This window comes from Caretta caretta, chromosome 11, assembly GCF_965140235.1.
Source record: "Caretta caretta isolate rCarCar2 chromosome 11, rCarCar1.hap1, whole genome shotgun sequence".
Taxonomy (NCBI): domain Eukaryota; kingdom Metazoa; phylum Chordata; order Testudines; family Cheloniidae; genus Caretta; species Caretta caretta.
The window spans coordinates 9,517,831-9,768,220 of record NC_134216.1 but is presented as its reverse complement, the minus strand read 5'-3'; the positions used below and the strand labels follow the sequence as shown (position 1 = coordinate 9,768,220).

Below are 250,390 nucleotides of genomic sequence, written 5' to 3'. Positions count from 1 at the left end.
TATGATGGTGTCACTTGAATAAATATTTGGACAGAATTGGCATTGGGTTTTGTTGCAAGGATAGGTTCCTGGGTTAGTATTTTTGTTGTGTGGTTGCTGGTGAGTATTTGCTTCAGGTTCAGGGGGGCTGTCTGTAAGCGAGGACTGGTCTGTCTCCCAAGATCTGTGTGAGTGAGGGATCACTTTTCAAGATAGGTTGTAAATCTTTGATGATGAGCTGGAGAGGTTTTAGTTGGGGGCTAAAGGTGACAGCTAGTGGTGTTCTGTTATTTTCTTTGTTGGGCCTGTCCTGTAGTAGGTGACTTCTGGGTACTGCTCTGTCAATCTGTTTTTTCACTTCAGCAGGTAGGTATTGTAGTTTTAAGAATGCTTGATAGAGATCTGTAGGTGTTTGTCTCTGTCTGAGGGATTGGAGCAAATGTGGTTGTATCTTAGAGCTTGGCTGTAGACAATGGATTGTGTGGTGTGTCCTGGATGGAAGCTGGAGGCATGTAGGTAAGTATCGTGGTCAGTAGGTTTCCGGTATAGGGTGGTGTTAATATGAGTCAGTGTTACACTGTTGCAAAAAAAGCAAACATCAAGTGGTGTAAGCAAGACACGAGAAGTAATTCTTCAACTCTACTCCGCACTAATAAGGCCTCAACTGGAGTATTGTGTCCAGCTCTAGGCACTGCATTTCAGAAAAGACGTGGACAAATTGGAAAAAGACCAGAGGAGGGCAAACAAAATTGATTAAAAGGTCTAGAAAACATGACCTATAAGGGAAGATTGAAAAAATTGGGTTTGTTTAGTCTGGAGAAGAGAAGACTGAGGGGGGACATGACAGCAGTTTTCAAGTACATAAAAGGCTGTTACAAGGAGGAGAATAAAAATTGTTCTCCTTAATCTCTGACACAATATAGGACAAGAAGCAATGGTCTTAAATTGCAGCAAGGGAGGTTTAGGTTGGAGATTAGGAAAAACTTCCTAACTGTCAGGGTGGTTAAGCACTGGAACAAATTGCCTAGGGAGGTTCTGGAATCTCCATCCTTGGAGATTTTTAAGAACAGGTTAGACGAACACCTGTCAGGGATGGTCTAGTTATTACATAATCCTACCTTGAGTGCAGGGGACTGGGCTAGATGAGTTCTGGAGCTCCCTTCCAGTCCTACAATTCTCTGACTATCTGCAGTGAAGACCAGTGCAAAGAATTTATTTAGCTTCTCAGCAACAGCCTTGTCTTCTTTGAGTGTTTGGCAAATTTCTGGCTTCTCATGTACTTAACAAAAAGATTACTGTTAGTTTTTGTGTCTTTTCTTAATTGGTCTTCAAATTCTTTCTTGGCCTGCCTAATTGTACTTTTACACTTGGCTTGCCAGAGTTTATGTTCCTATCTATTTTCCTCTGTAGGATTTGACTTCCAATTTTTTGTAAAGATGTCTTTTTGTCTCCAACTACCTCTTTTATTCTATTGTTTAGCCATTGTAGCATATTTTTGGTTTTCTTCCTGTTTTTTATTAATTATTTTTTATTATTATTTGTGGTATACATATAGTTTGAGCCTCTACTACGTGTTTTTTAAAAGTTTCCATCAGTTTGCAGGCATTTCACTCTTGTGACTGTTCCTTTTAATTTCCATTTAACTAGCTTCATCATTTTTGTGTAGATCTCCTTTTTGAAGTTAAATGCTATCATGGTGGGTTTCTTTGGCATTTCCCCTCCTACAAGGAAGAGTTAGCATATCCCGACACTCAAAATAAATGAGTTTGGGAATTGTCCTGCAGTTCTGGGAGTATGAGACAGACCTATGAAAATTGGGAGTTGTCTGGAAAATGTGCAGTGAGTGTTCACATTACCCAGTATATTGGGACAGGGGTGTTCTGTGGTGTTTTTCTCCCTAAGGAAAGGAGAACTTGAATTATTCAGCAATTAATTTCTTCTGCTCACGCATTCATAACTCTAGCAAGAGAAACCAGCGCTGCCTTTAGGGGCAGCTTGCGGCTGCCTGTTCTACCCTGCAGTCCAAAACACTGCCTTCCAGTATGGAGGGTGGAACAGGCATGAGAGTGTGACAAGAATGAAATCACTTGGTTACTCGGTAACATAAGAGGTGAGAAAATCCCTTGCTGTGTTTTTCCATACCATTAATAGGTTTCTTAATGAAAGGAGAGTAGCTGAGGGGTAGTTTTACTCCTTTACATAGTGATCTTTACTGGGACTCAGACTGGCTTGTACCCAGTGAGACAACAGAGCAGCATCTCTCTCAAGGAGCTATGTTCTTCTCCACAATCTCAGCTTTCATTTAAAAACAAAAACAAACAAATCTTTCTAGCCATTATGGTTGGAGGTGCGAGGGGACACTACAAATGTGAACTGAGCATAACAATTACAGAGATGTCTACAAAGTGATGGGGTCTAAATGAGCTGTTACCATTCAAGAAAGAGATTTTGGAGTCATCATGGACAGCTCCCTGAAAACATCTGCTCAGTGTGCAGCAGCAGTAAAAAAGCTAACAGAATGTTAAAAGAAAAGGAGTACTTGTGGCACCTTAGAGACTAACCAATTTATTTGAGCATAAGCTTTCATGAGCTACAGCTCACTTCATCGGATGCATACTGTGGAAAGTGTAGAAGATCTTTTTATACACACAAAGCATGAAAAAATACCTCCCCCCACCCCACTCTCCTGCTGGTAATAGCTTATCTAAAGTGATCACTCTCCTTACAATGTGTATGATAATCAAGGTGGGCCATTTCCAGCACAAATCCAGGGTTTAACAAGAACGTCTGGGCAGGGGGGTAGGAAAAAACAAGGGGAAATAGGTTACCTTGCATAATGACTTAGCCACTCCCAGTCTCTATTCAAGCCTAAGTTAATTGTATCCAATTTGCAAATGAATTCCAATTCAACAGTTTCTCGCTGGAGTCTGGATTTGAAGTTTTTTTGTTGTAATATCGCAACTTTCATGTCTAATCCTGTGACCAGAGAGACTGAAGTGTTCTCCGACTGGTTTATGAATGTTATAATTCTTGACATCTGATTTGTGTCCATTTATTCTTTTACGTAGAGACTGTCCAGTTTGACCAATGTACACGGCAGAGGGGCATTGCTGGCACATGATGGCATATATCACATTGGTGGATGTGCAGGTGAACGAGCCTCTGATAGTGTGGCTGATGTTATTAGGCCCTGTGATGGTGTCCCCTGAATAGATATGTGGGCACAGTTGGCAACGGGCTTTGTTGCAAGGATAGGTTCCTGGGTTAGTGGTTCTGTTGTGTGGTATGTGGTTGCTGGTAAGTATTTGCTTCAGGTTGGGGGGCTGTCTGTAGGCAAGGACTGGCCTGTCTCTCAAGATTTGTGACAGTGATGGGCCGTCCTTCAGGATACGTTGTAGATCCTTAATAATGCATTGGAGGGGTTTTAGTTGGGGGCTGAAGGTGACGGCTAGTGGCATTCTGTTATTAATTAATTATAAAATAACAGAACATCTGGTACTTGCCACTGCCAGAAGATAGTGTGCTGGGCTAGAATGGCCACCTTGTCTTCAACAGAAGATGATGCCATGCCATGCCATGCCAATGTGAGTGGGTTTGGGAGGAAGTACTGAGCTTAACTTCAAAGTTTCCTTCCACTCAAATAACTCAACATAATTTTCTCTGTTAGGATGTAATGTCCTGGCTTTGTGTGTATGAGTATGTGATATTGTCTTCTTGTGGCTGGATACACAAAGAACCTATGGGACCCGCTGCTAAAGGACCAGGGTTCTAAAGAAAGCTTCCAGTGTACATGTGCTTATAGTAATAACCATAGCTTGTGTGCAGCCCATTACTTCATTACAAACACATAAGAAATCATTGTCCATTTTTATATTCAATGTGATCTGCTCAGTCTACTTATTCCAGACCCCGCATTTCCCTGCTCCAGCCAATACAACCCCGTTTCCTCTCTTAATGCCCCACCAAAGAACCTGCAAGTTCTTGTTGAGAAGTTCGCTTGCAAATGCATCTTGCCAACTGCAAGTTTGTGAATTGCATGCTTATCCCATTAGGACATACCCAACTGTTGCCAAGGAAATGCCCAGCATTTGATACATAAGTCAACTAGATAAATCTCAGGGAAACCACATGCTCCAAACAGTCGACCCCACCTTTGCTGTCTCCTTCCCTTTCTGGGGATGCAAGCATGAGACTCCCGCGGCATCAGGATTAAGCTTCTTATCACTTTCCTGGCCCTCCACAGCTCTTCTCCTCTTATCTGCCCATCCCGCTTACCCCACCTGTTGCCCTGCCAGCCTCAATGTCCCATTCCCCCACAGCCATCTCCTGTCCATCCCCTTACACGTGGAACCTGGCTTGGGGTCACAACCCTTTCCACAGTCAAATCCTGCACTGACCCGGCTCTGCCATGGCGCCTATGAGGGGGCACCTAAGGATGGCCAGCTAGAAGGCAGGGGGCGACGGGTCACAAGCCAGGGCCCTAATAAGCCACATGCCTCGCATCGCCAGGTCTCTTCCCTTATACGCCGTGTCCATTCCCCCCATCCGGGCGCTTTAGGCTGCAAGCGCTCCAGGGCAGGCTCTGAGCCTCTACCTCCGCAGTGCCTCGCTCAGTGGGTGCTACGGGCACATAAGCAGCGGCGAAGCTTTAATTCTGCCCGGGATCGCCGCAGGACCCGGCCCCCACCGGCCCGCTCAGCGGGTGCCTGGCCCGGCTGCCCCCGCGCAGCAGCTCAGCTCTGCCCGAGAAAGGGCCGCCTCCCCCGCTCCAGCTACCCAATGAGCTCCGCCCGCGCCGCTCTCGCGCCCCCCGTGCCCGGGGTTGCCGTGGCGACGCACTAAACCCGGGGCTGGCTGACTCGGGCTTGCAAAAAGCCCAGTGGGGGTGGGGGACGCACCAGGCGGATTCTCCGGGCAAGCTGCTGCTGCAGCCGGGGCCGGAGCGCGCCCAACCACAGCACAAGGCGAAGCCTCCCGGGGAGACACTGCAGCCGCCAGGTAAATAAATAAAGGCCGGGCGCCGCAGGAGGGGAGGGGAACAAAGCAGCCTGTACAAAGGGAGGGGGGGGGAAGCGGATTTGCAAAACCTGACGGGGTCCTGCAGTGGTTGCTGGCGGGGCGGGGTGTGGGGGGGTGTGACTTCGGTTTCCTTTCTGTGTTCAGTGAGAAAAGCAGCTGCTCTGTGCGCAAGCCGGGCCGCCACACCAGTGGTCTAGCAGCCCACACCCCAGCTCCTGCCCAAGCCCTGCCGTTTGTGCAGGAGCCGCCTTCTGAGCAGGGCTGGGCGCCGGGAGCGTGCAGAGAAGCGATCAAAGACACAAAGTTGGGACTGAGTTTCTCCCGAGCGCGGCGGGGGAAGGGGGGAAGGGGGCTGGGGTGGAAGGAAAAGCGCAGCTGGGTTGTTTGGGAGGGAAAACGCCCCAGAGGCTCGACGCCTCTCCTGGGTTTCCCCGAAGTTGGCGGGGGGAGGCTTTGCCAAGGCTGGATGCGCCTTTCCCAGACTCCTTGATCACGAAGTTGCGATGCTAGTTTCCGTTAAAGGCGTGAGCTCATCATGCTGTAAGCGAGGGGAGAAAACTGACAGCTGCCCCCAGCAGACAATTAGTGACCAAACCATGAATCTACTTAGTCTGTCACTTGCAAGTCTGTTTCCTCCCTGCTGGGTAAGTCATCCTTCTCCCACGGTATTTTCTCTTTGCCTGCCTGTCAGCCAGCCAGGACTTGCAGCGGTTTTAGGGGGAGCGGATGGGTTAATGCCTTGTAACCCCCCTTCGTTTTCTGGGGTCTCTTCTCCTCAACCCCAGTGGGGCTGATCTAGAAATGGATGATAAGAAGAGCCTCTAGCTTTGTACAGATTCTGGTTTAAAATTGTCGGGTTTGGAAAGAGACACAGTATTTTACAGATAATCCGTCTTCCCTGTTCCACGCTGTTTTATTGACCATGCCCTGCTTGATGGTTGAGCTAGAAAAATGCACCTTGTTAGGAGAAGGTCTGCAACAAAGGCGAATGGCTGCATGGGGTGATGTAGGGAGCTACAAGAGGTTTGTAAGCAGACAGGAGCATCCTTCACTGCCCTAGTCATTTGGCTGGCTTGACATAGCGAATGGTAGGAGAGGTGTTGGCTTTTAAAAAAATTAATTAAAATTTCTGCTTTCCATTGCGACTAGCTGGGCTTCCCCCTCCTCCGTTTTGGTCTCTCTCAGTTGCTCTTGGGTGAAATAGCCATTACCAGCGACTTCTGCCTCTGTCTCCTGGATTGTTTCACTGCGGGGAGGGGGGTACCTCTTCCAAAGCACATTCACCCCTTTGCTGGCAAGCATCTGATGCTCAAGTAGCTGTCTCATATCTGGGGAACCTGCATGCCAATTATGTACTGACAAGCTCTTTAATAACAGGACCCACTGATGAATTGAAACGCATTAGTCTGGGAAGACTCTTCTCACCCCACTCCTTTTCTGAAAGCTGATGCTGCATAACAATTTAAATGAACCCTCATCACCAGTTTCTGCTTGTATTGGTTGTTTCATAGCAGCAGTGGAGACAACTTTAAGAATTCACACATCAGCAGGGTAGAGAACACGTCCATTTACAGAGGAACGGTTGCTGTATGGAATAGGTTATTTCTGCCATGTATGAGCAGTAGTTTTATTGTTAAAAAAGAAGGCTGAATAGCTTCCATCCAGCTCTTTAAATCTGCAGGATGTAAGTGAGTCATTTTTAATTAAATTCGCCATTCTGATTCATACTATCCTCATCTCCAGAATGCTTTATTTATGTGTAATGATGTCATACCCACGAACCATTGGCAAGGTTGTGTGGTTGAGTCCATTCAGGTAGAAGTTTCAATGGGTTATTGAGAAGTGTCAGGTGCAACAGAATTCCCAAGAGGTTCTGGTAACAAAACAGGCAAAACCAGTCCTACCACTGTTACACTGCAGCAATTCACAGCCCTTCCTGGGGAATTGCTCTGTTTCTCAGTTATACGTTCTCCCCAGAGTGTTATAAATAATAGCACAAAATATTCTTTAGTTGTATTACAATAGTGTCTATGCCCATATAGTGGTTTCTTCCATTGAATGCTTTCAGAAAAAAGAACAGGAGGACTCGTGGCACCTTAGACACTAACAAATTTATTTGAGCATAAGCTTTCGTGAGCTACAGCTCACTTCATCGGATGCATAGAATGGAACATATAGTAAGAAGACGTGTGTGTGTGTGTGTGTGTGTGTGTATGTATATATACACACACACACACAATCATGAAAAGGTGGGAGTTGCCATACAAACTGTAAGAGGTGAATTAATTAAAGATGAGCTATTATCAGCAGGAGAAAAAAAAACTTTTGTAGTGATAATCAAGATGGCCCATTTAGACAGTTGACAAGAAGGTATGAGGATACTTAACATGGGGAAATAGATTCAATATGTGTAATGACCCAGCCACTCCCAGATTGCTTTACAAACACTAAAGCTCAGAGCACCCATGTGCACCAGGAAAATATTATTGTTCCCATTCTACAGATAGAGAAACTGAAGTACGGGCAGTTTAAGTGACTTGCAGAGAGAGAGAGAGAGACCAGAAATAGAGCCCAGAGGGCTACGCTCCCAAATTCTGTGGTTTAGCAACTTGTCCCACTCCCTGCCATTGCTTCCTAAAGTAACTAGCCACGGTGATGTTGGTGCTTGCTATCAGTGCGGTATTCATACTTGGAGCATTCTGGGGAAACGTTGCCGCACACGTAGAGGACAGGGTTTTTGTTCTAGTGTGATGATTGAGTGAAAAGGATGGTTTTGTAATTAAGAAAGGACTGGGGCTCCAGAGATTAGTATTGAGTTGGGAGCTAGGAAGGAGCCCCACTCATGGAAGAGGGCCCCATTGGCTAGGCACTGTACAGCCACCCAATAAATCAGGGGTCCCTGCACTGGAGGTGTAACAGTGTAAGTAGCAAAAAGGTGGGTCCCAAAACCAGCTCTACCCCAAACTTCCTGTGTGACATAAATTGCCAAAGGCGCTCAGCTCCCATTTTAAAAGACTAGATTTGCCAGGTGCTCAGCACCCAGCAGCTCCTACCGTGACACTTATGGCCAGCCACTCTCAAGATCTTTCCCCACCACCTGCTGGGCACTTTCGAGAGTCCGGCCCCTTGTTTTACAGCCCAAGTGGGAGCTTAGTTTGTTTGAAAAAAAAAATCTGGTCCCTGACTGCAGGTGCTGAACTCCTTTTAAATATATCCCTAAGTTACTCTGCGACTCATTGCCCTCGCTGTAAAAATAAGGATGCAGAACTGCTTCTTTTCTCTGGTGGGGTGTTTATCTTGTCCACTTACACTCAAATGAGTTTATTTGATCAGCATTCCTTCCACCATTTGTCTTGCACACACTCCTTCCTTCCCCCTTTTATTCAGCTGTCTCCTCATGAGAAACGCTCTTTGGGCCAGCCCTGGCTTTTAGTATGTGCGTATAGCACCAAGCACCATAGAATCCTGCTGCCCCATCAGGGCTTGTAGGCAGTAGCAGACTATAAAATAAAGTATTCTTGCTATGTGAACATATAGTGCCAAGCATCATGGGGTGCCAATTGAGATCACAGCCTCTAGATTCTTCTGTTATACTGTAGTAATTTCTAACACGTGATAAGTTTCATCTCATCTCTCTTGTATCTTATTTAGAGCATAGGAGCCTGGCCCAGCTCTCACTCACACTGGTGTAAATCTGGATCAGGCATATGCCTACTCTATGCTGCAATCAGGGGGTAGGTGCAATAGGAGGTATATCTGAGCTAGCTTTCCGAGAACTAGTTCGGGTACCAGCGACAATGAAATCACAGCAGTGCACGCTTTGGCATGAAATGTACAAGCCCATCTGGGACCCTGGGTACTAGGCATAGGCCCAGGGTAAAGTCCATGCCTCTATGGCAGCTTCACTGCTAAGGGCACCATGCTCGCTAGATTACAGCTAGCTCAGATATGTCCACATGTGCTGGAATCACACCTCTCATTGCAATGTAGACATACCCTAAGTCAGGGGTAATCAATTATTTTTTGTGAAGGTCCAGATGTCTTGGTCAAGGAATAGTCAAGGTCCAGATGCCAGAGAAAATACAAAAAAACCCAACCGTAATAATAATTAAATACAAAGATTTTGCGGTTTGTTCAAATGTATCTAGTAGTCTGGATTTGGCCCTTGGGTCACCCGTTGATGACCCCTGCCCTAAGTCATCTGAAGTCAATGGAATTGCACTGGAGTAAGACTGGTGTAAAATGGGGAGGGGCATCAAGCCCCAGACCTGGAAGACAAGGTAGGTTCTGTGCTGGCTCTGTCACCAGCTTGTTGTGTGATCTTGGAAAGACTCTAGACTTCTCTGCTTCAGTTTCCCCAGCTCTAAAATGGTGATAGCAAATGGCTACTTGCCTCCGTAGCCTGCTTGGAGATCAATGGTTATGTGCAAATGAGAACGATACACGTGTTTACCGGCAGAGGAATGCTATTTTATTAGTAGCAGTATTGTAGTAGCACTTGAGTGCCGGTTGTGGCCCACAGCCCTCTTACGCTAGGTGCTGGACAAACAAAACAAGGGGATGTTTGCCCAGAGGGCTTGCAGTCTAAGACAAGAGATGAAAGCAAGGTGTTTGCTTCCCTTCCCTGGGAAGTACTGTACGACATTTGGCACTTAGTGAAAGGTTTCCCGCTTATTGATCCTGTTCACTAGTCTCTCTGCATGATCAGGCTGGTGCTTTCCCTTAGCAGTCTTGTTTTCCTAATATGTGGGGGGCTCTTCAGCTAGTTGGACAGAAAGTTCATATTTTGCAGTTGTATAACTGGAACAACCCACTCTCCCCTGCATGACTAATGGGGCCACAGTTTTGTCATGTGACCTTCTGCACAAAGAGAAAACAAGGGTCTGATCATGCAGCCTTACCCCAGCAGAGCACCACTGAGGACCTGACCAAGCTGGGTGAGGATAAGATTGATAGGAGCTGCTAGATGTAACTTGGTTGAAAAATGTTTGGAAGTCCTGTGATCAGGTGTTGCCTGAGCTAGGGGGCAAGTAGGGGGAAGAGAGAGAGTGGGTTGATCAATGGTGGGTATATTGTACAGAGTGCGGCATAAAATACCACTTCAGTGGCATATAGCTCTTGTTCCAGATCTTTGCATGGGGGAGAAGGGGGGGGGGGGAGGGAGGATTTCACCCATTTTGCATTAAATAAGCATAAGTGAACCCTGACATATGCACCAGCATAGCTCACTTTGTTAAACATTCCACTGTTAGCAGGGTAACCATGTAACTCTAGGGAGATACTACTGAGCTGGAGATCACAGGGATCCTGCAGGAATACAAGCAAGAGTGGTGTATACAGCAAGCAGCTTCTCCAGGGATAGTTTGGAGATGCTCAACACATAGAGGGGAAGGATATGTGGTTTAATCAATTTAGAAAATTACACCTTGTGAATTACAGTATTTTGGTAGGATCAGGAATAAGCCTATTGTTTTAATTTCTGCATCATTGCACAAGTCATGAGATTGTGTCCCTGCTTTGGAGTACAGGTTAGTTGCCAAGTGGCTTAGGGCTACCCAGAATTCACATGTTATCTCATGCCACTCTTTCATGAAGTAGAGAGTCTCTCTCTCTCTCACACACACACACTTTTCTAGACTGTATCATTTTCACCTCTGCAATACAACATTGAACACTGGGTCAGCATCTGTCATAAAAATAAAGGGAAAGGTAACCACCTTTCTGTATACAGGACTATAAAATCCCTCCTGGCCAGAGGCAAAACCCTTTCACCCTGAAAAGGGTTAAGAAGCTAAGATAACCTCGCTGGCACCTGACCAAAATGACCAATGAGGAGACAAGATACTTTCAAAGCTAGAGGGGGGGGGGGGGGGAACAAAGGATGTCTGTTTGTCTGTGTGATGCTTTTGCTGCAAACAGATCAGGAATGCAGCCTTACAACTGTTAGTTAGTAATCTAGCTAGAAATGCGTTAGATTTCCTTTTGTTTAATGGCTGGTAAAATAAGCTGTGCTGCAGGGAATGTATATTCCTGTTTGCGTGTCTTTTTGTAACTTAAGGTTTTGCCTAGAGGGATTCTCTATGTTTTGAATCTGATTACCCTGATTTACCATCCTGATTTTACAGAGGTGATTGTTTTACCTTTCTTTAAATTAAAATTCTTTTTAAGAACCGGATTGATTTTTCATTGTTCTTAAGATCCAAGGATTTGGGTCTGTGTTCACCTGTACAAATTGGTGAGGATTTTTAATCAAGCCAGGAAAAGGGGTGTAGGGCTTGGGGGGGATATTTTGGGGGAAGACATCTCCAAGTGGGCTCTTTCCCTGTTCTTTGTTTAACACGCTTGGTGGTGGCAGCATAGGTTCAAAGGCAAGGCAAAGTTTGTACCTTGGGGAAGTTTTTAACCTAAGTTGGTAAGAATAAGCTTAGGGGGTCTTTCATGCAGGTCCCCACATCTGTACCCTAGAGTTCAGAGTGGGGAAGGAACCTTGACAGCACTGAGTCCAGCAGAATAGAAACGGGTCATTTAACATAAAGCCTTTAGCCGTCCCCTGTGAAGGGGGTTGGCACCAAAGATTAGTTATACAGGTACCAGGAGGAATTATGGATGGAAAGCAGTGAAACTGAAGGAAAGTTGAGGCTGAATCTGTCAAAGCTTCCTGAAAGTGCAGTGTATTTGGCTGCAGAAGTCCCTCAAGGAAAGTGGTAGAACCCCATAGCTTAGTGCTTTCAAAGTTAGACTGAACAAAGAGTGATAAGTGTAGGGTAAGGTAGAATTCTGCCCTTGCAGGAAGGTTTTATACATTACCTCTCGCTCCTATGAATCCAAGGAGCATGTGTGTCCTAAAAATGAGCTGCTGGGCCCTAGGAGTTCAAAGCATCAGTCATCGCTATCCTTTCCCAGCTCAAGCCATCATCCCCACAGTGCTGAAAGCTGTTCTGGAAAAGTACAGAGCAAGCTTAGCTGTAGGGCTTCTATCACTGAGCATTAGCCAATTGCTGTCGTATCAGATTAGTTCAGTGTCACATTAGCACTCATTTATGTGAATGCAAATGCAGCATGACTGCCCCATAACGCTGATTGAATTATTGTTTACAGCCCCATAATAGGGATAATTAAAAGGAAGGTTCTGATTATGAAACCATGGACTTCCCCAAGGTGACTCCTCTTGCTGTGGCTGCTGCTTCTGAAGAGTCTAACTGGGAATTTTTTGTCCATTAGGGGTTTGGGCACCAGGGGAAGAAAGACGGAGGGTGTTTGGTTTTAGTACAGCTATATGTAGTTAGCACTGATGTAGCTATGCAATTGACAACCACAGAGGTCGATGTCCTCTGTTGCACCACAGTGTGTACAGTGGGTAGCAACAGTGCAAGCTTCTCACTTTTCCCCTCCCAGTGCACCCCAACCCCGGCCAGAATCTCTCTCTCTCTCCATACAGTGTTCTTGGCCTCTGAGGAGGCTTCACACAAAAGGGTATCATTTCTGTGGACACTGCTCCAGTAGGGAGCTGGACTGAGACTCACCCAACCCATTCCACAGATATAGGGGAGGTTAAAAAAATTATGCAGAGAATCTTATATACACATGGCCCAGTGTGCAACATGAGTGTATTGATAACACTAAAATGGCATGATGCAGCCCGAAATGCTTATGCAAGCTGACAAACACACAAGTTCTGTTCAACGGCTCCATGCTGCCTATTTTTCCTTAGGGTATCTGCAGATTTGAAGAGGAAAGTGTCTGTGCCCAGGATTCAAAAGCTATGTTGGTCCAAGGGCCGTGATATGTTAGAACAGGTCTTTGCTTAGGGTCAAGACAGCTCTGCTGCTCAGAGGAATCAGTGACTATTGGAAGGTCTGATGGTTCATGAGTCAGTAATGGAAAGCTATGCTCTAGTGACCCGTAGTCAGCGAATGGTCATTGCCGGAGTCCCTTTGACAGAACAGAGCAACACTTTCAAGGCCAGGAAAGGTTTCTATCCCTAAGCTTGGAGTGGTGATCAGAAACAAGCAGCTTTTAGCCCAAGTGCATCCATACCAAGTTTAACTTAAAAAAAAAAAAGGGGGGGGGGGGGAGGAGAAAGGAGTTCTCATGACGAACTCAAGTCATGGCTGGAACATTAAGTGGCTATTTGATGAATCTAACAAATTAGAAGAGATAGAAGAGACCAACTGGCTAGATGACTGAATTGTGGGGACAGTATATTTAGTCCAGTCCAGCTTTGATTTCACTATAGAGCTTTATTCCAATAAACTACTAAAATTGCTTCTCTTTCTCCTTACCCTCTCCTCATTTTGTACAGTAAGATCAAAGGTAGCTCAACAAAGCCTTTTACCTATAAATTAGTTAGTCCCATGTTGTGTATTCACATTTTGCAAATGAATCTTTCAGGGACTGAAAATGTGTCTAGCACCTAGATTTCCATGCTTACGGAGCTGTCTGCCCTTCAGGAGACACGTGTAACTGCAGCAGATGCTAGTGGGAGTTCCACATATGCACTGAAGGAAGAACCTGACCCTTTGGAACTGCCTTTTGAAGTGAATAGCAGTGGTGCCAATATGCAGAACACATTGTTAGAGCTATGCCAGGGAATGACATACTCATCTCTTGTCTTTTCAAGGATCCATGAGCGATTTTGGCAGAGCCTCACATCAGGAGCCATTTATTCACCAAACATTGACAAAGTGGAGTTGCTTTGTAATATAAAGACATTTAGCAATCCAAATAATTAGTCATTAGTTGAAAGCTAACGATAGTTTTGACTGCAAGCAATTCATGTGATCATCAAGGCAGAACTCTTGCTGAGCTCACTTCCATTCAGGGTGCCAGGTTCTTCCTTCGGGGAGAGAGGTTGTTCAGGAGAAGGTTATTTGTGGAACTTAGTGCCTTTGAGCCAATGTATCAATCACTCAGTAGAGATGACTTCAGTGGGACAACGTAGCAGAAGATCCTCTGGCATAGCTCCTGTTTCCTAGACACTGGTTGTAAGTTTGCAGTATTGTTGGACCCATGACATTAGAGAGACAAGATGATGAGGTAAAGAAGAGTTCTGTGTAAGCTTGAAAGCTTGTCTCTTTCATCAACAGAAGTTGGTCCATATTACTTCATCCATTGAATATGACACTCTCAACTAATGAGACAGTCAGCAGATCGGTTGTGACGGATTTATTAACAGAATTCATAGTCTAATTTATTAAACACAAGGTGGGTGAGGTAATATATTTTATTGGACCCACTTCTGTTGATGAGACAAGCGCTCTCTCACCAGTAGAAGTTGGTTCAATAAGAGGTATTACCTCACCCACCTTGTCTCTCTAATAGCCTGAGAGGAGTACAGCTACGCTGAAGAGCCTGATTTATGAAAAACCAACAGCCAGAACTTGGTGGGGGTGGTCTTCAGTCACTCCAGGTTACAGCATGGCTTTGTGGAGTGGTGTGCCCGAGAAATAGCACATGGGCAAGATGGCCGGGTTTAGAAATGTGACAAAAGTACCGATTGAGGAATATTTTCAACCAGATTTATGCAGATGGCCCAGAGATGGGGAAGGGAGACTCATAGGCATTATATATATAGTAAATCGAACAGCTGGATTTTGTAGCAAGATTAAGGCTGGGTCCTTGGAATCCAGATGGCAGTGGATCAGTGACCAGACATCACAGCACACGGCCTTCATCCTTGGCTTAGGCACTGCCCTGAAGAGGTCTCCTCATCTCCTCCCAACTGGCACTTGGTAGAATGTTAGTCTTGACCCTCAAAATACTTTATGTTCTTGCTTTAATGGTGCCAGAGTTATGTCAGGGGGCAAAGGAGGTATACAAATTCTTTTCCAACAGAAAACAAACAAAGCAAGCAAATACTTTACACACACCAGTTGAATCACCAGTTACATCTGGTGAATCACAGCACTGGCTGATTTGTTCTCAAATTGTACATCTTTAGACAAATTTTTTCACAGGCACCAAGTGTGCTGTACAAAGACCAGCACCTGCAAGGCAAGGTGCAGCCCAGTGAAGATTGGCCTGGCTCATTCCCTCTGCTTCTGCAAATGGAGGGGACTGAGAGCTGGCAGACTGCCCTTGGGGAACAGGGAGTGGAGTAGAACCTCTGTAGCATCATCTCCTTCCCTCCTCCTAGGAGCCTGCAGAAATCCCTCTGCTTGAGCTCTGAATGAAGCAAAGTAGCTCCACAGAGCATGAGGGAGGCTGGAGCCATGGACCGTCCATTCTCTGCAGCATCATTCTCTGCTCAACTCCCAGATTAGCCAATGCTACTATGACTCCAAGGAAAGGGGCCATAGAATGGTGCAGAGGGGCTGAGCTTTCCCTCTAGACACCTCCAGGATTCTTTGACTTTTCCCTACGGATCTGCAACACTGGGAGGCCTCATCGCCAGCTCAGCCACCTGAGGAGACTATCAGGTGATAATTGGTAGGCTCTGTTCCAGCAGATTATCCTTCACTCAGAGCTCTGCTGCATACAGACCTGCTATTTCCCTGTTCCATCAACTCAAGGGGAAAGCATCAGCCTTCTGATGCTGAGTTCAAACCTTCTGCACACAAGTGCAGGGTGCTGCCTGCGACAGGGAGATTTTTCCATTGCTAGGGCACTGCTTGTAATTAGCAATGCTATTAGCAGAGAGTTGTCAGTATCATAGTACCACTAGGGCCATGTTTGTCTTTGCCCCAGGACACAGTCCAAATGCTTGGCATGTCAAGAAATGTAATGTATCTCCACTGTTATTCTTTGCTGTTGTAGTTTTACCCTTAATTGACATAGCCACAGTCTCTTGATTGCAAATGAATCTGCAAGATAGCCTTTAGCTTTCCATACTGCTCCAGGAGATCCACAGTGGAATCTCTATTGCGCATTTTGCATGAATCTGCCCTGGTTATGTCCACAACCCTGTTGAAGTAGTTTAGTTGTACACTGCAAGAGTGCGGTCAAGGTGTTTTTTGATAGAGCAGCACTAGTCATAGAAGTGGTGTACTAGAACCCAGCATTGCTGATGGATGCAGTTTAAGGCTGGACCATGTTTTTGGAAATAGTTGCTTTAAGCTTGGAGGAGTTAGGTGCCCTCACAGCTGCATGCAGTCAGATGCCCTCACAGCTTACTTTATATCTGAAAGATTAGGATAGTGTCTTAGGCAGACTGATGCACGTAAGCAAAAATACAGGGTGGCAAGGATGCTGGAACAATTTGTATAGTGGGGGTCCTGAGAGTCATTGAATCAAACTGTAAACCCCGTATATAATGGAAACCACTTCAAGCCAGGGGGTGCAGCAGCTCCCCCCATGCACCCCTAGTTCCAGCACCTATGCAGAGAGGGTTGGGTTAACTGAGGGACATTCAAGTTTTTTTGCAGGATATATGGAGGGGGGGGGGAACAGGCAACAGGACAATGAAGCCTTGCCTATTAACAACTTTGATGACGATAAACAATTTTAAAAGTATAACTATGCAGTCTGCATTAAAGAGCTCTGAGCACTTTCCAAATATAAAGGGGACTATTGAGAGGTCAGTATAAGTTGCATGAACACAACCCTATTCATCTAAAAAGTTTTCCATTACATTGGGGTTTTAGATTCAAGGCAGTTTGACTTTTTGAACAGTTTAACACTCACCCAGCCTTCGTGGTTTGCCCTACATACCCAGTCATTTACCCTTTGTTTCTCATCCTCCTCATCAAGAGACTCACCCCCCTGCTCTCCTTAGGAGGAGTTGGAGCAGTATTGCCAGCTCTTGTGGCTTTATCACAAGTCTCAAGCTGCAGCTCCTGGAGTCAAGTGATGAGAGAATTTCTGCTTTCGTTTTCAAATTAATGAAAGGTTCTTGTGTTTTTGGTAGTAGAGAAAGCTTGAAAATCCAAATCCCAGTGGCTCAAAAAGCCGGAGGCAAATAGAAAACTTGGACTGTATTATTATTTAAACATTTGTGAATTTTGAACACTTGAGGATAGCGATATCATTGGAGTCTCAGGCTGATTTACATTTGGACTCTAAAAACACTTTCCTTTCAGAACTCCTGCCTCTTCCTCACCTCCCCACCACATGCAGCTGAGCCACCATTTTACAGGTTACTGCATTGCAATAAAAAAAAAATAGAAAAGACAACACTATACAATGAAACCTGACAAAGTAAGACAACACTATGATATTGGCTACCAGACCCTAGCTGCACAGAGCATTTGTCATAGAAGTAAATGTTTGTGACACAAAGTAGAATTCTTGTCAGATACCATTTGATGTTATGCTTAGCTAATTAGGATCGCAACTGGACCTGAATAAAATTTTGCCACAGAAAACAGCCTTAGATGAGGGTCAACATTGATTAGGATTCCTCTCATGAAGTGCATGGACTCACCACTGATTTACAGGTTTCAGAGTAGCAGCCGTGTTAGTCTGTATCTGCAAAAAGAAAAGGAGGACTTGTGGCATCTTAGAGACTAACAGATTTATTTGAGCATAAGCTTTCGTGAGCTACAGCTCAGTTTTAGTCTCTAAGGTGCCACAAGTCCTCCTTTCCTTTTCTTTTCACTGATTTACAGGTACACTTGTAATCTATTGGAGAATGGGTTGTACAGGGTCTACCAGTGGCACAGGATAGTGGTTTGTTACAACCCTACTTAGGGAGTGTTAATAGCCTGAATGTTTAGCTCTGGAGGTCTCCACTGTCACACCCCCCAAAGAAAGGTTAACATCCAGTACCCAAACTTTTGTCTAGGGTTGGTGAAACAGAGTCCTTCAGGATGACTTTCTAAAGCCAACTTCATCTTCACCAGAGTTCCACTGAGCCATATTCAGAAGTATGAGAGTAGCTTGAGGGCAGTCCAAGTTTATACAGGTGTAACGGCAATGGCTCACCATAGACAATGGAGTCCCTCCAGATTTACAGCAGTGTAACAGAGCTGCAGGTAGCTCGTGACTTTAGGAGAGTTATAAGGGAGGAATTTAGGTCCCTGGACTTCCTTTGGGTGTTCCCAGGAAGAGAGGAGCAGTCAGCTCCTTATTACACCCCTTGGGGTGGGAGGGAAAACTCTTACTCAAGACAGGTTTCAGAGGAACAGCCGTGTTAGTCTGTATTCGCAAAAAGAAAAGGAGTACTTGTGGCACCTTAGAGACTAACCAATTTATTTGAGCATGAGCTTTCGTGAGCTACAGCTCACTTCATCAGATGTTTTCCACGGTAAACATCTGATGAAGTGAGCTGTAGCTCACGAAAGCTCATGCTCAAATAAATTGGTTAGTCTCTAAGGTGCCACAAGTACTCCTTTTCTTTTTACTCAAGACAGTTTAGTAAGGAGGGTGAACTCCACTATGAGCACATACAGAGTTGTGAGCAAAGACACCAAGTGGCAGGTGCTACAGAAAGCTTGTGTATCAAGAGGGTCTCTAGCAGGACAGCAGGAAGGTTTCAGCACCTCTGTATAGATGTCTGGACAAGACACAGACTATTATTTACTTGGTGGGGGGCAGGGCTGGAGGGGAAGAGAGGGCCACCAGGGCCACCTAAAGCCTCAGTGCTAGACATCAACCAGGGCTGGTTTTAACTGGTGAGGGGCAGGTAGGAGGACTCTTGTGAGGAAGCCAGTCTCAAAGTTACTGATTATTTACCTGGCTGAGACAAGGCCGTATTGCGTAAAACAAAATAAAGACACACTAACCCTCATACCCACAGCAGCCTGCACAGGTAAATAATCCTACACTTTTGTGGTATCATCTGCCAATTTGCTTCCAGAACTTTCAGTGGGAGACTCCCACTCACTCCCAGAAAGGGTCTCACTCAGCATTGGTAAACAGCCTCCTCATTAACTGCCATGAGTTTGGCCTCTCAGCTGCAGTTAGGTTAAATCTTCCTCTTAGGAAGTCATTTGAGCACCTGGATGTCAAAGCTGGCTATGTAACACCTCTCCTGAGGATGTGAGAGCAGCGTATAGCATTAGGGCTTGTCTTCAGTGCAGCAGCTATTGCTAGTTAGCACACCTAAGCTAGCCTCGTGCAAGTCAGTGCCCTCACTAAGGTTCCACAGAGTGACTAGATTAGCTGTTGATAAATTGCTGTAACTCGCACCTCTACATCCCCACTTCATTATCAGCACCACTCCAGCACACCCCACTCCCCCTCTGCCAGCTAGTTCAAGTTTAAAGCACCACATAACTCCAGCTGGAGAGTTACATGCAGCTAGCAGTCAGGTTAGGGGAAACACTCCCAGTAACACAGCAGCAAAGACAAAGCCCTATAAAGTAATCACTCACTATAGCACTTTCATCTATAGATCCCAAAATGCTGTAGAAAAGAAGACACAGTATTTACAAAATATCACAATGCACACACAGAACATAGAGCCAAACTTACCCCTTTCCTAGAATGCAGATTTATCAGTTACTAAAACAACAATCACACCCAGCTGGCTATTCCTAGAGCGTTCCACAGCCCTGCCTTCATATTTGTTCCTCATAGTCTCCCAAAGGCTCCAAGCCCTTCTGATTCGCTCGTTGATGCTAAGTGAATACACCTGCTTGTATAAGTGAGCAGCAATTTACCTTGCACCTTCATGTGGTGTTCAAGCAGCTGGTAAAGGAGTTTCATAGCAGGCTCCTGCCTCTCTCTGCAGGGATGCAATCTGCTGCCCTGTGACATCTGCACGTAGGGGTTAGCCCTTGGTGTGCTGGAGGATGGGCCTCGCTGGTACCACCAGACTCCAAGACCTCCTGGACTATTATCAGAGGGACTGGGTAAACCCCACAGGGCTCAGCCAGAGAATGAGGCTGCCTGCCCTGCACATCCCCTGTTGTGTGCTCCAGGCGGTAAGGGCAGCCTTCCCTCTTGCTTCTCTTGCCGTCCTCAAGTGAGTCCTGCAGGAGGGTGCACCCCACTCAACCCTGACCCTCCAGTCACTGGGCCCCGTCCCGCAAGCCTCCTTGGCTGCCCGTCATGCCACCTGAGCTGGTGTCATAACATCCACCTCAGCACCATGCCCTCAGAACACCTGTACACGCTGGTGTTTCATATCATCCCTGTCTTCACCCTCATGTCCTGCCCTGACACCAGTTGGTAGGACCTGTGACCACGTGAGGAGAGCAAAGAACCCTGGTGGACCAGCCTGTACTCCACTCTGGTTCCAAGGCTGGCTGTGGATTTTAGCTGGTGACTCCTCCACAGAGCTGTGAGTACAGGTGTCTACCTAGTGCAGTTCACAAACCCCTGCAAACACCAGGTTGCAGCTCCTCTTCCCGCTTCTCCAGAACCTCTTACCTTGGGTCTGGCTGCACTTCTCCCTGCACCTCCTGATTTATGCATACCCCAATTCATAGCCACAAAGTCACAGGATCTCCTCATCAACCTCCTCCTGGTGCTGGCCAAGAGGGCCGTCCATCACTCCAGGAGGAAGAAGCTGGGACGGGGGTGTGAATGCTCTGCAGCTGTGGATCTATTTCTGATCCCTTTTATGCTCACATCTACAGGCAAAGTTCCTCATGACAAGGTTCGCTTACTTCTTCGATGCCTCTGAGGAGCCCTGGGTGCTGTTTGGGGTTCTCTGCTCGGTGTCCCCCTCGGGTTCCCTCATTTTTAACCTTTGACTTCACTCCCAATCCTATTTTCTCTTTTGTTGTCCCAAGTATTCACTTGTGTCCTGGGCTTAGTGGCTCCTCCCTGTTAGTTGAGGGAGTGGGTCTTTAGTTTTGGGTGGGCCTAGACCTGCCTGTCCCTGTACTTGCAAATAGTACGAAGGGATCAGCTTTCCAAGTGCATCCCCCCATAATGGGTCAGAGTATGAAAAGAGCTCAGCTGCCATATGGACACCGAAACAGGGGCTAGGTTTCCAAAGCCCCAAACACACTGAGATATTTTGAAAATCTGGCCTCTTATTTTGGTGGTGAAATAGGAGCAGAGCTTTTTCTGAAAATGTGGCCCCATTTGTGGGTGCTGAGCCCTTTTGGGAATCTGGCTCATGGTGCTATTTGGTGGAGGATCTCAAAGTGCTTTGCAGTGGTGCAGAGGTATTATTAGACCTTGTTCCATCAAGAGGAAACTGAGGCACAGTGAAGTCAAGTGACTGCCAGATGCTACAGAGCAAGAGAGGGGCAGAACCAGAACCCATGTCTGCTGACTCCCAGTCCTAGGCTCTATCCACTGGACTCTATTTCCTCTCATATAAAATTATGCAGTAAAAATAACATAGAAAATCTTCATTAGATTATCTACACATGGAAACATATACATTGTGTTATAAATTATGCTAATGTGTAAAAATTCCCAGTAACGAAGTACATCCATGCACTGGCGTTTGCCACAAACAAAATTTAACAGCTGTCTAATTCCATTGACGTCAGTCGGAGTGCCACAGATGGAAGAGGTGCAGAATGAGTAATAAGAGATGCACAGGGCGGATTAAAGAGAACTGAGTACAGAGAATGACTGGAACCTAAACTCATCCTTAAAATAGATGACCTCTTATTTTATCCTGGGCATGTGCAATTTACAAATGTCAAGCAACTCTGACCTACGTAAAAACAGCCAGTTATAACCTGAAAGATGAGTCCTAAAAGACTGTGGGCTGCTATCCCCACAGTATTGGAGCATGTCAGAATATTTAACATATCTTCCCCACAGCCCTGAGAGGTAGGGCTATGCTACTGTCCCCATTTTATAGATAGGAAACTGAGGCTCAGAAAGACTTGCCCAAGGTCGTATGGGAATCAACGGCAGAGCAGGGATTTGAACCCACACCTCCCAAATCCACTTAATCACTGGACTGGACTGTCCTGCCTCTTGTTGATAGGGGGAGATACATCCTCCCTGGCTTTTTGTGGGCAGGGTTGGTCAACATAATCACACAAGGGAGGTGGGACTCCCCAGCACTGCCACATACTTGCTTTGCAACACATCTTACTCCCACTGAAGTCTATGGCCAGACTTGCTTTGATTTCCCAGAGAGCTGGATCATACCCTATATTACTATAGTAAGACACATCACCTCCCAGTGCCTCAATTTACCCTTCTGTAAACAACATTGGAAATCCCCCCTGAAGCTGCCTTGGGGTGGGGATTACAGGCTAGGGGGCCTACCCACAACAAGACAAATGCAGGGAGGGGAGGGAGCCTTCATGGGTTCTGGTGGCTCAGCTGCATACTTCTTGAGGCGAGTTATTCCCATGAAGATCACCTAAAATCACCCAGGGTGCACATGCATTTCCCCCCTCTCCCACTGCTGAGGCGGCTCCCAGTCTTCACAGTACTAGCCCAGGCAGGAACATGGAGCTGGTGACAGCTCAGGGTTGGGGTGGGGACGAGAGGTGAGCGCCCAGGTCCTGCCTCCTGATACGGCTCCAGGTGCAGGCATTTGAAATAGAAAACTTGTCTCCCTCCCTGCCCCTCCTCTCCTTCTTTACCTCTCAAAGCCATTTGTTTGTATCAGGCCTTCTCCACACACACACCACACACACACACACACACCCCAGTGCCGTGGTTGCCCCTGGAGGCCAAGCTGCATGCTCCCTGCTGTTTATTGGTGGAAAGGAGGCAGCTCCTCCATCTCTCTTGCCCCTGTCTTATCTGCAGTGTTGTCCTGCTCTCTTCCCCTTTCCCCATCCGCTGTACCCCTCGCCCTTCAGCCCAGGCCTCTACCTTCCTCTCATGAGAAGCGACGCGTGGGGAGGCATGCGGGGTGATTTCCCTCCCTCCCCCGATTTCTGTCTTCCATTTGGCACAGAAGTTTTCAAACTGTGGGGTGCACCCCTCTCGTTTGAAAACCATCACCTCCTGCCAGGAACTGGTGGATCGGAAGCTGGGTGGAGCCATCCAGCCCACTCGGGGCCCTGGCTCTCCGTGCTGTGGGAGCTGGGGTGCTGGCTGGCCGCCCAGCAGCCCTCCCTGCCCTGCTCCCCAAGCCAGGCCACCTCTGCATGGCTGGGTGCTCCCCAGGCAGGGCGAGCGGCACAGCTCCGAGCTGCACCCCGATGCGCTCTTTCTTCTCCCCTGAAGGAGCCCAGTGCCGGCTGGCGATGTCCCTGCTGCTGGCCCCTGCCCGCAGAGCCCAGCTGCCATGAGATGCTCCCCGAGGTGCTCGCTCACCGCTGCCCTGGCACTCCTGGCTCTGCTGCTGCTCCACAGCCCAGAGGCGACACGTGGGGCAGTCACGTGCCCCCCTTTAAATTGTGCCCCCTACCCTCAAGAGTTACACGTTGTCTCTGCCTCTCACCTCCTCTCTTTGCCTGTGTTCGCTCATTAATCACCTCCCCGGGTACCCGCCCTGCGGCTACGCTCTCATCCCATGTCGGCATGGCTGGACTCGGGGCCGCCTGCAGTGAAGAAGGATGTGCTGTCTGTGCTTGACACAGCACTTCCTCCATCTGATTGGAAGGCACCTCTGAGCCCAGCTGCGCCGCTTCAGAGCCATGTGCTGGCACCTCCGAGGAAGGCCTGGCATGGAAGCAGGTGGTTCTGAGCAATGACTGTTCCTGAAAGAGGTGCCCAGGTCCAGCCCTACTGTGAGTCAGGTACCACACCTAAACAGCCAGACCGCTGCGAGGTTACTCTCCAGGAGCATCTGTGGGCAGCAGTGGAGACTAACCCTTACCCACCCGTTGCTTTTTTGGAAGGCTGTGGTCTTTTCGTGGCCTGTTTCCTTGCGGGTGTGTAGCAGCACGCTGAAGGGGCGGATGTGTAGCACAGAGGGGAAGGTGAGTGTATAGCAGAGGTGGATGGGAGGCGGGGTGGGGTTTATAGCAGAGAGGGGAGCTGGCAGAGGTCCAGCAGCCCAGTTCTGCATTAGTGAGGAACTGGTGAATGGCAAGAGCGTGTGCTTTGCTCAGAAAGGGCAAATGGATTCCACAAGTGCTGCTGGGTGACCGGAAGAGGGGCCCTGCATATAAATGCCTGGAGCTTTTGAGACTGGCACAGGGAGCACAAAAGCAGCAGGCCAGCGGCACCATTCCATGTGACAAAGAGTCGGGGAGAAAAAGCCTCACTCCTAAATAGATTTTTCCCCTCTTTGTTGTGGCTGCAGCTACTCGTTGCCATGGCACCACAATTAGCCGAAGAGGCAAACGGGTTTAACTGCCCTGGCTTCAGTGGAGTTCTGCTAGGGTTGAATTTGGCCCATAGATTTTAATCACCATCCACTAATGACAAGATCCGACGGGACTGCACTGATTTTATTTTCTCATAATTTATGACAATGCTCTCTCTGGATGCAGACTAACTTTTCCGGCTCAATGTTTATCATTGATTCACTTTGCTCTGCAACAGGAAGAGCGAGCGCCGTGATCAACAGGCTGCGGGGGCGGCAGGTGTCAGTGCAGCTGGTGTCCTACGCCGGGACGTTGGGTCTGATTCTCCCCTCCCTCGCACTAGGGTGACTCCATTGACTTCAGCAGTCATTTACACCCGGGGAAGTGAGAGGAGAATCCAGGCCCACTGTGTTGCAGCTACTTATGGAAGCCTCCCACCGTTAGCCCGCGACGCCTTGCAGCAGCAATGCACGCTGCCTTTCCTCCCTCCCCATTATCCCTGGGCACAAAGCCGTGATGAGTGCAGGCAAGACAGAGGCTTCTTCGGCCATGATTCCAGCAGCTCCCAAACCAGATGTGGAGCCTTAGCAATAAAAGGAACCAGAGGGTTTGGTGAGTATCCTCTCTGTTATGGGATACTTGCCATGCAGCCAAGGTCAAAGAGCTTCAGTTCCTGTATGTTGCTTTGGGCCTTTATAGAGAGCAACAGGCCAGCTGCCACACCTGGATCTGCACACCCACAAGGCCTGGGCATGCTCCGATTTGGAGGCTTTGGCCCCACCTCTAATTCATACACTTACTAGGATCCACAGGCCTCCTTCACCTTCTTATATCTGCAGCAGGAATTCCACTGGCCCATGGGACTGGCTTTTAGCCAGCTGAGTGGGATAGCCACTTGATGATCATACTTTCCTTGTCCCCTGCCCAGCACCAGACTTGGTTTGCTAGAGCATAGGTAGCTGGGAAAGCAATTTATTTTCGGTCATTACCTTAAGCCAGCTCTGAGCCGGAGCAGCCATAGCCCTTGGCCTAGATGGGAGCTAAGGAGGCTAAGAAAGATGAAATGGAGTGTCCCAGCAGAACAGCAGGGTAGTTCTGGACAAGGACCATTAGTGAAACATCTTTGTTGCTGTCTCATGCTCTTCTGTGGGTCCACAAAACTCAAGAGAATCTGTTGCTATGTTCCTGTGCCACTCACATTGATCAGGTGCTGGTATCATATCAGTTTAGACTGGCCATTGGTGCATCACCGTTAAAACAATGGGCTCTCTACCAGCAGAACCATTGGCCTCTCTGCTTCTCTTGCCAGTCATATGCCAAACTAGGAAGCCTCAGCAGCGGGGGAGAGAGAGAGATGACAACCATAAACCCTTGTGACAGACAAAGGGTCACCTTTACTCCAGGTGCAAAAGGGTGACACTCCATTGAAATCAACGTCAATGTCCATTTGCCTCAGTAAAGAATTTGGCCCCCAGAGCGCATGCTCTGTTCGTAATGGTAATGCAGGAACTCTGCTCAGAGCCAGGACTCCCAATAAAAGGCTTGCAGGGCAGAGAATTGCACAGCAGCACTTGCAGCAATGTGCAGAGCACATTTCATCATGAAGAATCACAGAATGGATCATTCCCTCACCGCCAAAAAGCAGCTGCCTCCGTGGAATAGGAACGGGCATCAGCAGCACAGCAGGTGCTGTGGGGAACCGGAGATGACAGAACTGAGCTCTCATTATTTGGGACTGCAAATAATCCCCCCTCACATTCTCCCCCATTTCCTTCTTTCAAATAGGCCCGACACTGCAGAGAGGCCTTTCGTATCTTTCAGCAATACCATTTCATAGGCCCCATCCTCTTGAAGGCCAAGGAAGATTGGATGGAAGACCAACCGACTGAATTGGAGACCATATATGCTGTCCCTTCTTGGTCCAGAGCGGTCGCTGTTTCACGAGCCAGGGACAGAGCGAGTTGGCGTAGCAGTACATCCTGCTCCATCCTCTTCTACATGGGTGTGAGGCAGGAAATCAAACCCAGATCACCTGCATATCAGGGCAGAGCTTTCACAGCCCCTGGGCCAGCTCTTTCATCATATGACGCATGGATTACTTTCCTATTCGATTTGGGTTCCTTCTAACTAATGTGATTACAGTGCAGAATGTAGCTTGTGGGGAAATGGCGGGGGGGGGGGTTACAGCAGAAGTGTTTCCACGGTTGCCTGTCCTCATCATTGCAGGGCTTGCTGTCTTAGGAACCCAACCAGGAGAAAGAAGGGAGTGCAGGTCACTGAACCTCTCTGGGTTTCTCAATCAGTTGCTATAAAATGGGGATAACAGGGCTTTCCCACCCTTGTGAGGTGCCTTGAGATCCTTGAATGAACATTGCTGTAGTATGCAAAATAGCATGGTGGGACGGGGGGTCCCAGCTGGGTCTAACTGCTTTGTAAGGGAGGGAAGTGATGAATTGTAATAAGGGAGAGCATTGCTACATCACTCCTCTCTCTTAAAGGGCTCTGGAGAACTGTGATGTTGCTCCAGCTGGGCCAGTGGCAGACTGGCTGTGAAAAGCCTTTTTTGCTTCCTTGAACTCTGACTGCGAGTAGCCCTTTTGTTTGTTTGGGATTTGGGCTCTGGAAGGCTTTAGGGTTCAACCCAGACCAGTAAGGGGCTGCGTCACTGCCTGCCCTGCAACTGTCAATGCCTTAAATGCTGTGCTGCTGTGGATCACAGTCCTGATACCAATGGCCACCATGCAAACATGCAGGTGACACCTGGCTTCCACTGCCCAGTTACTCTTTGCAGGGGTTGCTCAACACTCCACCGTCCTGAATTTCCCCAAAACTGCCTGCCCTTTAGTGTCCAGCCCCTCTCACTGAACACTTACAGAAGTTATTAAGGTCCTTGCTCCTTTAAAGAGACAGTACCCATCAGCTTATTATCTTAACTGGGGTTGACAAACCCTCTGTTTTAATCAAAGCACTGAATTAGTTTATAGTAAAAGTAAAACAAGTTTATTAAACAAGAAGTTGTAGGTATAAGTAATACCAAGTATAAGGAAGAAAGAGAGAAAGGGTTGCAAGCAAAGAAAAGTAAAAATAGATTTCTAAGACTAAAATCTGATTTAACAAACTAGAGTCTCTTGTTCAAAGGAGTATTTCTCACCAAGTCTCTTTTCCAGCATGGCTGACCAAACTCTCTACCTTCACAGATCCTAAAGTGCTCAGTTCCTTTGTCTCCTCAAGTGAAGAAAGCCAAAATGGTTTTTTCTCTCTCCTTATGTCTTTCTAAGTTTATTGATCCTTCTTCAAGAAGCAGAAAGTCTTTCTGGGGTGCAGTCTCCATCCCCCATCGAGATGGTTAAGTTATGTCCTTTCCCCACTTGCTCTCCTGACGGCTTTGTTTATCTTGCATGTTTGGTTTTGGGCATGCTTTGCGTAATTTACATTGGAGACACACACACACAGGGGGAACCACGTGCCTTTGTCTGGAACAGGCCTGACTTACGCACTGCTTGCCAAATACATTTTAAGAATATATTTTCAGCACATATCTATGAAGTCCTTTGTACATACATCACACACAAATATTAATGATCGGTGAGTTTTCCAGTGATATATTACATGCCACTTTTTGGGTACATATCATGACAACAGTGTGCCAGGGAGCATTGGGGTGCTCTTATACTCACAGCAGCCCTCTGGTCCTAAATTTGTGGGCTACTCCTCATTTGCTTGTCTCTACCATACATACCCAGGCTCAAATTACCATCTTTTCAGCACATTTTATTACTTTGCTGAATGCTGTTGCTGAATACAGCTGGGTGATCAGTGCAAGCTTGCTTGGCTGGTTATCTCTGAAAAAAGACTCATTTCTAAATGGTGAGACACGAGAAGTGACAAGCCCATTGCAAGCATCTGGCTAGCCGGCACTTCATACCTCATTGACTGGCAAGTCTTTTTTTGACACCAGGGTTGTGAACAATGAGACAGGGAGGAGAATGAATCTACAGGGTTTGCAGGGAGAAACATACAGGAGTAAATCACAGCAGCCAGTACGACTCTCAGAGCTCTGAACGGCTGAGGATTAGGGAGGGGCTGATCCAGAACCTACTGAAATCAGTGGAAAGACTCATATTCACTTCAGTGGATTTGGATCAAGCCGTAAAAGAAGCAGCTGCAGCCACCTGTGCAGTGATAAAGGCAATCGAACAAAGACAAGAAAAAGGAGAAATACTAGCAAAGCCCTTAAAAATGGATTGAGTTTCTGAGCATGGAGGGAGGCGGGGACGGGGGGGAATTAATCCCAAAGGCAGCTCAGATCGCACCTACTCATTTGAATCTCAGGTCTTTGAAGAAGATAAAAGATTTGCTGTTGAGGTTTATGCAGTGGAGATAATGCTGTAATTCAGACACTATAATCAGTTCTATATCAAAACGCAGCATATTGAATTATACCTTTCGAGTAGCCTAATATTTCCATCCCACAAGATCCTGCCTTATAAGATGTGTCCATTAAGCAAAACTTGTTCTGTGGAGGTTCCGTCTGAACATTAGATAAACAGCCGCAGATACTTTGTACCAAAACGGCTTGTTGCTGAGCACCCTTGCCTGCTAGAGCTGCCCCTGCTAGTGCTGTCCCATGCCAGCTTGCTACCAGCTTCAGACCTCTGGTTCAGCAGGCTTGCAGGAGAGCTGGGGAAACGCTCCCCAGCCTGGATTCAGTGAACCATTCCTATTTGACGCAGCACTTAAGCACGTGCTTAAAGCTAAGCACATCTGCCTACATGCCGTGCTGAATTGGTGCCTCTGTGCTGAAGGCCAAACTGGGCCCGTCCTCCTTTGTGCAGCACAGCTCCCCTGGACACCCTCTGAATTTGTGCACACAGATCGGGGAGGGGTGTGTGTGTCAGTTTAAGGCTGGTGCAGGAATATACCCGGCTTGACAGACAGCCTTAAAGCCTGAAGGCCTCTAACCACAAAACACAGACAGGATGAGCAGTGGTAACAGAATTTCCCCCTCAATGCCATGCCAGTGGGCCTGATTCACCATTCCAGTTTTATTCCATGGCTTCATTAGCGTTACTCCTGATTTACACCAGTGCAAAAACATTGAATGATGACATAATAGCTACTAGATAGTCATATTATTTGCACACCCCTAGTTCTCCTAGCAAAAGCCCTTCCCAAACATTAGCTACTCCTCCCTGTACCCCTCAGAGGTCAGGAAATGTGATTATCCCCACCAGAGAAGCCGGCAGAGGGGAAGGTAACTGGTTTGCCAAACGCCACAGAAGGAGTCACTGGCAGAGCTGGGATTAGATCTCAGGAGTTCTTGACTTGCACTTTTGTGCTGCAAACTCCTTAGCAAAAGGCTGTTGGATCTGTCACAGCCGCCTGTCCCTGCCCCGCAGCCAGCCAGAGCAGGAGATGATGGAAGCAGTAGTTCTTCCTTTTGTTAATAAACTGTCTAGTCAATTGCTTGACCACACTCTGGTTCATTATGAAATATATTCAAGAGACCAAATAACCAATGTCAGGTCAGTTTATTGCTATAAGCCAGGGGTCTCAAACTCAAATGACCACGAGGGCCACATGAGGACTAGTACATTGGCCCAAGGGCCACACCACTGACCCCCGCTGCCCCGGCCCCGCCCCACCCCTTCCATGAGGCCCCACCCCTGCCCCGCCTCTTCCCACCCCACCCCTTCCCCCGCCCCCATTCCAACCCCTTCCCCAAGCTGGCGGGCCGCAGAAAATAACCCCGTGGGCCGCATGTTTGAGACCCCGGGTATAAGTCAATAATAACATAATACAGGAAAGGGGTTCTGTATCAGTGATACTCAGATCTCAGTGGTTCAGGAGCCAAATTAGCAATCAACATTACCCAACAGAGCCACAGTAGTGTGAATTTGATGTTTCATTGACTAGAGTACTATATAGTCATATTTAAACAGTATGACGGGAAATAGTTCATTTTCATATATCTATATTATTCTCACTGCAAAATGACTGACAGAGTATTATTATTTTATCAACTATAATGAGTTAATAACATAGTAAAAGCATCCTGACTAGTTAATAACTTAGATCGGTTAATAATTAAATCACACAGTGTTTTAATACCATGTGCTGCAAAGAGCCGCAGGAGAAACATTAAAGAGCCTCTTGCAGCTCTTTAATGTCTGAGTCTGAGTATCACTGGTCTCTGTGGTAGTTGTCCCTGGGAAGCCATCTCATGCAGCGTTGTTACATTCACCTTACACAGAAGGTGAGCTCCCCAAAGTTATGGCCTAAAGTCATCTTTTTAAACCCTCATCTGAAACTAGCTTTAGCCAATCAGCTTTCTACCTTGTTTTTCTGGTACCATGGGGTACCTCTTATTTCTTGGTTCTGCATTTCAAGTACCAAAGCGCATGAAGACAATGCCTACCTAGGTTGGTACTAGGGTAGAACGATCATACATCTTGTCCTCTTCCTTTGGGACATTCCAGTAGGGGCCCGTGAGAATAACTCCCTTTCTGTTGCCATGATAAAGCACTAATCTGTCCTGATCTAAACAATTTCCCTATTTGCTCAAACTTACTTCAGTGAATGCAAAGGGTTATGGGATACTTAGCATAAGTGAGCAGGGTTAAATAAAAATCATAGGCCAATTTAGGATACATAACTGCTATAATATTTGTGCTTAATGCAGACTAATACATCTATTGTGGGGATAATACATATTAATATGATATGTATATATGCTAGCCAGCTTATATTAGTCAGCAGCTTTCTGTGATGGGAGCCTGCACCTGTCCCTTCCTCACAATCCTAGTAGGGGAGCAGCGATCTCAGCAGCAGAGGTCCAATGGGCTAGCAAGCGCCATCCATTCACATACAATAAGGGCTGCAAGATTTCCTGGTAGTATGTGGGAGCACCAGATTTATTTCTAGCAGGTCCCCCCTCTCTTTTGGCACCGATGAGCTGGCGTTGGTGGTGTATTGGGGTGGTGGTGTGTTGGGGGAGCAGTCTTCGGAGCCAGCCAGCGTGGGGCTGACCGCCCTCAAACCTCCTGTGATAATCTATAGCAAGAGGAGACAGATGATGCTCTTCCCTGAGGCATGGTTGCTCCCACTGGATCTCTGCACAACAGCACAGGGCAGAGTCAAGATAGAGCCTTCTTCGACAAAAAGACTGGGATTATATTCTGCTTTTGCTAAACCAGTCACTAATAGTGGCCAGAACCAGATGCTGCAGAGAAAGGGGTAAGGACCCGATGGTAAGCAATTGTGGGAGAATTTGCCTCTAACCTAAGTCTTAACCTGCTCTCTTGTAGTTAGAGATTGGCTCAAGCCCCAAAACTCAAGATTTAATATCCCATCTGACATCTCTTGTTATTAATGGTGATAACTCTGGCTGCTCTTGACAGCCATATAAATATCCAGTCCCTTCTTGAATCTTGACTGGAAACTGCCCTTAACACAAACCCCATTGGGGGTCACTTAGTCTGAAAGTTGCCTCGATTTTCAGTCACCTCAGAAATGTCACCACCTCCCAGGAGCTGGGCTGCAGTATTGCCATGGGTTGTGGAAACATAAGATTGAAATGCTTCATCAAACACAGATGAGGCATCGGCTGCCCTATATAGCTGGGTGATGTAAGTATCACACAGCTGCCCACTGGTGTGTCTGAGTTCCTTTATTATAATGATTTTTGACCCCACAGCCTCAGTGATTACTATCCAGTTACTGCTCTTGATCACTGATGCCTTGGAGGCAGAGGTCGTCATTTGGATCAGAGGATAAAGTGGGTCAGTAGCTGCTTCTTTTTGCTTTACTTCACAAAGGGCCAGAGCTGTTATTTAAAACTTAAAATACTGCTTATGGCACCCAAGCTCAATAGACAAATCTAACATGTGCGGACACCAGGTATGTCATGTCACAAAATTGTTGGGGTGTACAAAGCTGTCTCAGCATGGAGAACATTATAGACGATCATATTATAACCTGCAAAGTCAGGGGGTGCGGGAGAGTGGAAAACAGAAAAGACCTAGGAAAAGTCAGATGTAAACCAAGATCTGGTGGGGGGTGGTAACTGTCCCCCTTGCCCCACAGCAAAACATGCTTCTGGGAGACATGGTCAATATGTTCCTGAGCTGGCTGAGATAAAGGAGGTGAAGTGTAAATATTATTGGCTTCTTGTGTTTAGCTTGTTGACTCCATTGCACAATTGACTTTAGGGCTCAGAGTTCTTTATCTAATTAAAGCAGCCTTGGCAATTACTGAGTTTAAAATCAAAACAGTTGGGCCAGATTTTCAGCTTGGCGTAAGCACACGGGCTTCAGTGAAGCTAAGCAGATTGACACCAACTGAGGATCTGGCCCAGTTATGTTCACATCCTTCTCATCCTTTGTCTTTCAAGTTCTTGTTACCAAGCCCAGCAGCCACTTTTATTTCTTTAACTTAAGCGGCTATTTTTCTAAGGGAGTCAGCCATTTACAGGTCTGATTATCCTCTGACTTAGCAGTATCTACATAGCAACATAGTGGTGGTGATCTTCCACCTCCTCCAAAGCCACCAGCCTGAATGATTGCCAGTACATCTAGAGCACCCCATTCATATGGTGAGGGCCGGGACTGCAGAGCTGAGCTGTGCTTCCTCAGTGCTAGGGGACAGCACTTTGAAACTGAAACAGAAAGTAGTGCAGGCCAGAGAAAACCAGACAAGTTATGGGACACAGTGGAAAGAATCACAGGAATTTGACGTCAAGGCTCAGAATTCTGGTAGGTTCCATTAGGTCTCCCAGAGTCCACTGCTATAAACAACCCATAATGCATTGAGCCAAGTGGCAGAACACTGCATCCTGGGATACCTGTTCAGTAATCTGTGTGCACTGTAGTGTGTGGATGTGGTGATTGACGAGGAGAGTAGCTGCTGTAGACAGAGCAGTGTAGCTTTGTTCTATCCGTATAATTATAGCGGGGGCTGGGGGGAGCTTTCCTGGGTAGAAAAGGCCTTCCCCAGGTTTCATATTCTTTTGGGCTCCATTCTCGGATGCACTGAGTTTACACTTAGCACAGCTCTGCAGGGTGGAGTGGGGGGTTGTTGAGGAAAGAGTCTATAGCTCCTTTCTTTTCCCCCGCTCCTGGTTAGGGGGAATCCGTATTTGCTCCTTTAGGGCAACACTGGCTGCTTTGTGGTTGTGATGCAGTACGCAACAGCCAGATCTGGCCCCTGGGAGCCCTGTATATTTAATTAAAAAAACAAAAACCTTTACCTATTTATCTTAGATTAATAAAACTGAACATAGAAATCTTATTTTTTTTTTTTTACTATTCACTTATACTGTTGATTCACAATGTTTTGCATTTCTCTCAGCCTGAAACACAGGAAAATACACTAGTCAGTGTTGCCTTTGTTTCTAGTCAGTGTCCTGCTCGGATTCTCATGCAATGAGAATTATGCAATGAGAAATATGCAATCTCATGCAGTTGTTCTCTAGAACAATGTTTGGGCTGGAAAAACCACAGGGCGAACATTTCATAGAATCATAGAATATCAGAGTTGGAAGGGACCTCTGGAGGTCATCTAGTCCAACACCCTGCCCAGAGCAGGACCAATCCCCAACTAAACCATCCCAGCCAGGGCTTTGTCAAGCCTGACCTTAAAAACTTTTAAGGAAGGGGATTCCACCACCTTCCTAGGTAACGCATTCCAGTGTTTCACCACCCTCTTAGTGAAAAAGTTTTTCCTAATATCCAACCTAAATCTCCCCCACTGCAACTTGAGACTCCTTGTCCTGTCATCTGCTATCACTGAGAATAGTCTAGATCCATCCTCTTTGGATCCACCTTTCAGGTAGTTAAAAGCAGCTATCAAATCCCCCCTCATTCTTCTCTTCTGTAGACCAAACAATCCCAGTTCCCTCAGCCTCTCCTCATAAGTCATGTGTTCCAGACCCTTAATCATTTTTGTTGCCCTTCACTGGACTCTCTCCAATTTTTCCACATCCTTCTTGTAGTGTGGGGCCCAAAACTGGACACAGCACTCCAGATGAGGCCTCACCAATGTCGAATAGAGGGGAACAATCACGTTCCTCGATCTGCTGGCAGTGTCCCTACTTATACATCCCAAAATGCCATTGGCCTTCTTGGCAACAAGGGCACATTGTTGACTCATATCCAGCTTCTCGTCCACTGTCACCCCTAGGTCCTTCTCTGCAGAACTGCTGCCTAGTCATTGGGTCCCTAGTCTGTTGCGGTGCATTGGATTCGTCCGTCCTAAGTGCAGGACTCTGCACTTGTCCTTGTTGAACCTCATCAGATTTCTTTTGGCCCAATCCTCCAATTTGTCTAGGTCCCTCTGTATCCTATCCCTACCCTCCAGCGTATCTACCACTCCTCCCAGTTTAGTGTCACCCGCAACCTTCTCCCAAAAAATGGTTTTTATTCGGTTTTATAAAATTTTCATGGAAAAAAAATTCTGTTTCTATTAGGTTTTGCAAAACTCTTCTCCCTGCTTTAAATGACGGTCCTAAACTATCTTTTAAAGTAATAGTTTCTAACCCATTTTTTGGGGGGGTGGGGTGTCAAGGTTTGTTTTTTGCATGATCAAATCCTTTGTTGTCTCCCCCAAACTCTAACTCCCATGAGTCTTGCATCATGCCCACGATTCGAGGGATGATGCCGTATCACTCACAGGAAGTACTGTAAATATTTGATGACTTCCTATGAGAAGAAAAAAATTAAACCATGTAAACGGTACCTTTACAGCCTAGCAGGATTTATGGGCTCAGTCCCTTATAAAAATGCTACAGTCATAGTGCAAATCACTATTGGCTAAGTTTATCTTTGATTCTTACTATAAAGCACCTTTGAACTTACTATAAAGCATCATCATTGCTGTAAAAAATAAAATACCAGAAAACAAACCTTAAAAAACTTCCCAGAAGCGGCTGACCTGGTTACTATGAGCATGTTTGGTATCTTGGGAGCTGATCCTGCAAATAGTCACTCACAAGCAGATCTTATATCCATGATTGGCCCCACTGGCTTTCAACAGGACTGCTCCTGTAAAGACTGTTACTCATGTAAGCAGGAGTTTACAGTATTGAGTCTTTACTATGCTGGAATGTAAATTCCTGGGGTAAATATCATTCTTGTCTGTCTTGAAATTCAAATTTCAGTTGATCCTAAATAATAATACTTAGCTCTTCTAGGGCCTAATCCAGCTTCCACTCAAACCTGAAGCAAGAATTTATACAAGGAATGCCTACGGCCTGTGATATTCAGGAGGTTAGACTAGTTCATCCCAATAGTCCCTTCTGGCCTTAAAATCTGTGAAGATATTGCAAAGTCCCCTTTGACTACCATGGGGGCTGGATACAGCCCTTATATCCCTTTTCTATCCATAAATGTGAAAGCCCTTTATAAAAGAGGGTAATATTAATGTCTCTATTTTACAGAGGGGGAAACTGAGGCACACAGCGGCAAAGTGACTTGTCCAAGATCATCTAGCAAGTGAGCAGCAGGGCTAGGACAAGAACATGAGTTTCTAGGTTTCAGTCTAATGTCCTACCTACTGGACCATGCTGTCCAGCACATTGGGCGGCGTTGTCTGAGTGTGTTGCCCTAAGTGCTATAAGATTTATTTCATTCATATATTTCCAATTTAGGAATCGTAAAATCCATCAATGGCTTTTTCAAGCGTTCTAAAGCTAGGCTTTGGTGCAGAATTTGCTAGAGTGTATTTCAGAGCTTCGCAATCCCCCTGAGAATCCTATCAGGGTGGCCTGGATAAAATCACCACCTCAGTTCTGTCCTTCGAGAAGGGCCTGGCTTTAATTTTTAAAACACGGGAGCAAGTGATGGATGGAGCGCTATTTTTGGAAAGGAGCAGAACAAGAGGAAATTGACTTACTCCTCTCACAACCTAGCTCAAATGCACCTTGACACAAATTGCCTGCGTCAGTATATCTTGCCAATCCTCTTCTAACAGACCCTTTCAGCCTGGCTTGCCTTTGAAGCAGGTTCAAAAAGGGCTGCTCTGTGTGAAATCAGGATTGGACCTGAGGTGACCAGACAGCAAGTGTAAAAAATCGGGATGGGAGTGGGGAGCCTATATAAGAAAAAGACCCCAAAATCGGGACTGTCCCTATAAAATCAGGACATCTGGTCACCCTAATTGGATCTGAAAATAAAGTTAGAGTTTGGAGGCAATCCGGGAGGTGGAGCAATCCTGCTCCCTAGTCAGGTAATTGAACTGAAGCCCCCCCGGTTTGTTGCCTGATCTATTAATTAGGTATTCTTTAGGGTTTCCAATTTAATGTGCCATGATCTGGCAGGGTTCAGCTGCCTCTTTATCAGCCACAGAATTATTGGAATTGTTATTAGGATGAGGACCTTGGTGTGAACGGGAGAGGCACACACACTTGGAAAGACCCTTTGAATCTGTAATATTGTCATTAGCTCAATTAGCAATATCACAAACACTCAATCAGCAAAGTAGTCTGAGATCATACAAAACAACTAGCATTATATGCAACTCATATAATCCTTTTCAGGGACCCAAACCCGGGAGACAGGATCAACAAGGAGTCCTATTTCTGGCATGCCAGGAATTGCCCAACAGCTTAAGACTAGGTCATTCCTTTTATACCTACTGCTGGGCTGCCATGCGTATTCATGAGGGTGTATGGCCCTCTGTCCATCCTTAAATTTCCTTGCCCTAACCTGATCCTGCATTGCTGAGGTCATATCAGAATTTTACCATTGATTTAAATGGAGCTGACTCAGGCCCCTTAGTTTTGTGAGGAAGCAGCAGCGTGAAATTGACATGATTTTTGTCCATTGTGGCAACTGACATGGTTCTGAATAGCAGCAGTGACACTGACCAGACCTTTGGTAATTTGTCTCTTCTGCTGCTGCTACCAGACGAATTTATGAGCAGCTACAGAGACTCTGGAGCTGCCTGTCTGCAGACTCAGGAAGACAATGTTGCTTCTGTTTACATCTATGTGGTTTTCTTTTCAACCACAATGGCTAGAAAAACTTATGCCAAACATTCAGAGGTAGGTGCCTAAAATCAGGCAGCTAAATCCCTATTTGATCCCAGTGGGATTTGTGAGAGCTCAGGTCATTCCACTTTGCAGATAATGATGTCTTATTAGGGAAGGATTCCCCAGCAACAGTGGATTTTTCATGCCCTGATGTTATCCTCTAATACAAATTGAACAACTGACATTTGAAAAATCATAGGGAAAAAAGAGGATTGAAGTATCTTCACCAATGGGACTTGGATGACTCCAGTAATGGGATACAGAGGGCTTGTCTACACTTGAAATGCTACAACAGCATAGCTGCCATGCTGCGGCTGTGTTGCTGTAGCACTTCAGTGTAGACACCAATGGAAGGAGTTCTCCCTTTGCTGTAGTTAATCCACCTCCACAAGAGGCGATAGCTAGGTCAGTGGAAGAATTCTTCTGTTGACCTAACACCGTCTACACAGGGACTTAGGTCAGCTTAACTACATTGCTCAGGGATGTGCCGTAACTGGGTCAATCAAATTTCCTAGTATAGACTCTGTGTGTGTGTGTGTGTGTGACAGAGAGAGAGAGAGAGAGCACATCCATCTCCACAGTTGCAAATCTAGCACCACGTTCTCCTACTTTAAACCATTCGGGTAAATTCTTACCAAAGCTCTACGGTCCTAGAGACAGCAAGAGCATGTTGTGTAGCCACTGGGACAAACCCTGAACTAATGTCAATTGGCATGGAAGCTCCATGGAGGATCCATTATTACCATGCCCACTAAACACAAAGAACACACCCAGCACAAAGTGTTTCAGGATCTAGCCAGCATCGTTCTTAGTTCTTTTTAAAGATTTTTAGACTTAGTGCAACATTGAATCATGTCTTGACGTGATGTCTTGCTGAGCTCTTATTACCTCAGCAGCAGCTGATAGGCAATGAATTATTTAGGAACAGCCAGCTGCTTCATTAATTTTAATAAACCTAGTTTTTTTCCATAGTGGCCTTTTAGACAGGGCAGTGCCACTTGCTGAAGTATTAGGTGGGCCTGTTATTTGATGGGTCTTCTAGGTGGTTTTTGCTCTCTTCTTTTCAATTCAGTTTTAGCCAAGTAATTGGAGCCCAGGCCAGTGAGGACAGTCATTATTGGATCAGTTCTTCACACAGATTAGCAAACAGCGATCTTTGAGATTAGTAATAAACAAGACTTTGGGCCAGGATCTCAGCTGGTGTAAATCGATGTAGTTCTGTTGAAGCCACTGGAGCAATGTGGATTTACACTAGATCAGACTCTAGTCCTTCTGCTTTATTTTCGGCCTTTCATCCCAAAGGATCCCAAAGCACTGTATGAATCGTGTGTCACATTCTGCTGTCTCACTGATGCAAGGCAGGAGTAAATAGCTCCCTTGGCATCAGTGTTCCCTGCTGTGAGGTCAAAATCAGACTCTGCACATACAGGAATTGCTTCATTCACTAAAAAACATAGCATCTGCGGGATGGAGGGAGGACCCCAGCAGCCAATCTGCACATCACACACTCCACAGCAGCTGCGGTGGGGAACACTCAGCCATTGACATACACCTTCTCTTGGTCTGCTATTGGATCCTTAATACCTACCCAGAGCAGTGGGGATTGTGGCATTTAAGATCCCACCACCACATGGTGCATATATGTTGGGTGATAGATACACACACCTTTTCATGTTGTATTGTTAATGCGTACGTGTGCCAACACTACACATACATTCTACCCAGTCATTCTCTTTACATCATGATAGTAAACGTCTTCATACTGTTCAGTTGCTCACACCACAACCTGCAAGCTGATACACATTTGCAATCCTCTGGAGCAGCTTTTGGTCAAACTCAGTATTTTCTGACCCCAGCGCAATATGAGCCGTTTCTAAGATTTCAGAATACATGGAGAATCCATAATCTATATTAATTCCCTTTAACAGCATCAGAATCATTCTGTGCTAATTTTTAGTTCCCTGCTTCGGCCATATTTGCCATGTTACAAATGATTCTATAATGTAGCCAAATGGCCTCTTTTGTATGTTTCCCCTACTTTTATCATATTGTGCCAGGCAGTATAGATCATATTCATTTCTCTGTACCTCTTTCCCCTCTCACCCTATTCAGATTGTAAACTCTTCAGAGCTAAGACTGTCTCTCCCACAGTGTTTGGACAGTGTCAGGCCCTAAACTTGGTTACTACGTGCTACTTATTACCACTACTAAGAATGCTAAAAACTAGCTCTCATATAGCATTCTTCCTAAGTAGATCTCAAAGAGCTTTACAAAAGGTCAGTATTCTTATCCCCATTTTACAAGTGAGGGAACTGAGGCACCGACTAGGATGGAAGTGACCTGATCAAGCTTACCCAGCAGATCAATGGCAGAGCCAGGAACAGAACCCACTTCTTGTAAGTTGCAGGCCACTGCTCTATCCCCTAGCCTACACAAAATACCTACCATCCCTACACTTAAGTTATTCAGATATACCACCGCCATGGTATAGTCACACTAGTAAGCAGAAATATTCTAGTGGAGGATAATAATTTGCTACATTTTCCGTAAGTATTGGGGTAGGGAAATGAACTACTGCTGGGGTTCAGGGAATAGAGACTCTGGATGTAAAACATTTAGGGAGATTTAAGCCCTATTAATAGAAGCTTTCAAATCCAATCTGCAAATTTCCATAACCCACAAACGTGTAAGTGGTGTGGGGCCTAATGAATATGTCATCAGTAAGCTACCCAAAGCAGAGCAGCTCATCCGTAGATCTGCCACTGAGAGTCTGTTTGATTGATAGATCAAAGACAGACTTTGCTAAAGGGAATTCTGGTCTCAGGGCTTGGCACATTAAAGAAGAGCACCTAATGGAGATAAATAGCAGTCTCCTATAGTCAATTAAGTATATATATAAAGAAATAGGAAGAGTCACAGATTATCAAGCCAGAAGGGACCATTTTGCACACCTAGTATGACGTCCTGCATAGCACAGGTCATAGAAGTTCCCTGAATTAATTCCTGTTTGAACTAGAGCAGATCTTTCAGAAAAACAGTCAATCAATTAAAAAATGTCCAGTGCTGGAGAATCCATCACAACCCTTGGTCAGTTGTGCCAGTGGTTAATTCCCCTCAGTTACAAACTTGGGTATCATTTAGGTTTGTCTACATTTAAACCGCTGTAGTTACCGCAGCGCAGCTGCAGCACTTCAATGTAGCGACTCACTACAGCAACCAAAAGGGGATAGGTAGGTTGCCAGAAGAATTCTTCCATCGACCTCGTGCTGTCTACACCAGGGATTAGGTTGGTTTAACTACGTCGCTCAGGGGTGTGGATTCTTAGCCAGGTTGACTTAATTTTTTAGTATAGATCTAGCGTGGGCTGAGGGATGTGCTGGCCGCCGCTTCCCGCATCCCCCATTGGCCTAGAACGGCAAACCACAACCAGTGGGAGCTGCGATCGGCCGAAACTGCGGATGCTGCTGGTAAACAAACCGGCCTGGCCCGCCAGTGGATTTCCCTGACAGGCCACGTGCCAAAGATTGCCGATCCCTGCCTTCAGCTTCTAATCATTGGGTCTTGCTAGACCTTTGTCTGCTAGATTGAAGAGCCCTCTTCTGTTTCCCACGTAGGTACATATAGATTGTGATCATTTCACCCTTAACCTTCTCTTTTGTAAGTTAAACTAGATTGAGCTCTTTCATCATGTTTTCTAATCCTTTAATCATTCTCAAGGCTCTTTTCTGAACCCTCTTCAATTTATCAACATCCTTCTTGAATTGTAAACACCAGAACTGGACACAGTATTCTAGCAGTGGTCACACCAGTGCCAAATACAGAAGTAAAATAATTTCTCTACTCTTACTCAAGATGCCCCTGTTCGTGCATCCAATCATTGCACTGGGAATTCATGTTGAGCTGATGATCTACCATGACCCTTAACTCTTTTCAGAGGCATTGGGCCCCAGGATGGGGTACCTCATTCTGTAAATATGACCTACATTCTTTGTTCTTAGATGTATGACTTTACATTTAGCTGTATTAAAACACACATTGCACCCAGCTTACCAAAGGATCCAGATCTCTCTTCATTATTTACCATGCCCACAATCTTTGAGTCATCCGCAAACTTTATCAGTGATGATTTTATGTTCTCTTCCAGGTCATTGATAAAAATGCTAAATAGCATAGGGCCAAGAACCGATGCCTGCAGGACTCCAGCAGAACCACATCTGCTTGATGATGATTTCCCATTTACAATTACATATCCATTTGCCAGTTTTTAAACTGTTTAATGTGTGTCATGTTGATTTTGTATCATTCTAGTTTGTTAATAAAAAGATTGTGTGGTACCAAGTCAAATATTTTATAGATGTCTATTACATCAAAACTACAGTAGAACCTCAGAGTTACAAACTGACTAGTCAACCACACATTTCATTGGAACCAGAAGTATGCAATCAGGCAACGGTAGAGACACACACACAAAAGCAAATACAGTACAGGACTGTGTTACACATATACAGCTAAAAAAATAAAGGGAAAGCAGCATTTTTCTTCTGCATAGTTAAGTTTCAAAGCTGTATTAAGCCAATGTTCAGTTGTAAACTTTCGTAAGAACAACAGTAACGTTTTGTTCAGAGTTACGAACATTTCAGAGTTAAGAACAACCTTCATTCCCAAGATGTTTGTAACTCTGAGGTTCTACTGTAGTTCTAAATGAGTGTTCATTAGTTGCTCCTTTTATCCCTCTCTGAAACCTCTTTTCTTGTTATTAGTTTAACATCCTCCTGACTACTCTAGCCAGCCTGTCCCCTAGAAGATTGGTTCCCCTTCAACTGAGATGGCCATCCAAACTTTACACCTCCTGCCACCATAGAAGGTGGACCAATGTTCCACCAAACCAAATCTCTCTACTTTACACCACTTACCTAGCCAGTGGTTCATTTCCAGAATCTTCTACCTTCTATCTTCCTTTGTTCACGGGACAGGAATGCCCCCTGAGAAGATCACTTGGACATTCCTTCAGCACCCTTCCAAGTTCTGTGAAGTTATCAATAATATGTAAGGTATCCTGTGAAGCAGTGTCATTAGTGCCAACATGATCTGTTGACTTCAAAAGCCTGTCCAATCATAGAGTGCCATCTCGTGTCTTGGCTCCAGGAACACAGCCCTGTTTTCCACCTGTCCTTTGCAGAATGTTCTTTCCATTCTTCTTGGTATGGAATCCCCAACAAGGACTGTCTGTCTTCATTGAACATTTGAAGATCTTTTTGTGGGCACGCTTGATTGTTTTGTGGGGTGGGCTGAGCAGTCATCCACAGGCACTTCCCATATAGCTCTGTGTTCCACTCGGCCTACTGGCTCTTCAGACAGGAGTGACAGATTCTTCTTAAAAGTGGGGGGGGGGGGGCATGAGGCCTCGCCCCCTCCATGGCGCCAACCCTGCCCCTCCTCTTCCCCCAAGGTCCTGACCCCCAGCCAAGCTGGAAGCCAGAGCCAGGCTGGGGAGCCACAGACCCTCCACCTGCCTGGGGGTAGGAGGGCCGAGAGCAGCCACCACCCCTTGTCCCTGTCCCCCAGGGGCTCTGCGCAGGGCAGGTGGAGGGTCCACAGTTCTCTACAGCTGCCTGTGCAGCTCTTATCACGACCCAGCTCCAGCCTGGCCTGGGGGTGGGGACAAAGAGCCGCAGCTGGGCCATGGTAAGAGCTGCCAAGGTAGCTGTAGAGAATCGTGGACCCTCCATCTGCCCTGGGTGGGGGGCCTGGGAGGTGGGGTCACAGGCCAGGGGCTGCTCTCGGGCCCCCCCATTCCGGGCAGGTGGAGGGTCTGCGGCTCCCCACAGCTGCATGGGCTCCCCGGGCCGGCCTCCAGCTTCTGGCCTAGCTGGGGAGTGGGGCTTGGGGGAAGAAGAGGGGCAGGGGCCGGGCCCGTGACAAAAAGTGGACAGGCCAGGCCCATCCACTTTCAAAAGTGGGAGGGCCATGCTCCTTCCCCGCTCCTCCACCACCATTCTGGCACCCCTGTCTTTAGCGCTATTTTCTGTAGTTTCCATAATGAGAACCTGCTAACGACTGAAAACTTCTAGCTGTGTGGAATTCTTCTTGGTCCTCTTCTCTCTGGTGGTCTCCATGGACACCGGGAGCCACTGTAACACCATTGGGACTTCATTATCCTAACTGTGAAGGATGTCCTACCAGACCAGGCCAGAGAGGGGGAGCCAGATGATATCACTGTCTCCAAGGGCCCCCACTGAATTCCAAACACCAGTTTTTTCCCTTCTCTTGTGTGTCCTTTTCCTTCCCCACAGTATTTCTTCTCTTTCCGATTGCTCTCTTTTTGCCTTCTGTTTCATAAGAGTCTGGCTTAGCTGACCAAGATTATATTTTGCAACACTGCTGTGAGCATGTGACTAGAAAGGCAGCTGAAAGCAACCCCCCTAAATAGGCCAACACTCATACAAGTTTGCAGGTCTCAGAGCAGCTGACAGGGTCGTGCGTTCCTCTAGCAGCGAGGTTGCAAGCGAGTGTCAACACCAGAGACAGAGGCTGCGTTTTCCATCTGCGCTGTTCTTTTCTGTCCCCTTTTGCATGTGTTTGTCTTGGCTTCTAAGAAACAGGATCGGATGGAAGCAACAGGAACAGCAGCAGGTTCAGCCCATCTCAGTGAACCTTTTCTCTTCCCCCATACGAAAGGACAGTTATTACTGTGAGGGTTCTTGGGGTACCCAAGATTGTGAGTCACCTTATTACTCCCTTGCTTCAAGTGAGGGTGAGTCTTTCTTGTGGTAACTAACTGTCATCTCCCTGGCACTGCCAGCCCTCAGTCACTCAAGCACTCTCCTTATACCAGCCCTTCTTTCACCTGGCAGGTTAACAGTAGATGCACCCCAATATCTAAATCCTTTTGAATCATACCCCTCTGATCTCCAGCCTCAGACACCGGCTACTCACAGAAATTGAGATCCTCTGCACCCAAAGGTGCAGTGTACCCCAGTTTACCAGTTTTACCTTAAACCACCGCTCCTGTAAACCACACAGCACTGTGAGCACTTATAATAAAACAAAAGAAGGTTTATTTAAGAAAGAATGAAGATTTAACTAGAAACAAGAGAGTGTAAAGCAAAATCATAAAATGCAAACCGGGTCTACCCTTATCAATAGTTACCTTTCCTAGCTAATAAAGTAGATCCCCCCCCCCTCCACCCAAAGTTCAGACTGTTGCAGAGTTGGCTGGTTTCTCAGGAACCAGCATCCAAGTGTTCATGAAAGCATCCCCCTCTGCCAGGGGTTTCCCTCAGGGAATGTCTCCAGAGTGCCTTTCCTTACTCTCTGTTATACTAGAAGAAGTCTTGTTTCTATTCACAGGCAGGGCGAACCCAGACCTTCTTGCAGACTTTCTTTTCTACCTTTAAGTGGTTTTGATTGTTTATCATTGTCTCTGATGGTTTTCCATTGATTGTGGCAAGGGTAGACAACAGAGCCTTGCATTACTTCGCTGGCTGACTAGAAGGGTCCTCTTGCTTCAATGGGTTCTCATTGAGACACATCACATTCTGGTGACTAATTTCTAATCCAAATCCATAAAACATGCTTTTAATATACATATATTATTTCTTTAATATTACCCATTCATACATCTCACAATGATTATGAGTCTTGACAAGTTATGAGCTTTTCATAGATATCTTACATGTTACTCTTTATGTATAAATACCCTATAAGATGTGTTTGGTGTAATAAGTTTGTTGGGGCTCAGGTGAGAGCTGTTTGCAAAGAACAGGGGGCCCTTTGCCACGGGGTCTCTCTGTCACAATTACCATCTTCTAAAAACAACTGTTTAACAGTGGGTTTCCTTCAAAAAACTCTCTCCAGCTGAGGGGAGAGGGGAAAAAGGGATGTTGTTAAAATGAAAGCCTTACTTAATACCTTACATTTCAAATGCTTTAACAGTTTTTCTGTATCTTTAATGGAAGGTTTAAATGATTTTTAATTATATGCATACCCATGATGCATGAGTGCCCAGAACACCCTCTACTGGTCAAGTGGGGCACTGCCAGCACTCCCTGCCTCAGTTTTCTTCCCCAAGGTTGGTCTCCTTGGCTCTCTGCACACCAGTCTGTGCTGGAGATGTGGCTTAGCCCTCTGGCCAAGTCACAAACAAATCTAATCCCTTCCAGGGTAGTCAACACATTAACTAAAAAGTCCCAACAAACAAAAAGGTTCTTCTGCCCTTCGGGGATTTTCTCTTCAACCCACCCTCAGGACTGTGTTCCCAGCCTCTTTCTGGGCTACCTGTGTAAGTCTTTCTGGCTCTGAGGTAAAGCATTTAGCCTCATAAACTGGCTCACCTGAAGTACCATTCTCAGCCCCTTCTGGGCTTTATTCCTTGCCTCCTTCCCTGCTCCGGTATAGATCACTGGTTCCCTTGGAGTACCCAGCCTCCTGCAGAACTGGCTCAGGGGCTTCCACAGGGGTCTAACCCACTTCTTGTGGTTCCATTCCTCAGATTGGTGTCTCCCAACCCTTTTATAAGGTCCAGGTGTCCATTAAGCAATGCCTTAGCCTCCTTAGGCCCCATCCCCTCAGGTTGGGAAGGAGGTAATTAATTATGGCACCTCTCTGGTTTCCAGTCTCTCTGGTTCCTTGTCACCAATTTCTTTCTTTCTTCAATCGGGGTGGTGCTGCTTCCCAAACCTGGTTGTCCCAAAGCTCTTCAGCCTCTTTGATGCACCATAGAGTCTGTACTTGCCCTTCTAGACCACAAATCTTTTCTATCAGCACAGCCATTGGCTTGCTGATGGGGAAGAACGGAGCCTTCTGAGTTTGGGCAGGAACAAAAACATGACACATCCATTGCAGATCACAACCACCGTTCCATCACTGGCCACCACACCAGTGAGCGTAGTGGTGTACCTAGAACAACAACCTGAACAACTCCCTTTCCGAACTCACTCTGAAACTCCCTTGTTTGTTGAAAGGAGCCAGAGAAATGTTATTACATAAATGCTAGTACTTGTGAATATTGAGAAGTGACATATGGGAACTTATAAGCGATTAGTGATTGTGGTTCAGGTTACATAAGGAAGTTTAATGGAGCCAGGTGCTTTAGTGGATTAGTGAATGAGCTTCACACATCTGGAGCCATGGGTTCAAATTATGACTGGATTGCTAATGCCTGTACTTAGGTACTGTGGTGATGAGAGCTTTATTAACACCACTGGGCAGATGTGAAAAGGAGCCTGGCAGTTTCAGCCTTACCCTTAGTACAAAACAGCCTAAGAAAATGTGACATGGTTGGTGGTGTTGTGCTGTTGGAGGTTGGGTAATCACACCACTTCACGGAAGCTGCTGGGCATGATAGTCGCCCTTCAGTCATGCTAAATGATGGAACGACAGGATGCCCGTTTGCTAGTGATAGCTGAAACAATGGAAAACCATCACCCAAGGTCTACACTGCGTTCAAGCCTGGGCATTACTGGGCCATAAGGTCCAAGGTATTTCCCTGGAGTCTGATAACAAAACACAGATTGTGTATATAAGTGGGTGGAAATTGATTTGATTGCAGCTGTGTTTCTGTGTGGGTGAGAGAAAGGAAGAAGTAGGAGAAACACCACAGAAGCAGCCAGAGAAGGCAGCAAGAAAGCTCCAGAGACAGCCAGAGACGTACTTGTAGCATGATCGGAGAAAAAACTCGGAGAGATTTTGGGTGGAATGCTGGCCGGGAATAGGCTTAGAATGATGAGCAAAGAAACTGCTTCCTGCTGTTTGATTCCTCCAGTGTTCAGGGAAACAGAACTTTATGTACATTCTTTGTAAATAGCCAGGATTGCGTCAAAGAAATACCTGACCCCATCATCACTTCATCCTAATGGAAGCAACCCACAGGACCCCCAAATCAGCTAACCTCTTGGGTAACAGTGTTCTGTGCTTGAGAGGCCCAGGACTGAATTAGCAATAGGTTTTGCAACTCAGATCTGAGAGGAAAACAGCTGTGATCTTGTCTGATCTCAGCGTTAAGGGATGTTAGGTCTGGTCAGTGATGAACAGAAAGCCTCCAAGAAGAAACCAGAAAGCTGTTGATGATTCAGCAGGTGGCACCTTCCATCAGTCAGTACTGAAGCAGCACCCTGGACATGTTGCTGGGAGGCACTGTGCTGTTGGAGGGGCCAGCTTTAGGCTGCAAACCAAGGCCCTGACCAGTGGCAATCATGAAAATAGCCCTCTTTTCATTCTCCAGTTTTCACAGAAGAAGGGGTATTTGTCCCTGTGTCCTGGTCAAATTCCAATTTACCTGCTTAAAAATCCCCCTGCAGCTGCAACTGGATATGATATTCTTCCTCACCTCTCATCCTAAACTGTTGCAGTGTTGCTGTGTACCCCTAGGCAGTGGCCATGTTCCACTCCAGAGGTGGCATTTTTCAGTAGGAGGTGATATGATGGCTAATGTTTATATAGGGTCAAACCAGTGGGGGATACAGATGCTCAGCACCTCTTGGGGTTTGGCCCGTGATGCATAAGGTGCTCTGATATCTTTCACGACGAGAGGCAGTGTAGACACGTAAATGGCTGGTAGAGTTGTGGTTGAGAGACTACAACGCCTGCTCACGCAACATGTCAGATTCCCCGTATTGTCTGAAATCTTGCTAATTGCTTCACGACACTTGGGATTCGATATTAAAAACATTCAAGAGACCAAATACCCAATGTATTGTCTAAGTCGTACAGTATGCAAAGGAAGCACATGTACCACTCTGTACAGGCAGTGCTTCTTGCACCGTGCAGTCCACCTTACTCAGATGTGCTCTCAAGTAGGCCTTCATATTAGCCATATTTATAGTATCGCCATTTACAAGCTAAAAGCACTTGCTAGATCACCCATAGAACCCACTAATCAGCTTTTTACTTTGTTCTCCTGTATCAACTTGTTCCTTCTTTGTTTGTTTGGGACACCACAAAGTGTTCCAAGAGGTAAGGGCCAGGAAGGCAGTCCTTACCTGTACCAAGACACAGCACACATGCGCCTTGCCTTTGACAGGTTTCATATTTACCAGTGCCAAAGCTGACTTCAGCTTTGCAGAGTGTTGTGGGATACTTGGCATAGGTGAACAGCATTATGGAAAGAACATGCTATAACGCTCAGTTAGCATAACTACCCAACTTTCATATTTAACTGATTATATACAATATTAGTACTATGCGCATAATACCTGTTAATATGGTGTGTGTCTGCATAAACCATGTGGAATAGCCAACCCATACAGTGAATAGCAACCTACTACTGCTACCAACTAACAGCATGTCTCTTTCAAGTCAAGATCTGTGCTGTGGTGCAGAAGGTCCTGGGGTCAAACCCTGCTGATGATAGCTGTGGGGAATTGGTACAATATTGGCATTTGAATAGAGACTTTAACAGCTAGAGAGTTCAGCCACTCACAGAGAGCTTCCTCTGTCAGGGACAGTATGTACAGCACCTTGTCACTTCCTCCTCTAGTGGCTGGTTCTGATGGGGGCAGAGCAGTCAGCTACCATCTCATAGCTCAAGGGATAGATATTTGTACTCTGCCCCTGAAGACCTGCATTCAGTCCCTTGCATGGGTTTACATGGGTCTGCACAGAACCTGGTCATATTAAACATTCTGCCACTTAACAGTGGGGTGGGAGGAGGTATTATTTCATATTCTCTGTGTGTATATAAAGTCTGCTGCAGTTTCCACGGTATGCATCCGATGAAGTGAGCTGTAGCTCACGAAAGCTCATGCTCAAATAAATTGGTTAGTCTTTAAGGTGCCACAAGTACTCCTTTTCTTTTTGCGAATACAGACTAACACGGCTGTTACTCTGAAACCTGTCATTAAGTGAACTTTATTATTATTTTTAAGACAAGAGGGAATTTAATCTTAAAAGCATAGAAGATGGGAGGAATTCAAGAGACAGGTATGGAGATTGGAATCTCTGATAGAGCTGAAAACGATGCATCTCATTTGGTGGCAGTACCCTAATTTCATCCGATTAAAAGGTCAACTTGATTTAAAGTATTTATACATGAAGGAAAACAGACAGAGGCTTGACAGATTTCCCTAACCGCCCAGGGATCAGTTGCCAGCAAACCCATTGTGGTCATTACTTTCCTTGCCTCTTTAACAGACGCTTCTTGTTTACAGCTGCAACATTAAATTGTGGCCATAAAACATTTCACTATGGGCCCTGCCAGCTGATGAGCCAATTTAAAAGCATGCGGACTGCATTGCATGCATTTCTGTCTGCATAGGGAAGTAGAAGATTTTGAATGTCACCCAGGCCTACCAGAGGGGAAGCGGGAAGATGGATTATGCTGGCAGCAATCCAGCCATCTGGTCACCTGCCAGCACTAATGTTTAGTTTCTCAGCCTCCCACTTGTCTTAAATAATGCTGACCTACAGGATACGGGATGAGAAAGGTCACGCGGCTCATTCTTCCCGCCATTCCTCAAGCTAAAATTAAGCTCTCCGAGGTGTTATAACTACATATAGTTAGCGGTGACGGGCAATATTTACAAACTCTAGGCAGAATCCTTCCCTGATGTGCAAGAAGATGCTCTGGGGGAAACGTCTTTCCTTCCCACAAACGGCAGCTGTGCAATCTCTCTGCCGCATCACACGTGTGCTACCAGTGACGGAGCGCCCCATCCCCAGCAGGGTCTAACGCACGTGGCCAGTTAGTGCACGTGTTGCCATCAGCAGTGAGCCTTGGCTAGGAGCCACATGCTGCTCTCATCCAGAGAAACAGCAAACGTCACCCCCACAGCGCTTCCAGCAAGGAGGCACAGGGTAAAATCTCTGCTTCCCGCCACTGTGCTCAGCGAGGGCAGGGTATTCCTTCCCTTGTTAGGTCTGCGAAAGCTCAACCGGTGGATAAGGTGGTTGGTTGGGTTTCTCCCTGTGGAGCTCTATTGCTGTGCCTTTGGGGCAGAGGACAGGTATGTAGCAAGGCCACGTGCATTGAGGCAGCACCTGGTGACAAAGTCAGCAGACTTTCAGGGCTCTGCAGAAGCCCCGGTAGGGTCATTGGAAGAAGGGTGGCCGTTGTGCCTGAAGTACAGTCCTGGGAGCCAGGTGAGCTGGCTTCTGTTCCCAGCACTGCCTCCAGTTTGACTAAATCAGTTCCTTAATTTCTGTGTTTCAGTTTCCCCATTTGTGAAAGAGAGTTACCAATAACACTTAGCTCCTCTTAGGAACTCAAACCACTTTACAAAAGGGGGTAAGTAACGCTGTCCTATTTTACTGTTAGGGAGACAAGCACTTGGGGGGGATGTTAAGTGACTCAGTCAAGGCCATGCAGCAAGTTAGTGTCAGAGGCAGAAACAATATGGGTCTCCTGAATCCCATTCCAGTGGCATATCCAGGGAATCCCTCTGCTTCACTCAGAGCTAACAATTCCTTACCTTACAGAGAGATTGTGAGGTTTAATTAATATCCAGGAAGTGCTGGGAGATCCTTGGACAGAAGGAGCTATGGAAATGCTGGGTTTTATTATTTCTTTTCTTTAATTCAGTGGCTGTACGAGTCCCAGTCTGCACTGGATCCCCAGGAAGGCAGCAATTACAGTTCGCCTGCATGAGGCCTCATTTGTATTTGAGCAAACAAGCCTTCCAGTCGCAACCAACCCCAGCTACGAGAACCTATCCTATGATCTGAGCCTCTTGTGGTGCATACTGGGAGCTGTCTGATCACCAAAAACAGCTTGGTGCTAGCTCAGTCTCCCTGCAATATTTATATGCTGAAATATTCAGGCTACAGAGATGAGCATCCCTGAGGCCTGTTCTCTGCAATTAGCTAATTGAGTGCTTTGACAAGAGTCATCTTTGCTGTTTCCTGGATCTCCTTTTTAATAATCCAACTTTACATTAACATCAAATTGTGGGGGAGGGGGGAACAGGGAGTTTAATCAGAGATGTTCCTTTTTGGCCCTGGTCACGCAGCGGACATGCCTTTCAGTGTCCCAGGCAGCAGCGACTCTACGCCCTTTGGCCTCCCTTGGGGCTAACGCCCAACGACAGTTCAGAGGCAGTTCAGGGAGGCACTCCCAGCCCAGGACACTGGAGTTTACTCAGGCTCGGTACCTTGACAGAAGGGAGCTGCCCTCGGGAGGGCGACACAGGTGGGACAGGACTGGTGGTGACCAGTTCAGGGCAGTGAGCTCCGGGGAAGTCGCCCTCTGTGGTTCCTGCTCTTTGTTCAGCGTTTTGGGGCTTGCTGTATGTATGGAGTGTGCAGCTAGAGACATTTGCCAAACTGGTGCCAGTCTGGACATATGCAGAATCCCTGCCACAGAAGTTAACCCAGAGAGGGCACCTTGTGCTCAGCCCTGAGCCCCTGGTGAGCTTCTCTCTGGCCCTGGGGCATCTCTGTGTTAGATTTCAGTCTCCTGTGACAGAGCTGCTGGCTGACAAAAATAGTTAGCTGAGGCCTCCTCCTCACCTGAAAAAAGAGCACAGCTTCTTTGATGGGAATGAAGCAACATGTGAGGGCCTCCAACAAACAGCTGGCGTAGCAGTGGCTTGGGTTGGCTTCACTCTCCAGCACTTAGTTTTCCTATTCTGGGTTGGATAGTTGAGCCCACATCCCATTGCCTGCTAATTCCCCACTTTCCAGGGGGAAGTCCAAAGTCTTCTCCCAACAGTGCAGGGCTCACCCCTTTTTCCGGGGGCTCATGAGTCTTTTTCCTCAGTCCTTTGGCAGAAACCCACATGCAGCTCCAGGTCTTCCCCTCCAGTTTCTGGCTGTCTAGCCCAAAACACCACCATCTCCCCGGGATACTTTCCCCAGCCTTTTGGCTGACTCTTCAGACTTCTTCCCACGCACTTCCAACCCCCCTTCTGAACTGTTTGCCTGGAGAGTCTCTACAGTAGGCCCCGTTCCCTTCCAATAAAGAAATCCACAATAGATCTTATGTCTTCCATACATGGATGGCCACTCTCTTACAGGGAAAAAGAAGCTATTTTATCTCTCTTTTTCCCCAGCATGCATTTCAGCCAACCTAGACCTCCCAAAATCCCTCTGGACTAAAAGTCACAGAAAGCTTTGGTTCTGGGCTGAACTGTGAACAGGACCAGAGCTGGACCTTGAACCCCTCTTACCCGCTCACCCTTTGACAGATGGGAGAAGAAATATCCTGCTTCTCCTACCCCACTTCAGGAAGGAGAGAGACAAATCCTGGTCCCAGCTGCTAATCCATGCAAGAGTAACCATGCTCGTTAAGATTTTACACTGGATTAAAAATAGCCCAGTTTTAAACTTCCACTTTGTGAACTCTGGAACTGAAGGAAAATTAGGTGCATGAATTAAATGAGGGTGACCCAGGGCTACTTACCTCTTTATAGAGCCACTAATCTCCTTTCTTGCTTCATGAATCTTGGTATGCTCCTTCTGTTAGAGTCCTACAGAATATTATAGTTCTATGATAACAATCACTAATACAGTTAATAGCAATTCAGCTCCTAGTAAGTTTCTACAGAAACCACTCTGAAAGCCTATACAATTTGAGAGAGTAAGATCCTCTCTCTAGCTTTTTTTAAAAAAAATGTCCTATGGGATTTAATAAAGAATAAATCCCTGATATTGACATCTATAGGATGGTCCAGAAAACCTACAGAAATTATCTCATGCTCTATTAAGTTCACTAGTTCAATGTTCAAGCAATTCCAATGGATTGGAAGGGAGGAGGGATAGGCTGAGGAGGGGTCGTGGAGGGGCTGGACAGTGCATTAAAGGGCATCTGGGTGGGAAAAAAGATCAGATCATTTAATTTTAAAATGAAAAGACCAAACTGAACCTTGCCCCAATTCTGCCACAATCAGTGGACTGGCCCCTGCTAACGCCAGGCCAACAGTATCCATTCTGTGAAATGCAGCAAAGATGGAACACATGGTAAATTGGCAGTGGACCATTTTGCCCCCATCCTTAATTATCAGGAAAATTGTAGCCAGGGCAATCATTCCCCACTGCAGATCATGCAGAAAGCAACAGTGGCCTGATAGGGTAGGGAAAGGGCCTCTGGCCTTTCTATTCCATTCAATATATGTTTCTTATTCCACGCTCATCACTATCATATCTGAATGCCTTCCAGTAGTGCAAAGTGACTAACACCTGTAACATCTGCCTAAGCAGGTACCAGGATAATAGTCTTGGGGTGACTTCCTCCCAGTCACAGACCCTGCAGAAAGATCCTTTCATGGCCTAACATGCTGTACAGAACAATTGGCTAATGTCTCTGGCTCTGAGAAACAACCAAATTGATATTCTCCTCACTCTCTGTTGACCAGAAGGGTGGCGGCTGCTTGCTGGGGCAATGCAACCAGACACCAAGGGTATGTCTACACAACAATTAAACATCTGTGGCTGGCCCAGGTCAGCAGACTCAGGCTGTTGGACTGTAAAATTGGTGTCTCGACGTTCAGGCTCAGGCAAGTGGAGAGGGTGCCAGAGCCCAGGCTCCAGACGAAGCTCGAACGTCTACACTGCAATTTACAGCCTCTGTAGCCTGAGACCCACGAGCCCAAGCCAGCTGAGTTGGTGCCGCCATGGGTGTTCAGTTGCTGTGTAGATATACCCAAAGATCATTGGGAAACTGGCTGAGGTGCTGCTAAAGAGAGGCAGGGTTAGGAACCACTTCATTTTCTGCCCCTATTTGACTTCTCTCCACATCATCATGGCAGCCCTTGGTCATGGCAATTCCCCCTCCAGCCATCCATTCTGCTTTTCAAAGGGTCTCATCAAATAAGGGCTGTAAACAGGTCCTTCCAGAGCCCATGGCACCAGGGGCCAAAATTCCGTGTTCTTTTTGCCTGTCTTCTCTAACAGCGGTGCCCTCACTTCCCTTCTTCACTGCCAACTCTGTTCACCAGGGGTGGTGGCTCACTTCACATCTGGAGAAGAGCTAGGAGCAAAGGGATGATATTATGCAAAGTAAAATTCAGGCTGCAAGAAACCAGTAAGCCCTACTGCCAGTGAGACCTCTGAGGCTGGGGGATTGTCCCTAGCCCAGGAAAGTGGTGGAAGCACTGAACTGTGGGACTTTGAACCCAGACTGGACAAAACACTGGCGAACATACTGTAAGGAGCATCCTGCACTGGCAGGGAGATGGACAGGGGCCCTAGCAAGTCTCTTCCATCTGTTAACTTCAGTATCCAACCACACTGGATATTCCTGCTGAAATAAGCACTGAAATAGTTGGCCGTGTTCAGATTTCAATAATTGTTAGGCTTCAGGGTTAACACCCAGTGCGGTGAATGAGGACAGTTCACACGCCTCCTAGCACTATTGCTTCAGGCTGTGTCTCCGCAGGCTCACTGAAGAGCACCGCATCTCTTCCACCTTTGCAAGGGTTCCTTCACAGATAAGGACTGAAAACTCAAGTTGTGCAGAAAGCCAGGAGGCCGCTGGAGAAGTGCCAGAACCTGGCCTATTCCTCCTTGCATGGAGTCCTGACCATCACTCAGAATAGTAGATGTCCTCCCCCTCCGCCCGCATGGCCTGATGTCCATGAAAGCGGAGGACAGAGCCGCCTAACCGCTCAAAGGGCTTCCACCCAACTCTCTCATCCTGAGCCCTGTCTCACTTTGGCCCAGGTCTTTTGGGGCTCCATTAGCCTGGTGAGCAGGGAATGCTCAGGAAGGAGAATATGCCTGACAGGTGGTGGTTACAGCAGCTTGAAACAGGAGGGGGCATTCTTCTGCTTTTAACAGAGGAGAGGGAGCTATGCTTCCCCTTACTGTAATCCTTGCACCTAGGAGGGAACTGATAAGGGCCAGGCTTCCAGCTCCTTGGATAGTCAAGCAGTTGCCCTTGCGAGAGGAAGGACAGTCAAGTGGTTAGGGCTCTCACCTAGGATTTGGAAGAGCCGGGTTCAACTTGCTGCTCTGCCACAGACTTCCTGTGTGACCTTGGGAAGGCATGTAGCTGTTCCGTGCCTCAATTTCCCATCTGTAAAATGGGGATAATAGCACTGCCCTACCTTACATGGGTGGTAGGACAGCAAAGACATTCAAGATTGCAAAGGGCTATATAAGCCCTATGTATCGATAGTCCTTAGTGGTGGCATGGCAAATGCCTTCTAAAATCCCCTCTCTCCATTCTGTGTGTCCCAAGGCTGATTTGTACATTGCTCTCTTGGGTTTGTGTGGAATCTCTTGGGTTTGTGTGGAATTTGTCCTACTGGCCTCAGCCCTACAAATCCTCTTCATTTCGAGCTAGAGTCCATGCCTGCAAAGACAATGAGAGTTTTGCCATTGACTTCAGTTGGTGTAGAATTGGGCCCTTTCTGTCCACAGAGCAGCTGCCCCATGGATTATCATCTTAACCAGACAGCATGGGACCAATGGCTTGGCTTGACCATCTCTTTGACTGGAATAGACGTGGAGGGAGCTCAGCACCATGATTTCCCCTCCCAATCATAGGACATAGCCTTTCATTAACCTTACATGTCTAGGGTAGTCTGTGATGGGGATGATTGACCTCTTGGCCTCAACAAAATGTAACAAAGTCTGGTTACATTTCATCTGTGTCTTGGTTACATTCTGTAGCATCTATTACCATGGCAGTTAGGCACTGATTGGCTGTTTCTTGACTTAATGAGATACACACATCTACATACATGTCCTAGCTCCTTCCCCTATGCACCAACCACACTGAGATTGACTCCACCCACCAGCACCTAGCACTGCCCAGAAGTGTATGCAAACACCCCCCTTCTGTCCTCCTCCTGGCTCTAAGGAGAGCTCTGCCTCTAGGAAGGCTCTACTCCCTTCCTCTCTTCCACGAGGGGCCAGCAGTCAAATTCAGACACTTTCCCACACAGGATGCTTGTTTGACATGTTCATTTTATGCCTGTATGAAACATGCCCTGTTGCAGGCTGGGGCCACCACCCCACACAGACAATGGGGAAAGGCGAAACCTAGTCAGTGTGACTAAAGGGTGGGATCCCGAGCCCTAGGGCTGCATTTCTCCCCAACCCAGACCCATGCATTGAAACGACCCCAATTTCACATTCTGAGTCGACACTGCCTTTTCCTGGCCTTTCGGGGAAGAGGAGAATGTGTGGCCAATTTAAATGGCCTTGCCTCCCATTTCTGCTCCTCAGGCTATTTTCCACACTGGCTGAGTTTATAGCTTTCTGAGTCTTTATTTCTCTCTCTCCGAGGCTGTCCCTGACTCCACAGCCTTTGTTCTTGACTTAAAAGAGAATTAAGATTTCCTTGCTGCAGGTGAGAGCTTATAGATAAAAACGGGGAGGCTATTTAAGACCTATATTAAGGAATAGGATTTTAAACACAATACATGCCATCCATGTGCTCCTGTTAGCCACTGGGAATGCTCCACTTTTCTGGGGAGGGCCATGCAGACTCAGTACGTGCACAAAATAAACCCTTTTAACCTCAAAGATAAACACCCCCAGGATTGCAGGGATGGGAATTCAGAGAGGAAAGAGGCAGATACCAAGTTATCAGACTTTTTGTCCTATTTTTCATTCTGAAGGCATCAGCTTTAGGATGAAATCCTGGCCCTAGTGAAATCAATGGCAAAACGTGCATTGACTTCAGAAGGGCCAAGATTTCACACTTAGGGTGCTTATGGGGCCCGATCCTGCAAAGTTCTGAGCAAACTCTTATTATTTAATAATAAGATAGCACCTAAGGGGCCCCAAGCCCATTGGGGGCTCCATTGCAATGTACAAACATAGAAAAGAGACACGATCACTGTCCTGAAGGTCTTGCAATCTAAAGACACAGCCAGATGGAGGGCAGGGAATGGGGATAAAGCAGATGAGGAAGTGGCCCTGTGAAAAAATGGGCCTGGTTTGATTAATTATATAGTTGTAGGGTTTTTAAGTGGCATTAGAAGTCGGGGGGGGGGAGGGGAGGAAGAGGGTGAAGAGAAACAGTCAGAGCTCGTCACCTGTCTGGCCATAACCAGCAAGCTGGGAGTTGTAGGGCTCCTGAGAGGTGAGTCTTAAGAAGGGATTGGATGGGAAGGAAGAGAAGGCAGTGGCTGTTCGGGTTTTCTCAGGGAGTGTTTCCAGGCAGCAGGAGAGAAAGCTCTTCTCCCACTGATTTCAGGATCTCGTAGCTCAAGGTTAAGGCTACAGTGTTGTCATGGAGGTTGCAGAAGTCACGAAATCCATGACTTCCAAAGACCTCCGTGACTGCAGCCCCAGGGGCTGGGAGCTGCAGGGTCCCGCCTGCTTGCGCAGTGGCAGGGAGCTGTGAGGTACCCCTGCCACCTGAGGCAGTGGGCCTCCAAGCTCCGGGCTGCCATGGGCAGTGGGGTAACCCACAGTTCCCGGCCGCTGCGGGTGACAGGGGGATCCCCGCAGCCCTTGGCTGCTGCTATGGTGGGTAGGGGGACCCCAGCAGCTCCCCACCTTTGGGAAGGGGGCAGGGGGACCCTGGAGTTCCCCGCCACCATGGGAGACAGGGGGACCCTGGAGCTCTGAGCCCCCATGGGGGGAGGGGGCCGTGGAGCTCCCAGCCACTCCACAGCTGCCCAGTCCCTTCCCATTTTATCATGGGTATTTTTAGTAAAAGTCAGGGACAGGCCATGGGCTTCCATGAATTTTTCTTTATTTCCTGTGACCTGTCTGTGGCTTTTACTAAAAATATCCATGACAAAAATCTTAGCCTTACTCCTGGTCAGTAAAGCGACTGTAAAACATTGCACCTTCTGATTCTGCACATCAGCCCCCTGATTGTCGTCAGAGTCACATCTGCTGACTTCAGTCATTCGGTGTACATTGTTACTGCTTTTTATGCCCATTTGCCCTGCAGAGCCAGCACAGCTAATGAATCTAGCCTGGAACTGAATTCTAGTCGGCTCACAACTCAGTGCCACTGTTAAATAAATGTGAACTGCAAAATCTTTATTACTGGTGAAGATGATTCTGCCCAGCGTGACTTTCAGATCCCTGAGAATTTGCAGGGCTGGCAGTGAAATCCCATCTTTCTACTTATAAATTGATCGACTTTGCTGTTGGGTACATCTGTATTGCAGTCAGGACATAAGTGCCCGCGTAGCTGAGCTAGTTTTGATGGAGCTAACTCACTGAAAACAGCAGTGTTGCTGCACAGACACGAGGGACAGCTTGGACTAGCCACCTGAGTACATATGTAGGGCCAAGGCTGGGATTGTACTCGTATTGTTGGCCGTGGCAACATTGCTATTTTTAAACGAGCTAGCTTGACCTGCCTTACATGAACATGGAGGTATACCTACATGTACTGCAGTCCTGCCTCTTGACTGCTGAATGGACACACCCTTCTCAGAGAGAAGAGGAAAGACGAATGCCCACGGGTATAGGAGGCTGCAGATATAAAAACAGCCTGAATCAATAACTATCAAGTTATTCTAAAATTGTTTTTGTCCCATGATTTTTTGCATTCTGTTAATTACAACCTGTAAAACCTTTTCTCCTGCTAATTATGGCAGTTCCACCTAGCAAACAGCATTTCTGTTCCCCTGTCTGAGCCCTGTGTTTTGAACAGGACTCAGACACTCATAGAGGGTTTTTTTTAACAGCAACTTCAACTTACATTGCACCTTATATCAAACTCTTTCCCCCTGTGAGCCAGCACCAGCCTGCATCTGCAGAGAGCAATCTGCCACTTAACTGATGCTCTGGGAACCTTGTCTGTGTAGTTTGGGAGCTTGTCTGTGCACCTTTTTAACGTGCGGGAATGCCATCACACACGTTAAATCCTCACCCCAAGCTCACAGACCCAGCAAGCACTTTGAGCATAGCTAAGAATGGGCCCGAACTGCACACCAGACCAAAACCCTGCCACGTGTTGGGGAACTCCACGCCTGGTCTAAATCCCAGGGCTCAGGCCTGTCTCTAAAATGGAGGGGAGCCAGAATCTCACCCCAGCCCCCACTTTAGCTTTGGGGCTATTTGGTTCCAGAGCTGAGCTCAGCTGCCCAGCCCCATTCCACAGCATGACATTTCTGTAAAGGTGGGACTGTCGTCCTCCCCGTGCACACATCAGCTGCATTCCCAGGCCGGACAGTAAAACAGCATCTGCACTAATGACAACAAATGGCCAAACAATAGATACGAACAGATTTATTAGTCCCTTAGTGTGGTAATAAAGGGCTAGACTGTCACTTCAGGCACAGCCCTGAGCAAACTACAACAGCCCAAGGAGTAGCCGTAGACACAACTCCTCCCCTGCTTCCCCTTGGCCTGTACTACCAATAAAGGACTACTTTCCCATCCCCTGGGCTCGGTTAGCTACGCAGCAGGCTCGTGCGCACTGGTGTGGGGAACCAAAGCTTTCCCGCTCCCTGCCCCTTCTCACCCACCCCCTGCCCTTCTGCTCCAGGATGAAAGCAAATAATCCAGTTTATGTTCACAAACCTGGATCACAGAGTGTAACCCCTGAAAGGGCATCGGAGGGATTCTTACTCCCTTGTGCCAGTGTCTAGTCCTATGCAAACACACCATCCCAGTGAGTGGGTGAGATCAGAGAGCTGGTAAATTATTTTAATGGGATAAAAACTGAGGTCAGAGGTTCCTGTTTTCCTCTGCTGCTCTGGTGGGAAATCTCTGCTGCGTGTTTGTAAATCTCTAGCGTGGGGGCTAGGTGGATAGTGGGTTACTGTACTTGCTCTTCTGGAGAAAGCAACATGGGGCCTGATTCTGATCTCATCATTGCGGGGGGAAAACCCATGCATCTCCATTCATTTCAATTAAATGACTTTGGATTAGGGATCTGATCCACTGCCCGCTCAAGCCAATGGGAGAATCTCCGGTGACATTAGTGGTGTTGGATCAGGCCCTACGTCAGGTGGAGGCTGGGCCCCGGGGGGGAGTCTCAGGTCACAGGGTGAGTGAGTGGACGATTTCATCCCAAGCCCCATTTGTTCACATCACAAAGCCATCACGCACACTGGCGTATTGATCGTGCTGGCAGCTTCTTTTCTTGGCAGCCAGGGTCCCAACATAGCAGTTCTTCAGGTCAAGAGGGAGGTGCATGGGCTGAGGCGTGCAGGGGAAGGAGTGAACTAACTGCAAGTGTGTGCTCTGTGTCTCTGATTCTCATGAGCACCTAAGTCACTCAACGATGTTTTTAAAGACAACTTGCTACAATGTTATATGTAAATTGTATTACATCTATGTAGCTGATTTATCAAAATGTTCAACCCCAAAGAACCTGATAACAGCGGCATCTTTTGGGTCCCTAGTTGCCTGCCAATGGCAGTAGAAAGAAAATCCTGATACATACAAATGTGGGCCTGCTCCCGCTTCCAGTGAAGTCTGGCCTTTGTCTTGGCCCTAAATACATTATAAATCCCAAGCCCTGTGTCCAGAATTAATACCACATAGGTTTTTTCAGTCATGTGGAACAATATCAGAAACAACAGAGAGAGCGCGGTGAGGCCGTCCTATCCAACCCTCCTCCTAATGCAGGATTGATCCCCATGCTGCTGGAGCAACCAGAGTGTGCTAGCTTTAAATGACTCAAGCGATGGGAATTTCCATCACGTCCCTTGGGAGAATACGTCACAGTCAAATTGAGGTTAGGAAATTTTTCTTGCTGTTAAGCCTGAAATTTCCTTTGCTCCATTTCCTCTCCGTTCCCCCTCGTTAAGCCCTCAGCGTCCACTCTAAATAGCTCTCCTCCCATCCGGATACATTTGCCTTTCTAATGCTTACCCTTTGGGCCTGATCATCAGCCTGGTGTCAATCGGTGTAGCTCCATGGATGTCGATTTACACCTGCTGAGGATTTGCCCATTGTATCCCCCTCAGATGTCATTTAGCCCAGTTACACATAGCTAATTCTTGGCAGTTAGTCCCACTTCCCCTCACCCCCAGCCCCTGAATGATTTCTGTTGCTCTGCTTTGAATCCCCTCCAGTTTGCTGGATAAATCAGTCATTTACAATGTGACGTGTCTCTTGGTGCCAGGCCCTACTGTAAAAAACCATGTTGGTGGAACATTCTAACCTTTATTCCCTCTGAGGAACAAATACTGCCCTAGCTATTGCTAGCTGCATCCCCTCATTAGCACGCACACTCCTGTGTTACACATGCTTGCCTTGCTTGGGGGGGTTCCTTTATTACTGCTGAGTGATGCAGGGTCATGGGGCCTGATCCTGCTGAGGTTCTGAGCCTGTTCCGCTTTCCCTGAAGCCAGTCAGAGAGGAGGGCACTCAGCATTTTAGCAGGATGTATTGAGCATCTCACAGGATCTGGCTCTCAGTGGGCAAAAGCACATTAAATGACTCCTTGTTGACATGACAATATTGACTGAGAGCCCCTGGAGTTGTGGGAATTCAAGGGAAGCCAGCAAAAATAAAATCAGGACAGCAGATCCCTTGGGGAAGTGTGAGTTTGCCCATAAGTGGGCAGTGTGTGACATTCTGAACCCCTCTGATGGCACTTGGAACTTTCCAATCCATTATCCCTTCAAAGGAGTATTACAATATTCTACAGGAATGGCCCAAACACTTCATCTGACAGAAGGGGGAGTTCAGAGGCATGGGATTGCTACTAGGTTCTCTTTCTAGAATGGATTTACTTCTTTTTGCAGATTCACTTTAACAATTCTTTTCACACAGAGGGTGAGATCCTGGCACCTAGGAAGTCACTAGAAGTTTTGGCATTGACTTCAAGAGGGCTAGGATTTCACCCACGCTCTCCAGCTGCTTATTTTGCTAGGGCCAATTGAAAATGGTCACTAAAGTGTCAGCTGGAAAGTCCCTGCCTTCCCAGATCCACTTCAAGACTGAAGCTGCTGTTATATATAATCTGTCACTTCAGTTTCCAGAGACTTTGAAGTGCAGTTCTGCTCTGAAAAGTGAAAAGTGTAAAGATGGTATCATAGTTTTTTCCCCCCCACCTTTTTACTTTGCAATGCGTCATGTATGCACAATACAGTTAAATGTAATCTCAAACTTTAACCCACTTAATATTGTTCATGTTAGGGTGGAGGCTTCCTCTGATATTGTTAGTGTTTGAGCTGAACCAGTCAGATTTTGTTTCCCTAGGCCACTGAGTCTCAGCACCAACCCCCTTTCACCTTTCATCCTCTACAAACCCATACCGAATTTCATTCGTCATTAAGGTTCAGAAAAGGAAGGCTAATGCTCAGGTTGAACGGCCAGTAAATGGGTTGTAAGAATTCAACAGAAGGAAGCCAGCTCTCTAAATATCCGTTCTCTCTTTGGCCTTGTCTTCACTGGGGAAAAAGGTGTGTTCTTAACTCATGTAATCAAATCCTGGTGAAGATAAGGCAGGGTATAGGTTTCACCTGAGTTGTTAGGTTGAGATAGACAGTTGGCTTTCCTCCTATTCCTTACTTTGATCTTTTAGTACGTGTGAAAACTACAAACTTCCTTGTCTTTGTGAGGATTTTACTTCATGGTAGTTAACATGAGTTAAGAACTCACCTTTTTTCATAGCAAAGATGCACCCTTTGTTCATGCCTGGGTGTCGGGGGGGAGGCGTCAGTGTGGGTAGGGTCTTGTTTAGCTGGGGAAATCTACCAGCAGAACTATACCGGTATAGTTATACTGCTGTTCCTGAATAAGAAATTCTGCATGGGGAGTTATACAGTACAACAACAGCACTATAAGTATACCGATACAGTTCTGCCAGTAAATTTCCCTGTGTAGACAAGCTCTAGCTGATGTGTTTGCTTTACATTCACTATATATTTTCAAGTTTCAAAGTAACAGCCATGTTAGTCTATATTCGCAAAAAGAAAAGGAGTACTTGTGGCACCTTAGAGACTAACCAATTTATTTGAGCCGTTCTGTACCACGTGGACATAGACACAGGGAGTCTTTGTCCCCAGTTCCTATCTTATAGAGATCTTGCAGCCAGAGATAAATGTGTTCTTAATGTGCTATTGAGTCTGAAAGCACTGTATATCAAGGGCAAATCCCAGGAGCAAAATTAGTCAGTTTCTGCTACATTACATATGGTTATTAATCAAATTTATTGTGTAATCAATGTCCAGAGTTCCCAAAGGTGAGGATTCTCCTTCAGATGTGGAAGAAACTGACTTGCTCATTGCATCCTTTCTAACAGATGGTCAGTTTTTTAATCTCTTTGCTCTAGTTTTAAACCCTGGACCACTCAAGTTAGTTACTTTTCCTAGCTGACCACAAACTGAGGAGACTGCTCTTCTAATCCAGAGGATTTGCATCCTTTTCCTGCATCTCTGTCCCAATTAGCCATAAGGTTGGTTTTTCCTTCATAGCTGCTGTAATCAGGACCTCATGGATAGTTTAAAGTGGTCCTTTGCTGTGAGGGAGGTCTATTAATTGCTTTCTTTTTGGCAGCCTGTAAGGTGTAATGTCAAATTTATAGGTATTGATAAAATAGGAATGTTGGAAACTTAAATTTAATTTTAGCTGCTAGCGTGTCATGGAGTCAGCTGATTCACTGTTTTTGTAGCCTGAAACCTGGAAAAACTAAACACACCCTCCCTGGGTGCCCTTAACAGCTTGAACTTCCCCACTCACAAGCACTCCAGGACTGTGTACAAACAAGGACAAAGGGAACACAGTCATGAATCTGGGAAAACCCACCAACAGAACAGATATGCATATAAAGAGTCAAATACCCTCTACCCCGCTTTCCTGTAACTTTGGCAACAGTCCATCCAACTGTCTGCCCACCCACTAGTGGGAATGTCCCACAGTCCCTTGGCTGCACCACCTCACCTATCCATCAAACCCCACTCACTGTTAGGATCAGCAAGTACTAGTCATCCAAGTGTCTCTTTGCAGGTCTGTCTCCAGTTCCAGGGGAGTTGCTTACCCAGTCCTGCCTGGAGAGGCCACCAGCTAACCCAGTCTAATGAAGTAGCTCATTACGGTGCTAGATAAGCAGAACACTGGGTCATTTGTCACAACAAAGTCCCCCCTGGAAAGGGAACAAGACCACTTAAGACCCTTCAGCAGAATCCTGACCGCTTAGAAATAAACTCTTTAAACTGATCTAGGAGCCAACTACCCCCAAAATCCAAGTTAACGTCTAGTTATGGTGACTCCTCAAGCGTCCTGAGAGGAATTGTGGGTAGGTAGTCTATGCAAAGGAAGAACTCTGTGGCAGCACTTTTTCCTTTTCACCAGTAGAGAGCTCCCCTCTGGAGCTTCTGGCCTACATTGGTCGTATGCTTCCAGCCTTCGGCAGATCCCATAGCATGGACTCTGTAGGAAAGAATGGCAATAAGAGGGGGAGGATTGTAGCTCTGATCTGGAATGTGTTCCTGTTACCACCTGACACCACATCTGGATAATTGAGCTGCATATGGAAAGATAGTGAAGGGGAGAGACGGAGGAATGAAGAAAAGAAAGGGATGGAGAGAGAGATGGAAAAGAAGACAAACAGAGATAGACAAGGAGAGGTAGGTAGGAAAGCAACCTGTTTCTGGATTTGGGGAGCGTACTTGGGGACATTTCTATGGAGTGTAGTACCTAATGTTCACTGTCTCTCTGAGCTCCTGGATGCTGTCAAAGTGAGTTAACTAGCTTGGGGATGTCAGCATCAAAGGGGAATGCATGCAAGGAGAGGCAGAAGGGACTCTGGAAAGGAGCTGTGGGAGCCAGTGGATGGGAGCACCAGCAAATGAAAAGAGTAAGGGAGGCTCAGCTGGAAGTTTTGCAGTGTAGTCTGTGCCTCCAGACAGGACCCTCCAGGTCACAGATGCACAAAGCTAAAAGCAGACATAATTCTAGGGGCAGCTGAGGATGAGCTGATGATGCTGTTGGCAAAGGCTACATTTTCCCATCAGATCCATGGCAAAAGCTCAGATAAACAGCTTAAGGGGAAACCGCAGTGGTTAGTATAATATATAGTAATGTGCCCACTGATGTACAAAGTCTCCTGGTAGTTTTCAGAAATACCTGTCACCGTTTCACTATCTCCACTAGGAGGAATGGTCTCAGTGGAAGTGGCCTAGCACGAGCTGCATACTGATGGCATACAGTAAGATGCAGAGACCCCAGTTCTTATTGGAATACATGGAAAATCAGAGCCTTCCACTGCTGTTGTAAGTTTTTTTCTTTTGAGTGCTTAATTTCACTTTGGTAAACCTCTATGAAAATGAATTTTAAAAGCAGTATTTGCTCTGTAGCACCTCTAAACGTCCTCCTTTTCTCATGTATCCACGTGGCTGGATGCTTTCCCCGATTTCTACGCTAGGGTACATCATCAGGCTGTAAAAGGGATGGGTGAATACATTTTGTGCTTGGACTGGCTTATGTAGTGAGATGTTTACTTGCAGCATATTATTCATCCACTAGTGCTTCATAAGGTTCCAGAGGGAGGGTGTCTCCCATGGTAAACAAGGGAGACAAAGTTGGAATGCAAGCTGTGTGAAAGCCTGTTTGCGTGGTGCCTGCCCACAACCCCCCTTTCAAGAGCCATGGGTCCTATACATGCCTGTCTCAACATGTGGTGTACCTCATCCAGTGTACCAAATGCTCCAATAACAACTATGTGGGTGAAACCAGATAATCACTATGCTTTCAAATGGACTCAGGAAAATGATAAAAGACAAAAACACCATATCACCCATGGGTGAATCCATTTCATAAAATGATCACTCCATATCTGACCTCTCAGTCCTCGTCCTCAAAGGAAACCTGCATGCCACCTTCAAACGATGAGCCTGGGTGCTTAAATTGATAACTCTGCTAGACACCAAAAATCATGGAATCTGTAACCCACTAACTCTCCTTTGTCCTATAACTGCAGAGGTATTAATTGCCCACTTCATTTTGAATGGTTTCTTGCAACATGTATTAGCTCCGTATACTTAACAATCTGTTCCACTTTGTATTCAGCTGTGACACTTTGATTATCTTTCCCAGACCTGAAGAAGAGTGCTGTGGATCTTGAAAGCTTGTCTCTTTCACCAACAGAAGTTGGTGCAATAAAAAATATTACCTCCCCCACCTTGTCTCTCTCATAAAATAAATCTATCTTTTAAAAATTGGTTGCTTTAGTTGTGCTGATTTTGAAGCTTGTTGTTAATATACGAGGCTTCTGTTGCCTGTTTGCATTTCAGAATTAGATTGCTCTGTGCGTTTGTTTCATGCAGATCTTTTTTGAGGAAGAGTACATACACATTTTAAAAAACTAACAAACATTTGAAAGTGCAAAGTGACACAGAGCAGGCACCAGCGACAATGTTGACAGTACAAACTCAGGTTTCTGAAACTTTCACCTCATCAATTTCCTCTAAGAACAAAAGGAAACCCATAGAACTGTGCTGGATTAGCTACAACAGCTGAACCTCATCTTCCATCATTTAAAAAATACCTGTGAGGCCCTACTGCTCTTTCAGTTGTCTTAGGGGGAAAAATCCATCAGAAATCTGACAATAAGTACCAGAAATATATCCGCAGCTACCTATCCCTACTCCTGTATCAAACTAGCTCTCATAGCTCGGCTCTGGCTAAGCAAATACAGTCAAGACATCTCTGTTTTTTTGTTTACCTTTAACATGAAAAATAGAGATGCATGATATTTCCCTCCCTGATATTTCTAGTTATCAACTAAGCCACCAAAACATACTTGACAGAAGAAGGTTTCAAATGCACAAGAGCAATCCATGTTGACAGTGGGAGAGACAGAGAGTGCTGTCGGTAAGGGGAACTTAGTTGCCACGGAACTCACTGTGACATAGAAGCTTGCTAAAATCCAATGTGCAGTTTTTTTTAAAATGTGCTGTCCCTTTTATGCCGGCTGATTAGATCTCTAGAAGGGATTGGGGAGCAGCTGCAGGATGCTCCTGGTGATGCCACAAGACACTCAATTTGCTGCTGAGCTCCTCAGTCATAGAAATTAGAGACAGAAAAGACCTATTGGCTATTTCATCCTTCCCCCGGGGGCTAGGGAAAGATGGGTCCTTGCAGTTTGTGCTCCAGCTGTTCCCTGCTGCCAGAACTTTCCACCACAGGTCAGTTTGGCTTCATGGCATGAGTCACAAGTTATTTTCTTCTTGGCTAATGGAGATGTATCATTCCTGTACGGAGAGCAGAAGATGTGCCATGGAAGAGATGTTCCTTCCTCCTTCTGCGAGAGCCACTGGAGTAGGATATCATCTCTCCATTCAGGGTAGCAGAGAGGTCTGTCATCCAAGGACGTTCAAAAGCAGCTCTCCACAGGCGCACGGAACAAGCTTCCCCCCATGACAGGTCTATTAACGAAATCTCTTGAGGAGCCAATACCACTGATACCCTTCCCCACTGGAGAGGAGCTAAACCCCCTGCTCTTCTTTGTCATGGTTTGTTGCATCTTTCACTAACACCTCATAATGCATACTTTCTCCCAGTCTCCACATCCCAGGAGCTCTTGGGCCTGCATTACTACATTACTGAGGCTACCCATAATGCTTTTCACCAGTGTCCAAGTGTTTATTCCTGTGCTTAACTGTTTTATCCTCTTGCCATTTTCTCTAATGCTCCTCTGGGAGGGTCAGCTAGGCAGGATGGCTCTTATATGTTTGGGAAGAAATAATTAATCCTTCAAGCCTTAATCCTCTAGAAATACATCATGTGCTTCGAGAGGATTTTGCAGGAAAACGGAGGTTAACAGTGGGTCCCTGAGGTAACACATAACAGAATTTCATTGAAATAAAAGTTGATAAACTGACTTGGATGATGCAGAAAATGAGCCACAACATCAGACTACGCCTTTAGTCCGACGGCCAGGTCCTATTACTCACGTATGGGCCTGAGGCTAATAATGATCAGGAGCTTTTAAATCCCTGAGGCAGGAAACTAACGGACGTTGTGCAGACAACATGAGCAAAGAGCAAAGATGTACTTAGTGTCCCTCTGAGGCTCCCGCAGTCACACTGACTGATCCAGTTCAGATGGAAGTGCTAAACTCTGTCATCGCTGGGGTGAAGCATTACAAAACTGTAGGCTGCCTAAAGCAAACTGCTAGGGTGGGGGTGCTGCAGAGAGGCATACGGTACACTCTGGAAGTGCACAAGTCAGGCAGTTAAAAGTTGTGCTTCTGTGATCAGGCCACTGAGCACAAAGACTGAGGCCAGGTCTACACTCCACACTTACCTCTCTATAAGTACATCGCTCAGAGGTGTGAAAAACCCACACCCTTGAGCTACACAGTTATGCGGACCCGTAACTCCCCGTGTAGACAGTGAGCGTCCCCCGCCAACATAGGTACTGCCTCTCAGAGAGGTGAAGTAACTAAGCCAAGGGGAGAGCTCTCTCCTGTCGGCTTAGAGTGTCTTCATCAAAGCGCTACAGTGGCAGGGCTGTATCCGTGCAGCTGTGCCAATGCAGTGTTTGTAGGGTAGACCTGCCCTGAGAGCAGAAGACTCGTGAGTCCTAGTCCCAGCTCTGCTAGTGGCTACCTTTGGCAAGTCACGGAAAAGGCATTCCTAAAAGCTGGGTTTGTGCCCTTTGTAGCTTCTGTTGATTTACAAGGAAGCCAGGAAGAGATTCTGGGGGGGAGTGTTATTACTTGTTTTTTACCTTAAAAAAGGAGAGTTCTTGCTGAGTGGCGAGAAGAATCGGAAAGAGCTGGGAGGCACCAGTAAGGGATCTTTCGTCTCTGGCTATCAGCCACATGCTAAGAGAAGAGAAAGCAGAGTAATCAGAGAAACGTTTCCCCTTTAAATACTCTCCTGTGTGACAGGGAATTTGACAAAAGGGGAAATCAAAGAAATAGCAAGTCCGGGGGAGAGAACAGGATGTATTGACAAATGGACTCACTTGCAGAAGCACCTGCACTATGCTGGCTGGAAAGGACATAGTTATGACAGTGGACTGGGACTCAGGAGATCTGGGTTAGCTCTGGCTTTGACTCCCTCGGTCTATTTAGGTTGTAAGCAGCTCTTCAGTGCAGGGACTTTCTACTATTCTGTGTGTTTGTACAGTGCCTAGCATAATGGGGCCTCAATCTTAGGTGGACCTTAGGCACTACAGTAATAAATGTAACAATCTTGGGGTTCATGAAATTACAAATCAGTGAATGAAAAAGGAATAAGCAGACAGCCATGTGGTCTTCCCAACCCTCCTCCCCCCCCCCCCCCCCCCCGCCTCTAGGGCACATCTCCAAATTCCAACCCTCATAGCACAGTCCCTTATGAGGGAACGTCTCCAAAAACACAAACTTTCATAAGCATTTCTACAATAAACATTATTGATAATAATAAGCACACAGACAGCTTCTGAGGACACACTGAAAGACACAAAGGTATATTCTTTGGAGCAATTCTGCTTATTTACAGAGAAAGGACAAAGTCCTGTTCAGCGGAACACAACAGAAACAAACACGAGCAGGCCGTTTCCTTATTCACAATTTTCATATCTGTCCCTCCAGTCAGTTCTTTGCCCCAAGGAGCTCTGTTTCTGCTCCCTCTCCAGGATATGCTCACAACTCCATCTCGCCCTCTCTGCTGGCTTTCTCCTCTCTGGCTTTCTTACACACACTCAGCTTGCCAAACAATCCCCTTGCCCCTGATCAGCAGTGCCATGCAAACCATTCTTTTGGGCCTTGGCTTCTGTTGTTTTTAGTTATCACTACATAAAGGAGCATAATTGCTCCTTCGTTGATCCTGAAAGAAGGGCAGTTAGCACACCCAGGGGCTTTAACCATGTCTATGATAGTCTGTAGAGCAAGAACCCATTCCAGGAGCCATTAACACCTTCCAGCATAACAAGTACTTTCTCACAATACCTTTCAGAGTAATAGCCATGTTAGTCTGTATTTGCAAAAAGAAAAGGAGTACTTGTGGCACCTTAGAGACTAACCAATTTATTTGAGCATAAGCTTTCGTGAGCTACAGCTCCGATGAAGTGAGCTGTAGCTCACGAAAGCTCATGCTCAAATAAATTGGTTAGTCTCTAAGGTGCCACAAGTACTCCTTTTCTTTTCACAATACCTTGTGAGTCCTTTATCTCTGCTATTTCAAGGTGAGGAGGCCTGTTCCCTACATGACACTTATGTTGTGTTTTTCTCTTTCTTTCCTGGCAGAACAAATGACTATATAACCGTTGATCACAGAACATCCTGATCATCCTCCTCATCTATTATTGGGAGTGGACTACATCTACCCTGATCGAACTGGCCCTGTCAGCATTGGTTCTCCACTTGTGAGGTAACTCCCTTCTCTTCAAGTGCCAGTATATTTATGTCTGCATCTGTAATTTTCACTCCATGCATCTGAAGAAGTGGGGTTTTTACCCGTGAAAGCTTATGCTCAAATAAATCTGTTAGTCTTTAAGGTGCCACCGGACTCCTTGTTGTTTTTGTGGATACATACTAACATGGCTACCCCCTGATACCTGTTTCTCTGCTATTATCTGCAGGCATCCCGAGAGAGAAACGCGGAGGAGGGACATCTGAAGAAAACAAGGAATTGCAGCACTGAGATGAGGAGACTGGGGGAGGATGGGGTGAGTGGACGTGCTGGTTACTGGGGAAGCACAGACACATTGTGAACGGTTTATGTAGTGGTTAGCATTCAGCATTGTATTGCACATTAATACACTTAGTAAGCTGGGTGGCCGCAGTGATATTCTACATCCAGTGATAATCAGGCCATAAGCCACATGAATAACAGGGCCCGATTCTGTCCTCACTTACCAGAATGTTAGATAGGAATAATTCCATTCAGGTCAGTGGAGTTGCACTAGCTTGTACCAGGATAAGTGACAGGAGAATCAGCCCACAAGTTTTAGAAACCAACTAACAGCAGCCCTTCTGCTCCTGCCCACCTCAGTGGGGGTGTAGCAGAGACCTACCCAGTCTGGCTTCACAACAGTTCACTGCCTCAGTTTCTCTCTCAGCTTTCCCACTGGAGTCACGGAGGTGACTTAGCCCTCCGAGGTGCCAATCAGTCCCTTCATACACCCTTGGTGGCCGGGATGGCTGTGTCACCTCACGAGGTGGCAGCATAGAGGGAACCCAGGACCACTCTCTACTACAGCCCTGGGACCTTAATCAATTTAACTGACTGCTCTGTAGCTTAAACTGCCCTGTCTTTCCTTCCTAAGACCCTCCCTATGCGTTCAACCTGGCTCTTCCCTGGCTGTCCTGTTGCTCTTTAATAGAATGCCCCCCCCCACCTTCCCCCCGTCTGCTCTCTTGGAGTCTCTCCCCATACTGAACAGGCCCTCTAACTCCGAACAGGTCTAGTTCCTCCCTCTTGCCATGGGACCCCTATACTCATTGGCCCAGATCCTCAAAGGTATTTTGGTGCCTAACTCCCATTGACTTCAATAGGGGTTAAGTGCCTAAATACCTTTGAGGATCTCTACATTCCCTGTACCAGGGAGGCAGCTAAACCTGGTGGTGGTCAGGCTAAGGCCTAAGCCCCTTATAGGGCCAGCCTGCCTGCGACAGGCTGGAAGGGAGTATGGGAAGAGCACGTCCACTGCCTACTACCTTGGAGTGCCTCCTCCCTCACTCCCTGGGGAGAAGGTCGTGGGATGGGGCAGGGGAGCAGCCCCTTAGAGCCCCACCAGTCTCCAGGCAGATATCTGCACAGAGCATTGATTCCTGCTTTACACCTGCAGCTCCCCGGGGGAGAGGGCTGCTTTGGCAGAGGAGCTCATGGCAGCCCATGGCCGTGCTAAAGGGATGGGAAGAGGAGGCAGACCCCCACCCCCACCCCAGGGCTAACGCTTCCTCTCCTCTTGGCTCTGCTCCCTTAAACCTGTGCCCCTTGCAAGGAGCATTAACCAGACATACTGGGAGGTTCCTTGCACACTTTCCTGGGTCCTGCCTCCCCTGGCCCTGGAGCTCGCTACAGTCTGGCTCAGGGCAGTATGGTGCAGCGAGAGGGAAGGCGGGCGCGTGGGCAAAGTGCTGACCTGCCACTGGCTCCTGTGTGACCACGGGCAAGTCACTGGGGCCCAGGTTTCTCAAGGTGCTTAGTCCCTCCACGTTGAGAGACTGTGTGGATTGGATGACTGAATCCCTCTCACTGAGGCTCAGCCTCCTAAATCACATAGGCCTTGCAATGCTGAGCGGCGTAATGCCTGAACAGCTTTACAAATATGGTTCTCTCTACGCCTCAGCTCCCCGTATGTCCAACAGGGATAACAGCACTGCCCAGCCTCAGGGGGGCTGAAAGGATAAATCCAGGAATGGCTGCGAGGTGCTCAGACGCTACAATGAGGCAGGCCCAGATCCTCAAAGGGATTTAGGTGCCTCACTCCTATTGAAATCAATAGGAGTGAGGCGCCTGAATCCCTTGGAGGATCTGGCCCGTAGAGTTTGATTTCTGATCACTAGGACACACCCATCCCCACAGTGGGTCAATCAGAGCATTAAGAAACCACACTAGCATGAGCTGCCTCATTTATACGTCTCTCTCGGGTACAAAAAATTAAACCAAACAACCTTCTTCGTGCCCCTCTGTACCTGTGCATGGACATTCTCAGAGAATGGAGAATCATATTGGCCATTCCCTCAGCCTGTACCACCCGCCATGGGCATTGCCTCCACTTGTTCTGGTCAATAAACCGTTTGGGACAGGGAATTTGTCTTGTAAAACACCAAACTCATCTATGATTAGGGCTTCTGATTTGTTATTTTAACCCCTAAACCCTGATAAAACAGCCTGAGACAAAAGTTGAAATCAGTGTTTATCCAATAAACACTGGAAAACATTGGAAATGGTTACCTGTATTTAAGAGCTCATCCCCACAGAACATTAATGTGGTTATGGGTGTGTGATTCTAAAGCACACTAGTATGTTGCTCGTTAATTGGTCCACACAGACCCTGCTGGTGCGCATTAAAGGTTCCTCAGTGAGCTTTAATGTAGTATGTTAACGTGCACTAGGGATTACTTGTTACAGTATATACAAAAAGAAAGCACACCCCACATCCCCTGCAATCACCAATTTTTGGACTCTACACAGAATTCACAAATTGCTAAAAATAACCCCCCTATAATCATAGAACTGGAAGGGACCTTAAGAGGTCATCTAGTCCAGTCCCCTGCACTCGTGGCAGAACTATCTGGACCATCCCTGACAGGTGTTTGTCTAACCTGCTCTTAAAAATCTCCAAGGATGGAGCTTCCACAACCTCCCTGGGCAATTTATTCCAGGGCTTAACCACCCTGACAGTTCGGAAGTTTTTCCTAATGTCCAATTGAAACCTCCTTTGCTGCAATTTAAGCCCATTGCTTCTTGTCCTAGCCTCAGAGGTTAAGAAAAACCATTTTCTTCCTCCTCCTTGTAATAACCTTTTACATACTTGAAAACTGTTATGTCCCCGTCTCAGTCTTCTCTTTTCCAGACTAAACAAACCCAATTTTTTCCATCTTCCCTCATAGGTCATGTTTTCTAGACCTTTAATAATTTTTGTTGCTCTTCTCTGGACTCTCTCCAATTTGTCCACATGCTTTCTGAAATGTGGTGCCCAGAACTGGACACAATACTCCAGTTGAGGCCTAATCAGTGCAGAGTAGAGCGGAAGAATTACTTCTCGTGTCTTGCTTACAATACTCCTGCTAATACATCCCAGAATGATGTTTGCTTTTTTTGCAATGGTGTTATGCTGTTGACTCATATTTAGCTTGTGGTCCACTATGACCCCCAGATCGCCTTTCTGCAGTACTCCTTACGAGGCAGTCATTTCCCGTTTTGTATGTGTGCAACTGATTGTTCCTTCCTAAATGGAGTACTTTGTATTTGTCCTTATTGAATTTCATCCTATTTACTTCAGACCATTTCTCCAGTTTGTCCAGATCATTTTGAATTTTAATCCGATCCTCCAAAGCACTTGCAACCCCTCCCAGCTTGGTATCATCCACAAACTTTATAAGTGTACTCTGTATGCCATTATCTAAATAATTGATGAAGATATTGAACAGAACCAAACCCAGAACTGATCCCTGCGGGACCCCACTCGTTATGCCCTTCCAGCCTGACTGTGAACCACTAATAACTACTCTCTGGGAATGGTTTTCCAACCAGTTTTGTACCCACCTTATAGTAGCTTCATCTAGATTGCATTTCCCTAGTTTGTTTCTGAGTAGGTCATGCAAGACAGTATCAAAAGCCTTTCTAAAGTCAAGATATACCCCGCCTACCACTTCCCCCCATCCACAAGGTTTGTTACCCTGTCAAAGAAAGCACTCAGGTTGGTTTGACACAATTTGTTTTTGACAAATCCATGCTGACTGTCACTTATCACCTTATTATCTTCTAGATTGCTTAATTATTTGCTCCATTATCTTTCCGGGTACAGAAGTTAAACTGACTGCTCTGTAATTTCCTGGGTTGTCCTTATTTCCCTTTTTGTAGATGGGCACTATATTTGCCCATTTCCAGGGCAATGAAATTAATAATAATGAAATTATTGAACCCCAAAAAGCAGAACCCTATCTCTGATCTACAGTAACAGCAGGTATTCCTAAGGTGTCTCTTGCCATGATATCTAAGCAACACTGTTGCGAGCACCCGCCACTGGATTCAGCAGGAAGGTGAGATAAACCTCTCCAAAACACTCTAGTTGCAGCAGTCAGTGGACTAGCTAGAGATGGCATAGACCAATTAGACCATACAGCCCACCTCCCAGGGACACAGCTGTCTGCCTTCTGATGTTTGTGGCTTCTGGATGCCCTGGAGGTACAGCTGCCATTGCACTGTCTGTATCAGCACTGAGCCACTTCAGTAACTTGTCTCTCCTTATGTTAACAGGTTTCCCTCTGTGCCTGGGCATACAATGGCAATTCTACCAAAGTGAGAGCTCTTTAATGTGAGTACCCAGCAGCAAGCTTCTGCTGTCTGTGGTCTGGACTTTGACTATCATCAAAGTGATCTGCCAGCTCCCCTCTCATCTCCCCGTAAAGGCCAATGTGTTAGACCATCCATGTACATTTGCTATGACATACATCAGTGTTGATGAGAGACAGGAACACTGCCGGGTGATTTTGAGCTGCCAGAATAATCAGCTGTATGCACAACATGGCCTAAAGGATTTTTCAATTAGCAACATGCATCCACTAAAGAACTTAGACACTCAGATTCTTGCTGGGGACTTCAACCCTGTAGACTCATGTCGCATAGACAAGACAACCTTCGCCAGTACCGCAGAAACCCGGCTGTATCGGAGTGTGGAGAATCTACACTGGGCGACAGTTGCAGACTCCAGTCTGTATTCGCAGTGCCGGAGCATGGACAACGAGCTCCTTTTCCACTATAAAGGTGCCAGTTACTGGTCCAAAGGCTCTGCAGAGAGAGCCCCAGTACAGAGCACAGCAGACGCTTGCGGGCACCTGCCCCTCCACCCCAAGCAAACGTCACCATCTGCGCGAAACGTTCCCCTTCCTCCTTTTGCCAAAGTGTCTCAGTGGCTTTTCCCTTCCGCGGAGGAGAGAGCCCTACATGGGGATGCCAAAAAAGAACTGAAGGAGAAGCTGAGGATTCACAGCGCCAAGCCGGCGGCGGAACCGTGCAAGCCCGTGCGTCCCCAAGCGCCTTTGACAGACCAGGTGGCGAGGGAGTTCTCAGAATGTCGGACGTGCCAGCAGTACAAAAATGGGTGTGCTGTACACTGCTGTGCGGTGTTTGTGGAACACGCACCCTTCAGTCAAGGCCCCACAACGGCGCCGGGGAGACAGAGGCCATGTTTTGCGTGCAGGATAACCAGTCCGGAAGACATCAAGCAGGAAGCTCTGAGGAGGTTGCAGCTGAGAAGACAGAACAGCTCTCCCAGCCTGACTCTCCATCATGCCAGGGAAAGCCAAGAGATCGTCAAATCCAGAACCATTGGATCCCTGAAGGGTTGTGATGGGGAGACTGATGCCAAAGGGCCGGCAGAGCTGAGCAGAAAAGAACGCTGTAAAGGGAGACTCTACATCCCTACCTTTGAGGAGTTCAAGCGAATGAGAAGCAAGGAGATGCGTTTATCTGCGGGTACCAATGGGCCAACAAAGTGCCTGAGTGAAGGGTCTCTGGCAAGCCAGACTCTGGAAAAGGAAAGCAATAAGGACATCCACTTGGCTGTGCCACAAGAAGCCCTGGAGGCCAAACTCCCCAGCGATTCCACAGCAACAACGGACGACTATGATGATGTGTTTCATGAAAGCCACATCACTGCTGGCTCTGCCCATTATGGAGACATTCCAGCCACCTGGGGCAGCTTCAGTTTGGTCAGCACAGCTGGGGCTAACCAGTGCCTGTCGAAAGACTGTACCTACCAGCTGTCAAGTACAGATAGGTCCCTGGTCCCTATTTGCTCTAGCCCGATTCCAAGATCGCCTTTGCAGGCAATAGCAATCCACGGGGAGAGGGAGGAGGTCTGCAGTGATGAGCAGCAGGGATTAGACTCAAGACAACTGAGTGGAGTCCTTCACTTTGCTGGGCAGGCACTGGCTTCTGAAGCCCATTCTTCTTGCTGTCCATCGCTGCTCTTAGAAGCTACAGACCTATCCAGTTATGGAGCTAAGCTACAAAAAATGAAGGATGAATTCATAGGCTCAGCACTGGATCTTATTAAGAAAAGGTAACATACTCTACTGGGACACTGAAAGCAGTCCTGGTTTGAGGGGTCTATGTCTTCCTCCCAATATGTAAGTGTAACTCCCATTGGATCAGTACTCTGCAGTTATACAGAGCCTTTCAGCTTAGGATCTCAGAGTTACAAAACCTAAACAATAGAAATGGCTATTTATTAGTTGTATTATCACAGTACCTAGGGACCCTAGTCATGGATCAGACCCCCATGTTTCCACTATTTTTTTTAATCCTAATGGAAGTAGGTGTTTGACACAAACATTTCCTTTTAGTGTTTGCAACTGAAACACTGCACCATCCTGCTAGTACCTGATAACCTGGGGAGGAAATTGACTAGAAACTGATCAACAAAACATTTTAAGGGACTTGTCTGTTTTGATCTATTTTGATTCGAGCTGACTGAATGAAGTACAGAAAGCACAAAGAATGAATAGTAGATTGGAATTTTAAAAATATAAGGTGCTAACAAAACAAAGAGGAACTTATATTTTAAAAAATCTGAGTTTTAAAGTGACGGGGATTCTTTTACTGTGATTTCTCCTGGGGAACCAACCTAGCCAAATACTACCAAGTAATACTTGTAGTGACTAGTAAAGGCTGTTGCTTAATCTGGATAGTGTTTGAAACATTTCCCTTTGGCTAGAACCAAGGAGTGCTGTTTAACTCCCAATTTACAGCTTTGGGTGGAAATCACCAAGTTCCACATGATTTCCACTCAAATTGGCCTAAGATTTGTTTCTAATTCAGCTCAAACTTCACTCCAGAGGCTTGTGACGCTGTAGGAATCTAGCTGGAGTTTCAGGCTTGTAACAAAACCCAAACTCACCACCATGGATGGTGGGTGAAGCTTCCCCTGGGGTGGCTAGCTCCCTGTCCAACCTCTTCCACCCGCAGTCCCACCCACACTCCAGCCTCACTCCGCCCCAGGCCCCACCCCTGCTCCACCCCCAGCCCTGCCACTGCTTACAGCGTCCCTCCTCACTCCCCCACCTGCTGCGAGGGTGGGAAGAGGCGGGGCCAGGTGTCTGGTGGTGGGGTGGCGGCAGCATACCTGCCGCCCTCGCTCACCACTTTTATTTCCTCATCACTTAAGATGACACAACAGATACACCTGGGACATGCTCTGGCTCCCATTGAAGAGAGCGAGGCCCAGATGGCATTTAGGGTCCTAACTTCCATTGAAATCAAAGTTCAGAGCTTAAATACCTCTGTGCATTTGGGCTGTCCTTGGCTCCAACGGGAGCAGGAGTGGGCCTTTAATAAAGTTGTGCTGATGAACACATAGGCTTTGTTAAATTTGTTACAATTCTACCAAGCAATTTTGTCTTGTACCATTACTTACTTGTAGCCACACTTATTTACTTTAGACTCATGTAAATGGTTTCATAGTTTAAGACTGAACATTTATTTGAGTTGTGACATTGGGATGATGGAAATTTTTAAGTCCCTCTTGAATCATTTAATCCCTTTGGCTCACATAAGAGTCCCTGCTGGGAAGAGACACATTGGTCTACCAGTGGAAATCCTACATAGGCTTTTAAATATAAATTGCACTTTCTGAGCTGTCTAAACGATGTGGGATCACCATCCAGGACAGGACACAAGGAGCTGGGGACTCTCAAACTGTTGAGCTTTGAATTTGGGAGGATGAGAAGGAAATGAGACCATCTGTGTAATGAAATAGGAACCGATTGGACAGGCAAGGGATTGTGGGGCAAGTGCTACTCGGGGAGATGGTTAAGGAGAAAGACACTCCAAGAGAAAAGGTTTTCTGGACGACGTAAGGATGGTAGATGAAAGAGCTGTTGTCAAGGGCAAAGAAAACTAAGGCCAACAAGATTAGGGAAAGTGTAAAAAGATGACGAGGAGGCAGAAAAGTCCATCCAGCTAGAAGAAGAGGGGAAGGGACATGGATGGCACACAGGAGCTTGTACGGACCACACCCGTGTTGGGAAGGTGAATGGAGAAGACTCAGGGCTCAAGAAAAGGATGGAAAGGACTGAGAGCTGCTGAGGAGGAGGATACAGCTATGGTGGTTTTGCAGAGGACTGAAGAAAGGCACTGTGCACAGATGGGGTGGGACTAGAGCATCTGTTTCTAGAAGATTCAGGGAGAATAGATGGCTCCACAGATTCAGAGGAAAACAGCACATTCACATGGAACTGCTCACTCCCCTGCATCGTTCCCTGCCAGCCTGAAAGCTTGGCGTGAAGGAGAAGCAATGTGTAACAGAGATCAACAAAAATCAACCCACCAAAACACCTTACACAATAAATAGCCGAAGAGATTTTACCCTGCAGGTGGAGGAGAGCCAGAGACTCCATAAAGTCTACTAGGGACTTTGCTACTGCTATCAATTTGATGTGAAAGATGCTCAGACACTACGGTGATGGACGGCAGGATAAAACCCTATGACAGAGAGACAGACAGACAGACAACTCTGCTGCAGCTTTTTTGGGCCGTAGCATATTTCTTCCCAGCTGAATTCTCTTGTGCTCTGGCCTGCAATGGAGTGTGGGAACTTCAAATCCCAACCACCCAAGGCCAGGATGGGGAGAACTCCGGGCTCCAAGACTCTCAACAGCTCAGCTAGGAAGTATTGTACTGGAGTCCAGAACAGAGGCAGCTGGGTCCTAAGCTTGGTAATATGGTAGAAAGTGGGTGGTGCTGGGGAAAGGGCTCACAACATGGTGTCAAGTGTGGCACATACTGGATCCACCACAAACTGCAGTCTTGCCTACAGTCCACTGGTGGGCCATGACTATCAGAGAGCATAGACTATTTTAGAGAATACAGTGAACACCTGGCAGGAACAGTACCAAGGGAATACAGCTAGCATATGGCTAGAGGAAGGAAAGTCAGATGGGGTCAGTATAAATGGGAAGATCCAATGGAGGAAGCTGAGAGGGAAGATGAATAACGCAGAAAATGCAAAAGGGAATGAAGTTCTGAGGCCTGGAGAAGAGAAAATAAACTAGGCATAGTGCTTTGTCTATGTGCCGAGCATGACAGCACTGATTTATACCTGTTACCCGAAGTTAAGGGGTTGGCAGAGATCTTGGTGTGCTGGCAAGAAGGTCTTCAGATGAGGAAACGAACATCGCTCGGGACATGGGTGAGAGCTAGAACGATGGAGGGAACTCTGGAATAACTGAAAGCACGTTCAGTGAAAGAGAGCAGGAAGGTCAGTGGAGTTGGTGGAGGGAAGAGTTCCACTATCGAGGAGATGTTGCGGCAGACTCCAGGGTCCCTGGCCATGGTGAGGGTAGAGTCTGAATGAGGCAAGTGTGTGAGGAAGCCAGATTTTTAGATTCTGTGGGGAAGACCTGGTGAGAGAGGAAGGGAGGGCCCAGTGGAAGTGGTGGCAGGTGGGGCGAAGTGGGAGAAAGATCACCTCAGAAGCATTGGCTAGAGATGGGCAGGGGCAAAACTCTCAACATAATATTCATCTGTATTAGTATTAAAATGAGTACATATAGACAGCGACCTTCAACCCAAAGGATCCCACGGGATCACGGGATTTACAGAGGGAATCACTTCCCCCTCCACTGAAATGCAGCCACATCTGGTGTGAACAGGGCAGTCCTGTAACAGTCTACAGTGACACTGCACAGCAATTAGAGCAAGAAGTGGAGAGCACTGTATGGAGTTGAGATTCCAGGGGGGCATTTTTAAAGAGGCAGCATGAATTAAGAGCAGGATCAGGTGACCACATCCCACCAAGGGCAGACGGATCCCGAAGTGTACAAGAGCTGTCCCTGTATGGCGCTCACAAAGGAACACGATTTAGGCAAAGATAAGATACTGTGGATCCTTTTAGCGGATTTGAAGACAGACAACGGAGCCAGTCTGCACAAGTTATGGTGTCAGTTACATGATCCATCAGCTTCCCAGCCACAGCCTTATTTCAAGCAATAATTGCTTTTAAGATGAAAAAAAATGAAGGATGTCTGTGCCATGGAAACATCACAGAGGTCAAATTTAAAGAGTCCAGAGGCAAGGGGCCAGGCCCTGGGATGCCACTGCACAGGAACAAGTTCTGTCCAGGCGTGTGAGAGAACAAAAATACCTTCCCCTTTGCTCTCCCCTGATCCCGCTGCAGCATGTGCAAAGCTGGCTCCCCCTGCACAGGTTAGAGCCAAAGGGCCAAAATCTCAGCCCAGGAGGAATCCCAGCCACACGCCTCTTGCAGTAGAGGGAGAGGGAATGGCATGAGAGCTCCTACTTCAGCTCTACGCTGCTGAAGGATCATCCCTGCACTGGGAAGAGCCTCCTTGGGCTGGTTAAACCAGCCAGATTACATCAGTGGTGCAGGACAAAGTGGTCACAGTGGGGAAATCTGCATTAACTCTGGCACGTTGCACAGCCAGTATATTTTGTGGTATAGATCTAACCACAAAAGCAATAATCCAGGATTTCTCAAACTAGGGTCTGTGAGGGTACTCCAGCAGGTCCACAAGTCTTGTCCGGGACCACCAGCCCCACTGATCAATGCCGTGGATCAGCTGTTCAGTGGCGTGCAGGAGGTGCTGGGAGGGAGGGGGAGGAGCGGGGATGGGGCGCACTCAGGGGAGGAGGCGAAGAAGCGGGGGTGGGAAGAGGAGGGGCAGGGTAGGGTCTTGGGGGAAGGTGTGGAGTGGGGGAGGGGACTGGGGCTGAGCAGGGGGTCCATGAAAATGTTTAAATCAAAATGGGGGTCCTCAGATTGCTAAAGTTTGAGAACCACTGCAATAATCTATTTGGCGCACAAAGCAGGTCTAAAGAAAGTTCCGTTCACACGGCACGGACACTGCTGTAGGAATACTAGCTGTTGCCTTTCTTACCTGTTTTACCTATAACTGACCAACCCTAGTGCAGATTTAATTTCTTGACTCTAAAATAGTCTATTTTTTCCACTCTTTCCTTTTCAAAACCACCTGGACACAACCGGCTCCCATTTCCCAGGGAGGATCGCCTTTGGAAATGTTTAGAAGACTAAACAAAATATATAAAAGCCACAAAAACTAACACTGTGAGTGAGCTCCCCAAACATCATTCCCAGAGAAGTGCCTCCACGTCTTCACTTTTAGTAATAACTCTCTGCTCTTAGAGCGGATTGCACATGTCATGAGAAAAGCTCAAAGCATGATACAAACATAAATGAATGATCACTTCCTTGCAAATTAGGTCTGTACGGTCTTGTGCCTAAGGCAGTGCATGGGGAATCAGGAGACCTGGGTTCTATTCCTGGTTCTGCTGCTGTGTGGCCTTGGACAAGTCACTTCACCACTTTGGGCCTCAGTTTCCCCTCCCACTATTGTATATTTAGATTGGGGAAGGGACAGTCTCTTACATCACGTTTATGCAGTTCCTAGCACAGTGGGTCCTTGATCTCAGTAGTGGATTCTAGATGTCACTGTAACACAAACAGCAGTCATAATTTTGTTATTCCCATTCTACAGAGGAGACAATAGAGGCATAAAGAGTGAAGTGGCATAACAAGACCCACATAGCAGGGCACTGGAAGAGCCAGAAATAGAACACAAGGGGTCCTGATTCCCAGCCTTCTGCTAGCACTGCACGGTGACACTGGCGTTGTATACAATCGCAATCAGACTCTAATTGTGCAAATCCTCTGCTAATCCCAGCTGGGATCTAGAAGCACAGAAGTGTGTGAAAATGAAAATATTCATTTGAAAAGTTAACCAACTTTTTCAGGCCTAATAAGAGATTCAGTCTGAGTTTGGGGGAAGATTTGGGTCTGTTCTCACTTTATCTGAACCAGATTCAGTTTGGGTTCTGTGCTCATTCACTTTAGCTGAGCCAGTTCACCTATCCCTAGTTATAAAGGGAGTGTCTATAGACCTCAATATGTGACAGTACTGGGAGCTACAGTTTAGGAGCTGTCAGGCATCAGTGGTAGCCTAAGAGTAAAAAGCTACATAAAGAAGAAACAGTCATTATACTAGGTATTGGTTAGTCACAAAGGCTGATTATATTCCAGTCCCCTGCATCGCTCTGGTCAGTTACACCAAGGTTGTCTGTATACAGTCCTGACAGCCCTTCTTGTTAAAGGAATTTGAAACAAGGGAAATGAAACTTCCTCTTAACAGATTTCTTTGTGATATAAACCCAAAGCAGAAGGCGTCTCAGTATCCTCATGATCGCTTCCCTCTTTTCTTCACCCATTGATTGGCTAAGCTATCAATATTGCACCAAATCCTGTTCCCATCTTCCCTGAAAATAACTTATTTTGTTAGAGACACGGTCCATTTAAATTGAGTATGCCTTTTAAAAATGAGTTCAAAGCAGTGCCAGGCACTACAGTGTCCCTCTGGGACAGTTTTTATAGTTTTATAGCCACTGCTGTAACTGAGATCACCAGATCTGAGCTGATTTTAGATTCCTTAAACCCCACACAAGTGTATTATTAAAACAAGGAATGGACTGAAGCCTTCCAGTTTGGATCCTTCTCTGAACGGATGGGTGCTGCTCAGACCTGGGGACCCTGCCCAAACCCATCTCTGTCAAGAATTTCAGATCGTCTCCTAACTCCTAGTGGTGGCTGCCCCTTTGCACGTATATGATGTTGATTGGCTTCTGCTCCTTCCCTTGCAGCTGCAGTGCTGAGACTGCTGCAGAGTCTCCATCCATGGGATCATGTGACCCTAGGAAAGCTGATCTCTCTTCTCCAGAGGAGGACAGTGATCCAGCTACAGTCATTTCCATGGCAACACGGACCTGGAAGACCAAGCCAAATAATGAGACACCTAGTGACACTCAACCTGCAGGAAACGTAAGGAAAGATTCCCATTTCACCCCAGGCAGGTGGCTTTTGCCAGGCACTAATCACCGTTAGCATTTAATTAGTTAGATTTCAGAGTAGCAGCCATGTTAGAGTGTTCGGAAAGATCAGGGGCATACGAACGGGCTGATTTTTGACCCCGGCAATGGATGTAGAAAGGAAATCTGTGAATCAAGCCAGTTTTGTTAAATGAAGTTTTTCTGTTGCATTATTTTTAATTCACTGTTTTTTTCCTGGAAAGTTTTAGTGTAATAGGGGCTAGTTCTTCCCTCATCCCTGTACAGGCCACCCCTGGCTCGCTGGGATTGGAGCACCACTTGGTGTGTGTGTGTAACTTCCAAAATAACCCCCAAGAACCCCATAAGGACTTCATTCCACCCACCCCTACCCAGCACAGACATTCGCTGTGTAACCAACTGCTTGTATATTCGCGCTCTCTTCAACAGTTAGGTTTAGTTTTTAAAAATGTGTCTGAAACGGCAACATTGAACTGTTCAGTGACTGGTGATGCCAATCCATCTGAGAATGGAAGAGACAATGGGCTCAGTCTTACTTCTCTTGATACTGTTGTTTGTTTTACAGTAGTGCCTAGATCAGGACCCCATTGTACAAACCTAGAGAAAGAGATAGCCCCTGCCCTAGAGAGCAGAAGAAGAAACAGAGGAGAAGTCATCTGCCCATGACCCCACAACAGAGCTGGGTTTAGAACCCAGGGCTCCTGACTCCCATGCGGTTGCCCTAGCCCCAGACCACACAGCCTGCCCCCATGAGTGGGAGTTTTGCCATTGACTTCAGAGGCAGCAGGATCAGACTCTGTCATGGCATCCAGCAGCCTGCAGAGCCCAGGCTGGCTCCGTTGCTGCTTTTGGTTCTGACAAAGCTTTTAAATACTTCCTGGCCCCCGCCCTAACGCCACTTGCCTTTGTTGCAGAATTCCAGCCCGCGCAGATCCAGCTCTGACATCGCCCAGGAGACTGCAGACTGTGTCAAGGCCCAGCGGGAGTGCCGTCTGCGGCCTCATTTCAGTGACCCGATGCCAACAGATGCTGTGAAAAGGAAACAGCTGGAGCTGAAGATAGCGGCAGCAGCCCGGCAACACGCACAGAAGCGACGCCAGGAGAGAGACCCTGGTACCTGCACCGATTCCTGCATGGGCCTGGACAGACTGTCCGTGTCCTTCCTTAGTTTAATTGTAACAGGAGATTCTGCTCCCTCGAGAAGGACAGTTTAGAATTCAGTGGCTATGAACCAGATCCTCATCTTGTTTATACTGATGGAAATCTGGAGTAACACCACTGACTTCAGTGGAGTTGTTCTGGGCTTACGCTGGTGTAAAGGAATTCAGAATCTGGTCCAGGGGCTTGTATCAATGTAGTTTGATTGCTTATGCTGGTGTAATCTGGGCTAACCCCAGAGCGGTGGGAGGAGGCCCTAGCAACCATGGGAACTGACATAGCCATTTCTGCACCACCCCCACAGGATCCCCTCATGCAGGGAGCATGCTGGGAGTACTCCTAGCGGGAGGGGGACACGGCCAGGCTTTCCTATGCCCCGGCTATTCCTGGCTGCCCCAAGGGCCAAGAGTGGCTGCAGACAGCTGGGCTCAAGTTAGGGCAACCCCTGCTCTAATCTCCAGAAGGGACCAAACTGGCTTCTGGCAGCCCCCACATATGGGAGGCACAAAGATGGCATAAACTCACTGTGCCTGAGTCCAGTGGTGGGACAGGGATGGATTAGTCCCACTGGACTCCAAATTTGCACTGGCGTAAGTGAGAGGAGATTCAGCCCAAAGTCCCTGGACTATAACGCCTGGAACTGTCCTGCACTGGAGAGCACGAGGGACACGGATAAGACGAGCTAATTGGTGTGTAGCCGCATGCCCTCCTGCCTGCCCATTTATGGCAGGGCACAGTAGTGTCTCTGCCTCTGTTCCCCTCCTAGGCTTCTGCTGCCCCCTTCAGCATCTTCCAGGCTTAGGTGGCTCAGCCCCTACCTGTTCTGGGCCCCCAAATGCCACAATAAACACACAGAAATGAACTCTTCCCTTCCCTCGGGGCGGCCTGACGGGCTGTCCCCAGCCATCCTACTCACCCACAGCAAGAGCCCCAGGTCTGTGAGCTGGGCTCTCCCTTTTTAGCCCCTCCCACAAAGCTTGACACCTGCTTCCCGGGTCACAACGTAGGGTGGATTGGGCCCCCAGCAGCCCATTAACCCTTTCCGGACTCCTCTGGGGTTTACACCCCCCCACCAGATGTTTTCTGGGATTCATAACAGATAGAGGGGTTCCTGCACTCACAAGTTCGTCTGGCAACTGGCTCCGTCTAGGTCTGTGTTCTAAATGACCCCATCCCCCACCACTGCCATACCAGATTACCAGATTTTTTAGCCATACCAGATTACGGCCTTGAAACATCAATCCCTGGGGGCAGAAGGATGTATTATTTGCCTGGCACGAGGCATCATACTGAGCACTGCAGAATAAATGGTAGGCAGAGAGCACAAGCCAGTTCATGTAACAACACAAAGCGCAGCAATGTCCGTGCTCCAGTTCCCAGCTTGAATCCCTGGGGGAACAAATGATTTTTTTTAAAGGTCCATTGTAAGGGTCGGATCCCCAGCTGGTGTACATGGGATGGCTCCATCGACTACTGAGTTGCACCCGCGGAGGATCTGGTCCGATTTCAGTAAGTTGCAGAGTCTGAAGTCGGAGCTGGCTTGCGCAGAAGGCAAGTGAGGGGTGGATCAGGGCTGTGTGTTTTCAGAGTCCACTGACACAGGCACTCACAGGCTGGCTCAAGCCCCCTTAGCAGTGGGACTGGTGGAGGGGCTCCACCTGGCTTCTCCATCTAGCAGCAGCAGAAGGGTGGGAGACAACTTGAAGCCCTGTTTTCCCCTCATCCTCTCCCTTAGGCTCCTAGCTCCCACAGCTGCCCCCAGCTCGGAGTCTGTTGAGTGAGCTCTTCCCAGTCAGCAGTGCACGTCCTGAGCTTCGTTCGTGTCTGTGCTTTGCTCAGGTCCGGTGGTGGCTAAAGCCAACATCCCCTACGGCTGCAGCTTTGACGAGAACACCCATTCCCTGCGCAGCTCCCTGCGATCCAAGCACCGCTGGAGCAACGTCAGCAGCCTGAGTGCGGACAGCGGCATTGTTGGCATAACCGATGAAAGGGATGATGCCGAGGCCGGTGGCGCGACCAGAACCAGATCGGCGGAGGTGGAGAGGGCGGATAGCGGCATCGGCCAAGCATTGGCCAGGAAGTGGAAAAACAGGGCCTCTGAAACACTGACTTCTTTGCAGGCCTGGGAGGCACACCGGCCCTGCACAGACTGCGGTGAGAGAGATTTCCCAGTGGAGACAGAAGCACAGAACGAGAGCAAGAGAAGAGCCAACCTGTGTGCGAAGTGCCAGAAGCGCAGGACGGAGCGAAAGGAGTCGATCCTGGAGTTCGTCCACACAGAAGCCAGCTACGGCGAGGACCTGCGGATCATCAGGGAGGAGTTCTACCTCCCGATGCAGTCGGCTGGGCTGCTGACGCGGGAACAGCTGCTCGCGGTGTTCAGCAATATCCAGGAGCTGATTGACCTCAATGAAAATTTTCTGGAGTATCTCCAAGAAGAAATTGACCAGGCCTTTGATCAGGTACAGTCCCTGCACTCAGCTGTGCTTTCTGTCCATAGCAGCAGTGGCTGGGTCAATCATAGGGTCACATCATCGCACTAATTGAGAGGCAGCATTTTCTAATGGTTAGGGCAGGGGGGCTGAGAATAGGGCTCATAGGTTCTGTTTCCCAGTTCTCAGCCTCTTACCCGTCAGCACTCTGTCCAAAAGTCTCTCTCCCTTAGCTTTTTCTCAGGGTCATGCTACAAGTGCTTCTCTGGGGCTTCCTTGATGCCTCCTCTGGCTGCTTCTGTGGTGTTTCTCCTGCTTCTCTTTCTCACGCACACAACTCCATCAAAGGGTACCAAACCTCCTGCTTTTGCATCCGTCCCCCAGTCAAACCCCTCCACCCACATAGCTCAGATTCCCGACTAGCCTTGCACAGTGGCCTGTGTTTTGCGCGGTGGCTTCTGCTTTTTCAGTTGTCTATTCCATCAAGGAGATGAATTGCTTCTTACATTTATCCTGAATGAAGGGCAGCTGATACACCAACCAGCTTCAGTGAGGTTTCACCTAACCATCCACATAACATTACCTTGTAAACAGGCAGCAACCTCAAATGGCGAGAACAGTCACTTTGGAAGTAGCATGAGATACAAAAATTATATCAGAGAATGGGGCCACCAGGAGTGCAGCCAGCCGTGGGAGGATCACCCAGGCGTAGGAGGACCCTCCAGAGCTGGCATAACGTGCGTAGGTCCCACAATGTCCAACTCCAATCAAACCACTCCCACTATGGTATGAAGCCCCAATGTGTAGACAGCTGGCAATAATCCATGAGCATGGAAGTCAGCTGGAGCACAGAACCAGTGTTCAGGGGGTCAATATGTTACGTGCTTTGGCAAGGTGTCTCAAATGAAAAAAATGAAACCTTTGTAAAACCACATCGTGTTTGAAAACCAAAACAACTTCCTGACCAACTAAAGGCTGGCTCCAGTGGGGTCCCGCAGCCAGTGTCACTTGCCAGCCAAATTCAAGATGGGGCAGAGCTGAGTAAATGAGTCTGGGATCAGAAAGGACAAAAGGGACATTTGAAAGTGTGGTTCTGCGCTCAAAGGGGACAGTAAAACTGACATCATGGGGCACCATCTTTATTGTCTCTCGATCACAGGTGCTCAGTTTACACGTAAAAAGACGTTCCTTGTAAATTGTCAGCTCTGCAAACTCAGCCTTGGATTGGGGAGTCAAAGTGGGATTTTTTCTTCTCATACACCATCACCAATCAAGATTCTTCAAGATAGATTATACTCTTATCTATGCATGTGTGACCCCATTAGTAGAGCTGATGGAAAACAGAATTTCTGTCCTGCGGAAAAATACTCCATTTCAATTCCAATCATTTGACATTTTTTCCACTGAAAATTTCCTGCAAAACATTTTGACTGCTACAAAACACCATTTTCCAGTGGAAAACTGTCCATGACACATATTTTGACCAGCTCTATCCATTAGCCACACAGAGAAACTGATCAGAATTTGTTACACAGAGTTGTTGATTCACCAGAAGGAACAGACTCCAGCTCATACGCCCTTAGCCATGTTGGCCCTGCCGGGCTAACAGTAAAAACCACTAGTAAAGTTGCGGATATGATACCAAAATCCCAGGAGAAGATCTGTTAAGTCAGAAGGTGCCATTTTTACATAGTCATTTTTCAACAGAGAACCCCACTTGAAACCAACCGGGCCAGATTCTGATCAGTTACGCAATTGCAAATCTGGAATACCAAAAACTGTGGAGTTAACCCCAGATTTACATCAGTGTAACAGAGTCAAAGCTAGCCCTGTGATATGCCAAATTCCCCTTTTAGCCTGGCTGCTGGGGGCTTTCAGCAAACATTGCTTACAGCTGAGGACATTTTGTAAAAACAGTTTGCCGGTCACCTTTAATGTGCAGCATTGTATGACAACCATCTCATCTGACTATAACCCACAGCATTACACAATGCAATCATGACCACATGGCTGCAGGGGTACTTTCCCAAGATACCCATCCCACTGATAGAGATTCTGTGGCAGGGCAAACCATAAGCCTAGGCCAGCAGGGGTGTACAGGTGACAAGCTCAGACTTCCCACTTTCTTTGAAGGGAACACAATCCATTAGCTGCAATATCAGTTCAAGACAGAAGTTTTTGTACTTTGAGAAACACACACACAGCAGACCATGCCACATGCATATCTTTAATTGCAATGACCTTGACAACACAGCAGTCCTGGCATCAGCTTCCACAGGAAGGACAGATGTGTGCCAAGGTCAGAATTGCCCTTCAACAATTTCTGGAGCAGATGAACACTGAAAGCAGCTGTTGTTTGTTTTGCTGGTCCCTCTCCCTCTGACTGCCTCTGTCTTCCTTGTCTGCAGCCCTCTTTGCAACCACAATGTATTCCTGCACTAAAAGGCTACAGAATTATTACGTTTCTAATGGTAGCACCAGAGCACTAACTCCAGGCTTCTTGCTACACAACCCCCTAAGCAAAGCCAGTGGCCTTATCTGGCACCATATTCTTATTATGTAGCTTATTCTACTACACGCATGGAAAGAAAACAGGAATTTACCGTGAAATTTATTTTTACAAAGCACCGCAGAGTCCTGTCTGGTCCAGAGGGGAGCCATTAAAAGCACCCTGGTGCACCAGCCTGCCCTGATAGCTCAGAACAAAGGCAAGGCAATCCCTAATCTGTAGCTGAATTACCCTTCACTTCTGTCCATTTTGTCTCGAACGCTGCCTGTGTCATGTACGAGCCTTGGCGTCAGGCCGCCCTGGCAATTCTTTGTGGCAGACCGGCCGGCAGTAGTAGCTCTGGATCACTCCGCTGGGGAGAACGCTCAGAGCCTAGCTCTTGCGGTCTAAGCCAGTGGTGGCAGGAGAGGGTGCTTTGCACAGCTCCGCAGTAACCCCTGTTGCATTGATGGCCCTACATGCTGAAGACCCTGTTTGTCCACAGACCAGTGCAGTCATGCAAGCTTGCCTTCACCATCCCCACACACCGCCGCACCCTGACCTGCAGGGGTGTAATCCATATTGGCCAGCCAATTCCATCATTGGTCTCCACTGGCGCTGACCTGTTTAAGTGATACACTGGGGAGGAGACCAAGATCAGCTCTTCATTTTCTATAGGTCACCTAGCCGCTTTCAGATGGGGACTGTGTTCACTTGAGCTGCATTCGAGCCAGCCACATAGAGGGGGAAAGTTCCCATGACAGAACAGGGAGCAATAGTCTCAAGTTGCAGTGGGGGAGGTCTCGGATGGATATATCTTCTATGATTCTATGTTCCACTGCCAGCCCTGGAAACAGACAGGTTGCCCTAAGACGGGGCTCTAGAAGGAGCCCTGAATGGAGACTCTTCAGCCAGGAAAGGATAACTGTGGCACAGAGCATAAAGGGGAATAGAGTGAGGGGAATCCCTTCACCAGGAGAGGACTGGGCAAGTTTCCAAGAAATATGGGGATGAGTTCCCTTGCAGGTAGATTTGGACCTCTAGCGAGTTCATTAACAGGTTTCAGGATTTCATGACATGCCTGCCCTTGGGAGGGGGGATCCCAGCTAGATGGGAGGGGGCTCCTGATGGGCCACTGCCCTGGCAAAAAAAAAAATCCATTAAGCTGACAAATTCTGGCAAGTCCAAAGAACCTAACAAGCAGCCTGACAGTTCTGCAGGCTGCTCTCTATCACCTACATTGAAGGTGCTGTCAGCAGTAATTGGAGGAAAGCAGTTCAGCCCAGGGAGCAACATCAGAGTATGGGATTTAGGAGATCAGAGTGCTATTCTCAGCTCTGCCACGGACAGGCTGTGTGATCTTTGGTGAGTTACTTAGGCCCAGATCTGCAAAGGTATTTTGGTGCCTAACTCCCATTGACATCAATGGGAGTTAGGAGTCTAAATGCCTTTGAATATCTGGGCCTCAGCCTTTGCAGCTCAGTTTCCCTATCTCTGAAAACGGGGACATTAATCCCCATTTGTAAAGCACATTGAGATCCTTGAATGAAAAAGTGGGAAAGATGGTTTAGATTACATTAGCTCCTTGCTGGCTCAAACAATCAACTTCGCCTCCTTTCATTCACAGGGCGAAGCCCTGTGGTCAGGCAGAGTCCCATGAAGGCAATGTAGTCCTGTCATTGAGTTCAGCGAGTACAGATCAGGCTGGATTTGGGCCTGAGTGCACTGATGTGAAGTTAGGGCGGGGGGGTCCTGAGGTTCAAACTTCAGTGAGCTGAGCTCCTTTGAAAATCTGGTCCACAGACTCTTTTCATGCTGACGCTACCAGGCTTAGCGCATACTACCCTGAACACAGTGGGATTGCTTAGCGTAGTAAGTGCTCTGCCCATCAGGAAGCATTCCCAGGATTGGGCCCGTGGCTTGGGATCACCCCAGATGAGCCCCCGTCTCTCCTCGACTGACGGCAGTGGCTACCGGGTTGTGTGTTTGCAGGATGATGAGGACCTGATGACCGTGTGCATTGGCGAGATCTTTCTGGAGTTTGTCAATATGCTGCCGGCCTTTCAGACCTACTGTCTTCAGCAGTCCTCTTCAGTGAACATGCTCAATGCCCTGGAGAAGGAGAAAGAGCTACTCAGGTAAGATTGGCTGAGTGTGTCTGTCATGGGCTACAGGGACCGGAGAGATCCAGAACAGCACCAACCCTGGAGCCTGGAAACTGAAGCCATCTATGCAGGACAGGGGAAGTTCAGGCTTCCCAAGGTGTGGTCAATCGTGGCCTGATGGGATCCCCTCTAGGAGTGAGAGGGTAATTCACCCTCCTTAGTCAATTAGGTCTGGCCTTTCTGCTGAGGTAGCCCACACGGATTTTGTGATACCAATGCTTATCCACTCAGAACTGGACTGAGACCCACCAAACTCATTTCATACGGGTCATCAAACAATCCACAGATGAGAACAGCTCTCAGTCACTGCTGACTTGTGCCAGATATTCCACTGGAAAAGTGAATTCCTCAGTGGGAGGCAGTATGGCCTCGTATGCAGATCATGGGCGTTGGAATCAGGAGCCCTGGGTTCTATTCCCAGGTCTGCTACTGGGTGACCTTGAGTAAGTCACTTCACTGCTCTGTGCCTCGGATTCCCCATCTGTAAAAGGGGGATAATGATACTGACCTCCTTTGCAAAGTGTTTTGAAATCTACTGATGAACATCACTGTGTAAGAGCTAGGTATTAGTAGTAGAGGGTCCTGTATACCTAATCCTGCCTCAGCAATGCAGGGTGATGGTCTAGATGGTCTCTTGAGGTCCTTCCAGACCTGCATTTCTGTAATTATTATCTGATGTAAATTGGTGCCACTGTATGGAACCCAGTGAGTCTAGACCAGTTCACTCCAGCTGAGGATTTGGCCCTAAACACTTTAAAATCCTTTGGTGGAGAACTGTTATAAAGGGATGTGATCCATCCCATAATGTGGTGTATTCCTCTGGTGCTGGTAACAAGCCTAATCTTAGGAAATATCGAGCACCTGAAGCCAGTGAAAGCCAATGGGAATCACAAGTGTTCAGCTCCTTTCAGCATCACACCTTTTGTAATGCCCAGTCGGCTAGGGGCAATCCAGACCATTAGTCAGGTGTGCGCGGGTGTTCGGAGCAATCTGTATTGGAGGCAGTCTAGGGCAAAGGTCAGAGTTCTTGGAGGGGTCAGTATCTGGAAGATCCTGGCAAGGGGCCGGATCAATGGGTTGAGGAAGGGCGAGGTGGCAAGGCAGAGTCAGGTGAAGCAGTGGTCTGTTGCTCAGAAAGCTTCCTCTTCCTCTTGGGGCCTTTATGTAGTCAGGGTACCCAATGAGAGTGCTGACTGATCATCCAATCGGGCCTGGGTGTGCTGCTGTGGGCTTGTAGGCCTTTAGCACTTCGGCTGTCAGACTGGGCTGGTGGTTCGCACAGTAGCTAAGGATGCCGCCTAAGGAGCTGGGATCAATACCAGCATCCTGAAACCCCTTCATTTGCTTTTTATTTTCATTGTCTGCTAGCAGAATAACCAACCCTGAGTTTATTCCCTTTTTAAATCCCCACAGAATATTCCTCAACGTTTCCCAGAACGACAACACGGTGCTTCGGCGCATGAATCTAAGATCCTTCCTGATGGCCCCCTTGCAGAGAGTCACCAAGTACCCGCTTCTACTCAGCAGGATCATCAAAGCCACCATTGAGTACCACCCGGATCATGGCAGCCTGCGGGAAGCCAAGAGCCGCATCGAGTCCCACCTGGAGCACATCAACATGAAAACCAAGCAGGAGGGGAATTCGTGGACCCTGCGCTCCTTCCGCCAAGACAGCAAGAAGAACAGGGAAGTCATCAACATTGAGATGAGGGAAACTGCCATCAAAACCGTGGGCTGGCTGCGGGAGGAGACACGCTTTGTGATGGAAGGGCTCCTGCAGCTCGCCCAGCCGCCCGATGGCCAGTGGGTGAAGAAGGGCAGCAAGACCTTGAAATTTCAGAACATACAGGTGCTGCTCATGGTCAACATAAAGCGAGTGTCTGAGTCTAGCCTCGAGGCTACAGAGCTGGGACCCGTGAAAGATGCAGTCCTGGTGTTGATCAGGGACAAGAACAATGGGAAGTTCAGTTTGCTCAGGGAGCCCCTGAGGCTGAGTAACTGTGTCGTCTCTACAGACCCAGACTGCAGTGATACTTTTGAACTCATGGAGATCAGGCGGGAGGCGTTCGTGTTCCGGGATGGCGACAGGGCACGGACTCACCACTGGTTCCGGCAGATCAGGAGGTACTCGAGGGAGCTGGGCTCCTGGAAGAAGCGGCGGAACGCTCTGCCCAACATCATGATAAGCACATCCTATAACAGGTCGTGAAATCGAGGGAGAGATTCCTGTTGGAAAAGACTGGGCTAAGCCAGTGAGACCTGCACAGAACCATCACTAGAATCAATGGGTTGAATTCAGCACTGGTGTAACTCCATCAACAACTGTGCAGTGACACCAGGAATGAGTCTGGCCCAACGAGGATGATAATTTACTCGCAGCGTTGCAACCAGCTGTTGCACCCTCACCTTGGATTTCAGCAGGAAGGACTTACATGCTATTTGTGACTCACTTACCTATTATGATTAGGCTTCTTATGAGGAGCAGGTCTCTGGAAAGAAAATAATGAGCTTCAGTTGTTAATATTGCACTGAGGGCTAATGGTGCCAGGTGCTCGATATTACATGGCTGTGCTGAAGAGCTGATCTTGATCGTGAGTGAGGTGTCATTGTTGCACATATTCCATCAGCGTTAAATAAAGCCAAGGTCAAAGCTAGGTGCAGTATTACCAAACGAAGGAGGAAGTTTGGACAGGATAAGTCTCTAGTTTTACTGGTTTCCACCCTCTCTCCCAAGAAATATATTTCATTATCTGATTCCTGGTAAGTTCAATGAAATATGTTGCTGGAGCGGGGGTGGCGGGAGGGAATCAATCGCTCATCTTTAAACCAAACAAAGTAGATGCAGATTTGCTCAGTTTTAATCAGCGTTGTATGCATGTAATAAACCCAAAAAGCAGAAGACACAGCTCTCTCTCCCCCCAAAATACCTGTAGAACACTGTGGAAGGGCAATATCCCCTACATTTAAAATCATCAGGTTTTTTACTGACTTAAAGACATGCCAGAAGACTGGAAAATAATGATACGTTTGAAATATTTCAGAACTGTGGGTCTGTGAATAAGGGTCTGTTACCACTTCTAGTGAACTTTAAAGTTTGTGATTATTTAAAGATGTAATCTAGTGCATTTCAAAAGTTTAAAAAAGAAACAGTTTACATTGTACTGTAGTTTAACAACATAAAATGTTTTAATTATGTTTCAATGACTCTAGATGGGTGTTTTGTTTATTTTTGGGACCACTTGTTTTCTAGGTTTAGAATTTCGTTGATTGCAGATGGCATGAAGGTAAACAAAAAGAGTCCACCTGGGTTTATGGGAAACGTAGTTTGTGTAACACACACCATCATCTGGGCTCAGTAGCCACGTTCCCCTGATCCTTACGAGATAACCTGACATCAGTGTGGACTCTGACACTGGGGAAGGACTATTTTAGATTGATTCTGACTAATAGGGAGGAACTGATTGAGAATATGAAGGTGGAAGGCAGCTTTGGTGAAACTGACCACAAAATGATAGAGTTTGTAATTCTAAGGAAAGGAAAGAGAGATCAGCAAAATAAAGAAATGGACATAAAAAAAGCAGATTTCCTCAAACTCAGAGAATTGATAGGAAGGGTTGGAAGGATCTCTAAAGGAAAAAGGAGTTCAGGACAGCTGGCAGTTTCTAAAAGAGACAGTATTAAAGGCGCAACTGCCAACTATCCCAATGTGGAGGAAAGAGAGGAAGAATAGTTAAGACAGTAACATGGCTCCATCAGGAACTCTTTAATGACCTGTAAATCAAAAAAGAATCATACAAAAAGTGGAAATGAGGACAAATTGCTAAGGAGGAGTATAAAAGAATAGCGCATGCTTGTAGGGACAAAATGAAAAAGGCTAAGGCACAAAATGGATTACACCTAGCAAGGAACATAAAAGGCAAAGAGGTTCAATAAACACATTAGACGTAAGAGAAAGATGAAGGTAAGTGTAGGTCCATTAGTTAATGGGGAAGGCGACCAAATAAAGGACGACCCAGAGAAAGAAAGCTGAAATGTGTATTGCTTTTTTTGCTTCAGTTGTCAATAAAAATGTTAATTGTAACCAGATGATTAACACAATTAAAATAAACAACAAGGAAGAAGGATCTCAGGGTAGAATAGGGAAAAGAACAGACTAAAGAATATTTAGATAAGATAGATGTATTCAAGTTGGCAGGGCCTGATGAAATTCACCTTACAGTATTAAGGAACTGAAGCAATCTCTGAACCATTAGCGATTATCTTTGAGCACTCATGGATGACAGATAAAACCTCATAGGATTAGAGAACAGCAAACATAGCACCTATCTTTTAAAAGGGGGGAAAGAAGGACACAGTGAATTATAGACCAGTCAGCCTAACTTCAATACCTGGAAAGATACTGGACAAATTATTAAACAATCAATTTGTTCAAACCTGGAGGATAATAGGGTGATAAATAATAGCCAACATGGATTTGTCAAGAACAAATCTTACCAGACCAATCTAATTTCCTTCTTTGGCCTACTGGGTAGGGGGAATGTAATATATCTGGACTTTAGTAAGGCTTTGACACTGTCCCATGTGACATGCTCAAAAGCAACTGGGGAAACGTGGTGTAGATGAAATTACAATACGGTAGGCGTGCAACTGTTTGAAAAACTGTATTCAGAGGATCATCATCAACGGTTCACTGTCAAACTGGGAGGATGTATCTAGTAGGACCCTGCAGCAGTCTGTCCTGGTACTATTCAATATTGTCATTAGCGACTTAAATAATGGAGTGGAGTGAATGTTATAAAGTGTGTGGATGACATCTAGCTGGGAGGGGTTGCAAGCACTTTGAACACATCCAACAAGATATTTCTGTTAATCCATCCAAGAAGGTCCATGCCCAAGAAAATACACTTGTGTATTTATCCTTTGATCAATTATGTAAATATATATGCAGATTAAGGTAGTCCTCAAGGTCCTGAGAAGTTGCTAGTGCAGCCTTCAGTCTTACAAAGTCTGGTTACTGTGGAGCTAAAGGATTCTGCAGAATCAGTGATTATCCGGCTCTGAGGATTTCTACAGCAGTTACTTTGCACCCTGAAAACTGATCCAAAGAGCAACAGCTGAAATATTTGTCTACAGGACAGTATCCTCTGTTGACCCACACACATTGCTCTGAGTTACCTGTGCCCTCCAAGAATTGCTTTCACGGTTCATTTTGTTTGGTGGGGGGATTTGCTGAGACCTCCTCACACATGACAAACATGCCCCAGGATAGGCGGGCACATCTTCCATTTTCACTTGTGCTTCTTATTCACTTGTGGTCCCAATGGAGCTCTGCTGGTACCTACGATAGAGCAGATACGTTTTCTCCGTTCTTTCCTCACCCCAACTATTAAGCTTTAAAGTTTCTTGTTTTAGTGCTGTTATTAATTTCATATTAAGAAAGATACAATTGCATTAGACAGTCCTATAAAGAAAAAATGATCTAGGGAACATAGCTCCTAGTAGCATTAATACCCGCTTTATAATTGACAAGATAGCTCTTCTCTAACCCTGAGTTTCCATATATTCTGCAATCAGGTTGGCTTGGTTTTGAGGTGATAGAAGGTAGAATGTTTCCAGATGACAGGATCGTGATTTCCAGTAATTCATTAAAAACCCAAGGCTATGCTCTGGGACCCTCTGCTCTTTTGCCACTATGGGACAAAGCTTTAGATGCTGATAGCACTGAAGGTGGCTTCAGCTCCTATGACGATTGTGCACATACCTCTCATTTTAAGTGCGAGAGGCTCGCCCTGGATTCTGGCCTTGCAGATGACAATGGTATCCGCACATGAGTGCCTGTGGCCCTGGAAATGCCAGTGCCCCCTTCTTCACTGAGACGAGTCAGTGCAATAGTTTCTTTGAGTCAGGGCTGCAATGTGAACAGAAAGGCCCTGGCTGTAGAACAGAATTTGCTAGCGTCCTACTCTCAAACACCATCCTTAACTCCCTACCTTCTCATTTTGCAGAAAAGATGATTTGCATCTCGCTCCTTCAGGTGGAAAGCAGCAGGGAACAGATTGAACCGGTGCTGCTGGATGCAAATCATAATATTGTGACGACTGGTATTGGGCAGAATGCCCCTTTCTCCTCTTCAGTGGTAGCCTGACCCTTTCCATTATTCAAAGTTCAGTTAGGCAATAATCTGTATGTTCGCAAAGGCACAGACAAAATGTTTGGTGAATCACTAGGTAGTTTTCTTTAATGTGGTTTCTTGATGGGAGTGGTTTTTTTAAAATAAACTGGCAGCCTGAGCCCACCATGTGCTGGTTAAAGATTTTTCTGAAGTGCCACGTACCTACAATAGATCCACAACTCAATCAGTCTGAAACTGTCAGACCACATACACAGGAGAAAGCAATAGGATGCTGGCAAGTTCATTTTCTCTCCAGTGAAGGAAATGGTTAGACTCTTCCTTTACTTCATTGCCTGGCAGTTCTCTTAAGAAAAGACATGAGTTTAGTGATCCTAATAGCTCCCTGCTGTCCAATACTTTATTTCACTATAAACAAATCTAACAGCTTTGGCTTCCACTGCTGGAAAAAGCTCTAGATCCTGTAAAGCTTTAAAAGTTTTTCTGATCTGATCATTTTGTTCCACAGCAAACTGGAAATCAAACCCAACAGGGATGGTGTCCCTAGCCTCTGTATGGCAGAAGCTGGGAATGGGCAACAGGGGATGGATCACTTGCTGATTACCTGTTCTGTTCATGCCCTCTGAAGCACCTGGCACTGGCCACTGTCGAAAGACAGGATACTGGACCATTGGCTGACCCAGTATGGCTGTTCTTATATTCTTAACAGTGGCTGTTTGAATAACTGGGTGTCTTTAAATTGAGGTGTCTCAGTTCTCCGAGACTGAGAGAAGGGGCCATTTCAAAAGAGGCTTTCACCTTAACTAGACAAGGCCTGCCACTAGTGCAAGTCCTGTTGATCTTATTCTGTACAACTGCTTGGATAGCAACAACATTTGTCAGATTCCAGATATTTCTAGATTTCATAGGAAAAGTCCTTCTGCCCAATTCTTAGTAAAACAGTCACATTTCCTCTAGACAAGACAAATGGAGGCTCCCATTAAAAAGCCCAATAACATAGCCTGGGTATATTATTTACTGAGCAGAAATAATGCACTGTAGACACATGTGGATATTATTTTTTGAGCAGAAACAATGTGCTTGTTACTGTACAACCATATAAGGACTGACTCACTATACTAAAAAGCTTATAGTCATGGAACTATAAGTCTTTGTCTAGAACAGTCTGCATCAACCAACAGATCAACTGCAGAGCCTGTCTAACTTGACAGGGTCTAATTATGTTTTAAACATTATTTGCCTTTAATGGATCCTCTGTATACTCAGCTGCTCATCTGCTTTTAATTTACAGCTGTTGAAAGGGAATCTGCATATGGACTAATTTCCAGGGTATTGAATGTTTCAATTCTATGTAGTGAGTACACAAAACAAAGAAGATGGAAGACTCATCACAATTAACAAGGCAGTCGATTCCCAGTCTTGCTAGACACTTAATAAAGCCAAATCTGGACCATCTATCTGCAGGGAGGTATGAACTAATGCAGCATCATGTGCAGCATGACTTACTCCACAGCTTTGGAGATTACAGATACAGGAAAAACATAGCACAAATATTTCAGCAACCTGGACAAAAAGCTAGTATAAGCATTAGGAAGCAGGATGAATACAAGTCAACCATGCAAATACTGTGTGTTCAAAGCTGTTCTCAAGCTCTTTAAATGACTTCTTAGAGGTGTGGCAATCTCCATAGCAACATTCAACATATTGTCTGTTCTTTCAGAAATGAACCATTCTTAGCACTGTCATTTGCTCTTTTAAAAGGGAGGGTGCAACTATTTTATTCAGTCAGAAATCTTTTGCTTCAGGAAACAACACAGCAACAAGTCACCGAGCAAACCCCCAGTGCAAGAGTTTTAAAATGTCCTTAATAAGCAGAGAGAAGCATATGAGAGGCAAGGGAACCTGCAATTATAGACACCTGCCCTCAATTAATTAGTGACTGGGACTGAACACAAGCTAGGGGAGATATTAGATAGCACAATAGGCTCATTGCTTCCAAAAACCACACACCTGCCCACAGCCATAAATCCAGCCCAACAAGCTGCTCAGGTCTCCAGACAGCTCTTCTTTTAGCTCTCTATTAAGCCACAGTATCCAGCTGCAGGCAGCACCTTAATGAAAGGAAATGGAATACATTGGTGTCTTAAGAGTCAAAGTCTGTGCGAATACCCTCAGGAAATCTGATGCAGTTACTTTCCATCCCTGCTAATGTACCTAGCCCATCATCGCTCTCCCAACTGAAAAGGCCTATGTGTTGCTCTTCTATGCAGAACCATCTTTTAGCAGCAGGGGGAAGGCAAGTTATTTGTCCACAGAGGGAACTCAGGGCAAGTCTAGCAGAAGTGAGAGCAGTGGGGGGAAAAGTTACAATTGTCTAACTTTCCTGCACATTCACTTAAAATCTACTAGCTGCAACAGATGGAGTTGAAACTAACCAAGACGGCCCTTCTGGCTTCTATAGCCACTTCACCCTCATTTCCTGAAAGCTTTTAACAAGAGCTGGAAGCATTGGCTTAGGCCAGCACTTTCACTCCTCCCCGAGGACTGAGTAACTGCTTGTTTTTATGCTGCTCACAATCAACTTGAACTGCCCTTTATACTGAGGCAAGGGAGAGGCGGAGGAGCGACCTTAGGAAGAGCAGGTCTCCAAAGCAAGCATGGAGAGCTCTCTCTGGAATATGCACTCTGGCACAAGTGCTTCAGAAAATACCTTAGGTTGCTGTTGAGTCAGGCTTTCCAGTGCCTCTGCTCTGACTCACTCCCCCTTTCAGCTGACAAGTGTGTAGTGGGGAGGGTATTCAAGACCAAATAAGTGTCATTATTTTCCCTACAGATTTGTTTGAAGGTGCATCATGAATCAGATCATCAAAAACACTCTTGACCTTGGTATACTTTTGCAGGCTTAAGGGAAGAACTGCCTCTCACCATGCTCCTGGGCTAAGTGACTTCTGCTTACCTACATGATCTTTGGAGCAGAGACCATCAGCTACAGGCCACTCCCTCCCCCAAACTGAGTCTTTCAGGGGAATTTTATTTCCCCTTCCCCTGTTCCTAGGCCAGTGGCAGCTGGCAAGACAACGCATGCAGCTCTGGGGCAGAAACATACCCTTTTCTTTGGCACCAAATGCTAGGGAAGAGAAGCCCAAGGTTTTTTGCGTGCAGCTACAACTCCAGAGGTTTCCTCGTTACTGCTGTAAAGATTATGGGGCTTTTCTGCCCCCAGGACCTTTCAAGAAGCTGCTGCAGTAGGAACATTTTCCTTTGTGCTCCCAGCTGCAGGCTGGTGAGCAAACTGTGCTGCTTCCTACACCCTATCCACTCACCAAGACAAGCATTTGGAACGAAGAATGCAGCCCATACTTAGCCTATAATGATCTTACGAGGAGAGAGAGAGGCTACCCAGTGTTCCCCTTCCTGCTGCCTAGACACCTGCAGGCCCAGGGGAGGATTACTAGTTATCTAGCCCCAGGAGCACCACATTGGAAAGATCCCGCCTGAAGAGACAGAGAATGTTGGTGGGATGGGTGTGGTCAGAGAGGGAGTTGAACTTCTGCTGTTTGCAGAGTCCTTGAGAGGAAGCATGGTCTAGTGGCTAGGGTGCTACCCTAAAAATCAGGAGACCTGGCTTAAACTCCCCACTCCCCCAGGCTTACTGTGTAATCTTAGGCAAGTGACAGTCTCTGAACCTCAGTTTCCCAGCTATAAAATGGCAGTAATATCATCACTTCCCTATCTCATATGAGAATAAATACATTAAAGATTGTGAGGCACTCAGGTACCGCAACAACAGAGGCCATACAAAGTACCGAAGACCTCAGAACCTTGGTGTTCAAGTCCCCACACAACAGAATCCCAAATACATATTCTGGGTAGGTTCTATATATTCACAGCTTAATCCTCACCCCTCCTTGATCTGTGGAGGAGGTGGCCGATCCAGTTTCCCAGCTAGCGCACCGGAATTGAATATTAATCACACAATTTTAAAGTAGCAGGCTGAATTTGTATTAAAAACTCCTCAGGCCGGACTTCAGGATGAAAAGCGGTGACATTAACAAACATCAGGCAAGAGACAGAATTACCAGATGGACACGAAGTCAAAGAACAGCTTTTATTGGTCAGGATAACAAAGAAACTTGTTTCTCCCAATGATTTTTTTAAAACAAGCTTTAACAGCTAACTGCAAAACTTTTACAAACTAAAAGATTAACTGGAATTTCAACAACTGCTTGTAATTTTGCTTGTTTATATTCAACAAGTGGTATTTTTATCCTTTGGAAACAGTCCTTGTCCTAGACAAATTATATTTAAAGAAGAAAAACTAGGACATTACACAAAATGGTAAAAAAAGGTTATGTAAAATTCAAATGTATTCCTTTAGGAATGTGTGATGTGTGAATTTGGATGTTGACATAATGAAAAAACAGGTTGTTTGGGTATAAAAATCTCATATGCAAACTAGACCAGAAGTTATTTTTTCCCTTTTATTAAGATACAAACATTTTTACTATATGAAACTAACTACCTGGGAATTTAAAAAAAAAAAAAAGCCACAGAATGTTTGGCCTATTCAGGAACTAAGTACTCAGAACCCAAAAGATGCCTGCACTTTATGAGGTGTTCCTTAGCATGTAAGTACTAGGAAGTCTGGATGGTCAGAAAAGCAATCATGTAGAGTGCTCAAAATAAAACGATTCACTTTAAAATTCAACATTGTTTACTCACAGTAACGAACAACGCCAACAAGCGAAAGCAGACATTTCTGAGAAACAGCCGGCCTGTCTTTCTGGTGACAAAAATCTTGTCATTTAAAAAATAATATTGAGATGCCTGGACACGATATGCCAAAGTTATATGGAAAAGACTGATTCCCAGTGATATGTCTACATGAGCTGCTTTGCCTAATTTTGCAGTTTAGTGTTTTTGATATCCTGTCACCAGTAAATAAGATCAGGGCAATAAACTGCTATATAAATCTTTGCTGCTCAAGTTACTAAAGTGGGTGAAAATTACAAAAAAAAAAAAAAAAAATTGTCAATGAAGATCAGTGTTTTTTTAAGAAAGGAACTGAATAGCTACACACTGTCTCTCAAAACGCCATGTCATATTTGCAGTAAGCTGCATCCCACGCCCACACCATTGAGGATGTGTGGGCACAGAAAGCTGAAGCACGTCACTGCCAGAACAATACAGCAGTGGAGCTGGAGTGACTCCACAGAACTAAGTGGGAATTTCAGCTGCAGGAAGTTCTTGACAGCTGTTGCTATGGTACACAGAACAGTGATGTGTGTTTATGACAGAGTAACTCCACTGGAAACAGGAAGCCTGGTGCCCTTCCCTAGACATGATTTTACAAAACGTTTTGCGTTCTAACACCCATACTACACATTTGGTAAGAAAATAGAGAGCACTTTTCAGCTTGTGGTTCTTCTAAACTAGAGCAGGAGGGCTTTGCTAACACACCTCCCTCATTGGCAATCTGAGGTAATCCATGATGCTGCTAGAACAGCAGCTTCTATTTCTCTCCCCCAACATCACTCGCTGCCTCCTTACTGAGCCCTCGGATTGACAAGTCATAAACCACTTCCTCAATTTTCTTGACGTCATACTTCAAGCCGTCGTAGCGTTTCCTCAAGGAGTCATTTTTCAGATTGAGGAGACGGAAGCCAGAATCCAGCTCATTAATGAAGGTGGAGATGCGAAGAGGACGAGAATAGTCACCTGCTGTGACACTGTTCACTGCCAGCCTAGACTGCAGGGAAACAAGTCAGATGGTGTGGAAGAAGGTTGATTACACATGCAACTGCCAAGTCAGATCTCTCAAGATCCTTCTGAGGACAGAGGTCACCTACCTCAATCTGTTTCTACAGCCAAACATGCTTTTCCTGTCAGTTTACTGTATGAAAAAGCCTCAGCATGGTAATCAGACTAGTTATACTCATCATATAGAATGGTTTCTTGTTTAACGAGAATCCTTGTTTTCAATCAAGGCACTGATTTGAATCTGGACAGGATTAAATTGAAGTAGACACTTAGTTCTTCCCTTCCTGAGGTTCAGTCCTAGTTGCTACAGTAGCATTTCATAGTGGTTGGAAAGTTAACTAAGAGTTCAACACCAGGGCATTATGCAATATAACTTCTACTCTTCCCAAACGTAGGGTCTGGAAAACAAGCTACTGGCCATTCATTTTTGGTTGGTTTCAGACCAGCTATCAATTTGTGTAAATATCTTTTACTTACCAACTCACTAGCAAGAGTCAGAATCCCAGAGAGGTAGTCTTCAATGTCCAGGTGAAAACCTCTCTCTCGATCAGCCTCAACTAAGGTGAAAAACAGAGTTGCAATCTGAATCAATATCATACCTAAACACAAGCAGCAAGTTAGAAATGTTTTTATTTCAAGTCAGCTACAGAAGACATTTCAAACATAAGAAATCCAGTGGCAATATAGAAGTCAGTTGTTTCCCCATATAGAACGTAATTACTGCTCCTCTTCAGCCTTTTGACTTGGTCAGATGTTAAACCAACATGGGAACATGTTCTCTACCTACGAGACAATACCTTACACTTGAACCAACAGGATCACAGAAGTACAACAGTTTTCTGTTTAAAACTTTTAGTCCGCCTGAATTTTTTTAAAAACATCCTCTGCTCTGTGCAGAGTTATAGCTCCAAAACATTAACTATGCTAACTTCTTATTTAACATTTAAAACAAAAGTAGTGGGAGGGAAAAAACAGACAAAGCAAAGTCATCATCCTAGGCACATTTAATTTCACATGGTTTTGTCAAATATCCTTAGGAGTAAACAATTACTTTCCTAAACTACGACATTAAGCAAAAAAGTCTCTATTTTCCAGATTAAATTTTTTGTAGTCTGGTTTGCATCTTTATAAAGATACATTTCTGCTGGTGTTTAATCTGTTCATTCCATAGGAAATTAAATCTAACTCTGCAAATCACTAAATTTAAGAACTTTACAACTTTATCCAGTTTAATTAACATTAACTTACTTCCAAGTATTTCTGTAACAGCTTCTCGAGTCACTAATGTTTCTGTCTCTAAGTAGACAACAAATGCTGCCAGAAACACCAAGCGCTGTAGCACAAACCTCCAGTGTTCATGAAATCTATATTGAAACACACAATCAGTTGAAAAAATTCATTCAACACATTTTTACAACTTGCTTTAGTAAGGACTGAAAGTATTAAATATCTAGTCTACCTTATAGTAGGTGTGCTGCATATTTACTTTCTGCCCTGCACTTCAGCTGGACACGCTGCCAAGACTGACAGAACTGAAGTTTCACAGCTTCCCATCCAAAAGTTATATTTTGATACAAACAATGGCTTCCTTGACAATGAAAAGACTTCCACCCCACAAATATGGGTTTACTGTGTCACTCTGAGCTTGTGGGCTTGGCAATCTGAACAACTCAAGGTGCTCAGTGCGGGATGATCAACAGACGTGTACGAAATGCAAGGTAACGTATCGGAGGGTTCACCTCTTCTCTCCAATCCTTTGTAATGGCTAACCTCATGTGAACTGGCAATGGATTTAACTGACAAGATTCCTGCTCTCTGAAGTACTCTTGTCAGAAGTCCTCTACTGGCAGGGAAAGCAAACAAGGGCCAAAGAGGACTGCCTCATTTTGGAATAATTCCCAATATCAGATGTACGTTTCATGGCGGATTTGGGGCTTAGTTTTCAGAAATGCAACAGAACTAACAACTAACTGAAGTGAATGGAGGTGTGAGTGCTCAATACCTCTGAAAAATCAGGCCCTTAATTAGAGCTACTCAAAACAAAGCCAAATTATTTTTGTTAGGAAGTCTTCAAAAAAACAGAGAATGAAAATTTTCAACAAACAATTCTAGTAACGGGGGGGGAAATGTTTTTTGAAAGCTGAACAATTTTACCAAAAAGTTTGGTCAAAGAGCCATTTTTGATTCATGAAAAAAGTGTAAACCAATGCTACCCATAATTTGTAGGGTAGAAAAAAGTGTTGGGGCCTACACACCTTCACAGTATCCTTTTAACTTAAAGTGTGTAATAACCATTTAGAATATCAAAACCTTGTCATCTTACACACCTGTAGTACTGATCAGCTGGAAACTTGGTCTTCAGAGATGCTAGCTGTGTTTTGACTGCACCAAAGTGTTCTCGGGCCTTGAGACACTTCTTTGGTACTGAAAAAAAGAAACAGTGCAACATTTAGGAAGCGTCTAGACTAAATTTTGCAAAAGAATCCTGTAACTGTACGTAGCGCTATCTAATCTTCTCCAAACAGCACACTCATGTTTACACATCAGTGCAACGAACAGGCTACGTGACTTCAACAAGGTCACACCAGGAGTCAGTGGCAAAGCAATGAAGAGAACCCAGGAGGTCTGGCTCTCAGACCTGAACTTCAACCACTAGTCCACAGTTCCAAGTTACATGAAAATAGTCACTCCATAATTATTTAGGAATCACTGGTCATCAATAAGGCTCAGTCACATCACAGAGCCAGATCAGCAATAGCATGCTGAATTGACTATTCAACGATGGGAGATACTCTTCTTTCTGTTCCAAATCCAATAACTCACTACTCGATAAAAAGAAATATTATTACAATGGATAATAGCTGGGGTTGGATCTATGTTTTTCAGCAGCCCTTTCTGTTTTATATACATTTGAATGAATTATGTTTCAAACCATCATTACCTATACAATTGTGAGTGGTAATCAGCGGGATTTTAAGCCCCTACTTAGAAAAGTAAGGTTTCAGGCTCATTTATATACTAACCCCACTGCCACCTAGAGTTTGTAGATATGAAGTACACCTTAACAGAAAACCATGCAGCAATGTTTTGTTTTGCTACAACCAATGTAACAGTCTTATTTCTTGTACATACAGAATTATACATGTGCATAAGAATTTGTAGACAGATTGAAGACACTGGTTCAGATTTTCAAATGCTTCTTGGGGCCAGAGCCACAAAACTCCCACTGAAGTTAATGGTTAAAATCCCTTCTTCACCTTTGAAAAACCTCAATCTATATGCTTTCAAATTGTTCAAATCCAAGTCTTTTGTATGCCACCCTTTCTATGGCTGTCCAAAGTCTAGTACTCTATGTGCAGGCATGTTGAATTCTGAGGAGTTTTAAGTCTCGACAGAGACCTGAAAATGCTGTGGCTTCTTACAGCACCTGAGGGAGGCAGGGATGTATTATGCCCACTTTCCAATGAGAAAAGAGGCACAGACAGCTTTAAGGCCACCAACCAGCTGTGCAGCAGAGCTGAGAGATGAATCCAATTCTCCAAATCCCAGGCTAATGCCTGAGCTACTAGGCCAAGCTCACCCGGTATGAATAGCTATGGTATGGCAGTACCCGTACTTGGAGTGCAACTGAAGTTCTTTAGCCATAGCAGTCCCACAGCACATGCAGTACCATGCCTGCCAGAGCACAAGAGCATCAGTGCCTTTTACCTCAGCTCTATAAATTCTGGTGAGAGACCAATGCAGGGAGAACAGCATTTATTGCTGGATGAGATCTCATTGTTTGTGAGTATAAATTTATGGGGAATGTGTCAGCCTTTAGGTTGATATCCACCACAGCAGGCCCTCAAGTGCTCTGGAATACACTCATTTCACCAAGTTATGATCAATGCATAAGTCAATTTCCCTTAAAAACCAATAGTTTTTAAACCTATAGGGGCAGTTCTATGGCCCATAAGTAGGTGAGTCACAGAGTTGCCTCTTATTGACTTTGGGGACTCCTGAGGTTTGGAACCCTGACATTTGGGGAGGAAACATCCAAACAAGGTTTCCTATTTTACACATACCATTAACTAAACAAAAAATAAATTACAAGAAAGTGGGGTAATATCAAATCAGTTACGAGGCTGATTAAATCATATCAAATAAACCAATAATTACTTATAAAGTCTACATAATAAAAAAAATCGGGGAAGACAGCAGTCTTGTTTAGCTATCAGTCCCCCAAATAAAAGGACATCATCAGTCTCTGTGCTAATCAATATATTTAGGTTCCAGCCAAACAGCTGATACAAGGAGGGTCAAATCACTGCCAGGTTAAAGCTAATGTTGAGACTACAGCTCGGATATCAATTAAGGTAATCTGCACAAATAAATTGGTGGTTAGATGATAGACAATTTATTCTTACCCACCAAAACAGGGGTTACCAGGAAGCATTCCAATGCAATTCAAGATGACACAGCTTGTTGTATTTAATGTTCAAACAGCATCTTGGGGGAAGATATGATCTTTCATGATTCATAGATTATAAACCCAGAATGAACCATTTTGATCATCTAGTCAGACCTCCTGTATAACACAGGCCATAGGACTTTCCTGAATTAGTTCCTGTTCAAACTAGAGCAGATCTTTTACAAAAAGACATCCAATCTTGATTTTAAAATGTACGTTGATGGAAAATCCAACACATCCCTTGTCAAGTTGTTAGCCACCCTTGCTGTTAAAGCTTTGCCTCTTATTTCTAGTCTGAGTATCTGGAGCTTCAATGTCCAGCTACTGGATCTTGTTATATGTTTGACTACTAAACTGAAGAGCCCTCCATCACCAAATGTTTGTTCCCCATGTAAGTACTCAGATTAAGGGGTCACTGGATCACAATCTTCTTACATAAGATAAACACACTGAGCTCCACTATAAGACGACTTGTTTTCCAATCCTTTAATCATTCTCATAGCTCTTCTCTGAACTCTCTCAAATGTATCAATATCCTTCTAGAACTGTAGACACCAGAACTGGACACAGTATTCTAGAAGCAGAAGCACCAGTGCCAAATATAGGCTATAACCTCTCTATTCGTACTAGACATTCCTATTTATGCATCCAAGGATGACATTAGCCCTTCGGCCACAGCATCACACTGGGAGCTCACGTTCAGCTGATGATCCACCATGACCACAAAGTTGTCACTGCTTTCCAGGGTGGAATCCCACATCTGTAGAAATGGCCTGTGTTCTTTGTTCCTAGATGAATGCCTTTACATTTGGCCATACTGAAATGCATGTTTGCTACTGCCCAGTTCATCAAGCAATTCAGTGACCTTTATGAGTGACCTGTCCACTCATTAATTTACCACTCCCCCAATGTCTGGGTCATCAACAAACTTTCAGTAATCATTTTATATTTTCTTCCAGGTCATTGACAAAAATTTTAAATAATCTAGTGACAAGAACCAATCCGTGAGACCCCATTAGAAACACACTAGCTCAATGATGACTGTCTGTTTGACTCTTATCATTTAGCCAGTATTTATTCCATTTAATATGTGCCATGTTGATTTTGTATCATTCCAGTCTCTTAATCAAAATGTCATGCAATACCAAATTAAATGCTTTACAGAAGTCTATGTATATTGCATCAACACTATTACTTCTATCAGCTAAGCTTGTAATCACATCAAAAGAAATATCAAGTTAGTTTGATAGGTTCTGTTTTCCATAAACCCATATTGCTTGGCATTAATATTAACCTTCTTTAATTCTTGATTAATCAAGTCCCATATAAGCTGTCCCATTATTTTGCCCAGGATTGATGTCAGACTGACAGCCCTGTAATTATCTGTACAACTCCTAACCCAGAAAATATATGCTTAGACAGCAAGGTTGTTTAACCTAGGGCTGTTTTAAATACTACAAGGAACTATTCTACAGGCATTGTTCTATACTAATTTCACAAATACATTCTGTGGGTTCTAGTCCTCCTGCCCCCACCTCTCTGCAGGATTTAAGAAGTGCAAGAATCCTGAGATAGAGGTGTCCCTCTATCAATAAAGGCTGGGAAACAAAACCAAAAAGAATTATTTAAAGAGCGTGGTTGTCGCAACTCTCGTGGTTTATTCAGCTTCAGTACATGGTTGAAAAGATTAGCCGATGGTCTTATTGTTCCAGTATTTAATATCAACAGCCTTTCTGGATGGGTAGAGGCTACCTGTATGTAATTGTCACATGTTACTGCATTTAGTAGCCTGCCAGGAGGGTGGAGGAAGCACAGGCCTCCTTCTCAGGCATTATGCATTGCATGGCCAGAGGCAAGCTATCAGTCCCAGCATCAGCCCTGCCAGGCAAACAAGCCAGAAGCAAGGCTTCTTCCTCTCATTCCGTTTTGATAGTGGTCTGGCTGATTCCTCCTGCTTGGAAATTCTCTCAAGAGCTTCCTGAATCACCTTGATGAATCAGAATGGGGCCCTCCTCTTATTGTGGTCACTGAATCACCAATTGGGTCCAATTAGGTCACTTCTATGCAAATGAAAAGCTGCTGCATTCCAGTAACTTCAGGCTGGGAAAGTCACAGATTCAAAGGCCACAAGGGACCACTATAATCTTCTAGTCCAGTGGTTCTCAACCAGGGGTACACGTACCTCTGGAGGCATACGTGCCAACTCTGTGGGTGCTCCAGGGCTGGAGCAACCACTGAAAAAAAAGTTAGTGGGTGCTTAGCACCCACCGGTGGCCAACTCCCTCCCGTATCCCCCAGCGTCTCCTGTTCACTGGCGGCCCCGCTGATCAACTCCTCCCTCTCCCTCCCAGCACCTCCTGCCCGCTGTGATTAGCTGTCCCGGGTTTTTCTTTGCTGTGTAGGCATACCCTTAGTCTCCTCTCATAAAGTAGGTTCTCCATTCCTCTGATCATCCTAGTAGCACTTCTCTGCATTTGTTCCAGTTTGAATTCATCTCTTTCTTAAACACGGAAGACCAGAATTGCACACACTATTCCAGATGAGGTCTCACCAGTGCTTTGTATAATGGTAATAATATTTCCCTATCTCTACTGGAAAATTCATGGATCCAAATGTATACCTGGTCAGTCAGCAGGTCCGTAGTAGTTTGGAGACATTTGAGGTCATAGGTTAGCTCACAAGCATTATCTCAACCATCCTAAAATCCCTGACTCAAAATAAAAAGCAAAAAGTTGGACTTGAAATCATAGGAAAGCACATATCACATTCGCTTATGTAAGGAAGTGAAACAGCAAGTAGGTGAACCTACCTCATGTAAGACAGTAAGGGCCAAAGTGTATCTAATGGATCACGTCTAGTACTGCACAAGCAAAACATAAGCAATATAAACGTTGACCTAATTTATGTGATTGATAAAACCTTTGAATAACCCTTCTGGGAAGGAGGAGGAGTAAACAGAGCCTTCTTGTCTTACTAAACATCCTGTTCAGTTTTTGGAATATCCCTGACTTGCGTAAAGGACAAAAAGGAGGCCTGCCAAATGTGATCAAGAAAAACAAAGGAAGTTCATGTCTTAAATAAAATTAATAGCTTTGATTTAAGCCTCTGTTTACATACAGTTTTTGTTTATGTACATGCAGCGAATCCACTGACCTGTCACCCCCAATTGGTCACTGGGGTGTGGCGTTCTGTACCTATGCTGAAATAAACCTGTTCCTTGAATATGAACTAGGAATTAGCGGTGGTTTTGTCTACTACAGCATGTACTGGTTGTCTGCTTTGCTAGGTTTGTACGGTAACCTGGGGCCTGGCTGCTGATCCTGAAATATCAGCCATGCTCAGAAAGAGGAACAGTTTGTGTTTTACAGATAGATGTTTGTAACGTCCCCTTCATATTTTAGTGCTCAGCTTTGAGCAGCTTTTTTTTTTTTTTGGGGGGGGGGGGGGGGGAGAAGAGGCACTCAAGGCTAGACAAACTCTGTCAGAGTCAAGTCTTTTCCTTTTTTTAAATTTTTTTAAGTCACAATTTTGGGGTTCAGTTCTTATATGCTGGCCTATCTGCGTCACATGTTGGTCTATCAGCCCAGGGTTACAGTGGGCAGGGTATGAGGGTCTGCATGTGCCAGCTCTGGGGCCTAATTCACAATCCAGAAAATGAAAGTATAGCTAGATAATACATCTTGAATCTGAAAAGGTTAATGTTTTCCTCCCTGGGGAGCCCTCTAGTACAATGGGCCAAAAAGTGGACAACAGTGGGAAGCCTAGAGGGTTGGGGAAGGGAAGGAGGAGAATGGTGTTGCTTGAGAGTGGATGGCAGCTTTTCTACTTCACATGGCTATGGGAGTCCCATACCTAGGTAGTGGCTGCATTTCCCATAGCACAAACTCCCAGAAATCAGCAGCATTAGAGTGCCCACATGGATCTGGAGAAGGACAGAGAAGGAGAGAGAGATCCCATAAGGAGATTGAGACCTTACACCATAAGCGTATTGCTCAGCTGTAAACCAGTATCTCTCAACCAGGTAGTTGTGAAAGCAGACACTGAGGGGATCATCATAAGGCGTTGAAAATTTTACAATTTAAACCAAAGAAAAAATTTCCAGAATTGCTTCATGTTGGTCAAAATCTTCCACGTTTGTGAGATCAAATGTAGCAGCTGTATTAAACAATTCTCTTATGTTTATTATAAACATAAAAGGGTTGAAGATTTTTTACTTCAAATAAGGGAGTGCGCACCTAAAAAGGTAGAAGCACTGCTGTCAATCAAGGTCCACGGCCATCAAATTAAGCTGCCCATGAATTCTCAGACCAGTACCCCCTACAATCATAAAGCTATCTTTTGCCTTTACAGGAGAGAACAGGGGACAAGGAGTCTAGGTCATGTAACTTCATTACCAAGAAAACTTGGCCCTTCAGCAGCTATAAACTGGGAGGAATAAAGGGAAAAGAGAATCAAATGGTGAAGTAAGTCTCCTAGACTAAGGCCAGGTCTATAACTAAAACTTAGGTTGACCTAGCTAAATTGCTCCTGTGAAAAATTTTACACCCTGAACACTGTAGTTAGGTCAACTTAACCCCCAGCATGGCTGTGTCTAGACCAACAGAAGGATTCTTCCATCGATCTAGCTTATGCTTCTTGGAGAAAGTGATTACTTAACATTGATGGAAATACCCTTTCTGTTGCTGTAAAGAAAGCCTACGCAGCTGCAGCACCACGGCTGTGCTGCTGTAGGGTAGGCGTACCTTAAGAGGAAACGGGGTAGAGAACAAAGCAGGGGAAGTCTACACAGGTGGAGCGAGGAGAGTCACTAGCCCTCTGACATATCATGACAAAGTATTTGTTCCAAGCCACCCTGCCTCATGTTATTAAGTCCTGCACCAAATCCAAAACTTTTGGTTCAGTTAGAGCAGATTTTTAGAGCAGATTTCTGCACTTCAAGCTGGAAGGTATAGCTATTAGCCAGGATGGGCAGAGATGGTGTCCCTAGCCTCTGTTTGCCAGAAGCTGGGAATGGGCAACAGGGGATGGATCACTTGACGATTACCCATTCTGTTCATTCCCTTGGGGGCACCTGGCACTGGCCACTGTCAGAAGACAGGATACTGGGTTAGAAGGACCTTTGGTTTGACCCTGTATGGCCCCTCTTAGGCCTGGTCTACACGGGGGGGGGGGGGGGGGGGGCACAGAAATCAATCTAAGTTACGCAACTTCAGCTATGTGAATGACGTAGCTGAAGTCGACCTAGTTAGATCGACTTACCGTGGTGTCTTCACTGCGGCAAGTCGACTGCTGCCGCTCCCCCGTCGACTCTGCCTGTGCCTCTCACAGAGCTGGAGTACAGGAGTCAACGGGAGAGTGCTCGGGGGTCCATTTATCATGTCTAGACTAGATGTGATAAATCGATCCCCGCTGGATTGATCACTCCCCGCCAATCCCCTGGGTAGTGAAGACATACCCTTCTATTCTTAAGAGATAATAAGGCAGAAGGGACCTGCAAGGTCTAAAGGGGAGTGCTTGTGTTGCCCATGGCTAGTGGACTTGGGGAGCTTACCCACAGTAAGCACATGCTTCCTTATGCTAAGGGCAGGTGGAAGCGAAGTGCCCCATAACCCCTGGGAAGTGTGACAGTAGGTCTCAGATTCCGTTCTCAGCAACAGTGGTAGGGGAATTCAGTTTTCCTCAGGTTCCCCCCCAGCAGCTTTTGCTTTGTTTCAGATGTGGAGGGTCCTGCTGAAAAGAAATTGCTCAACTAACAACAGACAGGTTGAGAGTATAGCCAAGGAGAGTTGGCGTGTTTCACAAAAGATTGTATGTAAGTGTTTGATAGCTGTCAAGGTTCCTCCCCCACTCTGAACTCTAGGGTACAGATGTGGGGACCTGCATGAAAACCTCCTAAGCTTACTTTTACCAGCTTAGGTTAAAACTTCCCCATGGTACAAATTAATTTTATCTTTTGTCCTTGGAATAACCATTGCCACCACCAAACTCTAACTGGGTTTACTGGGAAACGTAGTTTGGACACGTCTTTCCCCCCCAAAATCCTCCCAACCCTTGCACCCCACTTCCTGGGAAAGGTTTGGTAAAAATCCTCACCAATTTGCATAGGTGACCACAGACCCAAACCCTTGGATCTGAGAACAATGAAAAAGCACTCAGTTTTCTTACAAGAAGACTTTTAATAGAAATAGAAGTAAATAGGAGTAAAGGAATCACCCCTGTAAAATCAGGATGGTAGGTATGTTACAGGGTAATTAGATTCAAAATATAGAGAATCCCTCTAGGCAAAACCTTAAGTTACAAAAAAGATACACAGACAGAAATAGTTATTCTATTCAGCACAATTCTTTTCTCAGCCATTTAAAGAAATCATAATCTAATGCATACCTAGCTAGATTACTTACTGTTAAGGAAAAGTTAGTACATGTGACTCCATTTTGGTTTGGGGCCCACCATTGTTTACATGCCAGCACATCATACACCAGGAGGAGTAATCCTTAAATACTGAATCCCTGTGAAAATCCTCCTCCTTGTCTCCAGCCTGCCTTGACTCCCAGTATCTGGTTTTTGTCAGTCTCTAACTCCCTATCTCTTGGCCTTGATGTGAAGCCTCCCATCCTGATAATAAAAGTTACTGATGCATGGCTTTAGGACCATGCTGTGTAATTAACATACTGGTATAGCACGAGGAATGCACCAAGCAGGGATAGGTGGTAGATAAGACAAGGGTTTGTTTATTGGCTAAGGTTTCCAATGCACAAGGGCAACATGCTTTGCTAAAAGGTATATAACCTTTGTATAATCTGCATTCAGGGTCCCCTCCTGGCTAGCCTGGGGGGCACTACGCTCGAGCGTAATAAATTTAGTGTTTTTTGGGAACTCTGCAGTTGTGGACTTTATTTCTGTGCCTCAGCCTAGATTCGAACTGTGCGTGTCCTACCAGGTGTAATTCGTAGCACTTGTGTGCGTGTCCTACCAGGTGTAATTCGTAGCACTTGTGTGCGTGTCCTACCAGGTGTAATTCGTAGCACTTGTGTGCGTGTCCTACCAGGTGTAATTCGTAACATTACGATCGCTCGTCCTCCAGTTCCCAGGAGAGTCTCAAGTAAGTCTCTCTACTTTATTACCACTGATTTTATTGACTAAACTGCAGATGCACCTAAATGAGTAACTATGGCATTGCACCGTTACCATTCACAACTTCATGCTTAAGCTTGTTTTCTCATCTCTTATGACCATTCACATTTATTTCTTGACCTCAACATTTGACCAGCTCCAAAATATGGCATAGGAGGTTTCTGGCTGGCAAGATATTAAAAAAACCCCAAAAAACCAAAAAAAACCACACTGCTAAATATCCTGGAGTCAGTCTTGAATCCATAAATAAGTGGACAAGAGGCTTTTCATTCTCAGCCAGACAGTATTAGTCAGCCCTCCTAACTTAAAAAGACACTTGTTTGGCCTGAAATTTTTCATGCTTAGCCTTAAGCCAGAGAAGTGAGTGTATCTGTTTGTCTTTTCTTTTTCTTGTAAGAAGAGAAGTGGCCAAGCTAGATATAAATTATATAGCTGCAAAATGAATAGCTTTTCTGCTGCAGTTGTGTATCTTGGCTGTTTTTGAAGGGACACAGTGAAAGAATTTAGACTCAAAATTTGCCCCAGCTGAAAAGTGTTAGAATTTTTTGAGGACTGTCCTATTACAATATGAATTGTAAAATCCACCTCCATCCTACAAAGAAATGTATAAAATACATTAGTCACTATTTACATAGGACCTGAAATCTTCTTTTGTTCTGTTCTGTTAATGCTCATGGTAATTTTTTCATACTCTTTTCTAAGGAGTTTTATTGAGCTTCAATATTTATATTTAAACAATAAATCCTGTTAGACAACTATTTACAGATAGTAATAGACTATTACAAACCCTTTATGACTACATACTCAGCAGCTTCTAAAAAGTAATTCCATGTTTATCATGGTAATTATATAACTGTATAAAATATATATTTGATATATTTAAAAAGAAAATGAAAGAGGGCCAGGCCAGCAGTCTAGCAATAGCAGGAGAATGTTGCGGGAGCACAGGGAGAGTAAGTAGACATTCATCACTCAGACTAGACTGGCTCCAAAGCAAGAGTTTCAGTGCAGCAGACTTCAGTGATGAAGGACCAGTGCTGGACTGAAGGCCAGTTCTAGATTAGCAGAGGGGAGTAGAGAATAATCATGGGGATAGACTCTTCCTGTGCCTTTGATCATTGAAGTCATTTGGAGCATATGTGGAGAGTTCTGAAAACAAAGAGGGCAGTTTTGAATGAAATCCTGAAATAAGAGGGGAGCCACTGGAGGTGTCTGAAGTTGTGGTTGGTATGGTTGTGCTTCTGTGTATATAGCAACTTTGGCACACCCTGAAGTCTGGAGAGTGGGGTTGTAATTACGCCACTGCTATTTTTAATAACTGGTTATTAATGTAGTAATGTAGAACAAAGCCTCCTAAAATGTGATGGCATTTTTATAGCCAGGATTATTATTGGTGACTCAAAAAATACCTGTTTGATAAATGTTGTGTTTAATTTCTAGCCGTCCATTGTCTGCCAAAAGAAGTCCTACTGGAAGCACTACATCCAGAGGTGAGAACAGGAACTGTAGGATACATAATCACCTGTTGCAGGGGAAGATTTGTAATGAAGTAAGATAAAAGACTCAAATATTTCTATGTTCAAAATAGTGATTCTGGTTATAATGAAATCTCCATTTACTGTGAAGTTGTTCTTTTGGTCATGAGTCCAGTCACATATAGCTGTTCCTTTGGTCACCAGCATATAGTGGAGGCACCTTAAGTGCATGTCTCCTATGGTGCTAAATTCCAAATTGATCACAAAAGTGCTTTCACCAATGGACACGAGACGTCTGGACCACTTCACCATCGGAGCCCTAGTGCACGTGACTGCACGGGCAGGTGGGTGGACAAGAATACCTAACAGGCCTTTTCCATCTCTGATTTTTGTTTGGCTTTCAATAGCCACCGTCTCAGTCTCCACTACGTACCCCAGACCAGGCATGGTATCCCACAGAGGCCTTTGATACAGTCAAAAGTAATGTTGAGCCTCCTTGATCTTTTTCATCAAGACTTTCCAGCATGTAGAATCTTCAGAGCTTTGCTTTGGTTCCAAGCACTTAATGCCTGAAGGGCATAGTCTTGGGTGGGAACATCAGTGAGTGAGGGGAACAGAAAATCTTCATGGGCAGATGAGGTTACTGTTAGCAGGCCTTGCTAACAGTAACTTTCAAAATGCAGGGCCCAGACTAATTGATTCGATCACACTTTAGTCTGCTACTAGATACCATCAGCTGAGAGTATAAGGCTATGTTTTAGTCACAGGTATTTCTAGTAAAAGTCATGGACAGGTCACGGGTAGTAAACAAAAATTCACCCCTGACTAAAACTTGGGTGCTCTGGAGCAGCAGGCAGCCCAGGGGCACTGCGGGTGCTCTGGGGCAGGGGGGGTGGCTGAGGGGCGCCGCAGGTGTTCAGGGGTGGGTGGGGCAGCCCAGGACCCCTGCAGGTGCTGGGGGAGGCAGCGGCCCAGGACCCCTGCTGCTGCTGGGAGCGAGGAGAGATTTTGTGGGGCTGGCGGGTTCGCTACCTGGCTCTGCACAGCTCTCTGGAAGCAGCGACATGTCCCTAGGTGGAGGCGTGGCCAGGCAGTTCTGCACACTGCCCCTGCCCCGAGCACTGGCTCCGCAGCTCCCATTGATCATGGTTCCTGGCCAATGGGAGCTGCAAAGCCAGTGCTCGGGGTTGGGGCAGCATGTGGAGCCGCCTGGCCATGCTTCCGCCTAGGAGCCGAGGAACATGTTGCTGCTTCCGGGGAGCCCCCCGAGGTAAGCGCTACTCGGAGCCCTCACCCAGTCCAGCGCCCCAAATCCTTGCCCCAGCCCTGATTCCCCTCCTACACCCAAACTCCTTCTGCTGATTGTGGGGGTGGTGGTGGTGGTACGGTGGCCCGAGACTGCCCCAGCAGCAACTGGTGCAGCTGGCCCAGGGGCTGCCCGAGCTGCTCAGGCGGCCCCTGGGCCAGCTGCATTGGCCATTGCAGAAGTCCTGTAAAGTCACAGAATCTATGAGCTCCATGAGAGACTCCAGGCTTACATATAAGTAACATATTTTTCTGCTCACAGATACCATTGCAGAACAGCACTGTGAATTAGTTCAAAATAAAGAGAGACATGGGGGATGAGGCAATATATTTTAATGGACTGATGAGAGTAGGGGAAACTGTACTTAGAAAAGAACAGGGCACTGGTAATGAGATACGAAATCATTGACATCTAGGTCACTACTTCTAGGTATTCCAGCTCAGGAGTTGCCCCAAAATTTTACTAGTTGGTGAGTGGTGCTATGTGTGAACTACACTGAATTTCACAGTCTAGGTCTCAGTAGATGGGGCTATAGCTTGGTCTTCACTTAAAAGTTAGGGCAACATAGCTACATCGCTCAGGGGTGTGAAAAATCCATACCCCAAGCAATGTAGCTACTCTGACGTAACCCCTGGTGTAGACCCAGTTAGGCCGCGGAATAATGCTTCCATGGATTTGCCTACTGTTGTTCAGGGTGATGGTGTTTCTACACTGGCAGGAATATGCCTTCCATTGGTATAGATTGCATCTACGTTATGGGGTTGTGCCATAGCTAGGCCACTATAATCCCTGTAGTGTAAACATGGCCTGCATCACATAGCCACCACCCGAACTGCCCTTGATTAGGGCCTTGTTTGCCATCTCAGCAGAGAGGCCAAGGCTTGAACGGGTTGTAGAGACTGAACTACCCTAGAGGTGGCCTCTTAGGTCAAGGCTGGGACACATTTGCAGGGCAGCAAGGGGAAGCTTACACTCTCTCTGTGAGTACATTGTGCATCATGGTCTTTCTGGCCCTTTACATGAGCGCTGAAGTCTCACACTGGGAACACTTGAACGTTCTTATTCAGTTGCTAACTGGGTGCTTTGAAACGAAGAGTCAAACAAATTAATCCTCACTAGCCTTGATTGTGTGTCTGTTCCCCACCCCTGTCTAAAGCCTCTACAGTGAGTACAAAATCCGTGTCAACCCCAGGATCTCTGCAGCGGTCTCGCAGTGACATCGATGTGAATGCAGCAGCTAGTGCCAAGTCGAAAGTAACATCTTCTGGAGCTTCCACCCCTTTCAGTTCCGCGGCAGCCCTGCCCCCAGGCTCGTACGCATCACTAGGTGAGCCTCTGTGTTCTCTTAGAAAACAGATAATTTCTCCAGTATTATAAACTACGTGACTTTAGTATTAGATGGCTTGTTCTGAATATAAGCCACGTCTCCAACAAGATGGTCACTAGCAGTCCAGAACCAGTCTGTGCTCTCTGGCAACGGGGGCTAAAGAAAAATACATTTCCAGAGGGAATCAGCCTTGCAGGAAACACAGTTTGCTTTGAAACACTTTTCTTTCTTCCTCCGTTTCCAGCACTAACCAGCACATTTATGTTGTGAAGAGATGTTGTTTTGACTCTGACAGTCCAGGGGAGGATACTTGCTGCCCAGTTCACCCTGGTGTAGCCCCTCTGGAACTAAAGAACAAGTTTACTGCAAGTTGTTTTATGCTTTGGGTAGCATTAAGTATGTCTTAGCTGCATTTGATCCTGAGCTAAGGAGCTGTCTCTTCATATAAGTAAGGGATAGAGAAGCAAAGAGAGGAATCTGACTGATTTGTGAGTATGATGTAGTTACTTTTTTGGCCTACGTTAAAGGCACAAGTTCACCTTCCTCCACTCAGGCTCTTTTTGATGGTTTAAATCATGCTTTGTGTTCCTTTTGCCATTTTCTGTTGCCCCAATTTTTTCATGCTGACAAGTGAAGTCACCATTTGATGTAGAATGTACTTTTCAGGTGGCATGGCAGGCTGCATGGATGAGGAAATACAGTTCAGAAACAGCTAAAAACAGTTGCTAGATTATTTGCTTGCTTGTCAGTTTTCATTAGCCTAGATTTGACCCAGGGAGAGCTAATTACCTGAGCTAGGATCTGATTCTGAAATTTATTGTAATTTACATCAGCCTTACGCTGATGCAACTCCATTGACTTCTACCAGATTAAGTGATTGTAGCAGGTCTCTAAGTGGTATGAGAACAGATACCTTGCCTCCTGTTGTGCAGGTTTCTGAACCTTAGCTGTATCAGTTGAAAACTTGACTTCATAGCACAGGATATCCTGGCTTTCTTGTCAGTGTAATGGGAAATACTGTATGAATTATATTAGGATATATGTATATATTCCTTCTGATGGCAGGCTTCACTTACTGCTAAAATCTTTGTCTTAACTTCAGTTCAGTGGCTCCGTTTGTTTCAGTGGTTTTGTTGTGAAGTGTTTGCCCTGGCTTAAATTAGTTGCTCACATTGACTTCATGGTGCAGTGAGAACTGCAGACAGAATACTGGAGTTAAATGCATGTTTCTTGTCATTTCCCAAACTTTAGAGGCTGAACACAGAAAAGTGAAAGTGCTCTGTTAGTCTCACTCCAAAGCAGAGTGTGTTTACTGCTCTTCTCTGATACTCTATTTCTTGTTTAAATGATGCATGGATTGGATCAGCTCTAAAGGGCACTCCTTTCCTTTTTGCCCGTAGAAAAAATTGCACATGCAATTTCCTTTGGTTGCCTTGCCCATTACTCCAAGAGGAATGGGCAAGGCAAGCAAAGGAATGGGATTTAGCAAAGCTGTCTTTAATACATGGTTGCAATGGGACCAAACTAATCTGATGCTAAGACCGGTTCAGATGCTTCATGCTTTGAGTTGCTGATTAACCAAATATTCTTTTCCAGTTTCATTTCTTTAATTGTATTGATTTTTTTGCTTATTTCTGTAGCTAATGTACAGTGCCCACTTCTGTTAATATTACTAACTCTTCCCTATTTACCCTCTCCTTATTTTTTTTAAATTTGCCTAAAGATGGTACTACCACTAAACCTGAGGGTAAGCAGTCTGTCTGTGTGACTGAGGTGTGTCTACAGTTGTACCACCCCATCTGGTCTCTGTTCTCACAAAGTGTTACCTGATTCTCATCTGTGCTCACTGGTGACCTGCATGAAGTGTTGCATGGTTGTTTGGCTCATTATGACACCATTAGGTATATGTCACTTTCTCTCCAAGATCCTCCTTGAGATTAGGCACCAATCTGATTTTATGACTCTCGCTTCCAATCTTTATGTGAAACTAGTTTAAAAGCAATGTTGTATACACGTCTCCATGCTAAAAAGGTGCTGTTGGTTGAAGGTGACCTACAAAAGGATAAAAACAAAGGCTTGTGGTCGTCTGCTTCATTGAGATGCATAAAGAAGGTCTGCTTTGTTGTTCTATAAGAAATTTAGGTCATGTCTACTCTGTTTTTTCAAGGAGACTCAGGATGACAGGAGAATTAGTGAAATGATTATATTGCAAATACTAAGGAAGTGAAAGCTGGGAAAGGAAAGGATATTTAGTTAGCCTGTTCAAACCTCTGGGTTTTGTTTGTTTTTGTTGTCTCTTTTTAACTCCTGTGCCTGGTAAACAGTTGAGAGTGAAAACCTTTTTGTTAAAGGCTCAACACCCTTGTCCCTTCATTTAATGGTTGAGAGAGCTCCCACTCCAGTTCCTCCCGAGAAGCCATTTAAACAAATTATTTTAAGGAAAGACAAGTCTTGATGTTCCTGATATTTCTATGGTAAAAAAGGCAAGCATAAAACTTTCTTTTTGTGGGGGAGGGAGGGAAGGCAAGGAGGATGAGAGTGTTTATGCCGCCTTTACTCATGACGAAAAAGCCAAAAAGCACAACCCCACCCCCCTCCCACCCCCCTTTTGCAAGTCATCTTTTAAGGGATGTATTACTGATTTGTGGGACTGTGTGTGAATACCTAGATGGCTGTTTGTATTAGAATGTAGTTTCCCAAGAAGCACCACCATGTCACTGTGATGTTTGTTTTTCTCTCTGATTTCTGATAGATATATTATTTATAGGGATAGATTTCTACAGTCTCCAGTGCAAGCCCTTATACTTTAGGATCCATCAACTATCGTGTTGGTTTAAATCAGTGTTTCTCAACCTTTTTCTGCTGGTGACCCTCTTTGAACTTAAAAAAATAATTGTGACATCCATTACGCCGCCCCCTTCCCCCCCTCCCCCCCCGCAAATTGCCACCCCATACCTTAAGTTTGGGGCTCTGAGCTTCAGCCCCCCCCCCCCCCCCCCCCCCCCCCCCCCACACACACACACACACACACACACAGCTCAGGGCTTCGGCAATTTAAAGTTCATTTACTGTTTTTTTATTTTTTTCCTCATTAGAATATCAGTCCTTATCTAGCTGTTTTTGCTGGAGGAGACTCTGGAGAGAAAAGCAAGGAAAGCCAAACTTTATTATATTCTTCATATTTCAAATGAAAAAATTAACCTCCCCCAGCCCCTTTGTTCTGAACAGTACCCCCTTTTGGCCTCTCCTTACATATCATATAAGATACAAACTCATTTTTTAGGTCACCTCCAAGCAACTGTTTTAGAATCTCCAATTTTTCTGTGCAATGTAGTTTGACCTTTGCAGTGCAGTAGTGCTCATGAAGTATGTGTGTAGTTTTCTCAGGACCAATATCTCAGATTAGGAGAAAGCCAGAAGTGAGATATTCCAGTTAATAAGTGCAAGTTAAAAGCTGAATATCAGGCCATAGATTTAAAAAACACGGTTACCTGGATAGCTCTGTAAAGCACCATGCTTGAAAGTTACCCTGTGCTGGGAGCCATCACAAGGCCTATGCGCAACTTATGTCTTGTGCCGTCCATCTGCACAAAGGTGAATTGGGCCCTAAATCCAGTTAGTACCCACTCCTGCAGCCCTTTCGCCTGTGTAGCTCCCTTGCTCTTCACTGGGAGGTGTGTATGCAGAAAGGTTGCAGAATCAGGCCTTTGTAGAGCTATACAAATAGTTACTATGATCCAAATAGCTGGTCATGGCTGCATAGAAACTTTCCCGAGGTTTTCTTTAAGCAGTTACATTCCGGTGGGAAACAAATTCTGAGCTTGCGGTGCAAACCCTGTTAAGATTTCTGTGCTACTATCCCTGGAGAGGGACTGGTGGTTCAGAACCTGCAATACATTAGGTCAGGGGTGGGCAAACTATGGCCCGTGAGCTCCTGCTGGGAAGCGGGGTCTGGGGCTTGCCCCTCTCCAGCCGGGGTGCCAGGTCAAGAGCCGCACCACGCGACTCTGCCCCGCTCCGGTGCTCCAGCCGGGGCGCCGGGTTGGGGGCCGCACCACGCAGCTCCCGGAACAGCCGCATGGCCCCACTCTGAGGGTCGGGGGCCGCTCCATGCGTAGGAGCCGGAGAAGGGACATACTACTCCTTCCGGAAGCCACTTAAGGTAAGCCCCGCTCAGAGCCTGTACCCCATAGCCTCTCCCCACACCCCAAGCCCCTTCCCCAGCCCTGATCCCCCTCCCACTCTCCAAACCCCTCGATCCCGGCACAGAGCATCCTCCTGCACCCCAAACCTCTCATCCCCAGCCCCACCCCAGAGCCCTCACCCCAACCCCAATTTTGTGAGCATTCATGGCCCGCCATACAATTTCTATTCCCTGATGTGGCCCTCAGGCCAAAAAGTTTGCCCACCCCAGCATTAGACTCTGCTAACAGCTCTGAATTTGCAAACAGATTGTGGATAGGTGTATTGTTACGAAGTTGGGAAGCTCAGATGGGATGAGTTCTGCCCCTCTTTGGGCAGACGTTGCAGTTTTCAATATCTTTAGTATTCCTGTCAGTGTTCAGCAGTCAGCCAGACTAGTACAATTTTTTCGAATAAAAGTATTATTATAGTATAATGACTTCTCAGACGTTTATTAGAATTTTGAAGTCATTCTAAGCACAAGCTCACACATCTTACAGAAACCTTAGGGCTGGGAGCAAACAAATTACTTGCAGCTCTTGACTTCAAAGTAGTGTGATTTGTTCCTATCAATAAATTGGCAGTTAAGTTTCATATTAAAAAATGCTTTGAACTGATGCCAGCAAGTTAAAGAAGTATGGGCTGGATGAATGGACTATAAGGTGGATAGAAAGCCAGCTAGATCGTCGGGCTCATTGGGTAGTAATCAATTGTTCCATGTCTAGTTGGCAGCCGGTATGAAGCGAAGTGCCCCAAGGGTCGGTCCTGGGGCTGGTTTTGTTCAATATCTTCATTAATGATCTGGATGATGGCGTGGACTGCACCGTCAGCAAGTTTGCAGATGACACTAAACTGGGATACGCTGGAGGGTAGGGATAGGATACAGAGGGACCTAGACAAATTAGAGGATTGGGCCAAAAGAAATCTGATGAGGTTCAGCAAGGACAAGTGCAGAGTCCTGCACTTAGGACGGAAGAATCCCATGCATCGCTACAGACTAGGGACCGAATGGCTAGGCAGCAGTTCGGCAGAAAAGGACGTAGGGGTTACAGTGGATGAGAAGCTGGATATGAGTCAACAGTGTGCCCTTGTTGCCAAGAAGGCTAACGGCATTTTGGGCTGTATAAGTAGGGGCATTGCCAGCAGATCGAGGGACGTGATCGTTTCCCTCTGTTCAACATTGGTGAGGCCTCATCTGGAGTACTGTGCCCAGTTTTGGGCCCCACACTACAAGAAGGATGTGGAAAAATTGGAAAGCGTCCAGCGAAGGGCAACAAAAATGATTAGGAGACTGGAACACATGACTTATGAGGAGAGGCTGAGGGAACTGGGATTGTTTAGTCTGCGGAAGAGAAGAATGAGGGGGGATTTGATAGCTGCTTTCACCTACCTGAAAGGGGGTTCCAAAGAGAATGGATCTAGACTATTCTCAGTGGTAGCAGATGACAGAACGAGGAGTAATGGTCTCAAGCTGCAGTGGGGGAGGTTTAGGTTGGATATTAGGAAAAACTTGTTCACTAGGAGAGTGGTGAAGCACTGGAATGCATTACCTAGGGAGGTGGTGGAATCTCCTTCCTTAGAGGTTTTTAAGGTCAGGCTTGACAAAGCCCTGGCCAGGGTGATTTAGTTGGGGATTGGTTCTGCTTTGAGCAGGAGGTTGGACTAGATGACCTCCTGAGGTTCCTTCCAACCCTGATATTTTGTGATTCTAATCTGTGTGGGCCAGATTCAGAATTCCATTACATTGGTGTAAATATGGAGTAACTCCATTCCAGTCAATGAGGCTTTCTTTGGATTTATGCCATTATAACAGAGATCAGAATCTGACCTTATGTAATTTTTAATATACTGTGAAGGAAACGTGTGTCTTTTTTGTAACCAATGATCAGGGAAGATATCATCTTTCCAAATAACCTTCCTTCCCTCCCCACATGTAAGATAACCACATGTCCTTGATTTGATTGTGTTTTTCCCGAAGTGAGCATTACTGCATATTTTACAGCACATATTTTACAGGGTAATCTGATGCTAGAAATAAATTTGTACATTTATTATGTCTATATCTGAACAGCCTGGATATCTCATTTTATAAGGGGTCTGACTTTCATCATAGTTAACCTTTAAATGTTTTTAGAAAATACTTTATATTGGTCAAGTGTTGAAAATCCTTTGTATTTTGCAAACAAATGACTGCAGTAAGAGAGCATGAATTTATTTCTGTGTTCCACATGTCTTAGAAAGAAGGTAACTGATTACCCGTGACTATATTTATATATACATCCAGGAACTTTTCTTATCCTTCTCCCCCTGTATTGAATTAAACCTAATGACTCCAGTTTTTAAACAGATTTTCTGTTAAAGAAAGGGACTTTATAAGGACTGTACTTTCCCTTGCCTTTTTGCCTTATTTCCAAAGCGAGCACAAACATAACCCTTCAGACACTAAAGACTAACCTCTCCTATAAAGGGAAGAGAATGACATATAGCTATATGAATTTTGTCCATTGGAAAAGAAATAAAACCTAACTGTTTGGTGTATTTGTTAATCTCACAAATTCACACAGAGTGGTCAGGTGAGTGATAAATACTGTTTACTGAGCCTCAACAGAGCATTTGGAGAAGCACAAACTTACAAGAAGATGTCGTCCCTCCTCTGTCCCGCTATCCTTACTTTCACAGCACAGTAGTTTAGCCTGAGTAAGGGCTTTAAGATTTGTCCCTAAATCTGAATGTATATTCTAGCTGAAACAGAGATACTTAGGTGATGGATTTCTTTCCTATTTTGGTCTATGGGTAGGGTGACCAGATGTCCCATTTTTACAGGGACAGTCCTGGTTTTTTGGGACTTTTTCTTATATAGGCGCTGTCATAAATATAAAGGGAAGGGTAACCACCTTTCTGTATACAGTGCTATAAAATCCCTCCTGGCCAGAGGCAAAACCCTTTCACCTGTAAAGGGTTAAGAAGCTAAGGTAACCTCGCTGGCACCTGACCCAAAATGACCAATGAGGGGACAAGATACTTTCAAATCTGGACGGGGGTGGGGGAACAAAGGGTTTGCTCTGTCTGTGTAATGCTTTTGCTGGGAACAGATCAGAAATGCAAGCCTTCCAACTCCTGTTAAGTTAGTAAGTAATCTAGCTAGAAATGCATTAGATTTCCTTTTGTTTAATGAATGGTAAAATAAGCTGTGCTGGAGGGAATGTATATTCCTATTTTTGGGTCTTTTTGTAACTTAAGGTTTTCCCTAGAGAGATTCTCTATGTTTTGAATCTGATTACCCTGTAAGGTATTTACCATCCTGATTTTACAGAGATGATTCTGTTACCTTTTCTTTAATTAAAATTCTTCTTTTAAGAACCTGATTGATTTTTCTATTGTTCTTAAGATCCAAGGGTTTGGGTCTGTGTTCACCTGTACCAATTGGTGAGGATTTTTATCAAGCCTCCCCAGGAAAGGGGGTGTGTAGGGCTTGGGGGATATTTTAGGGGAAGACGTTTCCAAGTGGTCTCTTTCCCTGTTCTTTGTTTAACACGCTTGGTGGTGGCAGCATACTGTTCAAGGACAAGGCAAAGTTTGTACCTTGGGGAAGTTTTTAACCTAAGCTGGTAAGAATAAGCTTAGGGGGTCTTTCGTGCAGGTCCCCTCATCTGTACGCTAGAGTTCAGCATGGGGAAGGAACCTTGACAGACGCCTATCTTCTCTTCCTCTCTCTGCCCCACCCCCGCCCCAGGTCCCGTTTTTTCACAGTTGCTATCTGGTCACCCTATCTATGGGGACAACCTATATCAGACTTTTGGCATGCTGTTTATTTGGTTTCCAGGAAAATGTACTTTATTTTACCTATTTATTTAAGCAAAGCAGCACTATAGCATTGTTGTGAGGTGGTTCATTCAACTCCCTATACTCTGGAGGTCCTACATTTTCAGCATAAAATCTGTTGATAACCTTGGATGAGTTGAGATTTGCTTGCAGGGTAAGGCACTTCTTAGCATGAATAAAACTGGCAAAATCTGGTGTCCCTTATGTTTGTAAAATAGGACTTCTGCTAGATGTGGCTGGAATCCATATTGATGCTCATTGTAAACTTATTTATATGAATAACTATATAGTTGATAACCCTTAAGCTTTGTTTTACCGGTAGATGGGCACAGATGCCATCTAGTGGTGAATCAGTTAAAAGATTCTTAGAACCTGCTGCAGGATTTTTTTTATCTTTTTCATCACATGGAGGAGAACGGGCTCCTCATGTAGATATGTGATCTCACACAGAGAGAATATCAGTTATCGTCTGTGTTCGTATCAGTTACTAAAATGTGATTGTGATTATTTTTTTCCAAAAGCGCTGAGTTGATTAAACTATATTATGGATTTATATTTATTAATTTTCAGACAGTACATTTAAAAGAACTTTCCTTCACAGAGGAACATACAGGCTAGATCCTGCAAGGTAGCATGCACTTCTACCTCCCTCTGCATCCGGTGGGAGTTGAAGGTGCTCATTATCTAACAAAAGGAGCTCAGAAATTTACATGATGGAGCCCTTGAGCGTAAGAATTGTTCAGAACAAATCCTTTTGTTTATTTCAGTGTGTGAATACATGAAAATGACCAACTTAAGTGTTTTTAATATATCATATTTATATACATAAAAGAATAAAGTTATTTCCAGCTTGAGATGTTGGGCCAGATTGTGATCACAGTTATGTCTTTGTAAATCTGATGCCACTCCATTGAAGTCAATGAAATTATGGTGGATTATTTGGATAATATCTTAGAAATATATCTGCTTCATCTCGTTATTTATACACTATTGGATAAATTTACCAAACTTCTGCATTTGTTACAAACCTGAACTTGGGCCTGGTTCACTGACTGTCTTTTTAAAAATTACCAGGGCTTTTTAGTCTTTAAAACCACTTAACACAAAGCCCTTCAAAAAGCTTTCTGTACTGAGAGCAGAATATGGCCTGATAGGTCAAGTTTCAACCAAGGGCAAATTTTTATGCCTGCATATTATGATTCCTAGAAAATAGCCTGGGCATTTCCTTTATCTGTTCTCTTTACAGTAACATTGCCATGGAGCTACAGTAATTCTTTTGGAGAGGGTCAGAAAAATTGGTGATTACAAATTATGACTCATTGCCTCTGCAGTTTGAATTGATATGAAAACAAAGCCAGTGAAAGAAAGAAAGCTTCTTTTTGCCCTGCCTTTTGGGAAGTAGCTATTAATTGGTGGGATTTGATGCATTTTTCTAGTAAGTGCTGCATAAAATTCATTATTCCAACTGGGATGTAATGACTCAATAGAGAAAGTGGCTCATAGTCAGAGGCAGCACAGTTGGACTATGTGCAAATGCAAATTCTAGGATACAGCATCTTGCTTGCAGGTTACTCAGAGACCCTAGAAAAATGCTTTCTGTTACTGTAATAGTGGAATCTGTCTTACAAGCTATCATATATACTTGAGATTTTCATAGCAAGCCAAAGGATTTAGATCTGTTTTCCATTATTTTTAATGGGAATATGTGGCTAAATTCTACAGACTAATTTAAAAATCGTGTGTGTGTGTGTGTGTAAACTCAACTTTGGGATAGTGTTGTTTCCATATGCTTACAGTGTGTGTGTGTGTGTGTGTATATATATATATATTGCTGTAACCAAAAGGAAACAATAGTATCCCAGAGGTGAGTTAATAATGTATGAATTATCCCAGAATCCCTCTAGGTTGTGTTCCATCTCAGGCAGACCTGCCTGCAGGGATCTAATGAAATAATGATTTTGATTTCCATGTGATCATCTTTGTTTCTGATTTAAATAAGCACAATGACATCATAGAATATCAGAGTTGGAAGGGACCTCAGGAGGTCATCTAGTCCAACCCCCTGCTCAAAGCAGGACCAATCCCCAATTTTTTTTGCCAAATTTCCCTATGTTTTGGGGTTCCGTGTTTGTGGCATCTGTTGCACCAGCTTGGCAACACCTGCTTGGGCGAGAGGGTGGGAAAGGCTTCTGCACACATCTCTCTCATTTAAATCCATTCATAGTTCAGGTTGCTCAGCTAACTCATTATTCAGTGTTTGGGGGATGGGAAAGGTTTGGAATCTTCAGCAGTCATTCACAGAGCAGGAGCTTGAAAGTGTTTGGTATATGATCTGTAAGATTAAATGCCCTGGCTATGGATAAATAGATAGACTTTTAACTGGTAAAAGTCAGAGACCATAACTTTGGAAAGAACAGTCATGGATAAGGTGAAGACCAGCTTTCCATTTAAAGTTCAGCTGTTCGAAGTGCTTTAAAATCTGGACAGTTAATTGGATTGCGTTGAAATTTGGTGTGTATCATGGGGGCCCAGGGTATTGTCAAACTTGGGGCCATTTGGCCAAGGAGTTCCTGCAACACATCTCCCTGAAAGAGCAGCTTTTCTTAAAGTTGCCACATTCTGTCAGTGTTTTTTCCCCTCACAGACAGAGATCAAACCAGAGCTCAGGTCATTGCACCGGGATCTCAAATGCTCAAGGGACCCCCAACAGAGTGCACGTCATCCACCAGTCCTTTGGGGGACTTCAGATTAAAATGTTATTGAAAAGCAGTTTGCTTCTCTAGGTAGGCATGCTAGGGCTTTCGTGCCTATTCACGTGCCTAATGGATTATACTGAGCATGTGCAGAGAGGGTAATTACCTGGAAAACTACCTTTATATCACAACACTTGAGTGGCTCTGAGAGTATGTTATGGTTACTGAATCTGAGACCAGTCTGGGCACTGAGAATTCCAGTCCAAAATAGTGCAGAAATGCGGAGTAAAAACAGCAGGTATATTGTGCTAGTCTGCCTCTGTCAGAGTTTTTATTTTGGGGAAATATAATCACAGTATAGCACAATGTCCAGAAGGTGCTTGAAACCATCTTTTGAAAAGAAACTGTGCAAGCAAATGCTCACTGGGAGGGGAGAGTGTTTAGGGGTGGAAAAGTGGTTGGGATCAGGTGAGGAGACTGGGGGACTACGAAGAGATGGGGGGACATTGAGAAAGGGGGTGTTGGTGACACTGGGCACTACTCTAGGAAACTCGGAAGGGTAAAAGACCACAAGTGTCGATGAAGCCCCCTTGCTCTAGGCCCAGGCAAACTGAAGCCCCTCCTCTCCTTAAACTGAAGCCCCTCTCCGTTCCTTAAACTTTCTGTAACCCTGCAAAACTATAAAGAAGCTAGCACACAAACAAACAAATTTGCACACGGCTCGCTAGCCCAAACCAGCTTCGGCCAAAAAAAATATACATAAAAAATATTTAAGAAAAACTAGTAACAAATATAACCAAATAAAGCAAAGCTCAAGCAGTGCTAATAAAAAAAAAAAACATAACTAGCCACTTTAGCTAATTAGCTACAATATTATACAAAACAACAAATAATTAATTATATATACTTATATAATTAAATAAAAATATAAATTATATAATGTAATCTGCATTCAAAGCTGCAAAATTTAAAACAATTCAGTCTCCCTGCGCCATATCTAAAGCTTCAAATAAAACTCTCTGCTTCTCCACCCCGTTGTAGTCATTGGTGCAACGCACACCGGGCAACAAACCCAACTGTTGCTTGCCTCGGGCACTCTGTGCCGGCAACAGGGGGGAGTGATGAGGGACTGGGGGAGAATAGGGGCAGATGTGCCTGTAAGTCCCACATTCCCTTCCTGTCTGTGTACCATGATCTGGTGGCCCACAGCCTGTCTTCAGGGATGTGACCCTGCCCCCCCCATTTTCTGCTCCTCATCTTGTGAACCAGGTTCTGGAGGGACCTTTCCTATCAGGGGATGTCTGAACTCCTCACCCTCTGGGATCTGGGGGTCCCTGCCCCCCGGAGGAGTCTGAGCCCAGCTGCCTGCCCCCATGTTTGCACACCAGGATCTAGGAGCCCATGCGCATCTGTGGGGGGTTGACCCCTCCTTAACTGCCCCCACCTCCTGTGACTCAGATTATGGGGGTATCTAAGCCCCTCTCACTATCCCTCCATATGAGCCAGGATCTGGGGAACCTTGCCCCTCTGGGTGGGGGAGGCATGCTCAGCATACACCAAGAACACACTGCTGAGACTGGGATGAGGAGGTGAGAACAGGTTATACTTGACACAGGTCAGAAACTCTCCAGCACTGGGGAGAGGGGAAGGGAACACCCAGGGATGTGAATGGAGCAGTTCACACATCTCAGACTACATTCATCTCCATGAGGTATTCTCTTTCTGCTGATTTCAGAGTAGCAGCCTTGTTAGTCTGTATCCGCAAAAAGAAAAGGAGTACTTGTGGCACCTTAGAGACTAACCAATTTATTTGAGCATAAGCGTTCATGAGCTACAGCTCACTTCATCGGATGCAAATAAATGTGTTAGTCTCTAAGGTGCCACAAGTACTCCTTTTCTTCTTTCTGCTGAGAACATCTCATTGAGATGAAGGGCCACTTAACACCCCTCTGAGCCTGCTGTGGTGCTGATGGAGATGAGTGCCTGTCCCCTCCATTCTCCCTCTCATTTTATAAAATATTATAATGGAGCCCCAGCTCTGTTCTAGCTAAGGACGGGAAGTCCCAAAGGAGGACTCCTTAGTGCTCTGATGTCCATGTGCTTGTGCGGGTTCTTGAAATTTGCTGTGCCTCATGGGAGCGTAGTCTGGGGTTAGTGATTCAAATGTGAGGACAGCTGAGCAAGGAGTTCCCATGATACAGCCCCAGGAAAAAACCTGCATTTTGTTAAATTCACAGATTCTAGCAAGTTTGAATTCTGAAAGCCACCCTGGGCAGAAATCTGAGAATGAACTGTAAACTTTAGGGGAAAATCTGCCTATGTCAAGGCGTTTGGGTTTGTTTTGTTAGTTAGTTTATTATTATATTTTATTTTTCAGAAACGTAATCTGAGTATAGCAAAATATTCAGAAGGTGCTGAAACTATTTTTTGAAAAGAAAATAAATTGCACACATGAATACTGACTGTGAGGGAAAGGGTGATTGGGGGGCAAGGGTAGGCGGTAGTAGAGGAAGATAGGTCTGGGTCTGCAGCAAAGGATGGGGGCATTGTGAGGGGGATAAATGGCAATGTGTGGAAGGGGAGGGAAGGGTTTGGAGGGCTTAGGTAAGGGGGAAGAGAGTAGGGGTTGGGGGAGGAGAAGATACAAGGGGTTGGAGAATGTGAGGGGTAGCAGAGGAAGATGGGAGTTTAGGAATGGAGGGGTTTGCTAGCCCTGAATTCACCCCTTCCGTGTGTATGTTGGGATCTGGGGGAGCCCTACCCCTCTGCAGTGCTCTGAACCCCTGTCCCTGCCCACTGTGCTTTCCGGGATCTTGGGGACCCTGCTCCTCTTCAACTCACATTTCTGAAAACCAGGAAGTACAGAGTTAAGGGAAATGCCCCCAGAACCTTAACTCTGCTCTCTTTGGGTGGTGCCCCACTAACATGCACACTCCCACTTGGTCTTTTCACTAATGGACAGGTACTACCTGCACTTGCCCTGTGTTCGAACGGTCAGCCTGCTCCCCAGACAGAATACCACCCTTGTAAAATGTAACTACTGCTTTATACCCTTTCCTAACCCCTTCACACTAGCTCACAGGATAGCACTTAAACCTAAACTTTCCCATACCCATCATTGAATCCACAGACTGCTCTTATATCCCACCTCACTACTGACAACACCCATGGCAAGAAGCCCCCAGGGCCCTGCTACTGACAAGACCTACACAATTCTGTATTGAAATGATGCAGACTGGAACCGCAAGGCACACTGGTACCTCTTTCATTTGATAATCACCTGTGGGGACTCAGAGCGAGATCGTCTCATGTCACAAGCACAGCTCTTCCAAGCTGCTCCAACTTCTTCCTCCACCATTGAATGCAGTGATACATAACACAGTGAATGCAGCTAGAGTGCGTGGAGGTAATTCCCAGGGCCATTGTCAGCTCCAGAGTTAAGGTTGCATGAGTCTTTCACTTCACTCTGTATTTCCCAGTTTTCAGATGTTTGAATTTTGCTGAACTCATTGTTCCAGAAGGGCACAAGCCATCACTGGGCAACCTCTGTGTTAAGTTTTCTGCCATTTCATATGATTCAATAGAAATGGTCTGGGACAAAATAATCCCAGAGTGACCTGTTATCATAACGGTATGATATATCTACCCTTATATCATCATTATGTGTCAATGGGAGATGAGTTTTCAGTGCTTTCATATAATGGCACAGTATCATGGAACAAAGATGGGATAGCATCGTGTTATGCTTGGAGTCACAACTCTGCAATGCTTGAAATTAATTTAGTTCTCATCAGTTGCTGGGCTTGCACCATGTCAGGCAAGCATATGGAAATGGGGAGAATGCCACACGTTTGTGGATTAGGTAACCGCAATCTCACTTGCATGGTGGTGGGACATCTGCTTGTCTTTCAATACAGTTACATGCTCAGTTACAAATACAGTGCCTGTTTAAGAGGATGAGAAAATTTAAGTCCTATTACTAAAATAAGGATAAAACTCTGCTCTCAGATCAAGGTGGCCATTCTCAGTGTTGATATCTCTCCCCCAACATGTGAGGAACCCCCACTGAATTCAGCAAGAATTTTGTGCATGGTAGAAAGACCAGATATCAGTGTTGAGATCTGCCAAGCAAAACAGAAGGCAGACTTTTACTTAGAAGCCCTGATTCAAAGCCCAGGGAAGTCTTATCATTAACTTCAAAAGGCATTGGATTGGGCCTGAATGCTTTATTAGCATGGCTGGAAACAAACATGCACTGATTTATTTTGACATTTGTGTTCTGTTCCTCTAACTCTTTCCCTCCTACTTAATGGGGCTGGCATTTAAAAAGAAAAATGATATCTTGGTTCCTCTGCAGGAACATCTTGATGTCTTGGAGTTTAGCCTTGTGTTTTATAAATGTAGAACAATTGTTTATTACAGTTAGTTCCGATTTCCTTCTGCTGTTTAAGAAATCAATTTCTTATTTTATCAGACATAGGAGGAACAGAAAAATTCCGGGACCTTGAACTGAAAAAAGTGGGGAGTGCACGCAAAAGGAAAATGTCAGACTCCTTCCATCTTATCCGTACTGTCAGGGCAGGCTGACCTCTAGCACATACAGGTTACTGATGCTATTTCCCTGTGAAATCCGTTACAGTTTAGGCGTTGAATTCCAGCTTATCAGCACAGTTGCCATCCGGTACTTTGTACAGTTCTCAGTCCTTTCCATCAGTATCTCAAAAAGTTTGAAGGATAAGATAGAACGGATTAAACTCTTGTATGGAGTTGCCACCTCCTAAGATACGATATGGGCCTGTGTCACCCTCACTTTTTTTTTCTTCACACACAGTACTGCTGCTGCCACTGAAGTCTAGAAATAGAGCACAGCCTGCATGCCAAATTTTGCACAAATTGTGCAAACCCACCAAAATCAGTGGGATATAAGTCAGCATAGAATTTACCACATTGAGGCAGGGAACATACGGGGCTAGATATTCTCTTGTGCTGGAGCTCTCCTGGGTGCAGAGGAAGTGACAGGAAGCTGGGGCTAGTCCCAGCCACGTGATGCTCTGAGCTGCTGCCAGTTCCACCACTGATGTTCGCTCTTTAATGGAACTTACACCGGGATAGGGATAGCACAGCAGCGTTCTGCCATGTCCCCTACTCCCCTCTGACGCATCCCCCTCCTGTGCTAGATGGGGAGCAAGGCAGCAGATACAGACCCGGATCACTATATTTACACCCACCAAAAGGAACTCTCTTCTGGGCAGTGGTGATTGGATATTGGCCCCTTTTCCTGAGCAGTGCTTAGGGGCTGCAATGCTGTAGAGAATCTGACCCAGCATTTCTACTGTGCCAAGTCTAGAAATATTTTTTCAATGGGAAAATCTCTGTAAATTCCGAAGCCTACTTAGCTATTGTTTTTAAAACAGGACACTGAAAATACATGTATTCTAAATTCAGATTCAACCCATGTTTCTCACTTCTCATCTCCAAATCTGAACCTGTTCTTATGTTTGTTTTTCCTCTGAAATTGAAGTTTCCTGTTAGAAATACTGTCTGGCAGGCTTATCAGAAGTGTTTTCCAGCCATGTTACCAGTGTTCTGAGAGCTCTGACAGAAAAAACATAGCTGTCAGTCTGTTCAGTCAATCCCAAACTACCGACCTCTGTCTTGTCCTGTGTGCATTGGTCTTGTCTCATAGGAAGTGTGAGCTCTTCAGGGCAGGAAGTGTGCATCTATCTGTGTTTGTAATGCCCCAGTTACATTTATGGTACCATGTAAATGTTCGATACCAACAACAGTGGCGACAGATTTATGTGATCAGTGGATGACATTGTCCAGAATGTGTAATCTTTTACATGCCTCTTTATTTCCTCTGATTATCATGCCTGAAACTTGAACTTGTTCTCTGAATGCAGTGTTGGTACTGGCATCAATCCCAGGACTGTTTCAAGTTTGGCTGAGAACGGAGGTGTTGAAAAGTACGGACAGAGGTTTTCTTTTTGTTGGTCTTAATCATCATTCCTTTTCTAGCAACTAAAGACTCATAATTGTGTCCAAGCATTGGAAAGAACATACTGTCGGGAACAGCCCTGACCAAGCAGGGACATGCACTGAACAAACTAATGGGTCTTTTCCAGCTAAAATTTCTGTGAGGGAGAAATAAAAAGGACTCTGAACAAGAAACTTTATACCAATTCTTTGCTTAAAAAAATAAAGGGCAGGTACAGGATTTCTCGCACAGCATTGATTGCATTGCATGGGACTCTCCATTACAATTAAAGCTGCACTAACTTGGGGGGTAAATATGCTGAATTTATATATACCAGGGGTAACTCTTAGAGATGACTTTTCCAACATGAGCATAATGGGCACACCTGAGACAAATACATATGGCCAGGTGGTGTTAGCAAAATCTGTCACTGATGCATGCTTGTTTGCAAGCGTAGATAGGGGTACGAAAGCATTGGTGCCCAAATGTGAGATTTTCTGGGTGCACCTGTTATGCCCATATTAGCAACTTTGTTCCTTCTTGTCAAAAACAATTTTGATTGTGTTTTAAACTGCAAGTGCCACTCCAGGGAATTCATTTCTTATCGTTGTTACTTTTGCAAAAAAAAAATTCAATATAGAACAGACAGCAAGTTAGAAGCCACAGCAAAGTTTCCCCTTGGGCCAAGCTGCTAACATTCCACTTTTCTTTGCATTCCCCAGGTCGGATCCGTACGAGGAGGCAAAGCTCTGGAAGTGCCACAAGTGTTACCTCAACGCCTGCCGATACCCGAGGCCGCAGCCGTGCTAAAGTAGTTTCACAGTCCCAGCGTAAGAAGCTTTTCTTTTAAGGGATGGGAAGGAGCTATATTTATTAATATTATCTCTTATTTGTATTGTGGCAGAGCCTGAGGGCCCCAGCCAAGAATGGGGCCCCGTTGTGCTAGGCACTGCATGCACATATCACAGAAAGACAGTCAGCCCCAAAGAGCTCACAGTCCAAGTCGTCGTTAAATAATAGGGCCTGAGATTTAAATACTTAAGCATAGAAATTGCTGTTTTTCTGTTCATTGCACAGCACAACCAAAAAATTCCAGTCATGTAAAGTTTGTTACTATATATCAGACTAGATAATATATATTGGACTTCTGTAAAGTACAACTTAGTGAGACACCTTCCTTGTATCTCCAGCCTGCTACTGTCTGTTGGGTTCTTGTTCTCCCAAGCTTCTTTTGCTTATATTATCTCATCTCCATATGTGTTAAGAATGAGCTGTCTAAGTTAATGTGTAAAATCCTACATAGATTTAGGAGGAAAAGATGTGCTCTCTGATCCACATGGCATATCCTGGCTCTGAAGTTCCGGTTGCATGGCATGATTCCCCCATGAAGGGAGAGCAGAATATCTGCCATATGGATCTGAGAGGAGAATTTTGACCCAGAACTCAGAAGGTTTGCATATGGGGAGCATGTTTCCAAGGAGAGGAAGTGCCTCTTCATAGACTGAGGAATCTTAAGTTTGTGTGGGAAGGTGGGAAGAGGACTCTTTGTTATGAGGACTAGTCTTGCTTTGCAGCCTCACTGAAAAATGTCTGCTCTGTTCATGGTGTCACTTCTTCACTGAATGTCAGGCTAGAGGGAGGAGGGAACAGTTTTAAAGTCATTATATTGGAGATGGTTTCAAACAGAAAACCTCAGGCCTTGAACACCTTCATACTATTGTGGTGATAGTCTGGGATTTGGATGCAGAGATCCAAACCCACCTCAATGGCTTTGGATCCATGTCCAGTCCAAGCAGGAAATGACCTTTTTCCTGATTCCGGTTCAGATGAAGCTGAAATATCTCAAGAAGGATTTCAGTTCACGATGGTGGAAATCTTATTAGATCAGCTGATCTCTCAAGGTTTCTCCCATTTGGTGCTGAAATCTCTCAGGAATGGCTTGTGCAGCTTCAAGGCAGTCAAATCTAAACCCGATCCCTAACCCTAGTTTGGCATCAAATCGCAACGCCAGCCAAACCCAGATCTGAACACCATCTCTTAGGCCAACCTCTGCATGAAATAAACCACTCTAGAGTGCAAATGTAATACAGATATAGGGCCAAATTCTCCTCTGACTCACGTGCTGGGCAACCCTGTTGCCTTTTTCAGAGTAGCCCAGCTGTAAGTCAGGGAGAATTTGGCCCACCATAGATGATTGTCTTCACTCAAAGAAATTTATGAGCCTAGAGAAATTAAGTGGCAGTGGAAAAATGTACGCAAGTTGGGCCCAGCTACTTATCAGCACATTAACTCACTGTATTTTGCAGAGGCTTAGGAGTAGTGTATGTTTGTAAATAAATCAGTTCACATTATGTATAACATAATGCATGCTGAACTCTGTATTGTCTTACTGTCTTTTAATCCACTTTTTGCCTGTCCTTTGATATGCTCTCATAAACAAGGATCCAGATCAGCTAATCCTGCTGGTGGTAAGAAACATTTTCCGTTTCTCACGGTCTCTTTCTCATGTGCTCTCTTGTTCACAGTTGTTAACTATTTCAACATCTCGGGTCCCCCACCACATTATTCACTGTGGGAGGTTGAAAAGGCATGTTTTTAAAGTAAAATCAAAATGTCAGATTTGTATTGTGATCACTTCAGCTTTTCCATGATAATTAATGTGATAAACATACGTTCTGTGTAATGAGGGCACCCCTTTGTGAAGTTACTGTAGGAAGAAGATCCTGCGATTTAAACCCTAGATGTCAAATTGTTCTATATCAGTTCAACCCCTTTGAAGTGGAATCACACCAGTGTAACTTGGAGGAGTATTTGGCCTTCAGAGTGCTGCATTAGTGTAAAAGAGGAGGTACATGTGATTAAAATCAGTCACAAATGTTCAGAGCTTTGGCGCACTCCCAGTGCCATATGTTGTGGTGGTGGTTGTGGGGGGCAATACATGACTTCAGAGCTTCAATCTTCGCAAAATGTCACCCTGCAGAGAATAGGAAAGGGCAGGTAAGTTTATAATGTAACTCTGACGTTTCAAGTATTTTTCTATCAACTAATAAAGTTGTGTAAACTTTTAGACTAGAGACTCCAGATCAATTTCTGTCTCATCTATTATTAGTTGTGTGAATTAATCTTCTGATGGAAATGGTTAGAGCTGGATATATATAAAATATTTAAAAAACAACAACCCATGAATATTGTTCAAAATGTTATACTTGTTTGATTCTTTGCATGCCTTTCAGAAGTACTTTCCCTGGATATTCTAGCAAACAAGTTTATTGACAGTAGAGCTCACAGCTACAGCATATTTTCAAGGTCATCTTTATACAGCTAAGGAAGCAAAAAGGGTCCCAAGTCCAGTTCTTTTAAAATCCTTTGTGCTTAGCTTTAAGCAAACATCAGGGAGAATAAACTTTGAGTTTGAAAACATGAGCATTCCCACCCAAAACTTGATTCTATGAGTTTCTTAGATCCAACCAGACAACAGAAACATACCGTGGAAACCATGTGTCCAGTCAGAAATGCCAAATGCAGCTCAGATTTCAAATATTAACTAATGAACAGCTTGAATACTCTGTGTGAATAAATCTTGGTCAGTAGGCCGTTTGCACAGATCAGAGTCTAGAAAAATGTGATCTGTTCATGGACAATTCAAACAGACAAGAACAGACAAAATTGACCAGATATTGCTATATGTTACAAATAGTTCACCCAGCTGCAAACTTACAGCTAAGCAATTTAATTTTAACCAGTCAAACACATATACAAAGTAAATGTTTGTGATGACCAGCTGTGGTGACGTATCCACAGGCTATATATGATTGGGTCATTTATCATCTTAATCTACTAGAATTCTGTTGTTGAGATGGGGTTCTTAATTTTCCCCCACTGGATTATTTTATCTAAAAATTTGTTCTTTAGATGCACTGGCCAGACAGGCTGAATAATACAAGCCCAATTGTTGAGTTGTGTATTGTGTAGGGCCTGAGCCAAAGCCCATGGAAAGACTTACTTTAACTTCAGCAGGCTTTGGATCAGTCTCTTAGATGGAGCCCTCTTTATTTCAGGCCCTGTTTAAAAATGATTAAAATCCCTGTCTTGAATTGTCCAAAAGATTTATCATGCTTCCTTACTTCTGGTTCCTTTGTAGCTGGCAGCCGGTCTAGTTCCCCTGGCAAGCTGTTGGGAAGTGCATACGGTGGACTGACCAGTGGAACAGCCAGAGTCCCACCAGTGCCATCATCCTCAGAGAAACGCAGCAAGATCCCTCGAAGTCAGGGATGCAGCCGAGAGACAAGCCCCAACAGAATAGGACTAGGTAAGAATTCTCACCGACATGACATCTTGACCAGCTTGCCCAAGGGAAGGTAATTCATGCTAACAAGAAAACTACATGACTGCATTTTACCATCATGCACTTTTGAATCCTTAAATTATTAAATTAATTTCAATGTGAGGAAACATTATTAGTGATTCAGTAGTCAGAAGGAAGCTCACCAGTGAGGTCACATGCAGGGTGCTTGTCACTCGCTGTTCAATGCCTCTGGGAAGGTCTGAGACAAGAGCCATTAGCTGCCCTTGCAGGGCATCACCTGCTGCAGGTGAATGAGTTACCAGCTATGTTGGGCCCTGGGTGTGGGGCGAATTGGGCAGGAGAAGCTGGAGGGAAACCCCCTAGTGGATGCTCAGGCCCCTCACAAGGGTTTGGGACAGACTCATGGCTGGCAGTACTGAGTTTTTAAAACGTCATTTTAATTTTCCTTGTTGATATCTGTTTTCAGAGTGGGTCAAAAGAGTGTATGGTGCCTTCTGTTTGAAATTGTGGCATCATCTTTGTTATTTCTGAATCAGGATGAAGAAAGAATTAAGTGAAGGGGAAAGCCCACCATTGCAAAAATCTCACGCTTAAATACAACTGTATGGCCCAATCCTGCGAGGAGCTGAGCAACTCCTGTGAAATGCTGAACACCCTCCGGCTGAAATCTCTGGGAATTGATTGAAGTCAGAGGGCACTCAGCACCTTGCAGGATTGGGACCTGTTTTGGGAAATATGGCACGATGAACGGTTTATGTGCATCACCTCATACATCCTGGAGTCTTTTATTAGATTGCGTTTTAGATTCACATGCTAAGTATTTTGCTCACAAATATTTATGTCTATGTGGAGACACATTGGCTGTTGTATAAATATTCTGTATGCACTTTTATTTTCAAATTTACCAGTGATCTCTCTAATTCGGTTTAAATCAGTTGAACAAGCATTATTCCAGAGATGTTCACAAACACAGCTGTCCTTTTGAATGAAAGCAGAAATGATTCTCTGTATATGTTCTGTGGACAAGCCAAAGCTATACTTAGTGCCGCTAATGTGAGTATTTGCAGAAATTAACCAAAGTTTACACGGGAAAAGAAATTCTTAGAAATGATTTTTTCATTAAAAAAAGGATAATATAGTTTTACAGAGCTTATAAGAAGTTGCAGCTAAACTCATTGTGTGAAGTTGTAGCCTTGTTGAAGTAAATGAGTTTTTGCCATTGGCTTCAATAGGGCTAGGATTTTAGCCATCAGCTTTTAAATTTAAGCCCAGTGCTCAGTGTATAGCATATTAGATGTCAACATAGAAGTACTCCTTATTTATTTATATTTCAGATTTATTGAAATGATCTTAGGTCTCTCTGAGTATATCCTGAATTATGATCCATTAAATTTTACATTATTTATGGTGAATATGTTGCAAAATTAAAATTTCTTCTCCTCTGATGTTATCTATTTTTATTATGTCTGTATAAATATATTGTGCTTTTTTGTTAGTGTTTTTAAAATCCAAGCTGCCCCCTTACTTACTGAAGTTAACTATTCTACTGTCATTCTGCAAACTGGTATTGTCCGTTAAAATGAAACAAACTCTGATATTACCATGTTTATGCTGATAATCATGTTACATGGACTATTTTGAAACAGTCCTTATTATCTGAAGGGAATTTATTTTGCATAAATCACTCTTGGGTTGTGTGCATTCAACTAAATTATGGGAGCCTTGGAGAATTTCCTATAAAAGTGTAACTTATATCCCGTCACTTTTATATGCCTCCCCTGCAAAAATCATCAGTTCTTGTTCCTTGGGAGTGTGAGGACTCTATCAAATCTGTCAGTCTTTTCTTTCCTTCCGGGTTGATGGTTGAAGCCTATTCTTTTGGGCTGTCATTGGAATCAGGGTGTTTTTTGAGTTTTGTATTGGTTTAATACTCAAATGTAGAAACTCTGCAGCTTTATTGGACCTTTAAAAAAACTAGACACTAGACAAAGCAATAACATTTGTTTGGATTGAGTTATATTTTGAAACTTAAACTTTAAGATCGCACAGTCCTCTTTGCAACCTCTTCCCCAGGTATTAATTACTCTGTGTTTTGGTTGTTAAATTATTTTATATTTTACTTTCTTAAGAGTCTCAGATCCTTTTTACCCTCACCAGTCATAGAGCTGCCCATTTAATCAACTAGCACCTCCCATCCAGTACATCCTACGCTTATTGATAGGCTCTCTCGGGCTTTGATTCAGGAAGGTTCTTAAGTATGTTAAGCAAGTGAGTAGTTACAGTGGGACTTACTCATAGGCTTAACATTATTCACATGCTTATCTGCTGTGCTGAATCGGAGCCTTAGCTTTGAGGGAAGTGTTTAGTAGTAAATGGCTTGATTTTCAAATGTGCCCAACTCTTGCAGCTGTCTTGGATGTTCATTAGTGTTGAAAAATCAGACCATTAGAGCCCTGGAAGTTAGGACTCCTGGGTCCTATTCTTGGCTCAGCCACTGACTTGTGTGGTTTCTAAGTAATTTAGGGCCAGATTGTGACTGGTCTGTGTTGTGTATGCAAGAGAGGGAAGATGCTAGGAGCTCATCTCCTCTTGCGCCACCACCAGGATAGTCCATGCAGAGGCCATCCACGAGGGCAGGTTTTATGCTCCTCTGAGGGCAAAGACTTTGTGTGGCTAGTAGTGGTAGTGGCGCTAGCCCACCAAAGGGGCACAGAACCAGGGCCATAGTCCTTTTCTGGCCTCTTTCCCCTTCCCTATTGGCCAGGGGTGTAGCAGTGGATGCCTTCCTTTCTTTGATGGACACCCATGGGATGTACTGTGCCTTGTGAGTTATCATGTCTCTTGGAGATTCTACTGGGCTGGTCAGGCTTCATGCCACGCCCTGCATGGGGGCCTGCCTATAAGATGCAGTGGTGTCCAAAGTGATTTTTTTTTTTTAAGAGGGCCCCACTTCCCCTGAGTCAAAATAGCAGATTCCGCTTTCTTTCTCTGCATCCATCCACCCGTATCATTTTGTCTCCCCCGGCTCTTTAGTTTTCCCTCATTTTGGAACTTGTCTTCTGTCCAACTGGCCGCCTGCGTTGTGGTCCATATTTTTTTGGAATGGGATCCTGAAGTCAACCCTTCCGGCTGTCTGACCTTTCTGTCTGGATGACTTCTTCTTGCAGACAGACTCCCCTCTGAATCATGACAACCCCTGAAATGTGGCATCTTGTACAGCCACTATTTGTCTTATACCTAATATGATCCTATTCACGGCAATGGAGAACTGCAAGGCAAATCCCTGGGAGTTCATGTCATTTTTCGTTTCTGTGGTCCTTCTGTTCCAGTCGCTCATTCTGTTTCCCTTGTGTATATCTCTCTCCACCAGCATACATGTCTCGTATTTAATTATTTAAATTATTATTACATCAGGAAATCAGAATATAAGTTGTTGTTGTTTTCTGGTTGCTTGGATATTGTGTCTAGTGGGTGGCCTCACATCCCAGTATTCTCTTTTGATTTGTAATATCCAAGAGTACAAATGCCTCATACTGCATGCAGGGTTTTTAATCCGTTAATAAAGAAAAACGTGTTGCCTGTATCATTCGTTCTGTAGTGATCACGTCTATCACACTGAGAATATGTGCTAGGCCTAGGGTGCTTAAACCAGGAAGAAGACTGACAGATGAAAAATACATTTCATGAAAGTGTTTGTGATAAATGGATGCCTGTGCAAACTACCTCCATGTGAAGGCTGTCAAGATTTACATGTAAGCATGTGACCCAAGAGTGAACAGTCCTACTTTTAGAGAACCCCATAGTTCCAAGTAAGTGTATTTCTCATGTAGATTACGTTTGGGAGTTTTCCTTTTCACCCGTAGTTCACTCTTAAGCTTCCTGTTCCTGCCCTATATATTTTTTTATCTGAGGCGTCTGTATTTTTGGGTCCTAATTTCATTCACTCCATGATAATCCTACTTATTATAACACCACCTCTCTATCTCCTTCGTAACTTTCTTGGCTTCTGGGCATGGTGGTGTTATTATCAAGTTGGTCTATAGTTCATCTTGTATTGTTCAACATCAGAGTTCAGACATCAGAACCATTAATTCATCAAACAGATGTATGAGTTAGGTTTTGGAAACCTGGAAGGGAATTGAGAAACCAGGAATCTGGCAACAGTTTATATCTGAATTTCTTACTCTATATGGGAAGGATTCTATTTTGTCCTGTTCTGTTATACGTCAAGGGATACTTTGAAGGCCCAGCACTTAACTGATCATATAAAAACAGATTATTTTCTCTGACTCTGTCCTCCTCATCCCTAATATTCTGTTCTTCAATAACGAGGACTGCAAAAATATTCAATTTATTATCACATTCCTTGATGATTCTACAAAATAGTCCCAGTGTGCTGAATGGTAATTTTTCTATTACCGTGGCTCTGTTTGCACTGTCCCCAGCCTCTTCTATATGTGAGGATACTATACTATCCTCACGTATGTATACTATAAACATTTATAAGACTCTGCACTCAAAGGCATGCATACGACATACTTTTGCAAATATGAACATCCTGCTGAGTACTGAGGATGGAGCAAACAGGCAGAGTAGGTGACAGCACTAAGGTATGTGCAGCTCTGCAGCCTGGCCATCCAAAACAAAGCTAAAGGATCTGATTTTAGTCCAGGCACTGTGAACAGTTCCTTCAGGGCCTTTCCTAACTACTCATTTAAAAGTAGCTACTCTCATTTCCAAAGACTAGTACAGTGAAAAGACTCTGTACAGTCATTAATTATTTCAAGATAAATTCACAAAGCTTAATTGTAATTCAGGTTCTCTTTGTTACATGTACAAATGTGATACAGTGCATTCTTTGTTATGTAGAAGTAATTTATAAATTATGACTCATTGGCATGTTGCTACCATATCCAAATAAAATAGAGTTTACAAAGGAATAATCCAGTTACGGTTTACATGAGGCAGTTTTATTGTTCACTTTTTACCCCGAACTTAAATTGTTCAAGAATTTACTCTTAACTGATAGGTTAAGTATCCCTCAAAGGGCCCAATCCTGCTCTCCTTATTCAGGCATAACTCCCACTGACGTTGGTGGGCCACTTTTTGATCTTGGTTACTGATCTCAATACATCTTCAATGGAGTGACTGTGGAATTATCAGCAGAATTATCAGTGTGCCTGAGATCAGAATCTGGCCCAATGAGAGTTTTGTTGGGGAAAGGAGTGCACGACAAGGACTTTTGTGAAGTGTATTTCTGTTTTTAGATATGTTGGGCAATTAAAATTAAGCAGCTTTTGGTAAAAGGACAGAAACCATTAAAACCCATGTTGTCTTAAAATTAAAACTGCTTTGTAACCCTCTCTATTCACAGTATCTTTCAAGGGGGAATTTACCTCTGTAAATCTCTACACTGCAATGTCTTGTTTTCCCCCAAAAATTTGATCATGAGAAAACTATCCTTGCAAAAGCCCAAACACACATAGAAATGGCTTTCTCTTTTGTGACAATTTTTAAAAAAATTCTGATCGTGTTACAAACGCTTCCCCCTTCTTCTAAAAGGCTGTTTTTTTTTTGTAATTAAGCAAATATTCTTCCAGAAAGGTTTCTTTTAGCCTCAGCTGTTTTGCATGCTTCTGTAGCAGTAGAGCTCAGCCACTCTTTTAAATGAATGAAGATCTCCTGCTCTACTCAAATTACAAAGCTTGGATTGCCTGAGAGACAAACATACTGTGCCAGCCAGACATTCAATGGTGCTGAAACTTCCAGTTAAAAACACAGCTCAGCATGTGACACAGTTGGTTTGTGAAAAGCCTGAGGTGGCTGTAGCAGATGATAATTACTAATGTAATAATTACCTTAACTAACAGAAATGTGACTTGCCTTGATAAGCTGTCTGTCCTCATTAAACTTGTTCACCTTCTCTGAAACTCTCCATGCTGCATGCTAGCACGGAGCAGCCGTATCCCCCGACCCAGCATGAGTCAGGGGTGCAGCCGCGATACCAGCCGTGAGAGCAGTCGAGATACAAGCCCTGCTCGGGGCTTCCCTCCACTTGGTGAGTACATGTAGGCATTGGAGCTTTAAGGGTCGATTTCCCTTTCCCCTTTCTGATTATCTGTCCAAGACACTGCCAGGTGGAATGAGCTTGTTTCCTTCCTCTGTTCACTTCCTTACACTCCCCCTTTCCAGCCCTGCTTCCTTTTTGTTCTCTTCTGCATGTTTCAATTCTGGTTCTCAATGTTTTCTTTTAGTAGAAAGTCCCTTGATCCTGAACTCCTGTGATAATTTAAATTTCTTTAAGTCCATTTGTACAGACCTCTGCTATGTTTCACCTAAAAAGACTGTTCCAGTGTTTTGATGGATAACTATGAAAGCAATCCTACTTGTACGGTTCAGAGTATGGTTAGCAGCACCACAAACCCTACTGCAGAGTGACTTTAATTATACATGAACTGATCTGAAAGCTAGATACAAAAAGAGAAACAATAATTTCACACTAAACCTCAGTTAAGAGATCAAAATTCTTTTTATTTAAAGGTTCTATACAGCGCCATCAGCCACTGATTCGTAAGTTGGATATGCCATTCTGATGGAAATTCTCCTCAAGTGTGAGCCTCTTTAGTGCTCTGAAAGGCTGAGGACTGAAATTAGCATGGTCATTCAGTTTAAACGTACAGTACAAATATAAAATCTCATTACGGTTTATCATATGCAGCCATTTTTGTTCTTCATAGGGCTGAAATGGCAGGATAGTTAATGTTTCTGATCAAATGTCATTTCATATCCAACAGAATACATCACCTGTTGTACAAAAGCTTTGTTTATCATCTCAGGACAAAATACAGTTGATCTCTGAGGCCTCTCTGTTTACATAGCAATTCTATAGCTGTGGGTTTGGTTTTCAAATTGGGGGAAAGAAATTATTATGGATTCCATCTGGCAGGCTTGGTATATGCAAAAGCTGTAGGATCTATCTTTATAACTGGTAACAAAGTACAATTGTATGGAGTAATAGGTAAGTGGAACCGGAATACACATTTGGGCTTGATTTCACTTTAATTTACAGAATTGGAAGCAAGAGTTATATAAGTAAATGAACTGAGCTATCTGTGGATTATGTGCTCCAGTCAGACCGGGAAGGGAGGTAAAACAAGATGGGCGAAATGCTCCTCTTTGGTCCTCAGCTCTGTTAATTTCTCTTTTCCTGTGTTTGTATAGCATGTGGGGGAGAGTGAAACATGAAAGTCAAGATTTGCAGTGTAGATCTGAGGATATTTGGCTCAGAGATAGGAAGAAAAGTACTCTTGGACAATGTGCGGTATTGGGGGGTACTATGCTAATTCCATTAACTTGCCATTACTCTGAAATTTCATTGACAATTGACTAACTTGTTATACTTCCTGATTAATCTTGTCTTTGGAACTGAATTATGAACAGTATAAGTGGTGTTGCCATTATTGGTTTTATCATTTAATCTCCGGCTATTTCTTTAGGACTTGATCCAACTCTCAGTACAGTCAGTGGAAAGACTCAGATTGTCATCCATGGGAGTTGGATGCTTCTGCTCCCATTTGAAATCAATGCCAAAATTCTCATGGACTTTAATGGAAGTAGACTGGAACCCTTAGCTTAATCTGAAAAAGGGTATTCCATAAGAGGCTTCATTAGGAAATTTTTTTCCCCCTCTCATGCTTTCCCCTGATACTTTGCTAACTAGTCAAAATGTTAATGTGAACTGGGATACTTGAGGATCCCATCCCAATACTTTGGACTTTTTTTCATTAGATAATGTAGGTAAAAAAAAATTGAGTTTGAAAGGGGAACTGTGAAAACCTTTCCCTCTTTTTTTTTTTTTTTTTTTTGAACATCTCTTTACAAAACTGATTTAGATCTGAAATAATTATGGATGAAATTTACCCTGAAAGAAATGGACCAAGTCCTGCAATCCTCAGTCAGGGTTAGTAGTCTTGTTGAAGTCAATGGTACTACATGCACATTATTAAAAATGAGGGGAGCAGGGAGAGAATGTAAATATTTAAATCAAATTATTTGAAAATCACTCTCAAGCCAAGCTGTGAGATCAAGATTGCAGATAACACACAGAACTGTTGTTGAGATAGGGTCTGATCAAAGCACATTAAACTAAGTCAATGGAAAGATTTCTGTTGTCTTTACTGGGCTTTGGATCAGACCAATAAGAACATGTGCCCCGTAGCTGAGGTCAGAATTGGAGCCTGTGTGTTTGGTGACCTTCCTCACAACATTTCTGTTGTTTGGGTTTTTTTCTCATCTTGATCTGTAGATCTAGAATGTGACCTTTGAACTATCGCAGGGAGTTTTCAGTGATTTCTACATACAGGATGAGCAAACAGTAGTTCTTAAGGCATCAGCATGGATATCCTTGTTGATGCCATTTTCTGGCACTGCATCATGAATCTGACCTTTCTCGGACCCCTATGTTCAGATCACAGCTACTTCTGTTTTGAATAATGTGCTTTACCCAGAATAAATTACATTACCACAAAAGATTTTGAAAAAGAAACTGAAGTAGTGAGTTAGTATCTCTGTATTCATATTTCAAGTAGGTTCTGATGCACAGTAAGTATTTGGCCACACATTGCTCAGATATTTATCAAATTTTGAAGTTTTATCAATATTTGAAGATAATTGGACACACAAAGCTATCCTATACTACACCAGTGTGTTTATGAAGAGGGCCCCTTGGTTGGCATTCTATAAAGTAACTGCTGGTATGATCATACATATCCAGTTGTGAGAAGGTGTTGGTGCTAGTGAAAATATACAGGCATACATTGAAATGCAGTGTTTTATTTGGAGGTGGGGGTTGATCTGAATGAAAAATGTCATATTAAATGTGTGTGGTTATTGTATTCAAAATAAAACAACTGCATAAAATTGCCACCTTCTTATTCACTTCTGCCCCCATTGGGTTAAATAGTATCCTGGTGGTGTGCTCATCAAACTCCCATTGATAGCCATGCGATTTTATGAGTTTGGCCAAAGGGAAAGTGTCTACTTGCTTTACTGTGCACGGCAAGGTTTTTGCTTTGCTAGCAGCAACTGAAGAATGAGATGGTTTCCTGATCTGACTCAGGAGACTACCACAAAATCACCAGCTCTGTTCTGTCTACAGAATCTTAATTGCTGGTGAGAAGTGGCAGATGCCAGCTTAATAATCAGAGGCCATGCTGAGTTTATGGGGCTAGCAGATAGAAGGGATCACCTTTTGATTTATAAATGGAGCCAATTTGATATTGGAGCCAGTGAGAGATAATAAATAAGCAGCGCAGTAGATACTACTTTTGTAGTTCTGTTTCTAAGGTCAATTATAAAAAGAAAAGGAGGACTTGTGGCACCATAGAGACTAACAAATTTATTTGAGCAGAAGCTTTCGTGAGCTATAGCTCACTTCATCGGATGCATACAGTGGAAAATACAGTGGGGAGATTTTATATACACAGAGAACTTGAAACAATGGGTGTTACCGTAAAGACTGTAACAAGAGTGATCAGGAAAGGTGAGCTATTACCAGCAGGAGAGCAGGGGAGAGGGGAACCTTTTGTAGTTATAATCAAGGTGGGCCATTTCCAGCAGTTTACAAGAACAGTTTCTGACCAAATGTCATTTCATATCCAACAGAATACATCACCTGTTGTACAAAAGCTTTGTTTGTTTGGAGGGGAAATAAACAAGGGGAAATAGTTTTACTTTGTGTAATGACACATCCACTCCCAGTCTTTATTCAAGCCTAAGTTAATTGTATCCAGTTTGCAAATTAATTCCAATTCAGCAGTCTCTCGCTGGAGTCTGTTTTTGAAGTTTTTTTGTTGAAGAATTGCCACTTTTAGGTGTGTAATCGAGTGACCAAAGAGATGGAAGTGTTCTCCGACTAGTTTTTGAATGTTACAATTCTTGACGTCTGATTTGTGTCCATTTATTCTTTTACGTAGAGACTGTCCAGTTTGGCCAATGTACATGGCAGAGGGGCATTGCTGGCACATGATGGCATATATCACATTGGTAGATGTGCAGGTGAACAAGCCTCTGATAAAAAGAAAAGGAGTACTTGTGGCACCTTAGAGACTAACCAATTTATTTGAGCATGAGCTTTCGTGAGCTACAGCTCACTTCATCCACGGTAAACATCTGATGAAGTGAGCTGTAGCTCACGAAAGCTCATGCTCAAATAAATTGGTTAGTCTCTAAGGTGCCACAAGTACTCCTTTTCTTTTTGCGAATACAGACTAACACGGCTGTTCCTCTGAAGCCTCTGATAGTGTGGCTGATGTGATTAGGCCCCTGAATAGATATGTGGACAGTTGGCAACGGGCTTTGTTGCAAGGATAGGTTCCTGGGTTAGTGTTTTTGTTGTGTGGTGTGTGGTTGCTGGTGAGTATTTGCTTCAGGTTGGGGGGCTGTCCATAAGCAAGGACTGGCCTGTCTCCCAAGATCTGTGAGAGTGATGGGTCATCCTTCAGGATAGGTTGTAGATCCTTGATGATGCGTTGGAGAGGTTTTAGTTGGGAGTTGAAGGTGATGGCTAGTGGCGTTCTGTTATTTTCTTTGTTGGGCCTGCCCTGTAGTAGGTGACTTCTGGGTACTCTTCTGGCTCTGTCAATCTGTTTCTTCACTTCAGCAGGTGGGTATTGTTGTAAGAACGCTTGATAGAGATCCTGTAGGTGTTTGTCTCTGTCTGAGGGGTTGGAGCAAATGTGGTTGTATCGTAGAGCTTGTCTGTAGACAATGGATCATGTGGTGTGGTCTGGATGAAAGCTGGAGACATGTAGGTAAGTACAGCGGTCAGTAGGTTTCCGGTATAGGGTGGTGTTTATGTGACCATTGTTTATTAGCACCGTAGTGTCCAGGAAGTGGATCTCTTGTGTGTACTGGTCCAGGCTGAGGTTGACGGTGGGATGGAAATTGTTGAAATCATGGTGGAATTCCTCAAGGGCTTCTTTTCCATGGGTCCAGATGATGAAGAGGTCATCGATGTAGCGCAAGTAGAGCAGGGGCATTAGGGGGCGAGAGCTGAGGAAGCGTTGTTCTAAGTCAGCCATAAAAATGTTGGCATACTCTGGGGCCATGCAGGTACCCACAGCAGTGCTGCTGATTTGAAGGTATACATTGTCCCCAAATGTGAAATAGTTATGGTGAGGACAAAGTCACAAAGTTCAGCCACCAGGTTAGCCATGACATCATCCGGGATATTGTTCCTGACGGCTTGTAGTCCATCTTTGTGTGGAATGTTGGTGTAGAGGGCTTCTACATCCATAGTGGCCAGGATGGTGTTTTCAGGAAGATCACTGATGGATTGTAGTTTCCTCAGGAAGTCAGTGGTGTCTCGAAGATAGCTGGGAGTGCTGGTAGCGTTGGGCCTGAGGAGGGAGTCTACATAGCCAGACAATCCTGCTGTCAGGGTGCCAATGCCTGAGATGATGGGGCGTCCAGGATTTCCAGGTTTATGGATCTTGGGTAGCAGATAGAATACCCCTGGTCAGAGTTCCAGGGGTGTGTCTGTGCAGATTTGTTCTTGTGCTTTTTCAGGGAGTTTCTTGAGCAAATGCTGTAGTTTCTTTTGGTAACCCTCAGTGGGATCAGAGGGTAATGGCTTGTAGAAAGTGGTGTTGGAGAGCTGCCGAGCAGCCTCTTGTTCATATTCCGACCTATTCATGATGACAATAGCACCTCCTTTGTCAGCCTTTTTGATTATGATGATGCTGCTGTTTTGTATAAACTTACTGGATGGAGAATGCCTGGTTTCAGCAGCAACTTATTACATTCAGTGGCGTTATGTTGGTACTGGTGTACGCCATAAGTTTTCCTTTTAGTGAAAGTATGTTAGATGAAACCTCAAAAATATATGGGTGGAAATACTTCCTTCAGGTCCTTGATCTAAAGATAAATACATTGGGCTAGATCCTCAACTGCTGTAGATTGGCCCTGTTCCATTGAATTCAGTGACGCTGTGCTGATTTATGGCAGCTGAAGATCTGACCCATACATTGATTATTAAGTTATATACTACAAAATATTTATACAAATTGTTTCACTTTATATTTGATTACTTTTATTACATAGATGAAAAATAGTTAATTTAAAATGTAACATTGGATGTGGTAGCCTGGGGATTATCACTTCAGTGAGTAAATTTTGTTATAGAAACCACTACAGAAAAAAATAGACAGAAAATTCCAGTGCAATAAGAAACGAGCACAATTGTGGTACAACCAATTTATTTGTCTACTTTTGTGTATTTTCACTGAAATGACTGTCATAAATTGGAATAAGTGCCTCAAGTCATAAACTTTCTGCTGTGGAATTATTACCTGAAAGAAGTGTACATACATCAGTTTAAGCCAAAACTATGTGACTCAGCCAGAGTATTCTTACTGAATTCAGTAACGTTTTCATGGAAACACTAAATAACACAGTGTTTTTAACACAGTGTTGTGACACAAGTACCTCTTGATGCCAACTCGCAGAGTGCACTGGGGTGCAATGGGATACAGGGGTCTCTGGGGTACACCAACATAATGTCATGGAAGAACTCTATTGAAAGGCTATGTCACGCTGGTAGTCCTAGCCATTGTGAGATACAACTACAGAGAATATGCTCCTCACATATCTTGAGACCAACTCCTCCAGACAGGTGTCTCCCACTCCCACACCCCTATCTCCAGAGGGTACCATTGTGTACTGTATGTCATAAAATAGTACTCTGATAGCATTCAAAGTCAATGATAATGAAGAGCTGGCAGAGACTTGAGAAGGAAACTAAGGCCTGGTCTACACTACAAAGTTAGGTTAAACTAACTACATAGCTTAAGGCTATGGAAATCTTCCCACCCCTGTGCGACGCAGTTAAGCTGACCTAAAGTAGACTCCTTTAGGTCAATGGAAGAATTCTTTCATCAACCTAGCTACTGCCTCTTGGAGAGATAGATTTACTACAGTGACAGAAGACCCCCTTCCATCACCGTAGTAAGTTTCTACACAACAGCGGCACACCGTCAGCTGTGCCGCTGTAGCGTTTCTAGTGTAGACAGTACCCTAACAGGGAGAGGTAAGCAGCAGGTGTGGGGAGGAAACCCTATCTTGAGGTGTACATCAAAGGTCTGTTCTTGTGTATTTATGTTTTTATTTGAATCTCTATTCTTTCTTACATACATTTGTTTGTTTTATAATTGAACTCAGGTGCTGTGCATATTACAGGAGCATGGTCTAAGATGAAACTGGTAAACGATGGTGAACTTTTCTTTGGGGAACAGATGATCTGGGATTTCTCTGGGTATCCCGTGATCGTGGGCTGGGTACCACAGAAAGGCACTTCAAAAGTATTCAGGGGCTGGATTGCATCTGTTGTCAACCTGGAAGGCAAAGACAAGGCTGGTATAGCCCAGAGAAGAGTGCTTGAGTAGCTGACAGGCTGTTTGTGTTAGGGAGCTAACACCTAGTGGGTACTGGTAAGATTCTCTCACTCTGGAGGCAGGTGTAACAAGGTGACTTTCAGTCCTGAGTGCTCCGAGAAGTGTCCCAACTGTCATTTTACTCACATTGTAAAGATTAACTTAAATGCCACTGGACTCTACTAAATATAAAAATCCTGTGGTAACCTAATGTTTTGGTCATATCACACTAAAAGCCTGATCTTTCAAGTGGCTTCACATGGCCCCCATGATGTCACTGGGGCTGTATGCAAGTGTAAATGTCTGCCCGCACTCAGCAGCTTGCAGGACTGGGATCTAAATCAGGAAATGTGGAACATAAAGTTCCCGCAGTAATGTTAACTTGGCCACATTGCTCAAGTATAGGTATTTTGTATTCCTTTGTTTCTTCTTAGGCCCTGATCCTGCAGGAAGATCCGTATATGTATAAGGAGGGTCTGCCTTGTGGAGCTTAATATGTAACTCTTTACTGATCCTGCAAACCTTACTTTCATTAGTCATTTTTGATATCAGTGCTTACTTGAATAAATGCATAGGGCCTTAGGCTCCATTTTTATAGACTGCATTGCACACCCTGAATACCTTATGGCCAAGTTCCCATTGCTGTGAGAAACTTTTTTTTCCTTTCTCATTTTTGTATGTAATTTTAATGTTACATTTACAAATGTTTGGCAATTAAATAGAAAAAATCCTTTAAATTCTTGTAATGTGCATATATGTGCACTATTGACAATGTGTATGTAGCATTATAAATTAAGAGCCATGTTCAAATGTAACTTTCTTCAAGTATTAATAGCGACAATCAAAGAATAAGGCCTTCAGTAGAACTATTGTATTGACTGAGAATTACTCATATGAGCGGAGTACAGAATTGGGCCTTTCTTTTAGAGTTTCTAGATTTATGTGTTTTTGAGTTATATGAGCACAGCATTGCTAGATATATGGGAAAAAGCTCTTTAAAAACACTGGCATAATTCAGAAACGGCTGAACAAAATTTTTTCCAACATTCAAAAACAAATCACCTTTGTGCTGAAACTAAGAATGGAAAACTTCTGCTCTAAAGGAATTTGTCAAAGAAGTTATGAACCACTGAAAATCAGGGGCTAAAATGGAAGGTGGAATTCAGTCTTAACTCCAGCCATTGCTACTATATAAAGGTCTGTTGCTATAACATTTTGAGTATGTGTGTATATATATTACACTCTCTACGCACACATACATATATGTATGTATATAATATATTTATATAAACACAATAACTATGTGCAAAAATGTTACAATATAGCTGTCATAGCCACAATGGCTAGAGAGAGAGAGAGTGTGTGTGTGTGTAAAACTAAAATATTTAACAAAAGAGCTGTGCTCAGTGGCTTATTTATTTCCCGGTATGACTCCTTACACTTTTGTGACAACTCATTCTACTGAAATTGGTCTTGTCATTGACATTGTTTCTTGTACATAGAGTAGAATATTGTGAGAAATATTTTCAAGCACAATTTCTAATCATTCCTCTTGGCTTCACTTTGGGATTTAGATTGATCACATCTAAATCCTGTTACGGGGTTAAATGTTCCACATTCTCATACTAGCTGTTTTTAGGTTCTGTGGTTCTGGAATATGACTGACACTCACCAGTCTTTGCTAAACTGCACACAATTTGGTATTCTTAAAAACAATGTATTTGTTTGTCACACATTGTGTTTGTGGTTGTGGGGAAAGGAGGAAGCTGCCGATGGAGATTTTGCCTTGGGGCTTGCACTGTACTTGTTGTGCATTCATACGCGGCGGCATTTCCTTTCACTATAGAACACCCATGTTGGTAGTAATCGTGTGCATCCCTTTTGGACTGTGGCATTTTCTGTCTTGGGTACTTGTGTGTTAATCTTGTGGGTGTTGCCATTCCTTTTACTTGCAGCTTCTCGACGTCATTCCAGGTCCACTAGTGCTCTCTCCACTGCTGATTCTGTTGGGCAGTCAGGTGAACAAGTGCTAACTGCATGAATCTGCTTCTTAATATTAGTCTTATTTACAACCATTTTAACATTTGCTGTCATGCATATCAGCCAGCACTTGGCATGTGCTTTTCATTACTGTGGGGTTTTTGTTTAACATGCTTTTTTTATTTTAATTTATTGAATGTTTTTAATTTTGTTTATGTGCTTTAGGAACATCATGAGCCGTGTACAAACAAACCAAGGGTGATCCAGGGCATTCTTAATTCCACCCTGCAAATGGATCAGCTGTGTAACGTGAGATAGATCCTCAGGGATGCTGAGCACTCACAACTCCCATTTATGTCAATGGGAGTTGCAGGTGATTGGGATCGGACCCTTACTGGTCAGATCCTGCATATTGCTGAGTATTCCCAAATCCCACTCAGTACCTTGCAGGATCAAACCCCAGATGCACAAAATCAACACAAAATTAGCACTGGATGGGCTTTTTAAATAAAAATGGCAAATGTAACATTTTCCAATATATAATTTTTTAAGGCCTGGTCCAAATCTCACTCAAGCCAAGGGAAAGACTCCCTTTAAAGTCCCTGTGCTTTTGCTCACACTATTAATATTTAGATTTTAATAGGATAAATCCTGAGATTCTTACCCACCTTTTACTCAAACAAAATTCCCATTGAATGTGTGGGCCAAATCTTCAGATATTGAGCATGTGCAACTGCCTTTGAAATCAATTGATTTCAGTGGGAGTTTTTCTTTAATAAGAGCTGGGTGAGGACTTCAAGATTTGGTGCAGTGGGAGTTTAGCTGGCAAGAACTGAGTGAGGAGTTAGCCCAGTATTTTAGCTGCAAAGTTGTCCTTTTCATAAAGCAGAGTGGAGGCATTAATGACATTGCCAATCATTTATCTGTCCCCATTTTGATAGGGTGTTTGAAATTCTCCTTAACTTAGGGTGAGGTTGAATTAAATGACTGTTATTTAACCCAAACCCTCAAAATTGATTTTTTTAATCGAGTGATTCTATAAAAAAATAATTATAAGTTGAACTGACTTTGACCTTGAGAATTTTTTAGGCCACAATTCAAATTTGATGCATTTCACAGAATAATTGAAAGAACTGAAAAATTACATTTCACTGTAATAAAGGTGAAGGTCTAGACTACACGTTCCTTTTCCACTTCTTATGATATAGTCTACATTTTTAGCTCCTGTAAATTTGCACAAAGTTTGATCAAACACAACACAGTAAATAACCTTTGTCCTTGAGAAGACTAAAGCCAGTGGGAATTTTGCCTCCATACAGATGATAAAATCAAGCCACAAATAGACCTAACTTCCCCTTTTAAAAATGAACTAAAGCTGGAATTTTCAAAGGGGCCTAAGTGAGTTTTGCTGTCAAATGCCAATGAATGTCCTTGGGAATTGAGGGCCCAATCCCCTTAGTCATCTTTGAAAACCTCAGCCATCATCAAATAGCGAGCAATCCCACTAAATAGCATGAAACCAAGTGGCATAGACTTTTAAATCCTATGTATCTTGCTCACATAAGAAGTCCCACTGAAATCAGTTACCTCTTGGAAGAATAAGGTTTAATCCTTAAGCAGGTTTCAGACAAACTGTTCTGAATTGTAGATAAGACATTTTACTAGTCTTTCAGTCTAACTAGAGTTCTTCAATGCAACTGAAAAAAAATGTGTCTGAAATTGAGGTTGTTATAGCTCCACTCACGTAGCTCTTAAACATGTATAATTTCCATTGAAATAAAAGGGAGATTACATGCTCAAAGACAGCAAGATTGCTGGTTTAAGCTTACTTCATATTACAAAGCTGTACACAGCTTGGAAACACTGGCCCCAGTCCTGCTTTGGCAGTGTCAAAGATGGCCCTTGCAGAATACCCTGATTGTTAGGGGGGGTGTTTCTTAGCCAGTCCAGAGCAAGTGTAGTGGCTCAGGCAAGGGGAGCAAAGATGCATGACCAGAGCACATAGTACTCTGGCTATTCTGTGCCAACGTAATGATGCGGGGTCTGCTCTCAGTTGTGCCAGCAGCCAGGCATGTCCCCAGCACAGCCCAGAATTAGGGAGATGCAAAAGCTCATATAGACACCTTTGACGCATGTCCCACCTCATTTCTGCACTTGATGCAGGAACAGAGTATCAGGGAATTGGGGCCCAATGTGTTCTGTGTTACATTATTCAGTGACCTTTAAATCTGTATCTCAGAGATTCCAGCAGTACTCTTGGAGCAAGATATATGCCAGCATGCCACATTGTACTTATTCTGATTTGTTTAAAAACAGCTCCCTTTTGTTTATGTTTATGCCGGGTAATTTAAACTGGTTTACAACTGAATTATTTTGTCATTCTGTTGTTCATTAAATACAGAAACTGTCTTCCCTTTTCTAATGCAACGCTAAATTAACTTACAAACCAATGACACTCAAAGTGCTATGTGATGATACCAAGAGACCGAATTCTGCTCTCAGTACCACCTTAGCAATGCTGCTTAAATCCGTTAGGTTTGCACAGATATAACTGAGAACACAATTTGCGTCATCATTTTCTACCTTTTTGTATATACCAGTTATCCATCTGTGTTTGTGAAAACACTCGTGTTTCTGTATACTTTCATAAAATAAATCTGTGTAGCAACGCATTTAGTTTGTATCATATATAATGCAGTGTCATCTCCTCTGCATTCCTACTAAAGGAGTTACAGATCTTTCCATTCTGGGATGAAATTTCTATCAAGTATTTATAACGGTTGTGCAACTGAGTTCATTAAAAAAGGGGATGGTAATAACGCATACAATTTTTATTTCCTTGTAAAATGTCATGATTTGATTATTTTTTGGCAGTAGTTTTTAAGAAATTCATTTTTTCCCCGTGTAATGTGTTTTGTAGAAAATGTGCTTGCTGTAAATTTAAAATGTTTGATCTGATAATGCATCTCTGAAAGATAGTAGGAAACTCGTAACTACCATCCGTCCACTTCTAAACATAAATATAGAAACAATCAAGTTTTCAGTTCATCACTTGACAAAATGTTTTTAATTAAAAAAAAAACAAACAACCCTCCTATTTTCCCATTGCTGATCTCATCCTGCAGCCCCTTAATCAGACAAAAGTTGGATTTAATTCAAGTTGGAGTTTTGCCAGAGTAAAGACTACAAGTTTGAGCCCTTAAGAGATTAATTCAAATAGTACAAAAATCATTCTTTTGGGACAATTACACCTCTCTCTAGTTCTTTGTATAACTTAACAATTTTTTTTCTCTATAATTGAGGTTTGCAAGAGAGTTCTGTACTGTAGAATTTAAAATGTAAATGTTAAGGTGTGTAAACCAGCATAATTTTCTTATATTTAATTATTTCCCTATTAAGTGTTTGCACTCAGATAATCTTCTGAACGTAATACTTTACATCTGTTGCATAGAAGGATGCAATACATTTATACCACATACAAATGATCATGTTTCTTTTTGGTCAAAGCTTTTAATGGATAGAATATTTTTCCTCAGTTAAATATTAAATACAAAAAACCTGTTAAAAAATCCTTGACTTGGTCCCTTTTGCCCACTGATCTTGTATTGTGTATCGACCAAATGCCACTTAAGTACACCACAGATGGGCATACACATATGCAGCTTGACCCTGCACCATTTATGCTAATAGGTTTCCATTTATTTAAATGGTAACATTTGTCGGACCATTCTCCACTAAGACAATATAAATGTATGTCCTCTGGAAATTAGTCTGTTCATGAGTCCAGGCATACCCATGAATAAATATACAGATCATGGCTCTGGGCACCAGATTGCCCCAAGTAGCTCATGTCATGGAAAGATCTGCAGAGCAGCTTTTCCCTGTTTATAAGTGGAGCCTGGACTAGGGTACACTACCTCCATTCCATACTCCCTCTACTCTAGAAAGTCTTTATGAACAGTGTGATGCCAGAATTTGGCCCATGATAGGTAAGTCCACTGCCCCTGTATCCAGTGCTTAATTTGTGCTAGGGCTGAGCCCTAGCACCTTTAGGCTTGGTAGTTCATAGCCTCGCCACTTCTGGGCTTGCACCCTAGCACCTACTTATTTGAGCCCTGGCACATCTTTCATTACAAATTAAATGCTGCCTGTGTCTGATCCCCCTCGAATACCTACTGTATGCCTTTGGCTGACAGTGTGTTTTATTAGTAAGAATAATATATGTGTCTGCAATTAGCAATTTGCTGGGTTTTTGCTAAATGACATTAATATGCAAAATCCTGGGAAATGATAAAGGACGCCAAGCAATATTTTGGATGTAAATCACATTTTGGGCCCAGTGCTGTTCACATTGAAATCACTGGGAGCTTTTCCATTATATTAAAGGGTTGCCACCTTTCTAGTTGCTGGTAACTTGATCCCCGAGGCTCTCCCTGCACCGCTGCTTCTTCTTTGAGTGCTTGCTCATGTCAATTCCATTCTAGGTGTGTGCACACCCACATACACGGCTGTCAGAGATTTTTGCCTTAGTGGTATCCGTAGGGCCAGCTGTGGCACCCCCTGGAGTGCCGCGCTCATGCCACAATATATCAAGCGCTGCCGGCCCTGCACCCTCTCAGTTCCTTCTTACCACCCGTGGTGGTCAGTCAGAGTGCCTCTCTCCCTTGCTTTGCAGGTGGCCAGTGGTTTCTTTCCTGTTTCAGCCTTGTGCTTCCAGTTGTAAATATTTCTATTGTTTCTTAGTTAGTAGTTAAGTAGCTGTTAAGTGTTCAGTTAGTTAGGTGGGGGCTTTGCCCTGGGCGGGGCATGCCCATTCTCTGGGTTTTAAGCCCTGCTCCATGCGTAACAGGCCTATGCCTGTTAGTGACCCTCACAATAGTTGTCTGCAGTGCCCTGGGGAGTCCCACATGAAGGAGCGTTGTTGCGTCTGTAAGAACTTTCGTCGTCGGACACAGAGGGAACGCGACGTACGTCTCAGGGCCCTCCTGATGCAGGGAGCCAGCGCTTCAGCCTCGGTGCACAGCGCACCTCTGGCACTGTTCCCCGTCCCTGGTACTGAAAAAGGAGCTGAAGAAGATGGCACTGGGCAAGCCTGATAAAGGCACGCTGGGCAAAGGACCCTGTTTGGGCCTTACACCCACTCCAGACCTGCACAAGGGCTCCACCCTGGGGGGTGCCTCCCCCCGAATAGACCTGCCACCAACTACGGCAAGTGGTACAGGGTCAAAGCTGATGGGTCGGTCAACGCCTGCTCAGCTCTCAGCGCCTGCAGAGCCAAGGGAGCTCTTGCTGGTGCTGGCACCACGTTCGGCAATGGAACTAGCTAAGGTGAGGGCAAGCCCACCAGTAAGGCCTTGCACAGGATGAGCGAGCGCCACTGATCTCCAGAGCCAAGGCAGAGCCCTAGGTCGCCATGCTCTTGGTCTCTGTGCCCCAGGTCTCTGACCCATCGTTACCAGTCATCGGTACCACACTCCCGGTTCCTGTCTTTGCGCCAAAGCTCTCCCAGGCGTAGTCGATCCCTTTGGCACCGATCCACATCATGTTGCTGACACCTTGACTTTGAGGCCACTCCCCAACACGATGCTGCTCTCCCTACTCCTGGCACCAGTCAGAATGCTCCTGGTCACCGGTGGCGATGGTTAACCGCCAGACCCAGGCCTGGACAGCCCTTCCGTGGTCACTGGAGGGCGACGACTTATCTGGATTGGTGGCACAGTTTAGACCCTCACCCAGGCTGCAAGGGGACTGGGCCCTGGAGGGATCATCTGCGGCATTGGGGCTGGCCTGGCAGCAGCCAATGGACGAACTAATGGACTTATTGGAATGCCTGGGGGGTTACTGTTATGCTATTGCCCCACTCTCACCAACCCTCGGTTGCCGCATCAGACAGGCCAAAGTCTGCGCCCGCAGCACCGCCGGCACTGGGTTCAATGCAGGATGTTCTGGTGATGGTCACGGGTGAGGAGCCGGTGCCCACTCCAAGGCCACTCTCCCCTTCGTGGGAAGATGCCAGAAGGCCTCCCCTGATGGTCCAGTCATCCTCCTCCTCCTCCCTGGACGAGGCGGTGGTGGGGCCCTCCACAGCTAGCCATGCTGCTCTGTAGCGTGGCTTTGAATTTGGGCCTCAAAGCAGGGGAGATGGAGGAGCTGACGAACACATTGTTCAGTGTGCTCTTGGTGGCCACCTCAGCCCGAGTTGTACTCGCGGTGCATGAAGGGGTCTTGAACATTGCCAAGTTGATCTGGCAAATCCCATCCTCTATTCTGCCCTCATCTAAAAGAGTGGAGAAAAAGTACTTCATCCTGGCAAAAGGGTTCGAATACTTATATACCCACCCACCACCAGGATTGTTGATTGTGTCTGTGGCCAATGAAAAGGGTAAGCAGGGCCCCACCAGTTCCACCCCCAAAAATAAAGAGGCTAAGCGGTTGGCCTTGTTTGGTCGCAAGATTATTCGATGGCCAGCCTCCAGTTTCAGGTGGTGAACCACCAGCCCCTCTTGGGCCGTTACAGTTTTAACGTGTGGGACTCCCTCCTCAAGTTTAAAGACTCCATAGCTCAGATGGTGGCCCAGGAGTTTGCAACCCTGGTGGAGGAAGGCACTGCAGCAGCTCGGTGTTCCCTCCAAATGGCCTGGGATATGGCCGATTCGGCTGCCCGGGTGGTCACCTCAGTGGTGGTTATAAGGCGCAGTTCCTGGCTCCAGTCTGCAGACCTGTCCCAGGAGATGCAGGCCTCTATTCAGGACCTCCCATTTGATGGTGTCGGTCTGTTCTCTGACCAGATGGATGCGCGGCTTCACGGCCTTAAGGACACATGGGCGACTCTCCGCTCTCCGGGGATGCACACTCCTCAAGCATTAAGACAGCTGTTCTGGCCTTCTGCAACCACAACAGTGGCAGCCTCGTCAGTGGCCTACAAGGAGACGGGACACTGGGTTTAGCCGCCGCCACCCGTCATTGTCTCGCTCCCCTGCACAGCCTAGCCCGGTGAAGCATCAAGGGGGCCAGAAATGCTCATTTTGAGGGTGCACTTGAGAGTGACGCACCAGCCATCTGCCCGGATCCTGCCCGCCCTTTCCTTGACCGCCTCTCCCCTTCTTCTTTGGCCTGGTCCCAGGTTACGTCAGACCGCTGGGTCCTGGACAGAATCACTTGGGGCTATACCCTGCAATTTTTGGACACCCCTCCCTTCCGCCCCCCTTCTTCCCTGTCCCTCTTCAGACCCTTCTCATGAGCTTTTCCTTGTTCAGGAGGTTGAAAAGGTTCCTTAGGATATGGAAGGAAGAGGATTCTACTCCTGATACTTCCTAATCCCAAAGGTGAAAGGGGGCCTCAGGCCCATTCTGGCCTAAGTGTCTGGCCTCAGGCCAATTCTGGTCCAAGTCTCTCAAGAAGTTGATGTTCCGCATGGTCTCCCTGGCCTCCATCATCCCTCCCCTGGATCCAGGGGACTGGTATGCAACTCTCGACTTAAAGGACGTGTACTTCCATGTCTCCATATTCCCAGGACACAGATGGTTCCTGCGCTTCATAATGGCCAGGCGACACTTTCAGTTCACAGCGCTATCTTTTGGCCTGTCCGATGCCCCCAGGGTGTTCACGAAATGTGTGGAGCCAGTGGTGGCTTACCTCAAACATCAGGGGGTCCAAATCTTTCTGTATCTCGACAACTGGCTCACCAAGGGCAGATCTCCAGAGCAGGTGCAAAGGAGCCTCGATCTGGTGCTTTCCACCTGCAGCGACCTGTGCCTGTTGGTAAACACAGAAAAGTCCATGTTAACTCCAGTCCAATGCATAGAGTTTATTGGGACAGTCCTTGACTCCACGCAGGCCAGGGCCTTCCTTCCTGAGGCACGTTTTTGGGCCATGGCGGACTTAATCTCCCACATAAAAGCCCACACGCTCACTACAGCCCACACGTGGCTGTGTGCTGTCTTTGTATGAGGCTTCTGCAAACGTGACTGGCCTCGGTTTACACTCCCAGCAGGCACCCCCTAGACCAGGGATCTCAAACTCGAATCACCACGAGGGCCACATGAGGACTAGTACATTGGCCCGAGGGCCACATCACTGACACCTTTCCATATAAAGGTACAAAAGCCCCCTGGCCCCACCCCCACTCCGCCCCTTCCATGAGGCCCTGCCCCTATCCCACCTCTTCCCACCCCTTCCCTGCCCCCTTTCCAATCCCTTCCCCAAAGTCCCCACCCCTTCCCTGCCCCCTTTCCAATCCCTTCCCCAAAGTCCGCACCCCAACTCTGCCCCCTCCCTGCCCCTATTCCAACCGCTGCCCCACCTCTTCTCCACCTCCTCCCCTGAGCGTGCAGCTCCCCCCTCCCTCCTGGAAAGCACTAAGCGCTGCCGAACAGCTGTTTGGCGGCAGGAAGTGCCTGGAGGTAGGCAGAGGAGCAGGGACGCAGCATGCTGTGGAGGGAGGGGAGCTTGGCGGCCTGCAGGAAATAACTCCGGGGGGGCACGGGGAGCTTGGCGGGCCACAGGAAATAACTTCAGGGGGGTGCGGGGAGCTTGGCGGGCCACAGGAAATAACCCATTTTTTTGAGATCCCTGCCCTAGACCAAGTAGTCACAGTACCAAGCCATATCCAACTGTCATTGGACTGGTGGCGGGATCCCACATCACTGCTGCAAGGACTTCCCTTTGTGTCTCTGACCCCATTGCTCACCCTGGTCTCGGATGCTTTGGATCTCGGCTGGGAAGTCCACCTGGGCCAGCTCAGCATCCAGGGTCATTGGCTGCAACCCGACCTGGCCCTCCACATCAATGTCAGGGAGCTCAGGGCAGTTTGGCTAGCCTGTCAGGCTTTCTTGTCCCATCTGAAGGGCAAGGTGGTGCAGGTCCTGATGGACAATACCGCTGCAATGTATTACATCAACAGGCAGGGTGGCGCCAGGGCTTTAGCCCTTTGTCGCAAAGTGTTCAGCCTCTGGGACTTCGCATGAGGAACGCCATTCACCTGGTGGCCACCCACCTGTCGGGCACCAAGAATGTCTTGGCAGATCGCCTCAACAGAACCTTCTTGTCTCACCACGAATGGTCACTCCATCCAGAAGTAGTCAGCCTGATCTTCTGCAAGTCAGGGACTCCCCAGGTGGACCTGTTTGCATCCAGTCAGAACAGGAAGTGCCACGTGTTCTGTTGTCTGCAGGGCAGGGACAAGGGCTCCCTGTCGGATGCTTTCCTGATCTCCTGGTCGGGAGCGCTGATGTACACCTTCCCGCTGGTGCCCTTGATCCATACGGTCCTCCTGAAGGTAAAGCAAGACAAGGCCAAGGTCATCCTTGTGGCCCCCTTGTGACCACGTCAGCACTGGTTTGGCATGCTGCTGAGTCTGTTGACAGCTACCCCCCCCTGCAGCTGCCTCTTTGGCTGGATCTGCTGTCCCAGAACCACAGCAATCTGCTGCACCGGAACCTGGCAGCACTGCACTTGACATCCTGGCTTCTGCCTGGCTGAGTGGGGAGGAGCAGCAATGTTGCGCCAGTGTCCAGCTGGGCAACAGGAAGCCCTCCACCAGGGCTTTGTAGCAAAGTGGAAGTGTTTTACGTGTTGGGCTTTGGATCGTTGCATCTGTGCAGAGGAGGCCCCCCTGCAGGACATCCTGGACTGTTTGCTGCATCTTAAGCTCCAGGGCCTATCACTATCTTCGGTCAAGGTGCACCTGGTGTCCATGTTGGTGTTCCATCCTCCATTTCGAGGCAGGTCGGTCTTCACCCACCCTGTAATGGCATGGTTTCTGAAGGGCCTAGAGCGCTTTTACCTGCATGTTCAGGATCTGGTACTCCCTTGGGACCTGAATCTTGTGCTGTCATGGCTCCCCCCTTCAAACCCCTCACTTCCTGTTCTTTACTGCTTCTCTCCTGGAAGGTCTCCTTCCTAGTCGCCATAACTTCGGCCTGTCGAGTGTCTGAAATCAGAGCGCTAATGTCTGAACCACCTTACGCGGTTTTCTATAAGGACAAGGTTCAGTTGCATCCACACCTGGCCCTTCTGCCCAAGGTCCTCTCCCAGTTCCATACTGGTCAAGACATATATTTGCTGGTTCTTTTTCCTAAGCCCCATGCGACAGATGAAGAAGGCAGGTTGCATACCCTGGATGTCAGGCGCACTCTGGCCTTTTACATAGACAGAACGAAGCCATTCCTTAAGTCAACGCAGTTGTTCGTGGCGATCGCAGACAGGATGAAAGGTTCCCCGGTGTCTGACCAAATAATATCATCGTGGATCACTGCCTGTATCTGCTACTGCTACGAGCTAGCGAAGGGGCCCCCGTCGCCGATAGTGACGGCTCACTCGACTAGGTCCTTCCTCGCTCAGGTGCTGATCCAAGAGATCTGTTGGACCGCGACCTGGTTGTCTGTCCACACGTTGGCTTCACGCTATGCTCTGACCCAGCAAGCTCGGGATGACACTGGGTTAGGCAGAGGTGCTCTATAAGCTGCACAGCGGCGAACTCCAAGCCCACCTCCATTGATACTGCTTGTGAGTCACTGAAAATGGAATCCGCATGAGCAAGCACTTGAAAAAGGAAACACGGTTACCTGCCTTTCGTAACTGTTGTTCTTCGAGATGGGTTGCTCATGCCCATTTCATTACCTGCCCTCCTGCCCCTCTGTCGGAGTTGTCGGCAAGAAGGAACTGAGAGGGCGCAGGGCCAGCAACAGCTAGCCGTATGGGTACCACTAGGGCAAAAATCTCCGATGGCGTGTGCACACCTAGAATGGAATGGACATGAGAAACACACCTTGAAGAACAACAGTTACGAAAGGTAGGAAATTGTTTGTTTTTTCCTCCCCAGGCCCTGCCCCTGCTCCGCCTCTTCCCTTGAGGCTCCGTCCCTTCTCAGCCTCTTCCCCACGGCCCGCCTCCCTCCCCACCTCTTTCCCTCAAGGCCCTGCCCCCGTCACTTGCTCCTCTTCCCATCTCCCCCAGCCACTCGCTAGATCGTCTCAAGGAGCTGCCTGCAGGTAGGAGGCGGCCCCAGCTGAGTTTGTGCTGATATGGGTTAATGACTCAGCTCTTCCCCCTGCTCCACAGTAACCGGACTTTTGGTTCGGGGTGCCATTTAGGGTTGCCAGGTCCCCTTTACGACTGCACTTTCCAGTTGAAACTGCACTTTCCAGTTGAAACCTGGCAACTCTAAATGGCATCTGGACACAGAAGCCAAAAAGCAGAGTGTTCAGGTAAAACCCAGATGGGTGGCAACCCTGATCAGATCCTTTATTTACTTGCAAAAGAAAGAAATTGTATGTTGATTTATGATACAGTATTGAGGCCAAGTTTCAGCCCAGGGCAAATTTAAGCCTGTTCCTCTAAGAGCCATTTAACAACAAAAGTGAGGTTGGAACCACTTCAGAGATGATCACACCATAGATGTTTCTCCCTTTTTATACGTTCTTCTTCCCACATGAGAGGAAAAAACTCAATTAGTGGTTAGTCAAGTCTTGAAACTTAATATGTAAGATCTCAAGCCTTTGATTTCAGTCAAATGACTCTTGTGAGTAGGGGCTACTCAAATGAGAGAGTTGCAATATCAGCACTTAATAGAATTAGTGAGTAATGGAACTGTAGACCCGATTCTGCTTCAGAGAAGTCAATGAAAGTTTTACAGTTGATTTTGATAAGAGGAGGATTGGGCCTCATATATGTGTGACTCATGAAACCAAAATAAAAGTAGAAAAGAGTAAATTTAAAAAGAGAGAGAGAGAGTAAAATAAAAGGAAAAATAGATTCCTTTCCCACCCATCTTGCAACAGGAAAATATGCCTATGAAAATCAAACATAGTGTCTCTGGTAGCTTAAGTACTGGAGTTTGTTTGTAGTATTTTTGTTTTAAATACCATAGCGGCAAAATGTGTCAGAGTGACGGATAAAATAACATTTAATGAAATGGTACTGTGGGTTCCCGAAGCCTTTCGTTGGGGAGTTCCTGGCCAGACACCTTATTAGGATTCAGAGTGAATGTGAATTCACTTAACAGTCTCTTTCAATGTTGTCTTTTGTGCAGACCGGTTTGGACTTGGACAGCCAGGCAGGATGCCTGCTTCTGTGAATGCCATGCGAGTCCTGAGCTCAAGCACAGATCTGGAGGCTGCTGTGGCTGATGCACTGGTAAGAGGAAAAATACAAAATGCTACCGACACCAGAAAGTGGCTTAAAGTTACCTGTACGTATGTTCTCTTTTTTAATAGCCGTTGTTTTAAATGTCCCAATGTCTGACACTGTGGCGATGTTTGATAATTGCGTTTTGCATTTGAATGTATTGGCACCGATGCTACATTTCATTGTGGAAGTTTGTTAATCCTCATCAGTTATTATCCAACAAGCAGAGATGCTTTAGTATCACTGATGAGGAATAGGTTAAATCAGCCCTTTGTCTTTAATCTGATTTTTGAGGAGGGTATCCTGTGAGGTGCTGAGCACTAGAGGGAATTGAGGATGCTCAGTGCCTGGAAGGACTGGGGTCCTAACTAAGCCCCAGACAGTAAATTACATGGGGATGTTTTGGGCAAAACCCTAAAAAACTTGGCTCCTGTCTGCTCTATGTGGACATTAGATCCCATTGCAGTTTTTTTGGGATTTGCACCAGTGTCTCTGCCCAGTATTTCTGGCACTTGGTTGAACACTTTGAACAGCTAATGGCTTGGCTTATCTCTAGTTCAATATTAGTGTATTAGTCACTCTGTAAAACTGAAATGTGTTTATTTACTGTGCCCCTAGAAGCAAAGGCAATTTGTTTTGTATTTTCTATCCCAATCTCCCTTGATTTCCCTTATCCCTGCTGAGTTATTTCCATTTGCAAGCATTAGCTAAAATTCTCATGTATTCCTGAATCTTATTGCAGTGAAAGTTCTCCAGTGGCAGAATCCAGCGAATTTCTGCTGTTCATCCAGAAACCATACATTAACCTTTTGCCACATTTACCTGATTTTTCTGCATACGTTTTTCTGATTTTTCAAGGGAAGGCAGAATGAGAGTACCAATCACTGTGCAGGGTAATGTGGGTACAACTTTGTCCTGTATGTTATACAGGATAATTCTAGAGACCTAAGCTGTTGGGATGATGAAAGGATTTCTTGAAGTATTTGATGCAGGGTTCTCAAACCTTTCCATATTGTGGACCACATCCCCATAGAGAAAGTGTCTCAGGGACATCTCTTTCCCCATTTGCAAATGGGCAGACCACCTCCCCTTTTATTCACTATTACTCAGACTGTTTTCCTCCCTATTTGTGATCACATAACAACTCCAAATCATCACAGAGCACCAGCAACTTAATTTGAGAACTGCTGATCTGATTTAAGATCCCTCTTTCAGAAAGCTTCTCTTTTTGCGAATACAGACTAACAGGGGTGCTACTCTGAAACTTACATGAATAAAAGGAGGACTAGTGGCACCTTAGAGACTAACCAATTTATTTGAGCATAAGCTTTCGTGAGCTACAGCTGAGCTGAGCTGTAGCTCACGAAAGCTTATGCTCAAATAAATTGGTTAGTCTCTAAGGTGCCACTAGTCCTCCTTTTCTTTTTATTAATGTATGAATTCAATAGAATGTAGAAATAAGATGTTAGAATGTAGGCTGTGCCATTGCCATCAGAGGTCTAAATAATTGTGTTTGTTAAGCAAATTAAATACGTTGTGGGCCAAATTTTCATTTTGGTCTCCGAGGTTGAACACAGTCACTCAGAATTGTCCTTTTAAATGTTTCATGTGTTTTACTAGATAACATTACTCCACAAGATACAGTATTCCCTATACTTAATATAGGGAAGTACAGGGTAAGGAATATGGCATATATTGTAGTAACATCATCAAAGGCAATCCTGGAAAGTTTTAAGGGCAGTCCCTGTGTATCCTTTTACCCTCTTCCACTTTGAGGCTTGTTAAGTTTGAAAAGCATCAGTATCTAATATTCTCTTTCCAGAAGCTGTGACTTTAAAATCTAGCCTGATCAGAATCTGAACTCCTATTGCTGCAAGGGACCCACTTCATCCTGTAGTCCCCCTCCTCCACAAGCCCCCATTCTGCTCTTCTCGCTCATAGGCTCTTTAGACAATCCTTTCACAGCAGGCACTTTACAAAGCCAGTTCTGGCTTCCTTGTGGGAGAGCCGTGCAATGCCAGCTTCTATCCACCCCCCTTGTATACAGAAGGAGTATTCTTTTCATTGTGTTAGGAAAGGAGAGGAGCTTCTCCAAAGATGGCGTTATCCCAATAATCAAGTTTGAACAAAACACTGTGGGTCAAGTTCTGACCTCTAGTACATGTGTGCAGCTCCCATTGATTCCTATGTTCATGTGTGAGAACAGAAATTGACCCAGGGAGGCAGACTGTATGTCCAACTGGTCATACTTTGAATCTATATACAGTACAACTCTGAAAATCTCAAATAACACGTGAAACCTTTGTGTAACTGGGATTTCAGATGCCAGGGGAGCCGGCCAGCTGGCTTTAAACAAGCTGAGCTTCAAGAGACATCCAAGGTATTTGTACAGTTCCAGGAGCAAAAAAGAGATATTGGTTAATTGGAGTTTGGTTAAATGAAGCTATACTGTATATAATTGTTTCCTGGCATTAGAGTTTCTGTTCAAGACTCTGTAATATGTTTCCTTCTTTAATGGACAACTGACAGTTTCAAAAATTGGTATTTAGTTAGAGAAGCTTTCCTGAAAGGTAAAACACAGAGATGGTGTATGTAGATCTACAGCTGTTAGAAGCCATTAGGAAAGGTATAATCCCGATCCTATATTCTTTACTCAGGTAAACTCAGTATTGGGAACTTTGTCTGCTTTAGGAGTATGGCATAGGAGCAGCAGTAGGAAAGTAAAGGCAGACATTATATATCCATTTTTCTTTTCTTTTGCTTTAACTGTGTTTTTAATTTGCTAGGACGCATTTGCTGTACGTTTTTGTTGCAAGAACAATCCCTCATAAGCTTCTGACATAATTCTCTGTGCTTTTTCCCACCCTTCAATATTTTCCTGCCTACAGCTGTTAGGAGACTCCAGGAGCAAGGTACTAGTGCTTTCTTGACTTTTTATTTCTACTTTCCACCTTTTTTTTCCTGTTGCAAAACCCCCCATGATGCTGCAATCGAGCTGATTCATAACAGCTCAACCCTGAAGCCCTAATGAAAGCAAAAATCTCATTGGCTTTGCAAATACAACAACTGCAGGATTGGGCCCTCAGAGAGGAATTCTGTAGCAATCATCTAAGACCTTTTCTGTTATGTTTTATAGTCACTTGTATCCTGTTAAGGTTTGTTCTAGTGTTTATTCCATAGGGTTAAATTTGGCACATTGTCAAAATTGTGCTGATGTTTCTTGCTAAGTGTTAAGGCTAGAATTTTCTAAGGTGCATAAGGGAATTAGGCACCCCAAAGCCATTGGAATGAATGGGATTTGGATGTCTGACCCCTCCCCTCCCAGGTGCATTTGAAAACCCTAGCCCAAATTACCACACAGGGGGCCAAAATTGTGCTTTCTTGTAAAGCAGTATGAACCTGGAGTAACTTCACTGACTGCGGTGAAATTACCGTGGATTCACACCAACGTATGACAGAGCAGAAATGGTCCTTTAGCTCTTTTCTCTCTCGTTATTATATCATCAAAATGTTTATTTGCAGAATCACCTTCATGTTTAATGACTTTGCTTGAAGTAAAAAGTGTATTGTCAATCTCTAACCAGGGAAATGTTCACTATTTTCATTAAAAGCAACACATTATTTCATTGTTAGCTAACATTTCTATTGGATCATTTATTGTGTTTTGTTGGAGCATCAGTCACATGTGTATTCCCTTCAAAATCAGTGGGACTCTTCTTGCTAGAGTGAGTAAGGTAAACAGGCTGGTGCTCCGGGACATTTTACCACCTTTGTGCCACTATAACAATAACCTCAAACTACCTTCAGGTAGAGCATCCTTTCCTCTGCTTTAATATAACTATAAACAGTTTACTTAATGTGGATTTTTTTCCTCCTCCAGAAAAAGCCAGTGAGAAGAAGATATGAGCCGTATGGGATGTATTCTGATGATGATGCGAATAGCGACGCATCGAGTGCTTGCTCCGAACGCTCATATGGTTCCAGGAATGGAGGCATTCCACACTACCTACGACAGACTGAAGATGTGGCTGAAGTCCTAAACCACTGTGCCAGTTCCAACTGGTCAGAGAGAAAAGAAGGGCTCATCGGCCTTCAGAATTTATTGAAGAGCCAGAGGACACTGAGGTGATCTTCCGAGCTTTGTAATGGTGGCCATTAGTGTTGCGTTGCTGTGATGCAGTCAGAATTCACTATTTTCTCTCATATTGTGCTGACACATGTTGTCTTTCATAAGCCTTACACTGCCTCTGGGAGCAAGCCTCCCAGACCTGGTGGACAGACTCACGCTAGCTTCTCTCAAGCAAGTGCATTAAAGAAAGTGAGGTGGACATTGTGGAGGAATGGTGGCTCAGGTTAGCAGCCAAAGTCCAAGCCCACCTGACTCTCTGGGCCCGAGCTTGGATGGCTAGCCCAAGAGGTCACACCTCCCACAATGTCCATACGGCTATCTTCAACACGCTGGCTCGAGCAGAGCTAATGTAACTCTGTCTACCTATGCTGGAAGACATGCTCCTAGCTGCAGTGTAGCCATTCCCTTTGAGGCCTGGCCTGCACTAGTATTTTTCAATAGAGCTTCTACCATTGCCACTCCCCTGGTGGTAGCCATGTTGGAACAGTAGTATAGACAGGAAACAAGCTCATTTACCAGTGAACACTTCTCTCAGCTTGTCCCCATCTACCTGAGCACTCCCACTGCTGCTATCTGTGGCTGCGCAATGTTGAGAGATTCCTGCCAAAATGCTAATGTTGATACAACTAGAGTGTGCTACATGAAGTGAGCTGTAGCTCACGAAAGCTTATGCTCAAATAAATTGGTTAGTCTCTAAAGTGCCACAAGTACTCCTTTTCTTTTTGCGAATACAGACTAACACGGCTGTTACTCTGAAACCTACAGTTTTCACATGTGACTCAGATATTTCAGGAAGTTTAGCTTCATACCTCATGTATGTGCATTTGATCACAAACTACATAGCAGCTTTTCAGTGAAGCAAATGCTAGCCACATACAGTGAAAGGAAGCAATGTGTTTGTGTTAAAAATGGGGTCAAGTAGTGCTGTGAATGTTCCGTATGTTAGAAAAATGTATTTGTCCCTGCTTACAGTTGTTATAGTGGAAATTGTATTTGAGCCTCATATAGACAATGCTTATAATGGGGTAGAAGAACGTTTGTAAGAATATGAAGTGTTCGGACTGACTGAGATTTCGTTTAAGGTAAAAGTATTTGTAAGCAAGTTGTTTGCATGTGGCTTTATTCTGGACTTGCTGACTTGCAGAGAACATGTTAACAAATAGTTTCCTTTAAAACAAAATCTGCTCTTTGGAATATTATAAACAAGTGTTTTAAGTGCATTTAGAAATGGCAATTGTCTGGGTAACAATTCCGCAACCTTAGCTAGGCAGAAGGGTAAGTGTTTCATTTAAGGGTCTTTTTCAGTTGCTTGTAAGTTTTGTTGTTGTTGTTCTTATTAGCAGTTTAAGCAAAAATGTGTTTGAGAACAGTGCTGTGTTCTGACTGATAATAGAGAGGGTGGAAAAAATACACTTTTACCATTTGAAAAAGATTTTCCAATCATTTATTTGAACATGTATAGAGGCACCTCAGTAGGAGGTGTTAGGAAGTTTACATATGGAGGCATAGACTCAAGGTTACAGATGTATCTTTTCATGGTCTGGTAAAAAATTTTTAAACTTGGCCATTTCGTAAGGGTTTTAAAATGTTTTTAAAATATTCCTTGTCTGGAGATAAATTTCGTTAGGGAAATAAAAAGGAGTTCATTCAGAGGGAGATGCAATCCCCATCAGGTCAGGCGAGAGTTGTAGGACAGTCACTTGGAGCTTTTTTTTTGTTTCTCTGGAGACAGTTCAGTCTCCACACTGAATTAAGCTGACAGCTTGCTTTGGCGGTGTTACAAGGACTGCTTTCCTCTGCATCCAAGTCTTCCTTCTCAGGAGACTGTCATCTTTGTCTTATGTTCTTTTAAAATTTGTATCAGTTTTTATGCTTAGAATACGGTTATTTGGATGAAAATATCTATTATTTATAAATAAGCTACCTTTAAAAAAGTCACACTATCGACTAGTAGTGTACCCTTCCCTACTCTTTGAGGTTTGTTTTGGTTTTATCTGCATGGTTGGAGATCTATGGACGAAACCCTTTTTGTGGAGAAAGGAAGCCTATAATCCTGACCTGAACTGGAGTTCTCTGAAGATTAACTCTGCATTCACCCGTTTCCTCTAGTTTGAGAGGACAATATAACGTTGTCAAAAAAAACCCCAGCATCCAGCCTATTCATTTGTTTTCATTTGTTCTTTAATCAGGCAAAACTCATTGGCTCTGCTGGCAGTTTTGCCTGAGTAAGGAAAACAGATAAGGACTGTAGGGTTTGGGCAATATTCTTTGCAACATTTGAGATGGAGTTTTAGCACTAAAAATATTATGTAATTGGCTCTACCAAAGCAGGGACCCAAGGAGAATTCTGACCACAGAGAACTGTCTCCTTTTTTTTGTTGTCTTGGTTCACTGTTTGCTTACGCTGGCTATTAATGGCTTTTAGGAGCCATCCGACAATGCCCCCCATTGAAGGTACAATCCACAAGGGCTCCTGGTGACGATGCCCACCACCCACACAAAAGAGCAAAGTGTAGGCACACATAAACAATGTAATTACTGTGGCAGCTATATGCTGACATAAGTTAGGTCAACCAGGTCTATTTTAAAAGATCAGATCTCAATCTTTTTTCAGTTTTCAACGACAGTTCTAGTCTACTCTGTTGTGAGTAAAAGATTTAGCTTTAACATAACGTTTTGTTGTGTGTTTTAGCCGAGTGGAGTTAAAACGGCTGTGTGAGATCTTTACGCGCATGTTTGCTGACCCTCACAGCAAGGTAATGCATTTTTGGCTTACTCTCTTTCATTACAACGTGTACAGTTATGTTGTCATGATCTGGGTAATTGTGTATTTGTGCCTGTGACCTCTACTGGATGGAACTGGAACTGATGACATGTATGTTACAGACCCTCCATTAGTTCAAGTGGTAGGGTTCTGTGCTTTTGGGCCTCAATCCTGCAAGTTGCTGGGAGTTGGATGCTCAGCCCCTTTCAAGGCACTTATCACCTTGCAGAATCCAGACCTTGGAAGAGAAGGATCTGGATTTTATTTCTGCTTCTATGGTAAGTGGGCATGATATGGAGCAAAGTGGCACTATGAAGCCCTAAATGGCCATGGCCTTCGTACAGTATGAATGGTAGTTTATATGTATTAAGCAGCAATATGAAAGCTGCAGGGTGACTTTATATTGATAATTTTACGTTTAAAGCAACTTTAATCATATGAGCACTCCACCATCTTTGTAACACCATTCTTCCAAGCAGTGGGCCTACCTTTGCATAGACCTACCAATCTCTCCTTCTCTAATGGGGTCTTGAGTACCTTCCAGGACACACACAAACCCCTCTCAGATGCTGTGGCACTCTGTCCATGCAAGCAGGGGCAGGAAGGTGTGAGAACAGAGGCGTGTATATCATCTCCCTCCATTTTTTCTGAAAAAGTTAATACTGCTTGGGACAGATCTCCCCAATGTGGGATTTGGGATACGTTGTGGCCAGAAGGTTAGCTATTTATATACCCGATGAGAATATCCACAGTTATGTTAGAACGGCTTAAAAGAAATAATTAGGTTAATAAATCCTAGTGCTTCCGAGCATGTAGTAAACCAACACTAACTGGTGGGGGTCAGGCAGAAACTTCCTTTGTGGAGAGGTTATTCCATATGTGCCTACTGCAGACCTTCTTTTGAAGCATCTAGTTATGGCCACCATTAGAGACAGGACACTAGACTAGATGGGCCACTGGTCTGATCCTGTCTGGCAGTTCCCGTGCAAAAGAGCTCAAAATTTTGGCTCTTAAAATTCTGTCCGATGTGGCATTGCTAGGGTCAGGGGTGACTATTTATGTTTGCAACAACATTTGCAATTTGTGAAAAGTTTAAGGCTATTGTAACCTAGACCAAATTCTGCTCTCTGTTATAGTGGTGTAAATCTTGGGTAACTTTATGGACTTCATTGCAATTTGACTTCATTATGTATGACACAAATTTAACAACAGGTGAATTACTCCAGATTTCCACCAATGCTACTGAGATCAGAATTTGGCCTGTCGCTGCTAACTAGGGGCTCATCCATGCTCAATACATTTAGCATTTGGGAGGGGTTTGTGGGATTGCGCCATAGATATTGCAATGAATTGGGGAGGGGAAAAAGAATGAAGAGAAAAAAACAATCATTTCATAAATTCACAAAGGGATACACATATATACACATGTAAAAAACAAACAAAAAAACCTAATTCTGTTATCCTTACTCATTTGAGTATACCTGTTGGCTTTAAAGTCCCTACTTGCATGAGTAAGGAGACTGGATTTGGCCCAAGATGTATGATATTTAAAAAACTATGATAAAAAAAAAAAAGAAAGATGTTGTAAAAGTTTTTATAAGCCATCTGTGAATCCACTGAAAAATTGCACCAGAGCAGTCAGCATTGATTCACTATGTGTACTAACGAGTGGTTTGTTTTGTTGCATGGCCTGCTTTGCGGTGGAACTCACAACAGAGAGTAAGTGTATTCATTCCCTCTTCCTTAATCTATTTAGTATGACATTTTAATACGGCACATCCTGGATGTTTAATGCCAGTGATTTCTAGTGCTAACATGTTCACTGAGAACATCCATTCATAAAACTGTCTATAACAAAATCATTTTAAAACCCAGATTTTTTGTAGACTTTCTCTTGTGATCATTTCTGATTAAAAAAGTAATTTCCCCCTTTTTAAAATTTGCATTTATTTGTAGGTTTTCAGCATGTTTCTAGAAACCCTGGTAGATTTCATCATCATCCATAAGGACGACTTGCAAGATTGGCTCTTTGTTCTCCTGACGCAGTTACTTAAGAAAATGGGAGCAGACTTGTTAGGATCTGTGCAGGCAAAAGTTCAGAAAGCTCTGGATGTAACAAGGTACGATATGCAAAAGTTCTAGGGATCCTTAAATCCATCACCTGTGGTGCACCTCCTAGGCCTGCTTTGTTTTATGGATGGACGTTTCAGAAACACTGCATCCCACACTTGTTTCAAGAAGTGGACCAGATTCACCCTGTGTCAATGTGGACTAACCTCCCAGTGAAGTTAGTCTGGATGTTCACCAGTATAACAAAGCAGATTCCAGTTCCCAATATCAGGTTAAAATAATGGACCAGATTTTCCTCTGAACTGCACTAGTTTTATATTACTTAACTCCATTGATTTCAATGGAGTTATTTCCGATTTACATTAATGAAAAGGAAAGCAGAATCATTTGTCATATATTTAAAACAGGGGCAGAAATCATCTTTTTGTTCTGTGTTTGTCCAGTGCCTAGCATAATGAGTTCCTGGCCCATAACTAGGACTCCTACGTGCTACGGCAATACAAATAATAATAATAAAAAAGTGAATATACTTACCTTGCTCTTAGCACTTTACATTATTAAAAGTGAAAGAACATTGAAATCTAATGTGCTTTGTTTCCTTGTGTTCCTATTTAAAGTTTGATTGCACTTTTTTGTTTCTCCCAGCTTGGATGATGAACACTAGTCATTTGTTCAGAAAATGAAAAGTGCCTAAATACTAAGTTCTGAGTTGTTCATGAACATCCAGCAAGTCAGTAGCAAAGTGAGGATAAGAACTCAGGTGTTCCTGCCTCCTAGCGTGCATATTCAATCCACTATAGCATGCTGCCTACCCAAGGATGTCACATGTACCGCATTTTCACACTCTGGTAGAGGTGGCACCATGAAGGGTTAATTTGTATAGGGCTTTTAAAATCCACTTGACAAGAAGGAGATGAGAGAGGGAAAGAAAATAGGAATCAATCATCGAAGCTCACTCAGGAAAAGATAAAACATGATCTGCTATAGATAAGAAAATGAAAGAGTAACGTAAAGTGGGGAAAGGAAGAACAGGGCAACAAAAGCAGGAAGGATCTACATATTGCAGGCTGAGTAGTTTTCTGTGAATATATTGATTTGACAGATCTCACCAGTGTTAATGAATAATTCGTTCAACACATTTACATTTGTGGTATTCAACCCACTTGGTAGCTGGTCAAACACAGGTGAATTTCACAGAATAATGTTTTAATATTTAAAGGCTATTTCTGTGATTTTTTTTTAGTGTTTTTTTTCTGTAAGTTAAATGTATTAAAATGTGTTTGTTCTAATAATAATGGAAATCTTTATTTCCTCTCTGAATAGGGATTCTTTTCCATTTGATCAGCAGTTTAATATTTTGATGAGATTTATTGTAGATCAGACCCAAACACCAAACCTCAAGGTAAGCAATGAAAACCTTTGCATTGTGACATAAACATGGTCCATTTAAATCTCAGGATGTTTTTTAAAACACTTCATCATACTTGAGTACCTAATATTCACAGGAAAAATAACTACCTGAAAGCACATGTATAATATGACACTTATAAAAAAACAATATTTTTGATGTATTTTGCAATAATTAACATGTACTAATACCTTTTGGTAAAATTTTCAAAAATGTCTAAGTTCCATTTTCAAAACTGACTTACACTAAGTGCAGAAGGGCCAGATTCTGTAAGGTAGTTAGGCACCTAAAGATGTAGATAGGCACCTAGTTAGAGTTGCCAACCTTCCCGAATTGGCCAGGAATCTCCTGGAATTGGAATTGATCTTCCGATGGCTACTGAAACCAATCTGAGAGATTTTAATAGGCCGCTAAAAATCCAGTCGGTGCAGCGGGGAAAAGTCAGGCTCCCTACCTGCCCCTGGCTCCGCACGGCCCCGGGAAGCAACTAGCACATCTCTCTGGCTCCTAGGCACAGGGGCAGCCAGGGGGTGTCTGCATGTTGCCCTTGCCTTGAGCACCAACTCTGCAGCTCCCATTGGCTGGGAGCTGCGGGGGCGGTGCCTGCAGGCAGGGGCAGTGTGCAGAGCTGCCTGGCCACCCCGAGCCTAGGATCTGGACATGCCAGTCGCTTCTGGGAGCCGCCTGGCCAGAGCCCGCATCCCTCACCTCCTCCCGCACACCAACCCCCTGCCCCAGTCCTAAGTCTGTTCCCACACCCAAACTCCCTCCCAAAGCCCACACCCTGCACACCCTCCTGCATCCCAACCCCCTGCCCCAGACTCAGCCCAGAGCCCCCTCCCAACTCTGGACCCCTCAGCCCCAACCCCCTGCCCCAGCCCTGTGAAAGTGAGTGAGGGTGGGGGGGAGAATGGGCAGTGAATGGAGTGAGCAGGGTGGGGCAGAGGCATGGCTTCAGTGAGGGTAGGGGTGGGGCAAGGGTGTTTGGGTTTCTGCAATTAGACAGTTGGCAACCCTACACCTAGTGGAGGTTTTCAAATGAGCTGTGGGGCCGAATTCCCACTGAAATCAAGCTGTTTTTGAAAATCTCACTTGGAAATCAATGGTGCTTCTGTTTCCTAAATGCCTAGGTCATTTTGAAAAATGGGATCTATTCTCCTAAATCACTTAAGTGCTTCAAAGAATTTATGCAGGGACACTGTCAAGCTATTAAGGTCCCAAAACTGAAGGAAAGTGGCAGGTTCTAGGAGCTTTCATAGGAATGCAGGTTTACTCTCTTCCTGGCAGATGAATCTTGTTAATTCCAACCATGATATAAATGGGTCTCTTTGGGACAGCGGTAATATGGTCTGGAGGAGAAACATTAGACTGAGATTTGTTTTGTTATCTGAGATACTACATTCCGTCAAAGGAATATGTTTGGGTGTGTGTAGAGAGTTCTGTGCAAGGTGGCTACTTCAAAGGTGAATGAACTTCAGAAACTCCAGGAATCATGTATTCTTTGTTTTGCATGCAGTAGTGCATAAGGTGTCTTATGAAAGGGAGGGAGAACACTGTTGCCATAAGTGGGAATTCAGGGCCTAGTGGAAACCCAACCGTGGGCATTTAAAAAAGTCTTAATTAAGGCAAGAGTCCAAAGTTTTTGCCCAGACGGACAATGCTACCCTGTACATGCGACTGCTAGGCTGCATTCTCTCAAGCAGTCAGTATGGGTGGAAGGTTACTTTTGTTTCTGAAATATGACATGCAAATACATTTTATGGAATAGGTGAAGAAATAATTTTTACTTTTTACCAGCTCATAGCCTCTTGTAAAAATCCTATCTAATTTGTGAGAAAATTATAACTTTCCTGTTGGTGTCTTGCACAATCCTATACAATTTAATTGTATTCTATTTACAGAATTTTATAGATCGTCTGTTAAATTCTGTAGGTTTTTAGAGTAATTTCTGTAAAACCCTATAGTTTAGCCCCTATTAAATTCTATAGGAGTTTTCCATAAAACTATGTTTATCTTTCTAACAGATTTTCAGAAGGGTACTCTGTCTCCATTAGTCATTTACGTGCAGGATGGTGGTCTAGACCTGTCCAATGAGCTGTAAGATTGTCCAATTCATATTTCTTTTTCATTATGGGTCATTATAAAGCAGAGATGAGCTTACAAGTTTTATTTGGCACAGGATAGTTTTGAGAGATGTCCACTTTCCATCATCTCACCAACAAAGGATGACAATCTCCTTTTACATTTCTTAGGTAAAAGTTGCAATTCTGAAGTACATTGAGTCCCTGGCAAGACAGATGGACCCAACAGACTTTGTGAACTCCAGTGAGACCAGACTTGCTGTGTCTAGAATCATAACTTGGACAACAGAACCAAAGAGCTCAGATGTAAGAAAGGTAGGTTAGAATGATTGTTATTGCAAGTGGGACTGTTACCTTGCCTAAGGGCAATTAAACTAAGTCTGAAGACAACCAAAAATTGCATGGTTAGGCGATTTGTAAGGATTTTTGTTTGTTTGTGTTCCTTCCCCTGTATCTATTTCTTAACGTTAATTAAAACATTTTCAAAGTGTAAAATTAGCTTTGTTTCTACAATGTAACCATTGAGATAAAACTAACAATTTGGTTAAGATTAAAAATTTGACAATTTGGGTTTATTCAATACATAAGTTTAAAAGAAATAAAAGGAAGTACAGTGAATGTGTGCAGCTCATTGCCATGGGATGTTGTGAAGGCCAAAAGTTACTGGGTTCAAAAAAAGAATTAAATAACTTCATGGAAGATAGGTCCATCAATGGCTATTAACCAAGCTGGTCAGGGATGTAACCCCATGCTCTGGATAGCCCTACACCTCCAGCTGCTGGAAGCTGGGACTGGACTGCAGGGGATGGATCAATCAAAATTACCCTCTTCTGTTAATTCCCTCAGAAGCATCTGGCACTGTCCACTGTCAGAGACAGGATATTAAGCTAGATGGACCATTGGTCTGACTCAGTATGGCTGTTCCAAGATGTTCTTGAAATATCTTTGTCTGTATTTTCTTCCAGTCAATTTTCATGCAGGTGAATGATTAAAGTACTCACCATTACAATGTAAAGAGAAAGTAGACTGACCAAGTGTGTATTTTGGTAAGCAGTTGGTGACACATGAGAAGTAATTTTGGGCGGGGGGTCATTTAGCTAAAGATCAAGTTCTCTGTACACTATGTGCTCCAAATGAAATCTGATATTATCTCTGAGATATGATATTTAAAAATGTCAATAAGGCGCTAAGTACCTTCGACTCCTATTAAAGTTGGTTGGCATGTCTTGTCTAGGAAAAGCTGTCACGTGTAGGTCAGGCTTAGCTAACATGAGCTAAATTGATGCTTTTCCTAGCATAGATGCATGATAACAGACAAGCTAAAATTGAGCTAACAGTGTCACCCTGAATCTGCACTAGGAAAAAGGTCAAGTTTAGGTTGGGTTTAGCTAATGTGTTGGCAAAACACAGTTGAAACTCAAGACATTTTTCCTAGTTAAGGCAAACCCAGTGGAAGTTTCGCAAAAAGAAAAGGAGTACTAGTGGCACCTTAGAGACTAACAAATTTATTTGAGCATAAGCTTTCGTGAGCTACAGCTCACTTCATCGGATGCATTCAGTGGAAAATACAGTGGGGAGATTTATATACATAGAGAACATGGAACAATGGGTGTTACCATACGCACTGTAACAAGAGTGATCACTTAAGGTGAGCTGTTACCAGCAGGAGAGAGGGGGAGAGGGGAGGAACCTTTTGTAGAGATAATCAAGGTGGGCCATTTCCAGCAGTTAATAAGAACGTCTGTGGAACGGTGGGGGGAGGAATAAACAAGGGGAAATAGTTTTACTTTGTGTAATGACCCATCCACTCCCAGTCTCTATTGAAGCCTAAGTTAATTGTATCCAGTTTGCAAATTAATGGAATGGAAGTTTGTGGGTGTTCATCAGTTCATCACAATGGACCCTTCATCTAAGATCTAGGTTCCTAGTAAGACACAGATGAACAAAAAGATACCAGAAATTTCGCCTAAATATTAAAATGTGCAGAGCCTTTAATTGTTTAAATATTTCATTTATTGTATTAATGCCAACATCATATTTTAGCATTTTATAACTTCAGTAAAAAGGGAGTATTTGCTTGTAAATAAGCAAATTCTGTCTGTAAATGAGTGTGTATTACTTACGGTGTATGCCTTAATATGGTCCTGAAAATCTTCTTTGAGTATCAACAGTTCTGCAAATGCACCAGAGCTCACAAATAGCAGTCAGGAATCTCCAAAGGAAGTTTTCACCTCCATGTTATACACATTCTAGTACAAGCCGGTGAGATCTAGAGAAACTTTTTTTGTGCACTCTTTAGAAGCACTCCCTCAGGGTTCAGAGTAACAGCCGTGTTAGTCTGTATTCGCAAAAAGAAAAGGAGTACTTGTGGCACCTTAGAGACTAACCAATTTATTTGAGCATGAGCTTTCGTGAGCTACAGCTCACTTCATCGGATGCATACCGTGGAAACTGCAGCAGACTTTATATACACACAGAGAATATGAAACAATACCTCCTCCCACCCCACTGTCCTGCTGGTAATAGCTTATCTAAAGTGATCATCAGGTTGGGCCATTTCCAGCACAAATCCAGGTTTTCTCACCCTCCACCCCCCCCCCCCCACACACAAATTCACTCTCCTGCTGGTGATAGCCCATCCAAAGTGACAACTCTTTACACAATGTGCATGCAAGTTGACACTTCGCTTCAGCAGGACAGTCCCTGCTCTGAATAGCAGCTATGACAACTTTAAACCACAGACTAGATCTAAAGCAACTTAGAATGCACATATCCATTTTAAATCAGAAAGAATTAAATGAAGAGTGAAACAGCGTGCTTGTTCCCTGGGCTTCACCTGAACCCCAAACATTTCAGTCTGATTAATTTACTGCTTGGTGACAGGAGAGAGGGAGGGAGGGAGGGAGTGCTGGAGTGAATTCTTTAGTAGCTTAGTAAAGTTGTAGCTCTCTGTTTAACTACTAGAACCATGGCTTGAAAGGCAAAAGCTCTGGGGATTGCACAGCTGAAAAAAATGTTTCCACCATTAGGTGTCATCATTGCTGCATGCAAAATTGAAGAGGAGCCTCTCTGCTGCAGCTGAAAATTTGGATGCATAGGACAGTCAGATTCCAGTATTGTTAAGATATACAGCCAGTATATACTGGGAGTAAGTGTTTGTTCCTAGCTTCATCTACTGCAGAGATCTATGTCAACTGCAAGTTAATTCTAACTAAACAATACTCTAATAATTGTCACACTGCCTTGGAGGCTGATCTGAGATTACAGAATCTATTTTATTAAAACCCATATGTGGCTACTACACTTGGCTGAAAAGCTTTATTGTAGGTTACCCAGTTAAAGCAAAATATTAATTTTGGTTACTAAAAATGAGCAGAGTGCCCATATAATCCATGCCTTCATTTGTCAGCAGGACTGATGCCTTTATATATAAATAAATAACCCATTAATGTCAGGAGGCACACCATGCAAACTGCAGGCTCTGGATGTGACACTGATTAGCAGCAGCAAATGGTTTATGCAGAATCATCAGCCCTTGTCTCTGGCAAGGTTGCAGTCAGTGAAGTTGTTAAATTCATAATACAATAATGAACTGAATGATCATGGGCCAGTTTAAACAGGCAAAATTTGCTCTGAAGAACACAGATTAACAACATGTTTTGTTGAGAATGTGGAATAGAATACCAAAATTTTGCATCAAAAAGATTTATTTTTATTCTGGAAAAGCCTGAAGCAAAAGGTGAGTCCTTTAGCAAATTTAGTGTGCGTGAAAGGGGTCAGCTTGCCCAGCCCTGAAGACTGAGGTTCTCTGGCTACAGAACAGAGGTCTGAAATGCAAACTTCCCTGCAACCAGAAATGTGGGGACCATCTCGAGAGTGACAAGGAGAGTTCAGTCTCCAAGTAACTACGTGCCTGTACTTTGGAGACTGCCAAGAAGGGATGTAATTTAGTATAAACTGTTGTGGTCATTTGTCCAGCAGGAAATGGACTGATACCATCAGCTCACTTCACACAGCCCATGTAATGGGAACAACTTTTGCTCCCCATGGACAAGTCACGCATTACAGTGATGCTGTGCTTGTACACTAGGGGTTTGTACTGGTGCAACTACATCATGGTAGCTACACTGGTACAAAACTCCCAATGTAGACAGGACCTCAAACTGTACGTGCTATTGGGCAGGGATGTCTCCTGTATATTGTATAGTGCCTGACACAGTGGGGCCCTGACTGGTGTAACAGAAATAATTATTATTGATAATAATTGAAGAAGCCTTCATGTCACGTTTTCTAGACCTTTAATCATTTTTTTTGCTCTTCTTTGGATTTTCTCCAATTTGTCCACATCTTTCCTGAAATGTGGCTCCCAGAACTGGACACAATACTCCAGTTGAGACCTAATCAGCGTGGAGTAGAGTGGAAGAATTACTTCTCGTGTCTTGCTTACAACAATCCTGCTGATACATCCCAGAATGATGTTTGCTTTTTTTTGCAATAGTGTTATACTGTTGACTCATATTTAGCTTGTGATCCACTGTCTCCACATCTCTGTCTGCACTACTCCTTCCCTGGCAGTCATTTCCCATTTTGTATGTGTGCAACTGATGGGTTCTATCCTAAGTGGAGTACTTCACGTTTGTTCTTATTGAATTTAATCCTGTTTACTTCAGACCATTTCTCAGTTTGTCCAAATCATTTTGAATTTTAAACCTACCCTCCAAAGCACTTGCAACCCCCCTCCCCTCCCTGCTTGTCATCGTCTGCATACTTATAAGTAGAAAAGGAGTACTTGTGGCACCTTAGAGACCTCACGAAAGCTTATGCTCAAATAAATTGGTTAGTCTCTAAGGTGCCACAAGTACACCTTTTCTTTTTGCGAATACAGACTAACACAGCTGTTACTCTGAAACCTATACTTATCAATGTACTCTCTATGCCATTATCTAAATCATTTATCAAGATATTGAACAGAACTGGACTCAAGACTGATTTCTGCGGGATGCCATTCGATATGTCCTTCAAGCTTGACTGTGAACCACTGATGATTACTCTCTGGGAATAGTTTCAGAATAGCAGCCGTGTTAGTCTGTATCCGCAAAAAGAAAAGGAGGACTTGTGGCACCTTAGAGACTAACAAATTTATTTGAGCATAAGTTTTCGTGAGCTACGTCATGCATCTGATGAAGTGAGCTATAGCTCACGAAAGCTTATGATCAAATAAATTTGTTAGTCTCTAAGGTGCCACAAGTACTCCTTTTCTCTCTAGGAATGGTTTTCCAACCAGTTATGCACCCACCTTATAGTAGTCCACCTAGGTTCTATTTCCCTAGTTTGTATCAAAAGCCTTACTAAAGTCAAGATATACCACATCTACCACTTCCCCCCATCCACAAAGCTGTTAGGTTGGTTTGACGTGATTTGTTCTTGACAAATCCATGCTGACTTTTGTATCACCTTATTATCTTCTAGGTGTTTGCTTAATTATTTGCTCCATTATCTTTCTGGGTATTGAAGTTAAGGTGGCTGGTCTGTAATTCCCCGGGTTGCCCTTATTCCCCCTTTAAAAGATTAGCACTGTATCTGCCCTCTTCCAGTCCTCTGGAATCTCTCCCGTATTGCATGAGTTTTGAAGATAATCACTAATGGCTCAGACATCTCCTCAGTGAGCTCCTTGAGTATTCTAGGGTGTATTTCATCAGGCCCTGGTGACTTGAAAACATCTAACTTGTCTAAGTAATTTTTAACTTGTTCTTTCCCTATTTTAGCCTCAGAGCCTACCTCATTTTCACTGGCATTCACTATGTTAGATGTCCAATCGCTACTAACCTTTTTTGGTGAAAACTGAAAAAAAAAAGAGGCATTCAATACTTTTCCCATTTCCATATGTTCTGTTACTATCTTTCCCACCCCATTGAGTAATGGGCCTACCCTGTCCTTGGTCTCCCTCGTTCCTCTAATGTGTTTGTAGAATGTTTTCTTGTTACTCTCTGTGTCTCTAGCTAGCTTAATCTCGTTTTGTGCCTTGGTCTTTCTAATTTTGTCCCTAGGTACTTGTGTTATTTGTTTATATTCATCCTTTGTAATTTGACCTAACTTCTACTTCTTGTAGGACTCTTTTGTTGAGTTTCAGATCACTGTAGATCTCCTGACTAAACCCGGCTGGTCTCTTGCCATACATCCTACCTTTCCTACACAGTGGGATAGTTTGCTCTTGTGCCCTTAATAATGTCTCTTTGAAAAACTGCCAAATCTCTTGAACTGTTTTCCCTTAGACTTGTTTACCAACTCCCTGAGTTTGCTAAAGTCTGCCTTCTTGAATTCTATTATCTTTATAATGCTGTTTTCCCACCTACCATTCCTTAGAATCATGAGCTCTATCATTTCATGATCACTTTCACCCAAGCTGCCTTCCACTTTCAAATTCTCAACCAGTTTCTCACTATTTGCCAAAATTAAATCTAGAACAGCCTCTCCCCAGTGACTTTCTCCACCTTCTGAAATAAACAGTTTTCTCCAATACATTCCAAGAACTTATTGGATAGTTTGTGCCCAGCTTTCTTATTTTCCCAACAGATGTCTGGGGAGTTGAAGACCCCCATCATCACCAAGTCCTGTGCTTTGGATGATTTTGTTAGTTATTAAATAAAAGCCGCATCCACTTCTTCCTGGTTAGATAGTCTATAATAGATCCCTACCATGACATCACCCTTGGTTTTTTACCCCTTTTATACTTTACTTACTTACTCAACAAGTCTGTCTCCTATTTCCACCTCAATCTCAATGCAAGTGTATACACCTTTTATATACGAGGCAACAAGTCCTTCCATTTTTCCCTGCCTGTCCTTCCTGCGCAAGCTGTACCTTCTATACCGATATTCCAAACGTTCTGCTGTGTCTCCCGAGGCAGTTTATACTTGTGCATAGGTAATACCTATACCTAAACTTATGACCCACTGTAGCTTTAAATAGCTGTGATCTACTTTAAAGAAATGAGTAGTTAACACCAATTAGTATTTATGTAATGTCATGATTCCACCTCACAGTGAAATGGAAATAAACGTACGTTCAGTTCACAATGAAAAACTATTGACTATGTCAGTAAATTGTGCATGTTAAGCTTAATTTTTAAAACAGGGGGAACTGCAATGATATCCAGAGTGTTAAGGGGTAAATATTTCTCCTGCTTTTAAAGACTGTTAACACAAGAGAGTATTTACTCTGCTGCATATGAGCTAGGAGTAACTTGCTAGAAACCATACGAAAAAGGGGTGAAAGGCAATTTAGTGTGTGCAGAACAAAAACTATCCTCTGCATCACAGATCATGCTCTCTGTGTAAAGCAGGTTTTGTGGTGCATGGATCAGATTTTGTTCTCAGATGCAATGGAATTGTGCGTGGTTATCTGAGGGCAAACTATAGCTGTAATGTAAGCATGTAAATTACTGTCAGTTTCACTAAAGTTCATTGCTTGGGTGATACTATTCAGAAGCAGTGTGAGGTTGTAGATGGAGCATTGGACAGGGCCTCAGAAGACAGGGGGCTGCTGCTAGTCTGCTGCCTGACCTTGGGCAAGTCATACATCTCTTTGTGCCTCAGTTTCTCATCTGTGAAATGGGAATAATGATTCTGAACTCCTTTGTAAAGCACTTTGTAAAGAGCTACTGATGACAAAGTGCTATTTAAGATCTGGATGTAGTTATCACTATTCAGGAAAAGTGACACAAAATTGCAATGCAAATAGTGCTGATGTGGGTAAATTGCAGTTATCAATACATTAGCATGTAATTACTGATATTTCATAGGGAGTTACCATGTAGTCCTTACTCAGGCAGATCTCCCATTGAATTTGTATTTCAGGATCAGGCCCTATGTGGGAAAATATTCTAAGTACAATGAAGTGAATTGTTCTGTAATTTCCAGGGTCAGATCCAATTCTGCGGTTACACCACTGGTTGCAGATAGGCATTTTGACCCTAGGTATATAACTCTCAGTAAGGCTCTGTGTTTGTCACGGAAGTCATGGATTTCGTGACTTTCTAGGACCTCTGTGACTTCTGCAGCAGCCTGTGTGGAGCTGTGTGCCTGGGAGCCGCCTGAGCAGCTTGGGCAGCCCTGGCTGCTGGTCCAGTCGCGGCCTCCCCACCACCCAGCAGCAGGAGTTTGGGTGTGGAGGGCTCAGGGTTGGGGTGTGGGGCAGTGCTTACCTGGGGGGGCTCCCCAGAAGGGCGACAGGAACTCCCCTCCCTCAGCTCCTAGCTCCACGGGCTGCCTCCGCCCGCAGGTACTGCCCCCACAGCCCCAATTGGCCACAGTTCCCAGCCAATGGGAGCTGCAAAACCAGGGCTTGGGGCAGAGCGGAGGCAGCCCATGGAGTTAGGAGCTGGATGTTGGCGCTTCCCAGGAGCCAGGTAGGGAACCTGCCCCAGCCCTGCCAACCCCCGAGCACCCGTGGCACCCCCCAGGCAGTAAACCACCCCCACACCCCGAGTACCTGTGGCACCCCCAGGCTGCCCCCAGATGCCCCTCCCCCCAAGTTTTAGTCGGGACAGGTCACAGGCTCTGAATTTTTGTTTACTGCTCATGACCTGTCTATGACTTTTACTAAAAATACCCGTGACTAAAACGTAGCCTTACTCATCAGTTCTGCTGCATTCTGGTAAACTTTACGTGTAAAGAAGCCTTGTATTGAAGGCTTGCATGGGACAGAGATGTTTAGTTCAGAATGTGGGGTTGTCCCACACCATGAAGAACAATTGCAAAGTATGCAAAAACAGATTGACCTTGGCATTTAAAACACGTTTTTGTGCAGGTTGAACAAGAACCAGTTCCCCCAGGTGACAGGCCAGTGCTTTACGTGACACTTTGCCTGCTGTCCTGCTAATAAGTAAAATCTTGATCGCCTTGATGTCCGTGATAAAACTCCCAGTAACTTCAGTTGGACCATGATTCGGTCCATTGCCTTCACAGGAAAGAAGAAAATCTTCCAGTTACCTGACATGTCTCTAGGGTATTTCTGCTGATAGAATGCGATTATCGAGGTGGTTTATTGTACAAGCCTTGAATTGTGGCATCCTTGTGTCACGCAGTACCATTCCGTCTCCTACTTGGGTGTCTGAGAACTTGGAACACTACTTTTTCAACTGCTCTGGTTTTAAACTGAGCTTTGGGCAAAGTGTCTCCAACTGCATTCATGGAACTCCACTGGCCCCCAGGTACAACCTAGCTAATCTATGTGGAGACCCCAGAAGAATGGGACTCAACTGAGATGACAGAGACATTGCAAAAAGAGTGGAAAAGCACAAACGACTGCGTGGTATCACTTGAACTCACACCAAGATGAGATTCTCCTCAATGTAGAGCCTTCATCAATCTCTTATATTAATTGTTTAATGTTGGTCCATCGCTGGTGTAGATTTCACTCACCAGTGCATATGAACTAAAACAAGTTGGAAGCCAAAATAGTTTTTGAGATGGATTAAATCCAGAAACCCATTCAAGATTCTCTTAGGCACTTGGAATGACCAAGGGGGAGAGCACAGGTCTCAGATCTAACACGAGTCCATTTTATGAAAAGTCATATATGATGTTGAAAACAAGTGGAAGGCGTTTTTGAACAAGAGGAAACCATTTCTAAGTTATACCAGGAGAAAAGGATAAATCCAGAAGAAAGATATCAAACCAGCAAATACTCAAGGAAGTGCACAGAGGTCATCCATTAAAGATTAAGGTGTAGGAAGCAGTATATTAACAGATACAGGTATTGTCACTTTGAAAGAAGAGATAGTAGTGGACACCTGAAGAAAAGAGTTTGGTTAAAATACAGCTATTACTGTAACACTCTGTTTAAAATGGGAGTAAATATGTAGGCTATATAAGGACCTGTGCAATGGCCAGAAGAACAAACTTTGCTACAAAAATGCAAACGGACTCCTTTGTAGCAATGCTAAAGGACGAAAGCTGCAAAATCGCTCCTGGAGCTTGCACGGTGCTGCTCTGACTGTGTTTGAGACATTACTGGGCTGGCAAAAATCCACTGAAGTGCCGTATATCTGGTGCCTGGCCTGCATGAAGCACTGCTGTGACTTAGTTAAAAGCTCTGCTGAAAAGTAGTCTCGGAAGGCTTTTAATGAACTGTAATTGTGGCCTGCACCCTGAACATGTTACTGAGCAACAGGATAAAGAATATTGTCTGATTTTTAAGAATAAAATGCTGCTTTTTTTTTAATGCTGCTTTGAGCGTTCAAATCGGATTTCCAAGAAGCTACCACAGATGCACGTTGTTGGTGCTAAACAAATATGACACCTTCACACTGTTGTGCTAGCACCAAATGTCAGATGTTCGCCTTTGGGTACTAACATTGTGTCTGCATGATTTTGGCAGTTCCTGTGTGTGTGCAGGTACTTGTTTTTTGTGTGCAAATGCAGGATGTATACACACAGTTGGTACACATGCACATTTTTTTGCAAGGAGAGGCAATTTATGCACCCGTATTTTGTCCTTGTGTTATTAGGGGGCTGTGCATTCCCTTTGCAGTTTCCTGAACTATATTAGAATCTAGAGTTGCGTGTTAGTGCTATGAATTACTATAAAGGCACTGACGTATGAAGCACCCTCAAACTGCCATGGACTTCTGCACTTTGCCAGAACGGACCGTAAGACCTGTTCTCCTTGGAGCTCTAGTTCAGTTTTTGGGTCTGATTCTTTATTGCCCTGCAGCTTGTGCAGACCTTTACACCTGTGTAAAATGCAAACACTGTGTAAATGACCTGAGAGCTCTGGTTTGGTAATGTTCCGAGACCCACCCCATCCATGTGTCATTGGCTATACAAAGAGTCCAGCAATGGAGAATCAGGTTTTGGGATTCCATCAAGACCTGTATGGGGACTAAAATGGTACTGTGGCTGTACCACTGAGGTCCACCTTGTAATGCAGGTCTTTTAAAGAAGTCAAGGTGTACGAGTGCAAAGACTAGCCATTTTAAATGACTTCAACATTATCCCTATGCTTACAAGCAACTGAAGGAGAAAATCTATAATAAAAATCTCAAAATGGGTATTTCTTTACTTGATTTCCTTTAATATTGTTAGAAAATAAAGATCTCAGTGTACTCAGTCTTGTTTCCAAATATGTGGAGGTCATTTTCTGTTTGTTTCAAATTTGAGGCAGGATTGCTGTGTGAGTCCAAATATTTTTATTGTATGCTCTGTAAGAAACCGATTTTCTAACATTCATAGGCTCACAGATGAAAATTTTAGGGCGTCTTGGATAGCACAGTCCCTAGGGTAAATAATTTCCTTAAAATGATCATTATGGATTTTCATGGTGCTTTGGGATCCCTTGGCTTGAAAGCAGTTTTATACAACAAACAGTTGTTTTTATGCAGGGTGGTATTTAGGTAAAATAAAGTATTTTACAGTTTAGAGCTGGTATACCGGGTGACTGCTCTCTGAGACAGGAAGAAATTGTTTAATATAATGTGTATGCAGGCATCATGTTTGTATCTGTGGGTGTGTGAATACACACTAACACATGATAGATATATAACTATTCACACACACACATACAAGTATATGATGTGTATATATAATATCAGTATATATCAATGTTCACTATATATAATTTGGATGTGGTCTGTGTGTGTATGTGTGTATATTTACATCTGAATATATGTAGATTTGTGTAAAATGTAGTTTTTACTTTGCAGATTGTGGGTATAAACAGAGTAACGTAATTGAAGTCTTTGGGAACATTGTACAGTCTGATCCGTAAGCGCTAGCTAGTCAAGAGACTTGAGTGGGTTGTGAACTGAAGTGCTTAACTTTGATTCTTTGGAGTTCTTCGCCAATCTAACTGTTTTTGTAGCCTTCAGATTCAAAAGTCAACATACTTGGGAAAACAAGTGTGGCTCAGTTTGGCCAAGGGGTATGGGGTAACAATACCCCAGTAATGCTAAATCACCTGCCCAAAATCCCATTTCAGTGAGTCTCAATTAAGGCCTGCAAACCATTCCAGTTGGAAGTGAGTGAGACAGGTAATGCAACAGCCTTCTCTGATGTGGATCTGATACCAACATGGCTTTATCCACATATACTTGCTAGTGCAAACAGCCTAATGCAAAACTGCTGTAGCCTAATACCTCATGTGGATTCTGCATGATCACTGGTAGAGTATAATTCCGTACAAATTAAGCTATTTAAGTCTATAACAGTAGACAGAGTTTCCTGCGTCCATATATCTTATGCTGGTTTTAAAATGGAAATCTACACACTTGTCTTACACTTGGGGGTGAAAAGAGAAACGCACACACAATTTTATCATTTCTAACAAAATTAAGAATAAAACAATGTGCAGTGGGAGTGTAGAACTCGTAGCCATTCCCACAGCCTGGTGCACACTGTAAGATGCATTTGCAAAGAGCACTGGGCTAGTAAACTCATCACAAGACTCAGAGTCAGGAATTCTCAAGTACTAAACTGACACTGAACTTGAACCATATCACCTAAATCTCTGTCTATTGGTTTTGCTGTCTGTAAGAATAATAATCACACTTAACAAATGGTGGCTGCAGGGTTTAATTCGTTAATGTCTGAACATATGCAGGGCTTTTCATCTTCATAGGTGAATGCTAAGGGTTATTATAACAGAAGGATTTGGGAAAAATTAACTAGAGATCTAAGGCAAATTAGATATAAAACCAGTGATCTCACTGACTAGAATCTTCCTGCTGGTTGATTCAAATATTAATATGTTTTTTTATTAATCCCAAATTAGGAAAGCAACCTGTACTGAAGATGCACCTCATGCCAGAAGCTGGAATATATATTACATTTAGATGCTAGTTGTTGAAAATCTTGTGCTTCCTTATCAAATAATAACACATTTCCTGTTTGTTGAACCCAGACCATGCATAGTTGGGTAGGTGAGGATTTGCCAGCTAGAACAACTGCAGCCTCCTCAGGGCCTGGTGAAGGAAACTTGGAAGAGAAATGTAAACAGGTAGACTACACTGTACAGATGTACACTAATCACAAAATACACTTTCTGTTTGCAGTTTAGATTTCTAATACAGTCTAGCTGTGTAAAGAGACATTAACTGAATGCCTGAAAAAGCGATGCCTCATTTATATGTGTGTGTGTGTATGTGAAATAATAGTTTGGTTTTAGTGTGTCTTTCTACTAAAATTATTGTCTAAAAGTTATAGCTGGGATAAGTCTGGCCCAGGTTGCTGGCTGTGGTTGAGAAGTGCACAGCTCAGGAGAGAGGGCACAAAGGTGGAGTTTTCACTTCCCTTGTCCTGGGCAGACTGTGGTCAGGCTAGTCCCCAGCATAAGTTAGAGCAGCCTAACTTGGCTGCTGACCGCTCTAAGGGTCTGATATGGTTACTGGGGATCAGACTAACTGCAATTTTCTATATGAGCTGGCTGGATAGACTTTTCAAGCCACTCATGTTAAGCTCAGGACACTGATTCTACTCCCTTCCTAAAATGAATTCATTCTCCCATGTGATCGTGACATTTCTTGTAACCTGAAGGTTGCCAAGCCTGGTTTCAAAGTGATTTTGTATATTTCAACTAGATTGTAAGGGACATAGGAATTTAGTGAATCTGGCTCGCCAACCAACCAATTCCTCTTAGTGTAAAATGGGACGTTGAATATTAAATATTCATGTCATATGATGCTGTTGGATAGCAAAGCCTTTGCAGAAGTCAATGCACTTTGTGAGCAGCCAAAAGCTTATGGAACATGTAAGGGTATAATTATTGAGGGAATGATGGAAGTAACACATTCCTATTGAGTGATCTGGAATAGGTTACCTAGGGAGATGGTGGAATCTCCTTCCTTAGAGGTTTTTAAAGTCAGGCTTGACAAAGCCCAGGCTGGGATGATTTAGTTGGGGATTAGGTCCTGCTTTGAGCAGGGGGTTGGACTAGATGACCTCCTGAGGTCCCTTCCAACCCTGATATTCTGTGATTCTATGATCCAACATCCCGACATGGAGTCGGATCCCCCACTAATATAAGCAGGCACTGTCTTCATGGGTGTTGTTCCTGTTTAAACCAGCAGAGAATTTGGCCCATTAAGAGATGATCCCTAATATCTAGATTATCTGGCCCTGACAGGAGATGTGCTGAGTTCGCACAATGCTGATGCAATGTCAGAATCCAGAGGCCCATAGGCGAGAAAAGATTCATATAACATACCCTCTTTCCTATCCTCAGCATGAGTGTTGCATGGGCAATGCTTGTGAAGCAAGTACAGAATTAATCTGTTTGTCTGTGTGTTTGTTGACTATTATAATGACTGTCCAGTGGTTAATGATTAGGTCCAAGAGTTTCAAAAGTAATATGATTTGGGAGCTCAACTTGAGACACCTTATAAGGGCACCCCTTTGAAAATCTGCCCCTTTAAGGCATCTTAAGTTGGGCACCCAAAAACTGAAATGCTCAAAAATCGCTGGTCACTTTTGAAAAATTGGCCTCTACGATTACAGTAGTTAAATATAAATGAAAACACACTCAATTTGATATATATTTTCAAGCTAGTATACATCTGATTACCAGAAAGCTTTAGGAGTGCTGCTTCTGTCCCCTTTAAATCTAAGAGGAAAATTTCACCCACAGTCCAACTGGAAGGCTCCAATAGGTTGAATCAGGACGTGCTGTGACAGTAAAACTTTTAGCACTGAATAGATCCAACTTTAGGCCTGCTTGGACCCTGCTGCTGATGAAGTCAATGTGAGCTGTGCCACTGGCTTGGCTGGAACATGGACAGAACATTGTCTTTTGAATCTTGGACAGAAAATCCTAGCTAAAGAGACAGAACCCTAGTTTGCATTGCAATTTAGTCCTGCAAAAAACAAACAAACCAGTACAGTTAAAAATAGTTGTGGGCAGTGTTCCCTCTATTTTTTTACTTCCATGTGTGGAATGAATTTTGTTATGTGCACCAATATGGAGGTGATATGTGACACATCATCTTCATCTTGGTGCACGTAACAAAACTCATGTGGTGGGGTGGGGCCGAGGGGCTCAGAGCGTGGGAGGGGGCTTAGGGCTGGGGCAGAGGGTCGGATGCAGGGGGTGAGGGCTCCAGCTAGGTGTGAAGGCTCTGGGGTGGGGCTGGGGATGAGGGGGTTGCATGAGGGGGTCAGGGCTGTGGCAGAGGATTGGGGATCGGGGGGGTGCAGGCTCTGGGGTGGGGATGAGGGGTTTGGGGTGCGGGGTCTGGAGTGGGGCCGGGGATGAGGGGTTTGTGGTACAGGCTTCCCTAGGGCTGAGTTGGGGAGAGAGGACCCCTCCCAGCCCTCTCTCGCTGCAGCAGCTCAGGGCAGGGGGAGAGGCGCCTCTCCCCGGCTACAGCACCTCCAGCGGGCCTGGGCTGGGCCAAGGGAGGGGCTCCTCCCCCCGGACGCGGCAAGTCTGGGGCAGGTCCATGTTGAGGCTGGGGGAGGGGCACCTTTCCCCACCGCAACAGGTCCATGCTGAGGGAGAAGCCTCTCTCCCCGCCTCAGCCATGAGTCCCTGCGTGGGGCTTAATAGGCAGCTGCGCAGTCGCTCAGCATAGAGGGAACCTAGGTTGTTGCTGAGTATTGTTTAAAAAGAGCTGCCTCTCCCAGGACAAGGTTGAAATAAAAACCACTGAGCCGTAGTACTGTCTCAGTGCCTTTACTGAACCACCATTTACTGGTAGTAGTTTATATTTTGAAAGAAGTACTTATTAGTTGTATCACACCTCAGAAATAGGGTGCATCATTCTCATGCATTTTTTTGTGCCACATAAAAGTACATATTTCCTGGGCCAAATGCTACCCTTGGTTAGATGTCCATTTGGCAGAAAACTACCAAATAGACATTTGCGTACCTAATACTGGAGGTCTTTTCCGCAGCTCCCATTGGCTGGGAATGGTGAACTGCGGCCATTGGGAGCTGCGGGGGGCCATGCCTGTGGACGGTCAACGTAAACAAAATGTCTCACGGCCTGCCAGTAGATTACTCTGATGGGCCGCGTGCCCAAGGTTGCCAACCCCTGACGTAGGCCATAGTAAATGCAAAGGGGAAGGAGCCAATGGCAAATTTCCAATGACCTTGGGAGCAGGACTTGTCTGCAGCACACAAGGGTCCTCAAAACTGCTGCATTAGAGTCGAATTGTGCCTATGAAGCAGTGGTCCATGTTGGGAAGAAGCAAAGCCACACTGCCCCTGGTGGAGCTCTAATAGAGATTGTGCCTCAGAGAAGCATGATGCATCTTGGAGCATTGTAGAGAACAAGGGGAAGGTGCCTGTCGCATCACACATAGAAGTTTGCACTCCCTTCTGCTATGGCTTCAACTTCTTCCTGCCCCTGAGGCATTATGAGAGAGCATTCTCTGTACACAGGAGAGCTCAAGGACTGCTGTTGTGCCTAGCCCGTGCACTAGGGATATAAGGAATGGGAAGGCTTCTTGCATCCTTCCCATGCCTTGTGCACCTGTCCAAGGTCCAGGCACAGTCTGGCTCTAAATTTGGACCCAGCCTTTGTGTAGCTTCCTGCTTACCTCTTGAAATTCCCATTGACGTCCGTGGATGTTCCAGGCACTGAATGATGGCAGGAGCAGGCCCAATTTATGTAGGAAATAAACTTACCATGGAAAGAGGTATGTGATGAGAGAAGTCCACAGAGCAGCACATTCCAAGTGTAGCTTAACAGACATTGAGAGACAATGTTGATAGATTTGGTCTTGTGGCCCTAACTCAGGCAAAACACCCATTAATTTCAGCTGGTGCTTTGCCCGAGTTAGGACTGCAGGATAAGGCATTGAAAATCCACTTCAAATTATTTTTAAAAAGGTTCTTATCTTGCGAACGTTGCTCGAGTCCCCTCTTTTTTTCAAGTCTCACTGAAGGTAAGGTTTGCTTGTCAAGTTGCACTAGTGACTGCGTGTAGATTTCCTAACCACCAAATTAATAATCCGGGGGTATGCATGATTTCATGAATGGGTGTGTATTTTCTCATGATTATCATTTCATTCAATTCAGTGTGCTGTCTATTCTGTTTTGGGGTCTTTTGTTTGCAGTAATGTTTTCATTTCAGAAAATATGATGATGAAAATTAAAGGTCCAAGTACCAGGACAGACAACAAAATGTGTCCCCCACTGGGTACAGGATAAGGAGACTCCCTGGCACAGTTGATTGAAAGTTAGAGGAGGAAGAGTCTGGAGTTAGGATTTTCGGAGAGGAAAGTACGAAGGGAAAATAATTTCCCCCCTCCTTCCATACCCTGGGACTCTTAGTTTCAAGTAATTAACTGCAGGCCATGCTTCTGTTGAAGTGAATGGGAATTTTTTCAGGAGCCAGCATGCTCTTTACTTAGCGCATGGAACTGAAAGCTGGAGACCTTTGTTCATTGGCTTTGCCGGAGACTTGCTGTGCAATCCTGGGAAAGTCCGTTCAACTCTCCGTGCCACAGTTTCTTCATCTGTCAAATGGAGATGCTGCTGCTTCCCCACCTTTAAAGATCATTTTGAGATCTACAGATGAAAAGTGCTTCTTTTAATGCAGGGCCTTATTAAGTTCTAAGAGTAATGAATGGAGTGGTAAGTAAAATTAGAATGATAGTTTTCACCCTGAAACAGTGGAGTATTTTCATTCTGTTTAGCTATGGAAGGGTTTTTGTGTACCCACGTTCCTTCTCTACCAATGGATTCCACTTCATAAGAAACTGAATACACTTAATTATTGCAACTTTTAAAATACTTAATTTCCTAAAAATGATGTCCTCTGTTTTGAATCAGCTGAAGCAATGAAAAGTGCAGTTACCATCAAAGTAATGGAATACATGAGTTTGTTTGTTAAACTTCTTTAAAGATGTTCTTCATTTTTAGGAAGTCTAAGGAGATTCCAGAAAGCTTCTAAACCAAATGTCTGCGATTGCGGAGTCTGTGTGCAGTTTTGTGCATCAAAGCACATGTAATCTGGCTTGTGCACCTAAACTACTGCCCTTTATCCAGATAAATACTTTGGAGGTTAGTCGCATCCAGCTAATAACAGGCTGGAGAACGTCCTGCCGCCGCTGAGCTCTTTTTAGAGGTCCTTCATTACTGCAGCTTCTTTTTCGTTGTTTGCTGCTGCGGTTCTGAATCAGTAATTTTAAGACCACTTCACACTTCCCTAAAGCGAGCAAGGGAAGAGAAAGAAGAATTGGAGCATTTTGTACTGGTTGTACAGTCCTAGGCCATATCAGTGAGAAACATGTGACTGTGTAATTTGCCCGTGCAGTTCTTCTGCGGGTTGTTAGCAATTATTTACACTGTACACATTCCCATTAAAAGCCATTTCTGCCCAGCCTTCTCCATTTCCACCTGGATTTAATGAAGTTCACTTTCTCTTGGAAATTATTCTTCTAGACTTCTTAGGCACATGGGGTGAAACCCTGGCCCCATTGAAGCTAATGGCAAAATTCCCATTGGCTTCAATGGGGCCAGAATTTCACCTGTTGACTGTGAGGGAGCTGCAGATGCAGCATGCTACACCCAATAGGGGGAAGAGGATTCCTCTCTCTCTCTGTCATTGTTAGGCTTTGAAGGGGCCCTGGCTGGTCATCCTTGCTCTTAAGGCTGGTAGCTGCAATACAGGGCATCAGGAGTTAAGGTTAATATGTGAAGGACAAAGCAGGGGTTCTCTATCTGATGCATCAGATTTGTGGATCCCTTGGGTGGAGAGAGCATTAGTCCCTTTCACACTAATGTAAGAAGCTACAGTCTTGTAGTCTTACAATTACTCTCTTCTGAAAGAAGTCTCTGTTTTGTTTTTGGTTTCTTTTGTTTCTAGCAGCAACTTGGTGGTGTTCAATGGAAACACGCTGCAGGGCAGGAAGGAACTGTAAGACTTTATTACTGTAACTACGAGGAGCTCTGTAAGCCTCGAAAATAAATAGTGTCCATGTAAAAATACATTGTAAGCGTTAACTGCTAAAGGATTAGTTTCAACAGTGCTTCCTTGCTGTGTGTTAGAAATGTGTCTGTCTCATATGGTAATTTTCTGTTTAAATGAAAAATCTGTAACATTTACTGCAAGGATCCTTTCTAGAATGCAAACTATTCTAACTCTTAGAAGAGATAAACTGATGGATGCTTTTACCTTTTTGTCTTCTTTCTAGGCAGCACAAATAGTCCTGATTTCACTGTTTGAACTGAACACTCCTGAGTTTACCATGTTACTTGGTGCCTTGCCAAAAACATTCCAAGATGGTGCTACCAAGCTCCTACACAACCACCTCAAGAACTCCAGTAACACTAGTGTGGTGAGATGCTTATGCAGCTAATGTCCATAGAAAAGAGGAGAGTTGCAGAAGACAACAATTCACTGAGGAACAGCTGTTTCAGATGTTCAGTAGCATGCCTGTAGTCCTACTAGCAGCATAATGCCACAATAGATTTAATGAAGTTCACTTTCTCTTGGAAATGAAATGTCTGTTTGACATTTTGTTGAAGTGACCATTAAAACAACTCTGCCAGCTCTGTTCAGGTTTGATCTATGTGCAGCCAGCACAGAGACTAAGTGACTTAGGAGCATATGAAAGTCAACGGGACTTGTGCTCCTAAGTTACTGAGCTGCTTTTGAAAATCCCACTGGAAGTATTTATCTTGAGCTTTTAGCTAAGATCAAGGGCCTGATCCTGCAAACTCTCTGTGCTCAGCACTGCCATTGAAATCCGTTTAATATCTTACGTTCTCCATCAGGGAACTAGAACTTTGATCCAGTAGGTCTTTTCCATCTCTAACCAGTGCTCCACTACTTTGATTCTACATGAAGCCTTTAAATAGTTTTATTCTATTGAAAGAAAAAGGAGGGAATTTTTTGGTAAATCTCAAAATTCTTTTTTTTCCTCAGTTCAGCATTTATCAGAATAGTTTCTGCTGCAATTCCTCTTGACTGTAACAACTTATTTGTACGGAAATCCTGTGTAATTCAGATAGCGTCAAGTCCTGCAGTCTTTGCACATCTATTACGTGCAGTGGGAGTCTTGCCTGAGCAAGAACTGCAGGATCAGACCCACAGGGAAAAGGCGCTGCACACCTCTGTGCTCTTGGTGGTGTTCTCTAGTGCCTTGCACCTTGTGTGTATAATGCTACCCAATCAGAATGGAAACATTTTTTACGCATGTTGCAATGGTGTAAATGACTCTGCTTTTGTTTACACCATCACTTAATCTTATTGAAATCCTTTATTGTAGATAACACAGAGCGTAATAGCACAAACTAAAATCGGAATGGGACTAATAGTGTCCTGATTTTCACCCATCAAGTTTGCGTAGTGTAAATGAAAGCAGAATTTGGGCCCATTTTATTTTTGTCTCCGTCTGTTGTGTATACTAACATTTCCCTAATCCTCTTTTTCCTGCTTCTGTATTAGGGTTCTCCTAGCAATACTATTGGTCGGACACCTTCACGGCATTCTAGCAGCAGGACCAGCCCCTTAACTTCCCCTACCAACTGTTCCCATGGTGGACTGTCTCCAAGGTAATGCAGCAGTTTAATTAAAGTACTTACAGCGTCTTCAAGAGTTTCAATATTAAATGTGCGTCTCTAAAATGTGACTCTTCAAATAAGATGATTAAAACCAAGAATATTATGTGGTAGATTTGTTTAATTCAACAGAGTTTGACAAATGCATACACAAAGCATAATAATACATGGTGAGTATTTGACTTTTATGTATGTGATAGTGGAACTGGAACATAAGTCTTAATATGTACTTAAAACGGTGCATTTTCCTTCACAACCATCCCCTCCACAGAATCACACATCTGTGTTCAAAGTTCAAGTCTAATAGCTAGAGATAGATTCAAACCGCACTATTTGAATCTGGGTCCTAGTTTGGTTTTCAAACACTCTCAAAGAGTTGGTGTGTTTAGGTTCAGGATTTTGGTTTGAACCCATCTCTACTAGGACAGCGCTTGCTGCTTGAACAGTATGCCTGGCTATATGGTACGTTGTCTAGAAGGATGTGATTCCATTAAGAAAGACTGAATTCTGGAAGTCCAGTATTGTGCTGATAGAGTCAGGCAGTTGAGAAGGAGGCAAGATGGGGAGGGGGTTTGAAGGAGGGTGCTCAGCCATGGAAGACCATGAATGTTGCTGCTAGGCTCTGTGTATAAAAACTTGAAAAGTGCAAGAGGGGAACAGTGTTAATTCATAATGTACTGAAGTCAAAGCCATTGTAACCTGTTGCTGTGCTATTAAGTGTCTCCATGGAGATATAACCACAACTGGCCTTATCCTATAGCATGCTCCAGGGTTTTTGCTACCAGATCCCAGAAGGATATTAGAGCAGAGGAGATATAGATTCAAACAGAATGGTGTGTTGTAATTCTCCATTTTTTTGCTTCACACATCCTGATGCTAGGCTGGGCACGTTTTTGGTTCCCATAAGTGTTGTCACAAGAAGTCCTTCTGTTGCTGAGTCCCCTTATGACAGGAGTCATGTGACGAGTTAATCTTACAGGTACCAGGCTAGTTTTGCGATCCAGATCCAAGCAACGTCTCGAGAAAATGCATACTCCGAAGGCCAAAAGTTTCAGAGTATCCAAACACATTTTCACATCCCTAAATCTTCTTCACTACAAAGCCAGCCTTAGAGCTTGCAAGACTAGATTGAATCATCAACTGTGGGGTTAAGGATGGGAAGTATTTTTTAACAGGGAATTTTCACTAATAAAAGTACTAGGATTTCACTTCAGACAGACGATCCCAATAGCAGTGCTTCCTCTTCTCCTTGCTGGGATGTTAAGATTTTGAATGGCTGGCATGGGAAATTATAGGCAAAGATCTCTGTGTCTATGTGGTTCAAAATGCAAAGTCATTGGTAGTACTTGCATGCAGCAGCTAGTTTTAAATCCATGACATTTTGATATGTCTCTTTTGTTTTTGGTCTTTATAAAACAGCCGATATTCACCACTTCATTTATTGCCATTTAGTTTGTCTTTTTGTTTGCATCTGTTGGTACTTGCCTTGTTACCTCTCCTAATTTCAGATCCTCTTATATGATTTTATAGAAATGGTGCTACACTATTTCCAGTGCCTCAAAATGTCCATTTCCCTGGGTTTTAAGTTCAGTATCTGTAGACATTTTTTCATCTACCATGTTCTCTAGGTACAGCTAGAAAGGACATATGATTTTGGAAGACACACTTCTGTATCAGGAAGCTGTTCCTGTCACTATGTAGAATTCTGGAGGCCTTTTCCTTTGGAACAGTAATTCCTTCAAATTTTCATATAGATCTTGGAAACACGGAGTAAGAACTTTGATTCATTTTAAAATAATCGTGCTTAATTTCCTCATTTTATTTAGCTATCCAAGACCAACATTTAAATGAGAATTGGAAAAAGGAACTGCCTTAGAAGCCATTTTAAAATCTGTAGAACAAGAGTGATTTTAGCTGTAGCTGGAAGGGTACATTTGCTACTTATTTAAAAAAAAAAGTTTTGGAAAAAGTGCTAACAGATTATGGAAAGTGATTATGACTCATTATACCAGCATGAATGGCACTGGTATAGTTATCATTGTGTCTCTGATATAACCTCTAAATTTTAGAAGATTAAAACTGTCCTTTGATTTGAAATTTGGCAAAGTTTTTCAATAAAAAAGTTTTAGCCATTTGGGTAGAAAATATTCAAAGAGAAGGATTTCCACTATTCCCACACATCCCTATAGTTTAAAAACCTGTTTGTCTCTAAAGGGTAAGGTTTACGTTTTCAAAGGATTGCACCTCAGTTACATATGCAGTTTGCCATTGCTTCACCCGCTGTTCCATTCACCTGCGTGTGTCTGCATCGCTGCATATTTCGCATTCGCAGCTTAAGTGCAACTACTTGAAATATTAGCCTCAATTCCTACCAGCAGCTTTGATTTTGAAAATTACATTTGGATTTGACCTGAAAATGTAGATTTCTAGGCATATGTACATCCAAGGGGCTAGCAATTCCATTTACATATGCCAATTGGATAACTGTGGTTCCTTTGAAAACAACAAGGAGATGCATCTGAAGTGGTTTTTTACCCACAAAAGCTTATGCCCAAATAAATCCGTTAGTCTTTAAGGTGCCACCGGACTCCTTGTTATTTTTGTGGATACAGACTAACATGGCTACTCCTTGATACTTGATACCATATGGTTCCTATGGAGGCACTTAGGTTTCAGTGAGCACAACTGCTATGCCCCGATCTGGAGATCTTGCCCCTAATGCTTATGTTCTGTGGTCCAGGTCCTCAGCTGACTCTGCTTGGCTCCACTGAAACCAATGGCCCTATATATGGATACAGTGTGCAAGCCCTTGTTCTTGCACGAAATTACTGGCTTTTGCCATTTCTCATATTGTTGCCTTCGCAATTAAATTCTGTGATTCTCTTCACGTTCAGGCCATTTGGATTGAGCTGTAAAATTATGACTGCGCTAAATTTTGCTGATACCAACAGCTAACATTTTGAACCAGGCAAAACTGAGTGTGCAAATACCCCCTTCTGTTTGGAAGATATTTTGCTTACAAAATGCTTCTGGCTTTTGCTCTTGATTTCATTAAATCCAGCCAGTTCTGCTTCAGATTCACTAGAGAATATCTACTGCATTAGTGAGCTGCTTTCCTATTTGTATCAGTTTGGGGATTTTTTTTTCTTGCTTTCTATGGTTTTTAGTTTAAAAAAATATTTTTGAGTAATGTAAGAAACAATCAAAATGTGGAAACTAGAGAGAAAGCACATGTATGAACATGAAGAAAGAACAACTCCTGAGTGAATCAAATGTGACCCTGAAATGAATGGTTTGCCGTTGTATTGAATGAGGAATGGCTTATGAGATTTAATAAATAATGTACTGTAATAAAAAGGAGTATTGGGGCTCTAATTACCCAGTATAGAGAGTACCACTCCAATTTGGGAACGATCTTTTATCAGCCAAGATGTTGCATGCTGATTTTAAATTTGCCTGTGGAGTTCCTTAATTATGTTGAGGGAATAAGATTAAATGAATGGGTCAAATTCTGTCCCAACTTGCAACCCAAAAGCCCATAAAGTTAAGTCGGGGTGCATGAGTATGAATGATGGGAGAATTTAGCCCACCATTTGTATAGCATGTGATCAAGTTGATTTGTTTACAATGTTAAGTGTTGATTAAATGCAGTATCGTATTTAGAATACTTACAGTATGAAAATACCAAATTCCACCCTAGAAAAATAATCTGCACAGGAAATAATTCAACAACAAAAAAATCAAAATGAAAGGGAATTGTATTTAGTTACAGTGGATTTCGATGTCTGCCCTACTGTAAAATTGTGAGAATTGGGAAATACAAGAAATTTAGGGCTTGTCTACCTATACAGCGCTACCTGTAGTGCTTAGTGAAGATGCTACCTGCGCCTACAGGAGAACTTCTCCTGTCAGCGTGGGTATCCACCTCCCCAAGAGGCAGTAGCTATGTCAATGAGAGAAGCCCTACCATTGACTAGTGCTGTCTACACCAGGAGTTTGGTCAGTATAACTGCATCGCTCAGGCATGTGCATTTTCTTCACCCTGAGCAACGTAGTTATATTGACATAAGTTTGTAATATAGACTAAGCCTCAGTGTGTTTCCTTTGCAAAAAGACGTTTTCACAACTTCAGCGTTAGGTGAGGGGAAGAATTGAAATGATCTTAACAGAGTAACCGAAGTTATACAGTAAGAATGAGCTTCTATTATCCATCAATGCGTCTTACAGGTAGGTGAGATTCGAGATATGGAATTTTATGGTCGTAATTTTTTTTTTTGGTAAAGCAACATTCTTGCAAACTACTGCATTTCTGTAACACCTGTTGCTTGATTCCTGGCTAATGAATGAATGTCCTGACACTGCTCTTCAAATGGGTTTTCGAATGGCACTGCTGTTTTGTGCACTAGAAAGATTTCTGACTTGTATCTGTTTCCAGTCTTGTAGCATCTTTCACTTATTTATACATGAATGTGACATTTTTAGATACAATGAACTCAAACTTAATAGAAACAAAGTGGCACACTGAATACTCCCAACAGCTCAAGAACAGAAATCTGGAAACACATGTAAGATGAGAATGAACTGATAGACAGAGGCAGACAATCCAACCTGCTTGCCAGGAATAGGTTTTTTAGCAAATTTGGAGAAGGGGTGGTTTAAAGGGGATACTACAAAATCAGAGACCTGTATGTCAAAGATGCAAGTTAGTGCTTCTAATTACTCATTCTGCCTTGACCCAAGCAATTTGTTCCTGCTCTCAGGCATTTGACATGCTCATTGAATATTGGCTCTAGTTTAATCAGTGTCCAGTTGAAAGTGGGTTGTTTTAAAAAAATAAAATAAAAATAAACCTGTTGCTCTTATCTTACCATTGTATGGCCGTTATGCAGACATATCACAAAAGAAACATGCAGAATGATTTGAATTAAAACTCAGTGTCTAAGCCAGGGATTGGCCCAGTAGAAAGGAGAGTGACAGAAGATATGTCTACACAGCAAAGAAAAATCCATGGCTGGCCTGTGCCAGTCCGCTTGGGCTCGCGGGCCGCAGGCTGTGGGGCTGTTTCATTGCTGTATAGACTTCCAGGCTGGAGCTGGAGCCCTGGGATCCTCCCACCCCACAGCGTCCTAGAGCCCAGGTTCCAGCCCGAGCCTGGAAGTCTGCACGATGAATAGCCCCACAGCCTCAGTCCGTGAGCCTGACTTGACTGGCATGGGCCAGCCGCGGGTTTTTCTTTGATGTGTAGATGTACCCTATCCGACCTGCACAGGTTCTGGAACACCGGCTACAGGGCGGGCTTACCTACCCCAGGAGGAAATTCAAGCCTGCAGTGATGAGTCAGAGTGTCAAAGATAATCTCTGTATAAAGGGAGTGTCTCAGAAACTCATGAGATGAGCTTCCTGTTTCTCCCATGCCTAGCAGCTCATTGTTCTGGTCTTCCTATTTCTGGGACCACAGTCACCCTAGAGCTGGTTTACCCCCAAGAAGAGAGAATAGTAGATTCTAACCAGAAGGTTACCCTTCCTTCAATAGGCTACTTTAACGGTACCATCATCCTGACTGCTGGATTGACCCTTCAAACTAGAAAGCTCTCTGATTTATCAGGCGCTTTCCCCATGCAATTTTGCAGTTTCACCTCAACTATGGCCTGGAGGGATCCCTGTATGAGTGAGAGGACAGTTGAGTCTCCATGGCTGATTCAGTCCTATATATATATCTGCTGAGGTTGTCAAGAATGATGACAATTGTGATTATTCTTTTCAGTATTTTCCTCTGGTATCTGGATTGCGACCACAAACTCGTGGTATATGCCACACCAAGAACCGTCAAGAAATGCTTTTCATTTATTGCTGAGCTGGGTTCAGTTTGAGCCTGTGACCCAGAAGTTGTGTCCACTTTTGCTTGATTATAAAACAAGTGGGGTAGCTCAAGAACTGTCATAGGACCAAGTCCCGAAGTTCTTAAACTAAACACCCACTGATGTCAATGGGAATTTTGCCTGTATAGACTGCAGGATTTCACTATATGCAGCTGTGTGCATGCACACAGAACCAGATATTACAAGCCACACAGTATACCTGTGGATATCTGATTAGAATCAAACCCCTTTAACAAAAAGAAAAGGAGTACTTGTGGCACCTTAGAGACTAACCAATTTATTTGAGCATAAGCTTTCGTGAGCTACAGCTCACTTCATCGGATGCATACACAAATAAATTGGTTAGTCTCTAAGGTGCCACAAGTACTCCTTTTCTTTTTGCGAATACAGACTAACATGGCTGTTACTCTGAAACCCCTTTAACAGGCTTCCTTCCCCTTGCTCTTTTCCAGGTAAATTCCGTTGTATAAAAACATCTGCTCAAAGGTTGAATCCAGGCACATGTACAGAGCATAGTTCACTTACAGTATTTCAGGAATTGTGTTTAAAAGCTACATCCATTGTCTGAAATATATTAAATAAAAGAGGCAGGGACTGGCCTGTTTAAATTATATTAATAATAATAACAATAAACATCTAAACCAACACTAAAGGCCAAAGCAATGACCTGAAGGAGACCGATGGAGTATTCTTGTCTCATTTTGTTTCTGTTAAACTTCTTTCTTTCTTTCTTTCTTTCTTTCTTTCTTTCTCAGGAAGCATGAGAACACTAAACCACTCAGATTATAGTTTCTTTTTTTTCTCCCTTTTTTCCTGTTTTCTCTCTTCCCCCTGCCCCCTTGTCTGATCACTGCAGTCGTTTCTGGGGTTGGAGTGCAGATGGGCTGTCGAAGCACCCCCCTCCCCTTTCTCAGCCTAACTCCATCCCCACTGCTCCTTCCCACAAGACTTTCAGACGCTCTTACTCGCCCAGGTAACAAGCTACCTGTTAAACCAACTTGTCTGAGGTGTCACAATATTATTTACCTTTCAAATGATGGAATTTTCTCAAAATGGGACAGGATGTTTCCAGAGATTTTCATCCAAAGGAGAATAAACCCCGGGCTCTTGGTGGTCTGTGAAGCTCTGTGTGAATGGAACTAGCTGCTTTCTCGTCTGTTGGAAATCATAGAGTATTAACTTACAGAGACTGCAGGTGGCATTTCTGTCATTCCTTTCTTACACGGGAAAGCACAGCATTGAAAAAAAGTCTCAGATCGAATCTTCTGGGAAGTCTTTCTCCTGTTGTGTTTCATACAGTTTGAATTCCAATGCAGAACTCAGTAATTCTCCAGTTTCGGCTGTTCTGATTATATTACATGGTACGCAGTCTCGTGACATTCTGGGCTAGGTCTTCAAACGGAGGCACCTAAATTACCCATGTGAAATATGCATGGATGCACACAAATAGGCACTTGCAAATGCAAGCTGGGATCTCACAGGGCTGTTGTGAGGAATTAATGTCTGTAAAGCACTGTGAAGATGAAGCATGCACATACGATGTTGCAGTACTTGCCGGCCAACTAGGATCGTAGAGTTTCCCATGTGGCTGTCTAATGTCATGAAAAAATAATTTATTATTGAATGTCATTGTCCCAGGAGGTTTTCAGCAACTGTTTACCACTGCTTAGGATCAGCATTTGCCCGTTTTGACCCTTTCTGGCCTCTACCTGTAGAGTGGGCTGAACCAGAACTACAGATCCAAATTTTCAGGAAAATTTGGATCCAAATGTTGCTCTTAAGGTACATTTCTAATTTAGATTGCTGAGTTTATTTAGGAACATAGGTTCAAATCCTGAAGCCTTTCCCCAGGCAAAACTCCCATTGACTGTGCTTACTCCTGACTTTAGTGGAAATATTGCCTTAGAGTGGACCGTGTATTTTTTCCTGTAAGGAAGAAGTTCCAAACTGGAAAATATTAAACAATGGTGTCAGAGCTATATTAGGAATTTACTTTCCTTTAGTGCACATTTTATGCAGTGTTGGCTAAGCTAAAGATAGTCAAAAAACTAAACATTTTCAAAAGATGTGGGCCAAGTTACTGAGCTTTCAGGTGGAATTCCATGGCCTGTGTTGTGCAGGAAATCAGACTAGATGATAATAATGGTCCCTACTGGACTTAAAATCTGCAAATCTAGGACATTCTCAAAGACAGGTATTTGAAGTTAATGAGCAAAATAGAATTGTTTTTTCTTTAGAATCTACTTAAATATATAGAGATCAGTATCAGTAAGATCAATATGATTCTGATTTAGTGCCTGATCCAGTAACATAAAAATCAACCGATTGGTGTAAGTGGGCTTTGGATCTGGTCCTTCTTGTCTAGCCTAGTACTGAAGGGTTCTTTTATCATTCCACCTCTGATTATCAAACACTAAGATATGCCTATTGTGACAATAAGCTGATAACATTGAGGTATACACCAGCCATAAGCTTGAAAGTGAAAGGAGGAACTGCAAGCAGGTAGAATTACGGGGTGCTGCTTAAGGATGCTAAACTGTTGATTACCTAGCTAATTGTGTCACCAATTAAAAAACACTGTTTTAAGAAAATAAAATACATTTCAAACACCAGAAAAGGAAGCAAGATTGGTAAATTGCCATATTGTGTTTGATACCATGGCAGACGGAAAATAATGTTGTGACATCCCTAAAAGCTGCTTATCTCTACTCATCCCTTCTTGTTCATCCTGTAACTCTTCCAGTTTTCTGCATGGGTCATTATTTTTTCTGTTGTGGTTGACAGTCTGTTTTTTGGAAGGTATATGTAGATCCATCTTACATTTATTTGTGTTTCCATCATATTACCTATATAGTAAACAAACACGTACTGGCAAATTGATAGATGTGTTTGTTCACATATAGAGTATTCTTTCATTTAAAATGCAAAACTGTGCTCTCCCATTATGCGATCTCTTTCACAGATTCACTGTTGAGGTATGAAAATAGGCAGATGGCATGTGAATTTATAAGCCACTGTAGTCTTTAAATTACATAAAATTTTAAATTTGTGCCATAAGGAACACTCCCAACCACTGTCCCTCACACAGAAATGTTCCTCTTTGTTCAGATCTTGCTTTATTGCTTTGGCATCACAAATTCTTTACTTTGATCAATTCTTTGGGAGTTGGTTCACTGCAATATAAATTTTTATCGTTTTAGGTATAAATTCTACCTTCATGTACATGTTGAGTATATGCATATGTAATGGCAAAATTTGGCCTTTAGTATTTGTCAGACGAGTATTGTTCTTTAAGGGAAGGAGTAATAATTATAGCAGAAGCCTGGGGAGTCAGGATTCCTGGAGATCGGTTCTTGATTCTGCTTGTTTTTTATTGTGTGACCTTGGGCAAATCACTTAACCACTCGGTGTCTGTTTAGCTGTTTGTAAAATAGGTATAGTAACGCTGAGATGCACTTACCTCATGGAGTGATTTGCTACTCATTTAACCATTTGCAAAACTCTTGCTACCTTTGATGGAAAGGTGACTGAGTGAGCTCAACATAATGTTTTAAAGTTGATATCAACTCAGACTTGTCTGACTCCCATCTGATGTCCATCAGGAACCCAAAAAGGCCTCCGGTTTCCATTTGTACATGGTGCAGTCATACGTTGCATTTTAGAGCAATTTAAAGCATTATCCATCCTTTGCTAGCCTGAAAGGTCTGCAATTTTATAATTCCTCAAGGTTCATAAGCAGCTTTTGTTCCCAGCTCCCAGCCTGTTAAAGGGTTTCATTTTTCCTTCCAGCCAGACCTTGCCTCAGAGACATTGTTTGTTTAGAGTTCGGGAGTTGTCCTTTGGTTTCTTTGCCAAAACATACGACGTACATTCTGTACTAGTGCTCATGCTTGTGCTTTTTTTTTGAGTGAGTATATTGACAGAGAGCCAGGGATTGTATCTATTTCTAATATTCTTTACTCTAAAAGGAATCAAGAGACCTAAATTTTATCCTCCTCCTGAAGATCTTGAATCTCTTCCAGAAGGAATGAGAGGTTCTAGATAATGTTCTACCTTATTCTGTAGAAAGATGGCCTGTGTGTCCACAAGTCAAAAGAAGCTTCCCATTTCCTGATTCCTCCACCCTGCGAGGAATTTCTTTGTTTTGTGATAGGATGATGCAGATATTTCACTCTGGGCACCTTCCTCTAAGCCATCAAGTCTTCTTCCAAATAGTTCCAAACTGAAACCCACCTGTGCATACAGGTGTCCACATCTGCCATTTATTGTCCAGAGAGTTGATGATGCACATGTACCTAAATCCTTTGGTCTGTTTGTTCCTTGCTTTCTGAGCCCTTAGGTTCCTCCAGAAAAACTGGATGGTCTCCATGAAAAGCCTTTGTAGGCACTGATTTAGACATAGCTACAAACTCAGCTTCTCTTCCCTGGGCAGAACAGAGTCCTGCCGATAATTCCTTATTCTTTTTATTTTTGGAGCAGGCAGGAGCTTATCTTTCTTTTCCAGTTTTTTTTCCTACACCTTTTATAGCTTTTGCCCTTGTATAATAGTCATTTTTCTCGTGAGACTCCAGAGGATGCCATTTCAGATAGCTCTTAAGGGAAGACCAGAGACTCATATATGCCTTACCATGAGTGAAGAATTCCTAGGGGTCTCGTGGTGGATTCAAAAGTCAAGTTTGAGTTAGAGAGTCAATTTTCCCAGTGTCATCTGCAATATTTCCACTAACAGATCATCATGCAAGTGTGTTCATTTTTATTATTGTAAGAATTTAAATGAAATAAAGTCAGTCAAGTCCATGTAATTGTCCCTCTCAAGTTAAGCATCTCTTGCACATTTGAATCCATTGACATAGAAGATATTTGACATATTTAACATGAAATTTAAAAGCAAAAATAAAAGTTTCATTTATACCTGCATTAAATCTTTGAATTTTCATATTCATTGTTTTTTGTTTGTTTGTTTGTTTTTAACTTAACAATGCCTTTATTCCATTTTGAGGGGTAGGTTTCTGACTATGAAAACTAGTGCACTTACTGTGGAATTAACTAACAGTGCACCTAATTCTCCTCTCGTTTACACCACTATAACTCCATTGACTTCAATGGAACTGGTCATTATTTACATCTGTGTGAAAAGGAAATTAGGCCCAAAATCTGCCTAAGTTCTGTCCACATTTTGTTACAAGCCACTGTTAGAAATGGAACTCCAACTCATCCTGTTTCGAGCTGGTCATAATGTTATTCAAGGTCAAAAGTTGATTCTTACTTTGGTATGTGACATCTTACAATATGCATTTGACCTATAGCATGCTGGATTATGACACAGAGAACCTAAATTCCGATGAAATCTACAGCTCTCTTCGTGGAGTCACAGAGGCAATTGAAAAGTTTAGTTTCCGTAGTCAAGAGGATCTGAATGAACCAATCAAGCGTGATGGGAAGAAGGACTGTGACGTAAGTAGGCTATTAATAAGATTCTAAAACAGAGTTTGCAAAATCAGCCTTTGGTTTGCTGGCTTGTATTTTAAGCTCCTTTGTCATGATTTGGAATTGTTTCCTTTGTTTTCTTTGCCATAGGGGTATATTTCCACATATAATTGTCTTGTCCTAAAATCATGGGGCCAAATTCTATAGACCCTTACTCATGTCAAACTCCATTTGAAATTCACTTATCTTGACTTCAGCGGGAGTTTGGACTGTGTAAGAAATAAATGCTAATATTGGATTTCTCGCCTCAGGATTTCTCAACATGGAACATGTATTAAGGCTTATAGCAGAAAAAGTAAGATACAAATCTTCAAAGTGCATGAATTGTTTCCCCCCAATTTGTAGCTAATTCATATAAAGGTTTCATAGTAACTTATGGTTCAAATCACGGAATAGTACCTTACACTGCATGTGGTTTCCTGGAGGTCAGTGGAACTACTTGTGATAAAAGGTGTTAGTCATCATGCTTCTTGAGGAGGGCAAAATTGGGGCCATTAATGGTTTTAAAAGCTTCTGCAAGTTAAACTTCTGCTTCTTATTGGGAAAAAGAGACATTTAGGTTAGCACAATGTCACTCAAGTGTATTTTAAAGCCACATATTCTCTGGCCTTTTGGAAGACTTTTTTTTTTAAGTCATCATAACAAATGTTTGGCATTAACTTGTGCTCATCGTGCTAAAATGGAGACCTAACCCTCCATTGCCCCTGGGAGCTGCGGTTTCCTGACATACCTCGTAGAATTTTCAGAGTTGGGCTCTCATTAACCTCTATACAAGTCCTCATTTTTTCAGTTTCACTTGCTGCTTTTGCAACTTTGTTTTCAAGAATATGTGTACCTGAGCCTGCTTAGTGATCTCTTTCTGGGTTTTGCCAAGTTGCAGGATTTTGTGCAAATTTAGGAGTACCTAGTGTCCTTTTATTTGTTGACTTGTGCTCAAGTTTTCACCAATGAAATCTTTTGGGACAATAATAGGTACATAATTCATGAAAAGAGACAATATCAATATTTTAATTAATCTTCAGAAAATTAGATTAGATGCAAAATTTATGATGCTTGGTTTTATTTTAGTGGATGTTGGTATTAAATCTAAAAGGCTGCATCTCTGGTGAGATTAAAATAATAATCTAAAATTCCATTTCTGTTCTGTCTGATCCGTTCAGGTGTCTCGAGATGGTGGAATAGCTGCACCTGCCAGTGATGTACGGGGAAGCAGTGATGTCATGGAAGGAGGAAGGATGGCTCTAGATAACAAAACCTCTCTACTTAATACTCAGCCTCCACGCGCCTTTTCAGGGCCCCGAGCCCGAGATTACAACCCTTACCCTTATTCGGACACAATCAACACCTACGACAAGACTGCCTTAAAAGAGGCTGTGTTTGATGATGATATGGATCAGCTTCGGGATGGTTGGTATCTGATTGTATTATAAGTTCTCAAGCTGTTCATTTTGTTCTGTATTTTACATTTACATGTTTAAATTGTCATGGGACACAACCCTGAAAATGGTTTCTTTATATAAATGTACATCATGTTTTACTCAGGTAAGTGTTCAAATGAATACACAGTGACTGCAAGAGTAACAGAACTTGCATATGAGTTTATTAGGCAATATTGTCATTTGTTTCAATTCAGTTTCAGCTGTATTGTTTTATTCATAACCTCTTCCGGTGCTGGTCCTGCGGCCATTAAAATTAATGCAAATTTTGCTGTTGACTTAATTGCGAGAAGAATTGAACTCCTAAATTGTTGTGTGTGAACTTTTTCTATTGTGTGTGTAGGAACTCCTAATATGGGGAGTGGGGTTTTTATGTGTGTATATATGGTCATAAACAAAAAGGGTTGTTAGAAAAGCATTTAGATTGAAAACGGGTATCAATGGATTCTAATTGGAAACCAGAAAGTGTATAATATTGTCTAGAAGTAATGCTTCATTTTCAAACATCTGGTAATGAGCAACTAAGAGATGCAGTCATTTCATTCATTCCCTCTATTCCCTCTTCACTTGCTATCACCCTATCCAACTTGTTTGAAGTGCTTGAATAGCCAGGCATAAGTTAGAACAGTCCTAAAGAGATCCTAGAATTTGCATGTTCCTGACTAGAGTCTGTTTCTAACCAGTCTTTTGGGGCTTTGCTTAAAATATGGGGTTGCCATGTGTCCAGTATGACTGGCCTGGGTTTGGCACATCCCCGTCATAAATCCTGAAAGCACTGGCAGCTGCTTTTTTTTCCCCAGTGAAACTGACCTGTTTTCATTTGTCCTAGAAGTATCCATTGATCATTCCGATTTGGTGGCTGATCTTCTGAAAGAACTGTCCAACCACAATGAACGGGTGGAAGAACGGAAAGGAGCCCTGCTTGAGCTACTGAAGATCACGCGAGAAGATAACCTGGGAGTTTGGGAGGAACATTTCAAAACCATTTTGCTCTTGCTACTAGAAACACTTGGAGACAAAGATGTAAGATTCTGGTGTTATATTTAACTCTCTTGTACATCATTTATTCTTAGATGACAGTTTGTCCATGTTGGTTCGGTTATATCCATTGCATTAGCTTTAGAGTGTACTATCTGTATCTGATACACCATCACCTTCTTGCCAGTGGTGCTGTCTGCCCAGTCTCTTTGCATTAGAAGAGGATATTGACAATCCTTTCATGCTCAGTCATCTCACTGATGGATTTTGAGTTGCCTTCAAATTCTTGACTTCTATTCCCAGAGTATTATGCCAGTAGCAGCCAAAAATAATAATAATAAAAACAGTGTTTTAATGGGGAAGAATGGCCTAGGCGTTAAACAGGCTACAATGGCATACAATAGGAAATACAGATGTAGAACTACTGCAAAAGTTTTAATAGATGATAGTTGACAAGAAAGACTATTTATGGCCCAAATTTTCGTCACTTAGATCAGTGGTCTCCAAAGTGGGGTGCGTAAGACCATCCCTGGGGGTGCCCGGCAGAAGGAGCATCGCCGGCACGGCGGCAGCAGCGCTCCTGGACCTTTAATTCTTCGGTGGCATGCTGGCAGCAGCTCGGCTCCCCCCGCTCCATCTTCGGCGGCATCCCTTCTTCTTCCTCTTCTTTTTTTATTTTTCCCCTAGAGCTGGCCCTGGGGATGCGCGATCCAAAAAGTTTGGAGACCACTGACTTATATGACTTCAGTCCCTAATTATGCCCACAAATTAGTGCCATAATCATCTAAGTGACGTTGATTACATTTGCAAATAATTTTGGATATATACTTGTTCACAGGATTGGGGGTGTTTTTATCCTGGTTCAGTACCACTGTATGCTTGTTGTGTTCAATAAGAAAACATCTGAAGTCTTTTTGAATCTGTTCCCCATTTGCAAAATGAAAATATAATTCTGAAGCAGAGTAGATGTTTACATTTTGACAATTATTAATTTACGCGTCACTGTCTGTAGTGTCAGCTCTTGTTGTCATACATCTATCAGAAGACATGGTGATCTAAGCTGAGGACAACTAAATTGTGTTAGCATGTTAATCGTACAGGTGAATAGCAAAGAATCAGGATGTACTTTAATGGTTCAGTTTGGAATTAGTCCTCTGCTCGAATTATAGTTACTGTTTGCAATGGCTGCAATCCAAAAACTTGGTACAACAGTTCTGTAACTCAGGCGGTTGTTCTAGTATTCCCACTAATCATGATCTTTTGCTGTAAACGGTCAGTGCATAAATCAGAGCTCTGGCGGTGTTAGCTGAATGCTTAGAGCCAGGAAAGTAATTTCCATAAAAGCCACAAAAACACGAAGTAGATTCATTGCATCTGTATATGAAACACTGTTTTGAACTGTCACTTTGAAGATGGATAGTGTGAAATCTGCAGAAGTCAGTAAAACAGGAAAGTAAAAACAAATATAATCTGAGCTGCATCATCAGCTCCCCGTGATGCAGGTTTACTGCTTTTCAGCACTAATTTATATTTCGCTGGAGTAAGATATTGGATTTAGCAAATGTTATATTTGTTCTGGTTCTTCCTCCATCAGTGAGAATGCACTTGTCTATATGACTCTTTGTACAGCGGGGAGAGCTCTGAACCAATTCTGCTCTCAGTTGCATTGATTTTAATCCCTAGTCACTTCACTGGAATTTGTGGAGTGACTCGTGACTTATGTTTGTATAACTGCCAGCAGAGTATGGCCAACGTTATCATTTTGAAGTTAAATTATTTTGTTTCCAACTTGTATTTCTCTTTGGTTAAGCATTCAATAAGAGCCCTGGCTTTAAGAGTATTGCGGGAGATCTTAAGAAATCAGCCAGCAAGGTTTAAAAACTATGCGGAGCTAACCATCATGAAAACACTGGAAGCACATAAGGATTCCCACAAAGAGGTAAGCGATCCATGCTATTTTAACTCTTAAAATAGAATAGGCACTGATCAAAAAAATGGGAGATGACATCGTCAGGGGTTATGAAGTAAACAGATTTGACCTATCTTGACCAAAAAAGCCCAACCCTTAATATTAAAGGTTTCTTAGTGTAGACAGCTTTTTAGCTGATTCTTGCTGCAATGGAAGGAAAAACTCTGGGACCCGGGACAGCATATCAACTGGAAATGGAACTATATCGTATGTAGAGGCCAATTCCTGCAGTCAGCTTTACCTAATGGTAAAGTCCTCATTAATATCAATGGCAGGAAAGACATGCTCTTGATTACTGTGAAGAGCACGCTAACGGCAAAATCCAGCCTGTGTCTATGCAGATTTGTAAGGACAGGGAAGGCAATAGTGAACGCACAGTCAGTGCACAAGCAGCCATTCTACATGATGGGGAGGGAAAGATGAACTTGGACCACAGCGTGGAAGAACTGGTGAATGGACAGCAAAAAATGGACAAAGAGGGCGTGACGTAGAAGGGGAAGTTACGAAGAGAACTGGTGAGTGCACATTCAGCCATGCCAAACATGTGCAGAAGTCCACAGCTTCCTCCTGCAGCGTCAGGTGCCCCACAGCATCCCAGCCATGCCCGGTGGGAGATTCTAAAAAATTAATCATGATTAATCGCACTTATAACAATAGAATACCAATTGAAATTTATTAAATATTTTGGATGTTTTTCTACATTTTCAGTATTGATTTCAATTACAACACAAAATACAAAGTTCACAGTGGTCACTTTATATTATTATTTTTGATTGCAAATATCTGTACTGTAAAAATGATAAAAAAAGAAATAGTATTTTTCAATTCACCTCATACAAGTACTGTAGTGCAATCTCTTTATCATGAAAGTGTAACTTACAAATCCAGATTTTTTTTGGTTACATAATTGCACTCAAAAACAAAACAGTTTAAAACTTTAGAGCCTACAAGTCCACTCAGTCCTACTTCTTATTCTGCCAATCACTAAGACAAACAAGTTTGTTTACGTTGACAGGAGATACTGCTACTTGCTTCTTATTCACAATGTCACCTGAAAGTGAGAACAGGCATTCTCATGGCACTTTTGTAGCCAGAGTTGAAAGATATTTACATGCCAGATATGATAAACATTTGTATGCCCTTTCATGCTTCGGCCACCATTCCAGAGGACATGCTTCCCTGCTGATGATGCTCGTTAAAAAAATAATGCATCAATTAAACTTGTGACTGTACTCCTTGGGGGAAGAATTATATGTCTCCTGCTCTGTTTTACCCGCATTCTACATATATTTCATGTTTTTGTTTTTTTACAGTGCAAATATTTGTAATAAAAATAAATATAAAGTGAGCACTGCACACTTTGTATTCTATGTTGTAATTGAAATTAATATATTTGAAAATGTAGTAAACATCAAAAAATATTTAAAATAAATGGTATTCTATTGTTGTTTAACAGCACGATTAATCACGATTAATTTTTTTAATCGCTTGACAGCCCTAATTTTAATCCTTTAATAAATCAGCAATGCCATACTCTCCAGTCTCAGATTTAAAGTGTTTCCACACTTCTGTCATTTTCTATACAGAGTAATAAGTTGTAGTTGTAAATTGGTTTCCTGATAAAGCAGTCAGACAAAACATTTTGTTCTGAAGGAGTGCCTTTTATTAGCAGGTTTTTCCTGGTTACATATTTCTCAACTCACCTTGACTCAATGCCCTTGTATTTTTTTCCTTCTGAAACTCCTTCAAAAGTTCACACAAAAATCTGCAATCTCAAGCAGCTCCCTTCTAGCTTTTTTCCTTCATCTTTAAAGCTTTTCCCTCCATGTGCAATTGACAGATTGTGTTGAAATAAAGTATAATGTTTAAAGTTTTATACTTCACACCCTCACATTTTTGCCTGTCTGTTGCATGCACTTGCGATGCCAAAGGGCTCTTTGGCTTTCATGAGCAGGCATTTCACGCACAAGTCTAGAAATTAACAGGTCATTTCAAGAGTGGAAGAAAGCACAGCCCTTTGGCTAAAGTGTTAGGCTGGGAATGAGGAATTTTCTACAGGAAGAGCAGTGTGGTCACAGCCACTGTACCATAGGCAGTTGACACCCATGCTGTACTCAGTATGACCTTGATCTACAGTTTTATGGACAGTACCTTTTTTAATAGACCTAGAAAGTAGACAGTATCTATAGACATCTGCAATACAGACCTTTGAATGACTGCTCAGATGCAGGATGCTGCAGACCACGTTCCCATAATGTTTAAAGGCAAATAATGGCTGCCCTGTATGGGTGCACTAGGTGGTGTCACTGTGGGTGGACTGGTTAGTGCTGTCAGAAGGACAGAATGTCCCACTGGGATGTCAGTAGGGTCCTGGCCCATGTGCAGCGGCTTCCTGGGTAAAGATACAGCTGGGGAAGTGTTCTAGGTAGCTTTACCTGTACCTTGAGGTTGCTGAATCAGTTAAATCTGTGAAACATTAACTGAGAGTCCATTTGAGTATGGCTCAGTTGGTCAAACTCTCACCCTTGGGCCAGAAGGTCATGAATTCCCGTCCCACACTGGAACTCCAGCTCCTACTTGGCACAGAATTTGCAGTGCAGGTCTGGGGGTGGGGTAGGACGTGCTGCACTTTGACACACTCCCAACTCAGTGAGAGGTTAAACTAAAGTTCCTTCTGCCTGTGTTTGCTGGCTGAGGTGAATGTTAAAGATTTGAGGGCATTTTAGGAGAGTAACTGAGAGGGAGAAGAGACTATCTCAGTGGTCTGACTCTCATTCCCCTTCTCACTAAAACAGATTGTAGTGTTAAAGGCGATGTGAGTTATTGTTTAGCATGTTTTCCATGTTACTTTGGGGGTATGTGGAGTATGAAGGTTACCGCACAAAATCAAATCCTCTTCTATCCAGTGTGCTGTGTATACCATCCTTTCACTGATGCTAATTGTATTAGGAAGGTGTTAATGCTCATGCATGTGAAGCTCTGACTGCATTGGGAAGAGTCAGACATGGTTCTTGGAGATTCTCCATAAATTGCGGTCCAAGCTGGGATGGTGTTGCTGCATTTCAGTGGTGGCTGGATTGAGCACTGCATATAGTTTCGGCATCCTTCTACGTATGTAAAGCACTTTGGGGTCTTTTGTAATGGAAGGTGCTATATAAATGGACAGTCTAGTGAGTCTGAACTATTGAAGTTCATGGGAAGTTACTTGCTCTATGAGTGACTAATCTGAAAAATCCGAGGAGAGAATATATTTGGAATTTTGGGTGGCGAATAATCAATATTGCTCAAGAGGGTGTTATCCTATCACGGTCAGGAGGGACTAAATTAGACCCAAGCCCACCTGAGACCGAGAGGGTTGAGTCATGTTCCAACCTGACCCAACCCTGACCCTTCCCCCAAAACCTGAGTCTGTGCTGCCACCGCTTCCTGCGCTGGGGTGGGAGAGGAGGAAGGAGGTTGTCGGCCAGGAGCGCATGTGTACCCCCACAGTGGAATACAGGTAGGGACCACACATCTTGAAGAACTCCAGCTGCTATCCAAACCCACGCCCTGGACCTTCTGAAGCTCACCTATCAAAAGTTGTATTGCTGACTGTCAGTGCCAGAAAGTCATAGAGCTATAGAGAGTGGGGCCAGAGGGACCACCAGATCATATAGTCTGACGTCCTGCACGTCACAGGCCACCAACACCACCCAGCACCCACACCTTAAACCCAACAACTCAAATTAAACCCAACTATTATAGCCCTCACAAAACTAAACTATTGTGTGCCACAGGCAGAAAACAGGAGGGACTGAGGTGCACCAGTGCCTGAGGCCCTTGCAGTGGGAAAGAATTGAATAAGTGAGATATACCCAGATACCAGCAAATAACCCACACCCTGCGCTGCAGAGAGAGGCAACTCCCCCGCACCTCTACCCCCAAGGTCACTGCCAGTCTGGCCTGGGAGAAAATTCCTTCCCAATCCTACAAGTCTCATGGTGTGTACACACATCAGGCAGCCTGACGGTAAAAGCGTCCATGGAAGAATTGTGGAGGCTAGTAAAGCAGATAGCTCATACTCCTATAAATGTAAAAAACGACATTAACAGAATATTAAGGTTACAAAATGAAGCTCTCAAAAGTCATGAAATGACAACTTTAAGATTCCTTATTCAGCCTTGCCTCTGCCCCCTTGTATATGTACTACAGTACAGCGCTGCTCCAGTTGTAGCCATAATTATAATGAATGTAACGATAAGATTAGAGAAATTAGGCTTGATTCTGATTTTTACTTTACCCTTCTTTTATACCAGTTTAACTCCATTGACTTAAGTGGAGTCCCTGTTTTTTACACTGGTGTGAAATAATAATTAGACCCATTGCTACTTAATTGGAAAGAAATATTCAGGGCTTGACAAGCAATTGCTTTTAATTTAAATTAGCTTTTAGTGCTCACAGAATGATGTGGGCCATATTATTGTTGTGATTTTTACCACTTTTTGCTTGGAAAAGCAAAAGAACCATCTTTCTGTTCCCAATTATTTAAAATTAACTCATTTGTTCCAGTAAATTTACTCACCCATGACTAAGGAGAAATGTCATCTTCCATAACCAATACCATTGATGTGACATTGCTGGGGCCCATCATACACTTTAAGGCCAGAAGGGAACATCACGATCATCTCGTCTGACCTCTTGCATGTTGCAGGCCACAGAACCTCACCCGCCCACTTCTTTGTTTCACACCAATAAAATAAACAGAGAAATATTCAATTATCTTGGGAAATGGTTACAAAACATCTTCATCAATTTAAAGGTCAGAAAAGGGAATATTTCTTGCTATTGATTTTCTCTTTGCTTTATCTCTGTAGAACTAAACCTACAGACCTATGAAGTTGATGAATACTTTACCTGTATAAGAGCTGTTAGATGTGTCTTTTCATATATATGAAAAGGAAATGGTCCAGTGCATGAAAGATAATATGTAAAGTTAATCTCATTGGTGGTTTAGAAGAAGAATTGTACTAAAGGCCCTAAATTATTAACTGGCATTTTATTACTTGAGATGCATCATGGTGGCATTTTGATGTTAGAATCATAGAATATCAGGGTTGGAAGGGACCTCAGGAGGTCATCTAGTCCAACCCCCTGCTCAAAGCAGGACCAATCCCCAATTAAATCATCCCAGCCAGGGCTTTGTCAAGCCTGACCTTAAAAACTTCTAAGGAAGGAGATTCTATCACCTCCCTAGGTAACGCATTCCAGTGTTTCACCACCCTCCTAGTGAAAAAGTTTTCCTAATATCCAACCTAAACCTCCCCCACTGCAACTTGAGACCATTACTCCTTGTCCTGTCCTCTTCTACCACTGAGAATAGTCTAGAACCATCCTCTCTGGAACCACCTCTCAGGTAGTTGAAAGCAGCTATCAAATCCCCCCTCATTCTTCTCTTCTGCAGGTGCCAATGTAGATGTAATGATGGAATAATTTGTCCCGCTGGATCAAAATAAGTTGACAGGAACTCTTAAGACACCCTGTCCCCTGCAGTGCCTTTCCAAAGTAACAGTGTGTGTGTGCGTGTGAGAGAGAGAACAAAATTGGTATTTACTCGCTAAGGCGCCAATTCAGGAAAGCACTCAAGCACATGCTTAAATCCCATTGACATCAATTGAATTTCAGCAGGTTCTTGCAGTTAAACGTGTGCTTAAGTGCTTTGCTGAAGTGTGACCTGAATGCAGACACCATTTACTTGATATGCTCTCACAAGACTAGAAATCTTCCACTTACTCTAAACAGAAAATTAATTATGCAATTTTCCCTTCCCTTCGTGGTAGAAATTTAGTTCATGGAGAAGTGACCCGATAAAAATAACTAGCTACTGTCCAAGTAAATTAGGCCCACCCACTGGGAACTTTTAGGCAATGTTTTAAAAAAGTGGGTGTGTAGGTATAATTAAACTTGTTTCTATACCGGCTAATCTGACACTTTCTAGTTACGTACAGTATTAGAATGCCACAATTGTAGTCAATATCAATATTAATGTAAAATGCCAGTTAGAAAAAAATGAAAAAAAAATCAACCTCCATTGTGTGAAAACTCCTAAAGTACAAAAACAGCGGAATTTGTTTTCTAAAAGATGAACAAAAATTAATTCCCACAATTAAGATTTAGTTCAAAGGCAACTTTTCATGCTGAGTTTATAATGACAAAACCAATGGATCCTTCGTTGCCATTTTCATGTTTTGTGGAAAATTATAACCCTGTGACTATATTTCTTGAATGAAGAATAATGTTAATGATTGTAGATCCCTTTCTAACTAAAAAAAATGGGCCCCAATCCTGCAGCATTATATGCATGTAAAACTTACATGTGCGAATAATGCATGTCTGAGGCCCAAGTCAATGTATTTTTTGGGAATGTTGTTAAATTCATGACTAGGCATTCAAACGTCCTCTTAATCCTAGTTGCATTTCCATGCAGGGGAAGGAGCCATCAAAAGTGCCAGCTCCAAGAAGTGAATTGCTTTTAAAGAAATGTCTCCAAATAGAGATCTCTTGAGAGCTTCTCATTTCATCGGCACAAGCAGTTTAATTCCTTTTCACCAAAGTCTTAGGCTATGTCTACCCTACATGCCTTAAGTCAAGTTACTGCGGGGTCTGCACCACGGGGGGTCAACGGGAGAAACTCTCCCGTTGATTTATCTTACCCTTCTCATTGGGGGTAGAGTACAGGGGCCGACTGGAGAGCGATCTGCTGTCAAGTTGGCAAGTCTTCACTAGACCCACTAAATCGACTGCTGGTAGATCGATCCCGGCTGAAGTGTAGACATAGCCTTAGATTTTCCCATTCATAAATACTGATATTTCTCCCCCACCCTCAAAAACAATGTATAAACCCCACCATCCACCCTCCCCCCCCCCCCCCCCCAGTAATCCACAGTAACACTAAGAAATCCTGGCTTCACATGCCTAGTGTGTGAAACTGTAAAGGAATTTACAAATAATTGTATATTGCTGCAGCATAAGAGCAGACATTGGGTATTCATTCACAGACCTTCTGAATGAAGTATCATAGTGTGAATTGATCCCTATGGAACTCTAACAAGTTGGCAGATTGCCCCTCTTTTTCTAAAACATTTTAAAGTTATGTTATGAAAGGTCCTAGATTGACAATGCCTCAGCCATAGAAAACAGCATGCAATCAGCAGCAGTGCAAGCTTTTTCCATGGTGCCTCACAAAGGTACCTGTACCCTGACAACACCAAAGGATGAGTAGTTCGGTATCTGAGATCAGTCCATCCTTGATTTCTTTGTGGAGACGGATAACGATGCAGTTTTGGGGAGACCGATGCAGCTTTCTGTGACTGATGTGCCCCACAAAGAATGGATTGAGGCTATGCATATTTAAATGAGACATCCAAGCAGCCCTCAGTAACAATGAGAGTGACTAACCACTGGAACAAACTAGTAAGGGAAACGGTGGATTTTCCGTCTCTTGATGTATTCAGATCAAGACGGGAGGACTTTCTAAAGATGTCCTTTGGTCAAACAAGGTATTGGGATCAATCCCAGGGTCATTTGGTGCAATTCTGTGACCTGTGCTATGCAGGAAGCTATAGTAGAAGATCAAATGATCTCTTCTGCCCTTAAAATCTGTTGATCTGTGAACTAGTGGTAGTGTTTTTTAGTCACTTATTGGCCTGCTTGCAATAGATTTGTAGCTGGAAGCAAATGTTGCCAATTCCCTGAGTCCCCCAGTCCTCAAGAATGCCTTTTGTACTTGTACGGGGTCTATTATAGAACAGCATCGGTGGAAGTTTCTTTGTGTTCACTGGCACGTGGAGGATTATTTTGCTTGTGAAGTGAGAGCCCATTAATGTTTTGTTTTGTTTTTTATTCCAGGTTGTCAGAGCTGCTGAGGAAGCTGCTTCCACCCTGGCCAGTTCCATACACCCTGAACAGTGCATCAAAGTGCTCTGCCCCATCATTCAAACTGCTGACTACCCCATTAATCTAGCTGCCATCAAAATGCAGACAAAAGTCATTGAAAGGATTTCAAAAGAATCTTTACATCAGCTCCTTCCTGATATCATCCCTGGATTGTTACAGGTATCTATTAGTATTAATCATCATCATTATGTTTATGTTTATTTTGATTTTGCCTAATGACCAACCAAGAATAAGTCCCTGTCGTGCTAGCAATGTACAAACACTCAGGGCAAAGTATCATTTCTTTCTTTCTAATGTCTGGTTAACAGAATATATGGGAGCTTCTGCAACCTGAATCTGGTGCATTTGGATTTAAATTTAAAGCAGATTTGTAGTTCTCTTTTTAGTCTTTATCATTGTCTTCATACTTTAGTCTAAGGAATGGGAAAATCCAATTCTTCAGTTCAAATTCTATCCTTGGAAACATGTGCATGGCTCCCAATGAAATTAATGGCAGTCAAGCCCCACGCATAACCAGGGGCAGGATTTAGCTCCTGTCTCATACAGGCTCTGTACATTCTAAACAGTGACCCTCACATAGGTAGATCAGAGGTTCTTCTGTCATTCTGCTGAATCACTCAGGACTCGGCTGTAAGCCTGTGTCGGATTCCAAGTAGGCTATGAAGCCCTCCTCACTTCCTAGCACCCTGAACTTTACGACCAATTCATATTTGGACACCTATCATAACCAAATAGGAGCTGGGTGGGGTACAGATGTTTTTTGCCAACACTAAGGCAGGGCATTTATTTTACAATATTTGTGGTTTTCACTTTTACTGGTGACTGTGTGGGAGTGGTAATTTATTTCTCTGCCCACACACCAGGCAGGCAGCAGTGCTGGGCACTGTGGTTATCCTATAAAGGAGAAAGATAGAAATCCAGGGAAAGAGTAAGATAGGATGACATCTGAGAGTCACAAGGATGACTATGGAAAGAAATACATTCTTGTGGGGGGTTAGGCCTGTAAGTTCCCACAATGTCCTTTACACAGAGAATAAGCATAAGAAATGTCTCAAGAAGCTGAAAATAACATTTAATTCCTCTTCAACCTCAAGAGGATTAGAGTGATGTCAGAGCTTTACCCTATGCTATCCTTCCGACACCATTTTTACCATTGCCTGAGCCCCAGCAGTGTTGCCAACTCTTGCAATAGTTGCTGTTTTTTTAAAGCCCCACCTCCTGGAGTCAGGTGATCGCAGGAGAATCTTAGTTTTCATTTTAAAAATGTTTCTAGCGCTCGTTGTGGAGAAGCTTGAAAAGTGACCTGAATGTACCCAAAAGGCATAAAAACTGTAAGGCAAATAAAAAATTATTATTTTTATTTATTATTTTTTGTAATCTCATCATTTTTAAGCCAGTCTCATGTTTTTTTGGAGACTGACTCATGATTTTTAAACTCTTAGTGTTGACAGTGACCTTCTTACCACCTTAGAAATCTACCCTGATCATGCAGATCCTTTTCTCATATTTTTCAAACCACTTTGGGATCCTTCGGGATGGAAGATGTTACATGAACAGAAAGTCATTGTTGCAGTCATTCAGTCGGATAATGTTGGTGCAGTGCTTTAAAGATAACAATGTCAAGTATACTAATAATCAGTATACCACAGTGAAATGTGTGGGAATAGCTCAGCTACAATGACTGTGATCCCTACATCCTAAAAAGCAGAATTAGTTTGAAGGTACATTCATGGGATCTGTTTCCTTTTCAAGTTGCTGGAGAAGGATCTTGCTGTACAAGGCCAGGGTCAGGTTATGGCCTAAAGGCACACCCCTATGGGTTACAGCAGGAGTTCCTCAGGCAGAATTCCAGCGGACTTAGTCACTATTCCTGGGTCTCCGAGGGAGCACACATGCCAATGGCAGTGCTGCCACTGTGTAAATGGAAGCCGCATGCATTTCTGCTGGGCACTGCCAGCTCTCCCCTGTGGGGCAGTGGTCACTCCACAGCGGCCTTGCAGCTGACCCCTGTGCAGGGCATTAGTGAGGGGAAGGCTCTTTGCACTTCCTTTCTCCCCCATTTTGTGCACCCCTGAAAGGCCAGCCAGAATCTGACACTGAGGCCAGAAAAGGTTAGCTGGCACAGATATACCAGCATAGCTCTAATGGCAAACCTTCCTAGTGTTGACACAGCTTATACTGGCAAAAAAAGTGCTTTTGCCGTTATAGCTTCTACCAGTTTCTCAAGTGAAATAAGATCATCTGTCCAAAGCACTTTTGTGACAGTGTAACCGTATCTACACTGGGGTTTTGCCAGAAGAGAAATGTTACCAGAAAATCACCCTCCTAACTGACATTGCTACGTTGGAAACAGTTTCCAGTGGAGACCTGTTCTTACTCTGAATAGAGTAATGAACCATGACTTTTCAGGATAAACGTAAATTACGGTATCGAGGTTCTCCTCCTCTTGTTCTCTTCGAACAGAAGTGCTGTTGGAACACGTAGTGTAAATACTTAAGTGCAGCTAAGGTTATTCTTGATGTCAGAGCATGTTGTGAAAATGAGACTGCAGAGCCCTGTCTCTCTCTCGATTCGTGTCCTCTGAGATATTTTGTGGCTTTCGTTTTTCTTGTAAATTTCAGTCATAGAGCCAGTGAACTCCCTCCTGGCTTTCAGTGACTGATTCACCCTGCACTAATATGTACAGAACCCAAACATTTTTTCCAAGGTAGCGCCTGCGCTCCTCCTCCAATCAATCAATCGTCTTGTCAGTTTTCCCACAGTCTCATGAGGTGAAGGCTTCCGACATCACTGTTACATTTGAAAAAGGTCTCTTAGCCGTTACCTGGAATAGGCAAAAGCAAAAGGCTCTTGTCTCATGTCATTCATCAGTACAACTTCATTGTACAGAGCTTCCTTCATGCACATGTTATCTGAAAAACAATTCACAAAGCTTAAATACAGCTACAACATTGAAATTAGGAAAGAAATGGCGTGGAGAAGTGTCAAAAGGGGATTTCAGATGAGACCAGAAGGAATAGAGAATTGACGAGGCAGGAACAGAGACACCCTGAGCATTTCTCTTTTTGTAAGGAGAGACACAACTAAAGTTCAAAAGGATTCTTCTGTCTGAAAAAACAGCCATGTATTTCAGGCTGGGGTCAGCCTTGGGCTGGGGGCGCACAAAGACCAACTACTGTCACTTGCCTCAGTATGATTCCTGATCTTCTCTCCAGTGCCACATAGTGCTGCAGTTTTGTTATCGTCACTTACCTATGGAATAAAAATTAAAATAAAATAAAAGGAATAAACATAAAGGTCAGTGTATGATAGAATATTCAATTCAGTGAATGTTATCTTGGGCTGTGTTCAATTAGATATGACTTTTTTTAGTCTGGGTGTCAATATTTTTGGCCTTTTTCTGTCTAACTGCTAGACCAACTGGGTAATATATTTTCCATTCAGCAAGATCATCTGGGATAGAGGATTCTTTAAACGTCCTTTTGGAACAAGTTGAGATGCAATCTCAACAGTCTTTACTCAGGCAGAATTCCCACTGAGGTAATGAGATGTATTCTGGAGCAAGGGCTGCATATAATAACCATTGCAGAACGAGCCCTCACATTTAGTGGTCAGCCAGCTCCAGTTTACATGCTAGTCTTTGGCCACGTTTTATTCATTTCCACCTTTCATTGCAAATAACCACATTATAAACACTAAACTGTAACTCCACCCTGGAACAGATTCATCCCTGGTTTAACTTACCTAGTTTCAGTGGGGTTGCACTAAAGATAAGTTAGGTCTTTTGTCTACTGGGCAATCAAATACATACTTAGGTTTTACTTACCCATTTTATTTTTGTCCGTTCCCTCTACTATCATTAAGGTAACAAAAAGACCATGTAATTTATGATTAATGATTAAAATCATTCAAGATTGTTTCACCAGATAAATTATTTCAGACTTTTCAAAATATTACAAAATGAAATCACACACAGTCGTCTTCTGTGTCTGGCTACAAAGTTCAACTTGTTATCCAGCATCTTGAATGTGTCTGGTGTGTGATGTTTTGGATAATTTTCATTGTAATTAATAAATAGAGACACACAACACTAACAAGGAATTTTGGATAATGAAAGTTGCCAAAGGCCTCGTCTGCGCATAAAAGTTGTACTGCTATCCCAGTAATATTTGTACTGCTATACCAGTATAGTTACAGCAGTACAACCCCACTAATGTAGATGTGGTTATACGGGTAAAAAGATTCCTTTGAGTATGTGTGCACGGCAATGGGATTGCAGCGTGGATAGACATACCCGTACCAGCTTTAATCTAGCTAGCCCAGGTAAGAATAACAGTAGAGATACAGGTTTCAGAGTAACAGCCATGTTAGTCTGTATTCGCAAAAAGAAAAGGAGTACTTGTGGCACCTTAGAGACTAACCAATTTATTTGAGCATGAGCTTTCGTGAGCTACAGCTCACTTCATCGGATGCATGAGATACAGTGGCACAGACCCTAGCAGAGGCTAGGAACTCAAGTCTGTACCTAGGACTCCAAGTGGGCTCATACATGGGGCTGCTCCTTCACCGTTCTTTTTAGCCATGCTAGCTAGATCAAAGCCAGCACAGACATGCCTACCCAAGCTGCAGTTGCACCTCTGGTTGCAGTGTAGACATACGCTAGTCCATGTCTACATGGGGACTCCTGGGAAGGTTCAAGTGAATCAAGCAAAGGTGTGAAGTTAATGTGCACATAAGCTAAAGCATGTTAAGCAGCCCCCCATGCTGTCACTCAGGAGTAAAGTGGCTGCAGTTCGCTGTAATTTAATCCTCCTGAGGCAAACTATTTTATTCCCGGGTGAGAGCATCCAGACTGGGTTTAACATGCTTTAACTTACGCGCATTAACTTCCACATCTTCACTTCGTTTGCCTTAACTCTTCTGGGTGTCCCCATGTAGACAAGTCCCTATGGTGGTACAGCTATTTCTGTCGGGAAGGGGGACAAGCTATACCAGTATAAGCACCTTTATACTGCAATAAGTGAGTCCACACTAGGGGTTATAGCAATGTAACTATGGCAGTAGAAAACACCACCCTGTCCAAAATCATTAAACCGGTATAAAAACTGTGTGTAGACAGTGATACAATGGCAGTATGTGCCCTCAGAATGGGAAATACCCGTACATTTAACTCCTGTGCATGGTAAATGTCCAGTTTGTAATGGCATCTCAGGTAATAAGAACACCTTTATTATCATTATTAATATTACACATTTTAATAGTAATACATTACATATTTTTAACATTTATATTGTATTAGCTGACTACTTCTGGGGCCCATTGTGTTAGGCGCTATAAAATCACATAGTGGGAGACCGCTCCTGTCCTCTAGAGCTGAACAGACAAGACAGTAAAATGGTGGGAGGGGAAGTGATTTGCCCTAGATCACACAGCAGGGCCAGGACTTGCTGTCGTGAGACCCAGATCAGTACCTATCTGCTCTAGAAGTGCAAACTGTTATGCGCTTCAGAACAGTTGGTGGGGGGGAGGGTTATTTACAAATTAATAACAAGATTTAGCTTCCTTTCTCCCCTAAAATGCCAAATTTTAATTTGTTCGAAATCTGTGCTGGCCCGTCAGTAAAAATACCAGCCTGCTTGGGTGAACGCTGCGAAACGACATGTCAGGGGTAGCGTGCAGTCCACCAAAGTGGCTGTGTATGTGTTACTCATTGCTGTTCATTGACCAATGATCACCTGAGTGCAGAACTAGCATCACAAGCCATAGAGCTGCAATGGCTTGATGGATAGTCTGAGGTCTCTCCCATGTGTGGACATATGGCTAGCTAGACCCAAGGAGCACATGATGTACTTTCTCAAAGAAGTTCCTGCCTGAAGTTGATCAGAAAGTGTATTGTAATGTAGGTCATCTGGACAGCTGGGCCTGGCAGATATGCACAGGACATAGCCTAGTGTAGTATTCTTTTCCTATTTCAAAATAAATCTGACATGCATAAACGAATTATCTTAAAAAAAATCTTTCATTGTTTGTAGTGTCGTAGCCGTGTTGGTCCCAGACTATAATAGAGACAAGGTGATTGAGAGAATATCTTTTATTGGACCATCTTCTGTTGTCTCTTTTACCAACATCTCACCCACCTTGTCTGTCTTAAAAAGACATGACAGTAATACACAATAGTAATAATTTGCACTTCGATGCCATAGTGGTTTGAGTGCTACAAACAAACAGAGAGATTCCATTTGAGGATTCTAATGCACTTCACAAAACAGCCTTTGGGTCCGATCCTGCCAAACTCATGCCCAGCAGGGACTTTATTACTTTCCCATATCAAGTTTTTAAGGTCTGATCCAAAGCCCATTGAAGTCAATGGAAAGACTTAGGCACTGTATTAGCCAAATTCTTCCTTCCGCTACGAACTTACAACCCAACGGGCATCAATGGGAGTTTCTTCTATATTTGTGAGGGTAGAACTGAGCCCTCAGTGTTAGTTTAATCCCTTTATGGATCCAGAGCTCACTATGAAACTTCATCACTGATGATAGCAGTAGAAAGAACTCAGATCCAGCAAAATACACCACTGAAGGTACAGTTCCTCCCAAGCCTAATCTAGAGCCTATTACACTCAGTGAGGGTCTTTCTGTTGACTTTGGATCAGGCCCTATGGCCAAGCATAAGAAAAGTGTTTACCAGCCCATTAGTAAACTGATCGGAAAAGATCTTGGAAAGTGACCTTTGATTTGTACGACCTTTTTGTTTCTTCTGGTCTAGGGCTACGATAATACAGAGAGCAGCGTTCGCAAAGCCAGTGTGTTTTGCCTAGTGGCAATTTATTCAGTAATTGGAGAAGAACTGAAACCTCATCTTGCACAGCTCACAGGAAGCAAGGTATCTGCACAATGTTACAGCCTTTTGAATATTTTCTGCTAGGTAACTGAACAGTGTGTGCTCTCAGCAACTGAAGGCTTGTCTTCATTGCAGGCTTAGTTCTCTTGAGTTCACTCCTCTCTAGTTTAGCCTTGCCTGATTTAGAGCAGCCACACTGCAAAACAACACTTGAGCAGCACAGTGTGTTTGGATTAGCAGCAATGAGTAACTGAGACCTTACTGGCTTGAGCATTGGCAACACTCAAGCTTCAATCCATGTTTGTGTATGCACAGGAGTCAGATTAGGGGCAACACTCGTGATAGCTTGAGCTAACTGGGCAGGGAAGACAACCCCTCAATCCAGTGCTGTCCTACCTAGAAGAACTAAGTGGCTACACCACATGTCCCTGCTGGCTTGTGTCTTCACTGACTGTGTGGAATCCAGAACATTTCATAATATATAGGCTACAGCCTTGCAGTCTGTTCTGTGTGAGTGGATCCCTGCATCTCTAGAGAGCAACAGGTAAGACCCCTACCCACACAGATTGGAGCCCTGAAAAATGCCAACAATGAATGTAAAAATCCAGGCCTCACTGAAGTGGGAGTTTTGCCATGCACTGCAATGGAGACAGGATTTCTCCCCAGATATTTTCCTGCTATGACATTTTTTTTTATTTTAGTAACTATCTGTTTTCATGTTATCACCAGATTTATACTCTCATCCTTCATGGGCAGATCCCTGCCCCACACAGAACTCACTGCAGGATCCACATTTAAGGGTTTTGCCCTAATATTTCCAGTGAACTTTTGCTGTTTTTCTTTTCTGGATTATTTGATCTTCTCCTAACTTCTTTTATCTTCCAGATGAAGCTACTAAACTTGTACATAAAGAGGGCCCAGACCACCAATAGTAACAGCAGCTCATCTTCAGATGTCTCAACGCACAGTTAATGGAGATATCTGGACATGTGTGTAGACTTAGAAGCAATCAGCGGTGCCTCTCAGAGACCTTTCTGCTACCCTTTCTTCATTGGCACGACCCATCAGCTAAAGGAGGCCATGCAGATATTTATTGCAATCAGTATTTTAGTCCTTTAAAGCTTTTATGTAGACTCTTATTGGTACTGAATGTAAAGGAAGCAAGGCCTGTGTTGCAGTCCCCATTTAAGAAAAAACAACCATAGAAAGCCATACTTAAACATATTGGTATAGCCAGCTGAAATCTTTACCATATGTTTAGGTTGCAGTGTTTCAAAACTGAGTTCAAATAACATGTTCATGCTTAAAAGTGAAATGAATCCTTTTTTAAGTTAATTTGACACAAAGTTTTGGTTTTTAATATGTTAATTACCTGCTGTATAAACAATTTTTCCTCTGGGTGTAACCATTTTGGCTAGACCCTTCACCTCACAAGTGCTGTGGTGTGTCCCCATTTTATAACTCTGATCTGAAACTCGCCTAAACTGCAAGATCTTGATGATGAAATCTTTGCAAATATTGCCATGCTTCTGGCTTTTAACTCTTTAAGACAGATAGGTACCTTTAATGAGAGATAAAGCTCCAGATTTCCATATGGGCTAAGAATTTCTCTGTAGCTTTTCCTCACCCGCCAGTATTGTCTAACAAGAGCAGCCTGGGTCTCCCGACTTTAACTAACAGTGTTAACATCAGCCCTGCCTTCCACCTTCTTCCATTGCTCAGAAGACCCTGGGGCTTAATTTTAAAGGCAGGATAGTGGGTTTGTCATCAGGACTGCACAGTGGAGACTTGCTAAAGTCTGTGAAACTAGCTGAGAAATCTTTATTTTTGTTGAAGTCTGTTCTGAAAGGATCTGATCTACAACTCTGGTTTGACACCTCTGGTGATGGATAATGAATAGCCGTAATTACCATGGGCCATTCCCCTCCACACTTCTGAACCTCATTTGGCTCAGGAAATGTAAAGGAGAAGTCTTAACCGGACAAAATATTCCTGTAAATTTAAACTTGCTATGGGGCTTGGCCCTAGTATTTAATAAGACAACACCCCCATCTCCTCACACCCGCACACGACCTTGTGCCTAAAAAGCCTGCAATGTAGTTAACCAGCATTTTAACCTCTTCCTCACCGACAGAACCAGAGTACAATCCTGCAAGGCACTTAGCACCTCTGGATAGGTGTTGAGTGCCCTCAGCTGGCATTGGCTTCAGTGGAGATGGTGTCGCTCAGCCCATCCAGGATCAGGCCCCTGTAATAGGGAAGGCTGGGGCAATTCTTTAATGGACTGATCAGCAAGGGGAAAACTTAGAACCAACCCAGCCCCAGTCCAATATACCACATCAGCGTTCTTTACTTGGGTCCCTGCTGTTTGCATGTTGGCCATGCAGAGGGGCGCTCCCAAGCGCTGCACATCCCCTGCAGAGCATCATGGAATCCACGTAGACACCCACCCAGGGAAGGCTAATGCCATGTTGACTCAATGTCCCCCAATCAGTTTGTTGAAAAACCTGATTCTGAGAGGTGCTGAGTGGCCTTCAGCTCTCATTGAAATCAATAACAGTTAAGGCTGCCTCAGGACCCAGCAGAATCAGGCCCCAAAGCAGCAGGTTTTTCAGCCTCTTTCATCCCTTGTGTGACAAAGTGGAAGGGACAGTCCGGCTCCTGGATTTTTCAGGATGGGCCTGATCCTACATTGGCTGCAGGATCAGGCCATTTGTCTGGTGCTCTTCCTGCATGTAACTCCATCATAAGATCATAAGGATCTTTACTAGCCTGTATTGTGGTGTTTCCCCAAAGATTCACCGCAGACTCGAAAATGCCTTCATTGGAGGGAGGCTGTTATAACCTGTGCTAGCCGTTAAAATCCAATTTCCCTTCGCGTGGGCCATTCACTTTCACCCCTTCTGAAGATGCTTGCTAGAGGTTTTCTTCTTCTTTTTTAAATTCTTGTTGTGGATGATTTGAATTATTTTAGTTTAATGTGAATTAATTTTCCCTTTTGAGGAAATACTCAATCAGTATGTTGGCAGCAATGAGCTGTCGCGTTTGAATTTTTAGGGAGTTTTATTTTTAAACTGCTTTCCTAACAGTCAGTATTTTAAAAGTCTCTTTTCCCATCTCAGTTCAGCGTCTTCTGAGGTCCATACCCCAGAAGGGGAATGCAATGTCTGCGTAATTGACTGTGTTGCATGCTTAGTCCTTTCAACTGTTTGACATATCTTGTTCCATCCCGGTTTGCTTTTTGTTTGTTTGAATGGCACACTGTAGCAGATCTATGAGAATTGAATTCCTTCTGAAATGATTTTATATATTTTATAAAATACTGTTAGTATGCACTGAGTGAATGCACTGTAACGTCCATAAACTGACCTACTGCATATGCTGACACTACAGTACGAATTAACAACTCGTCTCTTAGAAATACATGTGAAATATGTTGCTGCTGCTGCTTTGAGACTTCAGTGATGAGCTTGTATTTCCAGATGTTATTAGCATAATTGGGGCTGCAAATCACAGAACCAGGCCTTACTTTCTTAATCAGATACTGTTTTGTTTATCCACAGATGCTCATTAATGTGATACTTCGTTTCATTACACAAGTCAATCAAAGACTGTTCATCCTTTGAGTACTCTAGATGTCTGTTATACCCATATATAGTAGGAGGCATTCTGCTTAGATTATTTATAAATTCATTTGCGAATAATGTACATAGTAAGGTTGGTTTAGAGTTTTGAACATGACCTGGTTTTCCTTTGAAATACTCAAAGGGCTAGCTGTGAATGTCACTTGTATGATCTCCAGTGTTCTGCATTCTAAAAGCTGTTCAATCATATTTTCTTTCGCAAGCATAAAGGTCTCTCTGGCTACAAATCTGACAATTTCCGGGCACCTTTGCAGAGAAGGATCTGCATGTTGGCAAAACATCACTGCGACACTGAGGCAGGTGTTAATGTTTTCCCAGCAGTAGCCACCTACAACAGCTGCCTTTTTCTTGCTGCCCATTATACGGGGCTTCAGTTTTTGGTATCTTACAAGAAAAAGGTTTCTTTGATTTGCCCACCATGCTTATAAAGTCTGACTGTGAGGAACTGTGAAAAGACCAGCACCCTGTGGCTGTGGGGTTGCTTAAATCTCAGACAAGGATGGCCATTCTATCATTGGTTGTACCAGTGCTCCGTGGGCATGAGCAAATCAATTGATACATCCCCCTCACAGTTTTAAGTACTGTAGTTCTCTCATGTAGTGCAGAATTATTGAGGCATGTGGCTTTCTTAAGGTACACTATGTGTGCTTGCCTGGATGACAAGACAAGACTTCTTTTCTATTGCTTATTACTAGCTTACCAATAACCTGTATAAGTAACGTAACTCGCATCTTTGTCATCTAAATCTTTTCCCCCTCCTCATCCCTTTATTTATCAAGCATAATATGACATATTAAGGGACAGAAAATAAAACTCTGTAGAATACAGCAGGACTTTGCTAACAATAATGTTTTAAATGGGAAGTAAAAACTGCTCTGAAAAATGTCAGCCATAAGAAATGATTTTGTTGGCACCGTGTTCATGCGCATGTATTTTTTTTTCTTTTTTTCCTTCTTTTTTTGGCTTTTGTCATGTTACATCCATATCTGTATTTATATCTTCTTTGTTTAACTTTTGAGTGTATCATGGCAAATGTACAGATGTTTTTTGTTAACATTTATGTGATAGAATTTGCTAAAAAAAAATAAAAATAAAACCTTTTGAGTTTGCCCTAGAATAAATTAAACTTAAGTTTAATTTCCTGCTGATCCATCTTTAAATTACTGTTTGATACCTACATCTCATATCTGTGCATTCAGATGGATAGACTGAAAGCTTTTAACTTTCCTTTGATAACAGCAAATGTTGATATTATTTATATAGCAACATCCCCACGCTAGGCATTTTACAGACAAATACTATGACAGAGCCTCTGCCCCATAGATCTTACAATTGCAGAGCTTGGACCCCATTCCAAAGGATTGTGGGATATTGCCTGGCAACTGTCCATCTCGAAGGACGACGGTGTAAGTGCTGAAGCAGTTCAGGAGCCGTGTTGTAGCATCGCAAGTGACTAAAAAGTCCAATTCTCAAGTCCTTGTCACAGCTAATGCAGGCTTAAGGCGAGGGCCAGAAGATGAAGCCAGGGCACTGCTAACGCGCTGTGGCCTGCTGTACTTTCTTCTCAGATTTCTTTGCTTTCCCTTCTCTCAACTCCCTCTCTTCAGCCTCGCTGACTCCCTGGTGCAGTGCAACCTGTTGCTAGCTGTATCTTCCCAGCTTGTGGTGGTGATGGTGAAAGTTTTCAAGTCCCTCTTGCAGATGTCCTTAAACCTTAGCCTAGGTCAACCCAGTGGCCTTGGAGCATCCCCACGGTTCCCGTACAGGAGAAACTTTGGGATGCACATACACACACTTAAAGTCAGGCACATGTTTAAGTGCTGTTCAGAATTAGGGCCTGGAGTCTGACTTTGACCCTGAGCTGGGAGTGGTCTTTCAGCTGCACCCACAAGAGTAGCCCTGGGAGGAGCTGTAACTCAGAGAAACCTGCTTTCCCTTTGCTCCCAGGTTGGGGGGTGGGAGGATAGTAACTTACTACTGGTCCATACCGGGAGTAAATCGCTAACCTCTCTGCCTTCCTGCCCTTGGCTCAGCTACTGCAGCCAATGACTAGGGAGAGGGATGCACGGCCGTCCCGTTTCCTGCCACTTCCCATCCACCTGCTTTGGGGAAGTAGTAAGTAGGCAAATAGCCCTGCTTACTGCTATGTGCTAGCCCCAAAAGCTTGGTATCGTGCGTATGGGTGGGGGGAGTGGGGGCAGGAGTTTTTACTCCCTTGTGTGGATGCATAGTCCTATTTACAGTTTAGCCCTACAGTTATTAGAGCTTTAATAAGAGGCTCTGGAAGAAACTGAATTAGTTCAAGCACAAATTTAGTTGGGGCATTTAAAAAGCAGTATTGCCGACCTCCAACATTCAAAAAACATGTCAGACCCACCCCAAAATCAAGAGGTTGGCTTAAAAATCATAAGATCTAATGAGAATTATAAAAGTTGGGTTCTTTTAATTTACCTTCTGGTTTTTGAGCCTTTAGGGGTCAGCTTGTCCAGCTTTTCTCCACAACCAGGAGAGCTAGAAACTTATTTTTTTTTCTGTTTAAAATGAAAGCTGAAATTCTCAAGTAATCACCTGACTCCAGGAGTTGGGTCTTCAAGAAAAATGCCAAATATTGCACAATTTTCAATAAAATCACAGGAGTTAGTAACAATGCAGAAAGGTTTTTGCAAAATATCATGGCACTAGAAATGTTTGCAGAAAAAAAAATTTTTAGAGGGTATTAGGGAGAATATCTTCTCATGTGGCTCTAATGGCCGAGAACAAGGAAGTGAAACTGGCTGGTCTAGTTTTCGTTTTCTAAGCTGAGTTAATTGCAAACAATAAGAGATCAGACAGTGTAAATGGAGCAAAGGAAATCACAGTTTGAAATTCTTTCCATTTCTAATAATATCAAGTGTTAGTAATAACAGAGGTAAACAAAATTGTTTAAGTGTATAATTTTTGTCTTGCCCATGTTCCTTTAACAAGCTCAAACATCACATATTGGCTATCAGTGGATTTGAGTAGAGAAGAGATTCATATTTCCTGCATGGGAAGAGAGTTTTGATCTGAAATAAGGAATGTTGTCCCACCAAAAAAACCAAACAAACCGAGTAACTAATAAAATAATATAAATAAAATAAAATAAAAAAGGAATAAGTAAAGAAGTTGAAGAAAGGGTACGGGGGGAATCACATCAGACATTTTCAGTGAAGGCAGCAGTTAGATGCTGAGTTCCCCAAAACGTTTGTTCACTCTGGATGGGAAGAAAGTCAGCACAAGGCCTATGTGTCACTTAAATGGGACTTCAGCTTACCACAGGCCTTCTGCCCTCGAGCGTGGGGTAGATTTCACCCCGACTAGTAATTTATTTCTGATGCATCCATGTAGTGCCATAACAAAGATTGAAAGATGTGGTTGCTGTCCAGCAGTGGACTGTTCTCATTCCTCCTTGCATTTCTCCGGGTCTCTGGTGTCCAAAGACACCCATCCAACCTCCATGCAGTGAGACGCAGGGACCCCTGATTTTACGGTTGTGCCTAAGGACCAACCAAAAATTGGGCCCCATTGTGCTGGGGACTCTACAAACCCAACTTTGCAGACAGTCCCTACCCTGAAGAGTTTACAGTCTAATACCTGACATGTTCCACTCCAATATCTCTCTTTCCTTGCTTCCTAGGGGTGTTGTGACCCATCTGTATACCCCCTTCCAGGCCTCACAGAGGGGTTGTGAGGTGTAATTAGTGTTTTACTGCTGCTTTGAAACCCTTGAATGAAAGGAGCTGTCGAATGTATTAATCTGTAGGAAGCTGGCCTTGCCTTGCGTACCAGCGCTTTTATTTTTCATCTCTCCTGGCTTTGAAGGGAATTCTTATCGCTGATGGCTTGAAAGTCCTGGAGACCGAAATCCTCCCGCCAGAGAACAGATCTGGCACAGCCAAGGGGAGTTAGCAGGGTTTCACCCAGAACCTTTGCTTAACTCTGCCTAGATAGACTTTCTCCAGGAGCGAGTGGGGTGTTCAGCGCCATTTAACCCGTTTCTCTGCTGAGAGTGCCAGTACCAATACAGGAACCAGTCTGTGCCCCCTTCTGCCCACGGGCTACTCAGCTGACCATCTCTCGGGAGGTGCCGCAATGCAGCGGAGGGGGCTCAGCATCCTGCAGGGCTGAGTCCTCGGATTGGATATCCTGATCATTGGAGTAGTATGTGGGAGCATTGAGCCTTGTGGCTGTTGTCCTCTGTAATGTGGCTCAAATCTTTTTCCCAAGGGATTTCCCAGTCTGGTTTTTCTCTAGCTGTGTCAACAGCCAGTTTTATAAGCACAGGGCGGGTAGCATTCCATTGATTCTGTCAGATCCATGTCTTTGCAAATTCTCAGCTCCTGGGTCAAACTGGTCTTTAATCCCAGAGGGTTTCCATAAAGCTCTGAAGTTTGAGGCATTACAAATTGAGCAGGAGGCAGTGCAAGCTAGAGATGCAGATTTCAGCTAATATGTGCCTAAAGCAGTCAGCACTTAGAAGACCCTTTGTGTTTTATTCAGCCTCTTGGGCGCCCAGAGAGAGCTCCAATCTATTCACAGAATGCAGGGAAAAGGGACTGTTGTTAAGCAAGAGGTTAGGTCAGCTGTTTGGACTTCCCTTTCCATCTTCTCTCAGAGGGAATCTCTCTGCTCCAGACCTGAGGTTACCACTTTTTATCCACTCCAATGTGCCACTCAAGTGCTCAGAGCACCACAATTAAGGGTATGTCCTAGCTTCCACCAAACCCCCCCTTTCTACTAGTTCCTAACTGTGTCCAGCACATGGAGCTCCCATTTGGGAAGCTTTACTTTCCTCCTTGTTCCTATATGGTGCCTCTTTACCATGGATATAGAAACTGTTGGTGACTCCAGCAGCTTCTCGGATTCTGCTGGGGACGGTGTGACAGCCCTGGCTGAGTCCTTCCCTGTGGATTGGAGCCAACTCTTGGACCCCATGTGCTCCCAAGACAATGGCACCTGAGCAGCATCCAGACAGTGTCTCTAGTTTGGGGTCACTCAGCCAAATCCAGGGGTGCAGATGCTCTGCTTGGCACCACTCTTTGGGCTGTTGGACCCAGGGTGCAGTTGAGCTAGGCCCCAAGACCAGTGCTAACCTCCAAGTGTCCCGAGTGGCTTATGCTCCCCAAAGCTTCACCCTTGTAGGCACTCCAGTCACAATGGAGAACTGTCATCGGAGTGCAAATTTTGGCCTAGCCTCCTGGCCAGCGCTATTCCACTCTGTGCTAGTTACACTTGGCCGCTAACTCATATTTCAGTTTTGTGGCGCTCTGCACTCAGGATGCTTTGAAATGTTTAATAACCCAGCAAAACGAGGACACCCGCATTTTAAAATCTTGTCATTCTGACTCCTTCCCCCACACGTCAATTCCATGGCGAATGTAGCAGCCAGGTCTCGCACAATATCAGCTCTGCAGGCGTGATGTGACAGACTGACACGGAGAGATACATAGAGAATAACTCCAGCCTACATCAGACCGGCCGTCTGTAGCACTCTCAGAAAAAGATTCCAATGGGAAGATACAGAGCACAAGCTGTGGGGATTGAAGGTACTAAGGGCTGAGGCAATGTCACTAAATTCAGTTAAGGTCTTTCCATTGGATCAGGCCCAAGGGAGGGAACCACCGGCCACAGGACCATGAACACCAGAATTCCCACTTGTTTTTAATGGCATAAAGTGCTGATTTTGAGCTCCCGTTAATTGTTGAAACAGCAGTCACCAAAATCAGATTTGTATTGAAGCAAGTGTTTTTTTAAAAAAAAAAAGGAAAGTGGTCATCAGAATTATTTGAGTTTCAATGTCTCTCAAAACAGTCTAAGCACAGTGTTAAAGTTGAGAATCCCACGTCATTTCTAGGTATTGTGGTTTTCCTGGAGCGATCCAAACACAAATCTGTCAGTCAGTTCTTGGAACAGGAGCTTTTTTTGGCACTGGTCCAAGACTTTATAGGGCAAGTTCTAGAACTTGGCCCAGGATCACTTTAGATCCCTAATTATGCCCTTATTTATGCTGGAATGACTCAAGGATGTGAGTGCGTGCGTGCAAGTTGGAATTGGTGGAATTATGGATGTACTGGCAAGTTGGACACAAGACCAGATTGCCTGTTATGATTTGTATGGTGCCTAGCACTATGAGCCCCCAGTGTTGGTTCCTGGGCATTCCCACAATAATGTAGATAATTAATAATAGCGGTGAAATAAGAGGACGTGGCTGTGAGAGGCTTAAAATGACAGCTGCTTGCCAACCTTTGCTCCAACAGGCAGATGGATTAGATGACCTCTTGAGGTCCCTTCCAGCCCTATGTTTCTATGATTCTAGGGTGTAGCAAGGAGAGGAAAGGGGGGATGGGAAAGTACAGTGGCAATGTGAAGCCCAAACAAGTGCATTATAAAGAAATGGAAAGAGACGTAGAACGCTGTGATGGAGCTCACAGGCTGGGGATCCAAGAGGGACATGCCAAGTGGTAGAACCCCACAAAACTTTTAAAATGGCGTTTGAAATTCACATGGAAAGATACCTTTTGCCCATGACTCTGCAGTACTTTTGCTACAACTCCAGCCTTGATCCGGGCGCCCCAAACCACTGCATCAACTCTGATGCACTTAGGCCCTGTCTATGTGGGAAAGTTTTTTCAGTATAACCTGGAGGTGTGAATTTAAAGCAGCGGTTCTCAACCTGCGGCCAAATTAGCACACAGCTGTGGTCCAGCTCAGCTGTGTGCTAAAGGCCGCCTGCCTGCCAAGGGTCCCAGCTACCTGGCACTGACGGGTCCGGCCGGGCTGAATTCACCACCCAGCACAGCAGGGTCGGGGTCTGGGTTGGCGTTGCTGGTGGGCCCTGCAGGGTCTGGGGCTCTTGGCCAGCCCTGCAGCAAGCTCCCCGGTCCTGGTCTGGGGCAGCCACTCAGCCCCACGAGCTCCGCGGTCTGGTCTGGGTCTGGGGCAGCCAGCCTGCCCCTCAAGCTCTGGGATCGGGGCAGCCACCCAGCCCCGCAAGCTCAGGGATCAGAGCAGCTGGGCCGCCCTGGGTGGCAGGGGTTGGGGCAACTGCCTGGCCCCCTGGGGTCCAGAGTCAGGGCAGCTGCTCAGCCCCGCGAGCTCTGTGGTCTGAGTCTGGGGCAGCCGCCTGGCCCTGGGAACTCCGTGGACCGGGGCAACCGGCTTGCCCCATGTGGTGGGGTCCGGGGCAGCTGTATCGCATGGTCTGGGGCCCAGGGAAGCAGCCGGCCACCCTGTGCAGTGAGGGTCAAGATGCCACTGCTCTGCCACGCAGCCCCTGCGGCCCAGGTAACATGTGTAATCAGTTGAGAACCACTGATTTAAAGCAATATAGTTATACCCATATAAGGCCCCATCTGAACACTTATTCCAGTAGAAGAGAGACTTTTTTGGTCTAGGTTATGTTGCTTGGGATGGGGTTTAAGCTAATCCACAAAAAGCCACTCTGATCCTGGAAGAAGAGTTGCTATCTTAGAGGAGGGAGGTGGTATATCATGGCAGTTCCTGGCTGTGGTGCATCATGGAAGATGTAGTTCAACTAGGGGGGCCTGGCCCATAGAGGAGGATGAAGACATGAGGCAACCAAACTACAGCTCCCATGAGGCACTGTGGCAGTGTGTTTGAATCAAAATATTGTGTTTTGTCCAAAGTATTTTGGTTTTTTTTTTTAATTAAAAATCTGAATTTTCCATGGAAAGCTGACAGGTTTTTTTTGGGGAAAACCATTCTGTTGGAAAGGGTGTGGATGGAAAATTTTTGACCAGCCCTGATGACAGTTAAAGCATTCCCACATAGCCAGACCCTTTGTTGCAGCCTATGAAGGTTTCTCTCCAGCTTCACCTCCCTCCCAGTTGCTGGGTGCTAAATATCAGAGATTATCTTTGACACAGGAGCCAAATATTGACTTCGGCATGGGGACACTCAACTTCACACATGCCAAAAAGCTCATCTCGCGCTGGCGTGTGAGCAATGGGAACATCTCTCCAGTGGATTCAGAGAACACCAGCTCCGTGGTGCAGTCAAAGTAAATGTGGAAGCAAACCAGGTGAAAAACTTCCCATGGTGCTTGTGCCGTAGCTCCTACCCAAAATGAGAAGATGACCAGGACAGCTGGAAGAAAAACCTTCCCTTCACCCTCTTTCTTTTAATTCCCCCTTGAACTTAATCACAATACTACAGAAATCAACTTGAGTTTTACCTTTGCCTTCAATGGGAGCAGGATCGGGGTCCTTGGCTCCTGATGGAATGAGCTGGAGAGGGTTTGGGGGTATTTGTTTAATGCAATAGCTTATGCTGGGGTGCGGGGTTTTCTTAATCAGCTGTGAAACAGCTGCCAAAAAATATACCAACCTGACCTTCATGTGCTGCTGTTTTAAATGCTATGATAAACTGTAGAAAAGCTCTCTTAGTGGGGACGTGATGCTACAGTCTAGGCAAAATGGATAGCAGGATCAGCCCCCACAGAGAAGGCAGAAAGCACTGACGGGAGCTGAAAAGGTTTGTGAGCCAGCCGGTTAGAAAAGAAAGGAGAATAGAGAGACAGCTTTCTCCCCTCCACACCAATTTCTGTAGGTAATTAAAATCTTGTTGATTTTAGGGCTTTGGGAAGCAGCTTAGGACAATGTTCTCATTCAGACTCCGAGAACATTGTCGCTTGGAAAGGAACTTAACCGAAATGCAGTTTTGAAATGGCACGTTGCACTTTACAGGAACCCACAGTATTGTATCACAGAAGGCCTGGAACGGGGGTCGGTGCCAGATATTGCACATTTATTCAGGTTTTGAAAATAAAACTATGCATGCACCCCTCCCCCTTCCATATTATTTATTATTAGTAATCCCAACTGAGTTCTAGACCCCACTGTGCTAAAAGCTGCACAGACAGTCCCTGCCCCACGGAGCTTACACTCGCCATAGACAAGATAGACGCAGAGTAGGAATTGAAATAGAGGCAGAGGGAGGTGAAGAGACATGCCCAAGGTCACATAGTAGGTCAGTAGCAGAGTTGCGAATAACGCATAGATCGCAGCAATCCCTGTTCAGTTGGCCTCCCCGCATCAGAGATGTATGTGGAAAATTGAAAATCCTATAGGCTGTTAGATAATTGCTTCAATAACTGTAACGGGATAATTATCTGAATGTGTAGGCATGAGCTACCTTCCATTTACGGTGTGAGGGCTTGTGAACAGACAGTGGCATGGTAACATAGTTGCAATGAATGTTCTCATTTGTAACTGTGAAGAGAAAATGTCTAAAATGGTTAAATGTTTCCAAGATTGCCCTGGACATTTGACCTCAATCAAAGGCTCAGTAAATACTGGCTAGATGAATCTGAAACCTTGATGCAACATGTTCGGGTACTGTGCACTATTTTTATCCTACCGAGAGATATAGCAAAATGGATATATTGGAATCAAGGCTATGAGTGTCCAAAAGAAAGGAGTGGAGCAGGGGATTCTTTACAGACAAAACCAAACAGGAAAATGTAACTGACTGAAGAAAAGGAGTACTTGTGGCACCTTAGAGACTAACAAACCCTAAATAAATTTGTTAGTCTCTAAGGTGCCACAAGTCCTCCTTTTCTTTTTGCAAATACAGACTAACATGGCTGCTACTCTGAAACCTGTCACTGATCATCTTACTTTGTTTTCCAGTCCAACATCATTTGTTGGCGGAGAGTCAGATTATTGCAGGGGAAATACACGGGGCGAATGTCATGGCTAGTGCAACTTTAGTCAATGCAAAATTCACCCGCAATGAGCTTCTGTGACATTACAGCAGGCAGCAAAATATCTACTGACAGAACCCTGAGTCCAGGCCTCCTGCTGCTATCCAGCCCCTCACACACACCTCATGGCACCCCCGAACAGCTCTCTTTAGCAGCCCTCCAATATGGTCTGCCCTCTAAGGGCTTCTTGACTCCCTTGGTGGGGATCCATCATCTCCAGAAGTTGGATGGATCCCTACGTAGCAGCTCTTCTCTTTCTCCAGACCGGAGAAGGGTCAGGCTACAGCCCCCAGCACTGACTCCAGGCAGTTCTAGGGTGCATAGGGCAGAGGGGGATGGCTACCGTAACCTAGATCGGCCTCCAGGGATCTGCTACACAGGGGGCAGCTCCAGGGCCTGGCGCCAAAATCGGGAGGGTTCAAAGGTGGCAACGTTAAAACCCTTTGTCCCTAGGCTGCATATTCTGTGTCACAGGTCTTAGAAAAGACAGAATCTCTGCCAGCAGCATTAAGGCACATCCTCTGGAAATCTGGGTGTGGAAGGAACAAAAACCAGCCTCTCTGGCCTGGGGATAAAATGGAACCTGCTGTGGGGGCAGAGAAGGAGGACGCAAGGGAAAAGGAAGGGCAGCAAAAACCAGTACAAGTTAACCGCTGGTCGAGAGGATTAAGGGTGAAAACGAGGCTGTTTACAAATAGATCAGGGGACAAAGCAGCACTAAAGAGAAAGTAATGAGTAATTAATGAGGCGAGGGATGAAATGAATAATGACTCAAAAATGGCTGAGATAATGAACTCCTCTTTAAATCCATCTTTAACAAGAAAAGTGAGGGAAAGGATTTAGGGCAATTAAAAAGTAATGAAAATCTGGTAAAAGTAGCTGTTGGTGGAGAGCGTGGATGGGAATACTTGGCAAATAGGAACTTGTATGTTGGCTTGAGCGAAAGGAACAAGCTGTGAAAATTTCACAACTGTGTACAGTCCTGTTTTAAAACGTGGTGGGGAACTGGGGAGGAACAATTAAAGCTGCAGGAAGGCATCTTTGGTGCTGCTCTTACATAAGAAACATAAGAGCGGCCAGACTGGGTCATTCCAAAGGTCCATCTAGCCCAGTGTCCTGTCTACCGACCGTGGCCAATACCAGGTGCCCCAGAGGGAATGAACAGAACAGGTAGTCGCCAAGTGATCCATCCCCTTGTCGCCCATTCCCGGCTTCTGGTGAACACAGGCTAGGGACACCATCCCTGCCTGTCTTGGATAGTAGCCATTGATGGTCCTATCCTCCACGAATTTATCTAGTTTCTTTTGAACTCTGTTATAGTCTTGGCCTTCACAACATCCTCTGGCAAAGAGTTCCACAGATTGACTGTGCGTTGTGTGAAGAAATACTTCCTTTTGTTTGTTTTAAACCTGCTGCCTATTAATTTCATTTGGTGACCCCTACTTCTGGTGTAATGAGAAGGAGTAAATAACACTTCCTTTTTACTTTCTCCACACCAGTCATGATTTTATAGATCTCTATCATACCTCCCCTTCGTCATCTCTTTTCAAACTGAAAAGTCCCAGTTTTACTAATCTCTTCTCATACGGAAGCCGTTCCATCCCCCAATCATTCTTGTTGTCCTTTTCTGTACCTTTTCCAAGTCCAATATATCTTTTTTGAGATGGGGCGACCACATCTGCATGCAGTATTCAAGATGTGGGTGCACCATGGATTTATATAGAGGCAGTATGATATTTTCTGTCTTCTTATCTATCCCTTTCTTAATGATTTCCAACGTTCTTTTAAAGAGAAATCAAGAATGATTGTGGACATTACTGCTCAGGAAAGCTAACCAATTCGAAACAAATATTAAGAGGGAAAAAATGTAATCACAAAACATCTGGAGGACTCTGATTCGTGTTTAATAGTAGCACCTAGTTGACCCAACTGAGATGTGGATCTCATTCTTCTTCCAGTGATTGCACTGTGCAGTCTACTCTTGTGTGTGTGCGTCCCATGCACGGTTGCTGGAAATGTTTCCCTCAGCAGTAGCTGTCAGGGCGGCTCGGCTGCCCTAGGCTGCTGCACTCCGCCGGAGTTGGTATAAAGGGCCCAGACAACCCTGCACCCCATCAGTTCCTTCTTACCGCCCATCATGGTCACTGCAACTGTGCTCTTTATTTTCGCAAGTACTCTCAGTGGACCATGTTTTCTTGTATCTTATTGTAAATAGTTTAGTGTTTAGTTAGTTGGCCAGGTTTGTACCCCCTCTGGGTTTTCATCAATTCCTGGTGCTGAGGGATGTCTTGGACACCGGGCTTCAAGCCCTGCATTTCTTGCCATAAGACTGGGCCCATGAGCGACCTGCATTCAGGTTGCTTGAAGTGCCTCTGGGAAGTACATATCAGGGAGTGTGGCCAAATCTGCAGAGACTTTAAGGTTTGCATGAAGAAAGACCATGAAGACAAGCTAAAGTTTCTACTCATGGAGGCAGCCTTGAGACCTCCGTCTGAGCCAGGTCAGTCGGACTCAGCACTGAGTGCCTTGGCGTGGGTAAGGAATGCACCTCCTACCGTGCCTGTCCTGGCACTGTTCACCAGCCCCAGTGCCTCAGAAGAGGCATACCAAGCTGACTGCGAAAAGGGGGAGATTCCATCCAGTCTATAGCCAGAAGGAGCATCTTCCACATCTGCGGCACTGCACTGTACCGACCACAGTACTCTGTGCCAACCACGCCGGAGGCGTTTGCAGTTGCAAGGGACCTCCTGACCCTGTGGGTGCTGCTATCCCTGGCAGCACAAAAGTCGGCGGTATCAGTGCCTGAAGACACTAGAGAACCAGCAATTCAGTTAAATTAGAACGCACCAAGGTACCACGACCACAGTGCCCAGATGAAGACAGCTTGTGGGTACACTGAGTCCAGCCACGTCTGGAGGGGTCTGAGATGCAGCCTCATGTGTTGTACTACATATGTGCAGGAGGCCACATGCCCTAGGAGTCTCGCACAGTTTCACGTTGTTGTGATTGGATGAACCTTGAGGTGTGTCACTAGAAATCAAATCATTTGGCATGTTGACCCTGGGAGGTAGCTGCTGACAGGAGCCAGCTTGCAGGCCTGGAGACTGGGCGGTCTCTGCTTATTAACAGAGCAGCAACAGCGGGGAAAACTTCTCAGCCCCACCTGTTGAGATGCCTCAACCTGACCTAGAGGGACTAGCACAGAGACACAAGGTACAGATGGCATTAGTTCAGCTTCCCTGGACCGTTCCAACCTTGGCCTCACAGAGCTGGCCAACAAGGATGCCTCCAGGTGTGGTGGCAATGACTTTAATGGTACAGATTGAGAACGGGGCTGAGACCATGAAACTCATGCCCCATAGGGACACTCATCCCCTAAACAGCTCTAGCCAGCAACCATTTTTGGTCACCAACCTGCGCTGGAGTTGAGATGGCAAGGGAGAGGTGAAAGAGTCCAGAGCCCAATTTACTCCACAATCCCAGTAGACCTCTGGGACAATTTTGTGTTTAATGGGGAATGTTTTAAGTGCCATGTTTGCTGATTTCCTCAGTCCAAAAGTTCCTCTATACAGTGCCCCTGCACTGATGATCTACCAGAATTCTGGCAGTGAATTGCAAAGTGCAAACAGTTCTCAGAATGTGACCTCTCCTGCTCAGGCCATGTGGAAATCCTGCACCAGCGCTGCCCAGTATTTGATTCTGTTGTGAGAAAGGGGCCTACTCCCGTCAGCTATATCCCTCCTCAGAGCTAGCTTTCCACCAGCGATCTCTGCACTGGATCTAGCTACTCCTGCGCTTGTGAAAACAGACAGACAGACAAAAAAGAATAGGAAATGTGAGAAACAATAGAAATGATATGTCTGATCTGATTCCCATTCAAATCAATATGAATCTGGTCCTATCTGACCTGCTTTCCTTCAAAGCCGATGCTCTCCCAATGACCCTGTTGCCTTTGCCTTGATGTCTCTTATTTCTCCTTCTTCCCTAGTGCCTTAGCTCTTGCCCACCATCCCATCTTGATCTTTGTTTATTATGTGCCTATATTTTAGAACATACATTCCTTTGAACAGTGGCCTTCTCATCTCACGTGTCTAGTAACTCAGTGCTGTCTGAACCCCTGATGTTTGGAGCTTAGATTTAGATAAGCACCCTAGAAGTGCGGATGCTCCCCTGAACCTCTTGCATTGGAAACCTCATGAACACAGTAGATAGTTCTGGTAGGTCTGGCCTTCAGAGGAGCCGGATGTATTCCAAGAACAGCCTCTCTCACATTATTAGAACACTTCTGCTATCAGTCCCCCTCCTGAAACTTAGAAGTGCAGAAGAGCTATGAAAATGATAAATAATGGTGCCCTCTTATGGAAAAGCCCTATAGAGTTTAGTGGGGTGAATCTGATAGGGTTCTCAATACAGCTCAGACAGGGTCTCATAGTACTCCCTCTAAAAATGTCTATGGAGTGACAGCCTTTCTATAGGACTTTTAAATCACTTTATATAATTTAATAACAACAATAGTCCTGGAGAAATGTATAGGCTGGTTTAAAGGGGTCTCATTCTCTATTCAGTTCTCTAGGTAGGCCTTCTCTAGGTAGGCCTTGGATAAGGAATGGTGTCCCTAGCCTCTGTTTGTCAGAGTGGAGATGGATGGCAGGAGAGAGATCACTTGATGATTACCTGTTCTGTTCATTCCCTCTGGGGCACCTGGCATTGGCCACTGTCGGTAGACAGGATACTGGGCTGGATGGACCTTTGGTCTGACCCAGTATGGCCGTTCTTATGTTCATAAGAGGATTGGGGAAAATCTCCTAAACTCTTTCAGATCTCCAAGACAGAACAGGTTCTGTTTGATTTCTGTTGAGTTTTGAGATTCTGACTGGTTTCTCTCTATTCCAGACTGGTTCACCACTCCAAATTCCAAAGGTGTCCATATTCTTTGGGTCTGGGCCAACCCAACTGAGCCCAAAGACCATTCAGCTCTGAGGAATTTGGATTCAGAGCTGAATATTGCAACCCCAGGCTTGTCTCAGGAATCATAATCCTTTGTATTTATGCAGCTCCTTTCAGCTGGAGATCTCGGTGCATTCATTTTAGCCAGGTATGTAAACAACAGCAACCAAAGGGAATGCAATCCTTGCTGGTATAGTAGATGGCCACAGGGCACGATGTGATTAAAATGGGGGCACTGAGATTTTGCTGGCCATTAAGACAGGTGACCGGGGTTAGGAGGAGATCAGCGGTGCTGGTTTTGTTGAAGTTCTTACAGGACCCCTGCAAGACATACGTAGCATGGGTTGGATCCCAGCCATTTTATGCCCTGCAAATAGTATTAGCCACATTTTACATTTAGGCAAATTGAGATGCAGAAGATCCAGTGACTTGTCCCAGGTCCCACAGCAGTGCTGGGAATAGAGCCCAGAACTCGACTTCCATCTCTGTGCTCTGACCACAATAGAATTCATTGGCTTTGAATATGCGATGTTACCTCCTGGTATCGGAGGCCACAGAGTGGCTATGAGACCTAGTACTAGTGACAGCTAAAGGAAATTTGGTGCTGAAAGACAAATCCCAGCCCAGTGTGTGGGTGTGTGTCTTTCAGACAGTAATTGCATCGGTTGCCTGTCTGCTCTACAGCTGCATGACTCACTAACGCGACAGAGAAATGCCTCTGTGTATGTCCGATGCTGTATGTCTTGTGGGTTTGTTTTCCTTTTCTCTCCATTTACCATCCTTTTGTGGTCAGGACTTGAACAGGTTAAACTGTTAGTGATGCACCGCAGGGGCAGTTACTCTGACAGTTCTGCTGCTATTCTATAAATAGGAGGCTGTTTCTAATCTGCTTGCCACTAGTTTCCACTCCC

General features: G+C 44.2%; 3 protein-coding genes and 3 long non-coding RNA genes across 8 annotated transcripts; 2 read left to right on the top strand and 4 right to left on the bottom strand.

Moving 5' to 3' along the window:
* The first annotated feature begins 4,806 nt into the window (after positions 1–4,806).
* LOC125644636 (uncharacterized) lies at positions 4,807–94,776 on the top strand. 3 transcript variants are annotated; one of them, XM_048868848.2, is made up of 10 exons: positions 4,807–4,977; positions 64,939–65,057; positions 70,022–70,145; positions 70,357–70,443; positions 74,706–76,512; positions 83,121–83,298; positions 84,239–84,437; positions 86,322–86,944; positions 91,395–91,540; positions 92,981–94,776. In XM_048868848.2, exons 5-10 carry the CDS (start codon positions 74,891–74,893, stop codon positions 93,774–93,776), a joined length of 3,564 nt encoding a protein of 1,187 aa, XP_048724805.2. In that variant the 5' UTR covers positions 4,807–4,977; positions 64,939–65,057; positions 70,022–70,145; positions 70,357–70,443; positions 74,706–74,890; the 3' UTR covers positions 93,777–94,776. The 3 variants fall into 3 exon arrangements, with proteins under 3 accessions (XP_048724805.2, XP_048724806.2, XP_074973837.1); XM_075117736.1 differs by lacking the exon at positions 4,807–4,977 and adding an exon at positions 64,211–64,412; XM_048868849.2 differs by lacking the exon at positions 64,939–65,057.
* Positions 64,082–83,125, bottom strand: LOC125644640 (uncharacterized). The gene is made up of 3 exons (XR_007359076.2): positions 81,856–83,125; positions 68,518–68,614; positions 64,082–64,215 (listed from the first exon to the last, which is right to left on the bottom strand). It is a non-coding gene; the product is annotated as an uncharacterized LOC125644640 (long non-coding RNA).
* LOC142068517 (uncharacterized) lies at positions 84,257–100,168 on the bottom strand. Its single transcript, XR_012664327.1, has 4 exons — positions 99,708–100,168; positions 97,902–98,043; positions 96,743–96,905; positions 84,257–84,353 (listed from the first exon to the last, which is right to left on the bottom strand). It is a non-coding gene; the product is annotated as an uncharacterized LOC142068517 (long non-coding RNA).
* Positions 100,169–101,791: 1,623 nt separating this feature from the next.
* TSN (translin) lies at positions 101,792–105,928 on the bottom strand. Its single transcript, XM_075117737.1, has 4 exons — positions 105,785–105,928; positions 104,706–104,821; positions 103,935–104,014; positions 101,792–103,446 (listed from the first exon to the last, which is right to left on the bottom strand). Exons 1-4 carry the CDS (start codon positions 105,904–105,906, stop codon positions 103,210–103,212), a joined length of 555 nt encoding a protein of 184 aa, XP_074973838.1. The 5' UTR covers positions 105,907–105,928; the 3' UTR covers positions 101,792–103,209.
* A 9,040-nt stretch (positions 105,929–114,968) lies between these two features.
* CLASP1 (cytoplasmic linker associated protein 1) lies at positions 114,969–235,891 on the top strand (the record flags this gene model as incomplete). Its single annotated transcript, XM_075117647.1, has 27 exons — positions 114,969–115,009; positions 116,482–116,531; positions 118,979–119,149; positions 120,873–120,896; positions 136,546–136,653; positions 138,265–138,291; positions 139,965–140,132; positions 146,080–146,187; positions 155,515–155,577; positions 167,571–167,674; positions 170,554–170,577; positions 171,546–171,790; positions 174,487–174,550; positions 176,515–176,678; positions 177,952–178,030; positions 180,289–180,432; positions 193,018–193,113; positions 199,254–199,397; positions 200,510–200,616; positions 207,358–207,474; positions 211,808–211,955; positions 213,149–213,395; positions 214,254–214,447; positions 216,213–216,341; positions 224,256–224,462; positions 231,072–231,188; positions 232,032–235,891. Coding segments are annotated over 27 exons (3,177 nt in total), but the record flags the coding sequence as incomplete, so codon positions are not given.
* LOC142068516 (uncharacterized) lies at positions 159,025–163,291 on the bottom strand. Its single transcript, XR_012664326.1, has 2 exons — positions 163,175–163,291; positions 159,025–162,458 (listed from the first exon to the last, which is right to left on the bottom strand). It is a non-coding gene; the product is annotated as an uncharacterized LOC142068516 (long non-coding RNA).
* Positions 235,892–250,390: the final 14,499 nt, after the last annotated feature.

Excerpts from the sequence above, each read along its gene's own strand:
- TSN (XM_075117737.1), bottom strand. The coding sequence starts at position 105,906 with ATGTTGCACTGTTTCTTTTTTTCAGTACCAAAGAAGTGTCTCAAGGCC. Across the intron at positions 104,822-105,784 it reads CCAGCTGATCAGTACTACAG|ATTTCATGAACACTGGAGGT; the intron begins GTGTGTAAGATG and ends GTTTCAATATAG. Across the intron at positions 104,015-104,705 it reads TGTTACAGAAATACTTGGAA|TTGAGGCTGATCGAGAGAGA; the intron begins GTAAGTTAATGT and ends TTTTCACCTTAG.
- LOC125644636 (XM_048868849.2), top strand. The coding sequence starts at position 74,891 with ATGACATACATCAGTGTTGATGAGAGACAGGAACACTGCCGGGTGATT. Across the intron at positions 76,513-83,120 it reads CTGGATCTTATTAAGAAAAG|CTGCAGTGCTGAGACTGCTG; the intron begins GTAACATACTCT and ends CTTCCCTTGCAG. Across the intron at positions 86,945-91,394 it reads TTGACCAGGCCTTTGATCAG|GATGATGAGGACCTGATGAC; the intron begins GTACAGTCCCTG and ends GTGTGTTTGCAG.